Source organism: Phoxinus phoxinus (genome assembly GCF_949152265.1).
Source record: "Phoxinus phoxinus genome assembly, chromosome: 21".
Classification (NCBI taxonomy): Eukaryota; Metazoa; Chordata; class Actinopteri; order Cypriniformes; family Leuciscidae; genus Phoxinus; species Phoxinus phoxinus.
This window is the reverse complement of record NC_136896.1, coordinates 21516950-21760508: the sequence shown is the minus strand read 5'-3', so window position 1 is coordinate 21760508 and position 243559 is coordinate 21516950. Positions and strand designations below refer to the sequence as shown.

Sequence of the window (243559 nt, the reverse complement as noted above, 5' to 3'; positions counted from 1 at the left end):
AGGTGCAACCGTGAAATTATAATGCAAGACAATGATTTAATGGGTAGAACACCTCAAAAAAGTTTACATTTAAACTTTTACATTTAATTTGCAATGCACAGTGCTCATTTTACTTTTAATTAGCAAATTAAAGGGAATTTTTTTTTTCTTGATTAGTTTTTTAAATATAGGCCTAAATGACACTTGGTTGGTGATACTGGGACAGTTGTAACGGGGCGTTACAACCGTCCCAGTAACACCAACCATGTTTTCATCTCATGTGAGCTAGCTTGACTGCAAGTTTGACACTTGTTAGCTATTTTTATTTTTAGCTTACAAAACAGTGATTCTAAATAATACTTGTTTGAATTCATAGACATTTGATCTTATAACAGTATCCAAAAAAGTACATCAGAAAAAAAAGTATTTTTTTTACTCAAAAATAAGCTTTTGTAGATAACTCTGTCAGGAAGTTTCAAATGTGGCTCCCTTTTTGGCAAAAATGGAGGGAAACTAACTAAGCATGAGCACAGTGAGTGTCATCACTCTAGGTTGTTTCTGATGGGAGGAATTCAAGGTGTTACAACCGTCCCCCGTTACAACTGTCCCTGGTCTCCCCTACTTTAACATAGGACATTAATATGGATACATAAAAACCCATTCATGTACCCGAGTTAAATTAATATAAATATCTTCTTTTGTGTTCCGCAGATGAAATGAAGTCAAACAGGTTTGGGACCATGTCTATGTTAATGTTTGGGACATGAACTGAGGAATTCGCCTTTCTTCTTGAGCAATCACGCGCCAATATTATCCACCGCCCCTGGGCTCAGTCACGTGATATATCTCAGAAGGCGGAGACAGTGTAGCAGCAGGAAGTGGTGGTGGTACTCACTGTTACTTCTACGGAACTTCTCAATATCGAAGCGGGGAAGTGTGGCTTCATATTTGTAAACAGTCAGTGCGACACGAGAGGAATCGTCTATTTGTTTCTTGTTTCACTACTGCTTCAAGTGTAAGTACAGCATAACATGCTCATGTTGTAATTGCCTGATTGTTCATGATGTATGCAATGTATTTACTGACAGAAATATTGCAATATTGCTTGTACTATATTGTCAGTGATCTTTAGCCTAGTTAAGGTTTAAGGGATTGTGCTGCCCTTTAAGCTTTTAGTCTAATGTGCACCTATTTTGAACAGCTGAGCATCTGCAGACAGCACTGCGTTTTATCATAGCATTTAACTGTTCATTTATTATTTGCATATACACGTTCTAATTTAAAATGATAGTTCAAAAAAATGTTGTTCCAAACCTGTATGATTTAATTTCTTCTCTTCTTTTTGCAAAGAGGAGGAAGAATCTCTCTCACACTTATTTTTTTTCTGTTCTTCTAACATCCTTATGTCAGCATCCTCATTTCTTGTGTTTTTCGTGTGATATTTCTGTCATTAATGTTGTTTTTCACGGATATTTCTGGTAGAGATGGGAGAAAGCTTCGAATCAGTTAAACCAATTGCTTGTGATGCCTGCTGGTCAAAACAAAAACTCATGTCAAACATGCATCAGCTTTTACAAACCCATTGCAAATGTTTTATTGAAAGTATCAGATGCAATTAACTAATCATTTATTAACATTAAATATTACATGTCTATATAATATGTCTGTATAATATGTTTTTTTCTGAGTAATAAAAATTTGGTCGACCAAACCTCTTCTAGTCGACTAACGATTAGTCAAATATTAGTGGGCAGCTTTAATAATATGTCTTATTTGATAAATTTTTAAGGCTTGTTTTGTTTGGTCTATGGATGGGTCAGCTAAACAGAGACTATTAAATACTATTATTCCTTTTAATTATACAAATACCTCATTAAAACATTTGCAAATGTATAAAATTCCTCAGAGATCAGGAAATAGAGACCTAGACACTTCATACTCAGGTAATAGACAGACACTTGTTCAATGATTACTGAAATCACGTGACTTTGGCAGTTTGAAAAACTCTCCGAATCACTAATTCGAAACAAAAGATTCGTAAAGGTTTCAAAGCTTCATGAAGCAGTGTTTTGAAAATGGCCATCACTAGTTTCTGGCAATAAGGAGCTAGATGATGTCATAGACTTAATTTGTATGATGGGCAAATGCAACATTCACAAAACAAGATACCTTCAATTTAAACCTACCATAAAGTATTTGCTTTGGATTTGTTTACTAATATTATTTAAAAAAAATCGAAATGGTATTTCTATGGAAGTAAAATAATGACAAATGTTTTTGAAATAAAAAAGTCTGTTGAATTGCACTACTTGAAAAAAATATGCATTGCATTAACCATGCTTGCATTTTAATGCATTGTATTTTTAGGCCTTGCATTTTTTTATGAGCTGAAATTCAACATGGTTGTATATTTAAGCTGTGAATATTACAATTCAAAACATTTCAAACACATTTTCATTCATAAATATTCAATTATCCATTTTCACCTTTCATATTTCACTTCCAAAATATTCAAACTGTTAAAAAATACAACCTATAATATTCAACGGGCAATTTTCGGTCCACTTTATTTCGCTTTACAAATTCGCTTCCACAATTTCAGTGGTTCAAATTCGACAGTAAATTCAACAGTGACCTTCAGGAACTGTAGGAAAATCAGTAGATTACCGAGCATAATCTCCATCTGCTGTTAATCAACCTCACCAGCAGACGGTGCAAGCGCGTGTTGTTGACGAAGACCAGAGCAACAGTTAGAGCAAGCCATTCATTCATAAAAACTGATTTATAGAAATGTAAGTGTATTTGTGATTATTATGAGGGCTGTTTTCATGTTTAATTCAGTGTCTTCACGGTCCCTGTGTAGTCTACATCCATCTTTCTCTACGTGAACAAGATTACAATGTTATTCCCCCGATGCTGATGTACAGAACAAATGTTACATTTGAGGTAGACATATATTTCTCTTGGTCACACACTATATATACTCTCTATACTTCACACACTCTGGGGACATCAGATTTATTTTACATGAAAAACAGAGTAGCTGAAAAAAACGGAACTGAAGAAAGAAATCAGTTGTGAGTAAATAAAGGCAGAATTAAAATTTTGGGTTAATTTTAATATCCTTTAAATAGGTTTACAAAATGTTGAGATCCAGCCAGTGTGTCACTTTTAAATGTTGTGTTCATTGCAGTCTTTGTCCCAGCATGGCTGAAACTAAAGGGAAGTTTGATTTTGCGATTGATCGGGGAGGAACCTTTACGGATGTGTTCGCCCGTTTGCCCGATGGCAGAGAGAGAGTCCTAAAACTGCTGTCACACGACCCCCAGAACTACAAAGACGCCCCTACTGAGGGTATTCGGCGAGTACTGCAGGAGGTGAGGAGAAAACCTTAACATATTTGGATGTAGATCTTATTGAGAAGAGTTTTTTTTTTTTTTTTTTTTTGTTTATTGATTAGATCTGGGGAGGATAGTTTAGAATGTAGAGAACAGAAGTCTGCACATCAATGAAGTATCGCATAAAAGTCCACTTTGTCTGTTGGGTTCATGTATTGAACAGGAAACGGGGCAGAGCTTTCCTCGAGATCAGCCCTTGGACACTTCTCAGATTGGCTGGATTCGGATGGGCACCACAGTGGCGACTAATGCCTTACTAGAGCGACAGGGTGAGAGAACAGCACTACTGGTGACACGCGGATTTCGGGACCTTCTACATATCGGCACGCAAGCGCGACCTGACCTGTTTGATCTGGTGAGTAAAAATTATCTAAATTCATTCCAGAGACTTGGTGTTGACTAGAAAGGGGTCATTATAAGAGCTAAGGCTATTTTCATAAACGGACATTTCACCCCTCTCCGTTTTCAAAAATAACATTGTGCACACCTGTCAGTTTTCAGAAAAGTGTTTGTTTACACAAACCCGTGCATATGCCGTCAAGAGCATGCCAAACCTGTAGGTGGCAGTGTAACGAGAAGCTCAAGCCCACGTTAGCCAATCAGAAACCCGAAAATAGTCACATACTGTGACGTCGGCTGCCTAAAACTCAGGTTTTCTCAGTTTACATGCAAACGCGCAAATTTTTCAGAGGCGAATTCTCCGTTTGCGTGTAAACGAAGGGCACAAACGAAGGGAAATGTCTCCGTTTTTCAAAATAATCATGTACATTTAAACGGGGCCTTAGGCTGGCCACACACCAAATTTTAAGTCCAATGTGCAGCCCCCAATGATCTGGTGGATGTGGCCCGATTCAAGGCTTCTCGCAACCGACTTGTCCAAAAAATCCTCAATTGTGTGGTGTCATTATGATTATTTTACAACTCCCGATTGTGTCGGAGCCCGCACAATCCCAAATTGTAAGCCTATGAACTGATACCCGGGCTAGCCAATGAGAGCGAGCAAGGTTCACCAATGCTCTTGCGCTCTTCTATAGCTGAAATGTGGCAGCCACAAACATGCCACAAAAGTGGAGTATTGAGAAAAACAACGATCTCTGATATTTAGAATTTGGACTGCAGTACCGATTTCGACCACTTGTAAACGAACCATGGACAAATTCATGACAACAACATTGCTGAGTATTTTCCTAAATTGATATTTTTACCTCACGCAGACACACTAAAATGACAGAAACTGTTCTACCTTTAATGTTAAGAGACATCTAGCCTTTATTATGTATATCTATGCTGCCATCGGCTCACTAACCACGCCCCTAGCACGAGCTTGCGCTGCAGAGGAGGGATATTCTTTGCTTTGTGAGAATATTCAAGTCTCTAATATTATTTATAAACATTTTAAAATGACTGAATATAAGACTGTAATTGTAAACGATAACACTTTCTTTCTTTTTTTGCCCTCGGTTCGACCTCCGGGCCTCCGCTGGGCTCTGCCCATTTTTCCAGCGATTTCAAATATTGCCAGTGGGTGGAGTTAGCCTCTGACCAGGGGTTTAGTTACCCTTTAACAGCATGGTACTTCTAAGCGACTGATCCAGGGTTAAGAGTTTTGTCCAAATGTATAAGGGCTCAGGGGTTGCATCTTTGAATAATTTGCCGCTACTATGCCACACCACCTCAAGAGTGAATAAAAGATTAGTGGGAGGGATGATCAAAAGTGAGTTGGAGATGGAGAAACAGACCTGCTGTTACTAGTGGTTTGAATCGCTGAGTCCAGAAACATATGTGACACAACTATGCAAATGCCGACATGAGTTCTTGGCCAATAGAGTATACCGTGCCATTAAAGTGCCTGTCTCATTATTCGGCTACGTTGTCCTTCAAACTGTCCATCTCACAAAAACACTTCTTTCTTTTTCTTTTTTTTTAGCAAAAAAGACTTCTTGTCCCAAAAAGTTGATTTTAAAAAGTTGAGTCAAATGTTACAACTGTTTGTTTTCTAGAGTAAAATTCTTAAATTGGACTAATGTTTGTGTGTTCTGAATTGTAAAATTCCAGTATCATATTTTTGTTAAAGCTCTTGGCTAAAGGAGAACACGATGAAACCACACTGATTTATAGTCAGGCAAGGGTCAACTATATAGTGAAGTTAAATCTTAACAGAAAGTTTAAACTCTGTTCTCAGGACAAGATGTAAGCACATCTTATTTTTCATAAATGACAGTCTGCAAAAATCCTATCTGCCACAATTCCAGTGTCCATTTGGGATACATACCTGTAGTATATTGGGACCATACCAGTCAATATGGATGTTGTAATAATGTAGCAGGTTCTCCGGTTTCCCCCACCTCTTAAAACAGTACGGTAGTTTTTGCACAAAAAAACAGTATTTTTCAGAGAATCAAAGTACACACTGGAAATGCAACTGTATGAAACCCCAGAAGAAAATGAATGATAATACCAAATTAGGTTAGTCTTTTAACAGTGTTTCATCTCTCCACTGAAAATATGTTCACCACTGAAAAACTGTTCACACCCAACAATGCTTTGATGAGATTCCAAGATAATCAAGATCATTTTGTTGTTGCAGGGGCTGCGTGTGAGTGTTTCAAAGTGTGTGTTGTTGTTGTTTTAGGAGGTGTGTATGCCGGATGTGCTGTACGAGGAGGTGATTGAAGTGGAAGAGAGGGTTATTCTCAGACAAGATTCCTGTCAGCTTCCCAGAAACGAGCCCAAACGAATAGTAACAGGTGAACAACAGGTCAACATCTACTACATATACCTCATTTTAACAGGTCATATCATGACGTATCATGGTTTTCTTGATCTTTTGTAGTAAAGGACTTTATATATAAGGACTATTTTACATCAAATTAATTCAATCACAAACGATGTATTGTTAATTTTAGAGGGCAAAACAGTATCCTCACTGCAGAAGGGCAATTATTGAAACCGAGCTGGGAAAACGATTTAGTCTGAAATTGCACAACTTGTCACAAAAATGAATGCATTAACATTAATATGATGCCGATTCAGAACCAATGTCAAGGTTAGTACAGAGGTAAATTACCTCTAGACATCCTTAAAGGGATAGTTCACTTTAAAATTAAAATTCTGTCATCACTTACTCACCCTCAAGTTGTTTCAAAACTGTATGAATTTCTTTCTTCTGCTGAACACAAAGGAAGATATTTTAAAGAATGTCGGTAACAAAACAGTTAACTGGTCCCATTGACTTCCATAGTATTTTTTTTTTCCTACTATGGAAGTCAATGGGACCAGTTAACTGTTTGGTTACTGACATTCTTCTAAGTATCTTCCTTTGTGTTCAGCAGAAGAAAAAAATTCATACAGTTTTGAAACAACTTGAGGGTGAGTATATGATGACAGAATTTTCATTTTAAAGTGAACAGTCCCTTTAAAGCATAGCAACAGAAATGGCATGTACAATTCATATGGTCACAGAGTGAGTGTAAAATGGCCATTAAAGCTATTTGGAGTGTAAGAAACCTTGGCTAACATTGTATGTTAATGTCATATGAAACTAGTTTTGTTGGTTTATACAATCTCAGATAAGTATCACTAATGTCAACTCAACTGCATGGAATCTCTGTTTCTCTCAGGCAGTACTGGAGAAAGTCTTGAGGTGTGGCGTGAGTTGGATCTTCAACGTGTTGAGCAGGATTTGAGACGTGTGCAATCCAAAGGCATCAGAAGTCTGGCGGTGCTGCTACTGCATTCTTACACGTTTGTATAGATCATTATTTACATCTTATGTATTTATTACATGGCTCTCTGGAATATGTTTTTTTCTATTTGGTCAATTGCAGCATTCTGTGATCTGAAATTTCTTAATAATGACTGTAATCCATAGTAGTGCTGTATATAAGAACCCCTCACCTGATTAACAGAAAACGGCACTTTATTTTTTTTTTAAGAATATATTTTACTGTTCCTACAATTTCTTTGTTGTTTAAAAGGCAAATTATTGTCAATAATCACATCTAAGCAATAATCTAACCCCTCATTATAATCTCAGGTAGTGTAATAAAACATTTATTACACTACCTGAGATTATACTGAGGAGTGGGACAGTGAAAGGGGTAAAACATTTATTTAAAAAAAATATATATATATATATTTTGTTTACCTGCAAACAGGCCTGTTGGTCTACTAGTCTAACTAGTTTGCTGATTCATCTGCAAGAACCACTAAACACAAATCAACAAACTCTGCAAGGTGCAGGATCTTGCAATGCAGTGTCATGAGAGGATACCTGAGGGCCAAAAGGTGGACAAGAGAGAGTTATTTGATTATTATCTGTGTAGGAATGGCTCACAAATACTCATGACTTTGTATAAAGGGGGAGTGAAAGTGGAACACCAGTTGGTGCTGGTTTAGTTTGAGTAGATGAAATGTCCTAATGCCCAATGTGCCATTATGTCAAACACTGAAATAATTACAAACACACTGAGACATTTGATCATATTGATTGAAATCATATTTATCATTCCTGATTGTGTGTTTCAGATGGGCGGCTCATGAGAAGGCTGTGGGGTCTTTGGCGAAGCGTCTTGGTTTCACTCAGGTGTCTCTTTCCAGTGAGGTTATGCCTATGGTGCGAGCAGTGCCTCGTGGGTACACTGTTTGTGCTGACGCCTACCTCACACCAAAAATACACCTTTACCTCACTGAATTCACTGCGGGCTTTAAAGGAGGCTTGAAGGTATGTGCATGTGGTGCATTAAGCAATTTCTGAGAAACGTTGTTGGATACTGTCGATATTTGAAATCAACCCAAACAAACACACCCCTCCCTTCATTGCTCCATCCCCAAAATGCACAAACACGCAATGCAAGAGTGGATGACAAATGAATGACAAGAACAAAAACTGAACAAACTGTACTGTACACATGATTATATACAAGCTAGAGTCGCCAGCAGCACACCAGCTCCAAACAATAACATAAAAACTGTCCTGTTACTATAGCTAAAATTACAACAACAGTGTATCTTGGTTCTGTGAAACATAGCAAAACTGATGTAACTCACTTATGGAGCAGAAACAAGACAATTTCAGCGTCCATTTTTCAGGCCTTCCTGCTTAGGTCTCTCTAACACTGGAAAGCTTTTCTAATGTCCGTGTGGGTCATAAATCATAAACCACCTTTTTCGTGTTATATTAATTTTCTCTTTTGTAATGTCTCTCAGCCATCTCTCTTTCTGCAGTCTTTCCACAAATCTCCCTCTTGCTTACTTTCTCTCCTCCCCCATCATGAGTGTATACGCCCCTTACTGCTGATTGGCTTCAAGTGTGTTGTGGTGCTTGGTCCGAACCACTTTTAACAGTGTTTCTCAGAAATCGCTTCCTGCACCTTTAATTTAATACCCCATCTCTCTATCTCTCAGGGTGTGGATGTGTTGTTCATGCAGTCAGATGGTGGGCTGACACCAATGGAGCAGTTCTGTGGCTCTCGGGCAGTTCTCTCTGGTCCTGCTGGAGGAGTTGTGGGCTATGCTGTCACATGTTATGGGTTTACGGAAAAGAAGCCCGTCATTGGTTTCGACATGGGAGGTAAAAGATCATCATTTACTCATGTTGTTTAAAACTCCTATGACTGACTTTTTTCTATGAAACACAAAAGGAGATGTTCACTACGATACCGGTGATTTACAAGAAACCCACATCAAAAGAAAGTCTTCATCATCGAAATGCCCTAAATGAACTGCTCTCACTACAAAAAAACAATTCAAGGGGTGGCACATGTCACAAACCTAGTGTTCTAACAATTGAAACCTCATTGTGGGACATGTACTGTATATCACGTAATATCTTACCTGTCCTTTTTCTTTTCCCCGTTTAATAACAAAACAAACGAACTGTGAATTAACACAACGAATGAGCCATCATACACTAAGGGATCAAAGAACACAGACTTTACCATAAAAATCATATATAGTGCACAGGCATGAATCAAACAGAAAGGGAATCATTCCACTTTCCACGCAAGCGTTCTCTTTTATACTGCCCTCATTGGTGGAGACACGCGTTGGCATCAGTATGTGTCTCCAAGATTGACAAATGAATGAGCCAATTAAATACCTGCGTCAACCTGCTAAAAACGAGAGAGAGAGAGAGAGAGAGAGAGGAGACAAGACACAAGTCACACTGATCACTGCCAAGTGAATTTTTCCTTCTCTGCAGAAGGGAGAATGATATGATATCAAATATAACCAAATCAATTTCACAACAAATAGCAAAGACATTGTTTAATAAACAGGGTATAGGAAAAATATGGGACAAATCTTATGTCATAGGGATTCAATACAGGATTTATAATTTCATCTATAAATGGGGACAACCCTGATTTTTATGTGATGATTGCCATCCCTAATTAATAATAAAATTTCCTATATAAATACCCTAATAAACAGAGAATAGTGCTAAATAATATATAGTTGGCTAAAGAAGAAATTGCGACCTATGATAATGAACCTAAATTAAGCATTGACAGCCAAATGATCTTTACTGACATCTCATGTTACCTTTTATTTTTCGACAGTTCAAAGTTCAGAGGGGCAGCAAGTCTGAAAAGTCACTGAGTCAAAATCTGGCTACACAACATGCATCCTAAGTGTGCAAAATATTATTTACAGTGGATCAAACACAGTGAAGGTATTAATATAGCCACATTTAGAACCAAAGATGGGCGCGGTATGACCAAAAATGTATATCACAGTATTTTTCTAAAATACCGTTTCACGGTATATGACGTTTTTTTTTATTTTTCTTAGGAGCGGCAGAAATAGCAGTTTCCCCGATAGCTGCTGTACACAAAGAAGCGCTGCGCTCCTAAATCAGGATAGATAAAGAAAGATTAAATGAAAATAACATAGAAACTTTTCTGAAGACAGTCATTTCCCTTTCAAAGACACATTATCTCTTTAGAACCGAATGTGTCGTCGCCGACACAGATCAGCAAGCTGTATTCATTGTACCGTAACTCTTCAACCGTTTGCATTATCAAAACCATTCAAATTGCCCCTGACAGTAGACAACATGCGCTTTTCGCCAATATACGGCTTATTACGGTAATTTCATGCTTTCCGTCAGCAAATGACAGCGGGCTTTCTGGCAGAGCGGGAAGGAAGGATTTGAACCGAGAGATACGAAGCGCGGCAGGTTAGAGTGTTTTGGATTGCATAAAATAATAAAAGACACGAACAAATACATGGTGAAAGAAGTGGTAGACAGCAGAAGAGGGGATTGGGATGATTTTTAATGAAACTTTTTGAGGATGGCGGCCGTTACTTTTTCACGTATCTTTACATGTGGTGTATGCATGTGTATGTGTGCGTGTATGAAAAAAAGTGTCCTAAATTAAAACTGCAACCCAATGTCACAGAAAAGACTTGTATAGTTGTATTATACTTCATTTTCCAACTTTAAAGTGTTAGTTTCTTTCGTTCGTGATTTTTCTATTTTTTTCTAAATAAAAATCGGAAAATTTATTCTCGTTTTTTTTATTTTTGTCTATTTAAATTCTATTTAAAAAGTCACCACACACAATAATGGTCAATAACTGTAATTTTTTGAAAGCTAATCTTTTTCTGAAAAAGATGACACCTTGCACATGAAGATAGCACATTGTTTTAGAATTTTACAGTCAAAAAATCTAAATATGTGAAAAACACCCATTTTAGCTTCAGGTTCTAAAGGGTTATTACAGGGTTCCCATTTCCCACGGGTCTGGGAAAAAAAAGATTCAAGGCCCTGAAAAGTTTTTTGAAAATAAACATACATAGATACAGGTCCTTGAAAGTGCTTGAATTTATTTTGTTCAAGAAGTTTTCCATATTATTCCCTACGATCCGCTAATGTGTTATTTCGCCATCACTACGTTAGTTACACGCATTTACGCGTTACGTTAAGTGTTTCCCGTGTGAGGAGGGAGGGGGCTCTGGACGAGGATGTGGAGCTGGAGAGGGGTGTGACCAAAGAAGGGCTGGCAAAACAGTCCATGGGGGAGTGGAGGGTGGGAGGAGCCTGGGGGAGTGGAGGGTGGGAGGAGCCTGGGGGAGTGGAGGGTGGGAGGAGCCTGGGGGAGTGGAGGGTGGGAGGAGCCAGGAGCAGGAAGACCCAGATGGAAACCCAGAGTCCAGCCAGGACGAAGTGTCACGATCCACACTCAAGGAGACAAGGGAAGATCCAATAATGCAGTAAGTTATTTATTTAAGGGTATCCGTAACTCGTAAACAGTCCAGGCAAGGGTCAAAATCCAAATGGCAATCCAAACAAGAAACAAAACAGGAACAAAACAGACAACAGGACTCGGAAGTGGCATGATACATAACAAGGACTCTGTGACAAACATAGAAACAACCAGGGTATATATACACATAACTAACAATGATTTAACGGAACAGCTGGGAACAATGACGGGGAACAGCTGAGTGCAATGAACAGTGATAAGTGCAGACAAGGATTGTGGGGAATGCAGCTGAGGACCAAGATAGAGCTGGGAGGGGTGGAGAGACAGAGCGAGGTGGAGCCGGAGGGTCGAGAGAACCCAGTGGAGTTCGATGGTCCCAGGTAGAGCAGAGGGAGGGAGGAGCCAAAGCAGAGATGGAGTGATAGGAACTGTGGCTGGAGGTGGGGCCGGGTCCCTTGACTGGGCGGAGCTGGAGACCAGAAGACCCGTGTCAGATCCACACAGAGTGGCATTAGAGGAGAAGTTGAGGGGCTGAAGGGAACCAGCGGAGAGGGAGGCTGGGTGGGAACTCCTCAGCTTTGGGAGTGTGGCTGGAGACTTCCTCCATTCCCTTGTACTCCACTACAATTCCCACGACAATGATTGGCTCAGTCCTCCTTTCAGACTCGGGCTTGTGCATAGTGGCAGACTCAAAATGCTGATCCGTTATTCACCAGCACCCTCTCCACAAATGTGGCGAAATCATTTCTGGGACTGCTCACTGGAAGGCGTGCCTTGGACCGGATAGTGAGTGAGGCACACCAGTTCTAAAAAGTCCCGGGTGTGGTCCTCCTGTGAGCGGCCCTTTTGCTCCAGGCAGAGCAGTTGTGTGGTGGTAAGGTCCATAGTGAAAAATGGGGTAAAATAGAGAAAAGAAAATGGGGTAAAAAAAAAGACTCCTTTTTAAGGTCCAGTATTCTGTCATGTGTAGTCAACCATGCACGAGTCGAGGATCAGCAAAAGTCTTTTTAATGTATAATAAGAACACACAGGAGAATGAGAGTAAAATACACACTCACATAAACAATACAGAAAACCGAACTGAAGAAACTAAGGGGCTGTTTATACAACACCATTTTTAACTAAAAACGTAAAAACAATTTATGCGATTTGGCCTTTCGTTTACATGACAACGGCGTTTTGGGGGCCTGAAAATGCAAACTTTTGAAAACGAGTTTCAAAGTGCAAGTTTTTGAAAACTGTCTCCGTGTAAACAACAAAAACGCGAATCTCTAAAGGCGATGACGTCATGCACATGCGTATTACATGTTCAGTCTTTAGTGTTTCAGTGAAGGAGGTTTGAACTGGTTGAGCTGATTTCAGAAAGAAACATTCGAGCACTTTGACATTACTGATGATAGATTTATTTATACAGGCACATCTACAGATGTGAGCAGATACGCTGGACAGTATGAACATGTGTTTGAAGCGACTGTCGCTGGCATCACCCTGCAGGCACCACAGCTTGACATCAGCACTGTAGCGGCAGGTGGAGGCTCTCGACTGTTCTTTCGGTAACAAACATACATTATTAATATAGATAATGTTATTATTATTGATTTTATTATTATTGATAATTATTGATTTGTTGAGTCTGTGCTCTGATATTGTAATGTTTTTTTAAATAATTTTTGCACATTGTATAGCATTCTTTCAGATTTAGATAGGTTGGTTTAGTTGTTCTCGTTGTGATTTCTGTGATGTGGTGGACATGGGGTTGTTCATGCTAAATCAATGATGAATTGTTTTGTTGTTAAAGGTGCTCTAAGCGATGTCACGCATTTTTTAGGCCAAACATTTTTTTGTCACATACAGCAAATATCTCCTCACTATCCGCTAGCTGTCTGTCTCCTGAACACACTCTAAAAAAACGCGGTCTCTGTAGACACCCCAGGCTCCACAAACAGCAACAAAAACAAACTGGACTAACCCGCACCACAACATAAATCAATGACGAATTGTTTTGTTGTTAAAGGTGCTCTAAGCGATGTCACGCATTTTTTAGGCCAAAAAATTTTTTGTCACATACAGCAAATACACGTATCTCCTCACTATCCGCTAGCTGTCTGTCTCCTGAACACACTCTAAAAAAACGTGGTCTCTGTAGACACCCCAGGCTCCACAAACAGCAACAAAAACAAACTGGACTAACCCGCACCACAACATAACAAACAGTGTTCCAGCCAATAACCGACAAGAAGGATTTGGGGGTGGGGTTTGGGTTGTTAGTGCGCGGATGAGGAGGAGGGAGGGTCTAGCTAGCCTCCGTTTTGTTTGGCAATAGTTCGAACGTCAACAAGAAGTGACGTCACCCAGGATCGCTTGGAGAACCTTTAATAATTTGATTGGTTAAGATCACCGATTAATCAATCCCAGCACAAATGTGACCCTGGACCACAAAACCTATTTTTAATTGTTAATGTTAAGCTGAATAAATAGGCTTTCCATTGATGTATGGTTTGTTAGGATAGGACACTTTTTGGCCGAGATACAACTATTTGAAGATCTGGAATCTGGGGGTACAAAAAAACTAAAACGAAACATTGAGAAAATCGCCTTTAAAGTTTTATATACATATATATATATATTTATATATTTTATAGATTTACGGTAGGAAATTTACTAAATATCTTCAAGGAACATGATCTTTATTCAATATCCTAATGATTTTTGGCATAAAAGAAAAATCTCTAATTTTGACCCAAAAAATTTATTGTTGGCTATTGCCACAAATATACCCGTGCAACTGGTTTTGTGATCCAGGGTCACAAATGCATTCATGCAAACTCTGACTGTGCAACCATCCGAAGCTAGTGTGCCCACTCAGTTTTGGAATGTGTCTCTATAAATAAAGATTATGTTCACTGCAAACATCCCTGACAGGAGCCTATCATTTAGGTCATGGTTTAATTTTTATGTTTGGTGTCTGGTTTTCGGTGTTCAAGCACATGGCATATTTTCTGTTCTGTCACTATTTGCTCCCTGTCCTGCATCTTGCCCTTTACCCCCCTTGTTTGGTACTCATACTTATTTCCATTTCCATGTGCGAATTCCAATCTGGAATGATAATTAGTCGTTGACTGATGCTGATATCTTGGAGAGCATGGTGGCAAGAAATTAATCCGATATCACTATTTATTAATCATCATTTATTTTATCAGAATAATAATAATCTTAAAGAATTTACGATTAGCATTAGCCAGCACTTTTAAATTTGCTTTGATGTCAGGCGCTCTGGCTCCCGCAAACATGTGACTATTGAGGCTGGTGTCTCTATTTTCACGTTCCGTGTAATATAATCGCATATCATCACTAGGGCACATTCAACAGGATTCTCAGTGGGTGTTTCACTGAGTGGGGAGAATCTATTTGTTATTGTAATCGGAACGGAAGAGCAGTGTTTTGTTACGCAACTACAGCATCTCACGGTCACCCAATTGCCCTGCTGGACGTGCTCTACAGCTGGAACCGAACAATGTACAGAGTTCACTAAGCTAGTCGTATCCAAAGCAGTATCTAAAGCCCTTGCATTCTTACTATCCTCAAATAAAGTTTGGATGCGTGTCTCTAGTCAGCTTGACTATCTCCCTGCATTTATCACATTTAAATCCCTCATTACTGACAGAGAATGCTATACTATACATGTGACACGAAGTGACAAGTGTCAATAACAGGAGAAGACATTACTCATGTTTGTTGATTGATCCTACTCACCACAGTTGTTTGATAGACTCGTAAAAGGCAGGATAACAGGCTAGCGAGATACTAGCGTGTTGTGTTAGCGATAATGATTTAGTTAAAAGCTAGCAAATAAAATCAACAAGAAATGATAGTAAATAGAGATTCAAAACAGAAAGCTATACGGAGCTTACAGACACAAACCAGCAGCAAGGCAGTCAATAATTGTATCCCTTAAAACTCATCTTTTATCACCAAAATGACTGTTTAGAAACTGTTTTCCTTGAAAACTCTACACCCTTGCCTCATTTAATATATGCGGTTCTATGAATATGCAAATTACTCCACTCCAGCTCAGAGATCCACTCGTTGATGTGATTGGTTACAAGGTAGCTTGTGATGTCAGAAACACCAGCGATTTCAAACTGCATTTTTGAGACTGTCTTTGGTTCACTGCAGTTTTAAGGAGAAAATACTCTCGACTTATGTATTTGCTCATAATTTGTCTTAAAGCATATTTAAAACACCAGATAGACATATAAACAACATTAAACCCTTTCACCACAGGGGGACTCTAATAACTACATTAGTTTCCTGAATTAACAATTAACAATATTTCCACAGCATTTATTATTCTTAGTTCATGTTCATCTCGACATTTATTAAAACATTTAAGATAAAAAGTTGTCTGCTAAGTCTAACAATAGTTAATTCACTTTAAATATTTTTATTTTACTAACATCAACAAAGGATAATAAATACTGTGGGAACAAATTGCTCATTGTTAGTTGTTAGTTAATTTTTAGTTAGTATGTTAGTTAATTAACTTATGTTAACACGAGTCCTTATTATTAAGTGTTACCCTTTTATCTAATGTATCTACTATTAAACACGTTTCTTACATACAGACCTTGTTTAAACCTATTAAAATATTTTCATGCATGACAAAAATGTATCATATATCACAAAAAAAAACTTGAACTCATTTTGTATGTGAACTTGAACTATCCCGCCATCTAGCTTTAAAATTAATTACCACACTGGATCACTTCCAGAGAGTACATTTTATGAACCATACAAAACATTAACATGTCATAGTACATTTACTATGAGAGCTAAGGAGAGCTTAACTATATTAACCCTGTGTAAGTTAGGAAAGTTGAACATTTATTTTGTCTGTCTGTATTTCAGGTCAGGGATGTTTGTTGTGGGGCCAGAGTCTGCTGGTGCTCATCCCGGACCGGCCTGCTATAGGAAGGGTAAGAGGCGAGCGAATGTTAGGTTGTAAAATAAAAAAAATAAAATACATAGACTCCTCGTTGGCCGCTTTGGATCGTTGCTGTGATTTGCCAACGAGTCCACCATATTGGTCCGGGCAAGACTGCTCTATAAACAAATACAAGTAAATGGAGAGCTGCAGCATTTCTGGACAAAAGGTGCCCAAAAAAAGTTAACATTTCTCAACCGGTTTCAATGGTTTATGATCTGCGTGGAGTATGAAAAAGGTTCTGTCTCCAATTACTCTGAATCTCGCTAGTTAGAAATAGAAAATGATTCATTGTCATGAGGAACTGTAAAACTCACACTTGTCAAGCATAGACTTGGTTAATAATTGTGGAGACATCCCTAATTAATACAACTTAATGTACATGAAATGCTCACTTCATTTTTAATCATGGAAATGGCTTTTCCACACACTCTCAATTTAGCTTTTTCTCTTGTGCCTTTAGCTTTTTCTTTTGAATCACTTCCTAGGATGTCACAGGACAATTTCAAATAAATGTGAAGATAAATTTGACGCTCAATACCTTATTTATCTAAAGCATTTATCTTTTCTTTTTTATAATATACTTCTTTATTGGTAAACATTCTACAAATGTTTCTTTGCACAACAATAAATGTATTTTATATTATAGTAAAAAAAAAAGACATAACGTCTTTTAATTTTAAATGGACAACTTTATATTTAATTGTGTGTGGTAACTTGATAAATATCTGGGAGCATCAGACCAACTGCAAGAATGAGCAATTAAAGACATTTTAAGATGATTGTAGCAATATTATTGTTATTATTATTAATAATAATAATAATAGATTGAAAATACTATTGAGTTTGAGTATAATATAGTAGTAATATAATAATTATGAATAAAATCGCAAAATAGTGTATATATCAGAAATTGGAAAATAATATAGTCAATATAAAATTGAGTAGTGAATAGTACAATCATATCATAGTATACGTAATATAATAATATAGTAATACAATAGGCAGAAGTCTCTTGGAAATGCAGAGAACAGTCGACTGACAGGCATTATTAAGCCTTCCTTGAGGTGTGTGTTGTCCTGGTTCCACTGGCTAAAATGGGGGAAAAAATATAAATTAGTCACGATTAGAGAACAAGCAATCAAAACACTTCCTCTTTGGAGAGTCACTTTAGCTCTATCTGTAATGACAGGTTTAGCTCTATCTGTAATTTTGACAGCCTGAAGTCATAAGAATTATGTAAACTTTATATTATGTCTTATAGAGTCACAGTTTTTATAGCTAATTTGCGTTATCGCTTGCTATTAATAGTCTGACTCAACATAATGTTATAATGACCAAATAAATCCAAAAACAACTATTCAGACTTGCATGTGAAAGGTAATTCCCCGAGAAATGGTTTGGATGAACAAAGGTTTGTTAAACCTCAAAATAGTCAGGGATATTTTCTACAGTCCAATTATGAGAGTTACGACAAGTTACCTGGACCAATATGGCGGCGCCATTGACATACGATGAGGCGGCCAATGAGATGTATTTGTATTTAATGTCTTTGATCAGACTCACCATTTTTCTGTCTTCTTCTTGCTTGTTCATTTACCACTTTAGCTCTACATTGCCTAATACTTGCTCTTGCCATCTGTCCTTCAAATGTCTGCATCTCCCGTCTTTTTGCTGTGTCCCAGACAGTTCACATACTTCAGTACATATAACACAAAATATTGTGTAAGTTGTTAGAAAGTATTCCAATATTGGGCCATTAAAGGGTTAGTTCACCTAAAAATGAAAAAATTGTCATCAATTACTTACTCTTTTGCTGTTCCAAACCTGTTTGACTTTTATTCATCGTCGAAACAATTGCTTTATGATTAACAGATAGAATTTAGTCTTTTATTCACATATAAACATAGTTCAGCGATGAATAAACCGAAGCTCAACACACCAGAATAATCCTCATTGGTTCTCGCAAATTTTTGGGGTTTTTTTTCCGGAGATTGTTACGTCACTCCACACGTTTACAAATGGTATTGTTTTCCTTGTCATCAAATGAAATTTATACGTATGTCTGTTTTTCTCTTTCTCACAGATGTTGACATTTTTAAACGTTTTATAAGACATGCAGTGATTGTATGCTATTAACCCGCCGGGTAGATCTATGTGTTACCATTCAAAAGTACCCATCTAACCTCCTTGGCTACTATGCTCATTCACTTCCCCAAATCAACCCTCCCTAAACTTGTCATCTCATACTTATTCGTTGACGAAAAGGTCAATAGATTTCCATTATAGTTTTTGTCATTTATTTAGGTATCGTCTCGTTTTCATCAGTGAAATGACGGAAACTATGATAAAAGTAATATGTCAATGAAATGAACACTGTTTATAGCCAATGTTCTTTGTAAAACACCTTTAAAAATTTAACTGTAAAAACACAAATGCTACCCGCTACACAACATCTAAAAAATGTTAAGTTAAGTTATTCTGTCATTAGCTGATGTCACATGTGAAACCCTACCTGCTGATAGATGAAGACAAGCTAAATGGCCCTGAATGCCGGTTATCTGAATGCAGCCTTACTTGCCACAAATGTTTTATGTTCTTTTAGGTTCGTACTTTTAAAATTTGCTGCGACAGTTTCTACCTTGCACACTCGGCCATGTTTTGTTCAACTGAAAAAGTCAGTGTATCATAAAGACGGGACTTAAAGCTACACTCACTCCATGGCACATGCTTATTCTGTTTCTCTTTTGGTTCAGGTGGTCCTCTGACTGTCACTGATGCAAATCTAGCCCTTGGTCGCCTGCTGCCTTCCTTCTTCCCAAAAATCTTTGGCCCTGGAGAAAATGAGGCTCTCTCAACTGAGGAAACCATGAAGCATTTCCGCAAACTCACACAAGAAATTAACCTCTTCCTTTCAACTAACCAATCATCTAGTAGTGCTTCTGGAAGACACCACTCAGAAATGAGTGTAGAGGATGTTGCTATGGGCTTCATCAGTGTGGCCAATGAGGCCATGTGCCGGCCAATCAGAGCGCTCACTCAGGTACAGCACACTGTTCTGTTATATTCTGTTTTTATAGTTTAGATATGAGAATAGGTGTGGTCCTTCTATCCTTTAGCAGGAATTTTCAAGCTGGTTGTTGTGACAAAATTAGAAATAAGTTACCACCACCAATAAAAACATTCAACCTTCTTGAGACTGAAAAACCAGAGTCTGCACAAAATAAACTTGTTTATGTAGCCATTGAAATTTATCTAGGTAGCCACTTGTTGATTTGATAACAAGATTACACTGAGATCAAGGACAAAGTGAACACAGGCAGCTCTCATACACTGCAGTTCCTGTTTCTGTGAACAGAATTTGTGCACTGCACATATAACCGATCCGCTGATATTTACATTCTAGTGACAGAATTTCATTTCAGAATCATAACCTGTCAAATCGGCTAGTGAGTTGACATAGATTTCACATTTGGTTGGGGGATGGGTGTTATGGCCATGTACAGACTAAAGTTTCAGAAGTGACAACTGCATTTAGATGTACGGAACACGACTCACTCCTGAAACTGCGAGTTCTGGCGTCTCGGGTGTTTGGTCTCCGCTATTCTGACTAAAGAAACAGTATAGCGTCAAAAGACTTCTTATGCTCTGGAATTTTACTTAAACACGGTCAATGGAGGTGTTTTGTATATGCTTGGAAAGGCTGCTCACACTTGCAGTTTTACCATGTTCACTTATTATAATCGTTTTGTGGGCTTGTTGTTTTGCTTATAAAGCTATTGGGCCCTATCTTGCACCCAGCGCAAATGACTCTGTACACCGACGCATGTATCATTCCTATTTTTCACCCTACGCACAGCAAACTTTTCCCTCTACAGACGCACATTGGTAAATTAGTTGGGCGTTGGGCGTTGAGATCCGCCCACAAAGTTACTTGCGTTTCGCGTTTGATACTTATGTTTCAGATCATTAAAGGGGGGGTAAAATACTTAGTTTCAGTCAATCTCATGTTAATCTTGAGTACCTATAGAGTAATAGTGCGTCCTTCATATCTCCAAAAAGTCTTTAGTTTCATCATATTTATAAAATAAAAATACAGCTTTCCGATTCTAACCGGAAAAAGCCGAGGTCCTTGATTCTGGGCGTGGGCGGAGCTATAGAGTCAAGCGGGAGCGCCCGGGAAGGTTTGCTTATTATCGATCGTGGTGCGGTAGGCCATATTACAATATATATATAGTATTTGGTTTGCAAATCCAGCGACGACCTGGGCCTTGTTAATAAAACATTCGTCACTGAAATGACCAGAACACAAAACCGCACTTGCCACACTCCTTTGCTGTCCCGGGAATACAAACTGCATCCACTGTTCCAGTAACACTGGGTTCTTTGGGAAGCTGAACAAGGTAAACTTTCCCTCACATCCCAAAACACACTTTTTTGGAGACATTCTTGACATCAACCATTCCTATTTAGCGCTGCTGATGATGATTTCCGGTAGTAGCGCGTCGATGCATAGATAATATATAGATATGATGTCTATGCGTCGATGAGCGCGGTCTTTCTCTCCTCTGGTCGACGTGTGCGTGAACGCGCTTTTCCGAGAGCAATGCTCATATAAGGAGTTCCACTCTGGTCTACGTCATTAGATCTACGATAGAAAAAAAACACCCGAAACGTGTTGCAATCCGGAAGTATGATTTTCAGCACAGAAATTCTCTGTTATTCGTTCAAAATAACTTTTCAAACTTTGGCCATTATTAGCATGAGAATCCATCTCTTTAACACTGTAAACAACTCTGAATACATGAAACACCATTGTACCCCCCCTTTAAAATAGGGCCCATTGACTTTATGAAGTTATTTAAGTGAGTAGGTGTGGGTTGTGAAATTTTGGTCTTGTTTTCAGCATAAAGCACTTGGATTTATGTCGGTTTATTTTGGGCTTGTTCTTGTTTGCTGTTTTTCTTGCAAGATCTGGCAACACAAATGAGTCAAGGCTTGTACCACTTTGGTACGTCATTAGCAACTAGTTGTTCAGTTTGGTTCCATAAACACTACGTAGAATTTTTGTATAGCATTTTTCGGGGGTGAATGCGGTTGTGTAGTATGCGTTTGTCAATCACATAAATTACTGGTTTGTGTGTGTACAGAACAGGATTAAACAGTAAAAGGTGAATTGAGAACCGAATTCAGCTGCAGTGTGTATGTGGCCTAATTTCATACTTAGTTTCATGCATTTGCTGACACTTCATGGCATCAGTTCCCTGAGAATCGAACCAACAACCATTGTGCTACTTTTTGAGCTTCAGCAACACCTCTGCACATCTACATTATCTGTCGTATGCAACCTTTTAAACAAGGAATGTACGGTACCTCTGTAAAGTAGTTTAACATAACATCAGATCAGATTTGACCTTGTACTTGTTCCTTGTGTTATCCTTATGAAAGGAATTGTTCGTCTTTGTTATCTTTAATCAGAATGTAATAACTATTTCACTGATAATAACCAGATGCCCAACAGCTGTGTAGGTTTCATTTTTAATTTTACAATTTTGGAATGTAAAGCCCACCATCCAACCAATTGCTGCTTTACATGACGGGTATCTAAATTTGTGTTTTGAATATCAGCTCTCTCTCAACAGGCTAAAGGACATGATACATCTAAGCATGTGCTGGCATGTTTTGGAGGAGCTGGTGGTCAACACGCTTGTGCCATCGCACGAGCCTTAGGCATGAAGACTGTCTTCATACACAAGTATGTCTATATGATATTATGTGTGCAGCATCTGTGTGTTTTAGTGTGTTCAGCATTTGTCAGATGCTTGAATGGGATGACAATGAGATGCTTTTTCCAGAATCTGTTGTGCTGTGTGTAAATTCATTTGTGAATGGCTGATGGTTATTAAATTTGTCTTATACATGCAGGGTGTGTGCATGACGCTGTCTACCAAATTTTGTGTTTGGCTCACAAAAATTATTGAATGTTTTTTTTTTTTTTTAGCTCTAATCTCAATTATCTTTTATTCTGAATCTGTGGGTGGACCTGACTTTTTTTTTCCTGCCATTGTGAACTTTGTTTGAACTCCTAGGTCATTTATCTGACTCGTTTGAAGTTTGGTCTATCATCTACCCTCAAGTCAATTCATTGGCGGATGTGGTCCATAATGACTGATTGCTCTGTATCTTGTGGTACACATGGAAAATCTCATTAGATTTTAATAACAGTGTGCACTATAACTTAAGAAAATGAAGAATTGTGCAACTGTGAAAGTTTTAATATGACATTGAAAAACTGTGTTCACACCATGTTCTCTTCACATGTCCTTAGACCCCAATGATTGGCTTCAGGGCCTAAAATTAACTCTCACCAAGCGCCAAATACGAGTCAATCGCCAGTTGGCCAGTAACATTTTTATGAATCCTAATGCAATGTTGTGAGAACATAAACGTAAACGACGCTCAGGACAGTGACGAAACTTTGAGCCTTGCCAATTTAAATATTCAAGCACAAGAAGATTAAATTATGTAAAATTATAATTATGTATTATATGTATTACAAAATTATGTTACAAAAAAGCCAGTCTTGGTGAGTATCCTTATACCTTTAAACATATTCAGTAATGGCTTAAGTGAACGTAAACAGTCGAGAAAGACAACACATATATACAGTATCAGTAAATTGGATCCCTGCATTATGTCTTAATGTGAACCTAATCTTCCCGCTGATGTCTGTTTTTAATGTTAATCAAACAACAAAAGAAAAAGAAAAAAAATCTCTCCCTGCTCTTGACTGAAAAACTTGTGTAACTTTCATCTATGTTTAATTCATACAGTGAAGACTATATGCAGTTTTATTTTACATTCGATTACTTTATTCAATTTATATACCTGAAAACTACTGTTAGACCTACTTGAAAAACCTTAAAAGCACTGTTTATAAAAAAAAAAAATTGTACTTTGTTCTACTGTACTTATGTGTGCTATTTCTTGTAATTTGATTACTTGTTCTTGTTTACTTAACAATGTTTTACATTTATATTAGTTAGGCTAGTAGTTTTAGCTGTGGTATCGAAATTGGAAAAGAGAATTGTGAATTTTTAATGGTATGGTGTCATTACTGCCCGTTTTTGCAAAAACAGTTTCATGGCCATTGTCATGTGTGGCAAAAAGTTAGTTTTAGGCCCCGATTGGCTGTATTTCATATTTATATTCATACTGTATTTAAGAATAAAGTGCTTTATGAGAACTGACAACCGTGCCTGCTGGGGAGTCTTTATGAGCCATTTAGAATAAGAAGTTTTTTAACTCTTTCTTTTTTTACTGTTAGATACAGCGGAGTGCTGTCGGCATATGGTTTGGCTTTGGCTGATGTGGTGGAGGAGGTTCAGGAACCGTGTTCTCTACAGTATGAAGCCGGCTCATACTCGAAGCTGGACCACAGGATAGAGGAACTCTCTCAACGATGCGACCAAATACTGAGCAAACAAGGCTTTAGCAGGTCACTCTCAAGGATAAAGTCACATTGAAAAGCTTCTCTTTTTGCTCATATAATTATCTTTTAACAAACACAAATGCAACAAAATATTATTGTAATACTAAGTTGATAATTACATGATTGTGTCTGTACAGTTCTCAGATCAATATAGAAGTGTTCCTGCACCTGCGCTACGAGGGCACAGATTGTGCGCTCATGATCACGGCTGCAGGGCACCCCAGTAACGCCCACTCCTGTCGCTCGGGAGACTTTCGCACGGCCTTCACTAAACGGTACTGGTGTTTATATTGTGAATGGTCAAAAATGACTTGATGCATCCTCTTCTGTTTCTCACTCTTTCTGCTTCTACATCAGATATCTGAAAGAGTTTGGCTTCACCATCACAGATCGGCCAGTCATGGTGGATGATATCCGTGTGCGTGGTTCTGGGAAGTCTGGAATTAGGTCAAAAGTTCAGCCAAAAGCAGAGCAGAAATCTCTAAGACCTATTAAGGTATTAAAAAACAAATGCAAGCCTAACCATGTATTTTAAAAGAATAAAAAAGAAAGTACTTAAACTGCTCCACAGATAGCTGTAGATGTTAGGAAGTCAAGTCCCTTTTCACATTTCTGTGGTTCTCAGAAGCTTACCGAACTATGATGATCTCATTTGCTCCAATAGCAAAAGGAAAAAACTCTGCGGTTCTATTACTTTACAAAAAGCGGAAAAAATATAGAGAGATTGATTGCATTCATTGGTCAGAAGAAAGAAAGATGTAAAATTTTCATCAATACCTCGGCCGTTGTTAATAACGTGTCATCACAGTCTGTGAAAAGGGTCTTTGCCTTGACTTTACTGTTATTGGCTATGATGAGTTTGACCTGTGTGGTCCATTAAAGCACAGTTAGTGTTGGTGATTTGGTGTACGCTAAAATTGGTCGCACACCGGATGATGCTGTAAATGATCCTATGCAAAAGCATAGGAAAACTCAGGTATTGCATCATGTTCAGTTCATGCTTCTAATCCCCAAACAGGCAAAAGTTCACTTTAAGAGGGAACAAAATGGCATCAAAGTTTGGTGTTTTAAAAACAGCACAAACTAATAATATAAATCATTCTTTTTATTTTTTATAGTTCTCTATATGAAGGATATAGACTTTATTCTAGCCACACAACCCACAATCTTTCAACCCCCTTAACAGTCAAAGTTTGGGACGTATTTGTGCTGCTTTTAAGTGTCCATCCCAGATTCCACATCTGCTCTCTTTGGTCATTACACCAACTTCTTGAGGTATTGAAGATGTTCACATGCATGCAAACCGCTGTTTGATTTAAATAGTTTGAAAAATATTTGGCTACAAAGCTAATTTAAAGCGTTTTAATAGAAGACTTTAAATAAAAAGATTTTTAAGATCATATAAGAAACATTCCTCGTAGTGGTACATCTTGCCTTACCATAGATTACCACTTGCCAAGATGCTTTACACATATTCTATTTTTATTGTGGCTGTTATTAATAAAATTATAAATAAAAAGGAATTATACAGGAACGTTATTGATTAACTTTTTAACATTTTTCGGACCCAGGTGACCCAGTGTTACTTTGAGGACCGTTATCTGGACACCAGTGTGTATCTGTGGGAGAATCTTTCCTGCGATCACAGCATCCAGGGACCAGCCATCATTATTGATAAGAACAGGTGTGTGTGATTTCCTGAAAGTATCTAAATATTATATTATACAGTCATTATGCTTGCCAGTTTAAACTTTTGCCAATGTTCGGGGTTTGATCAAACCTGTTGAAGTTCAGTATGTGTCATCCTGCAGCATTTGCTCCAGATATGATGAATAATGAATGATTCCTCAGATCATGTGTCTTGTTGAGGAGCTGCACCTGCAGTACTAGACAGAACACCTGACCATTATCTGACAGCAGCACTAATTTCGTTTTGTATCCGGCGCAACCCGCGTAATAAAGCCCACGATCGATCTGAACCGCAGACGCCGATCTCACCCGATGTTGGAGGTCTGTTAAAAATGGCACATGGCTGATAGACTGCCTCAGACTTTTCTCTTTTCCGGTCACGTGAGGTTCGCAAGAAAAGAACAAAAGCACAGTGTGAACATGTATTTGCTGTACAAAGCGTATTTACGTGCAGCTTCAGTGAGAAACTTCAACAAACATACTACTTTGCCTCTTCTATCTGGTATTAGATTAAAGGTATAGCGGAGGATTTTCTTTTTCCGGGTGGGTAGCCTATACTATTGGTCCACCTAAGTGTCAATCATTCTGGTGATATGTTTACGTAAGGCTGTCGTACGTGCTCGTCCCTATGTAGCTTTCTGCGCATGCGCACTTTCAGGTGTATTATGTGTGATGAGTTACGGTTTCAGCCATTCCTTTGAAAATGGCTGAGGGTCGAAAGAGAAAAAATGTATACGAAGTGTATGATAAGAAGAGAAAGGCCGCAGAATATAGAAACAAGACCAGAGTGATTTTGGGTGAATATAAAAGCACAAGTTGGGCTTCCCACTGATGCCGCAGAGGGCGGCAGAGGGCGAGGGCGGGTCTTTTCTAAAATTAGGGAAGATCCTCCGCTATACCTTTAAGTAAGCTATATAAAGCAGCAAGTTATCAGTGTTATTTTAGGATTATTTATATAATATTATAGTTTTCATTCATATTTTGATTTAGCATTTATTTTTTTATTTACAGTTTTCATTTTACTTAAAAAAATGTTGTAGGTTAATGTATTAGTTTTAGTTTTTTAAAATATTGCTATATATTTATTTAGTTATTTCGGTTTTAGTTTAGATTTAGCTTTTTATTTATTTCTAGTTAGTCATTTTAGTGCTTCAACTTAAACTTTTTGTTTGTTTTTTGTTTATTTCAGCTTTATTTTAATTTAAAAAAAAGGTTTCACTGGATTATTATTGCCAAAATACATTTTTGTAAGTGTAAACTTATATTACTGGCACACTAAAGCAAAATATATAAATAACTTGTGTCTTAAAACAATTATTAATTTATTTATGGTGACAATCTAGCATGCCAAAAACTTCTGCACAGTAGCGTGTTATTCACCTTCTTTGGGAATAATTGGGCTACAGTTTATTTTAAGGTGATATTGTTACATGTACAGTAATTACACAAATAAGCACTGCGTAATATTAATGAACTACTTACTAATGTACTTACTATAGGGTTAAGGTTAGGGCTAGGATTTGGTTTAGGTTAGTTACTTGTAATTATGCAAAATAAACAGTTAAACGTAACATATATTTAGTAATAACAATGCCACCTTAAAGCTGCAGTCCGTGCATTTTTTTTGTGTTCAAAATTTCTAAAAACTATATAATGAGCGAGTACATCATGAATCCATTTTCCTAACCGTGTTTTGTCTTATCCTGAATCACTACGGCACACCTATAATAAATGTTATTATCTCTGATGGGGATGAATCTGTTAACCGGGGTGAAGTGGAACAGCTGGTGAGGTGATGCGAGGACAATAACCTAATCCTCAATACATCTAAGACCAAAGAGATGATAGCTCTTGACACACTTAATGTGCAATATTTGTTGTTCATTTCTGTGCATTTTATGTCATTGGGTGGTATATGTGTGGAATGTGTTGTTGTGTCAGTGTATTGTTGTTAATTAAGTGGTATATGCGAGCATTTTGAACTTGATAATAAGTGTTTATATTGGGACTATTTTAGACTGGTATGGGTTGTACCACTGTGGAGTAGCCCAGAACCTGCGTGACTCGTTATAGACATAAACAGAGAAGTAGCTCTGGCTACAATGTTCTTCCACAAGACTCATGGAGTTCTGTTTATTAACCGTTTTTTTATTTTTATAATAATAATATTTCTTCTTTTGCCAGCACGATTCTCGTGGAGCCGGCGTGTGTGGCTCATCTGACAGAGGATGGTGACGTGTGTATTGATGTCGGTATGGGGACGCAGTGTGTCGTAGGAACTGAACTCAACACCATCCAGTTGTCCATCTTCTCCCATCGCTTCATGAGCATCGCAGGTTTGAAAAAAGTTTGGAATGAATGAAGAGTGTAAATGTGAAATCTGATCAGTGTGTAGTGGGCTGTCTATGTTATTATCTGTAAGTGCACTGATGCTTTCTGGTTCCTCAAACACAGAGCAGATGGGTCGTGTCCTGCAGAGAGTCTCCATATCCACCAATATAAAGGAGCGTCTGGATTTTTCCTGTGCTGTGTTTGGTCCAGATGGAGGTTTGGTGTCTAATGCTCCTCACATCCCTGTTCATCTAGGGGCCATGCAGGAGACTGTACAGTTCCAGGTACTCAAACACACAAATATACAACAAATAACAACAGAAAATTGTTGAATTCTTGATTGTTGTAGCCAGTGTTGGGTTAAGTTACTTTTTTAAAAAGTAATGTATTACAATATTTCGTTAGTGTCAAAAAAAGGGACTAATTGCATTACTTTTTTATATTACTCTTTTTCTAGCCTGGGCTGGGCTTGCTTTTTTGTTTTATAATAACAAAAAATATATTTATATTTTGGCGAATGTAAAGGCCCTTTTACACCAAAAGTGAAATGAATAAACCTCAAGCTGAAGGAAATACAAATTCACTTCTGCATAGTAGAGGGCGCTGCTCAAACAAACCTTTCAGCCGTGCTGCCATTCTGCATTGCAGAAGAATAGGACGCAGGAGAATAAAGTTCAACACTCTTCAGCAATAAAAAGCAAAAAGAAACTTATAAGCGAAATCTACTTTAGATGGTTTTCTTAGATTAGTAGGGTTAAATTGGATCATCGAATGTCATCAGCTTCACTGTTTGTATTCCTTTTGAGGAATACTGAATCTGTTTTTGTGCAAGAGAGATGAATAAATGCATGCTCACATTTAGTCTAGAACTACAATAACCATGCTCACAATGCATCATCTTACTCCCAACTTCTCTCAACATGGGGACAAAAGAGGTCTCAGTCAATAAATAGGAAAACAAAGTAACTTGCATTACTTATTTCAAAAAGTAACTAAGATATTTTATTGTCAATTCAAAAGTTCTGCGTTACATTATTAGTTACATTACAGTAATCTGATAATGTAACTTGCCTTACTTTTAATGCGTTACCCCCAACACTGGTTGTTGCTCATTACGACAACTTTTGACCTGCTTTCTGCCTTCTCATTCATTGTGCATGAAAATGTCACAAAATAAGTAGGATGTTCCAGTCACGGCTGCTAAGCAACAGCTCTTCTGGGACAATGAAGAGACTGTTTTATTGATAAAACATTATGAAAGAATGTATCAACAGTTTAGACATGAGAGGATGAAATTTCATACTGTCATTTTTAGGACACCAGATAATGCTTGTTTTGACGTCACTATCGGATCATTTCAAAGTCTTTTATCAATGTGATTTCTTGCATTGTCTGTTTATTGTTTTGCTTGTAAACCTTTACAACTAATCTGAATAATAAACAGGGTTACACTTTATTTGGTGACACTTTATTGTACAGTGTCCTTGTTACATATGTTTGTATGTACTTACCATAGTAATAACTATAAATTATGCATAATTACATGCAACAAACCCTCAACCAAATCATAATTTTACCCTAACCCTATAGTAAGTACATGTTAAGTACTATTACTCAGTACATAAATATATAATTACACTGCAACAATGACACCTCAAAAATAAACTGTAACCCTTTATTGTAATGTGTCAGTGTTGCAGTGTAATTATGCATTTAAGTACTGTGTAATCATAATTAACTACATGTACTTACTATAGGGTTATGGTTAGGACTGGGGTTTGGTTTATGGTTAGTTTCATGTAATTATGCATAATTTATAGTTGTTACTACAGTAACTGCATGTAAAGTGTAGCAAAGATAAATACTGTAAAATAGTGTTACCATAAACGGATGTTTGATAGTTATAGTCATATTAATGTGTATGCAACACGCTCAATGGCACACTAAAAGTCACACACACACACACACACACACACACACACACACACACACGCTGAGAACACATACTGGAAATAACACAAAAACTCTTTCTCTCACTCACTCACTCACTCACTCTCAAACACACACACACAATTTGTCAGACTGAGCTGTTCCTAATAGAGATGCTCAATCTGTGTTGAAAAGCTGATTAATTCACCCTTTGAACTATTAAAAAATGAATGCACGCGTGAGGTGCAACAGCTTCTAGGCTTTGCATTACCAATTATTGTTACATACACACAGCCTAACATATTGTGTCATGATTTAGATTGACCCAGAGATGCCTGATAACACACTTACTTCTGCTCACTCTTAGCAGATGATCAGTTTTTGTGATGTTGTGAATTTGAATGTATGAGAATCTGCTCTTTCTCAGATGTTTGTGCACTATAATCCGAATGATGCAGACGTGCATGCTTGGTGTTGTATTTTGAATAAACTAGCATACTAAAGCATTGTAATAACTATAAGTTTGATCTGTGTTAGATAAAGGCGTCAGGGGGCAGCATGCTGGAGGGAGATGTGATTCTCAGTAACCATCCATGTGCGGGCGGCAGTCATCTACCAGACCTCACCGTCATCACTCCTGTAGGTTGCTCGTGATTAACTATATGCAATTTCATTTTAAATTATATGCTAAGGCTCTCACCAACATGTTTGACTCGTTTTCACACCAAAATTGAAAATGAAGCCCTGTTTTTCATTACTGTAATGTTCTGGATGCTTTACTTTTGACATTATTACTGCAATACAGTCATTCAAGGTAACACAATTTCAAATGGTATATTTGGGATAAATATATATTTTTAATATGTTTAAAGAAGTGTCTACACTTCAAAAATACAGTAAAAACTGTAATATTTTGAAATATTTGTCAAAGTCAATTACTGTTTTTCTGTAATATTTTTGGTAATTTATTCCTGTAATGGCAAAGCTGTTATATTTTTTAAAGCCTATTTAATGTTTAAATTGATAGATTTCAATTATAGTGTAATGTTGAATGGCTAATGACTAAAATTTAGGAAAAAAACAATTTAATAGAGACATCAGTATCAGTATTGGTATCAGTGATACTGGCCTTTATTCATAGTGCTTAGTAAAAAGAAACAAATATTTAAAATATACTGTATTTATGTTGTTTCTACATCATTTTGGGGATTCAATGTGAAAGTGTTACAAAAATATATTAAAATCTTTAATAATAGGTGCGATTAATTAAAGAAAAATGTGCAATTAATTTTTTTTTAATCGATTGACAGCACTAATACAGTATACAGTGCTATGCATAAGTTTAGACACCCATGCTAAAGTTGACTAAAAAGAGGAATAAAAAATCATCTTTTGGAAATTGAACTTAATGCCTTAATTTAAAAAAATAGGAAAAATCCAACCTTTAAGGACACCAATTTTCTTTGTGAATGAATAATGTATCGTAAATAAATAAATGTTCTTCCTTAAAATACAGGGTGCATAAGTTTGGACACCCCTATGTTAAATTCCCATAGATGCAGGCAGATTTTTATTTTTAAAGGCCAGTTACTATATGGATCCAGGATACTCTGCATCCTGATAAAGTTCCCTTGGCCTCTGGAATTAAAATAGCCCCACATCATCACACACTCTTCACCATACCTAGAGATTGGCATGGTTTTATTTCAGTTAGCCTAACAGCTGGTTTGATTTGCATTGAGAGATGATCTTATGGAAAGTACTCCATGCCAATCTCCAGGTATGGTGAAGGGTGTGTGATGATGTGGGGATATTTTAATTCCAAAGGCCAAGGGAACTTTATCAGGATGCAGAGTATCCTGGATCCATATAGTAACTGGCCTTTAAAAATAAAAATCTGCCTGCCTCTATGGGGATTTAACATAGGGGTGTCCAAACTTATGCACCCTGTATTTTAAGGAAGAACATTTATTTATTTACGATACATTATTCATTCACAAAGAAAATTGGTGTCCCTTAAAGGTTGGATTTTTCCTATTTTTATAAATTAAGGCATTAAGTTCAATTTCCAAAAGATGATTTTTTATTCCTCTTTTTAGTCAACTTTAGCATGGGTGTCTAAACTTATGCATAGCACTGTATATATAGATGGATAGATATAGATGTGTGTATTATTTATGTTGTTTATATATATATATATATATATATATATATATATATATATATATGCAGATATTCCCAATGTAAAAAATAAATAATAATCCGTAATTAAGTTAGACATTAATTTGCAGCATAACTTGATGCGATTGGCTCGGTCTTCTGCAGGTGTTTCGTGATGGCATGAGTGCACCAGTGTTCTTTGTGGCCAGTAGGGGGCATCATGCTGATATAGGGGGCATCACTCCAGGCTCCATGCCCCCCAACTCCACGTCTCTACAGCAGGAGGGCGCTGTCTTCATTTCCTTTAAACTGGTCACGGGTGGAGTCTTTCAGGAGAAAGGTTAGAAAAAACAATGAAACGGATACTACTGAATTATTATCACCATATTGTTATACATGGGTATTTCCATGGTCAGTCTGTTTATTTTCATATTTGTTATTATTCATAGTCATCTTTATGTCTATCAGCTGTGACCGAAGCCCTCATGGCACCTGCTCAATACCCAGGATGTTCTGGGACACGCAATCTCCGTGACAACCTGTCGGACCTTCGAGCTCAGGTAGCAGCCAATCAGAGGGGCTGTCAGCTTGTGGGGGAGATAATCACCAGCTACGGCTTGGAGGTCGTCCAGGCGTACATGGGGTACATTCAGGTGTGGACATAGGTGTGATGTATTAAATATGGGTGGTGAAAATCTCTGCTTGATGTTTATGTCAGGGATTGCCATATGTTTATCAAAGAAACGCCCTGTGTATATCTAGAGTAACGCCGAGCTTGCAGTCCGTGACATGCTGAAAGATTTCGCCCGTCGGCGGCGACAGGAAACGGGCTCCCTCGAGGTTGAAGCAGAAGATCAAATGGACGATGGGACACCAATCAGATTGAAGGTCCAGATCAATGAACAACAGGTAAGAAATAATTGTTACTTTTTAAATTTTCAAATTAAAATCAGTTTCTATATTAGAACTGATAGTTTTTTTTAGTTGTTACTTGCATTTTGATCCTTTCACCCTTCTAGGTTTCATACTGTACTTAATTTTGAGATATTTGGATGCTTGAGCAGCATTTAAACATGTCTTTACATTATGTAACAAAATGTCAAAGTGGCATTTATTTTAAATACTTTGCAATCAAAACATTTCACAAATTGAAGTTTATTAGGTTTATAATATGAAGCAATAGAACATACTTTCTTGAGGAAGAATACCAATTAAAATGGCTGCATTTACGAATGCATTTTGCTTGTTAAATTACACATACAGCGTGACATTTGTTCATTCTTCAAACAAAGGATTTGTGGATTGATGTGTGCATGTGTGGTTCTGTTACATGTAGGTCTGCAACTAACAAGTATTTTTACCAAAACTATAAATGTTAAAGGTGCTGTATGGAGTTTTTCTACTAAAATGAATAATTTTTTATTACCTGTGTGTGAAGGGGTTGTAATCTCACAATAAAATGATCCACTTGGCGGGTTTTGCTATTACCTCTGAAAGCAAGTATTCCTATTTCTATGTGAAGTCTCCGGGTCGGATTTGCCGCGAAATCCAGTGACGTGACTGAGACCTGCATGCGCGTTCCCGAGCGGCTCGCCTCTTGCCTCGTCTACTGACTTTGCTCTCAACAGCGACGACACTGCAACTTTATGACATGGAGTCTGCTAATACTAGGAAACGACTTGCACAACACAGACTCCAACACAAACTCCACATAATAATAAAAAACAAAAAAAAGCACTCGCTTGTAAACGTATTGGTTGCAATCTGAAACATCACCGCTAGATGCCGCTGAAAACTCCATACAGCACCTTTAATTATTTATTTGATTAATTGGTTAATGAGATGAACAAAGAAAGATGATTAATTAATAATACAAAATAATTTTTATTAAAAACAAAATCTTATTTTAATCTGTAATTTACAAAATTGTTATTCTACTTCCTGCCCAATGTTGTCCTCCAAACAATGTACAATTTGAAAACAATGAGTAACCCATATATGATTAAACGTGCAAAAAAAAAAAAAAAAAAGTGCTTACCATTTGAAAGTAGAAGTTACAATCAATTCATTTTTAAATTATGAATTCTAATAAAGAAAAACTAAAGCACAGACTAAATGTTAACTGGTGCAAAGTTGAAGGAAAAGTCATTCACTCATCTGAATATATTACATTTATACTCAATTACAATAGTCCATTTTCTGTTTCTGCTCTCATAAAAAAATACAATTTGTGTATTTTTGTCAGAATTATTGCACTCCTATGCTTTGATATCTGATCGACCTTTATGTGCACTGGAGCTCATTCTCTGAAGTCTGTGAAGACTCACATACTGTCAGGACGAGCCTTTAGGCCTTTAAGGTGTGAAACATTTCTAGGAAGACCATTCCAAAGCATGTAAGACGTGCTCGTCCTCATTCAATGGCAAAGAATGTAAAACTGTACAAACTGTTGCACTTGAGTAGTAAAATGACATGAAAAGACCATTTTTCAAGGTGTAGTACAGTTATGATCAATACCTCTGTCCATCTTTGTGTCTGTCTGCAGGGCAGCGCAGTGTTTGATTTCACCGGCACTGGGACAGAAGTGTGGGGCAACTGTAATGCTCCTCGTGCCATCACCCTCTCGGCCCTCATATACTGTCTGAGATGCATGGTGGGCCAGGACATCCCCCTCAACCAGGTGACACACTTTGGTGGATTGTGCTCAATAAAATGTTGTTGAAAGAAGTGTTTTAAGCTTTCCAAAGCTACATTAGTAGTGGAAAACAGGAAAAAAAACTGTTAATTATGTGAAATGTGACCCTGGATCACAAAACCAGTCACTAGTCGCACGGCATTTTTGTGGCAATAGCCAACAATAAATTATATGGGTCAAAATTACCATGAAGATATTTTGTAAATTTCCTACCGTAAATATATAAAATATTTATTTTTGTGAGGTGAATGCAGCAAAATCACGAACATAATTGGACAACTTTAAAGGCGATTTTCTCAATGTTTAGATTTTTTTTGCACCATCAGATTCCAGATCTTCAAATAGTCATATCTTGTCCTATCCTAACAAACCATGCATCAATGGAAATCTTATGTTTTCAGCTTTTATGTTATGTATAAATCATTTTTTTTTTTTTTAATTGACCAATGTGACTGGTTTTGTGGTCCATGGTCACTTTATTTTACAGTATCCCTGTAATACATCTTACATGTATAGTAATAATAACAGTAAATTATGCATAATTACAAACAACTAACCCTAAACCAAACCCTAAACCTGGTTATGTAGTAACGATATTGCAGTGTGTGTGTGTGTGTGTGTGTATATATATATATATATATATATATATATATATATATATATATATATATATATATATATATATATATATATATATATATATATACTGTATATATATACTGTATATATATATATATATACACACACACACACACACATCTATCAGAGTTAGACTTCCGCATTGTCCGTCATTTTGACAGACAGGGTCGTATAACATTCGACCAGTCATTTTAATTTTCATATCCATCCATCCATCCATCCATCTTCTTCCGCTTATCCGGGGCCGGGTCGCGGGGGCAGCAGTCTAAGCAGAGACACCCAGACTTCCCTCTCCCTAGACACTTCCTCCAGCTCTTCCAGGGGGACACCGAGGCGTTCCCAGGCCAGCCGGGAGACATAGTCTCTCCAGCGTGTCCTAGGTCTTCCTCGGGGTCTCCTCCCGGTGGGACGTGCCCGGAACACCTTCCCAGGAAGGCGTTCAGGAGGCATCCGGAACAGATGCCCGAGCCACCTCAGCTGACCCCTCTCGATGTGGAGGAGCAGCGGCTCTACTCTGAGCTCCTCCCGAGTGACCGAGCTCCTCACCCTATCTCTAAGGGATCGCCCAGCCACTCTGCGGAGAAAGCTCCTTTCGGCCGCCTGTATCCGGGATCTTGTTCTTTCGGTCATGACCCAAAGCTCATGACCATAGGTGAGAGTAGGAACGTAGATTGACCGGTAAATCGAGAGCTTCGCCTTGCGGCTCAGCTCTTTCTTCACCACGACAGACCGGTACATCGACCGCATTACTGCAGAAGCTGCACCGATCCGTCTGTCAATCTCCCGTTCCATCCTTCCCTCACTCGTGAACAAGACCCCAAGATACTTAAACTCCTCCACTTGAGGCAGGAACTCTCCACCAACCTGAAGTGAGCAAGCCACCCTTTTCCGACTGAGGACCATGGCCTCGGATTTGGAGGTGCTGATTCTCATCCCAGCCGCTTCACACTCGGCTGCAAACCGTCCCAGTGCATGCTGAAGGTCCTGGTCTGTAGGGGCCAACACGACAACATCATCCGCAAAGAGCAGAGACGAAATCGTGTGGTCCCCGAACCTGACACCCTCCGGCCCCTGGCTGCGCCTAGAAATTCTGTCCATAAATATTATGAACAGAACCGGCGACAAAGGGCAGCCCTGCCGAAGTCCAACATGCACCGGGAACAAGTCTGACTTACTGCCGGCAATGCGAACCAAGCTCCTGCTCCGGTCGTATAGGGACCGGACAGCCCTTAGCAAAGGACCCCGATTAATTTTCATATTTTAATGATAATAAGTCATTTAATAGGCTGTTTCTGTTTACATTTTCATTTCCATATATATAAATGAACTAAATGAATAACCTTTTTTTTTTTTTAATGAAACATCACTGAACTTATTTAAGCTGGACTGTGACTGGATATTCTTCTGTAAACAAACTTTTTTGCATTATTTTCCTGTTATCTCTGTAAAGCTGCTTTAAAACAATCTGTATTGTAAAAAGCGCTGTATAAATAAATGTGACTTGACTTGTAACATGTTACTAGAACATTATAAAATAAAGTGTCATTGCACTTTTTACAAATATGATTTCTAATTTAATAAATCTTTTTTTAAATCTATTTTGTGTCATGATTTGTTTTGTGTTTCAGGGCTGTCTGACCCCTGTTAAAGTCCTCATCCCCCCCGGCTCGATCCTGCAGCCGTCTGAGAATGCCGCAGTAGTGGGCGGTAATGTGCTGACTTCACAGAGAGTGGTGGACGTCATCTTCAGAGCCTTCCAAGTGTGTGCGGCCTCACAGGTGTGTATTTTATCCAGGGCTGTAGTACTCGAGTCCGGTCTTGGTTTTTTCTATGGTCTCGGACTCGCTGGTATTCGGACTCGGACTTGTCTCGGTCTTGGCCACTGGTCTTTCCAAATATTGCTTTTGGTCTCGACCGAGTCCATGTGTCTTTATTATGTTCCCAGTAACGTAGTATGCTTCCCGCAGACTTCCGCAGAAACCTCCGCAGATTGTAGTGACCGTAATTGACAAGTACGACCTGCGCGTGTGTGATTTATTTTCTACTATTTGCTACTGCAATAGCCTACCGGCGCATAGCTGAAATAACAGATCTGATTTTGCTTTTAGATCAACAAATAATAACCCAAAATTATTGTCTTGATAATGTCATGCATAAGACTTTTTTTTTCCCGTCCTGGACTCGGTCTTGTCTTGGACTCGAACCTCTTTGGACTTGGACTCGACTAGTCCTGGTCTTGGAATTGTCTTGGACTCGAGAAAAGGTGGTCTTGACTACAGCCCTAGTTTTATCACACAAAATGATCTGTATCTACTGCAGTTTCTCAACTCGCAAAGCAAAAAATCCCGGACCTGGATTTCAGACCATATGCTTTTGGCTGTTTGAGTCAAGTCCAATTATTTGTATAGCGCTTCTCACAATACACATTGTCTTAAAGGATCTTTACAGAAAATCATAATTTTAATGTTTAGAATACCTTAATATATTCATGCCTTATATTCGCATTTAGCAGATTAGAGCTGGGCAATAATATAGTTTACATTTTGCAACAATACAAGCCATCAGGTTATATAGATATATAACCTAAACACATACCCTTCACTGGGTGTAAGCAGATCGTAGGAAGATGAATGGAAATTATACAAATGCCAATTAACTCGCCAAAACATAAAACAGTTACAAATTGCCACAATTGAGTATTGCTTTACATGAGAATACTGTATGTTTGCAGGTGAAGTAAGATGTACTGTATAACCAACTTTAATATATCGCTGGACAACATAGTTAACATTTTTGAAGATTTTACAATCAAGCAGTAAATAACGCTTAACATGAGTGTAGGCTACTGTATATTCAGGTAAGCTTGGATATATTTGTGAAACGTGTAAGGTTTTGATCAATTTTAAAACAATTTGGTATGGTGACAAGCCTGATTACTATTTGGTTATATGCATAGAAGTGATGAGGCAAAAAAGTGATCATGGCATAAAACTTATACATAAAACATTGTTTAAAGTACAAAAGGCATCCGTGGCCAGGAATGAAAAACTCCATTTGAGTCCATTTAGATGCCATTCATGATCCCACTTTGTGCTTTCTCTCATATTCTCTTCTAAGGGTTGCATGAACAACGTGTCGTTCGGCTGTGAGAAAAGCGGTTACTATGAGACGGTTGCTGGTGGTGCGGGGGCGGGGCCAAGCTGGAATGGGCGTGGTGGCGTTCACACTCACATGACCAACACTCGCATCACTGACCCGGAGATCCTGGAGAGCAGGTCTGAGTGTTTCACAGCATTATAGAAACATTACATTCATTCACAATGTGAAAGAGATATTTGAAGTCGAGTTGATGTCGCCGTCTCAGGTATCCAGTGATTCTTGAGCAGTTTTCTCTCCGGACCGGTTCTGGAGGGAAAGGTCTGCACCATGGCGGTGATGGTGTGATCCGGAAACTTCGATTTCGTAGTCCAGTGGTTCTGTCAGTATTGACGGAGAGACGCTCTACACGACCCTACGGCCTACATGGTAGCTTCATCTGCATTTATGTTTATATATATATATATATATATATATATATATATATATATATATATATATATATATATATATATATATATATATATATATATATATATATATATATATATTAGTGCTGTCATTCCATTAAAAAAAATACTAATTAACGGCACATTTTTCTGTAATTAATCGCGATTAATCACACCTATCATTAAAGTTTCTAGTATATTTTTGTATTTTAATCATTTCAAATTTAAATTTCAAATTAATGTAATGTAATGTAGAAACAACAAAGACAGTAGCCTTTATTATATTTGTTTAATGACATCTTTTTATGAAGGAATACATCACTGATACCAATATTGATTTCTCTTTGTAGGCTAATAGATTTTTTCTCAATTGTAGCCATTAATTATAGCCATTCAGCATTACAGTATAATTGAGATCCATACATTTAATTAACATTTATTAAGCTTTAAAATATATAACAACTTTTAACTTAAGTGAGATTAAAAGAATCTTTACATAAACCCATTATAATAAATGCCCTTCAATATATCAGGGCTCAAATTTTTTTGGCCAGTTCAGATTTTGACTTGCCCTGTCAAAATGCACAAAAAGTTATTGTTTTTGTAATGTTTGACCCATGTAACCTTGTAAACAGTGCTTTTAAGATTTTCAGGTAGTATATACAGAAATGTAATCGTTATTAAACTATTAAAGTATCACAGTCTTCACTGCATGAATTATACATTAAATGCAGATGAATCCTTATGAAAGCTTAAACCTTATTCAAGAGCAGTGAGTGATTTTCTTTTCTTTTATTCTTTGATTATCTTTTTATGTGTTTTAATGTCATGTGAATGGTTTAAAAACATTTGCATGAATATGTCAAGTCACCTTCATTTATATAGCGCTTTTAACAGTGTGGATTGTTTCAAAGCAGCTTTACAGTGATAATAGAAATTAGCGTAACAGTGAAGTTAAAGGGGTCATGACATGTTTTTTTTTATTTTATTATTATGTTCCCTTAGGTGCAATTATAGTATTACTATAGTTTTTTTTACAAAAAACTTTTAAAATGTAGTGATTTATGACCTTTTCCCACCCTGTTTCTCATCCTCTGATTCAAACAGTCTGTTTTGGGGGTGTTTCCCCTTTAAGAGTTCAGTGTTAACGCCCACTGTTATGATTGGCTAACGTCATTGCCTATGCATCAATTATTAACGCCCCCAGCCAGAACCTGTGCGGATTCGGCGTAACTGTTTAATAGCGGCTGATGCATGCGAAGCGATGGCTCTTGCAATGATAAAACCTTATTATGTTTGAGCCAGAATCAGAGGAAAATGAACCATCACCACAACAACGAAGACTGGATCAGCCCGTGTCCACATGGAAAGTGAAACTATTTTGAATTAATAAAAAAAAATTAACCCGAGACACTTGAAAACGGATTATTGTTGCATAATTATCCTATAGCTTCATTTGCTAACAGTTTAACATTATTTAACTAATTCCAATGAAATGATAGGGTGTACCACGGACAAAAATGCATGCACAGACAGGCCAGCATTGATAAAGGCAACATTTTTAATTTTCTATCACATGTAGGCCTACTAGAAAGGCGACATATTTTCAAGATTCTCTTATACAAATGTGTTTATATTAGCCTTGGTAAAAAGTAAGTTTGCGTCGTCGTTATCGAGCCCAGAATAGTCGGCACGGACTTATCTTTGAGCAACCGTTTTCTGGCAAAGCCAAGCATCATATTGGGATTTTTTCCTCAAAACAGTCATCCTTAAATGTATAGAACACTGCCGTGACTGGGACGTCCGCAAAAAATAAAGTGCATCCATTTTTCCCTGACGACTGGATCTTTCAGCGTATTTAAAAAGTAGTTTAAAGTTTTAAATACATTACTTACAGTTTGCGTCGTCGTTGTTGAGCCCAGAATAGACGGCACGGACTTATCTTTGAGCAACAGTTTTCTGGCAAAGCTCAAAACAGTCATCCTTAAAATGTAACGCTTAAACTAACACTGCCGTGACTGGGACGTCCACAAAAAATAAAGTGCATCCATTTTTCCCTGCCGTCTGGATCTTTCGCAGCGTATTCAAAGATGTAGTTTGTCCACAGCCAGGAACAGCACATCTGCGGCATCGTAATCTCCCTGTACACAGAGTAGACCCACTCGCTGTCCGTCGACTGAACACTTGTGAGGCGCGCGGCGCGCGGGCGCGACAACGATACGAAGTGAGCGTAGTTGTCTTGCGCTTTAAGCGTAGCTGTCTTGGGCTGGAGGCGGTCATATGCAAACGCTGGTACGTCACTTCGTACCGTGACGTCACTTCTTACCATGGATCCAGAACGAGCTGTATTTAGAGCTTGATTAAATAAATGATTCGTTTATAATGGGGAGGACGTCTTAAGCTATGAAACTTGCAGGACGTTTTAATGGTACAAAGACCTCTTATATACCAAAAGATCAAGGCAAATTTGGTTTCTCATGTCATGACCCCTTTAACAGTGAATAAAACACTTAACGCGCTCCGGCCGCCCATCTGCACAAAAAGTGCCTGGTGTCTCGAGAACGCACTCTGAAATAGGTTTGAAGGAGCGAACGATTATCCGTTTTCTCTGCGCAAACCTCAAAAACGCAAACCCGCGAAAATGCATCACATGTTCGGTCGGTATGCGCGTTTGAATATATGTGCGCAGGCGTGTAGTCCTTCAAATATCAACCAACAAACTACTTGTTAGGCCTTAAAAAATTATAATTCAGAAATGTTTGTCGCGTCTACGTAGCCACGCGAACCGGAATAAGAGCGGGATCATATAATGTGATGCTAGCCAAAGGATGATGGGGAAAAAAACTGATGATGATTTTTAACGCATTAAACCAAAAAAATTAATCACATGTGTTAACGCTTTAATTTTGACAGCACTAATATATATGCTTTCATCTATGTGCTTACTGCTACATACACATCATTTTGGCTTGTCTAGGAGGTAAAAATGGAGCAGCAGGGCTGAATCTGTTACATAGAACGGATGGCAGAGTCTTAAATTTAGGGGCCAAGAATACCATCAGCCTGGATCCTGGGGTAAGACAAACTGTGTGTGTGTGTATTTGTATATTCCTAAATGCCTCCAAATCAATAATGTGATGATCTGAGGCAGGACCCAAAAGCAGAAGAATGCTTAACTTCAATTTATTGAAACACAATAATAAAGATAGTTCAAGTGGAGTTCGAAACAGTGGAGAAGAGATTGGTCAGACAGTCAGTCCAGGGCAATTGTGAGGTGAGAATCAATGTCAGACAAGCAGGATAGTCAGGCGAGGAGCAAACAGAACCAACTGGGACATCCCAACTTAAGATCGGAAACAGGCAGGTGTTCATGGCAGAAAGCAGTCCAGAGAGGCAAACGGTAACCCAGGAAAATCCAACCGCCAGCACCAGTAACAGTCCAAATGGTCAGCAGCGAGAGAGCACTGAGACCAGTGAATTCTGGAGAGGAACAGGGAACCACAACACAACCTGGCAGAGAAAAAATATGTACGATAAAAAGAAAACAAAACCAAATAAATTAACAAAACTAGCCAAGAAAAAACAGGCAGGTGAACAGCAAGAAGCGCAGAACACACTGGCAGAGAACAAAGGTAAATGAAGCACAGATATAGCAAACAAGCAATAAGAGGAGACAGGTGTGTGGGGGGGTGGGGGGGTTGTGCTTAAAACAAAAGTGAGAAACTGAATCCTGTTAGAAAAGGGCACAAACAATGGTCACTTCATGCCATTTGATGGCTGACTTCTAAAGAATTTCCCAGGCATCTTCAGCATTCAGAACTGAAGTGAGAATGCCATTTGAATTCCAATTCAGTTCCTGAATTTCAATTGAGGTTGCAAACAGGATGCAGAATTCACATTTGAAAAATTGAAATACATCCTGTTTGTTACCTCATTTTTGAATGCAAGGAAGATCAATTTAAATAAATTAAAATTCTGTTGTTTGTAACTCGATAGATAGAGATAGATAGATAGATAGATAGATAGATAGATAGATAGATAGATAGATAGATAGATAGATAGATAGATAGATAGATAGATAGATAGATAGATAGATAGATAGATAGATAGATAGATAGATAGATAGATATTTAAATAAAATGTACTTGTGTAACCTGTGGCATTCCTGACAGGACATGTTCAGTCTGTTCACCCCTGGAGGAGGAGGATATGGAGGTGTGGATGAACAGGATGGAGACCAAACCATTCCCTCTAAACGCCGTTGCCTGAATGAGCCACACGACACGGTTTAAGAAGACCCCATTGATTCATGCATTTTAGTGAACAAAGCATTGAAACATAGAAAACAATTTTTTAAGAAAGCTGAAATAAAGTTTAATGCAACCTCTTATAAAGTGTATTTTTTTCTGTTCTGCTACACTGTTTTAGATTGGTTATAGGCTGCTACTTGATGTACAGTAGGCTATATAAAGTAATGAGAAAATCAATAATTAGTGTATTTCAATTTATGCTATTAGCATGCACTGGATAAGAATCATCGATAATAAAATTACAGTAAATTATGAGTGACATTATGTAGCCTACTGGCAAGAGGTGTTCACCTGTTTATGTTCCGAGACGCTGAGATAGACTTCAGCATGCGTCGCAATATAAAATGTTTTTTTTTTTTTGTTGTTTTTTTTAAGCATTTTCTTATTTAATTTCTTGATTGAATTAACTGTTGCTTTATAAATGCGCGTATGCCATTTCCAGCACAAACATCGGAGTTTATTACAAAGAAACTGCTATATGCGCAAACTGCAAGCATTTTAGCAAATACCGGTATAGGCCTATATTCGTGCACAAATAGGCCAAATAAATAGATAGGTGGACAAAATCTAGGTTAATTAAGAAGACTAACAAGCTTTATAAAGTTAGCTTTACAAATAAATGCATAAGGATACAATATAAAAGTTGGGGGAATATAAAATTAAAACCAAAATGTAAAGTTGTAAATCTTAAATCTAGCCTATTTCTTTTCTCTTTTTTCAATCATTTATTTACGAATTATTAATTTGTCTTGTTTGTGGCATTATTATTTTCCAATACGGCAATTTGCACTTTGCTGGAATATATACAAATGCCTACACCGTCCATGAAGGACAAACATATCAACTTAACACGTATTTAGTTCTGTAAAACGTTGAGCAATTAGGCGCGTTTCATTTCCACGCTTATTCATAAAAAAGCGACTTGCATTCCATTAAGCTGTAAATGCATATTATGTTATATGTGCTGCTTTTAAAACACTTTTCGCAATGCCTTCTATTATACGTTCTAATATTTTAATGACACGATGTGGTCTAGAAACTTATTGTCATGTTAGGTTTTATATAATTAAGTCATGGGACCTAAAGGTTGCGTTTAAAAAAATATTTTTGTATTGAACATTGATGGAATAACACATTTTGTGCAAAAATAAATCATAAAAAGGGTTCATTTTGTTTAAAAATCTTATAAACGGGGTATGGATCATGGGGAAAGGCAGCATGGGCCAAAAGGCACACAGTATTGATACAATACTTGAACTAAAATAATATGGCTTTAATAATATATAAGTTAATACTTGTTCAAAACAATCACTTAAGCAAAGTTTGTACTATTTTCTGTTTATTTTGGTAAATAAAATAATTCATTTTTGTTCAATAAATGGCTACTGTCATTAGAATATAGGTTATGTAAACATACAAATGTAGGCTATTTTAAAAATACAGAAACCAAATCATTTTAAAAAGTAAGGATTATGAAAGCATTGAAGGAGATCCCATAATAATTTCATATAGATGTACAGAAGTAACAATGAATTATGTTTTATTATATGATATGATTAATATCAAATTATTGAATATGATGATTTCATTATAAATATGGTGATTATCTCTAAGGTGGACACCCAACTTAATATATTATATTAATTTAACATCTGAATCTAACCATGTCATGTCAACAAATGGAAAAGTCAGACAGCTATTTATTGTCAAGTTTATTGCCTTTTGCCCCAACAGTAGATTCACTTTTTACCCCAAATGGATTGGCTATGGCTCATGACTAATAGCCTATGTTCAATTTAGTTTTTTTTTGTTTTTTTTTTAACTCTTTACACTCTAAAGTCTGTAAAAATTGTGCCCAAGGAACTAAATTACTGAAGGACTTTTCGGTTTCGAATTATTGTTTTGTTTTGATTACTTTTTTAACATGTTTTTTATTAGCTATTATTGGTTTTATTTAAACCATTAACTCACTTAAATGCCTCCACTTAATATGTAGGCTAATAGATTTAATTGGTTGACGTTTTTTTTCAAATGTGATTTGATTTCTAATATTATTTACAAAAGTTCAAAACTAAGGCAATCTAAAAGCAGGCTAATAGGACAGAAATCATGAATAATTTATTTTCAAACGTATGAGCATAATTATCTTCAAACGTATCATTACGTTTAAAAAAATATTATATTACTGGCATAATAGGCCTAATATGTTTAACATGGTTTATTTTCTTATTTTGAAGCTGCTCATGCCTAACTTTTTTGTGGCCTGGCCTCTATGGCGGTAATCTAGCCTATACATGTTGTTTGTTATATTGGTTGTGTGTTTGTTAAAATGTTAATTTATTTTTTTGTAGGCTACTTGATTGTTTTCTGTATAGGCTATTGTGTGTTTTATTGAAAACGAAATGTTTCAATCTCAAACCCTTTATGAACGCGATAGCCATAACAAGCTGTTTCGGATCTTTTCCGTTTAAGCGATATTTACAGTTCTTATCACATATTTTCCTTGTAGGCTAATATCACTTGTCTGGATATTCAATAGCCTATTAATGCATTAAACAAAATAATATGCAGATTGAGATATAGCCTACGCATGGAATATTGTTATTTCGTGGAGAAGACGGATTTTCGTGCATTTTATTATATAGGCTAGATTTGATTATAGCCTATAGCCTAGGCCTAATTATTCATTAAAACATTAATGTAAACGCATAGGCCTATTTCAAATGTGCTTAGAAAGGTCCTTTGTCTAACACGAGATATATGCTACTAGTTTTACTTTGAGAAAAATGTATAAGGGCGTTATTTTTCGAGAATATCATTTCTGTCACACGTTTCTTTTGTAATTTTCATTTATTTTGGTAATGCCAGTATTACAGCAGCATTGGAAATGCAGGCTGTTTATGGAAAACATCATGAAGGATTTTTAAAATCCATTTAAAATGATTATAGACTATTTGATATTTTAATCAAAATAATAATTTTAATACACATTTTCTCAAAAAAAGAGAAAAAAATCCTAAAGTTCTATTGTCATAATTCTACGTTTTCAAGCAATAGTACCACCAATTCTATTTTCGATGTGCTGTATCATGTTCTAAGCAATAATTACGATTTGGTCAGTTGGTTGTGATTTTATTTCAATTTGATTTGTTCCTTCTTTTTTTGTTTTAAGGTCCAGTTAGTTTTCTTAGATTTTGAATTAAAATTGCCCATTTTATCTCCACAATGAAAACAATGTGGATATTGGGTGAAGTTTCTGAATTAAATGATGTGTGCTGAGCAAAACAAACTTACTGTAAATGAGGTTCAGTGTTGATTGAGCCTGTAGTTTTCAATATAGTTTTTATAGCATTTTTGTGAGCAGCACAAATCTTTTGAAATACAGAATATTGTTTTAAAAACACCAATAAAATAAGTTAAATCAGGTTGCATTTGATTTATTGATCTCTTAATTTTAAAAATTCCTGTCAATTTCATCACTGGGTTCAAGTAAAATAGCGATTTGCAGGGTTTCTCAAACCACAAAGTTATGATGTGACTGTCAGACAGTAACAACACATGATCAAAGAACTCAAGAACCGAACATTTGACTAAATACATAGCAAAAAAACAATAACAAACATGTATTTTCTGTGAGAATGTCTCACATGCTTTGTAATTGACACTTCAAAATTAAAACTAAACAAACAAAAAAATCCTTTGGCCCACTTTCCCTTGCAAACATGTGTGTTTAAACACTTTTAAGATGAAATCTGTATACAGGAGGCTTCTGGACATGTTTCCATGGGATTCCACCTAAAACTACATATAGTCTGACTGCTACCATGACACAATAATAATACAATAAAGAAAGACTTCACAAACTTCAGTGGAGCCAATTTATCAACCACAAATGCTCATACTAAAGGTCCATTCTAAAGAAATGGACCTGTAAGAGAGTGGAAGTGTCGGGGGGGGGGTGAATGAGTGATTTGAGGGAGGACAGGACAGAAAAAAACAGCAGGAGGTGGTGAGGTGACGTGCACCAGACGGAGGGACAAGCACAGACCACCATTAAATGACCCTTAAATTCAATTACTCATTAAATTGCTCAATATGAGCTTCTGGACAGTTTTATGCATGCATGCATGATCAAAAGGTGACAAACATTCATTTGATGACCAGATTATTAACAAAACAAAAATCATAGTTACAGCACCTATACTCCACAGGGACACAAAGTTGTGATAAGGCTTAGAGACACAGTGGACTGATAAAAAATGGCTCTAATTACAGTTCTTCAAAGTGAATGCATGCCGGAAAAAAAAAGCGCAAGACTGGATCTTATCAGTTCTGTCAAGCCTCCACAGTTGTTATCAGAGCCTGAGATTGGACTTTTACCGAGTCGGGGGTGAAATGAAAGTTTTAAACACAAATTGGGGGAAGAGAATCAGGTCAGAAAAGCCATACAAAAGTCAAGATTTCCTAAAAAATCATGTTTACTCTGCAACATATAAAAAGTGACACATTCATGGCAGAAAAGCCAGTCTTTATGTAAACATTGCAGGTTCCTTACAGATTCAAAAGTACACATTCACACACAAACATCCCTAATCCCTACAAATGTCTAGCACAATATATCTGGTCAATTCATCGGAAGTTAAAGCAGCCACACACAATTTTTCAGGCTTATAAACAGACAACATTCAATTGGTCATGTGAAGTATTGCATTATCCCCAAACACTACAAGGGTACATTCAGGAAACAAGAGCAGCTAAATGTAGATGTAGAAATGTAAATCTCTTCACTGACATTAAAAGTCTGAGGTAGTAATTGTGTCAAAGAAAGTCATGAGTGGACGAACAGTGTCAACATTGGTCGGGTAGAATCTTTGGTCAATATTGGTCCGTCTTAACTCCAGTAACAGTTCAGTACAGAGGGATTTCCTCAAAGAATTCCCTGAGACAATTCACAGATTTAGTTATCATTTTGTGTGTTGAGCAGCATTAATGCAAATCTGTGTGTGTAAACCTGGCCAGTGCCAAAGATGGGAAGTTTTTCCAGGACTATTATGAGATTTAAAGAGAATATTTGCAAAGGGAAGGTCCGTTCTGAAGGGCATACTGGTTTGGAGTTGGGTGAGAAGTCTGATTGTTGGAGCCAAGCGCATCGAACACACTCTTATTGGGAGGAACAGATTGCAGCATGCTGTCCAAGTCCATGAGTAGGGGAGGCGCTTGAATGGAAACTGGCCCACTTGGTAGAATGGGCCAATAAGGGTGACCGATCAAGTGTGATGATGTGACGTGCGCACCACCGTAACTGTAGAAAGGAATCCCGCCCAGTGGCATAAACGGGTTTCCGTTAAAGCGCATGCTAGGAGGGGCTACCGCATTGGGCGGGGTGTATTTGGCGTAGGAGGTCGGCAGCTCCCACGGAGGAGTGATGCCGCGCTTGGAGCTTTTGTTTGGCGGGGGGCAGGAGTCACTGTATCCATCTGAAGTCGATCCTCGATCACTTGACCTTTTCCCGACAAGCGTCACCCCTCTCCAGTCCTCGTCGGACAAATCTGACGCGGGACTGACGGAGCTGGCCGACGAACTGCAGTTGTACGAGGCGTTACAAGGGCGAGGTGGAGTGGCAGAACGAGTGTGTGGAGGGGGTCCAACACCCCAACATTCCCTCTCTCGAACCCCCTCCCCAGCAGAACTGGCAGGCCTGAGGCTATGCAGGAGAGAATCTATGGCAAACGTAGAGTCCAGTTTGGGACGAAAGGGGTCCTCTGATGGGGGCGGGCTGTGACGGGTGGGAACAGGGGGTAATGAAAGGTCAGCGGGCAGAGGTTTGGACTTGTTCGACGGAGCGTAACCTTGAAAGATGTACGGGGCCAGGTCCTGGGCAAAGATGGTTTCATCCTGACGGGACACTGCCGTATTTTGTCTTTTCAGCAGCTCCAGGGGAATTCTGTTCACTTCTACAGTCCAAAAGTTACCTTTACCTTGGGGTTTACCAGGATCCTTCAGAACCTAGAGAGAGGAGGAGAGGGCAACAGGATAAAGTCAAACTAACATTAAACTAACATATAACGTAATTTATCAATTACTTGAAGTCAACACACACACCTTCACAAAGCAGTCGTACGAGGACAGGTTGTGTCGGACCGAGTCCCTCCAGCCTTTGTAATTCCCCTTGAAGAACGGAAAGAGAGTGCTGATCTCCTTCAGAATCTGTTCCATGAAGACAATTTGTTGATAGTTATTTAAAACATATGATAATTATTGGCCACGCCTTCTAAACTGCACAGATTCAAAACAGACAGCTGATAACTAAAAATACATAAATGTTAACTTCCTGAAAAAAAAAACAGTATGTATGCAAGTATACATACATATATACATATATAAATCACATTTTAAAGTGTTATTTTCTGTGGGGTGACATTTTATACATGTAAAAACGCACACTTAATATTATCCCGAAAAAAAGAATATAATAGGCTATAATATAGCCTAATAATAATGTGTTTGGCCTAAATGACCAAATACAGGATCTACGCAATTTTAATCAAAGAAAATGTGGAGTCCAATCACCTGCAGGTTCTACCTCAATTCATCAACAAAGATTCACAGGAGTCACTCTTGAATAGTCAGCACACTGTGAATCCCGATCGTGGATTCTTACACATTGCGACATTTCGAAACAATCGCGTAGTAATTGTGGCACAGTGTGATTCCAGCCAGAGATATCAGCATGATAGAGTATCGCCCTCTGCTTTCACTATTCACAACACAAACCCCATCGAGATCCAGACACGAGACAGATTACGGGCCCCAGGCAATAAAACTATAAAATAAATAACAATAAAATAAAACTCACGTCACGTGTAAACTTAATGTAGGCTAGCCTATAGTTTCTTTGTGGAAATAAACGCCAGTGTTGTGATGGTACAATTAGGCTAAGTTTTATATTACTTTTCAGGTAATTCCTCTGAATAAAATTTGTAAGTGGCCTATAACACTAATATTCATTTTTGGAACCTTAAATCTGAAAGGATCTAATAAGATCTTAGGCAAAACGAAAAAGTAATTCTGCGGCACGGTTTAGTTAGGATAATAGTTTAATCTGAAACGCTGAAAACTCTTAAATTAGAAAATAATTGATGACGAAACATGATGAAATATTACATTGTAAAAATATATATTTTGAAGTTTTAATAAAAGTAGCCTAAATTATTGGAGTAGGCTAGGTTAGGCTACTTTACAAGAAAACATTTCTAGGCTACTTCAAAAATATCACGTTTAAATCAATGTGCCGTTTCTTTGTAATCGATTGTGAAATTACAGTTCCTGATCGAGAATTGTTTATGCATCTTTTTTCAATTAACTGATTATGAAACGTAATTTGCATTCCCTGTTGGATTTTGACCAAGACAAAAAAAAGTTGCGCGTTGCGCGCTTGTGAAAGTGACCAACCTCTGATAGCGTGAGCTTCTTCTCCGGAGAGTTCTGGATGACCATGGCAATCATCGCAAGGTAAGAGTACGGTGGTTTGGGATAACGCTGATAGTTCTTCTTCTTTCCTCCGCTGGAGTTTCCATCCTGCAGTTCCCAGGCGCTCCGATCCAACGGTTTGCCTCTATAACAGGAGTCCTGCGCCATCCCTGTGGACTTATCCAGTCGGCCGACGAACTCCAGCAGTGGGTTTGTGGTGCAATGACAGCTGGGGTTGGAAGAGGAAAAGCTGGTTTTGCAGTCAAGGTGATGGTCGCATTGGGCTCCTGCTCCTACAATGATCACGGGTGGTGCCAACAAGCCCGGACCCCCCCAGTGCTTTGTCATGCTGATGTAGAGGGGGAGGAGGGAGGCAGGGATGGTCGCTCCTCAACCCCTCAGACTGCTGGCTCCAGGTCAACTATATTTGAGCAGCAAACAATTCACAGTTTCATGTCAATCCCGCTGCGTAATGGGAGTGAGAATGAGGCGCGATGCGCGATCACCGCGGGGGAGGAGGGGGAGGACACGATAAAAATCAGCGCTCAGATTACCTGAAAGACATCTTAAGTGGCCTATCCATGATATGTCCTACACGTGTAGACCTTTCTCCACAAATCATGCAAATAAGAATAACAAAATCTCGAAGTTGGTCCTTTTATAGGTGATTATGCTGGGTGGAAGATAATGGCCTAAAGACTAAAGTAAGCTTCTGTTGAAACGAATCAATGTCACAGCAGAAGAAGTGCACCAGCTCCTAACTATGAGATCCAAATAAAGATTTCAGATTTTCGGGTAGCTGACATGCCATGACAGTGACAGCATGTGTGACATGCTATAGGCCTACTCCATATACAACAACAGTTTAGTGAAATATGTTTTAAATCGCATTATAGGCTATAGGCGATCTAAACCATCCAATTAATGTGCGATTATAACTCTAAATGAATGACTATATTACGCTTTTAAAATCCATTGCCAGCACACCACAAAAGTTCCTTAACTGTCAACAAAGGCAAATAAACACACACACACACACACACACATACATATATATATATATATATATATATATATATATATATATATATATACACTTGAGGAAAAACACATTCCCATGCTGTCTGTCAGAAATTAAGAGGTGTGAATAATAAAATAATGGAAACGGCAATACACAGATTAACACCCAATCCACAATCAGGAAATAACTGCAAACTACTTTGCAGCATTGTCACGCTATATCAATACACGAATCTGATGCTTATTGCGTAAAAAGTTAGTTAGCCGGATTAAACATCGAAATGTGGAAAGGCAACTATGTGAATTTCCCCAGGCCGCAAGAAAGGGCTTTTGGGGATTGGGTTAGGTTTAAAGCAGGACTCTCATAGCCTATCTCAGCAAGACAGAGAAAACAAGTTGGATTAGAGAGAATCTCTTCCGTCCCGGGGGTTCAAAAACACAATAGTGGGATAAGAACTAAATGTATCACACCGAGAGTCTGATAATCGCCTTGAAAACAGATTGACAACACTGACTACTATTGTAGCACGTTTATTGGGATACTCGTCTTTCATATGCGTATCTCTTGAATCACTGGTTCCAAATAAGTAGCAGGTAACAATGAACTGGACTTTTTTTTTTTTTTTTTTTTTGGTTTAAATATTACGGAACAAAATGGTGTAGTAGTAGGCCAACGAATTTTATGTTAAGGTCAGTGTTAACTCAGACGCGATTCATTTATTTCACATTAGGATAGGCTTGGTTTATTTTCCACTTTACCTTATACACTTGTTTGAAATATAACAAAGAAACATTTGAAGTGATGTCAAAGGAGATGCTGTTGCTGTTAAACGTGAATGAATGAACGCGTGTCTTACCTGATCACGCGCTTTCTGACTGTTTGAGAACAATCTGCAGCTCGTCTGCGTAATGATGACGTGACGCTGTAATCAAACGAACACTCAACGCTGATTGGACGAACAACTCGTCATTTACTACCGTAACGAACCTGTCCAAACCAAACATTCGCTGCAAAATCTATATAGGCCTACCCTTCATATTTACTTACTTACTACTGACTTACTAACGTGCTTATAAACGGAATATTTAAAACAATAAAATAGACAATCATTCGTCCTGACAATCAAGTCATGCACTAAGAGTTTTTATTGAACATTTAATAAAATAAGAGCAAAAACAAAACAAATACAATAGGCTATGACACAAATAATCAAAATTACAGAAACTAATTTGCACATAAGATTTCGATAGCCTACTGTATTTTAATCAGGATCTGTATACCTGTAGTACCCTATACTGTTTAGATTTAGTTCTTATTTTGTATGAAATCAGTGTTGGTTCTTCACTGGTGTAAAAACAGTGTAAAAAGTGGTAGCCTATAATATAGATCATGCTGATGGAAAGTACATGCTATTTTAAATTTAGATTAATCTCTCTTAAAGTCTAGATTTGTGCACTATAACGCAAACAGATACTTGTGTGAGGAAAGAAGAAAACCAATGAAGCTTGTGAACAAAATATGGGAGGTTTTGCATTTATAACTGCACAACTTTAATAAACTTTGTTTCTTGCATTAATTCATAACTAGCAAATGAAAAAGTTGGCACACATGGTCTGAACCATTAGTGAGTTAGTGGCCTAAATTTGAGATGTAGGCCTAAGTAACAGAAGTGGCAGCATGCTGATTTGCCAAAGATTTAGCTACATAATAAAATACTCATGAGGAATATAGGCTACATCTTGTAATCAGTAAAGCGGAACTGTCTTCACTTCAGCCATGTAAAGAAAAGCAGAGGACTCTATTTCCTGCGTCCCTCTGGAAAAGATCAGAAGAAGCTGTGAGGTCATTTCAGGGGTCACCAGATTAAACACTTGAGGTGAGGTTAGTGATCTCATAGACATTCCCATTTTAATCTTTCCCCTTAAATAGTTTTTTCCAATTTCAGTATAACATTAAAAGTATTTAACCCGAGGCTCATCATTTCACTTTTGCCTGATTCTGGTTTATATGACCCAATGTTCCGCTATTATTCAGCAGTTATTGCTGACTAGTGGTCATGATGACCCTTTTACAAGCCCTGGGGGTTAATAAACAGATAAGCTGTGTGTAACCTGCCTGCTGTGAGGGCTGTCCATGTCTAACTCAATCTAAATCTAAATTATAATAGGGTCAGATCTGTACTTCCAGAGAAGCATTCTTTAATCTGTTAACATTTTCACCAATAATCTATTTTCTTATATGTAATGGGTATTTTGGTAAATGAGTTGGAAATTGCATGATTGCATATTAGCATTTGAATTGCCTTTGGATTCTTTAAGGTTTGTTTGTTTTAAGCTTGTGTGAGACATTGATTTGAATTTTCAGTCCTGAAATTTTTGCAATCCTGTTACCAAAAGTACTGGAAAAATGTAGAAAATAGAATGAGATGATTTACTTTTCTTCCCAGCATGCTGAAGTAAGGGCCTGGATTATGTCATGATGTCCTTTCTTGGATTTTACCATTTAATTTCATTCATTCATTCATTCATTCATTCATTCATTCATTCATTCATTCATTCATTCATTCATTCATTCATTCATTCATTCGTAATGGGGGAATTATGTGGTAATGAGATCAGCACAAAATGTGGGACACTGATCAACATTACTTTGTTAAAACAACAGTTAATTTTACTATATCCACCTGAAACCCAGGCACAGGCTTTTTCCCCTCTGTAGATGACATTATATTTCAGCCAATTTCTCTGTGACCATACAGTTTTAAGTCCTGTAAAGAGCACATTCAGGGTTTTTTAATAGATACCAATTGTTTGAAAACGACAACTCCCTCTCCTTTAAAAATGACTGACATTGACCGATTGATCAAATTTAGCACACTTTAAATCTCTCAGGAAAACGTTATGGGGTTTCAAATTAGAATACGACTTACTGTTACGAAACAGGGCATTGATTTCATACACGACCTCTGTAGAAGACATCAGGATTTATGTTTATCAGGCATTTTAGGGAGACACAACAAGACATCAGATATCATTATTCCTATATGAGAAAATGTTGCCAAGTTATTACTCCTATTATTACACTTCATTACATGTTGACCCAAGAACCCATTAATATACCAATTATATGTATAGCCACATTGTATTGAATGACTACCCATTTATGGCCATTTTGCACACACATATTGCATTAAGTAAAATAGTATATGAAATCATTCTGTTGTATCTTTCACAACATACTTGAGAATCATCTTTTTAAGTTTTGTTAAAGATTGCCTGAAACCCAAAAATTGAGGAAAATAAAAAAGGACTAAAATGAGGACACAGCATAAAATATGAATAAAATGTCTTCTTTATATACAAAATAATATACAAAATAATGCTATAATAAAATGCAACACAAGTGTATATAACTGCTTAAAAAAAAGACAAAATACATATAAAATACAAAGTCCTATACCCTTTGAAAAACAACAATATCGAATAATTAAGTTTTTTATATATTTCTGAAAGAGAGACTTTAACTTCACATAAACCTATATGGACAATATAGGCCCAAGTCCTGCTGTCTTCAAAACCAAAATAGGTTTTCACAACCATTTGAGTTCTCCAAAGAACCTTTCAAGGAACAGTTCTCAAAAGAACCATATTACATTTGAATAATCCATTTTCTATGGAAAACTTTTTGTGCAATGTCAAAGGTGAAACCCTTGAAGCCAATAATAAACCTTTATTTTTAAGAGAGTCGTGTATTGAGTGTTGATTTTCAATGCACTGAGACAGTAAATGTGCATAAAATCCAATTCAATAAAAGCTTTATCCAGAGTCAGGGGATCTGTAAGTCATTTAGCACCAAGTTCCCAAGTTTGATGGATTTTGTGCGAGGTTGTTCTGCTCCCTGTTGGTGCCACCCATTACAAGTCTTCTCTTATCTGTCATGCACTAATAAGGCATATCATTCTGTGGTATCATTACATTAATTAAGTAGCTCTCCTGAGACACACAAGTTTAGCTTGTACTGAGCGTGTGGTAGCTCGACTCTTTGCCTCATAAGCAAAATACTCAAACTGACAGTAAATTGGCTTCAGTTGTGCCAATAGTAAGGTATAGGAATAAGAAACAGTTAATTTACAATTACAAGTCACCATAATGCATGAATCCTTTTGCATGTGATAAGAGTAAATATTAGGTGTGCTGCAGTTACGGAGGTAATCAACTTTTCTATTTTAAGGTCTTTAAATTGACTAAATATGATATCTTTGAGCATTTTGTTGAATTTGGATGGTTGCAACTGCTACAACAGACTTCATAGAGTGATGACGCTATAGGATGTCCCTTGCAGAAAATGGTGGTCATTCTTTTCCTCAAAGATCTCAAAGTTGGAGAAATATCACAAGATTTGCGAGCATCGTGTTGAAAATGGATGCTTGCGACTCCAAATTGCTACAGTAAAATGTATTCAGGCAAAGGCTATTTGCAACTACACAACACAAAACAATATTTCTCCCCGTTCTTTTCATAGTTATGTTTTTTTTACGGTAACGCCCCCAGTATTTAACACGTTGCAAACAAAGGTTATTTCACCCAAAATGAAAATTCAAATAGTATCTCCAAAATTCTGTCATTTTTCCTCACCTTAAGTTGTTCCAAACCTGTATGAGTTTATTTCTTTTGTTAAACACAAAATAATATATTTTAAAGAATGTTGCTAACCAGACATTTGATGGCTTAATTGACTTCCATAAGAAAAATAATAATATGGAAAAATAAATAAATAGGCCTACTGTCAATGGTTACTGTCACACTCTTTACACTTTTCACTCTTTAAAATAGGCTATATTATTTTGTTCAACAAAAGAAAGAAACTCATAAAGGTCTGGAACACCTTGAGGTGTAGCCTATCACTTTTGTAAGTGATGACAAAAGTTTAATTTTGGGAGAAATGTCCCTTTAATAAACAAACAGGGGGCGCTTGACGGCTCCCAGAAGGCATTATTCCCAATGAGAGCCATTCACATCTCAGGACGTCTTTTTTCTTATTAGGAATATTTGTACACACAAAAAAAAAAATACATTTGTTAAAACACTGTGAATGCAAAGGATTGCTGTCCGACATAAATAAAATTCCGCCCAGCAATCTCTATAAAATGGTTAAACAAAAATCGCTATTTGATCATCACAACGAATCTGATTGGTTAAACTTGACCTGCGCTGAAAAAAGTAACAGGTATCACGGGATAACGCCGTCTATTGCAACATCGGAGAGCTGGACGAAGTTACACCTGAACAATAACACTGGCACAGAAATGTAATTAGAAATATACACCGTAGCGATAAAATAGAATAATTATTATTCAGACACCCGCCCATTTCTTAAAACCTTAAAGGTTTTTGCCAGCACATTCCCTTTCTGTGCAAACTCCCAGTGTGTGTGAGTGTGTTAGTGTAGCGCCGACTGTCGGGATGCGGTGAGCGAGTAGACTAGACGGACCGAAGGGCGCAACGGCTGTTATGGAGTGTCATTTTTTATTTTATTTACCCTAAAAGCTGACGAAAAGGACTTTTTGTGATCAGACGGACATGAATTTACCGATTGAGTTCAGCTGAAGCAACAGGTGAGACAAGCGTTGTGACATGATGACAAACAGGTGGTCAAATGACAGGTGTGTGTTCGTGTGTGTTCAGGTGCGTTCACAGGCCACTGACACTAACACACACATTCAAATGAACGCTAAAATGGCTTTATTACTGAATGACTGATTCAATACAACGATTTGTTCAAGTATTCTTGCATTGTTTTTATTTTCGTACGAGGGATGAAGTTGGAATGAACTCTGGTCTTCAGACAGGTTAGCATTATGCTAGTAAACAGGAAATAGAACATTTCAAGTAATGTTTTTTTTAACACGTTCCCTCATATTATCACGTTTTTGACATTGTACGATAGTGTTGCCATGTTTTTTTTTTTTTGTAACAGTGCCATTCTTGCCCCTTGAAGTAGCATGGTAATGTCAGTAGGCAATGAATGTATGGTAAGCCTTCATAACCTATCAAAGTACCATGCTTTTGGCATAACCCAGAATTAAATTGGCTTGTAGCTAATGGTTGGTTATAGGCTACTCATATTAATAGGTTTTCGATTAAATTCAAAAGCAGTTATTGCAAATTCACAACGGTTCACTTCGATTCGTAATGAAATTGGATAAGAATATAAATTATAATTCTTAAATAGGCTACTTCGTGTAATGTGTTTTAAGCAAGAAAAAGAAGGAAGGCAAATTACTGCCCCAACAATGAATGAATGATACATTCATAAATGAAACATTCTATGTGAATATTTGGAGTAGCCCATCTGTGCACTGTGCCAATCACATTTTTTCAGCTCAGCTTAACCAGAACAAATAGGCCTATACCCCATTTCACTAGAAAATTCCATGATTTTTTTTGGAAGGATTTATTTTATTTCAATGTTATTTTTGGCCTGGAATCTTCAATAGTAGAAATAGGTTTTCCGTGACAATGGGAACCCTGAGTCAGTAAACTAGATATATTATATAACAGCAGCACCATGAGTTGATTCATCAGTGTTTGTGTTGAAAGGATTTGTCAGTGTAAGGTTTATATTAGGTCTCTTACATGACAAGAAATCTAAAATGATATTGCCTTTACTCGTTTAGTAGACATTTTATACAGCAATGTATCATATTCAGCAATATGTGCTTGTCTTAGAGTTAGTGCCATAATACTGAAATTTTTGTTGTTCTATATACCTATTTTGATACCAAAAAGTGCTATTGAACAAATGCCTTAAATATTAATGTAAATTAATTAATTTAGTAAAAGAATGAAAAAAGACAAATGGATGGCAGTAATTGCACAAAGAAACAATTAAAAGCAATGGAACAAATAGTGGCCGCTAGAGCTGCATGATACTGGATAAATTGAGAATCACAATTATTTTTCTAAAATATTTAATTAATTTGAATAACTTATTTTTTTTCAAATCGGTTTTATATGAATGTTTCAGTGACTCACTCATAAAGACTTCACTTGTTTCATTACGGGATGAATCAATGTTTTTGAACTTATCTTTGAATGAATGATTCAATGACAAATACTTTGTTTAACAGTCACTTGTCGCCACCTACTGGTGTAACGTTTTAATTGATAGTCTTTATTTGAAGCGTCAGGTTACTTTCAAAAGGTGATTTACTCTATTTTGATTGCTACTGTAGTCATCAGTGTTTATATCCAAACTATAAACTTTCATCCCAACACTTTGGTGATAATTTGAATAACTGAAACAGAAATAATGATATGTGGTTTAAAAGACTGATTGGGAAGCTGTTAAATACCTATTTGAAACAACTGCTTTCTGGGTCAATGTTGTCTGTGATCGTACTTGTCAAAATAATGAATAGACAGTCGAATCGTTGTCATATGAGATCGTGTGGGTGATTAAATCGAGATCGCGATCTTTTAACGATTTATTGTGCAACTCTAGTGCCCGCCATCTTTCACTATCAGTATTCAGGCTAGCAGTGAGAAATTCTCCTTTCCTTGATGTTTTTTCAGACCCTTAAGATACAACTGACTTTGTTTGGTTGCATTAACATCTTTCCAAGCCCAAGACAAGCATTTTGAATAAGATTCAAGAGATTTTTGTCTGCTCACACGCAGCCACGCTGCATATAGGCAATACAATACTATATTGTAAAAGTTCCCAGAAATATATTGTCCAGTTCGTCCCAAATCAGCCCAGGGGTAAGTCTGGAAACCTTCTCTTCTAAGGCAGTTCTGATACTGTAACAGTTTTGAGTCATTATCTTGCTGTACAATGAACCCTTGAGCAGCTAGTCTTGGAAAGTGCCTTTGTACCTGGTTGCAAAAGAAACACCAGGTGCTGCTCCCTCTCTGATAGACAGTGAGTGGGAGATAATATACGCTTATGAGCGTGTTGAGATAGGGTGCAGTTCTAGTGGCAGTGTGATTGAAGACCAGACATGCTGTTGTGTTCTGGATCATCTACAGAGGCACCTTGAAGGCTGTCCAACAGAGCGTTACAGCAGGTCAGAGTTGAAATGAGAAGCACTTGAACACATTCAGCCAGGAACAGAGGTGGGACATAAAAAATGGATGTGCAAGATCAATGGGCCATCCTTACGCCCGTTTCACATAGGCTACTCGGTCTGCAGTGCATATTTCCCGTGCCCATGTTAACAGCGTTCTGTTATAAATACACTTGCAGTACATTCATCGGTTCAAATATGAGCTGTAAAGCTGTTTAAATCAGCATTTTTACAGTCAGAGTTGTTTTGGTTATGTTGTTATGCTGAGAGAGTTGAAAATTGAAAATATAAGTCCCATTCACTATTTTAAGTGCCTTACTATAACTCCGATTTTTGCTCTTTAAAAAAAAAAGAAATAAGTTTTTGTGGCAATCAACATGACAATATGTCACAGGTTCTGTCGATTGAGCTTGTACTGAACCCAGGATATTTCTTTAGCTGTTATATATGCTGTATGTGGGCGTTTTCATAATGCTGTTCTCGATAAAGTGACCGGCTGTGTTTGACATTGAATTCTTCAAAACATTTATGTACTATATTATGTATACTTCTTCCTGATGTTTTTAAAATTAATGTGTCAATGTGATCTAGTATGCAATGATAAATGTTTCAAACAATGTGCTGCATTGTCATTTGACTGACCTCAAATCGTTGGTATTGAGTCATCTCAAAATAGTATTTAATTCAGTTTTATGTTGGTATGTTTGTATTTTTAGCCGGCAGATCAAACTATTTAAAGAGATCAAGAGATCAAAAATCATGGATAACATAACGCTTTCGGTTGATTAGCAAAAAGAAGTAAAAGCAGTAAGAAAGTACAAAGAATTTTGAATATTTCTATAATCTAGAAATATTTGTTTAAATTACAAACGCTGTATAGGCTAGTGCACTTGTGATTGTCATTAAACGGTGACATTCCTGTATCACGCTATCACAGTGAGTGAGATCTGTAGGGTCAGATGGCAAGTGTCTGGCATTAAAGCATGTGACATGCTTTTCGTTTGGCTCTTGCTGTGAATGAGTCTTTATACTGCTGTGCTGATCCTGTCCAGAACATTTGGATTATAAGAGAACTTCTCACTCTCGCTGTTCCGCCTCTAAATCTGCTTAGTGCCTATGAATAATGAATCTCTTTTCTTGGCGGTTTACTCTTGTATTAAAACTGGGCTAAAAAGGAGCTGGCTTATCACGTGCATACTTACTGTGCTTTTTTCTTTTTTTTTACACTTGTCAACAATACAACCTCTGAAAACTTTTTAAATTAGGGCAACTACACCTGTAAAAATGCTTCTTCTAGAGGAGTAAGTCACCCGCTTGAAGTGAGTGAAATGTTTTTAGGGTGATAAAGACAAAGTAAAAGAAAAACATATTTCTGCAGTTATCAGAGATAACTTTTTATAGATGTTAAAAGGACATGTTGTTATAAGTTTTAGTTTTATAGCCTAGCCGACAAAAAATAATGGGAATATATGATATGACGTAGATTTAACAATTGTTTTGCTTCAAATTATGCATCTGTTGTAGTTTTGTCTGTTATCAGCACCAACTTTTACCATCTCAGATTCACACTTTACACGTACGCATCAAGTCATTATTAGTGCAGAAAAAGTCTTGCTGAATTCAAAGTTCAACATGTTTTTGATAATAATTGACCTATGAATGCCAAAGTATCTTGAACAAATGATCACAGAGCCTTTATGTTTGTAATTGTTATAGTCACCAAGCCTCTCCAGATCCGTTGAGTTGAGTGTTTAGATTGAATATCCAAGAATGGGTATCAACTGGGGACAGAATTTCATTGCATTTTCATTTTGACTCTGAATACATTCATGTGATACAGTATTACGATTACAGTACATGATTTTGATCACTTTTAATAACTTTAAGGTCTCTAAAAGACCTTTTTGCAAAAAATAAATAGGAAAATCCATAATGCCAAACGAATTTAAGACAAAAGAATTTGATTGATACTATAGTAGTTAATGAGGGAAAGTTGTTCAGGGTGTGTCTGTGTTTCTGGAAAATTGTGAGATCTGAAGTCATGCACAATTATCTTTTTTAGTGGAATCAGGCTTCCATGCCATGGCCATTTTTTGCATGCATAATATGATAGATAAAACCCTGTGGCCTTGTTTTAAATTGTATTTACATATGCCTTTGGGGCTAATTACCCCAAACAACCAAATTGGGTGTTGATTACCTTGTCTAGTTGCATGATTCAGATGGTTATATATAGTATATTTCTGTGACGTCAGTGAATGAATATTTGATCAACAATGCATGCAAATTTTCAATTTCCTTGGAAGAGCAGCCACACATTCAGAGACATTTTTAAATGTGTTATTGTTTTAGTGCTACCCACTGGCCATAAATTTGTTGTGTCCTCAGATTGAGACCTTACATAAATGTAATGCAAGGCAAGTTTATAGATGGCACAATTGGTAATCCAAAGTGCTTTACATAAAATAACAGATGCTTAAGAAACAAAACGAACAATAAAAATTAGGTCTTTTTTCTGGATTAAAATGTGGCTACTTGTTGAACCTTAAGTTGGTTCCAACTAAGTGTGGCATAATAGCTAAAAATGGACTCACTTTGTGTTTTAGTGAACCCTTGGTATTTCTAGCTGACTTGATCCTATACTGAGTGGTCTTAATGAGTATATCTGCAAAGGTCCTAGAGCATTGAGTTATTTTAATAGTACTTTTAACTGAAGATAGCAATGTGCTGAAACTTTGCTCCTGTTCGCTTGTTTTTGATTCACTTTCACTTTGCACTTTTTGCACAATGCAATCCATAAAATGAAAAGAGTAGAAAAGAGACTTCTGTAGTCTGTACTGAATCCAGTGTGCGGCCAGCCACCTTCTTGCTCGGTTTCCATATTCCCTTGGCTCTACGCACCTGAAGAAAAAATACATTCTTTGTCAATTTAGAGCGCAACAATTTCTTCAAGTTTTTATAATAGTACTTTCAAATAAATTCTAATTGAAACTGGAAGCCAGTGTAAAGACCTGAGGACTGGTGTGATTTGATGGTGTTCTGTTCAGAATCCGGGCGGCAGCGTTCAGTATAAGCTGGGCTATAGATGGGGTAATCGGGGCTATTATTGCTGTGGGCCCTCAGTTGAAATTGCAAAATATTAGATTTTGGATTTTGGCATTAACAAATGCATTACACGGTGCATGTGAGACAGAGTGAACGTGGGTTTATGCGGATGTATTTGGATCCAATAGCATGTGTTTTGCTATTGGCCCTCAACAAATATTTTTGACCGATCCGCTTTAAAATCATTCTCACTGTTTGGTGCTTATTGTTTTTTGCAAGCAGTGAGCAGTGGAAAGTTTGAAGAGAGTGTGCACAGTACCTGACAAATTATTCTATTAAAAATAAATTGTCCAACTTATTTTTAACAGAAATTTCTAAAAGACAGGCAAGTATATTTTCATTTTTCATAAAGGCGAGTAAAGCTAATGGTGTTTGTGATCTAAAGAGATCCCGAGAAGATGGAACTGCAACACTGGACCGTTCTACTAATATTTATCAGGACAGCGGGTGACACGAACAATGGGAGTAAGATCAGTCAGAAGTATGATAGAGATAATCAAGTCGTCTAGTGAAATTGTGTTCATATCGCTATATCGCAGAAAAACAAAATATACTTCACCGCCACAGTGGGACAGTTGTAACAGTTTCTGGCACATTCCTACCTCTAGGGCTCTAAGGCAAAATGGGAAATTAAATTAGCTTATTATTATAGCATATTCTTATATTCTATTATTGCATGAATTCTAAATATTTTAGTTCCCATCCTCATTCAGACACCTTGTGCATTCAAACTTAAACTACATACACATTCACACAAATGTTTCTCTCCTTTGCATTTAACCTCTGCTATAGCTTGTTTCCTTGCTTTCTAATAAACCTACCTGACTTAAGTCAAGAAAGTCGCAGTTTGATGTAAAACTGTTGAGGTATAAGACTGTGAAAATACGTAATTACAAAGACTACAAACCCAAAAGGCACACATGTGACGTCATACCTTTTCTCTCAAAGAATGAAGCTAACTTTACTGAAGCTAACATCTGTAATTTTTTCTATAGTCTTACGTTATAATCGTAACATTACGCTGTGATGCCTGAGTGTTTTGTACCAGACTGCACACACACGAGCAACGGTGACGTATAGTGCGAGACTAGAGATGTAGGCTAGTTCATTGAGCGATTTTCACATAAAACTAAATGTTACTCTTCTGTTTTATGACAAACTGCGACTTTCTTGACTTTCATCATTTTCTTTTAAATTGACAAACATCATATGTGTAATTCAGGGCACAATTCAAACGAGATCAAAATATTTGTTGTCTCTCGCCATTGACTACCATACAATATTTTTCCGAAATAAGGTCCCATGGTGGTCAACCGGAAGGGGAGGGACTTAGGCTCTCTATTGTTTACTACATTACCATGTCTGAATTTCAGCTCCAGAGGCTTCCTCAGGACGTATAGCTACACAGTGATGCAAACAGTAACAATCGGTTTTACCATATAATTTCTGCTTGTTGATATTGGAAATACTAGTCATTTACATTATATATTCTTTGCACATTTATCTTTTGCTATATATACAGTATATATATATTACAAAGGCTATGTTCAAATTACTGTCATGTTAATTAGTTTTAAATAATTAATTTATTTTATTTTATTGTAGACTATATCTGGAGCGGAAAACAAAAGAGCTCAGTTTGCATGCATTTGTTTTCTCTGTGTCACTCACGGCAGGCTCAGAGAAATGTCCACTCACAACACAAGCAAGGTGAGGGAGTGTTTCGACTCAACATTCTATTTTGTCTCGTCAAATTGGCATTTAACAATTAGACTTGCTTTTAGGCTTGTTATAATACTGGTTTTGAGGGAAAATAGCCTACTAATATGAATTATAACAATTTTAAGGGGAATCATTATGATAGAAACTTACTTTACAACAACTGATCCCATATAAATATCCTAACGAACAGAATCCTCTTAAATGTATAGTCGCCAGTACTATCAAGCTTTTCTTCTATTTGTATTTTGACCACCTGCCGTCTGTAAAGGTATTTTTCATACATGTATTTTCAAGATATTGATATACCTTTTAGTTTTAGATGTTCTGTTTATAATAGGCTATTGAGTTTGTACTTATTTGTCCTGCATTGATTCAGTGGATTTTAATAAATGTCTATGTGGTGTTTTAATATGCTTTAGACAAACCATGGGCAAAATCATAAGTCAACACCATTGCTGAGTATTTTCTCCTTAAAACAGCAGTGAACCAAAGACCGTCTCAAAAATGTGGTTGTTGAAATCGACGGCGTTTCTACACCACAAGCGAGCGGGCTTTAGTTTATTAAGTAGAAGCCACTCAAGCCAGGTTATCTCAGTTGATTTTTCTGTTGATATGAAACATCATGTACATGTAGCAATATAGCGGGTGAATTATGTATATCATGTATATCACAATGTTATGATAAACTATAAACTATATGCCTTTCTCCACTGACGGTTTGAGTTGTTAAAAGTGTTTCTGAGGATATTTCCTCATTTCCCTTATTTTTTGAAGGTAGCTGTCTGACTCTGAGATTATGAATGGGAAAATGGTTTGTGTAACATTAGCAACACATTATTAGCTTTAATAATTATTAGTTTGATAATGTAGGCTAGTCAAGCCAAAGGCTAATTGTATTAATTATCGTTACATGTCCGACGTTGTAAAGAGCGATACAATTGTAATTGTAAAAGTGCAGTGTTTACTACAGTAAAGTTGACAGTTGACACGAGTGTGACTGAGTGGAGGCAGGGCTAATTTGCATATTCATGGTTTGCGTGTAGCCTACTAAATGAAGCAAGGGTGTAGAGTTACATTTAAGCTATTTTAAGGCATGAATAATTTTTTTCACAGGAACAAACGTTCAAATGTATTATGTTGGTGATCAAAGATGAGTTTTAAGGGATACAATTATTGACTACATGGTAACTTTAAATATAAAGATAATTTCTGTAGGCTATGCTTAAAAGCATGTATTCTCAGTTCCTGGAAGGCCAGCAGAATTAAGGGTCAACCCTAATTAACCGCTCCTGATCCAGCTATCAAGACCTTTAGGCTTATTTAAAAACTACAGTTGGAGCTAAAGGTGCATTCACATCATGTCATAATTATTGCAATTACGCGTTTAACTTGTAAAAACAAAGTGTTCATGTCCTTTTAGAGCTTGTAATTGCAGCTTGTAACATGACTGCTGAACGCTGATTCATTTAGGCGTTGATAATAGTGCTATAGAAACGAATAATGCCCAGTCCGAGGATGTGAACAGCTCAGAATATAACATCACGTGTTGTCATCTTGAGACTACTGTAAGTACGACATGGCGTGAACGCAGTGTAAACTTTGCAGGGCTGTGGACAGGACAGTGGAGAGTAGCCCCTTTTTAGGGGGGCTTCAGCCCCTAAATTTCTACCAAGCCCCCCTAAAATATTTGTGATTAAATCTGTACATGAATTTACGATCACCTCAGCCCCCTTTAAAACACATAGGAAACGGCAGGCTTCAGCTCTTCCCCTTCTTTTTGTCAGCGTCATTCAGCATGAGCGTATTCTTTAATACGGGAGCAAGCCGGTTTCCCATCGACTGTAAGAAGGTTTTGCCAAGTTCACCCCTCATCACTCGTTTTCCTCCAGTGAATATTGAGAAGTTAACACCCATGAAGACATGCTTGGAGAGCAATTCTAAGCTAAAGCCTGTATATAGGAAATATTAAATATTGTTATTTGGGTTTAATAGGAGTTATTGTCCCTCATTTTTCATATTGAAGATGGCAAACCTAGGGATAGATGATGACAGAGATTAAGCCCATCTCCTGAAGAGTGCTTTCCCTTTAAGAACGCATGTTGGCTGAGCAGAGATGTGTTTTTGAATACAAATTTGTTAGGTTAAACTATTGAAAAACATGCACTTTATTAATTTTACTTATAAATGTGTAGTAAACTCTGTTTCAGACACACAAACTCTTGTATCATTCAGATTCTTTGGTTAATATCTCTTGAGATTTGTTCTCGGAGCTCCTTCCTAGTATTATGAGCGGTAAATATAATCTCATTCAAACTAGTTTTATCTATAGCACAGTTCAAAAAGAATATTTACCATCTTTCATTCTGTATTTTTGGTGTGTAAATTAACTTAAAATACAAGACATCAGAACTTTTCGCTCTTTCTTTGCAGAACTTGTCCTCTTGGTCCTCATAAGAAAAGCTATCAAGAATATGGTCCGTCTTTGGTTGTCATCTGCATCTCTTCATTATCCCATTGGATCTCGAGTTTGTATGCAGCTCTCATCAGGCACTTGGACATCAGAACTGCAGGTGTGAGGGAGTCGAATGTCTATGATAGGAGACAGCAGAAGGTCCAAGCAGTCTTCGTGGTGTCAGAAGGGACCGTGAAGACATTGAGAGTCTTGACTTAAAAGATATGGCAGAGCATGGAGAGCTGCTAGCAGAAATATCAACTATCGGCCGTCTTTCGGCCACTGAGCGCCTGAAGCAGGCGCAGAAGAGACGCGCGCAGCAGCTGAAAGGCTGGGATCAGATGGACAAGGACAGTCCCCGTGGTCATAAGGGAGATGGGGTGAAGAAAAGCAGAAGGGTGACCTTCAACACCAACGTGACGTTACTGGAGGCTTCAGCCAGGAATGACATAGAGGAGGGTAAGAGCAGAGTAGCAATACTGCAAATCTCTTTCCCTTATTACAGTGGCTGTAGAAAGTCTACACACCCCTGTTAAAACTGCAGGTTTTTAAGTGTAAAAAATAATCCTCTTCCTTGAAAAATCTTTTTTCTTTTGCTAGATCTTCTCTGTAATGTGATTAATAAAAGCAGTAACCGGTTTAAATGTAGTTTTTTAATGACCATTAAAAATGACCCTACTCTTCCTCTCTCACCCAATGAAACTCTTTCATCAGCTGTTAAATCAAGATGATATACTTTAACACAAGTTCAAAACATAAACATAAAATCCTACTATACTTCAACAGAAGTTGATTGGGATGCTATAAAGGCATTGTCCACGCTAATACATTTTCATTTGAAAACGCATCTTTTTCTCTCCATTTTGGCCTTCCGTCCACATTGAGACTGCGATTTTGTTCTGCGAAAACTGAGCTTTTTGAAAACTTTCTCGAGAGGATAAATTTGAAAATGCCATTTTTGCTTTGTAGTGTGGACTGTGAAAAGGGAGGCATTTGAAAATGATGATGCATGTTTAGTCATGTGATATCACAGATATGTTTATACCGGTATTGTGCCAGTTATGTGCTATTCACTTTCACACTGTTGCTAAAGATATGTTACTTTGTACAACCTTCAAAATTTACTCGCAATTGCTGTCCTGCAGCAAAAACATGAGAGCAGTTTAGACTAAACATATGAGTGTGACCTTGGACGCATCAGTGAATGGGGAGATATTTTGCTAAATAAAATGATTCAACAGAAGAATAGCATGAGAACTTTAGTACTAGGCCCTATGTCTTTTCTGTCTGTATCATCTCAGTGAGATTTTATAATGTTTTATGCATGCGTAGTAAGGTGAATTTAGCGTTTTCCGATGTTTCAGTGTGGATGAGAGACTTTTGGAAAACATTTGAAGATGCTAGTGTGGACGTAGAGTGTTTTGAAACTTAAAAGCCGTTTTAAAATTTATCCGGGTTAATGTAGACAACCAAAAATGTGAAAATTTTAGAATGTCAAAATAATTTCACACATTGGGCACATTTTTTTAATTATGTTTTCATGGTTTTCTAATAAGTATATTTACAATTTCGTTTATAAACCATATTTACAAATTTGTAAATGAGTCCAAACAACCCTCTTGAATTCCTTTTGTATGTAAAAAAAAATCTGAGGGTGAGTAAATTAACAAAATTTTAATTTGTTTGTTGGATGAACTTTCCCTTTTATATCATCATTTGTTCAAAATGTTTAGAGTTTGTAGGCTTGGTGACTTTAGAGCATTTGTGTCTGTTGGCAGTACGAGAGTTGCTGAATAATGGAGTCAGTCCAGACCTGTACAATGAGGATGGGCTCACTGCGCTACATCAGGTACACACTCATCGACACAAACAACACACATATACATACCGCTAATCTGTGTGTATGTGACCATCAAGGTATTTCTGTGACTCTGTGATCATTTAAATTTAGGAGCACAAGCTAAAATTTTGAAGTCAGAAATGAAATTTGGTGTACAGTAAGTCATGACAAAAAGAGTTTACCTTCCCAGAAGTAATATTTTTAGTTAATTTGACAGGCTGCAGTGTGTTTTATCTTCTTTTCAATATAATTTTCACACAGTGAAGTATCTGCATTCAAACTGATGCAGTAATACTGCTATTATATTATTAATTAAATTATATTTAAATAAAAAAATATACACACTTAAAGGATTAGTTCAACCAAAAAGGAAGGATACGTGTACATTTCGTTCATTGGCGTGTCTGTGTGAAAAAATGGAGGAACTGCGCAAATGTCATGTACTGTGCAAAGAAAGAGATTGCAGTTTTGCAGTTATTTGTGAGTTTTTGTCAAAACAAAAGTCTTGGCGCCATCAAAATTAAAGTCTGCTTCGGACACTTAATGACCAAACAGAAAATCATTGTTTGAAAAATGGCAAATATCTGCCGATATATCAGCCTTGGCAACCACTACACAAATCAGCGAGTTGGTTGTTGGATGACTTAGCCGACTGTCTTGGCACATCCCTACTATTGAATCATGTTTTCTACAGCCAAGAATTCAGATAACTGTTTCTCCGCAGAGCTGCATAGATGATTTTTTGGATGTAGCTCGCTGTCTTCTGGACGCGGGCGCAAACGTGAATGCGTGTGACAGTGAGATGTGGACCCCTTTACATGCAGCGGCCACCTGCGGCCACACTGACCTCGTCCAGATGCTGATAGAAGCGTAAGTCTCAGTTTATGTTATGCGTTTTGTCATACACCATTTTTATTCTTTTATACTATACATTATACAGACTGTCTGAGTTGATGTGTTTAGGGGTGCAGATCTGTTGGCGGTGAATGCAGATGGAAACATGCCGTATGATCTGTGTGAGGACGAGGCTACGCTAGAGCTCATAGAGATGATCATGGCAGAACAGGGTGAGGGTTGCATATAATTGACCTAATATTGAGCTAAATCAAACCTCTTATGTGCAGTGTTGATGAACATTACCTTTAAAAGATAAAAGCTCATAAACTAGTTATGTTTTATACTGTTACTTGGACAGGAATGGATTTAGAGTTGTCAAAAATTACTGAATTTCGGTACCAGGTCTGTTCTGAAATAAAAAAATGTGACGATACCAGCATTTCCCTCTAGCATTGTGAGCGCTGTTGAACGGATTATCTGATTGGCCATTGTGCTGACATGCTCCACATATATGGCCAGTGAGGCCAGCAGGGGGCGCTCACCCTGTGGTCGGTGTGGGTCCTAACGCCCCAGTTTAGTGACGGGGACACTATACTGTCAAAGAGCACTGTCCTTCGGATGAGACTTAATACCGAGGTCCTGACTCTCTGTGGTCATCAAAAATCCCATGGCACTTCTCATAAAGAGTAGGGGTGTAAAGCCCAATGTACACTTCTGCATCGAACTCACGCCGTAGCTACGTCGTAGGCTGTGTAGCGTGCGTACCCTTCGGCGTACCCTGATGTGCACCTCTCCAAAAGTGTAACAATGCGTCAATTCTACGTGGCCGCAAGCGCTGTGATTGGTCTGCTAGAACCCCTTCCTCGGGTTTCACATGCTCCCTATGCGTCAACGCGGACAATGACGTAGAAGTATAAATGACAACCAACGCGCAGTCTATACCGTAGAGGCTCCGGCGTAGGTCCGATGCAGAAGTATAAATCAGCCTTAACCCTGGTGCCCTGGTCACATTCCCTCTAATGGCCCTTGCCAATCATGGCCTCCTAATAATCCCCATCCATTGAATTGGCTCTAACATCTCTATCACAAGGTGAGCGCACTGACGCCGTTGTACTGTGGCTGCCGTCGCATCATCCAAGTGGATGCTGCACACTGGTGGTGGTTGAGGAGAGACCCCGACATGATTGTAAAGCGCTTTGTTGTACAGTAGTACATATGAAAAGCGCTATATAAATCCCTGATTCATTCATATATGTTGGTAATTGGCTACAATGATATATTAGGGATATCTGATAGACGCCTGCTTTAAAACGCTCCTGTGTGTATCTGTGTAAGCGCTCAATGAAGAGCATCAAAGATGCCATTGTTGATCATTGTAGCCAATCACAGACATACAGTATGTTGAGCACGTCAACACAATGGCCAATCAGAGGCGTTTAAGAATCCGTTCAACAGCAATCAAAATGCTAGAGGAAAATGTTGGTATCGTTACATTTTTAAAATTTCAGTACCGACTTGGATACTTTTGAAATGCGCTAGAGGCTTTTGTGTTACATTTGCTTTTAAAGAACATGTGAGTACAGCAGGCAGTTTCTCTGAAGCAGGGGTTCTCAAAATGTTTCATGCTGTTACACTCTCTAAACCTATTTGGTGAAATACGAGAAAAAAAAAACTGCGTTTGTTTTCTTTGAATAAACTTTTTGAGTTTCTTTTCATAATATTCAACCCTCTACGCCCACGTTGGCAATAGAATGCCTAGTACATTTTTTTGCTTACTCTCCAAACCCTGTATATGTTTCTTGGAGTGTGTTGCAGCCATCAAAACCAATGGCTGTAACTTTTTAGTAGCATTTTAAACTGGTTTTGTAGATTAGTTATTGCAGTCCAACACATTTAAACAGTGATTTCCTAAACATCTCTCATGAGTATATTATCCATATGTGTGTAATTAGGGATTACTCAGGAGAGAATTGACGAATGTCGCGGAGCCAAGGAGAAAGCGATGCTGTCTGACCTCCGAGAGATGGTGGCGAGCGGGGCTGATCTGAATGTGAAGGACGAGCAGGGGGCCGCTCTGGTGAGAGACCGCAGTACATACAGAAATGATGATCATTTATAATGTTATAAAAACTAAAGCTCCAGTTCACTGTTTAGCTGCATATAGCTGCTGCTAATGGATACTTGTCAGTGGGGGAGCTGTTGCTGGAGCACAGGATGTCTCCTGACGACCGGGACGCTGACGGGTGGACGCCGCTCCATGCTGCCGCCTGCTGGGGACAGGTGAATACTGACACTCATGAGGGTTTAAAGTCTGCAGCCTGTATACAAATCTAAATGTACCCCATTTATTTTCTTAATGCATGTTACTGGTCTTATTGTAGTTTTTAAATATATTTTTTTGTAAAGACTGAGTTTTATAAATATTGAGTTTTCATGCCGACTTAAATGATCTAAAATACACCATCACAAAGCTAAGTTTCATAGGGAGTAGTAAAGAGTTTGTGTGTTAACAGACACAGTTTAACTGTAATGTCAGAGAAATGACACAGTTATAACATCACATCTGAAATGTAAGAGAGGTATAAAATAAAATAAAAAGGCCACTGGGAAGTCATGCTTGCGGAAGGTGGTTTGGGTCGATCAGCATGTTCTCTGACTGTCATTATCGGACTAGAGCTTGAACTGATATGGCAAAACTGATGGCATAGTTAGTGTAGTTTGAAACATAGTTTGAAACATCACTTCCGCTTAAGTTCTCCCTTCAGAGCGCTCTCCAAAGCCATGCCTCCTTCAAAACACTACAGCGCCTGTAAAGCGTTACGAGACGAGAGACTGCATTAAATTACGTAATGTCTCAAAGCACATAACATTACAATAATAATGATCGTAAACCACTTACAGAGCTCTGGTTGTACCACCTGACTGCTGTAGATTAATTTGGTCATTGATAGTGTTGACATAGAAACGCATAGAACGTCACACTGTAAAAGCTGCTGTTTGTGGCGCTCAGTCTGCATAGCCTTACTGAACATCATCGCTGATGATGTTTTTTGGTCCTGTGACTTCCACAGAAGATATATGTACATGTTTTAGCATTTCGACCACTTCTATTATTGATTGCTATCAGGATGTGAAGAGCGTTTCAACCAGTATAAAAAAAATTGTCTGCCTTTAACTGGCAATAGCAACTAACCAATAATAGTACATGACTGAGAAATTATGGAAAGGCCTCTTGGCCTTTTAAATTTTTTTTTAAATGTCCTGCCCCACCTTCTGTTTAGTAGGTTATAAATGGTAAACTTAGTAATTTCAAACATGTAATGGACCTTTAAATCATAAAGCTGTTAGTTGGAATGATTATATTGACTTTAATGGCAAAATATATGTTTATTCTTCCATGATTGTGTCTTTCTGCTCTTATAGATCCAGATGGTGGAGTTGCTGGTGGCTAATGGTGCGAGTTTAAACGCCAAGTCTGAGCTGGACGAGACACCTCTGGGTATATGACACATCCCACATGTTTGATCAGGAGTGAGTTGGCAGGAGGCTTCACGATACTACTTGTGTTGTTTTGCAGATGTGTGCACTGATGAGGAGGTCCGGGCCAAAATGATGGATTTGAAACACAAGCACGATGCCATCATGAAGGGTCAGGACAAACACAAGAACACATTGCAGAGACGAGTGTCCAGCACGGGCAGCAGAGGGTGAGTACTAACATTAAAACCTTTAGTTTACGCCACAGCCCGGCAAAGCTGCAGCTTGCGACAGTGACAGTTGTTTTAAAAATCGAATTGATTCCCCATTTACATTTAAGAAGAAACTGTTACTACAGCATAAAAATTATCATTTGCACCAGAGCATACATAAAAACCAAAAAGATGTATTTTTTTGCATCGTTCAGTTGTTCTATCGTTTACACTGGAATGCTGTAGTTGGCATTTTTCATGATTAGATAAGTGTGTTATGCCAATTGTGATCTTAATATACAATTAATAACGATAATGTAAAGAACCCCTCTGAAACTGTGTGTGTGAGCTCTTCTTTGTGTTTACAGGAAAGTAGTGAGGCGCAGCAGTGTGAATGAGCGCAGCAGTCTGTACCGCAGAGAGCATCAGAAGGAAGCCATGGTGTGGAAAGAGAGAGGAAGACAGACAGATGCCCAGGATGATGATGAAGACCGACAGACGGATGCAGAACTGAACCTGCACGCTGCACTGGTGAGAAATTCAGTGTTTAAAACCTTCTGAAATATGAAACATGACAGTTTGGAACACGCTAAGCTTCCAGTGATGAAGATCCTGAAGAGATTATCCTTTTTGGGTATTACAGGGTGTCCGCGGAGTCATAAAAAGTCATAAGATGTCTTAAATTTAATAATAAGAATTTTAGGCCATAAAAAGTCATAAAAACGTCCAGATTTTCTGTACAAGGTCATGAATTACATTTAGCCACGTCTTAAATTGATATGCTCGTTCATTCATTGGTTCTAGCATTGCCTTTCCCCCCCGAAAATGCACTGGCGACATAATGTTTAATGCGGCAAAAGCAGAAAGAAAAAACTAATTTGAACCGCGCGCCACACGGACCATATATCCGCTCGGCTCAAAGTCCAAACAGCAGCGCAGCGCGAGCTCACTTGAGCTGATGCTTTTACTATGATCGGGCTCGGTCACGAGATCCAGTGAGAAGCGCTAGAATTCAGCGAAGAACACACGTCTCAGTGATTTAAACCAGTTTAAAGGCAGATGAAGCGGCGCTGACGAACAGGAGAAGCACTGTGCGCTGCAATACAGTCTGAAGCTTTTCCGTCGACACATTCCCATAATTTACCATGGATTTACTATAACGTTAGCCTATTAATATTAACTGCACCATGTGGGATATACATATTGAATTGTATTATATTATTATTGTAGACAATGTATTTAAGGACTAATGGAATATAATTACAGTATTTAATAATGTATTTGCTACTGTTTTTCATACATTTCATGAAGATATCAAAGTCAACACAAACCTGTTTCATGACTTGACCCCCATTAGCACATGCAGAAGCTAAGAAATTAGTTTTCCAATAAAGATATTTAATTTGTTAAGGACCTAATGTCAAATGTTTGAATGTTCTACCTTAGATTTGTGAAATGTTCCCCTGTTTGGCAAGTGTTTGTCATATGTTCTGACAATAAAGAGTAGTTTAAAACCACAACTAACGCTCTACAACTTACACTTAGGAGCAAAAATATGCCTTTAAACTTGAAAGAAATAAAGATTTGACATTTATCGTGATAATTATCTATATCAACTAATAGCCTATAAAAGTTATTTTTCGTAATTTGTGTAGGTCATAAATTTAAATCATAATGGTCATAAAAAGGTCTTAAAAAGTCTTAAATTTGACTGACTAAACCCTGCAGAAACCCTGTATTATTATTTTAAGTCTTATTACTATTAAGACAAAATAGGTTTATTTTTATTTTTTTTATTTTTTTTAATACAGCTGAAAAGAAAGGAAGATGTTGCATTTTGACCAGATTTCAAAATGTTATAGATCTGTTTGTCGTCTGCATAAAAATGTTGATTGGGGCCAAGTGATCAAGAGGAAATTCATGACAAACGAAAAGAGCTTCTTCAAAATATTACAGAGGGGTACTTCTGTACATATAGATATAGATATAGATGTTTTAAATATGTATCTCTTAATTCCCCTTTAGTCTTTCCCACTTTCTAATAATAATAAAATGTATTATGTTTATTCTAATAACTCCTACACCTTCTATGGACCGTTTTCACAGTTGTCAACTTTCCAAATCTAGTAAAGTTTTATATATATATATATATATATTTTTTAATGTTGACATCTTTCTCTCTTATGACCAACGTAATACAATTTTAAATTGTAATAATATTTCACAATATTACTTTTGCTTCACTTGCATCGATTCTTTGCAATCCGCACGGTTCGATTACGATTCAGAGGGTAATGATTTGATACAATTGATACAAACGGATCTAATATATTGTTTTATATTATAATGTTTTCCCCCCAATTGGTTACGTTCACTTTAGACATTTACATTTAATCATTTAGCAGACGCTTTTATCCAAAGCGACTTACAAATATGGAAAGCAATAGAAGCAATTAAACTAACAATAGGACAGTAATATGCTAGTGCTGTGACCCTTCTCACTTTAGTCTAACGCAGTATACGTAATTTAAAATTTTTATAAATAGATATAGATTTGAAGAGAAAAGAAAAGAAAGTGTTAGTATTAATGGATCAAGTGTTGTTGAAAAATTTGCATCTTCAGCCGTTTCTTGACAATGTCTACGGACTCCGCAGCTCGGGTTGAGTTAGGCAGGTCATTCCACCAGCAGGGAACAGTCCAGGTGAAAGTGACTTTCCTTGAAAGTGATTTTGTGCCTCTTTGAGATGGCACCACGAGTTTCTGGATGGAAATCTGCCACATTTCATTAACTTCAATTGCTAGAAGATGCTATAATAACAAATAACAAAAAACTATGTGAACCGTGTTTCAATTCACCAGCAATATACAACTATATACCATATACATACTATATACTATATAGTCAGAAGCATCTGTTCTTTCAAATTAGTCAGTTCTGATAATATTTTCCACGGTTTCCAACTGCTTTGGCTATGACTGCTTATGGCTATTTTGAATTTAACGATTGTGTAAATCGCGAACTGATCTTGTGTTTGAGAGCCTCTATTGAGCTCAGTGATGTGTTTGTGTGTTACATATAGATTTGACCATCCTTGGTGAATTTTCTTTTCCCTCCTTCACTTTAGGTGTCCGGCACTAATGCCACCCCTGTTCCTCCATTAGAGGTCGTCGAGGTGGAAAACGGAGCTCAGGTTTTGGGGAACGGCAGCACAGCGTCCTTTTCTTCCTCACTTCCTGGAGAACTCCAGGGCGGGGGCCGCAGGGATCGCAGCGCCTCCTATCAGCTCACTCCGGATTCGGATGCTACCGGCGGGGACAGCATGAGCAGAGAGAGATCTCACCACACGCTCGCAGATCTCAAGCGGCAGAGAGCTGCAGCTAAACTACAGAAACACCCAGCACCTCCTTTACCCCTCTCTGCAGGCCCTCAGGAGGAGCTCGTCCCTGAAGGACCCCAAGGGCCACTAGAACCCCCTGAATCGGTACAGCAGGATGCGTCCCCCAATGCAGTGTACTTTACCCAAGCTAGTGGAGATCCACCTCTACTGAAGCTGAGAGCACCAGAAGAGGACACGACTAACACAAAAGAGCCGTGCTGTGGACTCATGTAGAAGGAGCAAATGAACACGTTTGGCTTTCCAATGATCGCGCAGTTCTTATGCAGGTACGTGGAACTGAGTTTTTATGTCCAAGTCAAGCTTTCTCTCATGGACTGAGTGAACTCACATTTTCAACACTAATATAAATAGCACCTACTGTAGGAATAATGACAGACTACACAGCTTCTTGATTGAATAACACAAGAAAAAAAGAGCCCACGGTTTCAAAACTTATATTATTTGCAGTATTTCACTATTATGCTAATCATTTTATTTAGTTGTTTTGGTCATTAAAGTTTCAAAGTATTGGCTCTGTTCAATACAGAAAAAAACAGACAGCACTTTACTTGACCAAACTTTCACCAATCTTCATAACTAATGGATATATGTAGTAGTATATTGGTAACAAATAAGCTCATTTGAATTGCACTGATCAAAGTAAAATCGCATTTCATTAACAGTTCTTTCTATTTTAAGGGCTGCAATCTAACAACTAGCTTGCACTTCAACACCTGGTCGCACCATTTCATTCTGCTTTACTGCTCTCAAAAAACCCTCGTATCCCAGCCTCCGTCTAGATTGATGTTTATTGCCTTTGAGACTGAAGTTCTTAAGCTAATTTTATATTAATGTAAAAAAAAAAATACACACACAAAAAAAATCAATTTATGAAGTTAAGACTTTTTGGTCTGAATACCTTCCAGCCATTTCATTTTCCATGTAAAAAAGCCCCCAAAAAGAACAGTTTAAAAATGGAAAATTATAATTCGGCCTGATTTTGAGTTTTTTGTTTGTTCATCAGTAAATGCTTGAGTTTACAGCTTGAATATTTGATGCACACTTGTAGACTGCACTGAAACACCGCTTTCTTCTGGTCACCCGCTCCATCTTGCTTTACAATAATCATTTTAACAAACTTAAAAATGGTTGTAAACAGACTACCTGAATCGTGTCTACAACTTGGATCTGGCGCTTTCATGTTTTTTGTCTCGTGTTCAAGGGGTATAAAAACACTGGCAGAATAACAATCAAAACCATTATGATTCTTCTGTGTTATATTTAACACATGCCTGAAAATAACCAAGCACAACCATGAAAAGCTCCCAAAATGGCAGGAAGCTCTCATTCTGTATTTTTCCATGTCATAAACCTGTATATTCCCATGTGAACTTATGACCCATGTGAATTTATATTTTTAACCCTAAACATGACCATTGTTACCCAAGACATTTATATTTAAAATTATTGTTGCGACTACTATTCCAGATAATACAACACACCAGATAAATTTAACATTTACACATATAGGCTATATATATATAATTTTTTTATTTTATAGTTTCTATGATTTTGAATAAAGTAAGAATTTTGTATAAGGAAAATGAGCGTATCTGAATATTCTATTCATCAGTGTTTTAAACCAGAAATGAAATATAAATCATCTTTATGGTGTAAGTGACTGGTTTAAGTTGTTTAGTTAGTTTTTATTTTTCTTAACAGTGCAGGTTTAATTAGTTTGTGCTCAATGTTCAGTGAGATTTGAATATTGAATATTTGAGATTAGAATGAGTGAAAAACACTAAGTTTGTTATGAATGGCAGAAATGGATGGATGATTTTCAAAATATCTTTACCTTTTGCACTTTGAGGCTTAAGACTGTATTTCACAAGAACTAGTTCTATAGCACTGCTTTATTTACAAGCAGATTTAACATCTAATAGATTTGTGTAAACGACAGCCATTCTTTTCTTCAGGAACACTCCTGCAAAGTCTTGCACCTTTTTGCACTGTTGACCTGTTCTGATCACATCAAGTGCTCTTGTTCTTTGCTATGATGCCTTAAAATGTAAAGCATATGTGTCAGTGTCCTTAATGCAACTACAGAAGAGTTTTGTTTTACGCAGTTTGGCTTTCCAATGTGTTTTAATAAAGAATAATGCACCAATTTAACATAATTTACTCTCTTACATGCATATGCATTACTTGTAAATCTCTGTTTTTCAAATTATGAACTGTAAAAATGGTTTCATGGATTTAATTGATTTTTGATTTATTTGTATTTAATGAACTTTGAACCGTTTGTGTGATATGTTTTAGATGTGTTAGGATATAGAGACTCAATGAAGAGCAGATGCTTAATGACATCATTGAGAGATTACATGAACTCCATGAATGTCAAACATTTCACATTTATCAAGTATCTAGAAGCTTATCATGATAATTGGGGGAATTACCTGAGCTTTATATTCTACAAAAATGTATACAATTTATATCCTAGAATGTGACGTTAGCGTGTCACTAACTGGGTAACAAGTAACTGTAGGTCTCTGAGGTGCAATGATCAATTTGGATGCAGAAGTTTGTATTTAAACTGATAAACACTTTTTCAGGGATATTTTATTTTGGCAATTTTTGATATATTTGAAATTGAAATCTCTCTGGACTACGTAATCTGAACTCTACCACGAAACACGTGCAAACATTTCATCTTGACATGCAGTGTTTACTACTGGACAGCACTTTTCACATTGTGAAATGCCTTAAATGTAAATGTCATAAAATTCTGTCATAAAGTTTTTTGGACATCCGTTTTATACATGTTCCTTTTCTATGTCATCTACTTGCTCTGTTAAATTTAACACTGGTGTCTGTAAATATATTCAGAGACAGAAAAGTTTGAATAAATTATACATGCATATTGAAAGTTCACCGTTCTTGAGAATTGTTTCATCTGTGTCTTGAACTGGATAACAGTTTGTTAGGAAAGTATTACTGAATTTCTTGCCATTTTCTGGAAGTCATGCCCATATAAACCCTAGAGTAGTAGAATATAAGTAGTAGCAGTAGAATATGAAAACTGAGAGATACCAACAACCACCATAGTCAAATGTCAAATCAAAAGTCCAACAAATTGAAATAACCAGTTAAACATGAAAGCCCCGTGGCGAACAGACTGAGGCGAAATATAATACAAATTAACTATTTATCAAGCTTAGCTTGATGCATTTTAGATTATTTCTACTAAAGCACTTTTTCGTTAATGACATGATCACCAATCACAACCTAAATGTGCTCTGTTCAACAAAGCTGGCTAACCAGACGATTGCATTCATTTAGATGTCTCTACACCCCAAAGAAAGGTCTAGTTTTCAAGTATAGTTCTTTTGAATTGATGGTGCTTTATATAACATTGACTAGTGTAAATGATACATGCATTTTTGCGTTTGTACTGGCTGTGTGCAGGTCAGCAGGGCACCACACAGACTTTATCAAGGAATTTGCTGATTGTAGAGTTAGTACTGGCTGTTATATTGGCATTTATAGACCTTCTAAACTATTGGAGTTGGACAACACGTGTCAGTACCCACTCATTGTCGTAATCATACTTTAGATTTAATATTGTCACATTGATGACATTGAAATTCTCAACAAAAGTGCTCTGGGTTCGGGCCAAATTCCGAGCTCGGAGTCCTCTTCTTGGACAGCACGTCAAATACATATAATCAGATATAGTGTAAAATATGCGTAAGTGTGAACTCGTGAAATGGTATCTGTGCTGAATTCCAGTTGGGATTTAGACCATCTCTATTGGTTTTACTGGACTGTGCAGCCTTTGATACTATCGACCACAACATTCTCTTAGGTAGACTCTAGTGGTATGCATTTAGGGTGGTTCAAGTCGTATTTATTTGACCATTATCAATTTGTGGTAGTAAACGAAGAGGTATCATATCAATCAAAAGTTCAGTCAAGTCACCTTTATTTATATAGCGCTTTTTACAATACATTTTGCAGGTTTTCCCACTTACAAAGCATGTAGAAGTCTGTAATTCTTATCATAGGTACTCTTCAACTGTGAGTGATGGAATCTAAAACAAAAATCCAGAAAATCACATTGTATAATTTTTTAAAAGTAATTAGCATTTTATGACATAAGTATTTGATACATCAGAAAAGCAGAACATAATATTTGGTACAGAAACCTTTGTTTGCAATTACAGAGATCATACGTTTCCTGTAGTTCTTGAACCAGCCCGATCTCATCCCAAGGCGTCATATACTGACGCTTTTGACATATCGTCTACATCCAATGCTGCACATGGCACCCTTTAGCGTCAATATGAGACGCAGATAGATATGGGCCAGAAGGCGCCTCCTAGCGGTCTAACCCTTACCCTATCCCAGACCTAAACCCAACCATAACCGAACAATGCTCTGTGCGTGTCATATTGATGCTAAAGGGTTCCATGTGGGTTGGATGTAGACGAAATGTCAAAAGTGTCAGTATATGACGCCTTAGGATGAGAATGCGTTGCTTGACCAGGTTTGCACACACTGCTGCAGGGATTTTGCCCCACTCCTCCATACAGACCTTCTCCAGATCCTTCAGGTTTTGGGGCTGTCGCTGGGCAATACGGGCTATCAGCTCCCTCCAAAGATTTTCTATTGGGTTCAGGTTTGGAGACTGGTTAGGCCACTCCAGGACCTTGAGATGCTTCTTACGGAGCCACTCCTTAGTTGCCCTGGCTGTGTGTTTCGGGTCGTTGTCATGCTGGAAGACCCAGCCACGACCCATCTTCAATGCTCTTACTGAGGGAAGGAGGTTGTTGGCCATGATCTCGCGATACATGGCCCCATCCATCCTCCCCTCAATACGGTGCAGTCGTCCTGTCCCATTTGCAGAAAAGCATCCTCAAAGAATGATGTTTCCACCTCCATGCTTCACGGTTGGGATGGTGTTCTTGGGGTTGTACTCATCCTTCTTCCTCCAAACACGGCGTGTGGACTTTAGACCAAAAAGCTCTATTTTTGTCTCATCAGACCACATGACCTTCTCCCATTCCTCCTCTGGATCACCCATATGATCACTGGCAAACTTCAGACGGGCCTGGACTTGCGCTGGCTTGAGCAGGGGGACCTTGCGTGCGCTGCAGGATTTAATCCATGACGGTGTAGTGTGTTACTAATGGTTTTCTTTGAGACTGTGGTCCCAGCTCTCTTCAGGTCATTGACCAGGTCCTGCCGTGTAGTTCTGGGCTGATCCCTCACCTTCCTCATGATCATTGATGCCCCACGAGGTGAGATCTTTCATAGTGTCTTTTATACAGGTAACGAGTACAAACAGGTGCAGTTAATACAGGTAATGAGTGGAGAACAGGAGGGCTTCTTAAAGAAAAACTAACAGGTCTGTGAGAGCCGGAATTCTTACTGGTTGGTAGGTGAGCAAATACTTATGTCATGCAATAAAATGCAAATTAATTATTGAAAAAATCATACAATGTGATTTTCTAGATTTTTGTTTTAGATTCTGTCTCTCACAGTTGAAGTGTACCTATGATAAACCTCTACATGCTTTGTAAGTAGGAAAACCTGCAAAATCGGCAGTGTATCAAATACTTGTTCTCCCCACTGTATATAGCCACTCTGGAGAAAACAGTGATGTCCAGATCAGTTCACTTCTCATATAATGGTGTCAATGCAGGCAGATCAATATTATTGTTGAATATTTAGTGTTCCCAACTAAGCAAGCCAAAAGCCAAAGGCAACAGTGGCAAGGAACCAAAACTCCATCAGGTGACAGAATGGAGAAAAAAAAACTTGTGAGAAACCAGGCTCAGTCGGTGGGCCAGTTCTCCTCTGGCCAATGAACGAAGAGTGTATGATTATGATTCAGGCAGCATTACAGGTCAGAAGTCAGATTGGATCAGAACATTCAGAGTATTATCCAGTTCCATCTGGTTGAAGATCGGAGTTCAGTGTGGAGTACCACAAGGCTCCGTTACTTGAACCGTTGCTTTTCACCCTGTACATGCTACAAACTACATGCTACTTGTCCCATCAAATGCCAGCATGTTGTATCCTGATCTTCAAGCAAAATGAGCTGGATGAAAATTTTAAATGTTATCAATCCACAGTCTGACTTGTGATGCAGCCAGGAATCATAAATCACACCATGTTCGTTCTTTTGTCAAGAGGAGAACTGGCCCCCTTACGGAGTCTGATTTCTGAAGGTTTTTTTCTCCACCTGATGGAGTTTGGGTTCATTGCCAGCTTAGTTGTTGGGCTTTAAAAGACATAATTCAGTAATACTGCATTATCGATTTGACTGCACTGACACTTATTAAATATGAACAAAAAATTAAAGGAGTTTGACACCACTGTCTCCTGCAAAGCTGCTTAATATCTAAATCGAATTAGTTTCATAATTGATGAATCCTGCAACATCAACATTGTTATTAAACTGACTTAAATCAACATTGAACTGACTTAGATGAACTATTGTCTTCTGTAGAGTTTCTTATAGCTGAATTAAACTCATTTGAGTCTCTATATCAACACTGAGCTGACTTGAGCTGAATAATGAGACGATTGTCTTCTGCACAGCTGCTTTCTAGCAGAATTTGAATTAGTCTCATTTTATTCAGTATGGCAATAACAGATTTATTGTATCTCCATATACAATACCTGGAAGTCCTGAAATTCTATATTAGTACTCAATTCAATCGTGTAGAAATGAAAGTGTAAATATCAACGTTATAAAATTAAGTAAAATTACTCAACTCTTCTGATTCTGGTGTTCCCATCATGCACTGGGCCTTGAATAATTAATGAGGTTGATTTTTCACTGTTTTCCAGCTGTATTTACTCTGTTTTATCATTGCTTTTGTTGTTAGGTTTAGTAACTTGCCATTTTGTGACATTTGGAGTTAATTTTCTACTCAAAATGACACATTCAAACACAAAAACGAGCTATCAAATGTTACCGTCATTGTGTATTGTCTATCCACATTAGTGCAAGAGTATAAACACAACAAGACCCTGAAAGCGGACTAGATAAGATGAGATGAGAAGAGTTTACCTGTTTAATGTCTCCAATAGTTCCATTTAGCCACTTGTTACCAACTGCCTTTTTCAAGGCAAGTAAAAGCTTCAAAAACCAAAGGGTGCTAAAACTCGTTCCTGGGTTTTGGCCTACAAAAAATACTCTTCATCAGACCAAATAAATTTAAATTTATATACCACTAAGTTGTATTACGCTGCAATTAATATTACAATGAACTGGTAATAACAATAAGCACTGCTGCAAGGGGTTTACTAATACAGCTTCTGAGGGGAAAACTGTACATCTGACATCTTTTCTCACTGCCATTATACCGTACTTCTCTCTATATATATTTTGGCCTCTTTAGGAAAGTCGAGGGAATGCAAAACTGGATTTGTTTTATTTGCTTTTTCAGTTACAGCAAATGCTGTAGTTCTACTTTCCAAAACTGAAACTGTAAAAAAGGTATTAATTATGTAAATTTACATTGACTATACAAGTTCTTTCTCCCAATATCGAACAAAACAAAAAAAATCACCCAGTTCGGTTAAACACTCAAGTTATAGGCTAATAATACTAGATCATATCTGTAAAGCTGCCTTGGAACATGTATATATTGTTACGTCTGTGGACATGGATTGCTGTGTTCATCATTATCTCTCAGGTGCCTGGCTGACTGAACTTTTCCTTCCCTAATTCAGGAGATCCTCCCACTAATTATCATAAGTCTTCTGTGATTGGCTCATTAGCACAGGAACCTTGGATAAAGGAGAGACTAAAGAAAGGTGGTGTTTTCATATACTTTAAATAGTTTATTAAAAACAATGCAAGAAATGTTCAAGTCTTTATTTATTTAAGCTTCGTAACTTGCAAGTCTCGTCAACATTCCCAGTGTTTTTTTTGAAGATTAAAAAAAAAAAAGAATTACATTGCATCTCGTCTGAGAAAAAGAACAGAAATGAGTTGTTTTCAAGATTTCACTCACACGCATGCTGAGTAGATTCTATTTCTTTTTTTATGGGAATTTAGACAAAATCAATGATGTGTCTACCTCTCCTCCATTCAGTTAGTTTAAGCTTCAGGTAAGCTATTACAAAATGTACACACAGTCTCACACCCCGGAAGACATTTCTCCAGGAATTCATTTTTTTTTATGGCAGTTGTTATTCACAAATATACAATAAAACATTGCTACTCTTGAATGCTTTTTTTTAACTACATATTGATACACAGTAGATACTTGTATTTGTGAAATTTGACAAATCATGACAAAAATTGTCTAGTACATTTGTGTTTTCTGTGTTACAAATACATTAAGACCTTTGTATACAGACAATAATAATATACATAAGAAACATTGTTCTGCTCTCTTGCTGTTGGTAATCTTCCCAAACATTAGTGACAGAAACATAAATTAAATAAAAAAAAAAGCTTTAATTTGCTGATAGCCTGTACTTGGCAATACAACAAATCCTCAAGCAAGTCGTGGAAAGAAGAACATTTTTCTGGGATTTTTTTTTTCTACCACAGTGCTAATCGATGTTATTGAGATGTTTATTACAAACCACTGGAAACGAGATCGTGTCGCGTCATTGAGGAAAATTCTTATTTGCAGTGAGCTATAGCTGAACCTGATATTACTTAGATGTCATTCAATCTATCAATCAAATTGTCTAAAATGTATTACAAAGTATAATATTTCCCTAATAACCCTAGACATAGAAATCTATAACAAGTTTATAAATCACACTCGAAGAGAAAACTTCTAAAACACTGGAACTCAGTGAATGAAAGACACAGTGATTTTAATGAAACGTTGGAATGTGACTGAAGGCAATATATTAAAAACACGTTATTGGCTACGTTAATAGATTGTCCTTAAAAATTCCTCTCAGCATTTATCAAGTTGATGTTTTTCACAGAGGTTCTTCAGTGGTCTAACAACATGCAACCTAAACTATCAGTTGGGTGAAAACGTGGCTCAAGGTGTAGGGTGGACTGCACTGAAACTTTTAACCCAAAAATCAATCAATTAATAAATAAAAAAAACATTCTTTGGAATCTTGTACATGCTCTATTTTTGGTGTAGATGTGTGATTGTGTTTTTAAAGGACCCAATATATTTACATTATCAGACAATTAAAGACATTATATAAATGTATACATGTCTTTAATTTAATACTGTATGTTCAGATCTGATTTTTGGCTGTACTGTATTTGATAACATTACACATGATGACCACATGTACCTCTATAGTAACTTCTGGAACAGGCTGATCATTGGTGAATGTAACTTTGATTATGAAGTATTTTTGAAGGCACAGGAAACTACGACCAAACATTTAGTCTGAAGAAATAAATATTGCTGATTAATCGTTACTTGATTCTATAAAACAAAAGGCTGCACGGATACTTTTTAAATGACTAAGATGAGACAATATTTGCGAGGATGTTTTTATGGAAAAGTTCCTGTGATCACTGCAAAGTATCCACTGTGTATTATTCAGTAACTGGCTCATTCCTCTTCTACAGTACTTTTATTCATTTTTAAAACTTGAAAAGGTTCAAAATGCTTAAGTTGTAATTTAAGGAAGTAGTTCTATAATAAAGTCTATTAGACTCTTCTACAAATATGTTCTGATCCGTCTAAACATTATTCAGCACAGCTTGATTATTTACACAATAATCATGAACAGCTCTCCATCATGCCTAACAAGTTAGAAATAAAGTTAAAGTTCTTGACACTGCGGGTTAGCTTATAAGAGGAATTAAAAAAGTTAGTGTATATATATTCTGCATATACTAAATTGTTATATTATAGAGATTTTCAGAATGAAACTAAGTGAGCTACAGTAACACACTCTTAGAAGAAAGGGATCATTTTATGGATTTAGTTTTAATTAATTTAGTTTTAATTCACTTTTATGAATTAAGCAGCTTGTAAACACTTTTAATGAAAAATTAAATAACTTGTTAAACATGAAAGTATTAAGACATTTCTCCTTATGTAGAACCTTTTTGGCATAAAGCATTCGGTAAACACTTTATTTGACAGTGTTCCTGTTACACATCTTGTAATAACATAGTAATAACATTATATTATATATAATTACGAGCAACTAACCCTAATTACATAGTAAGTACATGTTGCTAATTAATATTACTCAGTACTTATTTGTAATTACACTAAGGGCACCTTAAGATAAAGTGTAACCGAGGATTCTTTAAAATTCCGTCAAGTATTCTAGAAGCGGGATGTTGATATTACAGAGTCTAACAGGATGGAAAATGATCAAAGAAAACGAATGTAATGTCCATCAGTACAATTTGTGAGTTTGATATTTCATTAGGTACACAATGGCGACATGAAAACGCACAAGAGATTCGAAATGACCCAGTCTGACTCTGCACCTTTTGTGTGTAAACGAACTGCCGCCCTACTGGTCTTCTGCTGGCTGCGCACGAGAATCAATAAGCAGCATGGAGCTGATATGCGGTTTTGTGTGATTTATTGTAAATACACATTTCTTTCCCTTTTAAAGTCTTGCTTGTTTCTGAATGTTTGAAACAGAAGTACCGTAAACCAGAACTAAAATAAAAAATACAATTATCTATTGTCTATCAAAACTACAAGTAACTAAAAGTACTTTTTTTAAAAATAGAATAAAGTTACTAATTTGAAAATGTAAAATGACGATAACCTTGGTCCACACTGATAGGTGTCAATATAAAGTCTAAGAGCTCTGTGACATCAGCCAGCAGAACAGAAAAACAAAGTCACTTAGTGCACCTTTATACTATATAGTGGACACGATTGTTGTAACATAAAAATGATTGGAAATATGACTTTGACTATTGTGGTTTTGCCCATCGGTGTCAACGTTGTCTTCATTCTCCACCCCTATACATTTGTTTGTGCTTTTATCTGACAGTGTTATTTTTACAGTCGAAGGGCAAAATAGTGCTGTCATATACATTATATACATACATATGTTTCCTCAGTGTTCCTCTTATAAGATTTACAAATTATACATATTTTTACTAAAATTATGGCCTTGCCTCACATGTGCTTATGAAAAGTATATACTACATTAAACTCATACAAGCAATGCCTTATTTTTTGTTACATAAAAGTACATTCATATGGTTATGCATGTTTTTTTAACTATTACGGATGATATTAAAAGCAGCAAGAGTATAGATAGACTCGTATGAGGGTAAACATGGAATGCAAGCAGACATTCCATTGCAAGAGATACATTTTTTTTTTAGGTAGATTTCTACTGGGAAATCCATATATATTTTGAGAGATTTTCTCCAAAATGTTTGGGGAAGAATCCGTCTATCCGCATGGAACAACTTGAAAAGTCACGGCTTCTCAGTGTCTGTTTCGATTAATGTGGCAGCTCGCTGATCAGGACCAGTATAATACATACAAATGTCAAAAAATTCTAATAACATTTTGTTTTTGTGGAAAAAATAATGAACTGATAAATCTGACTGTTGACCAAAGTGATGTGTCATGTTTGAATATGCAGTTATATATCTGCATATAGCGCACAAGCAATCTCTATGGTGTTTTTTTGGTCCTTTTTCCGGAACTCAACAATGTGACATTTCTGCTCAACATCTCATTTTGTGCTCCGCAAAAGATGTGTTCAAAACAACATAAGGGTGAGCAAATGATGACTTTTTTCATTTTCTGTGCTAGGTTTAAAAGACCAAAACTGATCACTAATAACTAACATCTTGAAAACTGAAATCAGTTTAAGAATGTTACCATGGGATGTACTGGAGTGTTTCGAGGCAACAGGTGACAGGCAGTAACAGGAAGTGGAAGAGACAGAAGGGAGTGACACTGGAGTTTGGTGAGAGAGTGGAAGACATTGGTAGTTTCTTCTGTTTCCCTCAAAGTTTAAAGAACACAGTATAGAAGCACACGAGAGCAGATGACATGCTTTATCCCCCTCCAGATCTGAAGAATAGACACAGAAAAGAAGGAAAATACAGGAAGAAAAAGAATATGTTAAATGATACAATTCACTATGTATTGTAGTTTATATTCTTTATTTGCCTCCAAAACTAAGACCACACGAGTAACTTCAAATACTTCAAAAGTTACTGAAGCAATTATATGATTGAAATGGCAAGGGTCATTTATTGTTCATAGCTCAAATATATACGTTTTATGAGGTTATGGGATTGTTTCTGTATTGGTAATCCAATGAGGTCTGCGTTATATCTACTAACTGGAATTTGTGAATAAATGTGGTGTGTATTTATTGGTATATTGATATGAATATGTAAAAAAGCATTGAAACATTTTTGGTCACACTTTGCATTAGGTGTCTTTAATTGCTATGTATTTACATAAAACATTTTACGTTAAGAACAACGACTTATTGTGTTCAAAACACTTTCGCTAATAACATTATAATTGCACAGTTGTAATTATATGCAGGTCATTTAAAAATATAAGTACAACGTAAAATCGTTTGTACACGATAAGTACATTATATAAAATTAGTAATTTAAATGGTAAAGACACTTAATATAAAGTGGGACCACGTTTCTTTCCCTCTTTCTTTTTAAAAAATAAAATAAACACCGTAAATGGAGAGACTAAGTAGTGAAAAAACAGCTGGTGTGATATATGCTAGGTGGGCATGGGTGTATGATATCACATGTCTTGTTGGGCGGGTTCATACCTTCCTCTTCTGATATTTCTGTAGTCAAGAAACAAAACAGAGAGAGAATAGGACTGTATTTGTCACATTAAAACACTGTGCTGCATTTACCATAAAAATAAGACGAGCAGTCAAGATAATTAAAGGGGTCACATGATGCTATTAATAGAATAGGGTAACATGTTTTAATGTTCAAAAAACACATTATTTGCACATACTGTACATTATTGCAGTACCTATTATGCAAGTACAAAGCCCCTCCTTCCGAAAACTGTGATTGGCCAAAAACCTCGAATGTGTGTCGGAAATGTAACGTCCCTTACCATAATCCTGAGCTTCAGGTTCCAAGGCTTTAAGCAATTGTAAACACAGTTAATAATGTCGACGGTATTACCGTATGAGTTCAATCCCGAGTCAGATTATGAAAGGATCGAGCAGATAGACTGGAACCAATTTGCAAGAACAACTCAAAGGGATACTTCACCTCTGGAAAGATGAATGTGTATTTAAAATGGGTCATTTATGTACAGTAGTAGAAATGTGAAATTATTTTTGAATTTGGAGCCTTCTAGACTGAGACTGGACGAAAGACCACAACTCCCAGAATGCACTTGCTTCGCTGCCCTACGAGGCCACTCCCAAGCCACGCCTACCGGTAAGAGCGCAGTTAAACAACTAGGCTACTAGTTGACAGGAAACTTAAAAAATGCCGTTTTATCCATGACAAGTCTGCCCGGGATTGTCCGGAATTGGCCCAAAATGTCCGGGATTCGGCTTTTGCGTTCTACAGTCACCAATCATTATGTTTAAAAAGGATGTATGGTAACCCCTACTCAGCTTTCTCCACAGAACAAGTGCCTGTTAGCTTAGCTTCCAAAAAAAGATGGCTGACACTATTTGTACATTCTGTGAGTGAGATCCCACCCTCTATGGGCGGGTTGCGGAACTAGCGCCTTCTACTGGCTGTAGTCTCTAGCCTCTGGCCAAAAAATCCTCAGATGATGCAAAATTACGATTTTTGCATCATCTGAGGATTTTTTCCAGAAAAAAAAATACATGAATCTCTCGTCTCAGGGGGACATGAGGGAGGGAAGCATGGTAATTCGAAAATACTACAGGTTTTCTACTGATACAAAGCTTAATGCTAAATGCTGAAGTATCCCTTTAAGGTCCGAAATTCGCATCGGAAATAAAAAAATAAATACGACCCCACGTTTTGTCAATCACGCTTGCACACCAGCCTCTGAAACTTTCATCCGTCATAAAAAATTTGGATCGGGTTGCGCTTTTTCACATCCGCAAGCAGTTTGAATGGTGTTTTGACAATTCAGAGCCACCGAATCATGAGCGCGAAGATACGAAAATTTCAGACTCAGTGTGTAAGGACTTTTAAGCAAAGCGTTTCACAGTGGTGAGTTTTTATCTCTACCCTTTAGATACAATGTTACATGGTTTCATTTGACTTCTTCACCCTAACAACTTTATGTCCTGAAGTGACAACATAAAATACTGTTTAAAAAATAATACTGAAGTGTATTTTTCTAGTTTATTTAGGTGTGTGCAGCCAACGTTGTAGGTGTGTGCAGCCAACATTACTCTATGAGGAAGGGAAAGGAAGGGAAAACATAAAAAAGCATCCTATGACCCCTTTAAAAATGATTTATTGAAGCCTATTTTAAGTAATAGGACAATACAGAAAATCACAAAAAAACCTACAATTTATTAAAAGCCATATATTAATAAAGCATAATAATTTATACTGAATGATAAAAATGCTACTTGAACATATATATTTGAATGCAGTTTGTTGTGGATGCCTTACTTGAAGCCCCAGCCTGTTCCTCCCAGTACTATAGCTGCCAGCAGTATCGCTCCTGCTATGGAGCCAATGATGATGTTTGTACCGCTCGGACCTGTGGACAGACAGGTAAAGGCATATCTGTCAGACTGTCACGTGGGTTTCAGTTATATTCTCGTTTTATATTTTTATTTGTGACTTTTATTTTGTCAAGTGCTTTCATTTTGAAAACCCATCTTCCTGTTATCTGTATTGATTAGTTTTAGCTTCATGCTCCCTGGAACAGGCGGCAGTGACATCTTGTGGTAACATTTGGTTTTGTTATTTGTTTATTAGAGATATGAAGAACCTGCCTCTCAAAGCCAATCAATGTTTCTAAATATCTGATTTCATTTAGTGGAACATTCAATTTTATTTTAGGGGGAACTTTATTTTAGGGGGAACTGTCCCTTTAAGTGGGTCAAGAGCTCTTAAAGGAATAGTTCACTTCAAAATAAAAATTCTGTCATCATTTACTCAATCTCAAGTTGTTTCAAACCTGTATGAATTTCTTTCTTCTGCTGAACCCAAAGGTAGATATTTTGAAGAATGTTGGTAATCAAACAGTTGATGGACCCCATTGACATCCATTGAATTGGCTCTATCACTCTCTCTCCTCTCTCCACCTATAGCTGGTGTGTGGTGAGCGCACTGGCGCCGTTGTACTGTGGCTGCCGTCACATCATCCAAGTGGATGCGGCACACTGGTGGTGGTTGAGGAGAGACCCCGACATCATTGTAAAGCGATTTGGGTGTACAGTAGTACATATGAAAGCGCTATATAAATGCCTCATTTTATAGTATGAAAAAAACTTCTATGGAAGTCAATGGGGTACATCAACTCTTTGGTTACCAACATTCTTCAAAATATAATCTTTTGAGTTCAGCACAAGAAAGAAATTCATACAGGTTTGAAACAATTTGAGATTGAGTAAATGATGACATCATTTTTATTTTGAAGTTACTGCGTTTAATATTAATGTATAATCATGAGTTCACTTGATCATAATCCGAGAGCATGCTGTCCATTACTGGAGATTCTATGTTGAATTGAGATCAGATCCGGAGAGGATGATAGGCTAAGTTACTGTTTATATACCCTTGAAGCGTGATTGGCTGGATTAGATGAACAAGCATCTCCCAAATATATGTCATGATGTTCATCTATAATACCTTTTTATTTAATTGTAAATCATTTGTGTAAAATAGGGTTGTAACGTTATGAGATTTTCACGGTATGATAACGTTTTCAGAAAATATCCTGTTTCAGCAGAAATATAAAGGCCTTTTTATCCATATGTATATATTTATCCATCCATCTATTCTCCAAACTCCTTATCCTCTGTAGGGTTATGGTATATGTATAAATGGAATATTTATAATAGTTATTACTGTTATCCTTACATTAAATATTTAATATTAGGGCAATATACAGTACATCACTTTTATGGAGATTCTAGTTTCCAAATGTGTTTGGTACATTTCTAAATACAAATTCTACAGTTTTCCATCCGCTATCAATCCTACTCTGCGATTAGGGGAATAAAGAAAAAGTCTCAATTTTTCATACAATAATGTATGCAATGTATTTACACCTGTGTCCCACCCCAAGCATTTTTTTTTGTTTTTTTAGATTTTTTGTTATATGTTGCTGAGCGCTACACGTCCACCTGAATAAAACATTTAGTTAGTGGCTTTCACAATCGTTTAAAGTGTCCACCTGAACCAAACTCCCCTCAGCATTCACAACAAAGACAACGAATCCCCCCTTTTCTTCTGACACTTTCCCATGGACATGATTTATCCCCATTTTGAACATACATTTGATGTTTATTTTAAGTTAGATAGACACCTGGGGCCATTACGATCACAGTTACACCACTAAACATGCTAGTATTACACTCCGAACACTGAATGTGTGGTGTTGTGAACCTTTGTATTTCTCAGGGCCGTCTAGAGGCTGGGGGTCTGGAATGGGGTCATACACACTGCAGTCCTTCCCAGTGTAGTCGGAGTCACAGATACACTTCACCTCATTACTGCATGTCTGGAAAGGAGAGGCAGAAAATATCTAGATAAGCCAAAACCTGGGAAAAAACATCTTGGCTCACATTATTACAGTATAAAAAAAACTATCTGGAAATAGCAGTCAAAGTTACAATGACAATTAAGGATGAATGACAATTTTGTTACTGTCACATGGTGAACAGGGTCAACACTGTCACTTAAATGACTGCTAATTAAATTTGGAAAATTATAAATTTACATTAGACTTTTTTACAATCGGCTATTTTTCACTTAACGGTTGGTTTTGTTGTAAGTCTAAATCACTTAATTACTTTGTTCCTGCATGAATATAGTTATTTCTAAAAATCCAGAGTATCACTTGATCATCGTTTTATATCGTCATATCACCCAGACCTAAAACTTGCTCTATGGTAAAGCAATAAGGCATTACAGACATATCAGTATGCATTTCTGTAAAACTGCTTTGAAACGACGTGTATTGTGAAAAGTGCTATACAAATAAATTTGACATGACATGGCGTAAACTAAGTAAAAAGACATGCTGAATACAGACAATCTGAACTGACCATAGCATGTCAGAACAAAGTTAAATTATCTTATTTTTTCATAAGAGGCTTTATAACATTTACACAGCCATAAGGGTCTATAAAAGGATGATCATTTCATGTTTTGTGGTTTTCTTGTCACATGGCAACAAAATGGATTCCTCCATATTTGTAATGCCATACATTGTAAGATAATAAATAAATAAAATACCAAATTACTGTAGAATATCGGCCTTCCAATGCCAGGGCAACAGTGAATTTCTGTAAGTCACTCACAGCAATAAACATGGTTTGGCAATGGAGTGCTTAAGGAGAGACCCCTGATATGATCGTAAAGAGCTTTGGGTGCACAGTAGTACACTAAAGCGCTATATAAATCCTCATTTCATTTCATGTAAAAGATAGAAGATATTCAATGAGTTTGACTGAAAAGCAGCTCTGTAGGCAAGGCAAGTTTATTTATATAGCACATTTCATACAGATGTAATTCAAAGTGCTTTGCGGAATTTTTTTTTTTTTTAAATAGTAAGAAAAGAAAGGAATAAATGAGTTACAATCAAACAAAGATTACATAAAAAATATCTGCCAGGTATTTTGGTCTAAAGCCATTATTGTCAGGCACTGTTTAGGCTGTAGTAAGTACACGAGCACAAAGGATAACAGAATGAGTCTTTAATAATAAATTCCATAAGAACACACAGGAGAATCACAGAGAAGAAGCTCAGGAAATAACCACACTTAACATAAACAATGCCGAACAATGAAACAAAAGAAACTGAGGGCTTAAATACAAGGGAGAGTAATAAACTGAACTGAACTAATTAACAACAAATGGGTTGAGCAAATACTGTACCATGATGGTACAGTAGTCAACATTTGAAGTGGATCAAAACCTTTCATCAAAGTTATACATGAATTTTGAGCAATACCCATTCTTGTCTTAGGACAACTTTTGATGAACTTTTTTGATCCACTTCAAATGTTGACTACTGTAGCTGAACAAACTGAATTTTATGTAAAGCACTGACATAGGGAGTTTATGGGACTGAAGTCGCTTTGTGATTGAGCGAGGTAGATTTGAGTGTCATCTGCATAGCTTTGATAAGCAATATTGTTGTTTTGAATGATATGGCCTAGTGAGAGCATATACAATTGCACAGTAGAGGCGCAAGTTTTGAATGTAATTTATTAACTTTATAGTTTTAGATCAGTATATAGTTTATTAGTACTACTAACGTTTTTCAGAAAATGGTGTGAAAAATAAATATAAATCCCATCTCTCTTTTCACTCTCTTTTGTTTTACCACAGTATTCGTTACTAAAGCAGACTTTTATTTTGGACTTAATACAGAAGAATGTGAAAAAGTTCACCCAAAAATATTAATTATTTACTCACTCTAATGTCATTCCAAACCCTTTTGCTCATCTTAGGAACACAAATGAAGATATTTTTTATATTCTCACATAATTTTTGTCCATCCATTGAAAGAACATAAAAAGTTCATGAAGACATTGAAAAAGTAATCCATATGCATCAAGTCGTTTAACACACTACACAATCGCTTGATTACATAGACTTTCAATGGATGGAAAAAAGGATAAGAAAATATTAAAAATATATGTTTTTGTGTTTTGAAGATGAACGACAATCTTGTGGGTTTGGGATGACATGAGGGCGAGTAAACAATCCCTTTAAGAATGAGTCTACCCTTTTGTACCAGCCTATGGCAAATAACGTTGCATATTTTATCCGTGTCACTGCATCTCATTTAAAAAACAGCACTGACCTCAAAACAGACAGTACGTGACTGTGATATTAGATTTGTCAAAGATGAGCAGCTCACCCCGTGATCAGAGCACACTTGAGAGAAGGTCGAGCCGGGACAGGATGACAGGTTGAAGGTGGTCACCGGCAAACACCGATGGTCCAGGCACATCATATTAGGACCACACGGTGTGCCGTCCTCTACGTACCCGAGATCAGTGCCGTCATCTAGCACTGCATGACCCCCACTGAACACACACAAACAACAGCTCAGTGTTACACACAAACACATACTGCAAACGTGATTTTGTCATGTGAGACAGTTCTGGGAGGTCATTATACCAAATCATTCTGATGACAGACTTTGGCTCAGGAATTTCAGAATCATAAAACCAACATTTGACGTGCTGTGCAATAAAATTTGTCTGTTGGTTAGTCCAGATATCCAATCGCATCCACTGTTTAGGCAAAGTCACGTGAGTTTTTTGTTGCGCATCGAGGGATTTAAAGCTGCAAGAATAAGCTTTCCGTTGATGTATGGTTTGTTAGGATAGGACAATATTTAGCCGAGATATGACTATTTGAAAATCTGGATTCTGAGGGTGCAAACAATTCGAAACATTGAGGAAATCGCCTTACATTTATGTTCGCGATTGTGCTGCATTCACACACAAAAATAAACGTTTTATATATTTACGGTAGGAAATTCACAAATATCTTCATGGAACATGATCTTTACTTAACATCCTAATGATTTTTGGCATAAAAGAAAAATCTATAATTTCGATCCATACAATGTATTGTTGGGTTTTGCCACAACCCGTTCAACTTATGACTGGTTTTGTGATCCAGGGTCACAAATATGTTTTCATCGTAGTTTATGCACATCTTCTATAATAACAATAATACATTTATCGCTTTGGGAATTCTTACAATCTCATCCATAAATTGTTTTACAATTTGCTTATGCCTCACTTATGGTTAATTTTAGGTGTGGAGGTTTCTAAAAAATCCTATGGTTTCATACAAATCACATCATAAAAATTCATACAAAATGTTGTAATTTTGTTACATTTTCTAATGGGATTAGGTTATTTACTTAAACTGAAATAACTTTTTTTTTATTTGACTGTACCTTAAAAATGTGAAAGATTCTGAAAATCAGAGAGACTCCATAGACAAGCCAAAAGACTTCCATCTGACCCAAAACACCAGTACTCTGTTTTCCAGTAAAAATATCTGAGCATGCTTAAAATAAATAAAGTATACCGGAGAAAAAAATATATGCATTTACCGACAATCCAGGTACTTGTTCTGATGGTAGATGGTGAGACTTGTGATTTCTCCATGCGAGTCTCCATACCGTGGTTTCACCGTGATATTAGTGCACAATAAAAATCCGCACAACACATCCCTGTGAAAGAAAGCACACGACAGTGAAAGATTGTTCCAGCATAGAGAGAAACGATGCCACTGTAAAGGTTATGAAGCTGTGTTCTGGTTGTTACTCACTGTTTATTGCACTGAATCCAGTTGCGCGAGCTGCTGTCCTGACCGCAGTTGCCACGCTCCGTACCCTCGATGTTCAGCTTCTCATAACACATGCGATCTGCTGCATCTAAGGGCACACACGGTCAAATAACTGAGCATTGTGCATGTGCAATTTCAGTATTAGAATTAAACGAGTGATGTGTACATGATTCACATAGGCACTGATTCCTTATTCCTTATATGACACTGTTTGTATTCACTAATAAATGTGATGTGTGGTTAAAATATAGAATTTTTCTGTTTGGAAGAAAAGTTTCCATTTTTCTCTAAATTACTTCGTATGGATTTGTATGAAGTTGATTTTTCATAGATCTTTCTATAATTGTTACAATTCTGTGTTTTTTTATTTATTTATGAAATATTACTATACACTTTAAAAAATATGGTGCAGTAAAAATACATGGTGAATTTACAGTTAAAACAAAATGCTCACTTTGGTTGCCAGCATTTTATCCAGAATTATGGGATGGCATTGTATATATTAATAATAACAAAAATAAGAAGAAACTAAATTATTTATATAAAATATACTGTAAACATGTCATGTGCCACACACAAACTTCTAGGAAAGGTTTCTACGGTAGCCTTTTTAGTTTTTTTTACAATTACAGTTCAAATTTAAATTAATCTTTTACAGTGAATCTTTTAACAGTCTTATCCAGGATAAAAAAATGAACCAGGGAGCAGGGATGAAATGCTATGCTACCGAAATAAGTCTGAGAAATGTCAATGTCCAGGGCAAAAATATCCCTATAGTGATATGTCTGATTAAATTTAACCTTTCATATGTTTCATAAGACTTTATTCTAGTGATGGGTTTAGTAGTTCAATGTTTCTGCAGACAGAGTAGTGACCTGTAGCTGTTAGGTTTGTTGTGTTCCATGACAAATATAACTAAAAAACTACCCTTTCCCATTCTGGGTGAAACCCTAGGTATTTATTTGAAACAGTGGCTAAATTAACAAGAAATAAAGCTTCAACTTCAAACGTTTACAAACAGCACAACAGTAAAGACTTTCTTTACTTGCAAGATTGATACTATTAGAGAGAAAATTATTACCATGCAACGTCTAAGTATCACATAACGTGCTATAGACTCCCTGAGGAAAAAATCCTATCTTCTTCTCCTATGGTAAAGAATCTATTGTCTAAACTTGTTAAATCATCAAAATCAACAACATTAATGTTAGACCCTATGCCGACTAAGCTAAAACTTTAAAGGAACACTCCACCGTTTTTTGAAATAGGGCTTATTCACCGTCTTTCCTACATTTAGATAGGTGGGCAAATGTCTCATTTTTGTCTCAGTGCATGCATTGTTTTAGTTTGGCAGGGTCGCCGCTAGCTTAGCTTAGCATAATGAATGGAATCCTTTGTTGCCAGCTAGCATGTCCTGAGTAAAAGTGATCCAAAAAAACCCAAAAGAAAACACCTAAGTACTTCTTGTGGCCTGCGTATTCACAACGTGTACAAATAGCGATGCAGATTAAGACTAGGCGATTTCCTAGGCAAATATTGACTTGGGACTATATTAGGGTTAAGCACAGGCGAAGCACTGCTACTTGGGCGGAGAGATATCACGCAGCACCTGAAATCGCACAACTTCCATCAACAACATACCAGTGTGAATATATAGTAGCTGGATATTTTTCCTACAGTAGACATAGTGAATGGCGATGAACATGGCTGATTTTGTGAGAGACGAAGAGGGTGACTTCTCAGACTGGCTATAAAGCTGGCTATAATTAAACCTATAATAGCCTATCTATTATTAAACTAGATCCTAGAACTAGTTAATTACAGACCGATCTTGAATCTCCCTTTTCTGTCAAAAGTACTAAGGCAGTATCCTCACAGATGTGTTCCTTTTGTAGAAAGAAAAAGTATCTGCAAAGATTTTCAATCAGGATTTAGACCATATCATAGTACTGAGACAGCTCTCATTAGAGTTACAAATTATTAGCTCTTATCATCCGATCGTCTCTATTAGTGTTACTCGATCATAGTTCTGCATTTGATACTATGGAACACAACGTTCTTTTGAATAGACTCAGAAATGACACTGGTAATAGTGGAATTGCGTTGGCAGGGTTCAAATCTGACCAGTATTCACTGTAACAGTAAATGAAGAGATGTCATATTGATCACAAGTTCAGTATGGAGTACAGTAAGGCTCAGTACTAGGACCGTTGTTGTTCACTCTGTACATGGTACTCTTGTATGATATCATTAGGAAGCATTGCGTTACTTTTCACTGTTAAGCTGGCGATACTCAGCTTACTCAATACTCAATACTGTATATTTCTTTATCCTGACAAAACTTACCAATTCACAAAATGATCAGAATGCATAGTTGGTATAAAAAAAATTAATGACTAGTAATTTCCTAATACTTAATTCAGAAAAGGAAACAAGGTTTTAATTATTGGACCAAAAACCTCAGCACGTAATAACCTAGAATACTGTCTAAAACTTGATGGCTCCTCTGTCAAGTCGTCATTGTGAGTTAGAAACCTGGGTGTGCTCTTTGATACCATTCTTTCATTTGAAAGCCACGTTTCTAGCATCTGTAAAACAGCATTTTTCCATCTTAAATATATATATTTAAATTACGACATACGCTTTCAATGAAAAATGCTTAACAGTTAGTTCATGCGTTCATGACCTCAAGGCTAGATTATTGTAATGCTCTACTGGGTGGTTGCCCTGCACCTGACCACTACTAAATGCTTCATATCTACCTGAATTAATCATGAATTACAGTAGAAATACATGTTAATAAAGCATTTAACAAAACACTAAGTAACTATTATATGTCTGAATAATAAGATTTAAATTGTTTATTAATCATTTACTAACACTTTCTAAGTGATCTTATGAACCACTGACAACTTCTAAATAACTGGTGTGTAAATAATGCAATACTTCATTTAGAAATGATAAATTGATCATTAATGAAGTATGAAAATACAATTATTAAACACATTATAGATATGCTTTTAAATCAAGAATAAAGCATTTATAGCTGTATTTGTAAACTGCTTATTCATGTCTATTAAGGTTTTATGATGAATGAACGGTTTACTAATGCTTAACTAATGATTAATAGTGTGTAGTTATTATGAAGTGTTACCAAATTTTTAAACGATTAATTGGACTAATTAAAAATTAACAAGGCAATCACAGCCATCATTCAATATCACTGACCAATATCGGATTAGCAAGAAACCAGGAGAATTTGTCATCTGACAAATTCAGACAATTTTGCTAATATTCTGTCTGATGCAGGTTTTGAATATTGGCAGCCCAGTTGCTGCTGCTCGTCTGTGCCTCTATCATTACACTTTCTACAACAACAACAGCTCAAATCTTCAAGTTATATGAGGCAGGGCCAGATTAGGAGTTCAGAGGCCCCTGGGCACAATGACTTGCACAATGACTTGTAATGACAATGACTTGTAATATACACGCATTTGACAAGCAGATTTTTTTCTTCTTTTTTTCTACTGTTCTTTCACTTTAGACATAACCAACTTTGTTTATGTAAACCTTGTGTGTATTTGACAGTATTATAGCAATAAGACTCGAAAAATAACTTAGTCCAGTAACAAGCACTGTTATACAGGCTTTTAGTGCATGTGCGCGTCGGGGTGTAAAGTTATTGCGCTCAGAAAAGCGCCCGTTAGAACAGCGCATCAGCAGCGAATGACATGTTTAACCGGCAAGGCTTTAAAGCACATGCAAATAATTATTTTTTATAAACTACAGTGTCCCGTTCCTCTGCATTTCATGTAAATATACGTCGCGCTGTACAGTAGCCTATGTTGAGACGGAGGTGCCAGAACTGCAAACTGATAGAATGCACGATCCTACGATATTTCTTCAAAAGCAGATTGTGGAGACATTTTAATCATAATATTTGACGGTGCCCAGGGCCCCTTAGATGTCCTGGGCCCCTGGGCAACTGCCCAGTTGCCCTAATGGTTAATCCGGCCCTGATATGAGGGCTGCAGCATTATCAACTGGAGTGTTGTGCAGAAAGTCACCAGATAAGTGCAGGAAAAGTCTTCATTAAAATGTTATGTGTAAGAACTATGGTACTGTCAGAAGTGCACAAAATTATGAAACAGTTTTGTCATTTCATTATTATTTATTAATTCCTGATGAAGCATTACTTGAAGCATGTAAAATTCAAAACTAGAGATTTAATTACGAACACTATTCTACTTTTATTTTTTTTTTACTACAGATTTATACTCACAAAAAAACAAAACCAATGTCTACATCTGTAATTAATATTCATTATTTATTTTGAGGCTATTAAAGGTCCCATGACATGAAATTTTAACTTTCGGAGGTTTTTTAACATTAATATGAGTTCCCCTAGCCTGTATATGGCCCCGAAGTTTCTAGAAATTTCAATCGGAATCATATTTCAAATGTCACAAGAACAGCCTTTTTCCACCTTAGAAACATTGCTAAGCTACGTAATATGCTATCAGTTTCTGATGCAGAAAAGTTAGTTCATGCATTCATGACCTCGGGACTAGATTACTGTAATGCTTTATTAGGTGGTTGTCCTGCATCCTCCGTAAACAAGCTACAGTTAGTCCAAAATGCAGCCGCTAGAGTTCTTACTAGGTCAAGAAAATATGATCATATAACACCAATTTTATCATCTCTACACTGGTTACCTATTAAGTTCCGTATCAATTACAAAGTATTGTTACTGACCTATAAAGCCCTAAATGGTTTAGCTCCTGTGTATTTAAGAGATCTTCTATCGCCATATAATCCATCGCTCTCTTTAAGATCGCTAAATTCGAGGCTTCTGGTTATACCTAGGATATCTAAGTCCACTAAAGGAGGGAGGGCGTTTTCACATCTAGCTCCTAAACTCTGGAATAGCCTTCCTGATATTGTCCGAGGTTCAGACTCGCTCTCCCAGTTTAAAACTAGATTAAAGACGCATCTCTTTAGCCAAGCATTCACATGATGCATCTCATACCTTTTATACTACAGTTAAATCAGATCAAATGCATTCATATTATGAACAGCAGCTACGCTAATTATTTCCCATCTGCCTTTTTTGTTGTTATCTCGGGACGCCTGTCCCGAGATAACTCAAATAGAGTTCGTCAGCTCCAGTTATGTATCCAGCCTCTCATGGAGACTTCAGATGCCCCAACGCCTGTGATGAGACGACTCGACGCCTGTGAGGAGACGACCCAACGCCGGCGATATGTTATGCCCTAAATTTTATGATTAACTAACTGTATTTTTGTATGTATATTTTTGAAATGCATTTTCTGTAAAGCTGCTTTGAAACAATATGTATTGTAAAAAGCGCTATACAAATAAACTTGAATTGAATTGAATTGAATCGGTGTAAATCGAGCTTTTGCTATCTTTCTCTGCCTTTGAAAAAGTGGAAGCTCAATCGGGCTGATCTTAAATCTCCTCCTTATGACGATCAACAACACACTGTCATCTGCTTGCGCAATGCTCATCACGGCAACATTTTATGTGATGGGAATAGATCTAAATACTTAAAAAACTTCTGACGATTTCTTAATCTCGATAGCTGTAATGGTAAAAGTAAAAATGTATAATAGCTGTAGTAAAAGTATTCCAGAGAGTTTCACATGTAATAAGTAGCTATTTCATGTGCAAGCATGTCAGCCAATCACAGCAGTGGCCGGTTACACTGAAGTCTCACACAGACACGCCCCTTCAAACAGAGCGTTCAAATCTGAGGCTAAAATCGGGCTAGGAAAAATGCCTTTTATTTCTAAATTATGACTATTTTTAATCTAAAAAACATACTAACATTATAAGGGCAACCCAGGAAACATTATAAAATAATATAATAACCCAAAGGTCATGGGACCTTTAAACATGATACTGTACAATATTACTTACTGTGGCCCCAGAGCGCCTGACACTGGGCATCTCTGGTCTTACAGCGGCCCCCATAGCAGCGGCCCTGAGAGAGTCAGAAGAGAGTACATCAGCTTATAGTATGCATACACACACACACACACACACACACACACACACACGAGATGTTTGCTTGAAGGACAAATTAATAGTAAATAATTTATAGTGTAAACACCACATTTCTACAATTATTGACAATTGTAATTGTAAAAGTAATTTATGCAAACAAAATACAGTGACAATGGTTAGTACTGTACTATTGTAGTAATACATGTTCATATTAGATAGAAAAACAGAATATTTTACCAGTCCAGTATCGCACATGTAACCATCCAGTTTGTGGACATTATGTGGACACTGTTTGAGAAATGAATGAGAAGCACATGTAAATCTCTTACGTTATTGGGACTATTATGGTAATGATGATTTTATATAAATGTATCATTACTTTACTCGAATCGCCAGTGCACGTTTCTGGCACATCACAGTCATTCACTGCATCCCTGCAGACCACTCCTCTCTGCTCATACTGAAACACACACTTTCAGTGAGTTAAATACACAACAAACATATACACAATTAACAACGCAAAACCAAACAACAAAAAAACGTTTTGACTGTTGACTTGGGATTAGTCCCTTTGAAAATAAAAAGTCAGGCTTGTGCCGTTTCAAACCTGTATGACTTTCTTTCTTCTGTGGAACACAATAAGATAAATTCTAAACAAAATTTTACAAATGTAAAAGAAAGTTATTCACAGATAATCCTTTTCTCTAGTGAGCGCACAGCTAAAGAACCACTGTGACTGGAGAATGGAGTCACCTGACTGAATAGAGTCTGATAAGTGACTGAATCATTCAGGCTGTTTTGTAAACCAGATCAACTGATACAGTGGCAAAAAAAAGGTAACCCAATGTATAAAATATAAATGTAAGTAGTTTCTTGGACAGATTTACAGCAGTGGAGCTCCAGTGTGATGAGATGAAAAGACATTGAGTTGGGAAATAATGACAAGAACATATTCTCAATGGCTCATGCAGTTCACCCAATCTAGTCCAAACAAATGACTCTAATGAACCAGTTCTTTTTAGTGAATTAAAAACATGCACGCAACCAGGTAGCCCTCAGGTAACATCTCAAATATATCACTCTGGTTCTTTTAAAGAATCGAAGCATTTGTGTAAATAATATACATTATAGAGAGAGAGCCAACAGAAGACAGCTATCATTTAAACAGAGAGAGCTGATATTGACAGAGACAGAAACATCACTTTATTACTATTTACACCAGGGGTAGATCTAGTCAATTATTTCTAGGGTGGCAAAGGGGTGGCGTGAGGACTATGAGGGGTGGCAACACCAAAGCAAACATGGCCTGACATAGACAATTGTGTTCACGAATATGCAAAAAGGTTGCATTACCGCAAAGTAATCATCTAGTGTATATCAACAGATTCTAAAGATTCTAAATGTCTCTGAGCTTGTATTATTAAACTTACAGTATATTCCAGATTAATAACCGCATTACTTTCAGTTATTTCAGAGTAGTACTCTTGTATCTAACTACACTCTCTGTCTCTGTCGCCTTTGGCTTTTGCCTTGCTTAGTTGGGGACACATAATATTCAACAATATTATTGATCTGCCTGTATTGACAGCATTATATGAGAACTGGTGACGATGACATCACTGTTTTCTCCAGAGCGGCTGTATATATAAATTAACAAATTAATAACTTTAAGCGGGACTATGACACTATTTTCTAGATCTGCTTGACAGCCGAAACAAACTTTGTTGGATTCTTTTCCTGTTATCTCTGTAAAGCTGCTTTGAAACAATCTGTATTGTAAAAAGCGCTGTATGAATAAAGGTGACTTGGACTCTATGACATTTCTTGTAAAATCTGCAGTATTTTAATAAAGAAAAGTCAAGTTTTTAGAATTCTACTGTAAAAAAGCATGGTTTTACTGTGAGCTTACATTATTAGAAAACACAAATATTACTATAAACAAACAATATCATCCTGTATTTCAGTATGCAGTGCATATGTAGGCTACTATAAAGGTGCATGCAATGCAGCATGAATAGATTATTACGGTGGCCGAGAGAGCTCAATGCGCTGCAACTGAAGAAAACATGCAAATGCAAATGCAAAAAAAAATAAATATGAAAACATCATAGGAAAACGTGCTGCACATACTCACAATGCAACCAAATACAAAAAACCCCCAGCAAATTATGAAAACATCATAGGAAAACGCACTACAAATACTAACAATGTACATTATCAGGATGTTAAAATAAACAAAAAAAACCTCACCTTTCAGGTCCTCGACAACACCACTGAACAATAAGCATGTGCCAGCCAGGTTCGTCACTTGTTGAGGTCCCCTTGAAACATTTTCTTGCTATTTGCTGGGCATTTCTGTATGTGGTTGCATTGTAAGTATTTGCAGCACATGTGTTGTCAAACTGAAGATGTTTGCTGGTGTTTTTTTTATGTTGCAAGATGATATAACATATTTTGAAGATGCATCTCAGCAGGAGCTTCACTATTGTAAAAGATCCATGTACAAACAGTTATGAATTTGAAATAAGATATCGGTAAATCTTCATGCTAAAATAAAATCTTCATATTCATGCTAAGAATAGTTTGACTTAAAATTATAATGTGAATTCACAGTAAAACAAGCTATTGTAAATGTTAGCATCATTCTGCTGTTGATTCACAGTAATTCGTAAGAAAATTACCCAGCAAGCATTCATTTCACAGTAAATTTCTGACCAATTCACGAACAAATAGAAAAACAGTCAATTTGTAACTGGGCAGCACTGTGTTTTTGATTTACAAAGAGAACTGGTTCATAAGAGTCATTTGTTAATGAAACGGACTACACTGTGCACGCTGCATCCACGTGCAACCAGCTAGGACAATTTCTAGAAAGACAGTGTTTTATTTGCCATTATTTTGCGATATGCTTGAATTGAAGCGCCACTGCTGAAAAACACTGCTTACGTTTTTATTTTATACTGGGATAAAATAGGAGGTGGGGTGGCATTGCTTTTTCTTTGGGTGGCAATTGCCAACCTGGTAGATCCGCTCCTGATTAAGGACAACTTTTATGATGCCTAATGACAAAGGACCAAGATCTAAAACAGAACAAAAACAACCATTATGAAGGTACTTTGCTCGTTTTTGGAGCTTGAAAGCCCTACTCTTACTTCCTTATATGACCTCTGAAGGGTCATAGGGCTGGAGCCTATCCCAGTATCCTAGGCCGAAGACAGGGGAAAGAACTGACAGCCCTTGGGCACATCATACGTGCAAGTAAATGATGGCAGAAAAGTTTTGGGTGAACAATTCTAACACAACTTACCTTGCAACGGCTACAACAGAGTCCATTGCTACACATTGCATCATGGGTCAAAGTGCATTTTTTACAGCATGCACCCCCAGCACGAGAGCAATCCTACAAGAGTGCACAACCAATAAAAACAACCTGTTAGCTTGAAAAAAAGCATTGCAACCGTCACCTTCCTGTTCTCTTGTACTAACACACTTCAAGGCAGGTATCACTTCAAGGATTTAATTAATACGAAATAATAAGACTTTATTTCTGTTTCTGTTGGATTCTCAAAGGAAATGTGTGTTAAGTTATCTTGTCACCCACCACTTGAGAGCCACAGTCGCATTCTTCTCCCTGTTCCACAAAACCATTGCCACATTCAGGAGGATCCAACAACTGTAGCGACAGAAAATATAATGTCACTGCCAGATATTTATAATAGATATGCAGTGTTAAGCAAGCTACTCAAAAATGCATCAAGCTCTATATCGGTCAACATAAAATCTATCCTTTAGAGTAAGGAGCTAATTCCACAATAAGCTACACATTAAGCGTAGCTAAATACAAGCTACTTCATATATGTATTGTTATGTCTGTATTTTTGGAGGTGATGTTCCTTTTCCGAGAATTCAATGTGGGATAAGTGGCAAATTTGTTTTGCATAATTTGGAGTGTCTGAGATACTGTGGCACCCCTCTGGACATTTTTACCGACTATGGTGCCTTCAGGATACAGAACAATTTGTCTACTGCGGTGACCTCCACACATCCCAAAAGGGACCAAGTGCAGTGGGTCACTACTGGGGCATGTACTGTAGGGGTGGGCATCCTGGCCCCCTTCCGGGTAACACTCAGAGTACACGAGGAGCTGCAGTGTCCAGGGGAGGAACTTTGAAGCACAGGTGTTCATGAAGGTGGTCTGTCAAGAGCTTGAGGCCAAGGAGCACTACACTACACCCCTGAACCCCCAAAGTTATGGACTGGTAGAGCATTTTTAACTGTACCCTAACCACCAAGCTTGGCATCTTGGTTGAAAAACATCAGCGTGACTGTGCCCACCATCCTCCCTGGTCCTGTGGGCATATCGTTTTGTTTGACCGTGCAGGAATCCAGAAAATACACCCCAATATCCCTCATGTTTGGACAAGACATTAACACACTTAAGATTTGGTGTTTGATTTACCACAACAGCCAGATGTACCACTGGAAGCAAAGGAGGAGTACTTCGTCCAACTCTGAAAGCAGTTCGAGTGGTCCAAGGCTAATGCCGGCAAGCGAAAAGGTTTTCAATTAAGGGAAAGATTTTGTCCTTGGAAACATGGTATTGGTGTACTGCCCAGAGAGCATTCCCAGTACAGGAGCCTTGAGTAGTTGTAGAATGGATCTCAGGCATGGCTTACCATGTCCAACTAACATGTTAAGTGCAGCCAGAAAGTTACTACTACATGCTCATGGCTGCGTTTCCCAGAAGCATTGTTAGCTTAAGTAGATTGTGGATGCTTCTGGGAAAAGCAGCCCCTGAAAGAGGTCCATCTAAGACTGTGGACTCACCTTGTGAGCCTACAGCAGTGGACACTATGTAACAATGTATGGGAGTGTGGGATTGCTAAGTTCTAAAGCCTAAAGTATACTTCCCTTGTCCGCGTTCTGCTCTGGCTCGCAGACAGTCCATGTGACGTAATTTCGCCATCAACACAGTTCGCTGATGTCTGTCCACACGTTCGCATGCAGACAGATTTTTGTATCCGCACAGACTTGTGAGCAGACAACAGAGCATGTGCAAGTGATTCGAGCACTTAAAAAGGACGGTCCACTAGAATGTGTCTCTACACGCTCACGGTCAAAGGAGTATACATTGAAAGGCTTGTGTGCTCAACTGTGCAGAAACAAGCGATATCATACGTAAGCAGATGCATATATAAGATAACGTCAAAATGAAACAGCATATAAATCAAAACTGCCAAATGTTACAGAATGAAATGTCAACCCAGGAGGAACTATAAGACTGAGCAAGCTTTGGGGGTGTTGATGGACTTGATCTACTGCATCTACTGTATGTTTTGATCATCGTTCTGAATCTGGATCTCGATCTGGATGTAGTCTTTGACAAAAACGCGATTTTCTCAGCTTTTTGCTCCAAATGTTGCATTTTTATTAAACTAACCCACATGCAAGTGTTGATAAAAAAGGAATGCATGAAGCTAGAATACAACATTTTTGTTGTTGTTTAAAAGCAGATAGTCTGTTCTTTCTTTTGATATATTGCATATTCAGATATCAAAATATTCTGGGGGCCATGAGACTTTTGTGAAAAAGATTTTAAAAAATGCTGGCGGAGTCTGGCAACTTTTTTTTTTTTTTTTTTTTTTTTTTTTTACATTTAAGTGGATGTTCCAGACAAACCTTGTTAGGTTTATTGAAGAGGCAGCTCCCTCCTCCTTGCTGAAGGAACTGAATGTACTCCTCTATACTGCACCGTGAAAACTTTCTGGGTAGATAGTATCTGTCAGGATCACATAATAGAGTTAATACTGTTCAGTTACCCTTACATGGAAACAGTGTGTAAAACTATTAGAGAAGGAACAGCAAAATGTAATTTATATTTATATTTTAACCAAAGCAACTCGAGACCAATTCACACTGCATTAATATGAGCCATATTCGTCAAGTTTTGTCGGATCAGTTAGTCACACCTTTCGGCATTGGTTGCTCTTAATTTTGCAGAAACATGCTGAATCTACATTCGTTCGGTCTTGAAAATGTGACACTGTAATCTGGTGACTGTCGCCATTGGTCGGCGTCAGTCGGTGCAGTGTGTGAATTGGCCTTTACAGTGCATCCAAGATATACATTATGAGTGATCATGGGAATCGAATCTATCACTAGTATGGCTGGTAGAGCTAAACTATTTAGCTGACTTGAAAAGACTTGAAAAATACTCTCCATGGTGAAGCAAGTTTAAAAAGAATCTTACAGAGCAATAGTAATAGTAACTTAGTAAAAGTACATGATGTAGTGATGTAGACAATTGATGCCCATCACTAATTTGAGTACTGAGATTACAGTAAAGCAAGAAGCAAGGTTGTATGCAATTCAGAAATTAATTGAGAATGCTTTTAAAATTAGAATTAAATTTCTAAATTTGAAGTGAATTTAAATTAAGATGAAGATTGAATGCATGATTCCATTCCAATTTCAATGTAAGGAAGTAGAATGAACTGAAATTCAAAGAAATTCACATACTGTAACTGTAACTAATTAACTGTAACTAAATAACTTAGATAAGATTTGTTGACTTGATAAAGCATTGTTTTCAAAATAATTTGAAGTTTCAAGGTGTATAGGTCTTATTGTATAATAAAATAAATAATTATACAAACATAATTTCATTGTAATAAATTATTTAGCTTTATGGGACCATGGTGGGAGAACGCTTATAGAATGCTTTACCTGTGTTGAATTTCTTTGAATTGTAATTAATGAATTCCTCTTCAAGTTATCCCGTGGGACATGGTCAATAAAAAAATCCTCAATTCTGAATTTTGCTTACTCTGGCAAGAATTCACATCATATAAAATAGGGCCTCATGCTTTTGCAATCCATTTGCCAAACATGTGTGACTGAGCTTGTGCACTTGCATAGTGTACAGGTGAAACTCGAAAAAATAGAATATCAAATATTCTATTCTCAATACTCAAATATAAAAATGTTTCGAGTTTCACCTGTATGTTTCCAGCATGAATGTTGCAATAAAAATATACTTACACAAAGACCCAAAAACTTGACTCACCCAGTATCCTCCATGATGCAGCCTAACCACGGATCTGGACATCTGCAGTCTCCTACCACGCACGCACACACACGCACACATTAAAACAACAGTCCCCCCTTTTTTATTATATTTTGTCAGGAGTGGAAGGATGGTTACCTGCAGTAGCGCGGTCTTTGTTCCACATCATTCCAAGGTTCTGTCCTAAACTCTGACATAATGTGATAGCCATGGGTCCCACATTTCCATACTGACATTAACACAGAGATGTTAGGTATGTTAGCACTCATTTAGCAGATGCTTTAATACAAATAAACTTACAGTACGCTTATTATATATATATATATATATATATATATATATATATATATATATATATATATATATATATATATATTTAAAAGTGAGTTTGCAGTCAGTTATTTGATTAAGATTATGAAGAAACTTTTTTCTTTGGAATAAAGTGCACTGATAAATCAGACTCCGTAACACCTAATGTGTAATAAGAAAGTAGGGTTCCCTATCTGTCAATCATTTCGGCATTGTGTCGATGTAGTGACACTAGCGGTCGTGCATGGGAGCCCCAAACACCTCTGATACTTCAGAAAATGAGAATTGGCGAGTGGAATTTGCATGCCACTCCATTCACCTCTGCCTAGAAGCTTCATTGGTTTTCTACTGCACATTTCAACAGTTCTTTCTATTATACACACAGATAAGAACTCAGAGTTCCCATGGGCACTTCAATGAGCAAGTAGGAAAAGAAAATTTCCAAAAGAGATTTATAAAAAGAGAGATTTATAAAAAGAGAGATTTATAAAAGAGAGATTTATAAAAAGAGAGATTTATAAAAGAGAGATTTATAAAAGAGAGATTTCCTCTAAAAGAGCAAACACGGCTCTTTTTAAAGATGCCTTTTCGCCCATGTATTTCTGGATAAGGTCAGGCCTGTCTCCATTAGACGGCCACGATTGCTACTGCAGTTTGGGCCATGCCTCGCAATGAGAGGTGCGTTCTCTCATTGCGAGAGTGTGGCCATGGGAACGTTGTAGTCAAAACTTTCCTGCTTTTCTAAAGCAGGAAGTCACCTCAGTTGCTCCAAGTCCTGGTCCTTCTGCAGTCATGCACAAGGCCACGGCGCTGAGGGCGATCTGAGGGTACGAATGGAAGGTCTTCTGATGGGCGCGACTAGCGCTTCCAACCCCTTATGCTGGCTCAATAGACCAATCAGAATCAACTACGCGATTCAGTTCTGAAACCAGTATCACAAAAGTTGCAGCTGTAGAGCCTCTTTTCACCAACCAAGATAAGGAGAGGGTCACCTCCCTCGATCATAATGGAGATAAGTGGTGGGTTGTAACCAATCTTAAAGCAGAAATGCAGTTGTTGGCGTGTGTTGGCCATCAAGTTTGGTTCATGGCAATAGACCTAAAAAATGTGTACTCTCATGTCTCATTTCTCCAGTTTGTATCCTTGATAACGGAAGGCATATAGGGAAGTGGGTATTCACATTCTCAAATCTGATTAATACTAGCAATACTCATACAATCTATTGTGTGTACAGGGGCCTGGTGCTTAGACACCTTAGCCAGATGGGGGGTTCGAGTCAACTGGGAAGAAGCAAGCACAGAACTATCTGAAGTTATTCAGACAGAAAACAGACAAACTCAATGTCATGATTGGACAAGCTTCAAGGAGAGTAGAGAATCCATCCCTGGGTAGTCCAGCTGATTTGGAGTCGATTAGTCGAAGCTCAGGTAGACTTGTTTGCCTCCTGCCACAACACTGAACTACCCGCTGAAATGGCCAGGACACTGTTTCGGCTCCTCAGCACAAACCTGAATGATCTCATTTTATACCCATGTGTCTGGGGGAGTGGCATGCAAATTCCACTCTCCAATTCTCATTAGCCTTTTCTAAAGTGTCAGAGGTATTTGTGGCTCTCAAGTGTGACCCCTAGTGTCACTACATCAACACAATGTCGGTGGTTATGTCAGTAACCAAGACGTTACAGTTTATTTCGATAGTACACTTTAGACATTCTATTAACTATAAGTAACTTTGCAACTTCATGTCACCTAACTCTCAATAGAATATTAGTACACTGTTTGTTCAGGGTTCAGGTTAGTAGAATAAGCTGGCATGTACTTGCAAAGTTACCTATAGTCAGTAGAATGTATTGGGGGACCATCAAAATAAAGTGTTAACAGATATTAAAGGTAGGGTAGGCAATTTCATGGAAGCTAGCAATAGCAAGCTAGTTTTAAAAACATAAGATCCCTCACTCCTTTCAGAGCGCTCTCCAAAGCCTCTCCTCCAAGACACATGAAAACCCACAGCCAGCACAGAGTAAGCAAAGCGTCACGAGAGACAGCGTTAAATTAAGTCCTGTTTCAAAGCGCATAACATCACAATAAAAATGAACATAAACAAGTTAAAGAGCTCTGACTTGTACCAACTGACTGCTGCAGATTAATTTCGCCGTTGATAGTGTTGCCATAGAAATGCATAGCTCCAAGTAGAATGTCACAATATAATTACGATATGGCGTGAATGCAGCATAAGCTCGTTGTTTTGGTTCAGACAGAACTGTAAAAGGTGGCTGCTGTTTGTTTGCGGTGCTCGTTGACTATCTGTCTACAACTCAGCATAACTTAATGGAACGCATTGCACAAGCAGAGTGCGCAGAGGTATGGGAATTCATAGTTTGACAGGCAGGTAGGACATCCTATCATTGCATTTGGACCGAATGCAATGATTGGACACATTTTCTTTGGTCCTGAGACTTCCACAGAAGATATATGTCTTTTTTATTTTATGTAGACCACTTCTGTTATTGATTTCTATTTGGATGTGAGTTTCAATCAGTACAACAAAAAGTGTTTATGAAAAACCTACCCTACTTTTAAGCAGACAGTCTACTAATACTCTAATGGCTGCTAGCTGACATGTAGTAGCAAAGTTATACTTGTGGTTAGTAGAATGTCTAAAGTGGACTATCGACACAAAGTTTTAGTAAAAGTAGCTCTGAGCTTTAGCCATTGAGCTCTCACCTCATTGACTCCTCCACCTCGTGTTGGTGAGCAGATCCCCTCGATGTATGCAGTGCCACTGCGACTGCTCTGAAACGTGCGTCCCCTACGGGTCAAATAGTTTACAGAATATTTACCTTACAAAGGTTTTGAACTTCTTACAGAGTTGATGAAAGTCATATGCAGTCTTAACTTGCAATGCCACTGGTGTGATGCAAATGTGTTGCATAAGGCCCCATGAAATGGTTTGACAAAGTACATTTTCTTTCCTCTGTTGACACATTTCTGATTGAAACCAAAAGTTTTTAGGGGGAAGGATATTCTCATTCTCAGGAGCTAAAAAATTGTAGATGCCACTAAACAGGAGATCATTACATATTTTCAGTCCATTTCTTAGGAAGAGAAAGGTTTTAAATACTTTTTGTAGTAGGCTACACTAGCATATAGGCTAACAAATACACAAACAAAGTTGATTTCATGGGGCTTTAATTATATTGATTGTATATTTACATTCAATATAAATTGCATATGTCAAATGGAATGACCGAGCGTGTAAAATATGTGTCGTCTAAGAAGGAAGCATAACGTACGAGAGCAGGTGAGCTGCATCACTCTTCTCTTTGATATTCTCCTTCCTGTATTTCATAAAGTCACGCAGGGTCACCAAAGGGTCGTCGCCAACAGAAACCATGTTCTGAGTTGACCATGTCTCCATGGCGACAAGCACTATTCTAGTGTTCAGCTGCTCCTTGTAAATCTGGAATTTAATAGGATTTTTTAAGTATAAAAATTGCTACATTACTTACACAAGGAAAACATCATGAGAAAAAAAATCATGAATATGTCTGTCAAAGTTCAGGACGTACAGCATCAGCCATGTTCACTACAGCTTTAGCAAAGTTTCTCGTCTGAGAGGCCGATCTTCGCATTTGTACAAACTGCAGAGAGAAACATCAAGTACAAATTACACACCACAGGCAAAAATAAATACAGAAAAGAATAAACTTTTTTTTGGATCTTACCAGTTCGTAATCATTGACCACTAGTAACTCTACATACTTTGTTTCACTCTGAACTGTGCGCGGACCCCTCCGAACCTGCAGGGGGACACAGGGAATCACAGTTTAACCAAACCGATGTCTTTAAAGGGTTGAACTGAAGCCATAGATATCCATATAAGGCTAGATGTCTTAAGGCGGAGTCTCGAACGGCATCACCCGGCGTCCATCTTGTCACAGGGAAGCTTTCTGGCAAGCTCTGTGGTATCTGAAGTAAGGTGAGTGATCAGCACGAAAACAAATCCTCTTATCTCGCTGAAATCTTGACGGATTTACAAACGGTTTGGTTTCTTACAAACATTATTAACGTGGCTATAATTCTGGATGCTTGGACAAGTTGAAATATATAATATTATAATTATTCATAAGTATGCAGTGTCATTTTTATCAACATTTCAATCATTAACAACCTAAGAAACAACCAAACAATGAAAGCCCAGCAATTACAGTGCAAAAAAAAGAATAAAATAAAACAAAAAGGAAACAGTATTATAATATACCAAACCTCAAAATATTACTTAAAGAAACATCAATACAATCAAGATATGGGGTCCAGACTGGATGGCAATCTTCAGTTGACAAGTGTGTAACACGTGTTAGAAATTCTACAGAAATAATTTCTCAAATAATCTTATGCCATCCTTTTAAAGTAATACTTTAAACTAATCGGATCATTTCCTTTTTATATCTTTCTGCTAGACTTAACAGTTGATAAGGCTTTACAGTTTCATTTACATCACCATCTTTGGTATTACTTTAGTCACTGTCTCTATGGTTACAGTCATAGATTTGAAAAAAATCCACACACCCCTGTTAAAACAGCTGGTTTTTGTAATGTAAAAAATAAATGCCGCTGAAAACCAGTGACACATTTCAGAGAAAAAAAAAGATAAAAATAAACCCTAACCTTTTTATAATTGAGTATGTGCCAGTTCAGAATGAACTAATCATCAAGTTCATGTGAAATAGTTCACAACTGTCTTCAGGGCTGCATTAACAATAGGGCTAGGTGGAGCTGAAGCCCCAGGGCCCGAGCAAGGAGGGGGCCCGTGATTGGCTGTGGAGTACAGTAGATTGACTGGCCATCGGGAGCACCTGAACTTTTCCCGGTGGGCCAATCGCCAATGCCCCACCACGGCCCCAAATATTAAGGGTGTTATTTAGTGGAGCACCTGAGAAACAATGACCAAAAGCCAAGCGATGAAACGGCACTACCTGATTAAACCGCCTGTGCATCCAGCAGTCGCAGCTTGTGCATCTGACAAACTCGCTTGACGCTTTCGCCGCTCTATTGAAGCGCTAGCCATTTGTTGCTGGTTTCATTTGAATTCGACACAAGAGCAACATCATGATATGTGAACATTAAAGGCTCTGTGGTGAACGTGAACCTAGCTGAAACCAGATCGGATAGCTCCATGTAAACACACAGCACCGCCTTTATATAAATTAGCATGCAGTTACTAAAGCTGTAGAAATATGACATTGTGGTATTTATTGTTAATATTATTATTATTAGCCTTAAATTAAATATTGGGTAATATCAGGGCAAACAAGTCATTTTTATAGAGGTTGTTTTATAGCATTTAAGATTTTTTTTTTATTACAAATACTATAGTTTATTATTAGTAATATTGTTGTTGTTATAGAAACCATAAACTCTGTATTCTATGCAATGACTATTGTAACGTTTCATTTGGGCAACTACAAAGTAGTTTCTGGAAACCGGTTTGCTTTGACCTCTTATTTAGTGTTAACGCATTTATGCTTTTAATGTGTTTTAGCCTGGAATATTTGTATTTGTATATAGATACAATAGGCTACATTGTATCTCTGTGATAAAAATATGACTTTTTAAAATAGGTTACTAATTATTTCTGCAGTAGAAAACGTACGCTAGTATGAAGGGGGCCCTCGGGTGTGCTATAGCCCCAGGGTCCTATGTGTTCTTAATGCGGGCCTGCCTGTCTTCGCTTGAAGTGACTCCAAATAAATCTCAGCTGTTCTAGTAAGATTTTTCTGACATCTTCTTGGTTGCATGCTATGGGGTTATTTACACCTAGACCTAGTCACTTCATGCATTTTCTTTGATCGGATAGTTTCCGATTGTGAAAAGAACAGGTGTAAATGGAACTGGACCAGTGCAAATGTATCTGGTAGTTGAAGCCATACTGTATGTAAAAGCCAATTCACACTGTACAGACAAACGGCAACAAACAAGTTGGCCGTTGAATTTAGAATTTTATGAAAAATAACTGTCATATTCACACTGCCCCAGCAGACACTGACAAACGCTGCATTGAACATGTTCAGTCGGGAGAAAACAAACCCAGACCAACGCCGACAGGGGTAACGCACTGATCCGACAAAACCCAACAAACGTGTATGCTGGCATGTGGATTTGTCTGTGCAGTGTGAATTGGACTTTATTTTACTCCACCCAAAACGGTAAAAAACAAAAGTGTGAGAGCATGTTATACCAGCTCCAGGTAGTCTACCACAGTGTCACCGTTTATTTATACAGCGCTTTTTACAACAGATTCAAAGCAGCTTTACAGAGAAAACAGGAAAATAATGCAACAAAGTTTATTTCCAGAAGAAAATAGTCCACCTTAATAATCACAGTCCACCTTAAGTAAGTTCAGTGATGGTTCATTTTTGTTGTAAAAAAAGGTTATAATTTAGTTAATTTAAATATATATATAGCCGATCTGGAGAAAACCATAAGATTTTTTATTTAATTATTCCAAACTTTTTATGCATAGTGTGTGTATACATACAGTATATATCAAATTACATTACATTATTTAAATATGAAATTAAACTTATGTATCTGAATGAGAGAGAGAGAAAACTTAAAACTGAACCAGACAAGTACCTTAGATTGAAGATTAGTAATAATATATGAATACTGTATGAATACAGAAATATTACTGAATACTATCTATAAATGAATACTAGTATAAATGAATACTGTAATATTACTGTATTGTTGTTGCTATGCTTATTGTTTTCTACACTTTAAAGCAACTGTTTTTTTTTAGTGGAAGCTTTGAGATCACCCACAAAAAAAGATAATACTAATATTATTAGTAAAATAATATACTAATAATCAGTATTTTATGTCCATATATATATATTTTTTTTTTTTTTGGTATGTGAAATTATTTAACTGACAGAATTAACCCTTTCAATGAGCTAAGCGAAACATTAAATATTCCGCATACACGTTTGATTTTTATAAAATATTTATTCATAATTTAATAAAGTAAAATTGAAAATACAAAAGTTATCTATTGACAAAGCTACAGTAACGCCATTACCCTTCAGATGGCTAAATATCAGTCTGGCCCAGATATAGTTCAGATATTAAAGGTGTTTAGAAATCCAAATGTTTTGATATTTGGAGATTCAGTGTGTGATGCTTTAACTCATCAGCGTTTAAACACGAACATCTCAGAATCACTCGCTCCTGTTGTGTTTAAATAAGAATTCAGTCAGGTTTGGGTTTGGGTTAGCGCCGGCTCTCGCGCAGACGGGCTCGCTTGTTTTTGGCGGTTCGGTGTCGGTTAGCCATTAGCATACGCACTGCTCACACGCGCCCAAACACAGACTTTCATTTGTGTGAACTCAGTTGAATTTGTATATAGTGTGGGAATTGAAGGTTGGATTTACAGTATAGTTTTGCAGAGACAGATTTATGTTTTCAAGTGGAACAGTTTTAACAAATTGGATAGCTATCTGATCAGTAAAAATGCATAAAGTGAAACATGTAAATAGGCCCTACTACAGAGCCATGGACCACAAAGAGCTTAAGAAGCATCAAAAGGGTCCCAGTGTTAAAAGGCACAGATGAGGGCTACAAAAAAACACACACAAAAAAAAAACACATGGAAAACAGAAAAGACATCAACAAGTGAAGAAAGTATAGCACAACAGCGACATTATCAAGAACAGGGTAGCACTTTATTTTGCAGTCATGTTCCGCATGTACATACTATTATAGCAATTACAATAACTGAGTTATAACTATACTAACCCTGAACCTAACCATAAAACCCATGTGGTTACCTTATATTACTTTTATGGGTAAGTACACTGTACATGTACTGTCAAATAAAGTGTAACCAAGAACAGGGTCTCCCTCCAAAATTGATGAGAAGATGAAGAGAAAACTAGTGAGGGAGGCTGTCAAGAGTCCTACAGAAACATTAAAATAGTTGCAGCTCTTTCTGCCAATAACTGGTTGCTCCCTACATGTACACGTGACAACTATCTCCAATATTCTCAGTCTATCTGGGCTATGGGACAGGGTAGCAAGACGCAAGCCTTGTCTGACCAAAAAACATATAGGCTTAACCTTGCAACAACATACATCCAATATCCATAAATCATGTGTAAAAATGTGTTATGGTCTCATCAGACCAAGTTTGAATTGTTTGGCCAAAATTGTAAAAGGTATGTTTGGCACAAAAACATCACAGGACATCAGCAAAAGAATCTAGATTTTTTTTTTTTATCTAGATAGATCTTTTTCACATCTTCACGGACACATCATGATTTCCCTCGTGTGTTAATATTTTTCCTTGTAATAATGTATGATTTGCAAAAATGAAAACTGCTGCATCTGTTTATATTAGAGAATCAAAGTGGATGCGCGTTAACATTATGGCCAAGCACGCGCCCTTAAAATACCATATCACTAACGTTTCTAAAACTGGAAAATAGCCCCATGGAAGTTTTGCGCCGGAACACGCCTCCTCTTTGCGCTGAACCGCCCCCGCGAGCGCAAGTTCATTCCCTAATTTACCGACGTGCAAAATAGGAATGATACATGCGTCGGTGTTCAAAGTCAATTGCGCTGGGTGCAAGATAGGGCCCATAGTCTCATCATTAAGTGACTTGCAGCCACCTTGCGGTTTGTTTTCATATTAAACTTTCTAAAATAATTTAATATTTCAATATTCATAACATTATTAAAACATTAATCTCATAGCATTATTATGCAATTTTTAATTGCAGTGTAAATATATATCGAAATGCTGATTGTACAAATGGATGTTGGATACTGATTTAATATGACGTAACAGCCTATAGTGTCTTATTTTTCAAATTTTATTTAATGATTAAATGTAAGAATTTTACATAAAATATATACATCCAATAAGGTTATAGGAAATTGCCCTTAATAGGTAAAAATGCCATTGGAAATCAATTTAAGGTGGCATCTATTTAGCCTGGCTCTGCCCCATTTTCATTTTCCTTCAGAACTACGTCTGGGATTGTGGGGTATTCTTGGGTTTTCTCCAGTCAATTTTTAACCGGTCCAATCAGCAAACAGAGGGAGTTGCTGAGAACGATGACGTTGAGGTTACGTTAGTTAACGTTGGTGATTGGTTATGGCAGATCCAGAGTGACTCTGGGCAGATCCAATAGTTTTAAACTTCAACAGAGGACCCGCCTTCAAGGAAGTTAACGCTTGTCAATGGAGAGAGGCAAGACTCTCTGTACAAATGAAATGTACGAGAGTCTGGTAGAACCAGGCTAGCATCTATAGCCCTATAAATGGAAAAAGTACATTTCTGTCCCAGCGGGAGTCAGCTGATCATGACAGTAACAACACAAAAACATTATTGTTATTCATAGTTTTTGTCATACTACACACCCCTAGCCATACGATTATATTTGTAAAATACAGCAAAGTGTATTTGGGGGAAATGTTGTTTTTGTCTCCATTTACATTTTAATATTCATTCATCTGTATATTGAGTTCTGTAGTTCTGTGTTTCATTGATTCTTGTGTGACGACGACTCCTCTTTCCACCTTTCCACAGCCTTAGCACTCATTTTTTTTTAGCCTTTTTCAAAATCTTATACATAAATGATCTGTGCTAAAATAGGCCGGGTGATTCCATGACCCTTTAACAGGATCGTCTCAGCTTCAGACGTCACACCCACTGATCGCCCACAGTCTGTTCGCAGAGTGTCTGATACGTGTTGTACACAGAACTGGTTTTTCGAACTGAGCAATTCTCAGCTGTTTGGCTGTATTTACCAAGTTTCTCTCTTTCTCTGTTTCAGTGCCAGATTGTGCCCCGTGTCTGCTTACCCGCCTGCTCTTTGTTTGAGTCTAGTCGAGTCAACTTTAGAGTGTTTTGTCTTGTCTGGTGCTTATTCGTGGCTGATCTCTCTCTCTCCAGCACTGGCTATCAGACTGCTATGGTTATGACATGATGCTGGTCTCTCGACGTGATATTCATGTAGCTCTTTGGATTGGTTGTAACACATGAGGTTTTCAAACCGGTCCTTGAGGACCTCCAGCACTGTTCATTTTGTATGTCTCCCTCATCTAACACTCCTGATTCAACTCATCAGCTCATTAGTAGAGACTGCAAGACCCAAATCGGGTGTATCAGATGAGGGAGACACAAAACATGCAGTGCTGTGGGTCCTCCGGGACAGCATTGAAAAGACTCTCGTCCCTCGCCTGTTCTTGGACACCCGTTCCTCCTTACTGCATCCAGTTTTAATTCTATCCCAATGACTGGGAATTGGCCCTTTTGGTTTGGCTTTGATAACTTTTAAAGTCCCCTTATTATGCTTTTTCGAATAGCTTTCATGCAGTGTGTAATATAGCTGTCTGTGAATGTAAACAGTCTACAAAGTTGTAAAGTCAAAAGTGCACAATGAATAAATTTGTTGTCTTCCAAAAGAATGAATCAACTCTGAACCACCTAAATGAGTCATCAGGAATCCTGCGTATGTAACGCGGTCACACATTTGCAAATGCCCGCCTATGGTCCCGCGAACGTCTACTTTGACCCGCCCTCAAACACTGTAGCTGGTTCGTGTTGTGTACATGTCGAAGACGCTGTTTTCTGCTCTGCAAAAGCAAATTCTCTCTGTAAACATTTCCAAAGGATGAGGATGTGAAGAGTCAGTGGTTAAAATGATCACAGCGATACAACAGCTGTACAACCTTTTAATGATTACTTCTCAAATCTTCGTGAAGTCTAAATGGGATTTTCAAAACGCTTATATTAAAGATGGGACGGTACCCACTTTATTTGGACCAACTTGCTCCTCAGATTCACAACCTGTAAGTATGAAATCATTTTTGATGTATATTTTTTCTACAGGGTGGTCAAAATACGTAGTTGTGTTTTATATTGTGTAGGTCTCCGGCTAACTCACGTTATTACTGTCTTACTTAAATACTTCTGCTAAGCAGCTGTGGGCCTACAACCTAAAATTGTGTCCATTAATGCAGATTGCCTGTTGTTTTTACTACTTTGAGTAATGATAAAGGATGGAGCTAGATTTGTTTCACAAACTTTAATGTTACATCAGTAATTCGTGTTACTGCTCGGCTAATGTATGCACTGTTATGATACAGTTAATCCCACATGTGCACCGCAATAAATTAGAAATATACACATCAGTTTGTTGATGGACATTTATGCACTTGTTAATACTGATGGAGAGGAATTACAGTTGCAACATCTCATAATCAAGCCTGACGTACAAACCCTGAAAAGTGAAGCCAAAGTGCCTCTATCGAGTTCGAATTGATATGGTAAAATCATTACTGTCTTTACAGTGTGTACAATCGCTAAGCTTTAGGAGGCCTCCGGACGGGGCTGAAGTTTATGGTAATGGTCGTTTCGTTTCCAACACGCACTATAAGCGGAACACCAATCTCAACAGACTGGCCCATCTGACCAATCAGAGCAAAGTAGGCTCGTGGAAAGGAGGGATTTAGAGAGACTGAATCTTTGGACGAGTCCTTTGAGAATCATTGAAAAATGTGATGATGTGCAATGTATATTATGAGAAATTGAAAGTGTTTCTTGACCTTTGATGTATGTAGACCTGTTGTAGATTATGCATATTTACAGTAAGTATTATTTTTTGTTAAGGAAACATTTCTTTCCCTCCTTCAAGTTCTCTGTATAAGAATGCTGATAGTATCAGCATCTCACTCATCGGTTCATGCACATGTCCGAATCTGAGACTGTTGCAACCATTGGCTGGAACCAGCTCTTAACCCGAGAACTGCTGTTACCAGGATTTGAAATGAACACCGGCCAACTGTCAAACTGCAGAAAATCAACCGTGGTGAGTAACACAATAAACTCACTAGCCACATTTTGAGGTTATGATTATGTTCTATTACTTTGCATGCTATCGGCCTCCAATATTAGCAAAACAAAGTGTCTGTAATCTGATGCTCCTGGTAAACCCATTGCTTACAATGAGACAAGTTTGCCATAACATATAACACAATACATGAGCGTTGTGTCATTTGGACTAATTTTATGGTGTACTACAACTTTAATGATGGAAAAGAGACGTGTAAAAATTCTTCAAAATTCTATTTGTCATACACCAAAGACTAGACAAATATTAATACATACAAATACATTAATGTATTTAATGTTGTTTCACTCACATATTTTTAAATACTACATGTTTCTGTGCCACAAAGTCTAGGGCCACATTTTAGTCCTAGTCCAGCCCTGGAAACAGATGAATGCTTTTTGAATTGATAGCTTGCATGTTAATCTTCAGCGTGTTTACTATTAAACATTCATTTACAAGCCCTGCCTGTCATAGTATCAGTGTACTTTTGACTTGACAGCTACTGCCACCAGACCACTGTTACATTAGCCAGATCAAATATTGATGTAATCATGCCATAAATATATTTACAGTACATTTTATTTGTACATCCGAAATGTATTGGCAACACTGTGATGGATCAATAAAATAGCTTAGAAACTGTTTTGTCGAATGGCATCTTTTTACAATAGTGATAGTCAATACAAACAGTCTATTTTTTTTTAAATACGGAGGCTAAAATTACTAATTATAGTCATTCAACAATATATTTGCAAATCATCAGCCTACTGAAAGAAAAAAAAACCTGTCCTTTGACGGTAAAACATACAGTATATATACATACACACACAGAATGTGTAGGTGTACGTGTGTTTATGCACAAGTATATTCAGATATATAGTATTTTAAGTACTTCGGGTTGAAGTGTAAAGTGTATCTGAGAAAAAGTAATGAAAAAAAATGCTACATTCATTACGTTAAGTTAACTGAAGAGGCTTCAGTTCGCTGAATAAACTACTTTTGTGAGGAAACTTCTGATTGCTTTATGGATTGACAGCCAATATGGCTTCATATGCCATTTTAAGTGAGATTCCAATCCAAAGATCCAATTTAGATCCAAAATAAAAAAATTGATAATGATACAAAATGTTTGGTAAGCACAGAATCAGCATATTTGAATGATTTATGAAGGATCATGCGACACTGAAGTAATGTCTGCTGAAAAGACACCACAGGTATAAATACAATTTTGAAATATATTAAAATAGAAAACAGTTGCTCTAAATTGAAATTAAATTTCACAATATTACTGTTTTTTTATTTTAGATCAAATAAATGCAGCCTTGGTGAGCAGAAGGCAGAAAAAAGCACTTAAAAAATCTTCATTCCACACTTTTGACCGGTAGTTTAAGTGCATTAGTAGTGAAAGACACCTAATATAACGTGAGACCAGCACTCCTAATCTGATACGTCTATGCAGGGCTACAGTTAGGAATTCTTGGGCCGGGTACAAAACCATCATCACAGCCCTCCCTCGGTTGAAACCGATTTCTGGATGCCCTTTTTGGCAGCCTGTTACGCATGATGAATCTTCACGAAAAATCAACTGATGTCAAAAATAAAAACTCTCACCTGTCTTTTTGCCCGTCTCAGCCCGTCTGTGAGCTCCGGTTCATTCGTCTCCATAGAAACGGGAAAGTCACTGTTAATGTCAGAGTCACTGCCGTTCCCGGTGCTTCCTGGAAGAGAAGAAGCCATAGGTTATACAGACTAAAACCATCCCGAACAAAAAGTTCCCACTCGTCAGCATTCAGTGGATCGATAAACGTGTCTATTACTGAAAAATGATCCATGCAAAAAATCAATATGCAGCAGACGGAGAAAGAGAGAAAGCAGGAAGGATACAGTCTGAATGCTAAAAAAAAAAAACTTGAGTATAGGTCATATAAGACAGGAAGACTATGTCTAACTGTATATTAAAGGAATAGTTAATTATTTTGTGGAACAGTCATTTTGTCAAGGTGATCTTTTACATACAACAAATGTGAAAGGTGATTTTTGCTATTATTAGTCTGTTCATTAGAGACGATGTGAGACTTTTTGCATTTTGCCTTGTACTCTTCAAAACATCTTTGAACAGCTCCACTGAAGAAAGAATGTCATACAATTTTAAAGTGACATGAAGGTCATTTTATGTGCATGTGAGAGGAATCTATGTCTTACCTGAGTTTTGTGGCATCAGCCGGATGTCTGCCATTCTGTATACAACATGAGTATTTGCATCCTGTGTGACAAAATCATGGAAGTCAGCTACTGTATGAAACCTTCATAAATACTGCATGCAGAATGTTTCTCTTGACATTAGTCACATGACGGGTTATTCCTGTAAGGTTTCACATAGCCGCAATTGACAATTACCGGGGTCTAAGCAGTTCAGTAGAGTAGAGATAATAGATCAAATTTGAAAGAAAACAAGCTGCTGATGCTGTTGAACCAGTGGAATTACGGTAAATGTCAACACACAGTTTAAAGGTTTAGAGGTTCTGTAATGTTCATTGTGGAATTTTGTATTTTGTTTTATGTGACAGTATTGTGGATTCTATGGATTGTTAGGGTTTGGGGATCTATGAGTAGTGATAATTGTTAATGAACATACTGTCACTCAAGAAAAATGTCAGACTTTGTCTGACAATATAGTTATATCCAGGGGTGCACATAACTGGTGCGCATGCGCGGTAATAAATAAACGAGGCGCAGCAGAATGTGGAGGGAAGTGCTTTTGAGTATAAAAAAATATATATTTGGGGACAGTGACATGTTTACTTGCTGGAGTAGGAGTTTTCTCCATCTCTGGTAAGATAGCAATCATGATGATAAGCGTGTTTATTAATTATTAGGGTTGCATTGGATCGCAGTTTATCCATGATCCGTATGGACCAGGCCCCATGTTTCGGCACAATGTGATTTGCGGATTAACTGCTAAGCTTAACCATCGTTGAGTGAAAGATTATTATTTGGACGTGTTTTTTCTTGCCAATTTACACATTCAAACGATTTTAAACTTTTAAAAGAATCGAAAATTGGGACTTGCGAGCTGTTATCTGTGCGCACAACCACACACACTCAAAGCGCGTGCACATAGAGAGAGAGAGGCACGTTTCTTATAATGTGCGAACACAGAATTGATTCCTCTTTCACGTTTACTTGAACTTGAACGTACACATATATGAAAAAATTACAGCAAAATACCCATCTCGGCAAGTATGCTCTCGGTTATGTCATAAGTGAACAGTTGAGAAAGAAAACGTTGACTTTTCCTGCTGAAAAGTCATGTTGTAATTCAACTCACAATATTTGGTACCAAATTGTATGAAAATGTTGTTGATAAATGTGCTAATTTCTGTCTGAATTGTTTCCTGCTGTTGGGTAACATTTCCTCTCAGATGAAAGACTTGCTGATGTACTGAGCTCTGCCACGTAAGGCTATTACACAACTATTCATTATTAATCTCCCATCTACCCAGACAGAGAGAGACACTTTACATGTGGCTTTGAATACTTTATGAAAATGACCCATTTAAAAGAAGTGAAAGAGGAGTGCAGAGAGAGTGAAAGAGAGATAAATAACAAATACAGATGAAAGGACCAAGAAAAACAGCAACAAAAAAAGGTGAAATGAAAAATGAGAGAATCGCTCAAACACCTCTGCTATTTCAATGCAACAAGAATTGTGCAACAGTCATTCTAAGTTAATTTAATTCGCACAAATTAGATTCATCTTCATCTATGCTTAAAATAAGCTTGGTTACTTTTGAGGCTTCTCTATTTGTCTTGGAACAAACTCCTCACACAGAAATGGCATTACTGGAATAGAGTGCTGCAAGTGCTGTATTTATTTCTATTTTTTTTCTAGGCCAAAAGTCAGTATTTTGCACTTCCGGTTTCATCGTCCCAAAGTCATTGGGTTTTTGGAATGGATTTTTGGTTAAAATGCCTGAAAAAAGGTCGATGGTTAACAGAAGCTCAAGATATTTGCACATTTTATTCTACGTCATAATACACCAGTAGCTTTTACTTGTCTTGAAAAAAAGCAGTTGCTAGTGTCTACATAGGACTACAGAGATTGTTGACATTAAAGGCCCACTGATGTCCCTTGGAACGCGCAGCATTATTCAATGTGTTGATGTAATTTCCACTAAAACAGGAAGACAGGGCGGGACATATCGAACAGCTCCTCTCCCTTTTTAAAACAGCCAAAAACATTTAGTTTAAATGCACACGGCAACGGTTCGTGTGACATTAATGTCAAACCAGAGTTCATTCGCCCCAATGGAAAGTATATTTACATTGTCTGAATCGTTCCCTATCCCCTATATTGCACTGTGTGTTATTCACCATGTAGAAAATAGTACATGTGTGAACTAGTGACCAATTTTTGCCGCAGCTTCAGCGTATATTTATAATGTAGGGGGCGGGAAGCTTTAGAAGAGATAACAGTAAGGCTAACATATTCATACTAAAAGCCAATTTTGATTTCATGTGGACTTTAAACATCATCAAACAGAACAGGTAAACTCATCTACTCACTAGTCTGCTTTCACAGCCTCATTGTGTTCATAATCAAACGCTTCATAACTATTCTTTGCGATGTTCAATTCATGCAACCGTTGTGTAGTTCGTTTTTAGCCTTTTTTTTTCTTCTTGTTTAGACATTCATAAAATGAATTTGTGTTGGTCAGAGTGTTTTTTTTGCAATAATCCAAAAGCCAATGGGAAAATCCTATTGAATCACTGCAGAGATCTATTCCTCCATCTTGAAAGAGTAGCCCTGCCTCAAATCCACCATTCAGACAGCATCAGAGCCGAAAGGACAAATGAAAATGGAGTGAGGCTGTTTTAACCGAAATACAAAAGTCACATTACTGCTCGTACACCCTCCACCTGCCGTCCCTGTTATGCTTCCATCGCAATGCCATGACTCTAAATGTATTTGAACTGAGAGATGAGTGGAATTATGTTCTCTGGTATTCAACTGCAGACCACAGATGCTGTCGACAGAGTTTAACCTGTAGTTAACCGGGAATAGTAAGGTCTTTGTACTTTTAATGTCTAAATTTAAAAGTACGAATGAATTACTTGACAGAAAAATAATGTCAAATAGGCATTCTTATTATTCAATCAAATTTCTCCCATCATTTTAAAGTGACAGATTTCGATATGATAATGCAGTGCTGCTAATATCACGCATAAGCTGCTCTGTCTCATATTTTCTCACTCGACACCCTCCTTCTGCTCTTCACCTCCGTCCCACATACAGGCGTCTGCTGATTCACCTGTCAGTCAACCGCAGTAATGCACATTTCTGAGCATGAGGCTAATGTTCAGTGCTTCGGTGTCTCTTCTGTCTCTCATTGAGCAGGACTATGTATCTATTTGTTTTTCCAGGCTGCAACATGCAGATGAGAAAGATGAGCGAGATGAATATTTCAGCTGCGTACTGACCTGATCGCTGCTGTTGTGCACGGGCTCGATGCTGTAGGAAAAGTTGCCATCTGAGAACATCCCTCTGTAGACACACCAACGTCACAAATGTGAGACACTCCAACGACAACAAGCCTAATAAAGCTTAAAAATGCAGACTCTTTCAATAAGAAGGATTTATTAGGTAACACTTTACTATAAGGTTCCATTTGCTAAAATTAAGTGATGAACTAACAATGAAAAATACTTTTTGTAATCTCAGATAATGTTCATTTGAACATTTACTAGTAGATCATTCAAATCATGTTGTTGTACTGTGTATATTCTGTTATGGTTATGTTCCTGTTTGCCTGAGAGTTTCCCTGGCTGTTAATTGTTTCCACACACCTGTTCTGTTTCTCTTTTATTACCTTTCCCATGTATGTAAGCCCTGAGTTTCCTTAGTTCAGTGTCCGGTATCATCTATGTTATACGTGGTTGAGTTTAAGTTTTCTTCTACAATCTCCTGTGTGTGGATTTAATAAAGACTGTTTCTGTTTTCTACTCCATCGTGCACTTCTTCTCTACAACCCACCGTGACAATTGTATCTGTTATATTATTTAATGGACCGGAGTTTACATAAACTAACAATAAACAGTTGTATTTTTATTAACTCACATTATCAATGCAAACTAACAATGAGCAATACATTTGTTACAGTATTTATTAATCTTTGTTAAAGTTAACTAATGGAACCTTATTGCAAAGAGTCACCAAACACATCTGCATATACAGTACATACAGTACAGCACTAAACTGTACATAAACTGCATATAAACATTTCTACAATAGTATATAGAAAATCTCAACTGCTCAAAAAATCTCTTTTTTTATAGATTAGATTCAACTAACTTTATTGATATTGCAGAGGACAAGCAGAGACAATGAAATGTAAATTAAATGAAAATGTAACTATTATTTCCCAGCTCTTTATTTAAATTTGGATATAAGTATGTCCAGTTTTATCGACATACATGCAGTATAGGGTGATATACATATATAGGATATTTTAACGGTTTGATTGCCTGTGTCATCACAAAGTGTAAACTATATTATCGCCCAGCTCTAATCTGCTAAATGCTGTATAAGGCATGAAGATATTAAGGTATTGTAAACATCAACATCACGGCTTTGTGTAAAGCAGCTTTACAACAATTTGTATTGTGAAAAATGCTATAAAAGCGTTTGGAAAACTATGCAATTACTATGTTACATGTTTAAAAATCAGTTAAGTACTAAAAACCATACCATACATGTCCAACAACAACATATTAACATGGGACATGTCCAAAGAAAACAAGGTGTATGCCAATTTTCGTACTTATGCACTATGCTATGCCATTTTATTGTATAAATAGTGATAGTATTGTAAAAAAAAAAATCAAATACCCTGATGATGCACCTATTTAACCTAAACAAACAACAACAATTTGTGAAATAGAGCTTAGTATAAGTGCATAGGTGCCCAAATAGACATTTTGATATTGATATCACCAAAGAGAATTTACTGAAAACAACAGAAAAAATTATAGAAGCTTGTTTCCACCATGGAATAATAATCGCAATTGCAAGTTTATATATCACAATTTTGTGAAAAAAAGCCAGAATTGTGAGTTATGAACTGTGAGAAAGTGTCAGAATTTGAAGTTTATAACTTTTTTTCGAACAATTCTGAATTTATAACTCTCAATTCTTACTTTTTTCTCAAAGTTGTGAGATATTAAGACAGAATTGGAAGATAGAAATAAAGTCCGAACTGTGAGATATAAAAAAAAAAGTAAGAATTACAAGATATTAAAGAAAAAAAATCTGAATTGTGTGATTTTTTTTATAGCCCGTAGTGGAAACAAGCTACCAAACAAGCAACTGAGGTAATGGAGTGTTTCTTTAAGGTTAATAAACACATTGAATGTATTGTTAAAACAGTTAAAGGGTTGCATCTCACTGTAGGCCGTGACAGGTGGAGAGAGCTGCCCATGACCTCTGAACTCCTCTCACGTGACCGTGATAGTAACAGTGCTCTCCTCCCTGAAATCACACACACATCAAACCATCACACATTGCACCGAAGTGAAATGATTACACAGTGAATGCTGAACAGCCCTCAAATATGACAGTAACCAAGGCAACATTCCCCCATTAAAATTCATCAGATCACTTTTCCTATGTCCATCAAACGCTTTTAGAATGAGCCCCCCCACCCACCCCTCGCTCAAGTCTCGGTGATATTCTGGTCTATATGCCTCTATAGTGAAAATGTTGCAACTAATCGCTCAGTAAAGTAACAGCACACCTCTACTCGACAAGACACAGGATTTGGAGAATCATTCATCATTTCCGCAGACACACTCTCAATCAAATTTAAGAGCCGTGGGGTCTGTAAGCGGGCACCCACACACACACTGAAAGCGTGGGAGACGTTCATGGCAGTGGTGTGATTGGCGTATCCGGGGTATATCTGCAACTGTTGCTGGGATTTCATTTTACCAGTCTGGATGTAGTTTTCTGCACTGCAGTCCTGGTTCCTCTGTCTCTGCTGCAGTGTAGTTGCTTAATGACTTCAGCTTCTCCACTCAATGCTTCATTCTTCCTGCGTGTGTCTCTCTCTCTCTCTCTCTCTCTTTGACTCAGTTGGCCAAAGCGGACTAGAACTGTCTATAAGCAGTTGTCATGGCAACAGCGTTGCGATTGGTCAAACGCGGCTGACACTGAACAGGATGGGCGGATGCTTTCCCAGGCTCCTTTGCCTTGCTGCATCAAAGTCAAGCACTAAGAAAGGGAGTAGGTATATTCCCAGACCCACAGATGAAACCGCAGAAGTTTACATTAAGAGTGCCAGTGAAATAGATATATTAAGGTGTCTGTTAATTACATGTCTCATATTACTCAAAAATCATTGTTATTCAATTACATTTAAATGTATGCATTTATCAGAGACTTGTCTAAAGCGACGTACAAAAGAGGAGCAATAGCAATTTGCCAAAGAGCAAACAATATTCGTTATAAACAATGCCCGGTTTATTAGACAACTAGATTAGGAATCAAGCAAGAGAAGAGGAGAAATGCAGAGAAGACATAAACGTTTTTTTTGTGTGTCTGTACAGTATGTGTGTGTGTAACAAAAACTGATAAAGCCATATTACCATGGTATTATGGTACACAATCCAGTGTATTAGGGGTTAACTACAATTACAAACAGACACAAAGATATACTTTGTAACAGGAGATCTAATATTAATAAACATGTTTGGTCATTATGATATTAATCCCTAACTAAATCAATATAAAGGGATAAAAATAGAAAATTTCCTTACCGGACTCTGAAAAGGTCGCCCGTCCTTATCGAAGTGGCGTTCAACATAGTTAGATGACAAAAGATCGCTGTAGGTGCGCAAACACACACACACACACACCATCATCATCAATATACACTTTAGAGGGAATGAGAACATATGCGTCTCTGCTAGTGTGTGATTTTGCACATACTGATTGAGCTCCAGGTCTAGAACAAACTGGATTCCAAAGGCCTTCACCAGGAATGAGATCTGAGCCAAATGAATGGGCTGAAAAGAAAAACAGATAAAGGCATGTTGATTACATACTAAAGGAGCCATTCCTCATCAACATGGAATCAGTGGAGTGGGGGGACAGGACATTGTCATAAAAAAGTATGTTTCAGGGTTGCCAAGTCTTTGAAACAAACTAGCCCAATGGCCAATCAAAAAAAAAAAAGTTCCAAAACTAGCCAAATAATCCCTATCCCTTAATATCGAACCTTAAAATATGCCAGACCATACCTTTACCTACATATATTTTACAGTCACTGTTATGCATTACTATGTCATTTCAACTAACTTGCTTGTTTTAAGGCATGCTGCTCCATAATTATGCTACCTTCTCTTGGACAAGTTGAAAGTCACCGGATGTGTAGTTTTCAGTGAAGTCAATCCCAGAATGCATTTTAATGGGCTCAGTGAAAAAAATATTTTTTTAATCCAAGATGGCGAACAAGTCAAGAGAAACAGTGATTACTGGACTTTAATAATAAAAAATAGTTAAATCTAGTTTAAAATGTGTGTGCTATGTATCTTTATGCTTATTAGTTTTGATGCAAGTAAAAAAAAGAATTGCTTGTATTCATAATTTGTTAGACGCTTTAAATAAAAGCGTCTGCTAAACGAATAAATGGAAATGGAAACTCTGTCCCACTTAAGTATCTTCAATTACTATGTAACATTTCAATTAATCATTTTATACAATGCAGTTGTCCAAGGATACACGCATTTTTACATTTGTACTTATTTTAAAACTACCTGCATCTAATTACAGCTGTAATTTATTTCTGTAATTACATCTATAATTACATCGTCGACCCTTCTCTTACTCCTTAACCCTCCCTTTTAACCCATGGGTTTCAAACTCAGTTCCTGGAGGTCTAATGGCGCTTTTCCACTGCACAGTACCAGCTCGCCTTGGCTCGCCTCGCCTCGCCTCGACTCGCCTTTGTTTGGTTTTCCACTGTGTAAAAGTTGTACCGGTACCTGCTTCCAGGTACTTTTTTTCGTATCACCTTCAGCAAGGTTCTAAGCGAGCCGAGGCGAGCTGAGGCGATACTAAAATGTGACGTGACACACGGCAGACTGCTGATTGGTCAGAGAGAATCGTCACTATTCACTGCGCCATCATTGCATGCGCCAGACGGAGATTTCTGAATAACCCCGACATTTTTAATAGTTTTGCCAGAGATTGCGTGATATACCCATTACTAATATTATGTAAAACAGCATACACTCGATTTCCTCCATTGTCCTGTGTGTGTGGGTAGCGGGTGTGTGTCGCGTCGCTATGACGACCAGGTACTATTGTGGAGGTACTATATGCAATGGAAAACGGAGCGAAACGCGAGCCGAGCCGAGTCAAGACGAGGCGAGTCGAGCCGAGCTGGTACTGGTAATGGAAAAGCGCCATAACAGTCCAACAGTGTTTAGCTCCAACCCTGCCCCAACACACACACCTGGAGTTTTCAAATAAGCATGAAGGACTTTATTAGCTGGATCAGGTGAATTTAAACTCTGCAGGGATGTGGCCCTCTAGGAACTGAGTTTGAAACCCCTGCTTTAACCTAACCATACCACCAAACCTGTCCCTAATCTTACCCGTATCCCACCTCAATAGCAGCTAAAGAGTTTTCCAATACAACATAAACAAGTATTGTACCTACCAATTTTATTAAATGTAAGTACATAGTAACCTAGTTACGGACACTCATTTGGAATCATATAGAGCTGTGTATAGTGTTCCAAATCAGCAACTTCTTAAGATTGAATTTAGTTCAGATGCTTCATAAGAGTTTAGCGATTTGCAGCGAGTCTCCGATTTCTAGTGACAGCCTCCTAGAAACTAACAGTGTGTCGGCGACCTCCACCAAGTTAACCGGCTTTCAACTAACAAATTCTTCTTTCTGTTTCAAACAGACATCATAAATCCCTTCCGCTCCAAATACTTGTCATATAGAGAACACATTTCACCATCCAATCAAATTCCATCCCTACATTTAGACTTTTTTTTGCCTTTATGAGAATGAGAAAGGTCAATGGAGATTAGGTGTCACAGGACAGATTCAGACAGAAGTCATCGGGTCCGGCGCCTGAAGGACGGTCACGTAGGGTTGGCGTGTGCTCTGCACCAGTGTCAGGTGAGACAGCTCAAGGTTATGAGGATATAAAATGGCCTTTGACAGACAGGTGGTATATATTGCACCCATGGTTACAGGAGACGAAACGGTGTGGGTGTGAAATGTGATCACCTTGCAATACTTGCAGTCGAAGGCATGGAAACGAATACCTATCTGAATGCGAGAAAGCGGGGAGTGCATCCACACTCATTTATTTTACTAAATAAATCATTCAAAAACTTAAGTCTCACTGTACACTAGGTCAGATCAAATACAGCCATGATGGAAGGTAAAACAAAACCATATGTTAAAACAAATAAATGCTCAGGACACAATTGTAAAGCGATAGCACTATTTGGGCACAAAATATTGATTTGTGTTTTATATATTTTATTTGATCACTTCCAATAAACTCTTTGCTTCCACAGAGAAAAACAATTACCAGCAAGTTCCTAGCAGTTCCCTTTGATAAATAAGTTTAGTGAAAGTATTATCAATGGTGCAAACTCATTGGTTTTTGTCAAAATTAGCCATTTATTTGTTTTTGCGAGCAAGTGGTTGGGCACATCCCTCCAAAAGTTTACAAAAGATAAATTTGTCAATATAAGACCACTGAAGAGCTTTAGCAATTAACAAGATATGTATTATTTATCCATACGTGAAAATGCCCTTTGCTTGGCAGATTGAGTGGTTAAACACAGTAGCATGAGCACAGGAACATGGCGTTTTCTTTGGATATTCTGTAGAGAACTGTTTCTGATTCACAAAACACGCTTCCGAACACAGAGATAAGGTGCTTGTACAGAGCTGATGGTTTAAATCCATTCTTCACAGTATACACAGGATCCATGCAGTTGAAATGTTGCTTGGTTTATAATTAAAATATATAAATATAGCTGCAAGCTACAATTAACGGGGTTCAGGCGCTTTAAGCGCATGCAAAAAAATGATTATGTTTTATTTAGCAAACCTGTAACCAACCGACAATTTACTAAGGAAATATACTGTATGGTTTAAAACTTTTTGACAGTTATCGAGGTTGAGCCAAAAACCTATAGGACTAGTTCAAGCCATGCAGGTGATGTGAGGTTTTTGAAATAATCTCCAATATTTAACGAACGATTCGATTGACAGCGGTGGTCCTAGAGGCAAAGTTGCTCAGAATGAGGAGTTATATCATATGGTATGAATGTTGGGCTAGTTCGCAAGAAAAAAATAAAATAAACTTTTTTTCGAAAAATCCAAAATACCCCAAAATTTCGTAGAGTGGTGATCAAATCCAAGGCATGTGTTTTGTTTGTCTTGAGCCAAAGATTCCAACTATTTAAGACACTTGAGCCTGCAACAAACAGTTTAGGAGTTGTGAGCCATTACGTACATTTGATCGCTGTAGCACTACCGCCACCATCAGGCCGATTGGGGCGAGCTTTGGTGACGTTGTAGACAGGGTGGGTACTATCATCCCTCAAAGTTTCAAGTCTCTGCGACTTACGGTTTTGTTTGCTCAATCACTTTTGGGAAGAATGCTGATCCTTGCAAATTCTAACAATTACAATAGTGTTTCAGCGCTACGTGCTAATTAAACAAGGACCCGGGTCCCGTTGCATACTAAATTTGCATAGTGTGTGTTATAGATGCATTATTTTTTATAATAAATAATATTATTACCGGTATTTATTATTATTAATATAACAGCAATATTAAATCAGTAATATCAGAACAAACAACAGCAAAAATCATAACTGCAATAATCAATAACAGGAAAAAAAAAATCTATGAATCTCCTTCAATCATGAATCAACCACCAAATATCAAGATGTCCGCACCAGAACCACTTATCAGTTCAAAAATCATGAATCTGGACTCTAATCATTATGCAAAATGCTACGAGACAAGAGGTTTATGGTGATTTTAGTGGTTTCACAGAAAATTTTATCCAAACAGATGTTCCAACTAAGGAACATCTTTACCCCTCAAAGGTTCATAGTACATAGTACATTATATTAAGGTACTAATATGAACCTTTTATGGGCTTTATGTATAGAGTTGTCCTTTTAAGGGTACAATATTTCTTTGAATGCTGAAAGGTTCGAATAAAAAGGTTAAATCTTAGTTTCATTCCTCTAATTTGATTGGCCGAGCAGCATACTGATATGACCAGTCCAACAGCACTGGGACTTCGTTTCACTGTTTGTATCACTGCATTTTATTCTGTTTGTGTCATTCTGGACCAGAGTATGTGAGTGTTTTTATCAGTGAGAGAGGAACAGGAAATTGAGAATGAGGAGCAGAGCTGGAAAACGACGGAAGAACTCTTCAAACAATCGTTGGTAAATGAAATGGGTTTATTGAAGTTTAAACTAGTCTGGCGTCAGCATTCAGTGTCATGTTTTTGATGGTTGCCTCTTTTGTATAATATCCATAAGATGATACTCTGCCTTCTTTTGGAACTATTTTGTGTTGGTGGATGAAAAAAACTGCATGTAATGTACTGATATTAACACAATCGCTTTATATGATGAACAGATTTAAAGGGATAGTTCACTTTAATATGAAAATTCTGTCATCATATACTCACCATCAAGTTGTTTCAAACCTGTATGAATTTCTTTCTTCTGCTGAACACAAAGGAAGATATTTTGAAGAATGTTCGTAACCAAACAGTTAACTGGTCCCATTGACTTCCATAGTAGGAAAAAAAATACTATGGAAGTCAATGGGACCAGTTAACTGTTTGGTTATAATCAATGGTTATATTCACATATAACCATTGATTGACTCACAAACATGACAACAAATATGGTAAACGGAAGCTCCAAACATGCTTGCTTGACGCCTAACTAGAACCAAATAAGGTTTGTTTTCACGTGTCAATGTTGAGCTTCCTTCAGAAGACTACTTGATTCATATGGATTATGTTAAGAGTGTTTATATAAATGTTTTGAATCTGCAAAGTTTTGGTAACATGCTTTTCAATAGAGGGACATAAATCTCTCAGGTTTTATTACATTATCTTCATTAGTGTTTCAAAGATGAGGTAAATGATAACATTTTTGGGTGAACTAACCCTTCATTATTCAGTCACACAGATTGAGTCTAAACCTGCACGGAGACAGGCCCGTTTACTCTTCTCCAGCTGTTTACATTCCACTCCTCCACAGGAAGAAGTCAATATTACATTAAAGTATACATTTACAAGTATAACCTTTAATGTGCACTTTACCTCGCTGAAAAGGGCTTGATGCCAATTCTCTCTCTGCTCTATAGTCTTCATAACAGATGGAGTTTGCAAAGAATGTTTTTATTTTTTATTTTTTATCAAGGCCATAGGTATATATCCATGATATTGGGAGTCAAATTCATTGATTTAGGGATCAATCCCTTAAAAATATCAGTCAAAATATATACATATCAGTCAATCAATATGATGCATGGCATTTGGAAGATTCTGATATTTTTGTACATTTTTGGATTGCATCTGGTGCAGCAGGTCCAGATGGAGAGATGAGCAAAGAGCTGAGAATACCATGTTATTGGCAGCCAGACGCATTAACAAATTGAGCAAAATATTTCATTTACACACACACAAAAGCCACAAAACTAGAATTTTCAATTAATGGCCTCTTTAAAAAAATAATAAAACATGAAAGAGTAGGCTATTCACAACATTAAACATCCTAAATGTAATGTCTCAAAGTGAGAAATGACTTTGAAAAAAAAAAAAATGGGGAACTGATTGGACAGTGGTCTAAAAGATAGCTATAGCCTACATTACATCGCAACTTTTTATGCCGGCTTTGAAAAAAATATACTAGTAGCTATTTTATTCGCACTCGATAAGTTCTTCATCAAAAGCTGTACACTCAGGTGATACGCAAATTAGGACGGGGCAGGTGGATGGTGGATGGAAGGGAGGGGATGAAAAATAAGAGGGTTTGGTGAAATCAGCCAAAGAGTAAAGTAATTTCAGAGACAATTATTAGGCTATATTTTGGTTAAAGTTTAGGAGGAAAAAAGATGCTTGGTTTTCACTGGAATAACGAGCCACGTGGACCGTAAACAATACGACAACATGAGCATTAAGAACGTAAATGGAGTCGGTTTTTATTTTTTTATGTATCGGTGGAGTTAGCTACTTACATGCGCTCCATCAGCATCACTCTTCACTAGGGTACCCAAGTGCCCGTGCGGCAGCTCCTCCTCCGCGTCAGTTCGCTGCAGCAGGCGCTGAGGCTTCGTGCGCTCCTCCGCAAACGCGTTCTGCTCGCGTCCCCGTTCCGCTCCGTCCCGTTTGATGCTGCTGCCCCAGCCTTTCAATATAGGACACATTCATAAAAAAACCTGCACGACAACCGTCAAAGCCATGATTCGATGTATTAGTAATTCTAATGCGTTTGCAGCTACACTTTATCTAGCCTGCGGCATCATTTGCGTATTCTGACGCGACACTGAAAATTCACAGCCATGCCCGTGATAGAAAACGGGGCCATCCGTGAAACTAAGAATTCGTTGCACCTGTAGGCGCACATTATAGCCTACATAAATAGCTACACCCATGGAGCTTATACTAATATCACGAATCCGCTCCCAACGCGGCGTCCGTCGCTCACCTGTCACGGCGAGTCGCGCGGTAATCGCAGCCCACAGGAGGAGGCAGCGCGTCGCCAACATGATCACATACTCCTGCGGCTTCAACCGGAGCGAAAAGATTCGAAACGCGACATTTACCGCCTCGTTCCGTTTTGCACAACAAGTCACGAGGACGACGTTAAGGGCATCCGTGGGAAACAAGACGACGCTGACGGGAAAGAGTTTAGAAAGTGTCCGCTTTTGTAGGCGTGTTGTCGGTCAGAGATTGCGGGCGGAATTCATGTTGGGATTGAAACGCTCCTTCTGCGGGACTCCCATCCGTACCTCCTCCCACTCTCCTCTCTTCTCTTCTCCTCCCCTTCACTTCACACCGCACTCACATGCAACATCAGATTCCACTTCTGGAACCTGGAACAAATATTATGTATAAAAATATTACAATGCAAAATGAACAAAACTCAGCAATACACGCATAGGCCTATCACATAATTATATAAAACGAAAAATTTTGTTATACTGTATTTATATATAGCCTACATATATATAGCATAACTAGATACTATGCTATAGCAAATAGGCCTATATTACAGTTGTCACGCGCAAGTACTTCTGTGTGAGCGAGAGTGAGATCACGTCATCTGAGAGATAAAAGCATATCAAATATTCTCGTCCTCAGCAATATCTCTCATGCCTGAGGACTAAATCGATCTGTACTAACCCTTAGTTACTTTAAAACCTTTCCCATCTCCAACACTCTAAATCATTCATAGACTATAGTGAACAGCACATGGCACACTATTTAGGGAACATGGGAAAGACAGATCGGGGCATGGGATTTCCTATTGTAGGCTAGCATACACATTTTTATCAAGAACGTATGGCTGAATGGGACAATTGCATGCTGCTAACTGCACACAATACACTGCATGTTGACTACTTTGTTGAATTAAATAAAAATGATATATGGACACATTTCAATATGCATATGGTGTAAGTGCAGTTTTCTTAAAACGTCAATTTCTAAGTCAGTTGTGCGAAAAAAAAAAAAAACTTACATTTTCATTGTCTGGAAGTTCCTAATGTTCATATGTCACATTGAAAATGAAAGGTCAGGCCAAGTACATTTCATTGTGGAATACACTATCTCTTATAGCGTGGGGACGGTTGAATTACATGGTATTCAAATTCATTTGAAAGAATACTTGTTATTACCACAATACATGATTTATAAAAACACATGGCAATATGCCCTCCCATACCTGTGAGTCACTACAGTATTACTAAGCATTGACTGATTATCCATAATAGAATTACTAAAAACATATCTAATCTACAGATTATTTATTTCAATAATGGCATAAATTACAGAAGAAATTATTAATGTGTATATAATAATAATCAAACACTTGCCATTGCCCTATAGCTCCTTCAACATAACAGTCCATTCATAAAAAACACCCTGTAATAAACAAATATCTACCCGTACCTGAAACTTAAGACTAGCAAACATTAGGAGACAACATCATTCAACAAGTCAATGTTTTACATAAATAAGCACACAAACTGACCATTTTGTCTGATTTTAATAAAAATGCATAAAACTCAATACTAAATTAGTATCTTCTTGAAGTAAACAGCTTTTAATATAGCACTGTACAAATACCATAAAAATGGACATAATACAGTAACAAATATATAATAAAAAATATATTGTAGAACTCATTTATTCAGGAATTAGTCTTAAAACATGTATAATTGCCCATAGGCCTTCTTTATAAGGCTAATATCCAGTGTTTATGGAAAATCATACAAGTTCATGATTTTGGTCATGCTACAGAGACCGCAGTGGTACATGCTCCACATACTCCTTTCAGAACTAATCATAAGAATGCACATAGTTCTGTCACTAATAGATGACATTAAACATTAATTAGCATCGAATAATTAAAACACTGTCCATTGTGCAAGCCATACCACTAAACCTTTTAAAGCACATCTGCAGGAAATCGGAAAGGTTTTATAAAAAATGACCTCAAAATTCTTCAAAGACCTTCATGAAAACCACAGGACATTTCTGCCTTCACAGTGTATTCTACCCTGCGTGTTCTTCAAAAACCACCACAGCATTGTTCTCCCATCAACACTGCCTCTAAACTGGAGAGAGGCCAGGCACAGCACTTACACTAATTGGATAATGCCCCTCCAGCAAAGCCTCATTAAAGTCTCAATACCAGCACATGTTCCCGGATATTGCTGCTGAAAAGTCATGGTCAAAACCGAGGGAAAGAGAGAGCCAAAAGAGCCGTCATGGAGGTCACTCGAAGAGGAGAGCATGAAATACTTGTCAACTGTTGATTAATACTATGTTTGCTTGGTTGTGGTGAGATAACACTGAAATGGAATGTCTGATATGCTTGACAATATGTATAAATGTTGATGCAAGACATGACTGATTCATTATCACAACAATCTTTATCAAATAGAACATATGTGGAAAACGCTGGGATTATTTACACATTCGCTGCAAAGAGGTGTACAGAAGCCCACCTCTATAAATAAATGTTCTACATAAAATACAAAGCTTTTCACAACAATTCAGTCAATAAGTCTTATTTCTCAACTAATGGTGATAGTAATCTTAATTTAATTGTATAAGTGAAAATGAGAGAAAACGAGTGACTAATGAGAATGGAGAGCAGGGAATCGACCGATTCAGGATTGAATTCATCAAATCGCAATTGTCCTATTGCGTGTATTGGTGCAACATTATTCCTATAAATGTAAATCAAGAGGGTTGCAGTATGGAGCACAACCGTGATGTATAGCTCCCATCCTGCATGGCAGTGTGTGGTTTTTCTAGTAACTGACCCAGATCATCATGCCCCCCTTTAGCCTGAAGAGGAACAGCAGTCGCAATCCACGACAAGAGTCCAGAGTCCCAATCTGATTCTGAGGAGGCCGTGGACCACGTGAGGTTAGGGAGCAGAGCCGATTCAATGCAAACAGAGGCTCCGGAGTGTGACTGGAATGAGCCGTTTGAGGCTTTACTTACTGATGTATGGGAGGTATCTTCGGGAAACAATTCTGGAGGATCATGATATTGACGGTACTGGAGTCGATGGTCTTCATGGAAAAATGGAACCAACTGAGGAGGGTCCGAATCAGATGAGTAAGTGGTTACTCGGGATTCCACTGGATCTTTGATTGGAAACGATTCATGTGCCTGCTCAACATGGATACAAGTTTGACTTGCGTCATTGTCCTGTTGGTCAACTTGAGACAAATGGTGGGTATTGGGAGGAGTAAAATATTTTAGGGAAGGCTGCGTTGGGATCTGCTTTGCAAAAGAAGATTCTTTCAGTGATGATTCATGGGTTTCCGGTAAGGCACCTCCAGTTCGACTATTTATCTTTGTTGCAAAACCCACCTTGGGGACTGGTAAAAAAGAAATGGTGGAAAGTACAGATGAGTACTGTCTTATCCTAGGAGCACTGCGATTCCAGGATGGCTTTGGCTTTTCACTTTGACAGATCTTTCTTCTCTTTGCAAGTTTTGGACTTGGAGTGAAGGACCTGCAGCGCTTTTTAAAGTTAACTATAGAAAATTGGTAATCTGACAAATGTGGAAATGGTACTAAATGGGGAAATGAAAAGTAAGAGAGGCCAAACTCTGGAGACCCAACAATATCTTGGGCCAATTTTAGCGACCGTTTTGTCAAAGACAGCTTTCTATTTTCCATCACAAACTGGCCACAACTTTCAGAAGTACAATCTTCCCTTCCGTGGAGTAGCATTTTCGGGCTGTTTGACCACATTTTTGAACCTTGGTCCCGGTTCTGTTTTTGATTTTGTGAGCAGACTGTGTTGAGAACAGCACCTGCAATACTCTCTGACATATGCAATGCAAGTCGACCATGACCACTTTCACATCGATCCTGAGTTTCAGGGACATAATCATCAACAGAGATGGTACATGGGATTTTGTCATCTCTGGAGGAGCTTAGGATGAGCATTTTAGACTGAGTTTCTGAGGGTGTGACAGAAGAGAGGCTTTTGAGTTTATTCTCTATAGACTGGGATTTTGAGAAAAACTGATGTGGGACTATATCCATGCAGAGAACACCAGATTGAAAGTCTTGAACCTTTGTGGTGCAGCTGATGTATAGGCCTAATTTGTCATGATCAAAAGGATCAGGGCAGTTATTTTGAATTCTATCAAGATGTGAGATCTCATTTTGTTGACCAGATGGACTGTGGCCAGGTTCACGAAAGTTTTCTCTGTTGTCTAAAGCTGAAGAAAATATGTCAGTAATTGGCGGTACATGACCACAGACTTCAACCAGTGGAGTCTGCAGAAATTTTTCATCCTCACTGACAGCATTCTGCATCTCAGTTAAATGATTCAAATGTAACGGAGGGAAGTCTGCCGATGACCTGAAGAAAAAGAGTAAAAAGAGTTAAAACAGAGAAACATTCAGTGTTGTACTGTCAACATGGCAACAGTGAAAGTCAATCACATGAACTGCTTCCAATCAAAGAAAGCTTTTGTAAAATAGGCCCTTACTTGATTAGAGTTGGATCCACTTCTTGATTTGGATTACAAACAAAGCCAGCATTCATGTCAGCGGTTAGTTGGTCCACTACAGCATAGTTACTGTCATTTTGAATGAAAGAACGATGCATCTCAGATTGCAAGTGCTAAAAACAAAACAAAAACAAAGAAAGAATTTGATGTCTATCAAATGAGATCTTAGTAGGGGTGCAACGGATCGCAGCTGACCCGTGATCCGTACAGACTAGGGCTGTCACTTTACGTTCGAAAATCGATCGCACAATCGATTCGGACCAACCAACACAACGAAAACGAAAATAGTGAATACATTTTAATGGACTTCTCTCGGAGCATGTCCAGCTCGTCACGATACGCCCGCAGTGAACGCGCGTCACACAGCAACTGCAGGCTCTGACAAACACGCATAATGTAACGGCCACCTAGTGTTAAGTAGTGTTCATGATATTAATGTTGATATGCCTTTAAGATGACTTCTATGGCGTACATTATTGTATGCGTGCTGTTCTTATGTGAGCGCGCACCACGCACAGTGAGAATGCTCGCGCAAAGAGGAAGATGACCACTCTACTGCTGTTTTATTATAATGCGTTTACTTACTTTGATTTGTAGCGTGTTTGAGAGAGTTTTCTTTTCCCTGTTAACATTCACTCTTTGACATGTATGTGAAGAGTGTGCTTAACTGAGAGGAAACATCAATAAAAGACTCGTGGAACTATCAGTTCGTTTTCACTCTTTCCTATTCTTCATCTGGGCAGACTTCAAACTCTCTGACAGACGTTACAATAACAGCAAATTATACTTCTGCATAATGTGTCTCCTTTTACAACAAAAATGTGAATTCTGCCGGTATTCAGACAGTCTCATGCATTAAATATACAGATTCGGGCTACAATCACCTACGTAGCTAGGCGAAATTTGTTTGACATTTCTAATCGTAAACACAGCCATGTTGAATGTTTTTCATTGATGTTATGGCAGTCCAACTCTGCTTATTGTTTTTCGAGAATGTTGCACTCCCGTTTGTCATTGTGCACGAAACTTCACGCCAATAAATCATCAGAAATATTGCTGACTTGTGCGCGTCTCAAGCGCCCTCTTTACGTTCGTCCTAATGCTGTTAGTTGTCCGTGGATTTGTCTATATTTGGCGTTGAAAATGGAAACGTCTTTAGACATGGAAAATCGATTTTACAATCGATTCAACGAACACTTATGTCTCAAAAATCAAACATGATTTTCTCACAAAAGTGACAGCCCTAGTACAGACCAGGCCCCACAGTTCAGCACGCATGCGATTCGCGGATTAATTGAACAGTTGAGAAAGAAACCGGATGCGTGTCAGTATTTTCGGTCTGTGCACTCAGTCCTAAAGTGACAGAAGCCTAATATTCCTGCTGCTGTCATTAATGTTAATAAAACAACAAAATACAGCTTCAACAACGATAAATCTATATTTCATTTCTACAGTAAACAAAGTGTTATTTTATATTTAGGCCTTTTCTGTACCTGAATACTACTGCCAGACTTTGTAACTTAGTATTCATTTATGCTTGTAATTTGTGTATTTGTTATTTTATTACACACTGTTCACTTGTCTTTAATAATGTTTGAACTTCATTAGTTAGGCTAGCAGTTTTTGCTGTGGTATCGACATACCCAAAGTGAGCTTTAAGTAATGAATTCACTTTTTTCTTCTGATCCGATCAGTGATGCAAAAAACATACATGACCCAAACCGTGAATTTTTCAGATCCGTTGTTTCAGATCATAGGCAAGTTTGGATATGATTTTCAGTGCCTCCTGGTCATTGATATTAAAGTCGGCATGAAATCAAAATTGACCCTATTTACTTTGTTAGCGGATATTACTAGTCTTGTGGTGAACAATTAATCTGTGCAAGTTAATACACGGAAAAAAATTGTTTGCCGAAGTTATCTTTAATCAAAGTCTGAAAAGTTACTTCCGGTCTGGAATGGTTCTTTTTCTGATGACATAGGCTTGACGACTTGGGTTGGTTAATCGCTTAACCACTCCCTCAAACCGTTACTCTGCTATGGGCGAGAGATGGAGAGGAGGAGCGCTGAAGTAAAATCCTGCCCTCTGTTCAATATTCCGTTTCACTCGGAAATGCGTCACAACACTTGAGAAAAGTCGTTTGCAACTTCCGGTTCACGCGGACTTTAAGGCTGTCACTAATGATTACTTTGGTAATCGAGTAATCGTTGATTATTTTGATGACTAATCTGATATTTTTTGTGGTAATAAAAATAACTAATTAAAAAGACTTTAAATACGTATAATAACGAGGCAATACTATTTGGTTCAAATAAAGTATTAAAAGCAAGTAGTCATAGGGTTTTATAGAACAACATTGAAAAAAAAATAAAAAAAATAACATAATATAAATCATCTTATGTACATTATGTATTATAACAAATGCTTGCAGAGGGTGCCAGTGGCCTGATGTGGTTACACTTTAAAGCAGATCAAATCAGTGTTTAATATTAGCCAAACAACATTTAATTAAAAATTACTTAATCTTATTTTCTTGAACAAGAATATGTGGACATCAAAACATGCAAACTCAGCCCAGGTACACTAAATTATCACTTAAGTCTATAAAATGTTTTGCAAACAAAATATCAAATTAACTCACCTCATACTGGTCTTTGTATGGCATGTGGCAGCACTCGCAATAGCCTGAACTTTTCTTAGTTGGGCCTTTGGGTGTGGCGCTTGCTGTAAGTGGCACAGTCTGCAACTTTTGGCAGCTGCTAGTGGGTTCTTCCTTCTTCCTAAAAAAAAAAAAAAACACCTTACAGATTTAAGTGACAATGTAGATTTGATTACCAACTTCTCAAAAAGCAAAGAACGTACCTGAAATTGTCCTTGCTGGGATCTTCATCCTTGCTTCTACCAGACTGACGAGGAATGAGGGGCTCAAAAGGGCTATATTTGCCTGAGTAAATCATCATTGGGAAACTCAGAGTCTGTGCATAGAATGGTCTGAACTTCCTGTTTATAAAAAAACAAAACCATAGATAAAAAAAAAAAAGACGACAATCTGCTTTGAACAAGTCATCTCATTTGAGGACACTAAGTCTACCCATCTCTTCATATCTCAGATTTTTGTTTTTGAAAATATAAGAAACAACATAACATTTAAATTGCAAAGTATTAGGTAATGGATACCATCAAGATATCAGATAAAAATATGTATATTTGTATTGAATACTAGTCTGACAAGTAAAGGGGTAATTAGTCTTTTCACATTTAAATTAGACCAATCTATATTTTTTATGCAGCTGACAAAGTTATGACTAAATTGTCAGTAACGTACCAAACGGGCAATAATTTTGAGTTGAGATTTAGCATGGGACGATACAGAACATTTCAAGCTATTCTGACACACTGTTGACTCTAATATGCTGCATCCACGTTTATTAAATGAATACTTCGCTTAATGAAAATTCTGTCATCATTTACTCATCCTCAAGTTGTTTCAAACCTTTATGAATTTCTTTCTTCTGATGAACACAAAAGAAGATATTTAGAAGAATGTCACAAAATGGCCACCAACCACAACTTTCATATGTCACGCCTACTGTCACAGAATGGAACACACAGGATATCAAAGACAGTGAAGGATACATCTATACTGCCTTCAAAAATCAATCAGATGAAGGCATCTCAGGAAACAGGTAGCGAAGCTAACTATTGGATTCAGACGTCCTTTGAATGCAGCCTCCAAAGACTCAGCCTTAAATATTTCAATTAGCTGACATAATCGTATGACGAATTATAACTGTGAGTTGAGTTTAATCTCCCAATAGTTGAAACAAAAAACAACAGCAAATCATCTTGAAACAAAAAACAACAGACCACTGTGTGGAAGATTGTGTTTTTCTTTATCCTTCTTAACTTGGGGAAGATGTGCAGTCTAACTAGTAGGGCACCGATATCATACCACTATTATCAGAACAACACTATGTCCGATACGATCCTTTCATTTTTAGCACTTGCCGATAGAGTACCGATGCCTGTATTTTCATTTCATTTTTACTTTTTACAAATATTGGGCAGAGAAACCAAAAGAATATGAATCAAATTAGTTGGCTTAGAAAATAGATATTCTTATCAGTTATTTTTTTTCATTCCTAATTATGCCTGTTAAAATGTATTGTAGGAGCTAGCTACTGTTACTGTTCATATTATTGCTATCATATTTTATCTTTAATTTAATAGCACAGAGAATATTTAGAGCCTCTCCAGCAGGGCTCAATGATAACTTGTTTCTACTGCCTACACAGGCATTTTGACCCAATTGTGTGTGAATTTGTCCATTCAAGCAAGGTTAGGACTGGAGCGACTATACTAGCTCACAAGGTGCATGGAAGCAGACATTAAATGCGTGCCATCTGAGAGACTGCTTTCTGGGTACGCTCTTCAGATGTTTGTGCACCGAAAACGTATTGAAAACAGTCATGTGATTATTGTACCTCCTTCCTGAAATGAGAGGAACCACTCATTAAACCTAAAACCATGTAACGATTTATGTTTTTACTTGCACATAAGATTTAGTTTTAATCCAAATGTAATCCACACGTGTGCTGAGTGAGCGATTATCAATCAAGAACATGCAACAGAAGTTCTCTCTTGGTCTCTATCTCTTTTCCGTTAACCTAACGGAACTGCAAACTTTCCAGCGATGTCTGTGAAAAAGGGATGCGATCGACAAGCTCGGGCGTCTGTGCCGCTTATCATCTCACGCACAGCAGCTGTAGCGTGAATATTTCATTTGTTTAATATTCTGTAACTTAGATACATTTACTTTATAGGCATCCTTCTCTGATATATCCATTCTGCTATCTGTTTGTTCTGTTTCTTTGTCACAAGCACTGTAATGGACACGCTGTCTGGAATCGATTGTTGGTATTGCAGCATTTTAATGAGTACGAGTACACAAGTGCAGTACCGGGCCTGATACCGATAGTATCGGTGTATCCCTACAACAAGAAAATAAATCCTTGCAATAAACCACGAAACTAGCAAATTAATGGTCTTAGCCTCCATAAGGTAAGATTGTGATGCTCACAGAAACACAGTGAATGTAATATTGAAGATATTGCACACAATTGTAATGACCAACTGCATTCTTCACAAACTCTGTAAGAGCCAGGGTGAGGGATTGTTTGTTTGTGTGTGTGTGTGTGTGTGTGTGTGTGTGTGTGTGTGTGTGTGTGTGTGTGTGTGTGTGTACCTGTAAACCAGCCTGATTCATCATCAGTGTTGCTGTCATGATCAAACTTGAGCCTCCAATAAACAATGCCATGTGAAACTATTGTGTTTTGAGTTCAAGAACTTGGCAATGATCTGAGCAGGTTCTAAGCAGTTTGGTACGATAGAGATAAACAACAATATTTCAAAATGAGAAAGAACAGATGTGCCGGGTGCTGATGATACAGTTTCTTATCTTAGTAGTAAATGTCAAAACAAAGTTCAAATGTTTAGAGGCTTCCTCTAGTTAAATCATACTCTAGCATTAGAAATGGATGAAATTTGGCATCTCATCTCAGAATGTCCTGTTGTCCTTGTGTAAAAAGTTTTGTGAACTTTAGACATTGAACTTTCTACATGCAAGTAAATGTGTCATAATGGGCCACTGATATAATACTGATATAGTATTGACAGGAAACCACTACAATAACACATCAAGTTTCACATCATGTCAGTATGTAGAAATTGACATTAAGCAAAACAGATAAATGTTGAAAAGTATTAATCATGTGTTAGTTGTTGCATTTAAGTATGTAAACATACAGTATTTATTGTGAAGGGTTCCCTAAACGCGTTTGACAAAATCGGACGTGCAGCCAAATAATGAAAACTTAAGAAAATTTCTTTTTTTGCTGAAGACAGTAAAAATGATGCTACTTCATCTGACTATTTACAAGTTATTGTAGTATTTCTTGTAGTCTTTATGTGGGTGTAATATGTACAGTATAATGTATAATGCATAATATGGGCTTAATCACCCATATCCATCAGGATCTAGTATATTTGGATCAACGTCTGCAGCAGCAGCGCTAAACACAATAGATCTTTTCATTAGCCGAGAGCTGCCCTGTGCACACAGATCCTCTGCAGGGGAGGGAAGGGATACCTTTCAGACTGGCCTCAGGGTGGCCCTTAGGATGCGCCGTGCATTTTGATAATTAACTTTACTAAAACTGCAGTGACCTGAGCTGAAACATTAGCCTTGTTAATGGGGCTGCATGGGGACCAAAAAAAGTTTCACAATGTCAAATATACCTAACTGTGTATATTAAAAACAGAGAGTTAATAGGATTTTAAAGATAAAGATATATTAAAACAACCTAATAAAAATAACTGACACTGGCTTTGATTGGAATAACATACTACTCATAATATTTCTGCAGTTTTCAGTATGATCTACAAAAAAAAACTGTACACAATGCAATATACAGGACTTGACATCCCATTTCCAGTCTTGAAAGAAACAAAAAGGATATCAGCCACGACAGACACCATCTTGACTCATTATTTGATCACAGTACAAGAGGCTGAAACAACCTCTGTAATATTTCAGTTGACATTTGAACACATTTTTTAATTAGGTACAATAAACTGGTATAAAGTACCTAAAATACCATCTAAACTGAAAATAGGGTTAAGAGAATAAGACTTAGGGCTAAAACTCACCGACTGAAGTCTTCCACTTTCAGATAAGGACCCTTCAAGACTCCAGCTGTGTGAAGACACTCAGTATTATCACTCCACAGCATATGCCACCTCTACACTCAGGTTTCTCAGGTATAGAGGTGTGCAAAAAATATTAAAGCTAGTCTTATATTTACAACAAGTACATGTTTATGTAGTTTACGAACCTTTAACATGAAGAGCTGTAAGTTTGCTGCTTTTTTTCTGTTTGGAAAAAAAGTGTGTGAAATCAGTTTGTGCGAAGAAGAAACTCATGTTTGACAGTAAACAATAAATTACGCACAGTACATTACCTTAGCTGTCCTCATTTTCTGATTCAGATGATTGATAAACTTTAGAAATTCTGTCATTTAGGTTAAAGAAAAAAACCCCAGAAAGTACAGTCATAAGAAAATAATGTGCTTCTAACTCATAATATAGCATAGCTTATTTAATAATAGGGGTCCACAATATAATCCTACTTGTACATATTAGTATTTCACATTCACCGAACTTTAAAATCAAATTGTATATGGTGTTGATTTCTTGTAAGAAGACCATTCATTAGCACTCAAATAAATTGCTATGCTGTGGGGTTTTTTGTGGCAATTATAAAAAACGTGGCATTATTTTCTGTTAATTTTAATGCTGTGCAGTGCAGGGCAAGAAAACGTTTGAGTTCGTTGGCTAACACACCCAGGCCAGGCTTAATAAGGAAATGTACTACTTTAAGAGCCAGGGATGTAAAATTGCCAGCCACTGCTAGCATTTCTGGCCATTTTCACAAAAGTTTCATGGCCCCCAGAATATATTGTTTTATGAATATCTGAATATGCAATATATCTAAAGAAACAACAGACCCTCTGCTAAAAAAAAAAAAAAAAAAAATTCTAGCTTCATGCATTCCTTTTTTACCAAAAACTTAAATGTGGGTACGTTTCATTTAAAAAAAAAGCAACATTTTGAGCAAAAAGCTGAGAAAATCACATTTTTGTGAAAGACTACATTCAGATTGAGATCCAGATTCTGAACGATGATAAAAACATAGACGGAGTAGATTAAGTCCATCAACAGCCCCAAAGCTTGCACAGTCCTATAGTTCCTCCTGGATCGACATTTCATTCAGTAACATTAGGCAGTTTTGATTTAGATGCAGTTTAATGTTGATGATCTCGTTATTTTACATATGCGTCTGCTTTGGCTACATATCGCTCGTTTCTGCTGCTTCTTCACATGTCTTTTGATGAGATTCAGTACTCTATTAAAAGAGGCCTAACAGCGCCCCCTATCGTATAACAGTGAAAACACGAAAAGACAGACATTTCTGTCAATGGCGGAGAAAAAGTTAAATGGTATGTGACAGACCTCTGACTGAAGATTATCTAAAAACAATTGTAATACCCTTTACGCAACACATCATATGGAAAGCTATTTACAGTTGCCACAGGGTCAAGAAAAGAAGAGTTCGCCTGAATATTGAAACTGCTGATACTTCCCAAACCATTTGACTACCGGTATGTTCATGAAACATAAATAGTCAATTCTTAAAATAAATAAAAAAACTAGCTATAGTATAATCAAAGTGAAAAATGGAATTAGGCTTTTAAACTCCAAAATACCACACACGGTAGACACGCATTTGTGCAGCGCAGAGTGACTCTCTCACACTGTATGACGTAACAAAAAACAATTTAGTCCAGTCCGGTTGAGTTCACTCAGCGAGAGTATTCCAAGAATGCGGTTGAGAGTATGCGTGCGAGTTTGGATATAGAAAGCGGTTGTTACTCCCATAACCGTATTAAAGGGTTAGTATACCCAAAAATTACACTGGTCGCGTGTGTGATGCTGGCCAATAATTAGCCTACGTTCTGACGAACAACCCAGAAGCGCTGCGCAGTTACACACGTTTTTTTTTTTTTTGAGAACTCACCCAGAGGCCCACACAGGAGAAATGAATAGTTAAATAAAGTTGTTATTTTTGTGTGTGTTTTTGCACATAAAAAGTATTCTCGTCTGATAAACTTATGGTTGAGCCACTGTAGTCACTTAGACTATTTTAACAATGTTTGTACTAACTTTCTAGGCCGGCAACTTTCAACTAGAATAAGAGCCTATGGAGGAGTGAGACCAGCTCTCAGATTTAATAAAAAATATCTTATTTGTGTTCCGAAGATGAACGAAAGAGTAATTACTGACAGAATTTATATTTTTGGGTGAACTGTCCCTTTAAGGACGCAAATACAAGACTGACATCCGTATTCTGCTGCTGTGAGTGAACATGGCCTAAAGTATGGCAAATGTTTTTGAAATGAAAAAGCCTGTTGAATTGCACTACTTGAAAAAAATATGCATTGCATTAACCATGCTTGCATTTTAATGCATTGTATTTTTAGGGATTGCATTTTTATGGGCTGAAATTCAACATGGTTGTATATTTAAGCTGTGAATATTTCAATTCAAAACATTTCATAAAAATGCAATAATCCATTTTCACCTTTCGTATTTCACTTCCAAAATATTCAAACTGTTTAAAAATACAACCTATAATATTCAACAGGCAATACTCTCCATCTGCTGTTAATCAACCTCACCAGCAGGGGGTGCAAGCGTGTGTTGTTGAAGACCAGAGCAAGCCATTCATTCATTCATTCATAAAAACTGATTTATAGAAATGTAAGAGTATTTGTGATTATTATGAGGACTGTTTTTATGTTTAATTCAGTGTCTTCACGGTCACTATGTAGCCTACATGCATCTTTCTCTACCGTGAACAAGATCATAATGTTATTCCCTCGATGCTGATGTACAGAACAAATGTTACATTTGAGGTAGACATATTTCTCTTGGTTGTTTAACTTTAGTTGCCTTAACTTTATATCGCGATGATGTGCTGCGCGGGTTTACCTCAATAATTCAGGCTTGCTGGACATATAAAACGCTTAACGTATCTTAATGGACTAATACAGTGATATTATAAAAGACCAAACTCGCACCATATTGAGAAGGCTGTACTATATGGCTACAGGCAAGCAGATGGACTCAGAATATGAACTTAACACGCAAAGTTTCACGCGTTTCCCAGTAATACTGGCTATAAAGTTGGCTTGACATTGGACATTCACACATTTAGGGACCGTCTCTAAAGTTACATACGACATTGCGTTACTAACTTCAATAGCATTGGAAGAGAATGACTTGCAGTCATAAAAACAACTGTAAGTGTTCATGTAGGTGTCAGACGTGATGCACACCTTTTACATTTTTTATATTTATTCATAAATAGAAGTTTGCTATTGAAGTTAGAAACGTGTGTAGCCTAATGTCGTATGCAACTTTAGAGACGGTCCATAAATGTGCGAATGTCCAACGTCAAGCCAACGTCATAACCAAATATAACTGGGAAACGCTTAGCGTGAAACTTTGCTTGCGCGTTAAGTTCATATTCTGAGTCTGCTTGCCTGTAGCCATAGTACAGCCTTCTCAATAAGGTGCGAGTTTGGTCTTTTATATCACTGTAGTTAAGCTACGTTAAGCGTTTAATATGTCCAGCAATCCTGAATTATTGAGGGAAACCCAGTAGCCTACTGCAGCACATCGCCGCGATATATAAAGTTAAGGCAACTAAACAACCAAGAGAAATATATGTCTACCTCAAATGTAACATTTGTTCTGCACATTTGTTTGTTCTCGTTCACGGTAGAGAAAGATGCATGTAGGCTACACAAGGACCGTGAAGACACTGAATTAAACATAAAAACAGCCCTCATAATAATCACAAATACACTTATATTTCTAAAATTCAGTTTTTATGAATGAATGGCTTGCTCTAACTGTTGCTCTGGTCTTCGTCAACAACACGCGCTTGCACCCTCTGCTGGTGAGGGCGACTAACAGCAGATGGGGATTATGCTCGGTAATCTACTGCTTTTCCTGCAGTTCCTGGATGTCAATGTTAAATTTACTGACTAATTTGAAGCACTGAATTTGTAAAACGAAATAAAGTGGACCGAAAATTGCCCGTTGAATATTATAGGTTGTATTTTTTGGAAGTGAAATATGAAAGGTGAATATGGATTATTGATTTTTTATGAATGAAAATGTGTTTGAAATGTTTTGAATTGAAATATTCACAGCTTAAATATACAACCATGTTGAATTTCAGCCCATAAAAATGCAAGCCCTAAAAATACATTGCATTAAAATGCAAGCATGGTTAATGCAATGCATATTTTTTTCAAGTAGTGCAGTTCAACAGGCTTTTATATTTCAAAAACATTTGTCATTATTTTACTTCCATACTAAAGCAGCTTTGTGACTGAATATTGACTGATATACATATTTTCAAGTGCTCATTGGCAGCAGTTGCATGAAAGGATACCGTCTACACTGTAGACCTTGACTCCCCATGAGCGAGCATTAGCCAGCACACTGCTCTGATACTTCTCCTGCAACAACAACAAACATTCAACGGTCAACAACACTGGCTTATTCTGATGACAAATCAAAAAAACTGAAGGACAGCCAGGTTTTTTATTATACTAGTCATGTTTTGAAACATCAAAAAATGTACTGGCTACCAGACATTTGGTACAAAATTCAGGTGGGTTCAAAAGGCAGAGACCACTATAGTAAATGTTCTTATATATGTTCTTATATAATCTGACAGTATAGGCTACATGGTCACATCACAAATTGACCTATTTACCTATTGTCACATCATTGATTTATATTTTTCAAATCCAAAAACTTTATATAATGAAGATTATGAAGGATTAACTTTGAGATGACAAGTAGGACCAAATGCTCGCATTGCATTAAAGTAAAATAAAGAAGGATTTTCCACACATAAATTCAGGTGTGGACTTACATTGCTGTGGATGGCTTTTTCCAGTAACGCTCTTCCACGACTGCCACATACCTTGAGGAGAAAAGGCATTTAAAAGTCATTTTTAGTTACTAAACATCCCTGTGCAAAACTTTTGAAATATTTCAGTTCACTTCTATAGCGTTTTCAATATACCATTTCAAAGCAGCTTTCCATCTTTTTCCTATGAAAAAAGACGAAGGTGAATGTGGCCTAAAAAACAACTGCCTGAGATGTTCAGGTTTTAGAAAGCGACCTTAGGAGGAATCAGGATTCAGGAGCCCCCTTAAACTCCATCGCATAGTAACAGACTGGCTGCACATTATCCAATATATATATTAGACAAGAACAAAAGCTGAGAATTGTGATTATAAATTGAGTATTAATTGAGAATCATGATTTATTTCAAATAGAGATCACGATTCTCCCACAATTATGTACAGACAACTAAACAAAATAACATGTAACTTACTAGAGTCTCTGACAAAATATGAATTGCTGCAGTGTATTTAAATGCTTAATTAATTTGAATAAATTACTTCAACAAATCAGTTTGAATGAATGATTCAGAAATACTTTTTTTATTACTGGATGATTCAGCGTTTTTGAATGAAACTCTTGAATGAATAGGAATGCCAAACACATTTTTTAACAGTCACTTGTCGCCACCTAGTGGCGTAACAATGATATCTACAATCGTTATTTGATGCACCAAGTTACTTTCAAAAGGTGATTTACTCCATTTTGATCGCTACCATAGGCAACAGTGTTTATATCCTAACTATAAGTACTTCTGTGATCATTTGAATATTTGTAACACAGAAATAATGATACTGTGTGGTTAAAAAGACTGTCTATGATCATTTAAATGGAGTCATTCATGACTGAATGTGATGAGACAAGACAAGATGAGACAAGATGTTTATAGTTTTTTTTTTACATATTATACATAGAAACAAGAGTGAATGTGCATATTTTTAAATAAAATATTATTTGCAAAGAGTTTAAATGGATTACCTCACCACTAGGCTATAATTAGACCTGGACAACTTTTACCATTCTATTTCTTGTTTATTCCCTTATATTCCTTTTAATCCTTTATTTAATTTTTTTTAAATAAAAATTTTAATTCTTTAAAACAAATTCTGAGTATGGGTTACCATACTTGGCCTTCAGCCCTTCACATTGTCATTGTCACTTTTCGAGAACAGCAGTAATGTAGCGTGATTTGCTAAGGAAAGGCAGCATACTCTGCATGAAACCTATCATATACACGGTGCTTGTGTGGATGCAGTTTTGATAAGGTAATTTAACTGGATGTCATGCATTTATTGCATTTTACTTGTTAGAAACACATGCTCAGTTTTAATGTTATTTTAAGGTAGGGTAGAATAATTAAATGAACAGCAAAACTCAGCATTTTGTTCAAGTACCCCCTGTCACCTCACATATCCCAGTTTGAAAACCACTAAATAACACATTCATGATGTATGGATACGCTTTTTTTGGCCTTCAAAATCTAAGGCCCTGTTTACACCTGGTATTAAAACACGTTTTCGTCAATCCGATCACAAGTGGATGAAGTTAAACAGGTGTGAACAGGGTCTAAAACGTTTTGAGCTTATCCACTGTCGACCACTTCCAGAGATAGTTGAAAGCGCATTCGACCGGATTGCTTTCGTAGTTTTGCTCATGTGGTTGAATGTGTTTGAAGAACCACTAAAGACCCCCTACTCTCCGCCTACTGACCTAATGCGTAAACATTATGGGAAGTGCGCTAGCCAGACGGGATTTAAACGTTGCCGGCTGAAGCCCCAAGTTTGGTTTGAAGACATAAACGCCAGGATATTTTTTTATATGGCCTAACTCTGTGTTTGGCTGAAAGAAGAAAGTCATATACACCTAAGATGGCTCGAAGGAGAGTAAATTATGGGATAATTTAAATTTTTGGGTGAAAAGTGTTTTGCAATACAACATAAACAGACAAACACACAAAAATGTTAGGTACAATGTACTTATGTAAGTACATAGTAGCTAAAGACACCTATAACGTATGACGAGATTGGGTACATACCGGACGCTTGGGGGTTCCAGATTGTTTCCCTCCTGCAGTACATGAACTATCCACCGGCAAATCACTATGAGCTTCTTTAGTGCCCGTCACGACCACATTCACATCCTTAGTGAGGAAACTGTCTACTTTCTATACGAAACAATCAAAAGACAGAATGTGATTCACTATTTAACATCACTTTGCATATAGGGGATACCATTACTACAATTTCCTGCTTTGTCCTGTACAGATGAACGACAAAAATTGTATCACTCACCCCTCCCAGACGGATGATGATGTCAGTGAGTGTGGCAGACTGATGTCTCTTCACATCATGGAGGTAGAAGGATTGGCTCCTCACACCACCAAAGAGATCTCCTGTCATTTTTTTAACTGAAACAAGTGTATGGGTGTTTATATGCATGTTAGTTAATCTATGGGGGCCTTCAAAAATTACTGAATTGCTTTATTCATTATTGTAAGTTGAAGTGCAAATGCTAGAAACCCTATTGGTTTTGTGCCCTAAAACCAAACCTAAAGACTTGAAACTTGGTCAATCGGATTTCTGACGGATCATATGATACTGAAGAAGAGCTGAAAATTCACCTTTGACATCACAGCAATAAATTACATTTTAAATTATAATCAAATAGAAACAATTTCTTTTAAATTGTAATAATATTTCACAATATTACCGTTTTTACTGTATTATTCATCACATAAATGCAGCCTTGGTGAGCACAAGACTTATTTAAAGCTGCAGTCCGTAGGTTTTCCTCTTTGTCGCAGTCTCTGTTCGAAATCTGCAACTGCAGTTATTTCAGAATTATCAACTTTACGCGGGTTGTTCCTCGGCACGGCACAGCGCGGATGAATCCAATGTTTTGAGGAGAATGTAGTACGGCTGTAGGCTATGTTATGTCACCGCGCCGGTGTGGATACTGTCATTCGGAATCACAGATTCTACTTTTTGGTAGTATGACCAACATAAGAATTTTCACTGGAAAATGTCATCTGAACAAGTAAGTAACATCCACTTTTGTTCTGGCCAACTAAGGGGAAAAAGCATTGCAATAAATCGCACTGATTAAATTTAACGATCGCTTATCATATTACATCAAAGAGTGCAAATTATACTTTGTTCTCAAATTGTTAATGTTAACAACATAAGCATTGCCTGACTACATGTAATGCCCTTCCGATATTTAGTATTTTGTTTTTGCATGGGCCCGGTTGCAGTCTCTTTGTTTCTGTAGCCACCCCAAAGTCCGAAGTCTATTGCATTTTACAACAGGTGAATCTCCAGTTGTCACTGGTTATTGTCGTTTGAACCTTCCTGGATCCGCCATCAAATTGATAAGTTTAATAATATCAAGTGCTGTGAGAAAAGGTTATAAATCTCCACCTCCAACATCCTCACACACAACATAGCCTACTAGCCGAGACACCTTTATGTGTACAGATGTGACGTAATGACTCAAATACATGCTCGAATTTCCCACAGAAATCCACCAGTGCCACTGGAATTAAAAACATTATTACAAGCTTACCGGTTTGAATTGAGCTAAGGCAAGCCAAGCAGATAGTTTGAACACTGGCTGGTTATGTACTTGCTCAAAACATTATTTTGGATCATTTTTAACCAAACAAAAGTTATGGACTGCAGCTTTAAAAAAATAATAATGATAAAATCACATTTTAGGATTAATTCCCAAATTCCTCATACCTCGAGTTCCAAAATGCATTCTAGCCACTGTGTTATTTTGCTTGCTCTTGTTTCATTTTATGTCGTGTGATGTGTTGCCTTCACAAATAAAGGGAATGTCTCAAAGGTTTTAAAAATCACAGGTGTAGTGAAAAAGTAGTATATATTTTCTTCTTCTTCTTTGGCATAGCTAATATGTTGAATTTGTGCTGCTTAGACGAAGTCTTGACAGTTGAAACAGACAACTAGATGATTCATTCAATAAACTCGCCTCTTTTTTCTGCTCGTCTTTTCACTGGTCTCTTGGTAGCCAGTTTTAACTACTAGACATAGACCGTTTTAACTGGTTTTGGGTATCAAACAATATCAAACAGTACAGAACTCTGTTGACTCACTGGTTCAATTCGATATCAATCCAATTCGATATCAGTTCCTCCGGAAATATTTCCACTACATGTCAAAATTCTCTCAACTAATGCGGTAAACTATACAAGAAACCCTCTCACTTTGTACCTGTTAAGAAACAGGTGAAAGTCTGCATGAAGTCAAAATGTACCCTATTTTGTTAGCAAACATGACTAACTTAGTCTTGTGGTGAACAAATTAATACATGCAAGTTAATCCACAATTGAAAAATGTTTGTCTTCATAAACATTATTAAAATATTAAAATTTGCTTTCCTTTCTTGCCAACTCACATTTGTTTTTTAAAACATAAACGTTGAAATGGCAGCTGTCTTAAAACGTGTTAATTATAACGATGTAACGTTAATCATCAAAATGCTCCTCTCTATAGTTCATTTTTCTAGCTACGTTAACTAACAAGTTCATAATGTTTGAATTTCATGATGATATTGACAATTTGAAAGGATCATAATACATAATACAGAATATAACGTTACATTAGCTGAGGTCTTCATTAACTAGGAGTGGATACAATATCGCTATAATATTCTGATGCACTAAGTTACAATCTAACGTTACATTTGACGTTAGATCATAATTCATAATATCGATCTTTCGTTAGTTAGTTTTTTATGGACTTTTTTTTATAGCTTTGTTTATTTATGATCTTTAACATGTTAGCATGTTATATAAAAATATGATAATAGACTAACGTTACGCCACTTAATACCTGATAATTGGATAAAAGAAAATAATAAAATGCGGATATTATCATAAGGATATGATCGATTGAATTATTATGGAGTGAAACATTTGCACTGTTAAACACATTTAAAAAACGACAACATCCGGCGAGTGTAGTAATAATTAAAAGTATAAAACACAAAAGCGCTAACGTTAAAACTTTAAACACGAACTGCTCGCATAAGGTTAGACAAAAAACACAAAAAGAAAAATATTTACCTTACCTTGAGGTCCTTTGATCATAATGAATAAAACATTTCGTGATTTTTAATGTATTAAAACATCCTAAAATGTGTAGTTTTCGAGCGTTACAAATATTCCACGCAGTGTGATCTTTTCAAACGGCCCTCCTGAATCTCTTCTTCGCTTGCTCTCTGTCTGCTGTAGCGCGCGATGGTTACACGTTACCGCCACCCACTGACGTATCATCACAGTTGCTCCAAGAAGTATTTGGACCTGTTATGGGTAACGCTATATTTTTTTGACTGGGATGAAAACGAGGCTGTACGGGACGGGTAGCCCTTGGCTCGGCAGTAAGTAATAATCATATCACGCTATAACCATTTTGAGATTTTTTTGTATTTTTTAAGTGAGGATGTAATGACACTAGGCTATAATAATAATATGATTTAATAATATGTTGCCTCTTCAATTCTTGTCTTTTGCACAAGAAAAGTTGTATAAAATCTAATATGAAGCCTATTTGTCATGCACAACAGTTCAACTAAGACTAAGACATGCCAGTCAGTTAATTGCTCATAAATTGTCTGTAGCCTATATAGTCATGTAGGCTATTGTTTTTCTGACAACTAGTTATTGTTATTTCTAGCTTTGTCTATCATGTACAGTATGATATCAAGGGACGATATGAAGGTTTTTGTGTGTGTGTCTGAAAATTACATTTTGTTACACTGTGGTAATCGACACAAGAGATAAAAATTAATTAGGGCTTGAGGCAAAAATGCCACTATAATGAATAAAAATGTCCCTTCATGAGTACTTTTTTTTTGTATATCACAAGAGTCCTATTTTCCTGAATATCAGGCTGATTGAAAATGTGATAATGATTTTATACAACAGTGAGTTTTAAACACAATTTTGTGAATCTGTTCATAATTTTATGGACAGAATTTCTAGGCGCAGCCCGGGGCCGGAGGGTGTCGGGCTTGGGAACAACACGATTTCGTCTATGCTCTTTGCAGAGGATGTTGTCGTGTTGGCCCCTTCAGACCAGGACCTTCAGCATGCACTGGGACGGTTTGCAGCCGAGTGTGAAGCGGCTGGGATGAGAATCAGCACCTCCAAATCCGAGGCCATGGTCCTCAGTCGGAAAAAGGTGGCTTGCCTTCTTCAGGTTGGAGGAGAGTTCCTGCCTCAAGTGGAGGAGTTCAAGTATCTTGGGGTTTTGTTCACGAGTGAGGGAAGGATGGAACGGGAGATTGACAGATGGATCGGTGCAGCTTCTGCAGTAATGCGGTCGATGTACCGGTCTGTCGTGGTGAAGATAGAGCTGAGCCGCAAGGCGAAGCTCTCGATTTACCGGTCAATCTACGTTCCTACTCTCACCTATGGTCATGAGCTGTGGGTCATGACCGAAAGGACAAGATCCCGGATACAGGCGGCCGAAATGAGCTTTCTCCGCAGGGTGGCTGGGCGATCCCTTAGAGATAGGGTGAGAAGCTCGGTCACTCGGGAGGAGCTCAGAGTAGAGCCGCTCCTCCTCCGCATCGAGAGGGGTCAGCTGAGGTGGCTCGGGCATCTGTTCCGGATGCCTCCTGTACGCCTTCCCGGGGAGGTGTTCTGGGCGCGTCCCACCGGGAGGAGACCCCGGGGAAGACCTTGGACACGCTGGAGAGACTATGTCTCCCGGCTGACCTGGGAACGCCTCGGTGTCCCCCCGGAAAAGCTAGAGGAAGTGGCTAGGGAGAGGGAAGTCTAGGCATCTCTGCTTAGACTGCTGCCCCCGCGACCCGGCCCCGGATAAGCGGAAGAAGATGGATGGATGGATGGAAATATTGTGAATATTGATTGTTTTTGCTCTATTTCGCAATTCTTTTTTATTTCCAAACAAAGGCACAGCAGAACAGTTGCGACTCCTAGCAACTCAATAATGTTTTGATTGAATCCACAATTTGTGATGAACTGGTTGATTGATTGATTCAATGACTCATTTAGAAAGACCTTGGATGCGTCCGGAAACTTAGGCAGCTGACTTATTGCCTCGTTGTCCTGCAGGCAATGACTCAGCAGGCAGCGTCTGGGCACGAAGGTATACCTCACGAAACTGATTCAGACTTCTGAGGCAGCGTAAAGGTTAAATGGTTTACATCAAAATAGAGCGAGCTTTGGTTAAAACTAAGTGAATGTTTAATGACTAAAATAGTAATTTCTCGCTAAATGACATCACAAGTGAACAACTTTCAGACGCCATCTTTATTTTTCTAGCTCAACTGTCACAGAATGGAAATCACTGGATTGTGGAATATCAGGATACGTCTATGCTGCGTTCAAAAATCGATCAGATGAAGGTATCTCAGGAGACAGGAAGTGAAACTAACATTGGATTCGGACGTGCCTTGATGCCTTCCGAACTTGGAATGCGTCCTCCGAAAGCAGCATTTATCAGTTTTCAGACGTAGCCCTTCACTTGCATTGTTCCTGATTGAATCTGCTGTTTGAATTATTGATTCAATGACTCACAAACTTGTCACCGCTGTTTTACTTTCATATTTAACGTATCATTTTACTCATATTTAACATATAATTTTACATTAAATTCAAAATAATTTTATTTAGCTATATTCAAAATGTCAGATTTACAATCGGGGGTCGAGTGGCTGTTGCAAATAACAGTGACGGGTTGCGGGTCTGAATGGCCTACTCGCATTAAATGTAACTTTAACAATCATGCAAATAAAAAATGTGACAAATTTGACTAAAATATTTGTTTATGGTATTTTTGACTCAAGTGGTCCTCACTGAACTGATGTTAACATGTATGTTTTCAATGTAACCTTTTTCATTGTTTGTTTTCATTAGTCACATGTGTTCCTTTGTTTGAATTCCCCGCCTGCACTCATCATCATCACAGCTGTTTGTCATTTTCATCACCATGTGTATATTAGTTCCTCACCTTTACTCAGTGTTGTCTAGTCTACGTTTATGTTAGCATCAGTGTTTGTTCTAAGCCATCTGTGGATTACCTTTTGGATTTTTACTAAACTCTGTGTTTTGAATCATCTTCTGCTGCTTCATCGTCTGCCTGCACCTTGCTGACAACAGGCCTATTGTTTATTTGAAGGAATTAAGGGTGCAGTTTTGTTTTTATCCTTGTATTGTTCAACTGGTTGAAGTTGATATGGGATTTAAAAAGTAATAAGTAATCCAATGCCTTTTAGAATAGTACAGTAATCTAATTAAACGATTATGTATCTAGCAAACGAGAATCGCTAAAATTATTGAATATATTTCGAGACAAAGGCCTTGTTAATGGTTTTGTTCAAGATAAAGCTATAGTTTTTCAATAACGGAAGGTGTAAAAGATGGTATTTGGGGTGCTATGCTTTCCTGTAGCTCAAACAGTAGAGCGTTATTGGCTCTTGCATCGCCAAGGTCATAGGTTTGATTCCCAGGGAAAGCAAAAACTGATAAGAATGTTAATGTGTAAGTCGCTTTGGATAAAAGTGTCTGCCAAAATGTATAAATGCAAAATAAATGCAAATGGGGTAAAAGGCGCCCCTGCTGTTGGGGCTAAAGGTATAATAATTAACATGATGATAAATAGCTGGCTGACTTTTCCATTTGTTGACGAGACATGGTTAAATTCAGATGGTATATCAAGTTGGGTGTCCGCCTTAGAGATATTCACCATATTTATAATAAAACCATCATATTTAAAAATATGATATTAATCATATAATAAAATATAATTTATTGTTACCACTGTAAATATATATTAAATTACATGGGATCTCCTTCAATGCTTTCAGAATCTTTACTTTATTAAAAATAATTTTGTTGCTGTAGCCGATTTTAAAAAATATATATTTATATTAACCTATTTTAATGACAGTATATTTAATGAACATACTAAAATAGTACAAACTTTGTTAAAGTGATTGTTTTAAACAGGTATTAAGTTAGACATTATTAAAAAACATTATTTTAGCTAAATAATGTGTATCACTGTGTGCCTGTTGCTGCCCCATGCTGATGAGCCTTTTACCCCGTGATCCATACCCACATTTCTGATATATTTTCACAGAAATGTGTTGCTCCATAAATGTTCAATATAATTTATGCTATCATGGGTTATGGGTAGGGTTAGGGTGTGGGGGCTGGACGTCAAGCTCCACCCATTGGTTCTCCCATAGGGGAGTGCAACTGTAGCCAACTGAGAAAATCTCCGAAATATTATTATTTTGCGACAAAATCAGACATTACCACGATTTTGAGTCACTTATCCAGTTATTCATCGCAATTTTGTCATAAAAAAATATTTGACAGAATGTAGGCTATGCATTCAATGAAACAAACGCAATGAGCAATGCATGTAGCCTAAAATACAAAATAATACATTAGTGCCTCATATGTCCCTGATTAATAGGTCAGAGCTGCTAAAGTGTGTCAGTTAATGAACGGCAGTCTTCCTCCATCCGCTTCCGCGAAATATGATCTCATTAAATATGTATCCTTTAATATGCGTCATTTCCCCACCATTTTGATCAATAACATGAAAAAGAAATACTGTAAGAATTTGAGGACTCCTATAAAATAATACAGAACCTGGCGAAAAGGAAAAAAGTGCCCGCAAGCAACATCCCAGTTTAGGATCTTCCACGTTTACACATCCGAACTCCTCCTACAAGAGCCCACAACTCACTGTCGAGCCCTCACAAGCCTCACTCGCAGCCTACATTTTCCTTAAAATGCTACAGAGGATTGTTTTGAGTTTATTGCTGGCGACGTGGTTCTATGTGGACTGTAATCCAGGGCCGATCGATGATATTGCAGTTGATCGATATTTCATCCCCAAGCCGTGCGTCAGAGAAGTGAAATCCGGAGATTTCGTGCGGTATCACTATAACGGCACTTTTACTGACGGAAAACGGTTTGACTCTAGGTGAGATGATTCAGCCAAGTGTTTACTGAGTGATGTTCATTCTTTGCATCTTGCACATTACAATTTCACTTTTACTTTTTACTTTTGTCATTAACTAAGCTAGGCATTGGGTTTGGTTTATTGTCTACCCATGATTTTCTGGACACCATTATGTTTTTTTATTTTATTTTTTATTGTAAAAATAGGCTACTTTCATGATATTCTTTTAAGCATCTTTTGTAGTAGGCTAGCTATTATGCAAATACTAGGTTTGTTCAAGATACAAAAACTTTATTGCATATTCTCAGACACTGGTGAGCTTCATTCATACAGCTTTTTTTTGGTCATCATGGTGTATCATACGTGGACAAAAAAAAAAAAAAAAAAAAAAAAAAAACTTGGTTTTGGGCCTCCTCAGCCTCATGCATCTTTTCGAACTTAAATACAACTACTCCAATTATAAATTCCAGGATTTAATACATGATAGACATTGCAGCAATGTTTTCCTGTAAGCTTTGAAATGGTGTAGAGGTACATTGTCAAAAAGAGCTACTTAAATAAAACAGGTTGTGTAAATACGCTTGTGTAAATACTTGTGTAAATACCCTTGATTGGTATTTCGTGATTTACAAAGTGTGTGTGTGTGTGTGTGTGTGTGTGTGTGTGTGTGTGTGTGTGTTTATGTGCTGTATATGTACCTTTGAGAATACATATCAATTTTCTCTTTTACTGCAGCTATGATAGCGGGACTGCATTCTTTGGACAGGTGGGGCATAAGTGGCAGATTGCTGGTGTAGACAAGGGCATTCTGGGTATGTGTGTGAATGAGCGCCGGAGGATCACTGTACCCCCCCACCTGACCCACAGTAGCCAAGCAGCAGGTAATATACTCAAACACACCTTTTACATTGATAAAGTGTACATACTATTTCTCGAAATTGTAAAGCAGCCCAAAAACTATTTGGACACACAAGTCTTACACACCCTTAAAAATGTTTGGGACTGGGCATTCGATATCAAAGCAAGTGTGTTCAAGCAAATGATGCTAAAACTCCTGTCTTTTCACTTCTTTCTTCTTTTTGTGAAACGCTTATTAAAATAATTGCCATATGGTTAAAGTACCCCCTGAGATTTTAAGTTAATATTTCAATAATTTAGTGACACATTAGTGACACACTCATGTTCACAGTTCTCTGATGTCGGCTAATGGTCTCATGACAAGCAAATAAATAGATCAAATGTTTAATCTTTTATTGTTTTATTTGGACTTTATTGGTAGTCTTTTTTTTAGTTGTTATAGTGTATGTAGTGTATACACTGATTACATTCATTACATTATGTATGTGTGTGTATAAGTGTACACTATACATTACATTCACACTGGGGTTTTAGGAACCCAATCAAATGTAATAACAATTATTATGTTTTAACTCCAATTACCAAATTAATACAGAAATATAGTACTGTTGTAAATTACAATTTTACTGTAAAAAAATAGTTTTTATAAATTTGTTACAAAACAATTTTATGTCTTAATTAAATTCTTTACTTTCGAGCTTTATACATTCCTTTTATTTAGGTGGAATACTACTAAAATGCTGTAAACTGCCCACAAAAATGTTGGAAATTACACATGTGTAAATAAAGTGAACCTACAGTAGCATACATTGTATTCCCAAATGCATGCAGAGAGTTTGCTGCATTTCCAGTGAACAGAGAAGCTCTCGGATGCTGTATACACCTGACCACTAGCTGCTCACAAAGCCAGTACAGTTTTTTTTTAATTAAATCAGACTATACAGTTTTTTGAATTAAATCGCAGCCTTTGATTTGATTATTACCCTAAACAATATCACAACTCTCATGCAGCCCCATTTATTTATTTAAAATTTTCATTGTATATAATTATTCGTTTTTAGCAACTCACAAACCCCCAGAGGATCGCAAACCACCGTTCAGAAAGTTATGAACCACAAGCATTTGCAATCACTGAAATATGTATTCCTTCTGTGTCGTTTTAGGTGGTACAGTGCCGCCGGACACAACATTAGTGTTCGATCTGGTTCTGCTAGACATCTTTAACAGGGCAGACCAGGTTCAGACCAAAGTCCTCACTACACCTAAAGACTGCAAGCGCTCAGTCGTGAGGACGGACTTTGTGCGTTTTCACTTTAATGCGTCATTGCTGGATGGCACCGTGTTTGACTCCAGGTTAGTGCTGCTTCATGTCCCAGTTACCTCAAATAATAATGATTGTTTTCAAACAGGTTTCGTGAACGCTCCTGCCTTAAACTTACACTCTTCACTGAGCAATGTTTTGTTAGTACAACCCCCAGCCGAACAGGGAACGTTCTCAGAACTCTCGCAAGGTTAACAAAGTTAATCTGGTCTTTAAAAAGGTTCTCAAATTTAGCACAAAAACATTATACATCGTTCATGGGACGTTTTACCTAAAACGTCAAGTTGGGTGTTCGCCCAACATCATAAATGTTACTACTTGTTTCAGAATGTTTAGAGAACATTCAAATGTCACGTTCCCTTTATGTTTGCAAAATGAAAAATGGAATGTTCCCCTAACGTTTGCATAACTAAGCTTAAAAACTTATGTTCAGAGAACATTCAGAAATAATATTTTCGTAATTTAATAGGAACGTTAGCAAAAATTTTATATGGGTTTTTTGTATTCATCATTCTCTGAATTGTCAAAACACCTCTCCAAATGCTTGCTACGGATGCGAAAAACGCAGAAAATCGAAACCGATCAGAACTTTTTTATGACGGATGAAAGTTTCAGAGGGAGAGTATAAACGTGATTGACACAACGTGAGGTCGCTTTTTTTTTTTTTTTTACATGTGGAAATTTCTGACTCTTGCAAACTACCTTACATATGGCTTAGCAGCAGCAGTCTTTGTACATTAACCTGGCATAAAAGAATGTATTTTAACATTTACAAACTAAAGTATCTATAGTGGACACACGCCATCCATCAGATGTACCCAGTGTGAACTGTTGCACAGATGTATGTAGACTAATCTTATATGAGCATCTTGCAGCTACAAGCGTTCCCAGACGCAGGACTCAGTGGTTGGAGAAGGTTTGCTCATAAAAGGCTTGGATGAAGGGTTACTGGGCATGTGTGTGGGAGAAATACGACACTTCATCATCCCCCCATTTCTGGCTTTTGGAGAAAAAGGATATGGTAAGCAAGCAAGCAAACCATTTGCATGTGTATATAAATAACTTAAATTTTGGAAATTATTCCATTGTTTAATGTTGGACTTTTCACACTTGAAATTGTGTCAATGTAATTCTGTTGTATCTTGTTCCATGTTTCACACTGTTCATGTTTTATTTGAGTTATTCCTGGGTAATGGGGTTTCCAGATTTCACACTGCACGTTCGTAAACCCTGGGTTCTTATTCGTTTATCAACAAGATGGATAACATTACAAAAAAATATGAATCATCATTGTGATTACAAAACGCAACTCGTTTTAGTAACTGCTTATGACTGGAATACACTACAAGACTTCAGACTATGATTCAGTCGGAGGATTTCAAATGATATTTTTAACCGATTTAGAACACATTTTGATTGACTACTTGCACACTGAGGTACAAATAACTGCAACTAAGTATAAATAGTATCGAACATTATTTGTACTTGGTGTAAATAGCCTCTGCCTTTTATTTCTGGTTTTCAAGCCCTTAAAATGGTAACATGGGTTCCACACACATGTTTTCAGTGCTGCAACAGACTAGAAATTGAAATCCAACTCAACTAACAGCCAAAAACTTAATTTCACAGACTTTTTGACTGTGACATTCAAATAGATAAAGAAACAGTGAATTTTCCCAGGGTGATTTTAAAAATAAATAGTTTAAACTGTTTCAAGCTGTTTAAAAGCGATTGCCGGTCAAATGGACCCACAGCACAACATGACTTTTCATTCTTTCTTTCCCTCAGGCACAGACATCCCTCCTCACGCATCAGTGGTGTATCACATTCTCCTGGAAGACCTCCACAACCCTAAAGATGACATCATTGTGGAGTTCAAGAAGGCGCCTGAACCATGTACACGCAAGTCTGTTGCAGGCGACTACATCCGCTACCACTACAATGCCTCCTTCCTCAACGGCATCACGTTTGACTCCAGGTTTATTTCATGACTTTTTACACATTTGATTTGCTTCCATGTTGTTGGTTTTGCAGTAGATGTAGATTCTGATGTATTACTTCTAATATCACAGTTATCAGCACAACAAGACGTACAACACGTACATTGGACTGGGCTACATGATCGCAGGCATAGATAAAGGCTTGCAGGGTGTGTGTACAGGAGAGAAGAGAAGAATCATCTTGCCGCCTCACCTTGCGTATGGCCAGCAGGGGGCAGGTTAGATGATCTTAATGAATTTAAAGGACTAGTTTGCCAATGAAAGTGGAACGAAAGTGCATTGAGTAGTTTGGTGCTAATTTAAAACGTTTTAAATGAATATCATTTTTTTTTTGATGTGTGTGTGTGTGTGTGAAGACATTGGTGTACACCAGGGTTAGAAATATACTTTTTCATGAATGGCCAATATTTATCCCTGCACTTTTTTTTTTTTAACCTTTGTAAGGGAAATTTTGATAATTAAATGTAACTGCTATCTTTTATGTCAAATCCTTCAATTTAAACAATTACTTCAGAACCGATCAATCAGAACACTTGTTATCAATCAACATCCACAAAAGCCATCTTTACACTGCAAAGGTGGAACAGAGGCTGCATATGACAGCATTTATGTTTATGAACACTGACTGTTTAATACTGTTCAAAGGTAGCATACATGTATTCACACAATTGGATAATGTAAATACCTTACATAAACTCAATTAAAAAAAAACATTTCAGGTTATGGCTGCAGTTTTACTATATGACACAAATCATTATTGTCAATTATTGCTCTATTATAATAATGATTATTAATGTAGTACTTTTGGGGAAAGGGTATGACATGCCTGTATTCTGTCTATACAGTAAAAAAAAGCTATGATCTGTTTATGAATTAGTTAATTGCTTTTTACTCATTAGAAAATCAATTATATGTAAGTTTGAACTCGTGAATTTAAAAAAGCTGCAAAACGAATCTGTTGCTGTGATAATGTTCACTGACATAAAACTTTGGCGTTTTCAGCGTTGACTAATCTGAACGTGTCTGATTGGCCATTGCATTCATAAGCTCAACATTAACCTTTGTGATTGGTTATAATGCTCAAGGTGTAAAATAAATCTAATGCAACGTGAGCAGATCAAATCAACACTTTTCATTAATTATCACTTTAATTGTGTCAGCTGTAATAGATTTAGTTTAATTGTGTGGAAACTTTTATTTGGGGAGAGTTTTGGTTCATTTTGGTTGCATTTTTACCCCAAAGCCACCAATAATTTCTGGCCCTGATATACACCCACATAAGATGATGACTGTATAATTTTCTATAAAAAAGTGTTTTAATAATTTATAGTGTGGGTCATCTCCATAAATGTATTCGCCATTTTGACATGGCCCACTGTTTCATTAAAGGTTTGGAGAGAATCCTCACACTCATTGGCTGCCGCTTTTGTAGATACACTTGTAGCCTAGTTTTTGGTGATTTGCGAAAAGTGAATATTAGACAATGGAACAGAAGACAGTGAAGACGACGGGAGAATCAGTACCTGTACGTCCAAAAGAAACAGAAAAGGTCTAAAGCCAAAAACAAAAAACAGAAGCGCTAGTACCCTTGTGTGTGTTTCAAAATTATATAAGTATATAAATAAATAATTCAACCACCAGAGTGCAGCATCCACCTAAATGATGCGACAGCAACCATACTGCGTCAGAACGCCCATCTCGCCCACCTTAGTGGTGGAGAGGAAACCGAGGGATGAAGCCAGTTAGTAGATGTTTGGAGGTCTCCCATATAGGTGCTGATCAGGCTCAGCCCTGCTTTTCTTCTCTAGGCAAGAGTTACAGAATGAAGATAGATACTGGTAATTCCTGTTTGCATTCAAAATGTGAATATGCAGTAAGTGAAGCTCTGTTTTGCCCAGGTAAGGACATCCCAGGTTCGGCCGTGTTGGTCTTTGACATCCATGTGATAGACTTCCACAATGTCAAAGATCCTGTCCAGGTGGAGATCGGGAATAAATCTGCTGGGTGTAATGAAACCAGTGAGGTGAATGACTTCATTCAGTACCACTACAACTGCTCACTGCTGGACGGCACATTGCTCTTTACATCGTGAGTATCCATCCATCCATCCATCCATCCATCCATCCATCCATCCATCCATCCATCCATCCATCCATCCATCCATCCATCCATCCATCCATCCATCCATCCATCCATCCATCCATCCATCCATCCATCCATCCATCCATCCATCCATCCATCCATCCATCCATCCATCCATCCATCCATCCATCCATCCATCCATCCATCCATCCATCCATCCATCCATCCATCCATCCATCCATCCATCCATCCATCCATCCATCCATCCATCCATCCATCCATCCATCCATCCATCCATCCATCCATCCATCCATCCATCCAATTTATTTAATTATTCGTGTTTTTGAAGTGAATTCAATGTGCTAATGGTTTTGTGATTTTGTTTGTTGATCTTCGATCATTGCAGGAGCGACTATGAGGCCCCACAGGATGTCCTGCTTGGAGGGGGTAAAATAATTGATGGCCTGGATGAGGCCCTTAGGAACATGTGTGTGGGAGAGAGACGGACAGTTCTAGTGCCACCACACCTTGGACATGGAGAGAAAGGAGGTGTGTCTTATCTTGTGTGTCTATAGCCCCTTTCACACTGAGATTCTGGATAATGTGTGATCGCTTGATTTTGGTTAATTCACACTGCCAGTGATTTTCCAGAATCTGTGAGTGCGTTCACACACATCCCGTAAAGACACGTGACGTCGGGATGTGACGCGTAACGTACGCGTCGAACGATCTCAACTTCAGCGCGGATAGTAAGGAGCTCTCTGGTCTCTGTTTCATTCCAGTTTGCAGACGTTTTTACGTTCTTTCTTTGTTGATGACGAACACAAACTTCCTTCTAAGAGCAACAGAGTCGCGCGATAACTACGTCATTGCGATGGCACGTGCGTCATCACTACGACACACACCTTACGGCATTGGTCGTGGCTTTTGTTCACACAGGGCGCGTTCTGGGACTGATCCCGGCAATGTTACCCGGGACGTGTTTGCGTTCACACAGAAGGCACTCTAGCAATTTCCCGGGATCAACGCGCTGTCTGAAAGGGGCTTATGTCGTACTCTAATGTAAGCCGGTGTTGACCGTCTACCTTTGCAAATAGGAACAATGCCACTTTAACACTAGCTCAAATCCACCATGTGCTGTGACACCCCAGACAGCAACAGTGTCGGCCTTGATCCGGCCCACATCTGGAACGTGTGGAATCCACGTGTACCAGATGTGGGCCGGATCTGGGCCGACACTGTTGCTGTCTGGGACTAAAACATTGGAAAAGTCAGTGTTGACCGGCTCAGTGACAAGGGAGCTAAATTGTATCTGTATGAAATAAGGTTAAATACTTGACACTGTAAAAATGGGAGCGGGCTATGACAATGCGACACATACATACGTCCATAATGGGAACACCATGTGCTGATGAGTAAATGACACATAACTGTTTAACTTGATTAACTTGAGAAGGACGAGAGAGATGTAGGATAATAACCTTGAGACTTGTTGGTTGCAAGTGAGCTTGCACATTATATAGATAGTGCAAATATAATGTTTGTAGGCTGAAGAGGACCGCATGCCCAGCATTATTTAGCTATCTTCTAAAAGTCTTTTATTTGCGGCTGATGTAGCTGCACCTATCCTAAAGGAGTGCCCGGTGTAGTCATGAGGAGAAATGTCACAGATCTTTAATGCTTTAATGAGGTGTTAACTGAAGTGCTGTTGAGTCATGGAGAGAGTGAGGAAAAAGTGGAGTCACCTGAGGTCTGAGATTTGACATTTAAGATTTTTAATCATTAAAGAAAGAGGAGAGAAAGGAGTGTGCATTTTGTTAATGATGATGATGATGATTAAGTGGCTGTGGGCCAATTAATCCGTTTTAGAATGTTTAAGAAAAAGGGGAAATAAGCTAGAAGAGAACGGAACATCGGAGAACCCTACAACTCGAGTGAAGTGAAGATCGCAAGTACTCACAACGAAGAAACCCATGAAAGGCTAAGAGGAAAACTGCCTCCAAGAGTATCAGTATAGGGAGAAAAATAACTTACTCTGAGAACAGAGATCTTCCTATGTTAAATGTCCAAAGATATTGGAAGCCGTTTATCAGGAAGAGAAGAAGATTTCCTAATACTTGTGTGAAGAAGACGAAGTGAGGATTTGGAGAAGAGGCTGAGGTAGTCTGAGTGCATTGACGGAAAACTGGATCATCTCCACCAATATGTGGATAGAGGAAAATTTCAAGAAACCGACATTAAAAGCAGAATAGAAGAAGTGGAAAAAGTGCAGACATTGGAAACGAGAACTAGAAATAAAGGTCTATTACTATATGTGACTGAAGATAGGAGGTGAACTGAAACATGCCAAGTCATCAGATTTGAGGGTAGAGGGGGATACAATTCTAAATCATTTATAATAATAAATCTATAATATATTAAATATAAGTGTGTGTGTGTGTGTGTGTGTGTGTGTGTGTGTAGACTTTTTATATTTTTTGGAGTCTTCAAACAGCAAAAGAATAAGGAAGACTGTAATAAAGAGTTAATGAAGTGTTGTCAAATGAAACCTCATTGCCCTGTTCTCTTGTTTTCTAGCTGGTATTGTCCCTGGGAGTGCAGTGCTACGGTTCGAACTGGAGCTGGTGTCTCTGCAGAAGGGAGTTCCTGAAGGCTACCTGTTCGTGTGGCTCGAAGATAGTCCAGTTCAGCTCTTTGAGGCTCTAGACATCAACCAGGACCAACAGGTCCCTTTAGAGGAGGTCAGTTTACGGATCTTGTAGGGCCCTATGAAATCCATTTGAATTTTTTTCCCTTCATTTGAATTGTTCTGGAATCTGTTTAATCCAACTATTTCCTAATAAACCTACTGCGTTTTACATTATGGGAGGCACTTCCGGTTTGTGGAAGTTCCACTCAAAAAGACAGAAACAAATTATTTCAAATCATAAGGTTGTGCTACAAATCATCCTTATCCAATAGTTTGACTGAATAGTTCTCATTAGTTTGATCATGTTACCCTTTTTAACGTAATGCTTTATAACGTAACAGTATCTTAATGTGACATACTGTATAACATGGCAAGAGCTCTTTTCAGTCGCTAAATTCTTTTCCTCCTAATTCTTTTCTTCCCCCCCGCTTTATTCTGCTGTAACAGTATGAAAAAAGACAACATATACAGCATTGTGGTCTGCTCTCTCGATTTTAGTAAGCAATAAGGTACGAGACGCTGTGCTGTATCGTGAATAGGCCTAAGTCACGGCTGAAGGGTGTTGTTAGGCACGACGCGAAGCGTTATTCACGATACAGAGTTATTCACGATACAGCACTTGTCTCGAGTACCTTATTGCTTTTATAAAACGGTTACCACACAATACAACTATTAAAGCCGAAAAATATGTATCTATGCAACTTTCATGAAGTAAAATCACTAAAAGCCTTCCTTCCGCTGGAAAAAATAGTCCCTGACCGTAAACAGCAACAGAAGTTACATACAATATTTCGCCAATAGATGGCGGCAAAGACTGTCTTTATGAGTGAGTGAGTCAGTAGAGAAGACTTTTACATTGAAAGGACTCAAACTTGTGATCACGGAGAAGGAAGACGCAACTGACAGATGATATGGGCACGGAAAACCCCTTAACTGTTAAAAGGACAAGATATCACAGTGGACACATTCAAACAAATTTTTTATTATTATGAATATATTGGACTGACCTGAAGGAAAATGCTATATCTACTGTAAATGCAGGTCGCTTACTCGATCTCTGTTTAAGTTGCTAAGAATGGTTGCTAGGGATGTTGTGTAGTGATGCATAGAACAATTGGGTGAAGCGGCCATAGCCGTGTTTTATCGTGAATAAAACACAGCTATTGACCAATCAGAATCAAGGATTGGAACTAACCGTTTTATAATTTATGATACATCCCATGAATTATTCACTGCAGTAGGCTACCGCTACACTCGTTTTTCTTCCCCAAATCCTCGCATCTCTTTCCAGGTTTGTTTTCACACGAATGCTTTAAAATTTATTTGTACATTTGTACATACCTTTTCACTTCTGATCCCTATTGTGGTGTTTACTGTAATGTTTCTAAAGCAGGTAAATACAATATTTATTGTCTGTCAAAATGACAGAAATCATTTTGAAATATTAAGTTACTCCCATAAATTGCACAAAGCATCATGGGGCATAGACATTTTAGCAATCATAAAGCATGTCTAATTAACTGAAATCATAAAACGTATATAACTTTACAACAATTTATTAAAAGGATAACCAAAAATAAATGTTTAGGGCCCGTTCGATTTATTTTCTTTTTCACAAATTCCGTTTTATTTTCCCCAAAATTCTGTTTTTTGTTTTATTTTTTTATAATGGATTTTGTTTTAATGGTTGCATAAATGAAAAAGCATGTCTAATCAATTGAATTCATAAAACTTTTTTATTAATAATATAATTTATTACAATAATAAGGCCCTATAAAATTTTAGACTTTTGTGTTGTCTGTTTTATTTTTTCTGTATTTATGTTTTGATACAAATTTATTATCATAAACGGTGGTAATCAAATAGAAATAGAATAGAAAAATAATTATAATTATAATTATAAAATAGAATGATTTTTTATAATTATTATTATTACTTAGAAATATATTACTATTGTACAGTAGAATGAAATTGTCAGTCACAATTTCTTCAAGTTAAAATGAACTTTTATTTTGATGAGTTCTCTTTAAGACCTTTGATTTTCACATTCTAATACTACACTCACTGACTTGACTAGTTACTGTAAGTATCGTTACAGTGCTAGATATGAGACACTACTAAATGATCATTATCTTTACTATTGCTGACATACTGTATTTACTTATCGGCTCCGTTTTCTTTTCAGGGTACATGTTTTTTGCACTTAAATGCTTGTTTTATAAAGTGTCACAGTCTTTGTTACGAAAGCAATGATTTAGATTTAAACCTCACTTTCCTACCATGTCTCTGCAGTTTTCTCAGTTCATCAAACAGCAGGTATCAGAAGGGAAAGGTCGTCTGAAACCAGCTCAAGATGCGGACAGTGTCATCACAGACATGTTCAAGAACCAGGACAGGAACGCTGATGGTCTGATCACTCTGGATGAACTCAAACTAAAATCAGACGAAGACGCAGAGAAAGCACGTCACGAAGAACTGTGAAACATACACAAACACATGTGAATGTACATGCATTCAGACAGAGAACAAAGCAACAGACTCATAGTCCTGAGGCTGAAAACCAGACCAACAAGCTTTACAGTATTAAAAGTGTACATTTGATTGTTACATATTTTTATACTTTTTTTTTTTTTAGATATAAAAAATTCAGATCTCTAAATGCATTTGTGCCATTGAATAAAAGTTCCAAACTAAAGTGTTTGCAAAGTAACATTTTGTTTCGAAATGGAACATCATGAATACACTTAAAAAAAAAAAAAGTGAGCTATTTTTGTTTACTTTTTTTGGACTGAAAATAAGTGTTTAATTTGTCTAGTTTTTATGGATTTCTTAAAGAAATTATACTTTGCTAAATGAATACCTTTAATACGGGGAAAATGTATGTAAGTAATAAACTAAGTATGATGTTAAATTCACTTAAAAAAGTATACTTGCAGCATAAAAACTAATAAACTAGTAGTTTACTGAGAGTATACTTAAGTGTACTTTCATAAACTAAAAAGTGGGCTAGGATATATAGTTAACAGTACATATTTCCCTTGTAGTAGGCTATAGTTCACAGTATAGTTGCAATACAAAATAAATACTTGGATGTAAACTAATTCACAAAAAGTACACTAACTTTTATAAACTAAAAAGTAGACCCAATAAGTACTGAAATAGTAAACTTAAGTATACTAGTACATTGATTTTACAATACCTTCTACATGAAGGATACTTGGTAAATATAATTGGACTTTTTTTTTTAACCGTCCTTCGTTCTTCCTATTTTAATGCTCTTCTGTGATGGATAATTTTCCAGCTATAAATATTTTCAGTGGGAGAATGTAGATGTTTTAAACCTATAAGAAGACATTTTAATTTTTGACAACTTGTTGGATGTAGTGTTGTTTAATATGGTACCATTCTGCCTTATTATCTTTGCATTGGTTTCTATTGGACTTTCTGTACATAGATTTGTGTCCACTTTTCGCCAAATATTAAATATTTAAATGAAAAATACACTTAAATGCCAAACGGTCTGCTCAGTGTGCTCATGTGATATGTCTGGGCATTAATGAGTTAATGTGAAACGGACTGTGGCAAGGAAAAACTCCCTAAGATGTTTAGATAGGTGAAGAAACCTTGGAACCAAGATCAATTTGACAAATAGAGTTCCAGAAGGCAACACTGATATTGCAGTTCACCAAAACACCAATGCTGATAAAAAAGGGCTGACATTCTCAGATGCTGCTGCATTTTGAACCAACTGAAGCTTGTTGCAATTTATAGTAATCCAGATTTTCACACTGCTTATCATACAATTTTTAGTGTCGAACACGGACTACTGTAACAAAGAAGATTCTCAACGCATCTGAAGAAAATATTCAACTTTATTATTTTCTTTGTCATTTCACCATATTATTTCTCATACTAGTTTGATACTCAAACCAGTTTGGAAATAAAAATATTCTATCTGAAAATGCCTCAATCAATCCATAATTAACACTAGTGCAAGTTACGCTGCATCATAAAACATTTTAGTAAACGTAAAAGTAACAGCACTTCTAAGGGTGAGAATCAACTGTGCAGAAGAACGACTCATGGACAATATCAGATTTTTAATAAATATTTATTGCAAATCACTGAGATCCACAACATGTGCATACTTTATAACACATGCAACAAAACTATACTCGCCCTTGAAAAACTTAACAACGGCGAGAACGGGACAAGGGAACATCCCAGCCTTGCTACTCTTATTGTCAGACACTTTCTCCATTGACACGCACGCATACATACACACTCCTTTCCTCTGTGCATGAAGGAAAGAACTGATAGAGTTTAAACACTATTAAACCACATCTCAACATGAGAGACACAAAACGTACATTTCCCATTGAGTAAATACAATATCAACGATTCTACAGTCTCCAATATGCAGGAAAATGTTTGAAAAAGGCTTATTAATGCATGTTCAAATTGTTTTTTTTCTGGTATGATATGACTATGAAACTGCACAAGTCAAGACGAGAGCTATAGATACATTGTCAAAAGCCATTTCTATCTTGCATTTAGTAAAGATTTTAACATCGCAGCGTAACATTAGGTCAGCTAAGATGACATTCTTTAAGACTTTGGTATGGACAACAATAACAGTAAAATGTTCTTCAGGCAAACATTATGAATGTTTAAGCTGGTCTTGATGGTGCCAATGATTGCTTCACCCAGTGAAGTGCACTGAGATTTCTTGTTAGACACTAAACATCACACATTGAACAAGATAAGGGAATGTAAAAATAATAAAAAAATTATGATAATAAATATTTTGTAATAAGGACAAGGATGCAGTAATGGTACCATCTGTATGAGCTATATCATAATTGGGAATGTACAACAGTTCACTGAAAAAACAAAACAAAAACATTATCAATTTACGTTAACAATTATTGGCAGGAATTGCATGACAACACAAACCTATGTCTTTGAGGTGACTAAAAATATGCATAAAAAACATGAAATTAAGGAAACCGAGAGATCTCGAACTGGCACAGACTGTAAGACTGATGACAAAATCATTTTGAAAGGTTGCAATGGTCACACTGAGGTGATGGTTCCTTGACTTTATTCTGAACATGTCTGGTTTTGCAACTGTATTATGTGTAGCCTTCACACGTCAACAACTGATGCCACAACTCCATAACTAAGAAAAATAACAAATATAATCCAATAAAATGATAAGAATATAAATTAAGACGAAGGCTAATGCTGAAATTAAGTGCTTGTAGTTGTGGAGAGTGCATTTTTGCAAATACAGCCAAAGACCGTGAAAGCATTGCATTCAAGTGCAAAACAAACCAAATCACAATTAAGACCAGGAACTAATAAACAAAGTGAGGAGAATAAAGATGCAGTGGGTCTTGTAATAACTCATGGTTTGCTCTAAAAATTTGAACGGATTTGAAAAGCCAATTCATTACACCAGGACACTGTCACTCCCTGCAAAATAATCGGAAAAAAACCCACAAATGTAGATGACAAACATCACCACATGGAACGTTATGACTCAGGTAAATTAAGTGCAGCATTCTGCAAGTTGCCGACAGCGGGAATAAGGCAAATTCATGCAACGCCATGAAACAATGTTTCATGTCTACGGATATTAACAAACATATCTTTTTTACATATTTATAGGAATCTATTATTCAAACAGTCACGTTGAAAATACTCTCTTTTTCAGCATCAGCCATTTCATTCACTCTCCCAGTGATGAAATGTCACAAGTAAACAAATAACACACGTTTGAATGAGAATGGGATCATGGGAATGCTATATTATCAATTTTTTGCAGCAGCAGTACTTCTATTGAGCAATAAGGGCTCTCAGCATTCAATCTGCGATTGTAACTGCCTGCGTAGAGTTAACGTGCGACGATGCAACTGCTGCATTTGCTGCATACGGTCCCTCTGCCGTGCCAAATTCTGTGGCATTGGGTAGCGCTGACACCCGTAAAGAAAGCGGTAGGGAATGCGCACGTGGCACGCTGTGGCACGACAGCGAGGTTGAGGCATGGGCGGCAGAAGCATCCAGCGCTTGCGCTCAGCGCAATACCGATACGCCTCTTTTCGATACTGCTTATCCACATCGTCACTGTTCTTCCAGCCACCGATTACAAACACATCATCACCAAGATAGCAGATCGCTGCCCCCTCAATACTGGTAACTTCTGGCGGGAGACTCTCAAGAATATCATCAGAGATCCTTGCGGTGATCTTCTGCCGAGCTGCTTCATCACGTACGGTGGTATAACTCTTGGGACAGCAGGAAGCTGTGTGGTAGAAGTTAGTCGACGCCACAGCCATTTGGAACAAGCAGTAGTTGTCGATAAGCGGTAAGGAGTCAACTTCCTGCCATTGGCGACTGTCGGTGTCGTAGCGAGTAGTGACCGTCTTCAGCCCGTCGTCGCTGTCGGTATCTACGGGTGTTCGCGCCGTTACGTACACATATCGATCTTCGACACTAATGGCCTTGACGTCTCTTAAAATCTTAGGGGCAGATTCTAGGTTGTGCCACTTGTCTTGGTCAGGTTCGTAGACGCTCACGTCCTTGAAGCCGGGGCTGAAGTTGCCATGACCACCAATACTATACAGAATATTTTTGATGCAGGTGAGCCCAAAGGAATGCTTTCGTGTGGTGAGGTTGCTCACTTGTTCCCAGGTGTTGCGATTTGGATTGTAGCGCTCCACCGTCTTGGCAAATCCTGGTTCCATGGACCCAGCCACGTATACATGTGTATCAGTGGCAGCAATAGCGTGACCATCCAGATGGTTATGGATGTGTGGCAAATTGACCCAACGGTCCTCGTATACAAAGTACCCTACGCACTCACTCAGGTAGTCACCTCCTTCAGAGACCCCACCGACTACCATGATAACATCCATGTTCTGGCCAAATCTGGGTTGGAACGTGGCCATGTACGAGGCCCAGAACTCTGTATCTGCAGATTTGAGGTTCTCGAAGCGTATCGCATGACCCTCCACCGCCTCTGACACAAGCTGTAGGCAGGCTGCGTTCTGTGCGACCAATGGCTCGCTCTTCACAACTCTCGTAAGATAGGTCGGCTTTATCTGCGGCAGTCTGAGGAGACGAAAGAGCTCCTCGAAATACTTGACACGTTCTTCGGAGCTCTTCTGAACCCACTTGACCACAGCATCAAACAGAACCTCCTCGGAGTCAACTGTTATCTCTGCGTCAGACAGCCAGTCTCTGACCAGGTGGAACGGAAGCGTGTAAAATTCCTCATCCTGGATGACTTTGTGGAAGTTGCGACGAATCATGTCCGCAGCACGCAAGGCCAGCTGATCCAAAGTGTACATGTGTGCAAGGCTATGGACGGCCACGCAGTTGCCCAGGCTGAGCTTCCTCTTGAGAAATTCTCCACAAAAATCCTTCAATTGCACAAGCAAGAACCTGAGAGTGGAAAAGAAAATATATGATTTAAGGTCTTACAAAAACACCCCATAACATAACATTACAGGCAATACATATAATTGTTTTAGTAGTCAGCTAGAGCTGGGCATTATGATGACAAATATCGAGGCAATGATAAAGTGTCTATTTACACTTTTTTTTGCTATAATGTTTATATCACGGTATGCATATGATGATAAAAAAAATTATTACGGTAAATGCAAAGCTGTGAAAAGAACTGACACATATTTTAAGTGCGTGCTCAGAAAGTCCTATCTTACCTATCTTAGAAAGCATGCAATCCAGAATTCAGTTGTGCTCGAGCAGTCAACGTTACAGAACGTTAAAATGCCTGTCTTGGCGAGTAGGCTATTCACGTTGGTGAAGATTGGTGCTTCATTACTTTGACAGAATTTGAAAGCTGAGACTTATATCTATTTTATTATGAAATTCAAACAATAAATACCATTTTTGACGCTCTTTAATGTGGATTGACTGTAGCAGCGCGAGCGAAAGCACAGAGCATACGTGAACGGATCATTTCTTCCTCTTTACTGGTATAGTTATAGCTCGAAAAAACATGAACGAACATCAGAAGTTATGTTAAAAGATACAGTACAACTTATTAGACAATATTTTAATGTTTATATTTCAAATTATGTAATTAAAAAGTTATAATATCATTATTATTATAAAACTTCCCTTTGTAATTTAAAAGCAAGTAGCCTATACAAATCAGTTCATTTTAACCTGTAATGTACCAACTGGGGTTTCCCCCTGTATAATTTACAGCCTTAGTTGACATTTGTTTCGATTTCCCATGTACTGTACCGGATACATATACCCCAATTAATCTAGGCTATATTGAATTGAATCGTAATCTGAAATTAATCAAATCACAAGCCTGTGAATCGGAATTGAATCGAATTGTGAAATGTGTCAACATCCAGCCCTATAATGCACGGATCTAATGTACTGACACGTGTTCATTTTCTTTCCCATCTCTTTACATTCACAGTAGATGTTCACCTAATATACCTGTAACCTACTGCTGGCTATGTTGTTGCTAATATTAATCAAACAGCAAAACACAAAGATAATCACTTATCACTTATTCAATTTCTTACTTGAATAGAGCTATTGTGCTTGATAAAGTAAAGCACTGTTTATTTCATTTGCATTTTTCTTGTATTGTATTTGTCCAATTGTTTGTTATTTACATCTTTGATCTTATTTTTAATTAAAAAATATAAAATACCAAAAATAATGATATCATGACGTTATAGTGAAATAAGATGTGTCATATCGTCCACCCAAATTAATTATACACACCTAGGGTGCACAAACCTGAACAACAAGGTGGCTACAATCTGCAGGTAGATCATTTGATTTTGTTAATGTAGTGCTGCCAAGTCACCGAATTCCGCAAAAATTATGTCAAAATGCCCGTCTCTGAGAGTATCCTCGTCGCTTATGTCTTGAACCACCACCTGCCCACCGCAAAATACCGCAAGCAGCTACGATGCCAACAAAAAGACGCTGTTTGAAGGTGCCAGTGGTGATGCCCAAATGCGTCGGACATGGACTGCTTCTATGCCCAATATCATGCATTTGAATGATCAGACATACCAAAAAAAAAAAAAACGCTATCTAGGTAGGCAGCAGGGGGTTGACACATCTATGACCTGCATGGCCGTCTCTTTCTTTCTATCTCTCACCTGTCTGCCAGCTCCAGCACCTCATGCACATTGGCGGTGCTCACTCGGATCTCGCCCGTATACATGAACTGGATTACGCTCTCCACCGTCTCCTGGTCGAGGCCTGCCTCGCTGCTCCACTCCTTCATCTCCACCCGCCGCGTCACCGACTCCGAAAACTGACCACCGAGCAGCGGCGTGAAGTAATCCGTGGCCGCGGCCAGGACTGAGCGGTGTGCGGTGAACTCGAAGCTGTTGGCGGCTCCTGGAGAGCTGCTGAACGCCAGCGTCACGTCGCAGAAGAGCCCGAGCTTCCGCTGCTCGTTCTGCCGTCGGGAGAGCTCTGAGCAGTGGGTCGCGGAGGCGAACTCCTCGGCCTCCTCGGACTCTCCGTCTCCCGATAGAGAGCTCGCCGAGCTCGGACTGCCGCTGTTCCGGCTAGCGTCCTCAGGGTTCGGGGCGGCTGCGGCCATCTCGGTGTCCGCGCTGTCGTTTCGTAAAGTGCGCAGTATTTTGAGGTGGTGGAGCACACTCAAACACACACACTCAAACATAAACAGCGCTCAACATGCACATGCGCACACATACACCATACAACGCAGGAGTTGACGTTACAGGAACTGACGCGAGACATGAGGGGCAGATCTGGGAACGGATAAATAAAGAAATAGCAAAAGAAGAAGAAGAAAAAAAGAGCAAACATCCAAAGCATGATTAAACGGTAACTTATATTGTTTAGAAAGAACACGTGCATAAATGTGTATGAGATAAATGCGATTCTTGTTTTTGTCTGTAACCATTTACAAAGTCAGCAAGTCTAAGTTGTCGTGTTTTAAAATATGTTCAGATTTCGTGTAGTATATTCCAGCTTTTAGTAATAAGTGAAGCTCCGAAAACGCGCCACATCATGGTTGGCTGTCAATCAGATGCGAGCAGGACAGTTTGACAGTTTACTGATAAAGTTTCCAAATCAAACTATATATTTTCAGTAGCGGCTCCTGGCCATACATGTAGGTAGGGCAGATTCTGGGTCTTAGCGCTAAATATTTTGTAAGCTTATAATCGCTGAACACATCTGACACACGTTTGGCAGATTTCTAATGTCCTTGCGTTATTCAGCCTGAGGGTGGCGCTCTAATGATGATCGACAGACTTTAGTATAGGGATGTTCGCCGGAGTCAAATGTGACGTCACGATATGGGCGCGGTCGCGAACTGGTTGGCAGAAAGAACCAAGACATGTCGCAGACTCGCAGCAGTCTACCTGTGTTTTGTCAGCATATGCTAATTATTTGTCCGAAGAACCAAAAAAGAGATATAAGGTTAAGCTTTTATATAACCAGGGTTCATGTTCTCTGCCTGATCAATATCACCTGAGTGAGAATTGGAGCAAAAGCCCGGACACATGGCCAGATTTGACATTCGGCGACATCTATCTGTATCTCATCGACACGCCATCTATGTTTACCAGAGAGTCGATGAAGGCGTACAAATCTTTAGATGCCTATAAATTAAGTAATAATTACGAATATTACTTGTTGTAACTAAGGATAACTGGTAAATATGTTACAACTAGAGTAAAAATACAGGTGTAATTTATCCATGGGCTATATTCAATATTATCTTACCTCTGATATATAACATTGGTTAACATATACGTAAAATGTATGAATGAAAATACAATAATTTACCAAGGGTATGTCAGTGTTATACTTCCATTGCTCAGTCACAGCATGCACAAAAAGTTATGTAAACAAACACTTTGACACGTCTTCCGCGGTATTTTGTACAGTTATTCATTCATTAATTAACCCATCAATGCGATAGAACCTACTAGTAACATTTATTTACAAAATTAGTTTTAATTTTTAACGCAAAATGTAGGTAGCAGACGCGATCGTGGTCCGCTGGCTCCCATTGTTTTCCGCTGGGTATAGACGCCGAATTGCAGAAATTCAAAGCTTTCTTTCTTGATTCAGGCTGTTTAGGTACACGATAGAAGCTCTTGGGGTTATTACTCTTATCGAACCTGTTAACACAGCCGATCACAAAGCACGATACAACCATTTTCTTCTGTGTTTGCGCTGCGCTTTAAGCGGTCATTACTTTTCTTCTGCCAACCAGTGCGCGTCGTGACGTCACGGCGAACATCCCTATACGCGACAAAAGCATAGAATCTGATAGAATGCCATCTTAGAATTGCCTTTATAGTATTTATTATGAATTTAGAATGTAGTTTTAGAATATTACAAGTTAGGAATTCAATTGAGGAGAAAAGTCCTGTCAGAACAAACATAAAACAAACACAACAAACTAACTTAACATTACTGTATATAAAAGCTAATCACATGAGCGCCTTTAATCTAAAAGGTTTATACTCTCATTAATTTGATACGCCACTCCACATAGGAAGAACCAGACAGTAAAAAAAAATGCCAACTAGTAACTGACCTGATGCAGACACATGTCTGGAGCGACGAGCGAGGTTTTGCCAACATGAGGTTACGTCACGTGAAAATAAGCGGGGCAGCCAGACGAGCACGCTGCAGTTACATTTTTCACCACAGATTTACATAGGAAATATGTGGGGCGCTGTAGAGCTAAGGAGGGCTCCGAGACCGGCTGCCCCACTAGTGTCAGTAATATGCCTGCCGAATCCATGCGCTAAATTTGAATATATCCTATTCACTTTATGACTTAGTCATGACTATAGTCTCTAGAGCATCCGAAATTATTTGTGGAGAATGCTGAACACATTATGTTTATTAAATCAGTGTATTTAGAGGTCTATATTTGGATTCATATTTTGGTGGGGCAGCCTCTTCCACCTGCCGCGGCTGTTCATTTTACAAATAATTTATTTAAATCTGGTATCGTTCGGTCATTTTGCACCGGAAAATAAAGTTTTGAGTTTTTAAAAATCGCTACTTCATCAGAATAATGGTACGAAACTCTGTGACTTTAAGATAATACACTCAGCTGAAAATTGCATTTTTAAGTTCACTTATCTGCTCTAAAAAAGCGTTAAAAAATGTGATGTCACATCACATATATGTTATTAGCAGAATGCTAGCATGTTCCGGCCAACAACGGCCCCACCTGTAAGAAATCGAAAGGACATAAGTACTGGTTCATTCAACTTTCGACCTATAACCTATGTTGAACTTGCAAAGCCTACAATAAAATCTGAGATTTCTCAACGGCAATCAGGTGAAAGAGACACATTTAGCCGTATAGCCCCATTGACTCCTATTCAGTCTGCACTCGCTCGCGATCACCCCCAGTGGAATTCTAATGGAACTGCAACCAAAATCAATACAATGGGACGGAATAGGGAGTGCCAAGGCTCTCCATAGACGGGCTCTGATTCGGTGACGCTCTAAAATATCAAGAGTGCAAAATAAACACTTTTTTGATTGAATCATAATTATTGCATAAATTTTAAATAGTAACATAAAATGCTCTCAAAATAAAAAAATATTATTGAACAGAAATATATTAAACTGAATTAACTAAAGTCAAAAGTCAATTTTGACTGTGGATAACACAAGTGTGTGACTGACTCCCAGAGGGGTTAACTGTTCATTTAAACAATTTTGTTCGGCTATCCCTTTCAAAATGTCCTATTAAACATTTCTAAATAAAATCAAAAATGTATACAATGAGCCATTTAAACAACACTTGAGTACTAACAAGTGTGTGTATTTCTGTCAGGACCACTAACGTCGAATATGATTGACAATTAGCAATTAGTGATTTGATTAGCAGTTAGGATTGGCGGTATGGTTCTGTATACGGTCTATGGTTCTGTTCTGGGCAAGAACTCCCTGCGCATCCATGCGCATGAATAAGACCAGGGATAGCACAGCAGCAATAACCCCCCCTTAGGGTAAATGGAATAGAACCAACATGAATGTTTTGCAGATATCATTAATTCAAGATTTTAAAGTACAACATAATTCGAGAATTTATTTTGATTCAAGGGGAATCTGAATGCCAAATCCTGACTGACGAGAGGTGGAGCTGGGGATGGAGGAGGGTAATTAGCTCCTGAGAAACGCAATAGCTGCTCATAAAAATGAAGGAGCTTATATATACAGTGATAGGGGGATCAGCTGAGAGTCACTGAGGCGAGCTTGACTTATGTGACCTGCCAGAACTGACGCTACGCTTAAAGTGTGTATTGTGTATTTATGTTTTTATCTATTTATTATCTCATAATAATTAATAATAACAAGTTTTTGTGCGAATGTGTATGTGTTGGCTACCTGTTGCGAACCAAATTGCCCCTTGGGGACATTAAAAACATTTCAATTCAATTCAACACTATTTTTAGTGCTAAACTATTTATCTGTGTCCATTTCTCCACATTCATTAACAAATCCTCTGTAAATGCAGCAAGTTGAATCGTCCAATTCCTTGCAAGGCATCAATTTGTTAGTGAAAATGCAGTGTCTCAACATTTTAGAAAATTCTGACATGCACTTCATGTCATTGTTTTCGCAATAACCCATGACCAGGGTTGAATGCAACACAAAATATGAAAATTATACAACACGAATAACCAATAAAGACCTTTATTCTCAAAAATACCATAATTTTGCACATAAAAACAACACTATAGAAGCTGATTTTGTTTCACTTTTCCCAAATAGTGATAAATGTGCCCTTAGCAGTTTGCTTACTCAAGGTTAAGTGTGAAAATACTTTAATTTTCGTTTTAGAGCAGTGGGAAGTCATGCATAAACACGCTTCCCCAATATTTTAGACAAATACAAACACAAATATGTGCCATTTCTCTAATCCCATTTCAAAGTGCGTTTAAATCTTATTACAAACTCTGTTGAGACTATAAAACTTAAATATATACGCTAACGTAACATGTAAAACTTGAGAGTATGAAGTAGAGTTTGGTGCTTTGCATCACCAGGCTGTGGTGTCTTCAATCATTCTATTAGAACTCACAGCCTGAAGACCCACAACACAACATTTGTTAATTTTAACCAGAGCAAAGGAAGGTTCATGGCAGTGTTAGTAATGTAAGATGGCCACTGACAAGTTTGCTTTATAAGCAGCTGTTTTATAAATTAAGTTGACAATTGTCATGCTTTGCGAAAGTTACCTACTCCTCTCAGTATTTTGCTAGTGTATCTCTTTGGATATGACTTAATAATTTACACCCTCCCTTTTCCACTATGGTAAAGTAATAAAATAGACATGTTTCCACAGCTTTACATTATCCAAAATACTCATTGGTTCCAGGTTTACATAGACATGTGCTCGGGAAGTACGTAGGAGATATCATCCCACGGGTGGCGGTAGAGACCCTGTTTCAGGCGTTTCTGGTCCAGATAGTGACCTGTGGGATTGACAGTGAAAACAAATATGTAAAAAAAAAAAACATAGTAAACAACTTGTTTTTACATACCCTGACCAACACAAATTATATACACTCCCCCAGGCTGCAATTTTCACACAAATGTTTGCCTTTAAGTGTCTAAAACAGTAAAAAACATGACAGACATTTTGGGTAGCTAATAGAGGATATTGCCGCATTCATCCCATGTCGTAATTACTAGATGATAAACCGTGATGTTCTCTGATCTGTTATTGTTGTCAGACTGCCAACACTATTAACTGCGATTAATCTATGAATTTTAAGTAATAAAAGCACAATACATCAAGTAACATTTGCAAAAGCCTTAAACAAACTTATAGTTCAGTAAACTTTAGTATTTAGCGGGATTTTACATATAATCAACTGTGTTACCAACATTCAACTGTATCGTATGTCTTTCTATTATGTTTTTTAGATTATTATTGCATTATTAAGACATGTACAACAGTTGATTATAGAAAGTATTGAATATAAATATTATGAGATAACTACTTAACTACATTTTACAGCTGAAGCCACATGAGTGCTTCCGTGTGATGTTGCAGTGGTCAGGTGGTACAAGTCAGAGCCGCATAAGCACCTTATTTTCCCAGCGGATCTTAAATTTTAGAATAGTTGGGAATGTAAGTGTCTGAACAGTGAAGGGTGATTCAGTGGTTTACCGATGAAGCCGATGCTGCGTCCCAGAACGAAGATTCCATTGAGAGTACCGATCTCGACAAACTCATCTGCCTCATCCCTGCAACACATAATCAGCTCTCATAAACATACTCAATTTAGATGCATGATCTGTACAAGGAAATAAAAAAAATGTCAGTTAAATACAACCCCATTTCCAGAAAACTTGGAACCATTTATAAAATGCAATAAAATCAAGAATCTGTAAAATTATCTTTAACCTTTATTTAACTGATAAAAGTACAAAGAAAATATTTTCAATGTTTTCACTGACCAACTTAAATAGAAACACATTTTGATTTTGATGGCTGCAACACACTCCACAAAAGTTGGGACAGAGGCATATGTCCCATCACCTTTCCTTTTAATCACTCTTTTTAAATGTTTGGAAATTGAGGCTAGTAATTGTTGCAGTTTTACAAGTGGAATTTTTGCCCAATCTCGTCTGATTTAAGACAGCTGCTCTACAGTCTGAGGTCATCGCTGTCTGATTCTCCTTTTCATGATGATCCGGATACATTTTCAATAAGAGGCAGATCTGGACTGCAGGAAGGCAGTCAGGCACATCCATTCTATGGTGTAGTAGTGTCTAAGAAACCACTCAGTTTTAGCATGTGCAGAATGAGGCCTGGCATTGTCTTGCTTCCCAGGAAAGATGTCATCTTGATGGCATTATAATAAGTTCTCTGTACAAAATATAGTCTCAATAAAGTGTCAATGTTACCTTCTACGCCTCCATGTCAATGGTGCCTTAACACACATGCAAATCACCATGCCGTTTGCACTGATGCACCCCCATACCATGACAGATGTTTGCTTTTGCACCTGTTGCTGATGAAAGTCTGGATGATCTTTGGGACTGAGAACTTAATGTCGTTTTTCTCTAAAACAAGCAGAAATGTGGACTCATCTGACCACAGCTAGGACTGATGTATAGATTTCTCCTTGCGTAACAGAGATTCAAGTTGCATTTCTTAAATCTAAGCAACTGCTTAATGGAAATCCCAATGTTAAAACTCCCTGATATTTCTGTGGTTTCCATGACAGTGAGAATCCTGGCACTGGAAAGATTTAGGGAATAGAGTTCAATCCTAATTATTTTAAAATATATTACTCTTGACTTACCGTGTGAATCCACCACATGTTCTTAGTAGGTCGACAAAAGCCACACCAATAAAACCATCAACGTTTAGAATAAGGTTGGGTTTCTGCAGAGAGCGAAAGAGATTTTAATATCAGCATCATGAGGAGAAATTATCACACAACCAAATATACATGCATTTAAATGGCTTTAGTAATAACGTCACCTTTGAGGTGGTGATCTTCTCTACATCGAGGGCATAGTCTAGTAACTGTGTTGACGGGAAATGCTGCTTCACAAAGTCCTTCAGGATCTGGACCCTCATATCAGGGTTATTGATCTGTCACAAAAAAAAGGCCAGGAATTAACACATACAACATATTACCAGCTGCATGTATGGAAATGAGAATAAGAGCTGCAAGTAATAAAAAAATGTAACACAAAAAACGCTCGATTCATTTGGATAACTTGTACTGTATTTACATACTTTTTGAAGCTTGAAAATGTTGATTGCGTGAACTTTCAATGGATAGACAAAAATTATGAGAGAATATTACAAACATTTTTGGTGTTCAAAAGAAGAATGGAAGTCCTATTGTTTTGGATTGGAATAACATAAGGGTGAATAAATGACGACAGTATTTTCATGTTTTTAAGAGTCACATTTAAATCTTGATCCAACCTGGCCTGTCCCTCATCAGTCAAATTTTCTGATATTTGAACAGGCTTTCTGACTTTGACAGTAATCAGAGTATGCAAGAGTAACAATTTATAATACTGAATTTTTATCGCATAGCCACGTGAACCGGAATTATCCCAACAACGTTTTATCTGTTTTATCAGTGTTCCTCACTCCCACGGGGCATTCTAAATACCCAGTGATGTTGACCAACTGTCTTCTGACTTGAATTTTGATCTGTTGCTCACACAAAGCTTTTTTTGATTTGGGCTGTATGAACTTTTATGAAAAAAATGTTTTGGGAATGTTTCCTTTAAACACTAAGGGCCAGGGCTTGCACCAATGGAAACCCTCTTTTGTCTGTAAAAAAAACTAGTCAGGATTTACTAAAGACGCAGTGAAAAATTAGCTTTAAAAAGCTGTGGAAAGATACTTTTTGGGCTGAGATTATTGCATATGCATTTGTAGAAGTTTCCCTTTCAGATGCAAAATTTCAATAAACCATGCAACGTAATTTACTAAGGTTTGCGGTAGCCAATTTACTGGCATCATTTAACACCTCAAAAAAAGCATGTCTTAAAACATTTTGTGCTTGACAAGGCTATGAAAGTTGATGTAAGAGGAGACAACGCAGACACCAGAGAGCATGTGGTAGAAGGAAGATCATTTGTTTCAATGTATTTGAAATGCCAGAGGAAGGCGTTATCTGAACATAATTTGCCAAGCCAAGTTTTTATTTGTTACACCTGTGTTGTTAGTAGATTACCCGCATTATTATCATTGGCTTTGCTTGTTTGGGACCCTATACTAATTTGTGCCACTCTTGGGCTGCGTTTACACTTGCCATTAATATGCGACCTGTATCCAGATGTTGTCCACATATACATTGAAAAGACGAGTGTAAACACGCTTTTGATCGGAATGTTATCCGATCAGCGTGTCCAGGTTCGGAGGTAGTCGAGGACGCATTGTGATCAGATCTCAGTGTAATGTAAATGCAATCCAGCCATCGTGTCTGCATTCACAGGTGGACGTCACACAAAACTCTGCCCACTGTCTTTATTCCTCTCTCCAGGAATTACTGAACGTAGCTGTGTGGTTTTGCGATACAGTCGAGTGCGAATTACATCTCAAATATACTGAAATGTTTGCTTTCACACCCTAAAGTTGCAGAACCATTCATTTTCTGTAAAGAACGCACATTTTTCCCCACCACAGCTGGCAACGTTCTCAGTAACGTTTCCATTACGCCATCTATCCACATTATAAGTACTTGCAGCCTCTTCATCCTCCTCATTTTGCGAGATTTGTAAAATGTACCCCGACTGAAAACTGTTTTTAAAAGAAAACCCATCACTTCAGGTCGACTTTGCACCGGAGCCATCCTTTTTTTTTTTCCGCGGGAATGCGAGATCCGATCTGTTAATCAGATACATAAGCCACTTGATGTGGAGGTGTAAACACACCGTGTCCTGACTGGCTTATGATCCGATCTGCTTGATCAGATCACGGTGATCACATGTAAATGCCAAGTGTAAACGCAGCCTTGGTATATTGTGTTAGTAATTATGGAAATGAGCTTCTGTGTCAGTGTTCTTTAAATTGCGCATTGTCAGTAGATCAGCCGCAGAACTCTCATCTGCTTTTATGGGATTGCGGTCGCATTCTAATTTGTCCAGTTTAGTAAATCAGGCCCTAAAAATCAAGATTTTCAATGCATCCCTAGAAAGCATCCCAGAGAACAACTGTAACCAAGGTTCTCTGAGAAGGAGAACGAGACACTTCGTCATGGATTGGCGCTATGGGGAACGCCATCAGCGTGACCGGTGTCTGAAGCATGTGCAAACACACGGAAATAATTATTATTAAGAATTATCCAATGGGTGGAATGTGGCCAGGACACCGGGGTTACACCCCTACTCTTTACAAGAAATGCCATGGGAATTTTAATGAACACAGAGAGTCAGGACCTCGGTTTTACGTCTCATCCGAAGGATGGTGCTCTATGAGGGTATAGTGTCCCCGTCACTATACTGGGGCGTTAGGAGCCACACAGACCACAGGGTGAGCGCCCCCTGCTGGCCTCACTAACACCTCTTCCAGCAGCAACCTGGTTTTCTCAGGAGGTCTCCCATCCAGGTACTAACCAGGCTCAACCCTGCTTAGCTTCAGTGGGCAACCAGTCTTGGGCTACAGGGTGATATGGTTGCTGGCATAAAGGTGTCTAATGACCCACTCCTCTTAGGGAACGAATGCCTCTACTAAAAGACCTGATGGTAGTTAGGAAGGGGAAGCAAACTAAATAAAGGGATGACAGATAACAAGGAGCGACACCCTGTAGGCGAACTTCCTCTACTTATTAGCATTGTCAAACCAGGGCCATTCCAAGGGGAGTGCTAACCCTACTTTAAGACCCAACAATAGGGGCAGAGATGGCTAGATCTGCCTGAGGAGACAGTACAACCTTCACCTATGGTTAATTGGCGTGTGTTTATACATGCTTCAGACATTGGTCATGCTGATGGTGTTCCCCATAGTGTCAATCCAAGATGCAGTGTTGAGTTCCAATTCGAAAGGGAACTAAAACATTACATGGAATAATAAATTAAGACTTTTTTGCCCTGATATCCCTTCATATAAGTAATCTGGTCTCATGCAGTGTGTTTCTCTCTGTATTTGTGTGCATTTACTGATTTGACTCGATGTCCGATGCCCATAATAAGCATGCCATCTTTCTTCATTTTGTTGACAAACTCCATGGGCAGCAGGCCGCTGTCAAACGCTTTACTGAACTGTTTAGCAGCTGCGTCCAGAGCGCCACCGAATCTATCTCCCTGCAGAACAGAAACAAACAATTCAGTTTCAATTAAATACAACTTTCCTTTTTTAATTATTATATTTCTTAAATGTTTCTTATCATATCAATGTTCAATATCATATATAATCACTATTAAATAAATAATTCAATGTTTTCTTAATGTTTATTGATAACAAATATCAGCAAAATCAAATATGGCCATGCTCTGTTTGCTCATATTTGATATGAGGTTTACTGAACTCTTGTTCTTGCCAGACTGTAGCAGAACCGGTTTAGTTAGTAAAGCTGTAGTTGTGTGTGCAGTAACTGATCTTACTATCGTCAGAAGTCCAGAGGTCAGACTGGACACCAGGTCTTTACCAGCACGAGCACACACAATGGTGTTATGAGCACCAGATACAGCCGGCCCATGATCAGCAGTCACCATCAAACACATCTCAATGAACTGACATGCGTAACGTGGTAATCTGTCAAAAACACACACGCACTCATGTTTCTGGGCCAAAACGTTATCCAAGTAGACAAATAACTGGTCAATGCATTTCAATATGAATATAAATATGTGAATAATGAAGGAATTTTACGTAACAAACCTCCTCTGGAACCACAGCAGGCCCAGCACTCCTCCTAGACCCATTTCCTCTTTGAAGACCTCTGTGATGGGCATACCGGCGTATATGAGTTCCTGGCCCCTTTCATCACAGATACTAGTCATGAACGACGCAGGTTTTCGAATCAACCCCAACTCCTACACAAAGACACAGGCACAGACAAATTTACTATGCATTTTAGCAGCCAGTAATTTTCATGGCCTTATAACGATTCAAGAGACATGCAAATGCATTTCCATCCAAATTCTCCACATTTGTTAAAAATGGTGCATGATCTTGAGGATGTCCACCCTTATTTTGTCACAGAGCAACTATATGACCAGATTTAGCTTTGCCATCACAAAAATAAATTACATTTTAAAGTATATTCAAATAGAAAAGTTATTTTAATGTGTAATATTTCGCAATATTAAATTTTTTCCTTAAATATATGCAGTCTTGGAGAGCATAACAGACTTTTAAAAAAAATTAAAAATGTATGTTTCCAAACTTTTGACAGGTACTTTACAAAAGCAAATCTGTTCTTACAACTGGTGACAATTCATGACTTCCAAAACATGAAAATCTTGATGTACAGAAATAAGGCAGGTCTTACTCTTGCCCAGGAGTAATCCATCGGGACGGTAGGAGGAGGAACTTCCTGTGCAGGAACAATGATTCCATTTGCGACAAGGTCATCATACACAAACCTTCCCAACAAAACAGAGACAATTAACATATAGCATTAAAAGGTTAATGACAGTATTAATTATGGTTGCTGGACTATATTTAAAAATAAATTACATTTATCTGACAATAAATCACATTTTGATTACAAGGGGTGGGAAATATAAACAAAAAAAGCTTTACTACGATAATCTAATAATATTTAGTTCCATAACGATAAATAAAAAAATTACTGAAAAAATTGTCAATTTGACAACTTCAAACATAACAGTAGGCCTATTACAAATTTGGTTAAAACTATTTTTTAACAGTCATGAACATTTCAAAGAAACAAATATTTACTAAAAACACTGATTTAATTATTATGTTTCGCCATTGTTTAAGCTTTTCTCTTTTTACCAGATGTTGGCTCAGTAACCATTCATAAGGATTCATCAGACTGATTCAAAACAGTAATGTAAATAAATATTAAAGAATATAAAAGAACCAGCTCAAATGAGTCATTTGTTCAAAAAATGTGTTTTTGTTTGAGCATGAGTGAGAAAACAACTCAATTCAATTAAGACTTACCAACACATCTATTAATAAGTTCTTATGCTGTGGCGCTGGAGAGGCATAACCGAGATAGAAACAATGCAAATATTTTTTAAATGGTACCGTCTATTGATTACTAAGCAAATCATCACATGCACTTAAAATGCCTTTAGTGTTACAGATGCATATTAAAATCAGTGATATTTTTGTGTCAAATGACATTTGACGTCAAGAATACAGCTGACACAACATATTGAATTTGTCTCTTTTCAGAATGTTAAATTATTGATAATATGTCTGTTGCTCCCCCTTCCCAATTTGTTTGTTTGAATGGATGTTATATTGTTATATCTAAAGACAATAAAAAGTTGATAACAAAAACAAAAAAGAATACAGCTGTGAAATCCCTGTATTGCCAAAGCAATTCTACGCAAAGTACATAGTAAAGGGCCTGAATACTGAAATTATAATTACACAAGGAAAATTATAAATAACATAAAAAATGTATTTGTTTTACAGTAAACGTTTACTGACGGCAAAACAATTTAAACTCATAACTGTAACTTATTTCAAATGAAGGGGTCTGAATGCTTCCTCCTGTTACTCACTTGATGACGTCACCCAATTCATCGAAGCTGTTGGGCACAAATGCACCTGCTTCCCGCAGTGCTTGATTTTTGGCCACAGCGGTCTCTGACTCTTGATTTGCACATGCTCCCGCATGGCCAAACTGCACCTAAAACATTTAATTCAACACAATACTATGTTAACAGTTAATTCGATTAACTTGCGCTAACTTGGTTAGGTATTGACACATACTGTACAGTACCAATGCAGCACTTCATGTTGCCATTTTTGGCATGTCCATGAAGCACACAAGACCAAATGGTATCTTATGTCATTTACTAAGACAGAAGGGTGCTCTCGAACGCCTCCTTTGCATTACAAGAGTGGAGAACCACATGGGCTGAGGGTGCCAATTGGGCCAGGGCTAATATGCAAAAAGTGTCTCTAAAGCCATGTAAAAGATGTACCTCAGATGAGAACATGGTGGCACACGTTCCAATACACCAGCACACGACTGGCTTAGTGATTCTGCCGTCTGCAATGCCCTGGCAGATGTTATATTCCTCTGTGCCGCCGATCTAAAAGACACCACACACAATATCATTCGAATTACAGTGCCTTATAACTCAACTCTTATATTATTACTGTAGAAGTTACAGAATAGTTATGATAAAAAAGATTTAGACAAAGAACAGCGCACCAGTGGATTCTACATGAACATGTTAACAAATCTGTCCCTTTTTACAGACATTAAAATAATCTCAATGAGGAATAAAAGGATTGGGGGTGAATTATTTAAAATTATATTATATTGAAAAGATGCAAAAGGTCAGAGCACCTTGTTGGATTTTGACATGTCTCTATGATAATCATTTATTGATGAGTTTTTGAAAAGTTTTTTTGGGAAAATTTTTTAAGGGTCATAAAATGCATTTTCAGGTCTTTATATTATGTTTCTAGAGGTTAGCTTATAACGTTAGTAAGTATATAGTTTAATGTTTTTTTGTATCAAAAAATATTTATTTCATTTGCACTCTGTCACAAACACTTAATTTTTAAGAAGCATTACCGCTTTCAAAACCGCAGCTAAACTTACACTACAGTGATTTTCACACCACATCCATGCCCTCCTCTACACTGTTTTGATGCTCATGATGGCCAGCGCTGTATTAGGGCCATAAATATTTGAGCCAGTATCAGATTAAAATTAACCGATGCAACCAGACGAATTGCCTCCAAGGTACACAATACTTGGCATTGGCGTAGCTTTGAATATAAGATATTGATAAAAATCGGCAACATGTTGAGAATGATTAAGAAATGAGACAATTCACATTCATTTGCTCAGGAAAGTCATTAAAAATAAACTTTAGCCATGCGTTTTTAACAGTTTGATCTTTTGGAAGGGTATGCACAGTTTTGGAGGTCCAGTTTGTCTACATCCAGGGACAGAACAACATAAATGCGTACATAAAGGACATTTTCCCATGGCATTTCATAATCCCTTTAATAAATTATAACATGTTGAGATGAGTTTAGAAGTTATTTGTCAGAGAGTGTAATACTACAGACTCTTATATAACTCCAATGACAAAATATGAACATTCTGTGACTGTGTTTCTGTATGTACAGGCCTCCGAGGCCTCCCTTATTTAGGGAACTGTCATAAATATCTTTGTTCCAGACCAGTGTTATGAGAGTCTCTTCAATATCATAGGTATTTAATTCTTAGAACTAGGTCCACATGTTGCACACTTATCTGTCCATCCAATACCACTGAGTTTTAGCATTTAATGAATACAAATCCGTGTAAAAATAAATTTGATGTGAAAATGCCTTTTTTTTTTCATAAGAATATATATATTTCCCATGATCTCACCTCTCCCAGAACGGTGATCATCTTGACGCCTGGAGTGTCCTGATATCTGAGTACATGGTCCATGAATGTAGAGCCTGGGAATCTGAGTATAAGAGCGACACAGCAGTCATCTTAGTTGCAGATCTGTTTATTAGCTCAATCGAGTAATAATTAGTACTTTCTGAATTCTGCTTTAATTGAGCTTATCCCTATCTACTGTATGTCTGTCAAACTAAATAACGACGCGAGTCAGCTTGTTTGCTGATGTACCTGATGATTTTGGAATTAATTACTTTTTTACAGTTAAAAAAATCAGAAAACACAAGCTTTTGTATCAGGATGTTATGCTGAAACACTAAATATAATGGTAGAAGACGAGAAAACAATATAAGTACAGGGGGAAATTCACCCAAGTGTCAAGAACAGTCATAAATATTGACATTAACACACAGGGAAAATGTGTAATGGTGCACTAATGATGCAAAAATTAGTAAATAATGCTGGGATTTTTTTGTATTTGTATTTTTCTTCAACTAATGTACTTCGGTTGCATGTCATGTTATGTCATGTTATTTATAACTGAGCACAGAGATTCACACAGGATTCCATTCAGCATACTTCTGTTTTTCAAATAAAAACAAATAATCCATGTCTCCACCTTATTCCTGACGGCCTTACTGCGTTTTGAATTATGGGTGGCACTTCCAGTTTGGGGAACTTCCATTCCATTCGAAAAGGCTGAAACGAATCATTTCAAATCATAAGGTTGCTCAACAAATAAAGCTGATCCGTCAGTTTGACTGGATAAACTATCAATTTTCCTTCATGATTTATTTTCAGGCATCATGAGAATGTTATACTTGGTATTTTAACGTGACATGTTATAACAAGAATATCTATGGAAAGAGCTCTTTTCAGTCGCTGCTTTCTTTTCCTCGTGATTATTTTCTTTTTTCCCATTGCAATCCGCTGTAAAAGTGTGAAAAAGGACAACATATACTGCACATTTGTGGTCTGTTCCCCCGAATTTAATTTACGATATATTCCATTAATTATTCACTGGAATGCACGAAGAATCTCTCGTTATTCTCCTCAAATCCTTACAACTCTTACCACGTTTGTTTTCACAGATAAATGCAATTTATAATCTGTCAAAATGACAGAAATCACTTTTAAATAGTATCATGCAAGTTAATGAACATTTTTGATTAAGGCAACATAAGTTACATAATATAGATATATATTACTACAAAGATATTTAACCAAAGACTCGTGCTTTTGGGGTTATTTGGTCTGTTGAAAGTACCTTGTTGATACTTTTACACTTAAATTTCCTTTTAATGTTCGCTAGTTGAAGGGTGAGTAGATTAATGTCATCTAATTGTGACAATTTTTTACGTATTGCGTTCATAGTTACGTATTGCGTTCATATTGCGTTCATCAGTGACGTCTTTCACTGATTGTTTACAGCTTAACGGAAGTTACACCCATAATTTGCACAAAGCGTCATGGGGCGTAGGAATAAGGTGGATAAGTAAAATAAACATAAATACAGAAAGTCTAAAATTAAGGTTTAAAATAAAGAGTGTCAGTGTCATAATGATTGACGAGTCTGATCCTTGCTATTTCGATATTACGGCTGGATTTCATAACAACACCTTTTGACCATAGTTAAAGGCATTTGTTAGACAAAGAGTTTTGTATGTGTCCGACAGTTCAGTAAAATGGCGGATAGCAACAATGCTTCTCAAGCAGCGATCTGATTGGATATTTGGGCTGTCAGTCGTTTAATTATGATAAGGTCGATTCACATGCTCTGTTTGTCACCTGTCTCCTCCAATAGCAACTCCCTCATAAACCCCGTCTGTAGTGTGTGAGATGATGTTGTTGAGTTCATTGGACATTCCTCCTGAGCGGGACACATACGCCACGCTTCCCGGCCTGTACAGCTTTGATGCCAGGATATTGTCAAGCATTCCGCCAGTGTTCCCGATCTTAAAGCAGCCTGGCTTTATACCACCAACCTAAAACACACAGGTTGAGAGAATCTCATGAAAAAACTAATATTTTGCAGAAAGAAAAGGAATGACAATTTTAGGACCACGAAAGACATTAATACACTCCCATGGATGTTTGTATGGACTTTTGAGTTTGTTTGTTATTCTCATTCTGATCTGTTACTACAATACAGGTAAATATGTGCAATGTTACCAGTTTTTATAAATCAACTAATATGATTATTGTCTGATCAACTAGTTGGGTGTTTAGCTAAATAGACTTTGTCATATCCAAAGCCAAATCAGAACGTTCGGGAGTAAAACACAATGAAAGACATTATTTTCTTTAGGCAAATTAGTAGCACTCATTTGATTTTGGGATGAAATATGACACAGACATGTTTTTCAACAGGCTTTCTGAGATTTATCATAATGTTAATATTCACACATGTATATTAAACATATATAGCTATACAAATACTCAAACAGTTTGAAATACTCACAGTTGCAGGTCCAATGATAGTGACGCCCTTTTCATCGGCTGATTTGATGAGTTTGCGGGTCAGAGCTTCAGGAATGCCTTCAGCTATTATAGCTATAGTGTGTATCTAATAACACAAGATCACTCAAATCAGTGCAAACATTCACAACAACAATTGCGCTTTTTACACAATGTCCTCTTATGATTTTCAATGTTAAAAGGTAATTTTTCCATTTAGAAAAATCATTTGAATGTTTAAAATCTCACAGTAAACTCATGTAAGATTTCAAACATTCTATCAAACAAAGAATATCTTAAATATCTTCAAGTGTTAATAAATTATATTGAGCTTAATTCTAATGTATGCTAGCATTTAATTACATTCAGAAAATAAGGTTGACAGTTTCAGATCTACAGTATTTATTAATGTTGGGTTTGGGGAATGTTACGTTTAAAAGTAACTTCTTTTTAAAGTATCCAAATATGTTAAATATATATAGGTAGTAATTTCAGACAGTGTAAGTTGCCTTGAGGGCAAACCATTGCAGTGCACACCAGTGTTCTCCAGACACAGGATAGCGCAGAGCCGCCCTAAGGCATGCGCCTTAATGAACATGTAACTGCAGTAAAGTGTCATTTTGTATCGATTTTCCGTCACTTGGCAGTAAGAAGAGTAGCATAGCATCCTAATCTCTTATTAATGAAAGTGACACGTGAAGGTCAAGTATGGTAACCCATTCTCAGAATTTGTCCTCTGCATTTACCATGTCCAATCCAAGTCAGTGCGCACACATTAGGAGTAGTGAGTAGTGAACACACACACACAGTTAAATGTGAATTATATTCCAATGTGCATTATTAAATTAAATTTAATGTCAAGCATGCAAAGTACACACAACATTGACATCGCAGCCTATTTATTTATCAAACGAAATGTCATTAAATCAAACTAAAGAATTGCACAGCTCAATTTAAATGGTCTGCTGTACAGTACAGGGCTGTTTGTTCTATAGACCTTAGTCAGTGAAGCGCAATATTACATATTTTGACAGGAATGAAAATGAGGCTGTGAGGGATAGAATACAGTGCATTCAATGAATTGTAAGGTTGTTTAACAATCTGATTGTTCAGCTCACAAAATTAAAAATAAACTAATTTCAGAAGACAAAAACTCTCATCTCTCAAAAACTTTCATCGGCATTAAATTCAATATGGTGTATAACCTGACTAATGTCTATTAAGAGATTTACTTGATGTATACCCCGATGCAACTTGTGTTTTTTTCTCTCTCTCAACAATGCATTTTTAACCCAGTGCAATATATATTTAGGACAAGTATGACTTTCTTATAGAAAATATGGTAATTTTTTAACCAGGCAAAAGTAATGTAGCCTCTCATCCTAGTTTAAACCAAAGGGAGAAGGCCAAAAAGATGCAACCTGCGACCCAAACAAGGTTAATGGCATAACTCACACTAAATTAGAAAGTCCACACACTCCAAGCACGGAGACTAAACCGACAAGACCTGTAAATCACCAATGTGCTTTTCAGAGGCCAGAGGCAATAGCAGCACAGTCTCACAAACATGCTGACTGCAACCTTTGGAATGGAGGGACCGTGAGTGCCTCTAGTACAAGCAATAGGTCTTAAACAGGAACAAGTCAAGGACAAGAGGGCACCAGCCAGTGTGTGCACCCCACTTGCCAATTTATGTACATCACCACGGAAGTCCGTCCTCATGAGGAAAATGAAAAATCTGCATGTCTGCCTTAAAAGCTTCTCAAGTGTACTACCAAAAGCTCAAGGCAATTTATGTTCCATAAGGTCTACCTGGCTGTCTTAAAGACCTTGGACTGACTTCTTTTGTAAAGGCATCTCTCAACACAGAGGGATGCCCCCTTCTATAGAATGACAAGTTACCCAAATGGGTAATGCCTGCTGCCTCTGCCATTAAGCCCCACATGTGAAGCCCCTGTCGGGCAAAAAGTGAGTGTATCCACTGTCAGTTCCGGGGCTTGATCAGGCCGCATCTGGGCTTCCTCTGGGTCAACGTCCATGGATTTTTGGCCGGCTGAATACCTTGGTCCAAAGCGGGCCAAAAGTGGTTATGAACAGAGGCGGAGTCAGGAGACAGTCAACACTACTGCTCATTTTCCATGTTATTACATCAGGCTACCAGCTAACCTCAAAATTTAAGACATTTTAAACTATTTTCAGCTCAAAACTCACTTTCAGACACCAACGAGTGTTTTAAATAACTTCCTTGCGATCCGATGGGGATTCTGATCACAGTATGAGGCAGCAATATATCTATATGCGATGCTGAAGGCTACTTATGCTAACCATTGCGATAATAAATACACATACGTTTATTGAAAATACCAGAGACCGCTTGAAGAACATAGACAAAACATTTATGATTATAATTGTGTATTTGTTTGGTTTCATGTTTTATCTGTCTCTTCCCTGTGCCTTTGTTGATACCACACTAATATATCCGCATGTCATAACATGCACTCCGGTTAACTCGCATAACTAATAACTCCTGCTTTCTCCTCATGAGTTCCCTCTCTTGCTCTGGCTGAAAGGATAACAATATAGAGACGGAGAGATCGCTCAAACCTCCTCAGATCGCAATCATTGCATGATTTCGTAGAAAATTAATACAAATCCTCAAAAAATGTGACGTAAACATGATATTTTGTTGCTAAGTTGTAAGCCTTTGAACTTAAGTTGTTTTTTTTTCGCCGCTAGGGGTCGCTAACCTCTTACAATAACCAAGGCGTAGGTTGATGACGCATAAGCAGAATTATGGAACTTGTCGTCATGTCGATGGATCTAATAATGTTTATGGATGAGTGAATACATTCATGTTTTTTTTTACATGACTGTGGTACGAAGCAGGTCGCGATTGCTAATGAGAGACAGATATCAGCACAACACGCGAGTCCTGAAACTACATGCTGTTTAGTTTTTAATGTTGTTTATATGTCTATGTGGTGTTTTTAATATGCTGTAAGACAAAACATAAGACAAACACAGTCTCAAAAACACGGTTTGAAATCGCTGGTGTTTTTAACATCACAAACTACCTTGTAACCATAACCAATCACATCAACAAGTGGATCTTTGAGCTGGTGTGAGTGAGTGGAGGCGGGGCTAATTTGCTTATTTATAGAACCGCGTATACTAAATGAGGCAAAGGTGTAGAGTTACATTCAATTTTGGTGATCAAAGATGAGTTTTAAGGGATACAATTATTGACTACAGGGGGACATTAAGTCTTTAAGTAAAAAGCATTCGCTTCTGTTAGTTTTCAGTCAGCTGGTGAAACAGTGGGGTTGTGTGACGTGACTTCATTCTATGGAGGCGTGTTAAAGGTTGTATCAGCAATTTTAGGCCCAAACATAAATTATCACATTCATCTAATCTTTCCTAATTATCCGCTAGCGCTGCCTGCCCCATAACCAGGCCGTCAAAAAAACGCGTCTCTGTAGGCAGCCTAGGCTCTGAGATTTGCACACAAAAACAATTGATTTCACCAACCACCAAAATAAATAGTGTTCCAACCAATCACCGACAGGGGCTGGGTGTTGTGAGGTTTTGCGCTCGTGCATGGCTGTAAAGTCGGAGCTGAAGAAGAAGCCAGCGTCTATCAATGAACAAGAGAAATTGAACATGGCTGAGTGAGTCAATCCCCAAGAAGAGGAGGAGGATTAGGGCGAGGGAATACCATTGTGTTTATTCCAAGACACAAATAGTTATCGGGAAGGCCTTTACAAGGTGAAGAGAACTTACATTTTTTAAATCGGACGCCGAGGTTGCACTGTTTCTTCTGGACAGGTGAGTAGCTGCTAGTGCTGACTTTTTTGGATGTGAACTGTGTGAAAATATCTTTAAGAAATGTGCGTGCATGATCGTTTTTTTCATGATGCACAAAACGGGAGGGAGGGGCGAGCTAACTTCAAACACAAACACATCTCGCTTCAAACACAAACAGAAGTTGGCCAGCCAGTGGAAAAGCGGCTATAGACTCCTCCAAGTGGGCTAGATTCAACTTCCTCATGAATAACAGAGGGTGAATGCTGCTGCCCCTCTTTTTAACCCAAAAGTATCACCTGTAAAGGCCACAGGTCGCAAACAAAACAGAGAATAGTTATTTAGATTTAAATATAAGGAAGTGGGATTCAAATAAATTGAAATTCATATAGTTAATATTTTTATGTAGAAAAGCAATCATTTAACATTAACTAGACAAAGCCTTGTTTGAAAGTTTTGAAAAACATTTGAAAGGCCTTTAAGTTTGGAGATTCATGCCATACGGACAGAGAACAAGACAAATAAAAAAAAATATATATATATTTACATTCATTAATCTTAACTAATGGTAATTTTCAAATGCTCACAATAAATTCCATGTTGGTTATTAATGTATTGTTAACTTATAAGAACACAGACATGGGAACATCAACCAAGAATGCTTTAAATAATGCTTTAAAAGTCCTTAGTTAGTCCTTTTTAGTTAATATAATATCCCCAAAACCTAATGCATGAACTAATGCTTAACAAATCGAAACTTCCTGTTGGATGTGGCCAACTCATAATTCAAACTCACAAATTGAAAGGAAATAAATTCAGAAACTCTGAACAACGTTGGGCTTGGTTTATATGTGCATCAGGGAGCAATCTGGCAATACATTGATGTGATTCTGAACAGGCTTCCGAGATGATCACTGCTGCGATGCGTTCTCATAGCATTAGCTACTCACAAAGCATTGAAGTGACCGTAATGAAAAAAATGTATTAGCTGTATTTAGCAGCTAACGGAAACCCAGGGCTGTAATTATGGGATTTTACCTGAGGATACTGCAACGTTTCCATGGTGCTGTCGAAAGCCGAACGAAGGGAGGCAAAATTTATGAGCACATCAACGTCTGGATGTTTCTTCATAGCATCGGCCATATTCTTGTAGACCGGCAGTAAGATCTCCTTATGACCCCAGTAAAACTTCTGCTTGTGGTCACCACTGAAACATACAAACATGCCCTTAAATCCCATTTGACAATCCTCAGTGCCATGATGAGCTGAAAAAACCAAGTATTAGACATGATACAAGTTATATTACATTGGACAGTTTGATCGAAAACACTCAGCGCAAGATTTTTTTTAAATGTATTTACGTGAAGGGGTAGACCATTGCGACAACAGAGGGTTCGTCACGTGAACACACGTAATCAAAGTCCAACATTCCCTGAACTGCCCGCGTCTGCATGCCCCACACAATTGCCTTGGTCTGCCTGCTGAAGAGAGTCGTGGGTTTAGCTAAAGGGATAGAGAGACAAACATTACACTTAGATTCAACTCCATGTCATTTATATGCTTAATTCCACAAATCAAAACTATGTAAATAAATAAATGACCATTAAGTTCTGCCGAGCACAATGAGGTGCAACATTGTTTACAAGTGTCTAGATGAAAATGGAAAACAAATAAAAAACAATTGACATCAATAAGGGCGTGAAAAGACTCCAAGAAACATGAAAAAAGGACACGGAAAATGAGAATTAGACACATCATGCATAAGGGAGCAAACAAAAGAACAAATACATAGTTGAGGAAATAAAGATACAAATGTTACATATTAATTTGGGATTTGATGTTTAAATAGGCTTTCAATATATTTTAATATATTTGTTAAATATTTTAGGTGAAGTGACCGTATTAAAGCAAGTTTACCATTTTTTATAGATATATTGATAGCCTTCCAATTAAGTATTAAATAAAGTAATAATCTCTCAACTAAACACTCATGTTATATTTAATTTTCTCATAAACTGACAAAATTGAATGACTTTTTCTTAAATTAGTGAATTCTGGAGAGGGACATTAGGGTACATGTGTACCATTTAAGCCCATCTGTGTACCAAATTAGTCCACTATGTGTGTTTTAATGTAAATGCTTTGTCATAAAAAGCTGCAGAAGAACATGTACTGTATACTTCACTGTTACAGAGTAGATGAAAAACAGTATGTAAAAAGATAAGTATATTCAAATTCACAGTATTCATAAACCAATTGGCAAAAAGTACCTACTACCACCACTACTACTACTACTACTACTATGGCCTAGGATGTGCTCCAGAAAGTTTAATAAAATAGTGGAAAGTTGTGACCAGTCAGGTCTTTATAAGGCCTGTATAAGCCTGACTGGTCAAAAAAAATGCCCCGTTTTATTAATAAAACTTTAACGTCGTCAAATCTTTAATTCTTTTTTTACAGCTTTGACAAATTCAGCAATTAGTTTTTTCCCCTATAGACCTGCACTGAAATTGCTTTAAGACAGCCAATCAAATTACAGATAGCCATTTTAACAAGAGAGACAAGATTGGTATATGGTCTAGTAGTGTTTTGCCATTGATTTGCTCTGTGTTATATTGGTGCTACGATAGTATCGTGGTATGCAAGCAGTAGTAAATTCAAATATATAGCCTGTGGTATTTGAGCTGATATTAAAAAAAAAAATTCATACAATGAAAGTCATTGGAGTCCAATGTTGTTTAGACCCCAACTTTCCTCAGAATGTCTTGTGTTTGACAGAAGAAAGTTAGTCATAGAAGAACGACCTGAGTTTTACGCATACATTTCAATAAAACTGTACAAATTGAGGTGTTCTAAAACTGTAGAACACACATGTAGAGTTAGATGTCTTTCAAAGATTCACACTGGCAACTTTGTTCGAACAAGAGCATGGTTTGCATGAACAATTGATACGGTGAAAGCTGCCATGCAGACCAGGAAATAATTAAATAACCAGGATGACGGTATTAAAGCAGAGACCTGTTCACCACAAGTGCAGGTAATGTACAGATAATGAACAATGTGACAATCGAGGGAGTTTGAAACCAGGCCCAACACTGCAATGGGCGCCAGGAAAAAAAAAAATCGCAAACAGATTTGGACAGCAGCAAATGTGCCCAGTGTGAAAACCACCTAATTTACGCATCAGACAGTTAGTTTTAAGTAGTCAATAATCATCACTTTGCTCCAAGCAATCACACAACTTTGCTCACAGATGTTGGTTTAACAAACACAGTCAAGAGCAAAATGTCCCTGTTCTCACATTCTGAACATCAGCAATCTTGAACAATCTAATCAGAGGACCAGAACTACCTTTTATATAATTAACTAATAAGAAACACTCTAAACATTCGACCAGCCCTGAGCTCTTACCTTTAACCGCTGCATTACACATGACCATCACAGACCACGAATGGCAAAGAGTGGAAACTAATTATTATGATGAAGAGAGAAAGAAAACATGACAGCATAAGGAGAGAAAAGAGATGGAATGGAAGTGAAATAAAAATAAACCAATTACTAACAGGACAAAAACAGTGGGGGAAAAAACAAGAAGAGAATGTACAAAGAAAATGGAAAATAATTAAAGGTGCAGTAAGTAACTTTTCACAGTATAAATAATGTTATTATCAGTTTCACACAGCACTCATAAACAGTGTGTATTCATTTTTAGCATCTACATAACTAAATGTAAATCTAAAGCACTACATTAGACTTTTTAAACTAATCACAGTACACTGTAAACAATTGCTGTGAATTTTACAGTAAATAGACAATTACTGTTTTTTTCTAATTTACAGCATTACTGTATTAAGTTTATGCTATGAATTGTGGGAGCATGATAAATAATTGCTGTATCTTTTATAGTAAAATAAGATATTGTACATAATAAAATTTAGTTTTTGTTAATTACACTGCTATTGTATTTTGCCATTAATTAAAACATTTCATTTCAGTCCCATATTTATAGTAAACAAATGTAAAAAAGAAAAAAAGGCTATATTTACAGTATATGTACACAGCACTACACAGTTTTCTTTTTTTTTTTTTTTTTTTTTTTGCAGTTAATGATTTACGGTACTCTTGTATATTTACAGTCTTGCTGGCAACCAAAATTGCCAGTGAGTTCCTGTAAATTTTATAGATTTTTTTTTTTTTACAGTGTAACTTTGAAAAAAACATTGATCATTTAAGAAAATAACTGAACTTTTATTATATTATATATTAATAAACAAAAAAATTACATTAAATAAATAAATATTTGAAATGAAATATAAATTCAAATGCTCAGGCCTATGTCTTAGGCAAGTGTAAAAATGTAAAAGAAACCTAGTTGAGCTCAGAGAAAACAAACCTCTAAAGGGTAATTTCCGGCTTGATCTTGAATTCAGAAAAGTTACCACAGGGATAACTGGTTTGGTGGCCAGCTCAAGTGTTTGTTTGTTTTTTTGCACTATGACATGCACTGTACCTTGGAGAACCTGGAAGACGACCTGGAAGATGATATAGCTAATGTTTTCTTAAACATTTTAAACTTAGTTAGAGATGTACCAAATTACAAGATGCTGGCAAATCTTACATTTTGTGTGAAGCTGCATGCACACTGGTTGGCATCAGTATAGAGTTCAGTTAAACAAAAACAAAAAAGTTACTTAGCGCATCTTTATTTTGAGCTACAGTTAAAAGAATGAATGCAAAATTCTGAATCAATGCAAATTAGCTTGTTAAGGTTCTACTAAAGTTGTCTTTAAAAGTTGCTGTGACCGATTGTTTTAAACATCAACGGAGCTCCAAATACCTGGTGGAGCGCCTGCTGTGGGTGTCATGACATCTGTGACATTATTGCTCAATTTGTGTTCAGAGAATGAAGGATTTCTGGTTCTTGCTGGTGTCTGAAAGAAAGAACAAAAGAAAGAACCTTTATGTGTCATGAGTTAGGTTTGACTCTCTCTTTCTCCATTCCTTTGCACCTGTTTGCTATCGCACGAACTCTGAGTCCTCACCTGTTCCTCTTTGTGTTTGTCTTTTCATGCTATTTAATTCCTCTTTGTCTTTGGCTCTTTTGCCAGATTATTGTTATGCTACTCGCTTATGTTCACATCTCTCGTCTGTTCTGTTTGCCCTGTCTTGTCTGGTCGGATCGAATCTGTTTTGTCGTGTTGGTCTCATCTGTTTTCTGTCCAGTTCCTTGCTGCACGTGAGTGACCTTCTGGACGCTGTCTGTGGTGCTGAGTGTGAGGACTGGGGCTGTTTCGCTCGCCACTGCCTACCCGCTACGAGCTCAGACGTCTGACTGTTTCTGAAGACTGTCTTTATTGATACCTGTTACGTCCCAGATCTGCATCACCTTTTCACTGTGATCGGCAGTCTGCCTTAGTTCCTTTTTGACATAATAAACTTTACTGATCTGCACCTTTGCGTTTGGGTTCTCTCTCCGTTCCCTGACATTATGGGCCACTGCCATCTAGAATTTATAACCATAATCAGGGTTCAAGGAACGAAAAACAAAAACTGTAAACAAACATAATTTTAACAGGAAAATGAACGAAAACTAAATCAAGTTTAATCGCTATGAACAGAAACGATTGTTTGTAATGACCTTCAACCGGTTAATAACGTTATTTTATCGTTCTGTTTAATATTTTCTTTTTAGCAGTCAACCAACCATGAATTCTATGCAAATGTGACTGCATAAAAATTGCATCCAACTTGAGTAAAATGTCCGCACTCAGTTGTCAAGTCATCATAAGTAAGTAGCAATGGGAATGGAACAGAATATCAAAATAAAAGTCAAAGGCCATGACACTTGGCATGTGTCATTATATTATTAACATTTGACCAAAATCGAGATCAAATGGAGTAACAAGGTTTTTCACCGGCGAATGTTGGAGATTCGTCTGAGGCAGTAAGTGCATTGCATTTCATCAACTTAGAGGTTACAAAGTTTATCATAGCTATGTGGGCTCTCAGCTTTTCCTGTCGTTTAATACATTTGGCCAAAATCTTGTGTTACAAAAGATGAAGTGCATAGGCTTAACTGGCTATGACTAGACAGCAAATACCAGACTAAGACTCTCTTCTCCACTCCTCAAATACATAAAACATTAGCCTTTACAAACATCGTGTTTTTTTTAGCAAAGAGAAAGTTGTACTTATTCAAACAAACAGTTCTTTATTTACCCTTGGACTGCAAACAAGCAAAGACTGGCTCCAGAATGTGAGCGGCAGTTGATTCTAAAATGGAGGCGAGTGAAGCTACTTCATGAGGTTTTGCAGACAGTTTGCGGATCCACAGAGTTACGAGGTTTAGTCAAAGTTCTTTGTATAAAATTATGTTCAAGCTCTTGTATAAAGTATTGCCAAATAAACAAACAAAACAAAACAAAAACAGTAAAAAAAAAATGTTATTAACTAGATTTTTTTCTAATCAACCGTTTTTGGAAAGGTAATGTTACAGAAGGAACGCAAGAACAGAAACGTTAAAATAAAATATTGAGTGAAGCGACTGATTTTTTTTCTGTTTTCAAGCCCTGCCCATAATGCAATGTTGTTATTCATATAATAGTTGTAATATGTATGAATCTGAACTGTATTCTAATCCACTGATACATTATTATTGTATTAGTATGTTCACACATACATGAATGAAATGAACACTTATCAGTGTATATATCACGGAGCGTTTTCTGACGTGCTCCAACGTCTTCACTCCTTTTGTAGTCCCTGCATTGTGTTGCTGCTCATTTATAAGTTCACCTACGGCTGCTTTCGCTCATGTCACCACAAACTGCCAACTGTAAATTATTTGCTTCGATGCTGGAAAAAAAACCACGCTGTATGTGTGTGCATCCCTTATATCAGCCATCGGGATAAACTACAAAAACCCACTTACAGCTGCATTAGGACTGGTGTTCAACAGGAAATTGGCAGTGTGCGCAGCCGCTGGAGGCTGATTGGGAATTGGCCGATGACCCAACGCCATGCCAACAATAGCAGTCATGTGAGTCTCTGTGCCGAAAACGTGGATGGGAATTCCAGTAGTCTTTCCTATGGCAAAGAAAAGGGAACCAGAAGAAAAATAGGAGATTACTCATGCATGGTGTGTAATGACCTCTATTTACACAAGTGAACACATGGACATTTTGTCAAGTTCCAATTTGAACTGCGATTCTATACAGAATTGTGAAATGGCGTTTGACCAAATGAGGATTTAAAGTGTATTTGACCATTAAAAGTGTATTCTAACCCTAAGCACAAGAATCCATGAAAGTGAACTGAATTCAGGATTGATGCTGTCTTAGAGAGACAGCTTTCAGTGCGTGTGCTTTGAGTGTGTATATGAACGGTTGTATAGGCCATAATGATTGAAAAGCCTCTTATTAACACTAGTGAAACAAAAAACATTGATCAACGTTAGTGAAAATCAGTCATATGCATAACTGAAAAAATCCTCTTACAAACACTAGTGAAATGAAAAACATTGATCAACCTTAGTGAAAATCAGTCATATGCATAACTGAAAAAATCCTCCTACAAACACCAGTGAAATTAAAAACATTGATCTACCTTAGTTAAATTAATTCATTTCATACGCATTAATTACTGAAAAAAATAGTCTTAAAAACACTAGTGTAATGAAAAACATTGATCAACCGCATTGAAATTCATTCATACGCATTACTGAAATGAGAAAAGATTTCGGTAGTTGATAAGATGTAATTTTACTTGAAAAGGAAGTCCACTTTTCCATTTAATTTGGCGCGTCTCACAAATGGCGCAGTCAGAGCTCAATAGGCCATGCGACAAATTCGACATCGCAGGGAGGATGTGTTTGCTAGCGATAAAAAATGGACGTGCTCCTCAAGATGACTGTGGTATTGTAAAGTTAAAGTTTCTGCTTCGAACAGCTCTTTCCTTATCTTATGTGCAGGGAAAAAACACCTGAACTTCTGAGGACCAGCAATGAATTAAGTAATGTGGTCAGCGCCACTCTGGTTGGGGTTAGATTAGTTTTCGCAGAAAAAATATTTCTTAGATTTGATAGATAATTTCCTACTACCTCTAAATGTGTTTGCACCAGACAAATCTCATTTTGGACCCCATTTAAACCTGCCTTTAGTACCATCCAGATTGGTTTCAGGCAATGTTAATGTTAATACCAGGTGTAAACAGCACCCTTGATAAGCTGCTCTTCCAAAAACAAAAAACAAAAACACTTACCTACTTCCTCCATCACTCTCAGCCCTTCCTGGTAGTTTGGACCCCCACGTCGGACAAAGATGGTAACCTCATGTTCTTTTAAAGGCCCCTGGTAGTCTTTGATAGCCCTCACAATGCCCTGATGAATGTCATGAAATGTGATGAAACATGATAAAAAGAGCAATATGACATTCTAATAATGATGAATACCAAGACAGAGAAGTCATCATACCTTAAACGTAGCTGCTACATTAGTGAAGTTAGCAATACTGCCACCAATGATCAACACCTTTCCTATAAGGTAAGATTGGGGTTGAATTTTGAATCTGAATTTCTAAATTTCATCAAATTCATATTCCTGAATTCAATAACAACATTAGTCCGACAGAATGGGCATCAACGGAAAACTTCCCAGATGTTCTGTTTAAGGTTTCTGTTTTGCCAAATGCTACTGGATGTTTGGCTCCATTTTGAAGTTTTTGGGGTTAATCAGAGGATTCTGGGAAACGAAGTATGGTGGTGGATCTTTAATGCTGTGAGGCTTTTTTTAATTTTATTTTTAAAGGTTAGATTTTTGTGCTTATTTTGAATGAAAGACCAAGAGTATAAAAAACAAAAATATTTTCCCATGGGCTGTTTTGCTCAAATTTACCAAAGGTGGCTTTTATTTGTGGAGGGCACTGTATATAGATTATTGATCAAGTCAAGTCACCTTTATTTTTTATAGCGCTATATACAATACAGATTGTTTCAAAGCAGCTTTACAGTTGTGATTAACAGGAAAATAATTATTCAATGGCTACGTTTAAATGTGGACCAATAATGCGATTATTTCTAATAATCAGAGTAAGATCTAAATTGCAGTAAGATGTTTACATGACACAAGCAGAACTCTTCAGTCCAGTTTACATGCAATTTTCATTATTCTGATTATTTTTCGCTGATGTAAGTACATAGTAGTTAAGGACATGTAAACCACTTAGACACAACATAAAGTGCCAAACTGAATCAGATTTTTGTCTTAAACAGCTGCGACAGTAACAAGCCACACTATTTTGTGTTTTATTGATTGTTAGGTTTCTATTTTGAATGAGATCCACACACACTGAAACAACATTGGACCGAAATCACACTTATAAAGTACAATGCACATTAGTTGGCAAAAGGGACGTTTGTTTGTGTAGTTTAATTTTGTTTAACTTGACAAGTTTGATTAAAAAGTACAAATATATGGAAAATATTGTATATATTTTTTTATATTTTAAATATTAGGGAAGAACAAAACACTAATCTTGTTTAAGGGATTTATCTGACACAATTATGTGGCAAAACAATGCATAGAATTATTAATATTTTGTTGATTCTCTCTTGATTTGGCATGCGTTCATAATTTCTTTGTATGACAGCCTAGCCAAAAAATATGTACACACTATTTGGCATGTTTCATTGCATTATCACAAATAAAACAATTTCCTATTATTATTTTTTCTATTATTATTCTATATTTTTTCATGCTAGTAATTAGTGTCCTAAAAAGCATCCTATTCTGTCACACACACAAGCTCACCATCTGGGTGTTTCTCGTGGGTCATTAGAGAGAGGATAGTCTTGGCGTAGTCGTACGTCTGCTGCTCACTGGGAGCTCCAGAGTATTCCCCATAGTTGGCCAGCTCATCTACTCCACCCAGATCACAGATGGTGTCACTAAACAAACAAGGGTAACAATTTAGAAGGTCTTAAGGTCTGATTTGTTAACATTACTGCATTAGAACAGGAACTAACAATAAGCAATGTTAGTTTATTAAAATAGTTCATGTTCACTGTGCATTCAGTAATGTTAACAGATTCAATATTTGATTGAGAAAATGCATTATTAAATATTGAAATGAACATTAAACAAAGATTATTACATACTAAAGAAGTATGTTATTGAACGAAACCTTGAAAAAATGAAACTTTATTGTGAAGCATTACCCACACTGATTACATAATGCAGCCCAGTTTTAATATGTATATTTATATTCAAATATTATAAAACACACAAAGAACATGCAGACCTCTTTTAAAAATGTTGTACTGAACCAGGAGGAAAGGAACATGAACTTATTTAATAGCGGGAACCTGAAGAAGTCATTTGTATCTACATCAGTTGAACACACAATCATGTTTACAAGGAATGAAATGACTGTAAATAACAATAATTTTTCACACAATATGTACTGTGCTTTAACAAAATTCGGTGACGCTTTAGATTACAACTTCGGAAAGTACTGTGTAATTAAGACAATTTTACAGCGTAACTTTCGGTAATTATAGTGTACCTATAAAGAACTTACATGTAAGTATAAGGGCACAATATGTAAAGTTTGGGAAACAAAGGAGTAACAACCAAGAGAATTTAAAAATTATTATTATTATAGAACTAAGGGGTACTTATCTACTATTATGATACAACAATCTTACATTTGGGAGCAATTTAGTGAGAACATACACTGTGTACCTTTTTGTAATGATGTAAAAACTACAGGGTACATATCTATGTATTTATACTTTTTTTATAGCAAAAGTGCAGAAGTAAACTATTAAACTAAGTAAACAAGTAAAGCTAAAACTATTTTCAAATATTGGGAAATACACTCTTGTTACATGTAGTTACAGGGTAATTACAATAAAAATACATACCGATACACTTTATTTTTCCAAATAAAGGTTTCCGAGTGATATTAGATTGTGTATGTATTTTTATTGTACTTACCCTGTAACTACATGAAACAAGAGGGTAACAAGCACCACTTACCCTGTAACTACATGAAACAAGAGGGTAACAAGCACCACTACTTGAAACAAGAGTATCTTTCCCCAATATTTAAGCAAAAGTTGCAATAGTTTTAGTTTTCAGTGCACTTTTGTTAAAAAGATTAAGGTATAAATACATAGATATGTACCCTGTAATTTTTAAAAAGCCTTTACAGTTTGTATTGGTACACCATCATTACAAAAAGGTATGCAGTGTATGCTCTAGCTAAATTGCTCCCAAATGTAAGATTGTTGTATCATAATAGTAGATAAGTACCCCTTAGTTCTAAAATACTTACAATATAAATAATTGTTTTATTCTCCTGGTTGTTACCCCATTAATTCCCCAAACTTTACATATTGTTCCCTTATACTTACATGCAAGTACTTTATATAGGTACACTATAAATCCCGAAAGTTACACTGTAAAATCGCTTTAGTTATGCAGTACTTTCCGGGCTGTAATCTAAAGCATTACCCAACATTCTTACAGGATGACATATTAAAGTCCCCCTGTAGTCAATCATTTTATCCCTTAAAACTCATCTTTGCTCATCAAAATTACATATTTAAACGTTTTTTTCCTGTGAAAATAATTTCTGCATGTCTTAAGACAGCTTAAATATAACTCTACACCCTTGCTTTATTTAGTATACGCGGATCCATGAATATGCATATTAGTCCCCGCCTCCACCCCACATCACACCAGCTCGGACTACCTGTTCCACTCGGTAAACTTTACTGAAATGAAAATTCTGTCATCATTTACTCACCCTCAATTGTATCCAAACCTGTAAGAATTTATTTCTTCTGCGGAACACAAAGAAGGTAACCAAACAGTTGCTGGGACCCCACTGACTTTCATAGTATTGTTTTTAACTATAGAAGTCAATGGGGTCAATCAACTGTTTAGTAACACACATTTTTCAAAATATCTTATTTTGTGTTCAGCAGAAGAAAGACTTTCAAACAGGTTTGGAACAACTTGAGGGTGAGTAAACAATGATATAATTTAAATTTTTGTGTGAACTATCCCCTTTAAGGGGAAATTAGACTTAAGGGTTAAGGGTTCACCCTTAAGGGTTTAAATTAGACACTTAAAGGTGCTTTATGCAACCGGGCACAGGATTTTGGGAGCACCACCTGTAAACCACTGATGCACCGCCACCAGCCACCATGGTCCAAATGCGTCCTCTGGGGTTCAGCAGGGTGAGTTTCAGACTGGCGCCACTCTTAGCATCGAGATCTGCTATGTACGCTTCCTGTACACAGAAAAACACACAGAAAATATGAGCCACAGAACATGCGCTCTCTGACAGTTGTGTGCAATGGCAAGACCTTTGGGACGAGACACGGGACTTTTACCTCAGGATAAGCTTCTCTGCCAAACGGAGGAGGAAACTCCACATCACCCCACTTGGCCTTGCAGATGTAGTCGGCAGCAGCATCAATTTTAGCTGCCATATCCAGTACGTACACTCCGTCCTTAGTGACCACTGCATATATGGACACAGAAAATGACATATGATTGGCATTCTGTCATTACCATCCTGTTCATGTATTTTAGTACCCGCTTCTCTTAGTTTTTTTTTTATTCAGTACCAGTTTATAAGATTTAGTCATTTTAAGGAAGGTAAAGACTAACACAACAAAAACACTGGATGGTATGAACAAATTAATTTATTGTAATAAAAGGATGGAACAAAATAGCAGTGGTTCTCAACCAAAGGCCATGGCCCACTTGGGCAAATTTTTGCTGTTTTTAATGATATTGTAGTAACTTTTAAACACCAACTGACTTTTATAAAAAGAAAAATGAAATAAAAAATAAGAATCTTGAACATTTAAGAGACTAAATTGTTTAAATGAATCCACAAATGAATTATGATTTATAATTGGCAAATATGCCAAGTAGTTCGTATTTCATGTGACAGAACATTTACCGATTAAAACAAATAAAGTATATTATTAATTAGGGATCTTTAAATTAAGCATGATAATTAAATCAAAAACGAAATGCCGTTTGTTACATGGCTTAGTTTCTATAATACGGGATTCTGATTGATCAATCACAGCATTTAGTAGTCAGACATATTCACTGGTGCCCATGGCAACACTGTATCTTGTTTCATTCATTGACTGCAGTGGCAGTCTCAAATCAAGCGGGCACTGCAGCAGCAACATCGAATGAAGCAAGGCACTGCAGCGGCAGCATCAAGTTAGGCGGGTATTGGTTGAATTGAGTTTCGTGGGGCAGCTGTCTTGAGTGGATTGTAACTATCTTAAAGATAAGCGAGAGTTAGATGGGCTTGTTTGATGAGGCTGAGGTCGGAACGAATGTAAGATTGAAAGGTGTCTGACGACCACCGACCCAGTAATTTTATTTGATAGTCAGGCAGACCTTTTTGGGCTGCGGTGGTAGCTGAGGAAGGAATGAGATGAGTACAAGTGAGCTAGGATACACCAGAGTGGGTGAGGATGTATTTAAAACCCCATGGGGTCGGCGGTCGCGCCGGTGCAATCACCTTGCTTTTTTTCTCATCAGTGTAAAAAAAATAAAAATAACTGTCTATTTTTGTCATACAGGCAAGTTTTATACATCATTCATAACTGTTAAATGTGTACTTTTATTTATGTAAACTCATAATAAAATCAAAATGTTTTTAGTGAGAATGCACAAACAGATTGTGAAGTTGTGAATTTGAATGTCTCCGCGAGAAATTGATACCAGCATTGGATAGCGCTTGCCAGAGTGCGTTGACAGACCATTTCTCAACAGGAGCCAGGTGTATTAAGCTGGCTTGTGGAGCCGTAAGATCGGCAACCTGGGCGATCAACAGGTGAAATGTTGAAAAAGGAGAATCCAACCTGTTCAGGGAAATAGGAGGAGGTGTTTCTGGCAAATTGGAGAGTTCGTCATTGGAAGGAAACAGTTACATTTCCTGGAAGTTAGTCATGATGTGGGTTTGGGCGGGCCAAATGCCGAAAGAACTAATAACGAGAAGTGGTAAAGAGGCTGGTTTTTATACCTTGGTAATAATTAGAAGATTAGATGGGCGTTCTCCTCTCGAAATTATGTTTAATAACTTCACTTGTTGCACCCTGTCAGGGTTTATTTTGTTGCTGATTGCACATTATCGCTTGCATAACCCATAATAAACAAAAGGCAAGTTACAGCACAGTGTATATTCTCCAAATATCGCAGCATATGTTTAATATATCGCATAATATATAACTGCATGGGGATGAAAACAAAAGTGAACTTTGCTTAAAACTGACGCACACATTTATGGATAATAATGCAGAAATTCAAACTTGGCAGCAGGGTTTTTCTTAATTTAAAGGGGTGGTTGATTATGATTTGACTTTTCTAACTGTAGTTAGTGTGTAATGTTGCTGTTTGAGCATAAACTACATCTGCAAAGTTACAACACTCAAAGTTCAAAGCAAAGGGAGATATTTGCTTTTAAAGAAATCGCTTTTTAAGAACTACGACAAACGGCTGGTAGGGACTACACAAGCTTCCTCCCGGGTTAGTGACATCACTAACCCTAAAATTTACATAAACCCCACCCCCCAGAACACGATTTATAGATTATTATGACAGAATATGCTAATCAATGACTAGAAGATAGTTAACTACACATCAGCTTCATACATTTAAACATAAACAAAAACATTTTTGAATTTTTTCAGGACACAAGCTGTTGTAGCTCCGCCCCCTGTGCCGGGAGCTGCAGCTCATTTGCATTTAAGGGGGCAGACACAAAAACTGTGAATTTTTGCTCACCCTCAAAAAGTGACAACTTTTACATGCTGTATACAAAAATATGTGGGGTATATTGAGCTAAATCTTCACACACACACTCTGGGGACATCAGAGACTTATTTTACATCTTGTGAAAAGGGCATTATACCACCCCTTTAATATGTGCATTTGTTTCCTCAATCTCACATGCTCCGCATTTGTTTTGGCAGCGCACATGTACCTCTGTAATAATAATAATAATAATAATAATAATTCACAAAAAAAATTTTTTTAATTTAATAATGCACTTTCATTAACGGATAGATACTTTTTTTCACCACTATAATTGTAAGTGGCCCTCTTTCAAACATACTTCTCATTGTAATTTTTGTTTGCATTGAAGGTTTTGTTTTGTTAAACACCCCATAAGGGTTGCGTTAGAGAATGATTGTGCCACAAGGTATATGTTAAATGTAAACATGTTTTTCTGGTAATGCAACTCATTTCTATAAGCAGTCTATAAAACCTAGCCTTTAGCCCTATTCAGACGGAATTAACTTAGATGGAGTAATGTAATTTTACCACAGGACGTCTGTAATATTAATGGCCAATTCGCACGGTATAAGATATCTCAGTAAAACTAGCAGAAGTGGGAGGGGTAACTCGATTTGCACATCGCCGTCACCCTCCTGTCGTCATGTGCATATTACATTGCTTCCTGATATCACGTGTGCAAAGCAAACACAACCTTCTGGTAATTATTACTTTACCCCACCTCTCCATGTTAACTAGTCCCATCCGAATAGGGCTTTTGTGTCCAGAGCAGCAGAGAAGCTGGCATGAAGACACCATCTCGTCGGTTTCTCTCATTTGTCTGACATAAAATAATAAAAAACACTCTTGGCAAAATTACTGGTGTTGTTTCCGTGATTTAACCACAATGGGGAAAAAGTTACATTTTCAAGTCTACTTTAATGCCTATACTAGCCTATACTTTTCTTCTCATTCGTCTCCAACTTTGGCTCGCAGGCCCTGGTTTGGACATCTATGGTCTATAATACTACATAGACTGCCATCGTTACAATCAACACACCCCTTCCAACGCACAACTCAGCAACTTTTGTATCATTTAGAATTCTAGTTTCTCACTGGTAAATATGACTTCACTTGATTCATGTGATTGAAGGGCACCCTAATCAAACACACCTGAAGATCTCTGAGTTTGTTTAAATGTGTTTGATTAGGGCAGGAGGCCTGGAGCTAAACTCTGCAGCCCTTGTGCTAGGGCGTTCAGGATGGTGTTACTGCCCAAAGTCAAAACGGATTTTTGTCCATAGCACAAATTGTGCCAAGTACTCTCACATTTGACCAAAGGTATGAAGTCTGGTGCACGACAGCTTAAGGCCCCAATATACTCACAGCAAAGTCCTTTTTTTTCTTTATTAAGGGGTAAAACGAAGTTCGAAATACGTGACGCCACCCACTCTGCTGAGAGCAAAGTTTAGATGAATATGTAAATATGTGCTGCACGCTTTCCTCTCAATAACAAAATAAACACAACAAAATTAAGAAAACAGCAAGCATTTTTTTTTTTTTTTAAAGCTTAAGAAAAGCATCTGATCATAACAACGTGGATATGTTTGCATGGGCTCTGCAATTCAGCACTCTAGTAACATCACGTTTAGCACTTTATTTAATAGATTGCTTAAAATCAATCAGCTTTGCCTATTAAACATGAAAAACCGTTTCAGTGTATCGTGCTCTACTACTTCTACTATAAAGCTGCTCCCCAGCATGTCTTTACCTCCGTATGTCTGACCTCCACAGACTCAACATACCTAATTAACCAGAAAATATTTCGATGTGAAAGAAGGCGGAGCCTACGCGCACACCTACTTATTACGTAATCGCCACGGACCAGTGCTAGTACAAGGGTGTTTAACAACCGGAACGAACTTTTCCGGAAAGTTTGCTTTGGCAAGCCGTTTTATGTGAAATTATGCACATCAAGTTCGTTCTTCGATTTCACTTGAAGTATATCGGGGCCTTTAGTGTGGACAAGAAACATCAGGAAGGGGATGACTGACTCAAAGTGACCGACCATATTTGTCGCCATTAAGAGATGGGTTACTATGAAAACCGATCATGCCAAAAAACAAAAATAGTGACAAGTAATTGTGTAATATGCATCACATGGTCAGTGAGTAGACTCAAAATCCCACATCACATATTAATTAGAACTTTAAGTATGAGTAAACATTAGCAGTCATGCTTGCCTTAAACATCATTAACTCAAATAAACAGGAAACTGAGACAAAAAGAAAGCACACACCAAGTGGATTGATCTCCAGATATGTGAAGTAAAGATCCTCATACAAATTGAAGAGACCCATTATGAAGCTTGCTAGAACTCTGCAAAAACAAACAAACAAAACAAAACAAAAAAATAAATACATTTTAAACTTCTGCATCAAAATCATTTATGTTAAAGATGAGCATTTTTTTTCTGTTTTAACATTTTCTATTGAATAAGAATGGGCAATATATGTATGTATGTAGGTGTATATATTTATATATATATATTTCCTAAACTAGGTTGTTTTGATAGATTCTCAAAACCCTTGTTAATTCTTTCTCTTTTTCTGTATTTATTTATGCAAAAAAATCTAATTTGTTAGCATACAATACTACTGATTAATGTGAATCCTATTATTACCAGTCTTCTCCTCTAAAGGTCAGTCTCTTAATTACCATGCACACGAAACATTACAACAAAACAATCTTCATTGTCTTTGCAGATGCTAGTATTACATTTATGCTCTCGTTATTTTGAATGTACTTTTAGAAAAGCATGCCATGTTAGTCCCAGAATACAGTGCGATTCATTATTGATCTAATTATCAGTGATATAATAATAGGAGCAATAAAGGAATAATAATAGGATCATTAAAAACAGAGCACAGAGACTCATTGATATTCATTGAATGTATGTTTTAAGCCCTTTAATATCTACAGCACTGATCACTATATATGACTAGATTGCTCATCGAATTCTAAACTGATGTTAGATGTTAGATGAACTTGTTAGATATTGTACGTTCACTATATTTGTTTGGTTTTCCAGCCTTCGCTTTGGAAATTGTTTGAAGTTTAGAAGTACACTAGCATTGATGACCTTAAAACGAACAAATGTGAAATAAAAGCCATTCATCCCTCATGAATATTTAGAAACTGATACATGAACATTTCAAACTGATCAGCATACTTACTCTTTCTTCTCATCTGTAACATGTATAAGTAACTGCTGGGTAACCATTTCCTCCGTGAGCTTATCATCTATTCTCACTGATAGTCTTTGGGCTCTTGTGTCCACGTCTCCAACATCCACCCCACCCTCATGATGGAACAGCACTTGACTTCCTTCCCGGCTTGCATATATACACACATAAAACTCCTCTTCCTGTGAAAGAAAACAATTAAACTCTCAAATAAATTAAGAAACATCAAATCAAACCCGGGATGAAATGTATGATTTTGTTAATACTTTTTCTAAAGGAAGATACATAAATGATGATCAACAAAATATTAAATGCCATTCATTAACATTTACTGAGAAATACATTATTTTGAAAAGCAGAAACAAAACTTTCACATAGGACTTGGTGTAAAAGTTAAATTACAGTGACTTGTAGCAGTAACATGACTGTCCTCAAATGTCATCATTAAAATGTTGGTGTGTCTTGATGCTCATAGATGGCCCAACATTTAAAGATTCCAAAATTTAAAATTCCAAAAATTAAACAACAAATGTACTCTCACACTGCAGCAGTGAAGAGAGACATTTGAATGTGCAATACTGACAACTGTAGGATATATAGCATACAATTTTATCCCTGGTGAGGGATAGTTTTTGCCAAGTAATTGTTAGTTTGATAATGTAGAGTCTTGTTTGCTAGTTAATTCAGAATATTTATTTTCACAGGCTCTAAAAGTATTTATAATAAATGAAGCTGCACGCTTGCAGTTGACAACCAATTAAGTATATCAACCATTAATTATAATGGGAGCAAATAAATATTCCCAACGTTTCTGATAAAACAAGCATCTTAACCAGAGGTGGGCAACTCCACTGTCCTGCAGAGATTAGCTCCAGAGCTACAGTGGACCAGTGGAGTGCAGCAGGACTGGCTTCCCGACTGAGCCTGGTTTCTCCCAAGGTTTTTTTTACTCCATTTGGCAACCGATGGAGTTTGGGTTCCTTGCCACAATCGCTTTTTGGCTTGCTTAGTTGGGACACTTAATATTTGGCAATATTGTCGACTTGAGTGCACTGACACTATTGGATAAGAACTGAGCTGAGCTGGATGATGACATCACTGTTTTCTCCGGAGCTGCTTTATAGATCAATTTAACTCATTCAATAATTGATTAACTTCACACACTTATTGAACTGAAATTATATTTAAAAAAAACTGATTTCATCTGAATAATGATTTACTAACGTCTTTTTAGAGCTGCAGAATTTAATTCTGTTCACTGAATTATTATCTTCATGTTTATCACAGTGAAGTTCCTTTTTTAGGCACATGTTGTTGTCTTTTAAAAAAAAATATAGGGCATATATGCTATATAATAGACATATGTGAAATTATGTAACAATATGTGAAACTAATACGCAACAAACGAGGACATAATCATAATCAGTAACCAATGAAATTGAAACTAAACAGACTGGGGAAACAGGGACCTCCTCTTTTCTTGGTCTCTTTCTCTCTACACTTTCTCAACCTCTTTCTCTCTCTCATATCCCTCAGGTAAAATGTTACATATATTCTGGGTACAATTAATGGTAAAAGTTATCATCATCTCACACATCTATGTTTTAACTATTTTAAGTGTAACCATAACCATATTGTCATTAAACCCTTTCAATTACAAATAATGTGCCAACTAGTTTTGATTTGGTATTGACTTTGAAGTGCTACCTTTTGCAATACAATACCGTCACACTATAGCAACACTCTCCCACATATTTAGCTATTGTATCTTTATTATTTCCATCGTTCGTATAAGTAGCAGTGGGTGGTAATAGACAAGAAATGTACAGTTTTCTACCATCTTGCTGATAACGTTTCTTTAGTCATTCGGCAGTCCTGCAGCCTGAAGCATTGTAGGAAAACGACCCTTACAAACTAATTTAATAATTGATGATCTTTACAAAGGAACTGAATCAACACTGAACTGACAGCTAAACAACATCCAAAATGCATTATTTTCCTGTTTATCACTGTGAGTGCCCTATCATACACCGGCGCAATGCAGCAGCAAGTGTGATGCAAGTGTGTTTTGCTAGTTTCAGCCCAACGCAGATATCATTTTCACATCCTGCGCCACATTGTTTACATAGCAAATGCATTTGCGTCCATCTGTGTGATCATGGGCGTAATGGTCTGAAAACGAGGTGTGTTCAGGCGCATTGTGTTATTTTGAGGCAAGTATTTCAATAGACTGCACCACTGACCAACTGAAACCTGGTCTAAAGTCAATGGCAATTTTTTAAAGAGCGCATTAGTAATGTGCGCCTATAGGCGGGACCACAATGCGCGTACACTCTGCTTATTACACACACATGGTTTATTTTGCAGTAGCACACAAACTAGTCAAATATTCAAAATAAAAGGATTACAATGTAAAAGATTAATATTGTGTACATAAAGATATGGTGGAATTCCCCAATCTCTGTTTGATGTTAAATGTCATTGTAAACTTGAATAAAAAAAAAATAAAAAAAAATAAAAAGATATGGTGGAATCCGGCTTGTCCAGTAGATGGTCTGCTTGCGCGCTTTACCTCGCGCATGGCATGAGCAGATCAGTCTTTTAGCTTGCAAATTTCATCATGTAAATAGAAATCCGCCATGGTGTGAGCGCACCTGGCTTTTAAAGGGAATTAGAGATGAGACTGGTTGGTTTATTTTACTTTACGCCCAAAACACACCTCATTAACCTCAACTCATTAAAAGAATAGCGACAACCCATTTAAACCATGCGCGCCAACCATTTTCCCCATCGTTAAACTAGCAAAAGCGGATTCAGACACGCCCTACGTGCACTTGCGCCCTGCGCTTTAGACCATGCACTTACATCGTTAAAATAGGGCCCTAATGCTGCTTTGAAACAATCTGTACTGTATAAGGCGCTTTATAAATAAAGGCTCAGTCAATATCAAACTCTCACTCGCTCTCTATTTAGGTTTGTTTAGTGCAAATCTACGGAGCCTCTGTAAAAATCACATTGGCACACTTAATTAAGTGTTAATTAAGTTTTAAAAAATTACACTCTTCCTTTGTTATCATTATTAACTTATTAAACATTCAATAAACTTACATTAAGTGTAAAACAAGAAGGGCATAGGCTTCTGAAAAAAAAATGAAAAAACATGAAAATCACGGTTACTTGCATTTCCCTGGCAGCTTCTTCTGTGTTGTCTTTTTTTCATGTCTCTATGTTTGTGTTGTGCTTGAACATATGGCTTTGTCTTTGTTTGTGTTGGCCATGTGCTCCTCTGTTCCTGCCTACTTGGCTGTGTTTACACTTGGCATTAACAAGCAATCACCATGATGCGATCACCATGATCCGATCAAGCAGATCGGATCATTAGCCAATCAGGACAAGGTGCGTTTACATTTGTTCATATTAAGTAGCCTCTGAATAACCTGGATAACTGGGATATCTGGATAACCAATCAGATTTCTATTTTTGCATAATATTTAAATTAGGTCTGTACAGTAGCACGACACCAAATTAAGAGTAAAGATGATACAAATTAAGCAATGTCCCACTTGCTTTCACTCACTCACTTTCCTGTGCAATCTCCAGTCTTAGATCAAATTACGTTTTTTGAATGAAGGAATACTTCCAGAGTTGATCATACAAAAATAACTGGGTTGATCCTGTTAAGTACAAGTCACATCATCGATCATCGGGGTTTAAGGTTATAGCATGCAATGACTATATATGGGAGATTAATAAACATGCTGAAACAAAAACATTCAACATTTAAAACATAAAAAAAGAAAAAGTTTATTCCCATTATTCCTCTGGCAAAGCAGCGCACGCTCTTCATTAAGATCTCATGCCTCACAGCTGTGATTGTACAGGCGATCACCTCGTTCAGATAATGAAAAATAACACACACAGTATCATGTAAGTATATATAAACTATTTTAAATATTGAAGTTTATTGTAAGGTTCACATAAGTTTAATTGTCTAATTAAACTAAACTGCGTCTGGCCATTATTTTCTGACAGCCACACGGGGAGATTTATATGACGTCCACCTCTGATGCAGACACGACGGATGGATTGCGTTTACATTACACTGAGATCCGATCACAATGCGTCCTCGACTACCTCTGGACCTGGACACGCTGATCGGATAACATTCCGATCAGAAACGCGTTTACACTTGTCTTTTCAATGTGTATGTGGACAACAACATCCGGATACAGGTCGCATGTTAATGCCAAGTGTAAACGCAGCCCTTGTTTCCCTGTACCACGCCCTCTTGTCTAGTCGAGTTTTCGTTTGTCTGAGTGTTGTCTCCTGTTCCTCATGTTCTCTGCTCCCTTGTTGAGTCCTCGTTTGCCTGAGTGTGTTCACCTTGGGCTGGTCTCAACTGCCACCCTCTCAGCTTGCCAGTGCTTTGTTCCCTGCCTACTGTTTGGACTGTTATCACCTCCTCACCCACCATCTCTCGTCTTGTCAACTGTCTTTCAATAAAACCCGTTAACACTCATTCTGCGCTTGAGTTCTCTCTCATAGATCCGTAACATTCTCTGCAGTTGGCCTGTCAGTATTGCAGTATTAGATCATTGCGATTATAGCAACATGCCTATTGCACATTTGCATTTGTTTTTAAAGGGGTGGTAAAATGCCATTTTCACAAGATGTAAAATAAATATCTGATGTCCCCAGAGTGTGTGTGTGAAGTTTTAGCACAAAATACCCCACAGACATTTTTATATAGCATGTTAAAGTTGTCACTTTTTGAGGGTTTGCAAAAACGCACCGTTTTGTGCCTGGCCCTTTAAATGCAAATGAGCTGCTGCAGAGGGCCGGGTTTCAAGAGCTCATCATGTGTGTTAGCAGCTGCGATTACCTCACGGAGACACACTAAAATGACAGAAACTGTTCTGTCTTTAATGTTAAAACTGAGTCAGACAAAGATGGAGAGACTCAAGAAGAAGTCACAACATGTAGAATGCAACAGGACGTCTCTGAAAAGGTTAGTTGATGAATTTGTTGCTGATGTGGAGTTAACTATCTTCAATTAGGATATTCTGTCATGGTAATCTACAAATCGCTCGTATAGGAACTGTTGTGAGATGCACACAGAGTGACTTTCTATTGCATGTGAAAAGATGGATGCTAAAGTTTGAGCTGACTCACAAATACTCTTATACAACAACTTTTCCTATTCTCAACATGGACTGCGTGTTCCGGGGGGCGGGGCTTATGTGCATTTTAGGCTTGCTGATGTCACTCAGAAAGGAATGTCGTGTAGTCCCTACCAGCCGTTTGTTGTAGTCCTTTTCTTTAAAAGCAAATATCTTCCTTTGCTTTGAACTTTGAGCATTGTAACTTTGCAGATGTTGTTTATGCTCAAACAGCAACATTTCTAACTAAAGTTAGAAAAGTAAAATCATACTTTACCACCCCTTTAATTAATGTTAAGATCCCAGATTGGACATCTTAGGTTTTATCTTTTAGTAATTTATTCATATTCATATTATTATTTGATTTTATATAATTGATTCATAATTTTTATTATTATTCATTTAGTCGTTTTGTTTTTATATTTTATAATACTTATTTTATTTATGTCCTTGCTCTTGCAATGCTTGCTATTGTTGTCTAATCTTATGATTGTGTGGTTTGAAGAGATGTTTGTCTTCTTGAGTTCGAGATAATTCGAATATCTCCATTTCAAGGATTTTAACGTCACAGGACGATGTTGCAGTAGTTTTTTCATTGTTTTTGCTGTGGTATAATAACACTTGTTGGATTTGTACTGGTCAGATGAAGTCTGAGCATTGAGCATGGAAACATCTAGAGATGAAGTCAGAGCATTGAGACATTCAGACGAAGTCTGAGTGAGCATTCAAACATATGCAACTAAGATTATTCAATAAACTCTGCTCTTTTTATTATCATCCCTTCGTCTCCTGCTTCTGCTCTTTCCTGGCTTTCTCAGCCAAACTCTCAGGCTGATAGAAGACTTATGTCTTCTGGCAGGGATTCGGCATCTGGGGTCATTTGTAATATATTCAATATTTCTGATGTGGCGACCCATCCGATCTAACATTCTGGCATGATCTAACACCTGGGTTGTTTAATTCAGCTTTCCAAGATTGTCTTGTAGTTTCACTAGAACTACTGTCTTGTCCGACTATGCTTCACATTCTAAGACACCGCAGTAAAATTTAAATAAAAAATTTGGTCTGAACCAATGCCTATATTGTGATCTATGCTATTTTTTAGTCTCAACTTTGAAATAGTTAATTTTATTATTCAAAATTCAAATAATAAATGTCATTTTTACACTTTTTAATGTGGTGAGCCATATTGCTGCAGTCCCTCAGTTCAAGTGGCAGCATGGTGCGTGTGAAGCGGTCATCTTGTATTCTTTAGTACTAGTTACAGCACATGAAGAATGAACATCAGAAGATATGTTGAAAGATACAGTACACCTTACTAAAATGCATCATCTCCCATGTAAACACCCAATCAAAATTTCAACCATAGAAATGCATTAATAGCAACCTGACATCACATTTCCCTCAGGAAAGAGTTGACATGTTGACAGCTAATAGCTTGTTAGTTAACTAGAAAAAACATAGTAAATATAGATGAATGAACTGAAATATTTGACTTTATCATCATCATTTATGTAAAAAAAATGTGGAATGACCTTATAAAGATATTGATAAAGATAAAATTACACTGAATTTGTAATACCTTATAGTGAGGCACAAACGGCTCAATGAGGAAGTTCTTCAAAATCCCTTTCGCTTTCCCAACCTGAGGAACAGGAAAAAAACAGGAAAAAAAACAGTATTTATGTACTCTTTAAACGTCATGACTATTGATTTTATGCAGGTTTAATGAAGCTAAATTTAATACCACCTAAATAGAAATGCAACAAGCCCTAAGAATCATTGTGGTAAGCAGGACGAGAGCCGTGAGAGAACGGTGCGAGGCCGGTGGCGTGATTGATAATGAGCGCCACCTGCACGCTGCACCGTTCTCGTATCTCTCACGGAGGAGCTTCGGAAGCAAAGAGTAAATCACTCACTGCTCTTGACTGAATAACGTTTGTAGCTTTAATAAGGATTAATCTATATTTAATTTATCATTTATGTAGTGAAGACTATGAAGTGTTCACGCTCACACTGTTGTTTCGTTTCAATATTATGGACCATGGCAAGGCAGACTTTGGGACAAAAGGAGAACTAAAACGAGGATCAATATCAGCGCGGTGTTTTCGAGATGCCGAGAGCTCCACGTCCGTGACAAACTTCGACTTGATGAGACGCCGCTCTTGCATGTACTTTATTAGACAGGTGAGCAAATGTACATAAAACTAACATAGAATATGATGTTATTCTAATGTTGATCTATACGGCTAGTCTCATACAGAAAACAAACCAACACATAGAATAACATTGTAACTTTCAACACACTCAAATGCAGTTTAGTGTGATAGTGTAGACCAAGTGAAACAGCGCTGCGTTACCTCACAAGTTTCATTCGTCTAATAAACTGACCTGTGTGACAATTCAGCACTTGCGGGAAGTTTGGTAGAATGAAATGTCCTCATCCCTTTATATCTGCGGGACTCGCGTGTGGCGCTAATATCTGTCTCTCATTAGCAAATACCACAGTCATGTTAAAAACATCAATGTATTCACTCATAAACATTATTAGATCATCCGGCATGATGACAAGTTCCATAATTCCGCTTAATGCATCATCAACCTACGCCTTTGTTATTGTAAGAGGTTAGCAACCCCTAGCGGTGAAAAAATTACATATTGTAGCTTTAAATGTTGTTATATATTTTGTAAAGCCAATTGTCTATGTAGATGCATGACATCTAAAACATCCAGATAATAAAATGTTAAAACAAAGTCTGTATTATTGTATGTAGTCCAGTGACTTTTAATAAAGAATTTGTTTGAACATTTAAAGCCTATTAAATGTTAAAATCAATAGCTTTTAATTATACTGAAATGTTGAATGGCTATAATTAATGGCTAAAGTTGAGGGGAAAAAATCCATGTAATAGAGACATCAGTATTGCTATCAGTGATACTGGCCTTCATTCCTAGTGCTTAGTAAAAATATGCCATTTAACAAATATTTAAAATATACTGTCTTTATGTTGTTTCTACATTATTTTAGAGATTAAATGTAAAGGTATTACACCATAAAAATATATAAAAAAAACTTTAATGTTAGGTGCAATTAATCACGATTAATTACAGAAAAATGTGCAATTAATTAGTTAATTAATCTAATAATAATAATAATCTAATCTAATATAATATGAAAATAATAGTATAATATGAAAAAAATCAAGCAGTTACACTGAGATGGTTTGGGACAACCATAATGTGTTTTTGCATGGTCAATTATTGACAGACATCATAAAACCATCAAAATTAAATGTTTACTTATTGCTCATGAATTCTAGCCTGGCTCCGCCCTCCTACGTACTTCCACTCAATTTTCATTTTCCTTCAGAACTATACGCCTGGGCTTGCGGTGTATTCTTGGGTTTTCTCCGGTCTATTTTTTACCTGGCTGAGTGGCTGAGAACGATGACGTTGAGGTTGTGCGCTAGTTTGAGTCGCCATACGTCACGACCAAACGTTAGCGATTGGTTATGGCAGATCCAGAGTGGCTCTGGGCAGATCCAATAGTTTTAAACTTCAACAGAGGACCCGCCTTCAAGGAAGTTAACGCTTGTCAATGGAGAGAGGCCAGACTCTCTGTACAAATGAAATGGTAGAACCAGGCTACATGAATTCCCCTTTGTGAGATAAATGATTTACCAGGTTTTATAATATAATATAAAACAAACTGAAACATTTAAACTGAGATGTATGAGCTAAACATTTTTTTTTTAAAGTGAACATTCTTTTATAGTTATCTAAACATCCTTGAACCCAAACACCCCATCCCCCACCCACCCCACACACAAAATCTATTTAAACTGAGGTATGCTGAGGGGTATTCTGAGTTTGCACAGTGCACTCTACACCTGTGGTGGGTGTGTAATTGTAAATGACTCAGAGTGTTGTTCCCGTTCTCTGCTCATCATCCATTATTTCCAATCATTTAATCAAGTCGCTCTCCTTTAAAACATGATGACGTTTTATTTAATCTCTTTGCGTTTGCATTGCCTCTTGTGTTGAGCTACTTGGTCTGCCACCATTAAAATATTCCTACAGCGACTGATTAGCGCACATCATTCTCTTTCTATGAAACTTGTAAACTAGGGGTGAAACGGTTCAATTTGCTCATGGTTCGGTTTGTATCACAGTTTTAGGCTCACAGTTTCGGTACGGTTCGGTATGTGTTATGTTCAGGGAAAAAAGGACTACTTTCAAATAAAAGTAAAGAAAATACAAACAAATAATCTAACTTCAAGCAACAGCAAAAATAAATACAATAGCAAATATACTAATAAAATAAACAGTGCTTTTCAGGTTTTTCTGGTAGGTCTTACATTAAAAAATTAAAGATTAATCCTTATTAAAAGCTATTCGAACCAGAGCAGCGAGGGATTTCCTTGTCTTTTGTTGTTATATTAACATTAAAAACACAGACAGCAGGAATATTAGGCTGCTGTCCCTTTAAGACATAATGCATGGATAGAAAATACTGATACTGTTACATATGCGTTGTCTTTCTCAACTGTATAAGTTCACTTAAAGCATAACAGACTATAGGCCCTATTTTAACAACCTGAAACGCAAGTATCAAACGCGAAACGCAAGTAACTTTGTGGGCGGATCTCGGTAAATGACTCTTGCGCCTGACGCAAATCTAAAATGGGTTGGTCTGAAGTAGCTACATGACTATACATATAGGTGTGGTTTGGGCGTAGCGTGCAATAAATCAATCAGAGCGTCCTCTCACATTCCCTTTAAGAGCAGACGCGCTTGTTCCATGGCGGATTGCTATTATAACGGCGGAATTGCCAGGCGCACGCAACTGCGTGATGGTCTACCAGATGATGGTAAAGGTGATTTCGCAGTCTTCAGAATTTTGTTTCCTGGTTCTTGACGGACAACCCACTTTGTCAAATGTCCTTATTTACCTATGTGTTTTGCCACTATTTATCAAACAGGTTTGATCCATCATTACTACAATTAGCCTGAATAATTTGGGTAAATGTGTAAGCTAGATTTATTCCTATTTTCTCACATCTTCATGGACACCACAATGATCTCCCTCGTGTGGTAATATTTTTCCTTGTAATTATGTATGGTTTGCAAAAAAGGGAACTGCTGCGTCCGTGTAGATGAGAAGCAAAGAGTATGCGCGTTGTGCACACTCTACATTATGGCCAAGCATGCGCCCTTAAAATAGCATCTGAATAACGCACCACTGACTTTAGACTAGTCTGTGGCAGAATTGTTTTTTGAAACTGCAACATAGCACCAGGGAACGTTTGTGCCGGAACACGCCTCTTTTTGCTGAAACGCACCCCTGAGCGCAAGTTTATTCCCTAATTTACAGATGTGCGTCTGTGGAGGGAAAAGTCTGCTGTGCATCGGGTGCAAAATAGGAATGATACATACATACATACAGTACATACAGCGTATTTGCGCTAGGAGCAAGATAGGGCCCGAAGTCTGCTAGGATACTCATCAAGACAGACATGTTGACATTTTTTGTGTGAATTTGTCCATTCAAGCTCAAGACTTGAAAGAGAACTCAATATTTGCACGCTGTCTGAGACGTGTGCACTTCGGGTGAGTGCACGCACACACACACAAATCTTCACAGCGTGCACGAGTTCTCTTTGTGTCTTGCTCTTGAATGTTTAAATTGGCAAGGTTTAAATGAGTTTAGTTTAAACACAGATAGCAACGTGTGCTGCTTAGGTCTCGCCTGCGCTCGTGCGCTATCAACACCCGGGTGATGACTGCGTAAATGACTGGTCATGTTCGAGCAAATGGCACTCGCATCTCGGATCAATTCGACTAAAAGCGACAAATGCAGAGTCGTGCAGCATAAACAGCACTGCCACTGGGGTGGTAGAGCGCAGTCTCGGGTGTACCCCCCGGCCTGCGAGGGGCGATGGGGGTGTGTGGTGAGCAGGACGAGGTCGAGGGCCATGGGAGGACGGCGCAAGGCCGGTGGTGTGATTGATAATGAGCGACACCTGCGCGATGCACCGGTCTCATATCTCTCACGGAGGAGCAGAAGCATAAAAGGAGGAGCGACGACAGTGGAGATCAAGAGGGGAACAGGCCTAAGTTTATGTTGTGTTTTGTTTTAGTATGTGTGGCGGCAGTCGACCGTGAGGGGCTACCGTCTTTACTTTCGTTTTGTATTTGTTTTATTTTATGTCATCATTAACGTCTTTGAATGTTCGCCGGTTCCCGCCTCCGTCTTCCTATAACAACGAACTTTGTTACAAAGACATTTATAAGTTCAAGGTTGTTGCATGCTTCCTAGATTTTATTATTTTTATATAATGATCTCAAATTTGCCATCAGGCTTTTTTTCAATGTCATAAGTTTTATGTAAGAAGCAATTCATTTAATTTGACCTGCAATGGGGCTTTTTAAAATGCGACATAGATTCAAAATATATAAATGTCTGCCAGAAAAAGTATTCTGTATTTTGTAGATGTAATAAGTAGGGTTGTCAAAATACACGTGCATTTCACAATATTATGTTTGGTGATAGATTTATTAGATTTTCTTTCTAAAAAAAACAAAACAAGAAATATCACAATCAATCGCCTTTCTTTCAATTGCAATAAATCTCAATATGTCGTATAATAACCCCTGTATCGTGATATGTATCGTATTAACAGATTCTTGGTGCCTTGCAGCTCTAGTAATAAGTATAGTGTACAACATTAATAAACTTGAGAGAAAATCAGTTACTCAAGTTGGATACAAATACAAACATTTTAAAAGGCCTACTGTGATTTCTGTCATCATATGTGATTTCAGCCATTCCTGGACACCCTCGAGGGTCAGGTCAACTGCAACCAATCCCAGCTTCCCCCTGCGTTTGATCAGCTGATCTGGTTTCACAATCAGCCTCTGCACGGAGAAACAGACAAATATATTACACTGAAAACGATACAATATTACGGAACCGAAAACCAAGACATACTGTATACTCACTTCTGTTAGCAGCCATGGGTGGTCCTGTGCAAGACGGTCCCAGACGGTGTCTGCAGTGAAGGTGGCGCAGCGGAAACGATTTTGCACAGCTGCCGTGGTGCAGATGTATTTATACAGGAACTCTTTTCCCGTCTGCTCAGAAATGGCCTTAGCAGACATCACTGCCGAGAACACTTGCTACAGAAAAACAGAAAAAAATCAGGGCTTTTACAAACTCAAGCTTAAATTGAAAATCCACTCCTTTTAATTAGGATTGCACTGCACTGTGTAAACTAAACATTTTTGTGAAGTCCACAATACTGTTGGGTATGCAATTTGTCTAAAGCATCTTAAGCATTCTTATTCATCAAATGTTTTGTCGTCTCTAGTGACAATTTTAACAACTCATTTTGCCAAAGCACTCAGACACACTCCTTTATCTCAGTATCAGAATACGTGACTGAGTCAACTAGTTTGGAGAGGAAATAACATTTTAAAAAGAATTATCATAAACAAATTAAAAGTATAGATTAAAAAAACAGAACAAAGATACAAATTATATAAGCGTGCTTTTAGTTTTTCAGGTAATCTAAACTCAGGTACAGATATTGAATAATCAAATGTAAAATAACAGTGGTTTTTACTGTATGAATTAAATATAATTAATACAATTTATCTTTGTTAAAGCTACAAAAGTGTTTTTCTCTTTCTCTTTTGTTGTTTGATTAACATTGGTGACACAAACAGCTGCGGTTATAATCATGGGCTGTTTTAATCATGATATGCATCCATTTTCTTGTTAACAACACATAACCGGCTGCGTTTACGAGGATACTCGTCGAAACGGGCATTCTGACTTTGACTTTTGCTTGCAATTGATAAACTTTCACTCTATGATGGTTCAATTTTGCAATTAATCAGCGAATCACGTGTTCCGGATCAACTACGTCCACGTGTTCACGTGAACAGATCACGATCCCTATACTTGACATCGCACATCCTGCGATGTGACTATCATGGATGCGCACAAAGCAATATCGATGCTAAAACTATACATCATGCGGCACAAGCTGTATATCACTTCGCTATATAAAAAGCAAATGGAATTACAGGCATGCAGCATCGTACTTATTGGTGACTTATGTTAGTAAGTCATGGAATTACCAAAAAGTACCAATAAATTACATAACTGGTACATTATGTGTTAGCTGGAAAGGATTTGCTTGCAGTTATGATGCTCATTCTATTCATCAGGAACAGTGTCCATGTTTTTTTTATTAATAGTTCATGTTAGTGTTGTGTATTTACCATTTTGTGTTATCTATATTTTTTATGACTGTGGTGGCTCATTCCAACTTACTATTTTTATTGTATTTACAAAAACTAGTTTGCGACTGCTATGTAATAGCCTTACTTTATACTGTTTTTTCATCAATGTTAGTAATATTCAGTATGTGTATGTTAGTGAGACGGTACGTGTGTGTCAAGTGTCAACCATTTTTGAGAAATAAATTTGCTCGGTTCAAATTTTAAATCTGGTTCGTGACCTAATGACCATGGGGAAATGTGGGTCCCATGGCACTGATCTGAAAAAAGGCAAAGAAATGCCCAAAACTAAAAAAAGCTACTGCTCAATGATCACATTCAGGCTTGAAAATTTGCTCTGTAACAATGGAACTGCTAGACTGAAAAGGTGATAATGATATTTGAGTTTGCGAGTTTAAATGTGATTTAAAACAAAAACAAAAAACATTTCAGCTTTGCTGTACTTGTTTGTAGGGCTGCACAGTTTGGCAAAAATTTATAATAATAATAAGCGTGCAACTCTAGAGGAGACAAAACATCTGTTTTGGGGACAATGGTATAAAGAAGTGGAATACATACTCTAAAGGACTTATTTAGTAGTTTATTTTCTTTTAATTTATAAGGCTGAGGTCATTTTGGAAATATCTACAGATTAGACATTTTTTGGAGGCATCAGTTTGTAATTGGAAAGGAGGCAGGAAAGGAGTGTTTTTAGAAGAGTTATGATAACTACCAAGGTCTTTTAAGAAGGTACCTAAAAGGATTGATATTCGCTCTGCAGTGTGGGCGGCGTCGGGATGTTCTCTAACAGTGCTGAGAGCGGCGTTTAGATGAATATGTTAATATGTGGTCACAAACTTCTTTGTACCCCCAAGCAAAAAACTAATAAAAACTTAGCCGTGAGTATATCAGGGCCTTTAGTGTAAATGTAAGTATAAATGTTTCATTATTTTAAATTTTACTTTTATAAATAAAATTAGAGGTCTACCGATATGGATTTTTTTTTGGATAGCCGATGCCAATATCTAGCAGGGTGGCCGTCAGGACGATGGCAGATACAGTACAAAGCTGATAGGCCTATATGATATTGCAATATTTAATAGTAAAGATAGCCTAGAAAATAATAACACATGCATAATTTGTATAAATGAAATTTATAATTATTTTATATAATATTTAATGGACAGACCATCACACACAGAGTACATGCTATCGGTTTATCATAAATTATTTATTAGATATTCAAAGACTTGTTGAAAATGTGTATATTTGTGTATAGGTCGATAACTAATTAAAACTGTATAAATTAATAAGTAATCAAACTGTTACAGAGTGGGTTCACAGGTATTTTTTTATCTTTGGTGCAAGGCTCTACATCTATGTTTTATTTAAGAAGCACTTGTGCTCCTGATTTAAAAAAATTGGGAGCACAGTGAAAAATGTAGGACCACATTCTGATTAATGACAGACATTAACTTTTCCATTACCGGGCGATGCTTGCCACCTTAAACTGATTTCCAAGAGCTTCTTTAACCAATCTTTATAAATGTATGCATCATCTTTCATGTGAAATTCTTACATTGATTTAAATGTATGTGTTTAAAAAAAATGTAAACTGATATTCCATCAAATATAAGAATTCTCCATTTTGAACAGAACAACATCAAGAATATAAAGTATTTCCCCTCAAGGCCCTGCTTTGAGTAACGTTACTGAATACCATAACACACGAACATGGTAGGCAACAGTACCAAGGTAACTTACGTGAGTGCTAAAGAATTACAAAGTGATATCTGTAATATGTCCTTTAAAAATATAACATTTACACTATAGCCTATGTACATGTATGCACTTATTGGGCAATGTTTGATAAACACAGCTGCATTACATGAAAAGCCCAAAATAAACCTGTTTATAGGCTACTTCCTGAATCTGATCTTTTATATTCTCAGCCCTGCCATAGGTTTGGTGCTTGTTTGTGGTGATCACGGGTCAGAATTAAGGCAAAACACTGACAATTTCAGCTGATAAGAATTAGGGCAAAACACTGACATTTTCAGCTGTATTCTAGAATAAAGGTTTTATATATAAATATATAATATAATACAATTTTACATATATATATATCCTTCTCCTAATGGACACAGAATGGCCCGTCACACATTACAAATTAGGAAACCTAGCCACGGGACAAACACTCCCATTATATTTAATGACGCGGTCTACACTGTAGACACGCGTCGAATATAGAGTTTGTCGCGCGTCCAGGAACAACATATAAGCCCGGCCAAATAAAGCCAAACCTTACCGGGCAAAACACAAAGTCTGACGCTCTTGAAGTTCGCAACTGTCAAACGCGATTACAGTCCTGCTGCAGGATGGTGATGTGTTCTTCTTCTTCTGTAGTTTCCTGGCGGGTTACAGACCATCGTCAAAGATGCATACTGCCACCTACATTGGAGCGTGTCAAATCATGGCTACTATATCCAAAGACCAGTTTCATGTTAATAACTTTAATTGAAAATATGTAATTGTAGTATTCTCTACCTTTATTATCTGTAGGCTATCCAAAGTCTCTTGCCAATATTTTTCTATGTTGCTTTTAATTAATGATTTCTGCTAAAGTAAAAACAAATACAAAGTAAATAAAGTAAAATAAAATAAGAACAGTGCCAGAGGACAAGACATTTTTTTTTACAAACAACAGAAAAAGGGAGCTACTATATATACAGCATCATACCTGCTTACAATGCTATAAGCTCTAATTGCCTTTTTACTTGTGCAATTACACAAAACAGAACAATAAAGCTTAAAATAATTTTTAAAGCATGAAATTATGAATGTGAAACTTCCCCATTAATATCAATTGTATGATGCCTTATCTTTCTCAATCCATAATCATTGTATCATTATGTCATATCCACTCAGCTGTAAATCAATATTTTTTTTTCTTAATTAAACGCTCCACATCAATCCAAAATATTTTTGTATGCAATGAAAAAATAAATGAAAATTGCCTTGGTATTTTGCCTTGTGTATCAAATGCCTTGTGAAAATCAATAAATAAGATAAAACTATCATCTAAAACATAATCATTGTAGTCTACCATATCAAGTATCAATCTAATATTATTATTAATGTGCCTTCCTTGAATAAATCCAGTCTGTTCCTCATCTATAATATTTTCTAATCCTTTTTTTAGTCTTTTGGCAAAGATTAAAGCAAATAATTTGGCGTCATTATTTAATAGACGAATGGGTCTCCAATTCTCTAAGCAAAGAATGTTTTTGTTTGGCTTTGGAATTAATGTAATAACACCTTGTTTTAAAGAGGAGGGCAGTTCCCCTTTTTCAATAGATTGTATACGAAAAAGCAGCCGAAACACTTTATAAAACTCACTGACAAGTACATCATTACCTGGAGAACGATTATCTTTAAGGTTGCCAATACACTTTAACTTCCTCCAACCTTAAATCACCACCACAAAACAATTTAAAATCATCCTAAATAACTTTGGCTTTATCTAAAACATTATCTAGAAAGTCATTCAGATCTGAAGACACAAAGTTGGGAGCGTACTGACTTTTGTAAAACTGAGTAACAAACTGTGATATCTTTTTTTCATCGTCTGTGACTGTAATTTGTTTATAGAGGTCAATTCACCATTTATTTTTTCCAAATTAAAAAAGTAGTATTTCTTTCCCCCAGTTCCAACCATTTATGTCTTGATCTGATAAATGCACCCTCTGCTTTTTCTTGATACATGTTATCCAATTGTACTTGTAATAATGATAAATCCATTAGTTCCTGTGCTCAAATTTTCTTTACTTGATAGGCGCATCATTTCTATGACAACAATGTATTATTTTTGTCTTTTAACTGAAGCAATCGATTTCCCTTATTGAAATAGCTAGGTTCCTAATTTTGAATTTCATTATTTCCCAATGTTCTCCATAAACATTTGTTATTTTAGCCTGAGACCAGTGCTTATCAATTAACTTTGATACCATCAGTTTAAAACTGTTATCATCTAATAACTTTTTATTCAATTTCAAATAACCCCTTTTTAATTTAGATTCATCTGGACCATAAATATGTATCAAGAGTGTAATACCCTTATGGTCAGTTCAGATTGTGGGCTCTATAGAAACCATCTGGACACACTGTTCCAGTTCATGTGATATTAGGAAAAAATCAATGCGTGACTGTTTGGAATAATCTTTGTTGCTCCATGTGTACATTCTTTTGTCTGGATTTTTGAGTCGCCAGATATCAACTAGCCAACACGGGTACATACATTTCTGATTTCACAACGAGTTTCATGGCTTCTTGATGGCCATCTATCCAAATCCTCATCAAATACACTATTGAAATCACCTCCCCATACTATTTTTGCTGAGGGAAATTTAGTTATGACTCGTTTAAATTTAATTTATATATTTTTGAAAAATGTTTCATTAAGCTGTCTATTATTGGTGGCATATGAATTCAGAAAATTGTAATGAGTTTGATCAATGTTAACATGCAATATTACCATTCTTCCCAAACAATCAATTTCGTGCCTAAGAACCTGACCTCTGAATTTTCCTTTTAGTATAGCGACCCCTGCAGATCTATTGCTGAAATGTGAGAACCATATGTCATTTCTCCATTGACTTCTCCAGAACTTTTCCATCTTCCTTACAAGCATGCGTTTCTAGCATGTATAAAAATAAATAAAAATCGACGCCCTTTCCTTTACAATATAAAAATAAGGATTTCCTTTTCAAAAGATCATGTAAACCTCTGGCATTAATTTAAAAAATGACTCGGTTACTAACGTTCCCTGAGATGAGGGAACAAATATTGCGTAAGAAAAGCTTACGCTATGGGAAAACGTATTTTCTCAAGAACACTGAAGCAATTTTTTCAAAACGCAGTGTAGCTGCACAGCAGACACATATGAGCGCGAGCGTGGTCATTGGCTGTGCTGTGGCAACTGCACAAACCTATGGCGAGGCGGCTCAGACGCAGGAACCAATCAGGGTACTTCGCGCCCTGACATGTCAGAGCCCGCCAGAATGGGCGTGGTCCATGACTATAAAGGGACCAGACCTCGCCTAGGAAATCCAGGTTAAATTGACTGAAGCGATCCCAGATCACAGCACAGTAGCACGGTGGGATAAACAATACTCGTTCCCTCATCTCTGGGAACTGAGGTTACGTTAGTAACCGAGTAGTTCTCTTTCGAGAGGTCTCTCGTATTGCGTAATACTAGCTTGCGCTATGGGAACCCCCTTCAAAACGCTGTGCGTGGTAACTTCGCTCCTACTATAGCCCAAGGCAGCTGCCTGAGACTCAATAAGAGTTAAGTATGAGTGAGTCCTAATATAAGCCGGTCGTAACAGGCTTCATATAGGAAATATATAAGAACCTTAGTTCAAGTGGCCATAACCAGACAAGAGTCGAGCCCTAGGCTAGGGGGAATGTGTTTCACTGTTATACTGAAAGAACCCTCGCTTGCAAAGCTGGCACTTCCAAGTTATAAAACTTTATAAATGTGGACGGCGAGGCACAGCCGGCCGCCTCACAAATATCTTGAATAGGTATTCCACTTGACCAAGCCCAAGACGAGGCCATACTTCTTGTGGAATGGGCCCTGACGCCTAAGGGGCAATGGAGGCCCTTAGACTCATAAGCCAGCGCGATAGCATCCACTATCCAGCGCGATAGTCTCTGCTTTGTGACAGCAAGCCCTTTAGTGCGGCCACCAAAACATACAAAAAGCTGTTCTGACTGTCTGAATGAGGCAGAACGCTCCAGATAGATTCTGAGAGCCCTGACAGGGCATAGTAAATTTGCGTCTCTCTCGTCGTCTGGCGAGGAAAGAGCTACCAGCAAAATAACCTGCGCTCTGAACGGAGTCGAGAGCACTTTAGGGACGTAACCGTGCCTTGGCTTAAGGACGACTCTGGAGTCGTTAGGCCCAAACTCAAGGCAGGAAGCGCTAACTGACAGCGCTTGGTAGTCACCGACTCGTTTGACTGACGCGAGTGCCAACAAGAGAACGGTTTTGAACGAGATGTGCTTTAGGTCTGTGGACCTCAGCGGCTCAAATGGGGCACCCTTCATGGCTTCCAGGACTGTGGAGAGGTCTCAGATAGGCACAGAAAGGGGACGTGGAGGGTTTAGCCTCCTTTCCCCTTTAAGGAAGCACACGACAAGGTCGTTTCTTCCTAGTGGATAACCGGCCACAAGAGTGTGAGATGCTGTTATGGCCGCCACATACACTCTGAGCGTGGAGGGGGTACGACCCACTTCCAGAAGCTCTTGTAAAAAGGCGAGTATGCTTGGCATTCACATGAGAAAGGATCCAGGCTTCGTGCAGCGCACCAGCTGGAAAATACTGTCCATTTCTGTGCATCGAGGCGCCTTGTTGAAGGTGCTCTTGCTTCAGTGATGATTTTCAGCACCCTATCCGAGAGGCACCCGGGTACCCGTTGAGGGGGCATACGTGGAGGGCCCACAAGTCTGGAGAGGGATACCAAATCATCCCGTCTGCCTGCTTGAGGAGGTTCTTTCTCAGCGGTATCAGCCATGGGGCTGTTTCTATCATCTGCGCCAACTCGGAGAACCATAATTGGGTCTTCCAGAGGGGGGCTATTAACATCACTGCACACTTGCTCTCCCTGATCCATTCAATGACTTAATGACTTGTGGAAGCATCATGACCGGGGGGAAAGCATAGAGCGGGCGGCTGGGTCATTCGTTGTTCAGCGCGTCTCTGCTCTTTGTAAAGCATGTTTGGCAACGAGTGTTGTCTTCTGAGGCGAAGAGGTCTGTTTGGACCCGTGTTTATGTGTAGTGGTGCGCACTTTGCCGTGGGCACACGATCTACATTCACAGCGTGAGCTGGAGAAATATTTACTGTGGGGACAGTGCTTGTGTGTAGGGGTGCATACATTACATTGGCACGTGACCCACATGTGACAGACAGAAAATATCTCCTTTCGTGCTTTATTTGTGTCGCCATTTACTACAATATAGACATTTTTAGCCATCTGAGAGGAGGGAGCTGGGAAATGTTTGAGAAGTTTTTTGGAGATTGGTCCAGCCTCGGCGGGACTCGAATTCTCCCTTTTTCTTCTCACGGGTAGGAAGGCTTGCGAGGTTCGGGGTCCAGCGCAATCCTGGGCCGGGGTCACCGTCTCGCCGTGAACTGCTGCCACTTAGCTGAGCGAGAGCAGTGAGGGACTTCAGCCGCTGGGCGGGGCTGAGAGACCACGGGTGCTGGCTTTACCTGCTGAGGTGGTGCCTTCCTTGGGTTACTTGAATCAGAGCTGGAGCGTTTCGGGAGGAAGTGGCGCATTGCTTGTGACGCCTTCTGAGCCTCGGTGTATCACTCTGTGAAGCCCTTGACAGCCGTGCCGAACAGACCAGTGGTGGAGATAGGGGAGTTCAGATAAGCCGCACTGTCTGCATCTTTCGTGTCGGTCAAGTTCAGCCAAAGGTGCTGCTCAAGCACCGTTAGGCTAGCCATGTCTCGACCAATCACCTTGGCTGTTGACTTTGTGGCTTGCAGGACCAGATCTGTGGCGCTGCGCAGATCTCTGAACGCTTCCAGATCTGGACTAGACTCCAATGAGCAGAGAAGTTTAACCTGGAACATCTGGAGGACAGCCATGGTGTGGTGCGCTGAAGCAGCTTGACCAGTGACGGTGTATGTGCGGCTAGCGAGAGCTGCAGGGTTTGGACGGGTGCGACGCTTTAGCCATCCATCCTGCAGCGGTGGGCGGACAGAGGTGAGCGGCCACCGCCTCCTCGAGGGGAGAGATTGCCTCGTAGTTTTTTTCTCTAGCGCCGTCGACAGAGGAGAGCGCTGAAGAGAAAGACGGCTTCAAGCGAGCTGAGTAATGCGCCTTCCATGCCTTAGTCAGTTCGTCGTGCACTTCTGGGAAGAAGGGGGCGGGTCTCTGCTGAGGGGCCTGACGACACCCCTGTAGGAACCACTAATCAAGCCTGCTGTGTGAGGGCTCATCAGGCGAAGACCACTCGAGCCCGAGGTCTTCGACGGCCTTGGTCAGCACGCGTAGAAGCTCCGTGTCGATGCTCGTCCTCGCGCTGGCTTGGTTTGACGGAACAGGGCCAGAAACAGAGCCCGTCCACTCGTCGCATTCGGATGCA

The 243559-nt window shown here is 37.5% G+C and overlaps 8 protein-coding genes across 26 annotated transcripts; 3 read left to right on the top strand and 5 right to left on the bottom strand.

The window, feature by feature from the left end:
• Positions 1–829: 829 nt before the first annotated feature.
• Positions 830–43438, top strand: oplah (5-oxoprolinase, ATP-hydrolysing). Of its 2 annotated transcripts, XM_079595332.1 has the most exons (27): positions 830–994; positions 3173–3356; positions 3541–3732; positions 6010–6124; positions 6998–7121; positions 7905–8100; positions 8784–8949; positions 13002–13140; positions 16496–16563; positions 19328–19614; positions 22214–22326; positions 23899–24069; positions 24201–24338; positions 24421–24559; positions 25635–25747; positions 27937–28088; positions 28207–28367; positions 30550–30651; positions 32338–32512; positions 32641–32825; positions 32935–33081; positions 34718–34852; positions 37135–37284; positions 38624–38781; positions 38871–39031; positions 42029–42126; positions 43224–43438. In XM_079595332.1, exons 2-27 carry the CDS (start codon positions 3186–3188, stop codon positions 43341–43343), a joined length of 3876 nt encoding a protein of 1291 aa, XP_079451458.1. In that variant the 5' UTR covers positions 830–994; positions 3173–3185; the 3' UTR covers positions 43344–43438. The 2 variants fall into 2 exon arrangements, with proteins under 2 accessions (XP_079451458.1, XP_079451459.1); XM_079595333.1 differs by lacking the exons at positions 830–994; positions 3173–3356; positions 3541–3732; positions 6010–6124 and having other exon boundaries at positions 6998–7125.
• Positions 43439–46672: 3234 nt separating this feature from the next.
• Positions 46673–52912, bottom strand: foxh1 (forkhead box H1). Of its 10 annotated transcripts, XR_013795729.1 has the most exons (6): positions 52709–52797; positions 50814–51252; positions 49464–49568; positions 49340–49367; positions 48308–49267; positions 47453–48256 (listed from the first exon to the last, which is right to left on the bottom strand). XR_013795729.1 is itself a non-coding variant. In XM_079595770.1 (5 exons), the coding sequence occupies exons 2-5, from the start codon at positions 51177–51179 to the stop codon at positions 48420–48422; spliced, it is 1347 nt and encodes a 448-aa protein (XP_079451896.1). In that variant the 5' UTR covers positions 51180–51252; positions 52709–52797; the 3' UTR covers positions 46790–48419. The 10 variants fall into 10 exon arrangements, 5 of the variants coding, with proteins under 5 accessions (XP_079451892.1, XP_079451895.1, XP_079451893.1 ...); XR_013795726.1 differs by having other exon boundaries at positions 46673–48256; positions 48308–49367; positions 52709–52912; XM_079595770.1 differs by having other exon boundaries at positions 46790–49267.
• Positions 52913–57022: 4110 nt separating this feature from the next.
• ppp1r16a (protein phosphatase 1, regulatory subunit 16A) lies at positions 57023–79873 on the top strand. 5 transcript variants are annotated; one of them, XR_013795666.1, is made up of 12 exons: positions 57023–57466; positions 67178–67658; positions 68978–69048; positions 69764–69909; positions 70003–70106; positions 71829–71953; positions 72031–72156; positions 73300–73375; positions 73454–73583; positions 73934–74096; positions 76692–77230; positions 78920–79873. XR_013795666.1 is itself a non-coding variant. In XM_079595431.1 (11 exons), exons 2-11 carry the CDS (start codon positions 67424–67426, stop codon positions 77175–77177), a joined length of 1662 nt encoding a protein of 553 aa, XP_079451557.1. In that variant the 5' UTR covers positions 57086–57466; positions 67178–67423; the 3' UTR covers positions 77178–79872. The 5 variants fall into 5 exon arrangements, 3 of the variants coding, with proteins under 3 accessions (XP_079451557.1, XP_079451558.1, XP_079451559.1); XR_013795667.1 differs by lacking the exon at positions 57023–57466 and adding an exon at positions 57602–57700; XM_079595431.1 differs by having other exon boundaries at positions 57086–57466; positions 76692–79872.
• A 4910-nt stretch (positions 79874–84783) lies between these two features.
• Positions 84784–138807, bottom strand: adam11 (ADAM metallopeptidase domain 11). Of its 2 annotated transcripts, XM_079595217.1 has the most exons (27): positions 138469–138804; positions 137999–138168; positions 131671–131747; positions 131499–131565; positions 130130–130212; positions 128166–128229; positions 124887–124947; positions 124296–124402; positions 114510–114584; positions 114354–114425; positions 114078–114244; positions 113509–113593; positions 110615–110705; positions 110477–110528; positions 109090–109189; positions 107012–107083; positions 106718–106810; positions 103790–103870; positions 103648–103698; positions 103324–103387; positions 97363–97468; positions 97145–97264; positions 95930–96098; positions 93445–93559; positions 91498–91588; positions 89697–89714; positions 84784–88963 (listed from the first exon to the last, which is right to left on the bottom strand). In XM_079595217.1, exons 1-27 carry the CDS (start codon positions 138527–138529, stop codon positions 88948–88950), a joined length of 2328 nt encoding a protein of 775 aa, XP_079451343.1. In that variant the 5' UTR covers positions 138530–138804; the 3' UTR covers positions 84784–88947. The 2 variants fall into 2 exon arrangements, with proteins under 2 accessions (XP_079451343.1, XP_079451342.1); XM_079595216.1 differs by lacking the exon at positions 84784–88963 and having other exon boundaries at positions 89039–89714; positions 138469–138807.
• A 1206-nt stretch (positions 138808–140013) lies between these two features.
• On the bottom strand, positions 140014–159956 carry dbf4b (DBF4B-CDC7 kinase regulatory subunit). 2 transcript variants are annotated; one of them, XM_079594979.1, is made up of 12 exons: positions 159728–159956; positions 156933–157048; positions 156677–156805; positions 154606–154656; positions 154117–154183; positions 150053–150102; positions 149927–149963; positions 149742–149787; positions 145896–146033; positions 145675–145813; positions 143012–143145; positions 140014–142881 (listed from the first exon to the last, which is right to left on the bottom strand). In XM_079594979.1, the coding sequence occupies exons 2-12, from the start codon at positions 157038–157040 to the stop codon at positions 141234–141236; spliced, it is 2547 nt and encodes an 848-aa protein (XP_079451105.1). In that variant the 5' UTR covers positions 157041–157048; positions 159728–159956; the 3' UTR covers positions 140014–141233. The 2 variants fall into 2 exon arrangements, with proteins under 2 accessions (XP_079451105.1, XP_079451104.1); XM_079594978.1 differs by having other exon boundaries at positions 159733–159927.
• A 2699-nt stretch (positions 159957–162655) lies between these two features.
• Positions 162656–177517, top strand: fkbp10b (FKBP prolyl isomerase 10b). 2 transcript variants are annotated; one of them, XM_079596421.1, is made up of 10 exons: positions 162656–162818; positions 165376–165490; positions 166631–166820; positions 167664–167809; positions 168577–168766; positions 168861–169006; positions 170687–170876; positions 171277–171419; positions 173448–173611; positions 175852–177511. In XM_079596421.1, exons 2-10 carry the CDS (start codon positions 165424–165426, stop codon positions 176038–176040), a joined length of 1425 nt encoding a protein of 474 aa, XP_079452547.1. In that variant the 5' UTR covers positions 162656–162818; positions 165376–165423; the 3' UTR covers positions 176041–177511. The 2 variants fall into 2 exon arrangements, with proteins under 2 accessions (XP_079452547.1, XP_079452546.1); XM_079596420.1 differs by lacking the exon at positions 162656–162818 and adding an exon at positions 163828–164630 and having other exon boundaries at positions 165345–165490; positions 175852–177517.
• A 132-nt stretch (positions 177518–177649) lies between these two features.
• klhl11 (kelch-like family member 11) lies at positions 177650–185197 on the bottom strand. The gene is made up of 3 exons (XM_079596419.1): positions 185156–185197; positions 182727–183350; positions 177650–181008 (listed from the first exon to the last, which is right to left on the bottom strand). The coding sequence occupies exons 2-3, from the start codon at positions 183257–183259 to the stop codon at positions 179421–179423; spliced, it is 2121 nt and encodes a 706-aa protein (XP_079452545.1). The 5' UTR covers positions 183260–183350; positions 185156–185197; the 3' UTR covers positions 177650–179420.
• A 2069-nt stretch (positions 185198–187266) lies between these two features.
• aclyb (ATP citrate lyase b) lies at positions 187267–237854 on the bottom strand. Of its 2 annotated transcripts, XM_079596417.1 has the most exons (29): positions 237705–237808; positions 234113–234289; positions 233906–234028; positions 228693–228755; positions 221943–222133; positions 221006–221085; positions 216291–216421; positions 216069–216187; positions 213697–213833; positions 212362–212423; positions 212151–212268; positions 210823–210977; positions 208729–208822; positions 207303–207359; positions 205253–205394; positions 204930–205098; positions 200095–200199; positions 199422–199618; positions 197616–197697; positions 196204–196314; positions 195778–195905; positions 194565–194658; positions 193952–194106; positions 193675–193825; positions 193231–193374; positions 190088–190201; positions 189906–189988; positions 188765–188841; positions 187267–188063 (listed from the first exon to the last, which is right to left on the bottom strand). In XM_079596417.1, exons 2-29 carry the CDS (start codon positions 234269–234271, stop codon positions 187969–187971), a joined length of 3336 nt encoding a protein of 1111 aa, XP_079452543.1. In that variant the 5' UTR covers positions 234272–234289; positions 237705–237808; the 3' UTR covers positions 187267–187968. The 2 variants fall into 2 exon arrangements, with proteins under 2 accessions (XP_079452543.1, XP_079452544.1); XM_079596418.1 differs by lacking the exon at positions 207303–207359 and having other exon boundaries at positions 237705–237854.
• Between the last annotated feature and the right edge of the window lie 5705 nt (positions 237855–243559).

Coding starts and splice junctions, on each gene's coding strand:
- oplah (XM_079595332.1), top strand. CDS start 3,186: ATGGCTGAAACTAAAGGGAAGTTTGATTTTGCGATTGATCGGGGAGGA. Junction 16,564..19,327: donor ACCGGCCTGCTATAGGAAGG/GTAAGAGGCGAG, acceptor CTTTTGGTTCAG/GTGGTCCTCTGACTGTCACT. Junction 24,070..24,200: donor AGCAAACAAGGCTTTAGCAG/GTCACTCTCAAG, acceptor GTGTCTGTACAG/TTCTCAGATCAATATAGAAG.
- foxh1 (XM_079595766.1), bottom strand. CDS start 51,179: ATGACAAAGCACTGGGGGGGTCCGGGCTTGTTGGCACCACCCGTGATC. Junction 49,569..50,813: donor AGAAGCTCACGCTATCAGAG/GTTGGTCACTTT, acceptor TTCATGGAACAG/ATTCTGAAGGAGATCAGCAC. Junction 49,368..49,463: donor CGTACGACTGCTTTGTGAAG/GTGTGTGTGTTG, acceptor TCCTCTCTCTAG/GTTCTGAAGGATCCTGGTAA.
- ppp1r16a (XM_079595431.1), top strand. CDS start 67,424: ATGGCAGAGCATGGAGAGCTGCTAGCAGAAATATCAACTATCGGCCGT. Junction 72,157..73,299: donor CTGCCGCCTGCTGGGGACAG/GTGAATACTGAC, acceptor CTGCTCTTATAG/ATCCAGATGGTGGAGTTGCT. Junction 73,376..73,453: donor GCTGGACGAGACACCTCTGG/GTATATGACACA, acceptor GTTGTTTTGCAG/ATGTGTGCACTGATGAGGAG.
- adam11 (XM_079595216.1), bottom strand. CDS start 138,529: ATGTTGGCGACGCGCTGCCTCCTCCTGTGGGCTGCGATTACCGCGCGA. Junction 114,585..124,295: donor TGAGACGGGCAAAAAGACAG/GTGAGAGTTTTT, acceptor GTCCCCCTGCAG/GTTCGGAGGGGTCCGCGCAC. Junction 110,706..113,508: donor GAGGTGGAGGAGTCAATGAG/GTGAGAGCTCAA, acceptor TGTTAATGTCAG/TATGGAAATGTGGGACCCAT.
- dbf4b (XM_079594978.1), bottom strand. Junction 154,184..154,605: donor AAAAAGCCATCCACAGCAAT/GTAAGTCCACAC, acceptor TTGTTGTTGCAG/GAGAAGTATCAGAGCAGTGT. Junction 143,146..145,674: donor CATACAAAGACCAGTATGAG/GTGAGTTAATTT, acceptor TTTTGTTTTTAG/CACTTGCAATCTGAGATGCA.
- fkbp10b (XM_079596420.1), top strand. CDS start 164,437: ATGCTACAGAGGATTGTTTTGAGTTTATTGCTGGCGACGTGGTTCTAT. Junction 166,821..167,663: donor GGCACCGTGTTTGACTCCAG/GTTAGTGCTGCT, acceptor AGCATCTTGCAG/CTACAAGCGTTCCCAGACGC. Junction 170,877..171,276: donor GGCACATTGCTCTTTACATC/GTGAGTATCCAT, acceptor CGATCATTGCAG/GAGCGACTATGAGGCCCCAC.
- klhl11 (XM_079596419.1), bottom strand. CDS start 183,259: ATGTTTGAGTGTGTGTGTTTGAGTGTGCTCCACCACCTCAAAATACTG. Junction 181,009..182,726: donor GTGCTGGAGCTGGCAGACAG/GTGAGAGATAGA, acceptor TTCCACTCTCAG/GTTCTTGCTTGTGCAATTGA.
- aclyb (XM_079596417.1), bottom strand. CDS start 234,271: ATGTCTGCTAAGGCCATTTCTGAGCAGACGGGAAAAGAGTTCCTGTAT. Junction 210,978..212,150: donor GAGAGTGATGGAGGAAGTAG/GTAAGTGTTTTT, acceptor TCTTTGCCATAG/GAAAGACTACTGGAATTCCC. Junction 207,360..208,728: donor CACAGCAGGCGCTCCACCAG/GTATTTGGAGCT, acceptor CATAATAATTAG/TTTCCACTCTTTGCCATTCG.